Raw genomic sequence first — 288358 nt, 5'->3', positions numbered from 1 at the left:
ATCAACAATTTAAAATTTTAAAGATTTAAAAACCCCACAAACTAACAGACACACACACAAGCAATTTATGCATGCTATGTTTGTTTGTAGGGATGATTGGTTTTACAATAAGGGTTTTTTAGTTGTTTTAGTATTGGATTTATATGATGTTTTTTATTACTGTTGTTAGCCGCCCTGAGTCTACGGAGAGGGGCAGCATACAAATCCAATAAATAAATAAATAAATAAATAAATAAATAAATAAATAAATAAATAAATAAATAAATAAATAAATAAATGAGATAGATATCTAAAGAAGAAGAAAAAACTTTTATCCTTATGCAAAAACAAAATATGGTAGAATAAAAGTATCAGTTCCAATAAAAGAACATTTGTTAGCTCAGGGTTGAAATGAGGAACCCTTGGTGCTGTCTTCAGTTTGGTGGTTGATGATGGTACCTAATTTGGTTAGTAAAATGTCTGCAAGAAAACAAGCAAGCTCAGGGAGAACCAAGATTCTTTCAAATTACTCCATTATTGCCCGTATTACTCCACCTTTACGTGAGCTGCATTGGTTGCCAGTTGGTCTCCGAACCCAATTCAAGGTGTTGGTTATCACCTTTAAAGCCCTAAATGGCTCAGGGACAGACTATTTATGGCACCACCTCTGACCTCATACCTCATTGCGGCCAGTAAGGGCCCACAGGGTCGGCCTTCTCCAGGTCCCATCCGCCAAATAATGTCAGTTGGCAGAACCTTCGGGAAGAGCCTTCTCTGTGATGGCTCCGACCCTATGGAATCAACTGCTCCCTACCGGTCTTCCGGAAAGCCATTAAGACCTGGCTTTTCCAGCCAGCCTGGAATTAGATTGACTGCTTTGTATGTATGGTTCTTTTAGGACATTATTTTATTGTTTTATTATACAGTGATCCCTCAATGTTCGCAATCTCGATCTTCGCGAAACGCTATATCGCGATTTTTCCCACGATGATGTCACTCTCTTTCTCTTGCTCTCGAGCGGCGGGTGAACCGGCGAGCGGCAAACAGCGGGCGGGCGGGTGAACGGGCGAGCGGCAAACGGCGGGCGGGCATCAGCGAGAAGCCGAGGCGGCGGGGAAGACCCAGGGAAGGTTCCTTCGGCCGCCCAGCAGCTGATCTGCTCGGTAGTGCAGTAGCAGCGAGGAGCCGAAGATCGGGGTTTCCCCTTTGCGTGGGCGGCTGGGAAACCCCGATCTTCGGCTCCTCGCTGCTGCTGCGCTACCGAGCAGATCAGCTGCTGGGCGGCCGAAGGAACCTTCCCTGGGTCTTCCCCGCCGCCCACACGCAAACCCCACCATCTGCGCATGCGCGGCCATGAAAAAAAAGGGTGTGCATGCGCAGATGGTGTTTTTACTTCCGGAACCCTACATCGCGAAAAATCGATTATCGCGAGGGGTCCTGGAATGGAACCCTCGCGATAATGGAGGGATCACTGTATTACTGATTTTATTGTGTATTTTGATTGTATTTTATTACTGTTGTATTTATCCCACTTGTTAGCCACTCTGAGTCCATTTCAGAATGAGCGGCATATAAATACAATCAATATCAGTTCTGTTGAAAGGCAAGTGCTTCTGTTGCAGTTTTCGAGATATACTTTTATATAGCAACTTGGTGTAGCAGCTCAGGGATCAGGTTAGAAATTTAAAGAGCAAGAGTTCTACTTCCACCAGGCAAAACCAGCTGACTAACTTTGTGGCCAGTCTCTCTCCGCCATAGAATGATGGCAGTGATAAATCACTTCTAAAAATGTTGCCATGAAAAAAGCAAGGCACTTATCCAGGCAGTTATAAAGAGTCAAGGTTAACTTAAAGGCAAATAGATGATTATGAAGTCCTTAAAATTTAGGGGTGACTGCATCTTTATCACTGTTATCTATCACTATAGCCTATACCAGGGGTCCCCAAACTTTTTACACAGGGGGCCAGTTCACTGTCCCTCAGACTGTTGGAGGGCCGGACTATAAAAAAACCCTGCGGTTTTCTTACCGCCACCTTGGGGAAGGAGGAGGAGGTGAAGTGGAGGAAGTCCCCAACTCCTTGCCAAGTTTTCTCTTTCTCTGTCTCTCTCTCTTCCTTCCTCTCCTTTTCTCTCTCTCTCTCTCTTTCTCTCTCTTTCTCTCTCTATTGCTTTCTCTCTCACTCACTCTCTATCTCTCCCTCCTTTCTCTCTCCTCTCCCTCTTTCTCTCTTGCTTTTTCGCTCTCTCCCCCTTTTTTTCTCTTTCTCTATCCCTCTCTCTTGCTTGCTTTCTCTCACTCACTCTTTCTATATCTCTCTTCCTTTCTCTCCATCTCTCCCTCTTTCTTTCTCTCTTTTTCTTTCTTTCTCTCTATCCCTCTTTCTCTTGCTTTTCTCTCTCTCACTCACTCTCTCTCTTCCTTTCTCTCCCTCTATCTCTCCCTTTCTTTCTCTTTCTTTCTCTCTGTCCCTCTCTTTCTTTCTTTTTCTCTTTCTTTCTCTTGTTCTCTCTTGCTATCTTTCTCTTTCTTTCTGTCCCTCTCTCTCTTGCTTGCTTTCTCTCTTTCTCTCTTGTTTTCTCTCTCTTTCTTGCTTTCTTTCTCTCTTGTTCTCTCTTGCTATCTCTCCCCCCTTCTTGCTCTCTCTTTTTCTCTTTCTCTTTCCCTCCCTTTTTCTTTTTATCTCGCTCTCTGTCTGTTGCTCTCTCTCTCTCTCTCTCTTTCTCTCTTTCTCTCTCTTCCTTTCTTCTCTGCGAAGGCCAGCAAAGGTTTTACTTATTTTGAATGCTCCCCATCCTCTTGCCAGCCTGCCTGGGGGGGCGGGGAGGGGAGGCACCGGCATATCCACGGCAGGCGGGGGCGGGGGGGCCTCCCTTTTATTCTCCCACCGCCTATGTTTACCGCTGCCGTCTCCCGCCAAGCCGTCGCTGCGGGTTCCTCGGGCAGGAACTGCCACTTCCCTCCAGGCAGCCCAGCCAGGCGGCCATAGAAAGCACAATATTCTCTGCACTCCCTACAGCCGCCTGGCTGGGCTGCCCAGAGGGTAGTGGCAGCTCCCAGTCGAGGAACCCGCATTGACGGCCGCCCACGGTAGACATAGGCGGTGGGAAAAGGGAGCTGCTCCTGCCCACCACAGATGGGCGGGTGCTGAGCCTCTTAGTTGTGGCCTCCCCGTCCCCCGGCAGGCTGGCTGGGGGATGGGGACTGCGCGCACAAACGTGCGCGCCATAGAAAATAAGAAAAACCTTTGCCGGCTTCTGCACTTTTGTCGCTCCCCGCCCCCAACTCCAACGCCTGGCTCCGTTGTGTTGCCTTGGAAAAGGCTGCGCGGGGGGTTGGTCTTTCTTGTTCCTTGCTGCCGCAGGCCGGATAAATGTCCTCATTGGGCCGCATGTGTCCTGCAGGCCGTAGTTTGGGGACCGCTGGCCTATACATTGTTGTTAAAACAGTATTTTGGAATACTTTTTACATAAATGTTCCTGCAAATGTATGTCTGGAATTCTGCATCCAATTTTAATGTAAGGGTCTATTAATCTGAGCTTGGTTTCCAATTTCAAAGTGTTTGTGAAAATTTACTATGAAAAATAGGATTTGAGGGAATGGAAGTATAAAACATAGAATAGAATAGAATTTAGTGGCCAAGTGTGATTACACACACAAGGAATTTGTTTTGGTGCATATGATCTCAGCGTACATAAAATGTACATGTTGAGGACATTAGGTTAAGGAAAAGAAGTAATATGTCTCAGATAGAAACATAGAAAACTGAGGGCAGAAAAAAGACTCCATTGAGTCTGCCTCCAACGTTCCCTCTAACCTGCGCTGTGTGCTATAGCGCAGGTTTCAGACCTCAGCGCAGGAGTTTCCAAGTCCGACCTCTGCGCTGGAATTGGCAATTAGAAGAACTGTTGCTGCTGTGCAACCATAGGGCAGCAACAGTTCCTTTCCAGTAAAGGTGGGAAAGAAAGGGGCCAATTGCAGGCCTACTTTCCTCCCCGCCCCTTTAACCCCTATACAAATCCAATAAATTACTATTATTATTATTATTAATAGTAAATGCTAAGTGCCTAAAAAATAATTGAGCTTGGAAATATTGAATTTATAGAAAAGTAAATATGGAAATATATTGATGCATTGGTGTTCAGATAGATTTTCATAGTATTTTTAGAGTACTATAATACTATGATAAATATTTAAGAAATGAAGATTTTAAAGCATGGATTTACTAATAGTTGTGTTTTTGGTTTTGCCGGTTGTTTTAGTTTTAATAGTAATAGATTTTGTTTTTGTTTTATTATTTCTTTTAATTAAAAAAAAAGGAATCCCCCCCCCCCCTATTAAATAGGAAAAGGTTTTATAAGGGTTTTTTGTTTCTTTTAAGTAGAATGTATAAGAAGGAGGAGTAGGCATGACGGCCTATCTGGATTTATAAGAGGATAATGATATTAATTGAAATATAAAATAACAGAATAACATAGTGGGAAGGGACCATATTCTGTCCCAGCACTGAGCCCCAAATATTTATGCAATAAGTTGTCTTGGGTGACATATGTGGAAAAAAATCAGGCGCTCAGGCATGAAAATGTATTCATTTATTTGGTGGTTGTTTGTTTGTTTATTTATTTATTTATTTTGACTTCTATGTTGCCCAGTCCCGAAGGGACTGCCGCTCAGACACTATACTTTTCTGCTCACACTGAAAAAAAAATAGAGGGAACATTGTCTCCCTCTGCATGTTTTTGTTTTATTTTTTAATTAAATGTTGTTTTTTGGATGAGACATGTTTATCTCAAAGCATGTTCAAATTCAGTTATTAATAATTGACCCACTACCTCTGCTAGAAATTGCTCCCAAACTTCCACTACTATTTTTGCGTAATAATACTTTCTAACATGACTTTTGAACTTCTGTCACTTGAGGTTATGTTCTGTGTTCTTCATCAAATCTTTTGTATATACTCACTACAAATTACAGATATAAAGCCATCAGAGGAGTATTTTTTAAAAAAGGAATGCATTCATCTGAACTAGACTGTTACTTCTCTGTGTCATACATGTGGTTATATGTATATTTGTATACTGTACTTTTTATTTATTTGTCATGTTTATGTATATTGGAAGTGGTGACCCTTTGAGAGCTGTATGAAATGAAACTTGATTTTAATATGCTGATTAGTGATAAAATTATTCTGAGTCTAAGACTAATGTAATCCTGTACAGTAACTTTCTTTCTTATGTATTGGATGGATGTACTCAATTCATGTAGAACAGTGTTTTTCAACCAGTGTGCCGCGAGACATGGGCAGGTGTGCCGCGAAGCTCAGCAAGAGAGAGAGAGAGAGAAAGAAAGCAAGAGAGAGAGGGAAAGAGAGAGAGGGAAAGAAAGAGAGAAAGAAAGCAAGAGAGAAAGAGAGAGAAAGAAAGAGAGGGAAAGAAAGAGAGGGAAAGAAAGAAAGAGAGAAAGAAAGCAAGAGAGAAAGAGAAAGAGAGAGAAAGAAAGCAAGAGAGAGAGAGAAAGATAGGTAGGGAAGGAGGGAGAGATAGAAAGAGCAAAAATGAGAGGAAGGAAGGAAGAGAAATAAGAAAGAGGGATGGAGATAGAGAGGAAGGAAGGGAGAGAGAAAGTGGGAGAGAAATAGAGTGAAAGGGAGGAAGAGAGAGAGAGAATTTTTTTGTCCAAACTTTTTTTAGCCCCCCCACTCCCCCCCCCCCCGCTCAATGTGCCCCATGATTTTGTATATGTAAAAAATGTGCTGCAGCTCAAAAAAGGTTGAAAATCACTGATGTAGAAGACATACTAACAGTCAATCAGTCAATCACCTTTTCAAATATAGATACTGAAAGATCCAGAAGTGGATGAGAAACATATCCATATGCTCAGTTTTCCCCTTCTCCGTGACAGGCTACACAGGGAGCACATAAATGTGGGATTAGATTTATGCCTGGCTAACTATACCCAGAAACCTCCACTGTAGCATCTGAAATTAAGAAAAGGACCAACCTCTGGCTTAGACAGATGCTATGAACGAAAGCTGTGCTAATGTATTCTAGAATAGAGTAGCTGCTTGAGGAATCTCCCCATCCCCTGGAAAAGAGAGAAATAATAGACAACAGATTTCTTCTTTTAAAGCAGGAAACTTTTATTACAATAATTTAATAGAAAAAAACCCAACGGTTTAAATAAATTATACAAGTACAAAATTACAATAATTAATTCAAGGTAACTTCCTTCAGGGACAGGAGGATATACTGAAAGAATTTGGGGAGGGACAGGAAAACCTCAGATAACATGTTCATTACAACCTCAACTCTTTCCTATTGCCATTATTAGGCACATCCCAATAGAGTGATCAAATTACTGGACTAAAGGGCTACTGGAATGCCCTGTAGCCCTTTGTTACATCTAATGTGAAACTGTACCATTTCAACAGAAAACAGAAGGGGAGTTCAAATGTGGGGTAGATTGGACAGGGGTGTTACAGGATAAAATATTCCGTTGTTCCAAATAAATGGAGGATTTTCTAACCAACCTTACGTTTGATTGTGACCAGAAGTATAGGAACATTATATATACAGTATATGCCAACTAGACTAAAAGTGGAAAGCGTTTTAAGATACTTTATATTGTGAGTGGGTGGAGAGGCTTTAGATGAAATTTGAATTCAGTAATATTAGAAGGCAAAGACAGCGTGGAAAGAGCCCACTAAAATCTAATCTGGAGGATTAAGAATTATTATCATCTAGATCATAAGTGTCATATTGCCATCACATGATATTTCACGACATTTTTCCACTTCGTGGAGCCTGTGTGGGCATGGCCTAGGTGTGATGCATCTGGGCTGTGGGCCACCAGTTTAACATCCATGGTATTCTTATCTAGATCAGTGTTTCCCAACCTTGGCAACTTGGAGATATCTGGACTTCAACTCCCAGAATTCCCCAGCCAGCGTTTGCTGGCTGGGGAATTCTGGGAGTTGAAGTCCAAATATCTTCAAGTTGCCAAGGTTGGGAAACACTGATCTAGATCAGGGGTCTCCAAGCATAGCAACTTTAAGACTTGTGGACTTCAACTCCCAGAATTCTGGGAGTTGAAGTCCACACATCTTAAAGTTGCCAAGTTTAAAGACTTCTGATCTAGATAAGTAATATTAATTTGTCTAGACAGCACCTTGTCTTAAACAGCTGAGAAAGAAATGGAAAAATAAATTGACTAGGTACCAAAACGGCAGTCATTAAAAGCATAAATCCAAAGTTAAACTGAAATAGGTATTTTGACATACATATATATTTGACCTTATATAACTTTGGTATTACAATGTTCTAGTTTAAAGTTTAAAACAGCCTTAAGGGAACCATAAAGCCATCTGACTAGGGATGGTTAGAATAGAGCTAACTGGGAGTCTTATATCTGAGAGGAAAGCAGTCAGATTAAAGAAGTTGTGAAGAGAGGACCACAATCTTAATCAGTGTGTACTATGACGATTACAAAACAGACCAATTGGGCTGGCTGTGGAGAAAAGGCCAGATTATTAAGATTAAAATCAGTAATTCGAGCATTCCAATAAATTATATGACGACCAGGGCCTTTTATTGTCAAAACAAAAATTGATGAGAAGGGGAAGATGTGCTCAAATTAGTTGTAAAGAAACAGGGTTGTTTGTTTTTAAAAAGATTCCAAACAGAAAATACTTAGAAAGAGCACAAACACCATAGAGTTTCCTCCTTGTTTCACCTCTTGGGTGAAACATCAAAAGAGAAAGGTCCTCCTTTGGCACGGAACAGTTGGAGCAACGAGGACCCTGCAAACAAGGCTGTATCAGTCTTTGAAAACAGCCTGGTGGCCATGAGGTCGTTCATCATGCATAATGTGCCTACGGACGTGAATGCGCCGGACTCGGTGCTCCCGCCCATCTTCGTCATCACCGGCACGGAGGGGGCCTCCGCCTCCACCCGCAACTCCCCCGGTGGCCTCCAGGAGGGCCTTGTCTGGTACACGTGGTGTCTCATAAATCAGGATGTTCAGCGTTTCTTCAAAGATCCGGGCTTCAGGAAATTCGACCTGTACACCCAAGGGAAAGCGGGATAGGGCAAGTCTTACGCTTCATGGTGGGAATCCCCCATTCAAACTGGAAGCAATGCAATTAACCCCTAGTAACATGCTCAAGGCCAGTTGCTCAGGAACACAAATTAGAGGTAGTTGCTGCCTCGTGTCCTTGCTGTGAGTTTAAGCATCTCGTTAGCAAGGATGGAATTTTGAAGTAAGCAGACCCCTAGTTTTGTCTTCTTACATGTCTAATTGGACTTAGGAAAGGCTGTTTTCTTTTGAGAGTTTACATCCCTATTTGAAGACACTAAAACATACAGGTAGTCCTCAATTTACAACTGTAATTGACGACCTGTATACTGCACAAGTCAAAAAGAGGGCGGGGAAAATATTTACTGACCCCTCGCATCCTGGACACAAATTGTTTCAACTCCTACCCTCAAACGTCGCTACAGAGCACTGCACACCAAGACAACTAGACACAAGAACAGTTTTTCTCCGAACACCATCACTCTACTAAACAAATAATTCCCTCAACACTGTCAGACTTTCTACTAAATCTGCACTTCTACTAGTTTTTCTCATCATTCCTATCACCCATTTCCTCCCATGTTGACTGCATGACTAACTTATTGCTTATATCCTAAGATTTTTATTAATATTGCTTCTTCATTCTTGACAAATGTATATTTTATTTTATGTACGCTGAGAGCATCTGCACCAAAGACAAATTCCTTGTGTGTCCAATCACACTTGGCCAATAAAATTCTATTCTATTCTAATTGAGTCTAGAATTACAGTTGTAAGCCATGCTGATTCGGTGGGTCCTATGACTGACTCAGTTTTATGAGAGTCCCACACTCCCCCCTATATAGGTTGTTCAATGAATCAACACCACTGTTAAGCAAACCCATTGTCCAGTGGATACTGGGTGCAAACACTGGTGCTTGGCAAAAGACACTTTAAATTGTTGTCATGTGACCACAGAGTGCTTGCAAACGGCCATAAATGGGGAGCTGCTGAATGCCCAAAATGTAATCATATGACTGGGGAGGGGTTGGGAGCAGTAGCTGTCAAAACTGTCAAAACTTTAAATATGGGTCCTATGTACCTATTCAGGGAGAACTGTTACCAAATGACCGCAAGTCAAGGATCTCCCTCGACCTAACAACAATTTACTTAGTTCAAAGTTACGACGGCACTGAAAAAAGTGACCTATGACCACTTTTCACACTTATGACCACTGCAGCATCCCCACGGTCATGTGATCGAAATTCAGACACTTGGTAATTGACTCACATTTATGACAGTTGTAGTGCCCTGATGTCTTGACCGCCTTTTGCCCAGGTTCGCCTGGTGCACTAATTGCGACCCTATTTGGACCGGGAGTCACTGCTCACAGTCACTTATGCCCTCATCACCTCGAGGCTCGACTACTGTAATGGGGCTACCTTTGAAAAATGTTCGGAAACTTCAGGTTGTGCAGAATGCAGCTGCGAGAGCAGTCATGGGCTTCCCCAAATATGCCCATGTTACACCAACACTCCGCAGTCTGCATTGGTTGCCGATCAGTTTCCGGTCACAATTCAAAGTGTTGGTTATGACCTATAAAGCCCTTCATGGCACCGGACCAGATTATCTCAGGGACCGCCTTCTGCCCCACGAATCCCAGCGACCAGTTAGGTTCCCACAGAGTGGGTCTTCTCCGGGTCCTGTCAACTAAACAATGTTGCTTGGCGGGACCCAGGAGAAAAGCCTTCTCTGTGGCGGCCCCGGCCCTCTGGAACCAACTCCCCCCAGAGATTAGAATTGCCCCCACCCTCCTTGCCTTTCGTAAGCTTCTTAAAACCCACCTCTGCTGCCAGGCATGGGGGAATTGAGATACTCTTTCCCCCTAGGCCTTTACAATTTTATGCATGGTATGTCTGTATGCATGTTTGGTTTTATAATAAGGGTTTTTAACTGTTTTAATATTGGATTGTTTATATGCTGTTTTTATTACTGTTGTTAGCCGCCCCGAGTCTACGGAGAGGGGTGGCATACAAATCCAATAAATAAATAAATAAACAAACAAACCTTCTGACAGGCAAAGCCAATGGAGAAGCCAGATTCCCTTTACAACCGTGCTACTAATTTGACAACGGCAGTGATTCACTTTAACGTGGGAAAATAGGGCAAAACTCGCTTAACAGATTTCTCACTTAGCAACAGAAAAGTTGGGCTTCCCTGTGGTCGTATGCTGAGAACTACCTGTATTAGAAAACCAAAGCTTCGCATTTCGAGGCCTGAGGACTGGCCACACTTTACCTTGGTCTGCTTCTTCTCAGTGGCATAGACAATGGAAGTGCAGCACACCTCCGCAATCTTGCGGCCTTGCCCATAGAATGACCAGCAACAGATCTCATCCCCAAGAACGTCTTTGATGAAAAGCACTCGTCCATTGAACCTCAGAGCTAGTTTGTCAAACAGTTCGATATTCTTCAGTAAGTTGTCATCAGAATTACTTTGGGAGGGGGGGGAGGGAGAAAGAAGAAAACTGTGGTGTAGATACTACTAAAGAAATAGGACCGGTGGATGACCTGGGAGATAGCCACAGCTCCAGGGTCATCCTTTTGTGGCCACAGGACCATAGCTTACCTGGTATAGGAATACTTGTTATTACTTCGGTTATGCAGTAACTTCACCACAGGCTGAAAGGAAGGCGAGAGATATGAATGAATTGAAGACCACCACCCCTCTTGCTTAGCAAACTATTTATTTATTTATTGATTGATTGATTGATTGATTGACTGACTGACTGACTGACTGACTGACTTACTTACTTATTAGATTTGTATGCCGCCCCTCTCCGTAGACTCGGGGCGGCTAACAACAATAGTGAAACAACATATAACAAATCTAATACAGTATTTAAAATAATCTAGAAAACCCTAATTTAAAAAACCACAAATACACACAAACATACCATGCATATATAGGCCTAGGGGGAAGGGCATATTTATTTGTTTGTTTGATTTTTATGCCGCCCTTCTCCTTAGACTCAGGGCGGCTTACAACATGTTAGCAATAGCACTTTTTTTAACCGAGCTAGGCTATTGCCCCCACAATCCGGGTCCTCATTTTACCCACCTCTAAAGACTCATCTATGCTGCCAAGCCTGAGGTAATTAGATTCTACCCCCTGGCCAATGAATGTATAGTAGGTTTGTTTGTGTGGGTATGAGTGCCTGTTAATAGGCCTTTTAATTTTTCTTAAATGTAATTCTAAATTTTAACTTTAATTATTATATCTTGATGTATACTGCTTTTATATGTTGTAGGTCACCCTGAGTCTTCGAAGAAGGGTGGCATATACATTTAATAAATGATGATGATGATGATGATGATAATAATAATAATAATAATAATAATAATAATAATAATAATAATACAGCCAAGGCACTTAAGCTTGCCTGACCTCTATGATTTCCTGAGGTAAAACCTGTGTGACTTCTCAGCCTCCTTACCTTGGAACACCTTGAGATGATCTGCTGCTCTTCCTTGGGAGATGTCACCATAGGAATATGGCAAAGAGGGTCATAGGCTTCGCTTTTTTGCTAGGGAGGTGAAAAACAAATATTTTTTCCAGACTTTCTATTCATTATTTACAAATATACTAACGAGATCCATACATCATGCTAAAACATGATTTGTGAATAAGCCACAATTGGCTTGATCCACAAAAGCTGTTAAACCATAAGCAATGGCTTAGAAAACAAAACCACCAGTGTTTTCACAAGTGGGCTCATTGAAGAAATTGTACCACACAGTGCAGTGTGTAAACCTGTGTTTTTCAAACCTGGCAACCTTAAGATGAGTGGGCTTCAACTTCCCAAATTCCCCAGATAGCATTTTCAAGCTGGGGATTTCTGGGAGTTCAGATCCATACATCATACAATTGCCAAGCTTGGAGAAAAACTGACGTAAATGAAATCTCTGTATGCTCAAGAAAGATTTAGAACTAAAATTAAAGGCCTAGAAGAGACACGCCCAAGCTTTTGGCTTGCCTAAGCTGCATTAAGTGAAGAGGAATTGTCTTCGGTCACATATAAAATATACATAACATATTTAATGTGTGTGAGAGGCCATAATTTTAAAAGTTTATGGTCTTCTTGGACGGTATTTACTAGCTTTCATAGTTCATGGGTTGGACACACCTGGCAAAGAGCCTTAACAGAAATTTTAATAGGGAACTGCAAGTAACACTTGAAAATTATATGCTTTTCTAATATGAAATCAGTTTTCTCTCATAGATACTCAATATTAGCATATACAAAAGAAAGAATATATGTAATATAAATGTAGGGTATCCATGCTTTCTGTGCAATATCTGGTGAGTTCTTTCTCTCTCTTTCACCAATGCAATTTAAATGACTGAACAGAATGGAAAATTGAAAGGAAAAAAATGATTAAATAATCGATTTTTATACGTTTACATAACTCTTAAAATGTCTCCCTTTACCCTTTTTAAAAAAATGTTAACTATAATTCTATTAGGAGGGTAAGGCATAGTATTAACTCATAGTCAGCAACCAGGGTTCTTCCATGACTGATGGAGAAAGCTCTCAGCACCTTCCTCATTATAGCAGCCCAGTTCTTGGGTTGAGGGAAGACACGCTCAAATTCACCCAGTGAGTTTCTAGGATTTAGAATGGATTAGAACAGTGTTTCCCAACCTTGGGAACTTGAAGATATTTGGACTTCAACTCCCATAATTCCCCAGCCAGCATACATGTGGGAATTGAAGTCCAAATATCTTCAAGTTCCCAAGGTTGGGAAACACTGGATTAGAAGTTGGGTCTACCAATCCCAATAGAGAACCATTACATCACCTACTTTATTGCTGCAAGTGAGACAACAATAGCTGGATGATGATAGAAGGCATCGTGAGACACTACTGGGGATAGGCCCCAAGTGAAATCATCACCAGGGGAGGAAATTCTGGTAAAACAGAGGAGCCCTCAGTCATTGGTCCTTTGATATTCAAGACTTTGGACCTTCTAATTTCTCAGCCCAGCCACCCTCACCTGTAGTGCAAGCTGGCAGTCCTCGACCAAACCTTGGATCAGATAATACCGGGCTTCACACAACACTTCCTCTAGCTCTCGTTGTGACTCTGGAAGAGATACTGAACCATCTCGCAAATAATTCAAAATAGTTCCAAAATGGCGGCCGCTTCGGTCAATCAAGATCCAACCTGGAAAAGCAGTTAATTTTATTCCCTAAAATTATTAGTGGGTTAAAAGTGCTGTAAACCAGAGTTTCCCAATCTTGGCAACTTTTAAGATATAGGGACTTCAACTCCCAGAATTCAAAAGCCAACCATGCAGGCTGGGGAATTCTAGGAGTTGAAGTCTCCAGGTCTTCCGCCAAAGAGAAAGCCCTCTCCCGTGGCCCCGCCAACCTGCATTGCTTAATCGACGGGACCCGGAAGAGGCCAACTCTGTGGACTCCTATTGGTCTCTGGGAGGTAAGCGGCAAGAGACAGTCCCGTAAATAGCCTGGCCCTGCGCCATACAGGGCTTTATAGGTAATAATCAACAACTTGAATTGTGCCCGGAGACTAATAGAAAGCCAGCAGAGCTTGCGGAGCAAAGGTGTTATAGGGATGCACCTAGGTACACCCATGATAGGTCTCGCGACTGCATTCTGGACTATCTGCAGTCTCCAAACACTTTTCAAGGATAGCACCATGCAGAGTGCATTGTAATAATCAAGATGGGAGGTGATGAGGGCCTGAGTGACTGTATGGGATTGCCCCTTTGCGGCCTCTCCAAGGTACCGGACCTTGAGCCCCCAATGCGGCTGTGTTCCATGCCGCCACCAGAGACTCGGCCAAACTACGGACAAATGAGTCGGGAAATTCCCCAAGCTCCTTCTGAAACCTACTGGGTCCATTAGGCACCTGGGGCAGAACCTCCTAATCGGTTCCGCCTCCCTGCGGTGGGGGATTGGTCAATCAAAGTCCAGCCTCAACAGGGAGTGATCTAACCATGACAAGGGTGTGGTGACTATGCCCCTTAAAACCAGATCATTTCCCCACTGCTGTGAGAGAAATACCTGAGGTTAGAAAAGCCTGCTCTGTAATAAGTCACCCTGAAATTTTCCAAGGGCTCCCTGGGATCCCCCTTGGACGAACCCCCTACGCAATCCCCTATCGCCCAGAAAATCCTGTTTCCAGCTGTGGGGAAAGATGGGGCAATCTAAGACTCCTACCTTCACTATCTGTGAGGACTTCCATTCGGCCACTGAACATGGCCTTGAGCATGGTGTCTTGCTTGGTCAGGGTCTGCACGGTGGTGTAATGCAGAGACCCTCCCACATTCAGCTTGACGTACTTGCTGCTGGGGTTCAGGGGCTTGAGATCCAGAGTCACCTCGGTTACCCCACTCCTGCCATCCCGTCGGTGCTGGGTTGGGACCAGCGGGGCACAGTTCTCCAGGGATGGGGATGAATCTGTTGTGGCCTCAGCTGACATAGCCACCTACAGAAAAGGGAAACTGAGCGATGAGACCTTCCAATAGCAGACTTCCTGCATGAAGATGAGCTGAAGCACCTGGGAATTCTCTTTTTTTTTTTTACTTTCTCTAAAAGGAAGCCTATTTTTGTTTGTTTTTAAAGAAAAAAACCCGAGATGCAAGCTTGGAAATTCTGCCAGCAAATTTATTTCCAGTATTATTTGGATAAATGTCCTCCTGCACCTCTGCCATTCATTAACACCTGCCCCCTCTGTATGCACCTTCTAAAAAAACCAACAACCCACCTGGATTCATTCCATAAATCAGGAGCAGCAATGGATACCATTCAAGCTTATGGGATCTGTTTTATAGGTTACTTTCTTTCTTTCTTTCTTTCTTTCTTTCTTTCTTTCTTTCTTTCTTTATTTATTTAGTCCAATACACAATGAACAATCTACATATATATATATATATACATACACACTGTATGTATGTATGTATGTATGTATATATGTATATATATATGCATACACACACACACACACACACACATAGTAAAATACATGATGAAGGTTATAGAGGAGATACTCATAGTAAAATATATCTAAGAAAGAACTCAGTGACTCTTCTCCTCTTCTTCCTCCCACCCAAATTCTGAGATTTATTTGCTTTTACATTGATTGCTATGGGAAAAATTGCTTATACTTAAGAACTTTTCTACTTAAGAACCTGGTCACCAAACGAATTAAGTTCTTAAGTAGAGGCACCCCTGTATACGATAGCAGTATTTATGTTTATTTATTTATTTTGTCCAATACACAATGAGGGTTTTAGTGTGTGTGTGTGTGTGTGTGTATGTATATATATGACAGTTGCAAACATTCCATATTTACAGCAGCACGAAGCTTAAAACTTCAGCCTGATGATGGTGAATGTGATTTCACCGAAACGTCGCATAGACACTCAAAATATTACACGGGGCAAAACCCGAACTCAGAACAATCTACATATATATATATATATATATATATATATATATATATATACATACATACTGTATATATATATATATACTGTATATATATATATACACATAGTAAAATACATGAGGAAGGTTATAAAGGAGATACTCATAGTAAAATATATCTAAGAAATAATAGAAAAGAAGATATAGTAATAGAACATATCAATGAAAGAATAGAAGAAGAGATGTAGGAATAAAAGAAAGGTATAGGAGATATAGGAGAGCAAACCTGAGCCAAATTGGAAGTAATCTCTTTTTCTAAGAGTTCACAAACAGAATGATTGGGGTGACACCTCACGCTACTAAGCCACATAGAGACTTGCTTGTTTTACGTTGGGTAAAACCAACCAAGTGATTTTTAGTCACCATATCTTAAACAATTCAAGGCAAAGCACAAATGTACTAACCAGGCATACACTCAAACCAGGAAACAGTGATCAGTACCAGAATCGACCCCACTGATCTTTTCACACACAAACCCAATTCTTGCTTCCCCACAGCCTCTCTCCCCCAACTCAAGGGAAGGGAACTTCCTTTAGGTTTCAAAAGTGATGGAACCACTCTCCCACTCAAGCGTTTGCCTTAAAAGAGATGCTGGCACTGAATGGCCGCAATCCACCCAGCTACACTGATTGTCAGACATTACAGGAGTTGGTCCAATATGTTCGCAGAGGACAAATCGGGGAGGGGGTGGATATTAGAAGGTGGGGTCCACCCAGAGATCTACCAGAACATCGCAACCTACCTTCTGCTTCCGTGTGACACTCCACACACCTGGCACTGCTAATGGGAAACAATGGGTTCGCATTCAACTTTATACTAACTGGTCTTTGCCTCAACAAACATCCCTGCCCAGCGGGGTCATTTCCTGGTACTGCCTGGCTCCACCTTGGTGCCCTTGTGCCGCCCAGATGTTACTGTGTTCATTTTCCTGGCTGCCCACCACCAGGCTATCTTTATTCACTCTTGCATTATTTATTACTACTACTATTGATTTTCTTGACTGGGATCTTGGGCTGTGCCTGCATATGAGAAAAGCAGAATATTAATACATATTGGAAGTGACAGCTTCAGCTACGGACAAGACAACGTTCCAAGCCTAATTCATATTTAAGTTCTCCGAGTGCTAGGATCTTCCTTTCGCCAACCTTTTCCCTTTGCATTGGCTCCACAATGGGGCCAATTGCCTCTCCTATAGGAGCTTCCTTTCCCCTCAGGGTGAGAAATCTTGGGTGCAAGTCCCGGGCCATCCCTGGATGGCAGCAAGTGATTGAGGTTCTTTTATGCTCCTTTGCTGCCATCTTGTGGTAGCTCTGGTTTCCGCAGCCCAGATACGGCATCCATATCTTGCCGCACTCCGACCTCGCCCACCCCACCACCTGATCCACTCACCTCCCCCACGGGAGCAGGGTGGGCTCAAGCCAGGCCCCTCCCCTTCAGCCCCGCCTGGACTCCGGGGCAGCAACTCCGCAGGATGCCTCGACCCAAGAGAAAGGACGGAGGATGAGAGTGCGCATGCTCCTAAACGCCCCTGTGGCGGACAACCCCCAACGGAACAGTTACTCTGTACATCCGGGTATCCGCCTGCTTAAAACGAGAGAGAGGCGGGTTGACTTTCTTTACTTCAACCGCCCGCAACGGCAGTAAGACTGCGCCTGCGCAGAAAGTGAAATCGTGTCCGCAATGAAGGGTCGAAGAAAGGGAGTGATGGAAGACTAAGTCAATCGAGGTTGCTGGGAGACGCATGCGCAGGCGGTAGTGCTAACCCGCACGTTGTTCTAGCGCGGTCAGCGGGGTGGATGGGAACCTCTCGGGCCCCTCCTCTGCGCATCTGGGCAGTGCCGCCCCTGTCTCTTTCATTAACATGGAGGGGGGGGGGAGTCGTCTAACTCTGACCCTGGACTGATTTTTATAGGTTGTGTGAAGAACATTTGAGTAAATGTTCTTGCCCACATAATTTTTGCTTTCTCCTGATAAATTATGGCTGGGGCCACGCAGAATTTAAACCAATGACCTTTCCAACAGATTTAATCCGTGGACTCATTGCATTTTGGATGCATCCACATAATTGATACTATAGAAGCTTTTGTATGATCTAGATTAGGGGTCTCCAACCTTTGTAACTTGTGGACTTCTGGCTGAGGAGTTGGTCCACAAATCTTAAAATTGCCAAGGTTGGACACCCCCGATCTAGAACATAAAAGCTTTGAAGTACAGTATGTTGCATGAATTCAATAGTTAATATAGATTTAACATGTTATATATGAAGCCACTTCTTTTGGCTGAGGGCAAAATATTTCTGTAAAATTGAAATCAAGAGAATGTTTTTGGAAACCGTTCCCAGATCTCCTTTATTATTTTGTGCGCCATAAAAAATATTGTGGCGTTTTAAAGATGAATGTTACTTTTGTTGATTTACCAACCAGTACAAAAGTCCCACAGAGTTGGCCTTCTCCGGGTCCCGTCAATAAACAATGTCGTTTGGCGCGACCCAGGGGAAGAGCCTTCTCTGTGGCGGCCCCAACCCTCTGGAATCAACTCCCCCCCGGATATCAGGGTTGCCCCCACCCTCCTTGCCTTTCGTAAGCGCCTTAAAACCCACCTCTGTCGTCAGGCATGGGGGAATTGAAATATTCCCTTCCCCCCAGGCTTATAAAATTTATGCATGGTATGTCTGTTTGTATGATTGGTCTCTTAAATTGGAGTTTTTTAAAATTACTTTTTATATTAGATTTGTTATTTTTGTCTTTTTTACTGCTGTTAGTTGCCCCGAGTCTGCACAGGGGCAGCATACAAATCTAATAAATAAATAAATAAACTACAGTGTTCCCTCGATTTTCACAGGGGATGCGTTCCGAGACCGCTCGCAAAAGTCGAATTTCCGTGAAGTAGAGATGCGGAAGTAAATACACCATTTTTGGCTATGAACAGTATCACAAGCCTTCCCTTAACACTTTAAACCCCTAAATTACCATTTCCCATTCCCTTAACAACCATTTACTCACCATTATTACTGGTACTCACCATTGAATAAGACACTTAGTGATCCTGATATTTATAAACATAATTATTTATTAACAATTTTTTTTTTGGTTACTCATTTGCAAAAATTATTAATTTGGCAATGACGTATGATGTCACTGGGCGGGAAAAACTGTGATATAGAAAAAAACCCCACAAATTATTTTTTAATTAATATTTTTTGAAAAAACCGTGATATAGGCTATTCGTGAAGTTTGAACCCACGGAAATCGAGGGAACACTGTATTGACATTTGTGTGCTCCTTTTAAGATGCCACAAGTCTCATGATTGTACAACATGGCAGTTAGCCCTGAACATGACTACACTTGAGAAGTTTCCATTAGTAATCCCAAAGGTACTTTTTGAGGAGGCATTTGAACTTGGTTTTTTGTTTGATGACTTATTTAGATGAGTTTAGCTTCCCATCCAAGAATCTCCTGCAACTGACAGAATAGTGGGGAATGGAAGGATTTATATTCCTTGCAGCTAGACATTTGCAGGGCTGTTGAAGCACTTGGAAGTTTATGTGTCTCAAGGTCACCCGAGTAGAGCAGTCATGACCTGGGTGAGTGAAAATCTCAACAGATATTTGGCTTCATGAGCAGTTAGCCACTTTTGATAAAGTAGAACAAATTAGAAAAAAATGTAGATGGATAAACAGTTGGCTAATCAACCACATCCAACGAGTTGCCCTCAACGGCTCCAAATCCACATGGAAGGAGGTAGGCAGTGAGGTACCACAGGGTTCAGTCCTGGGCCCTGTGCTCTTCAACACTTTCATTAATGATCTAGATGAGGGAATAGAGGGGGAACTAATCAAATTTGCAGATGACACCAAGCTGGCGGGGTAGCCAACCCCCTAGAGCAGTGTTTTTCAACCAGTGTGCCGCGGCACACTAGTGTGCCGTGAGACATGGTCAGGTGTGCCGTGAAGCTCAGAGAGAGAAAGAAAGCAAGAGAGAGAGAAAGAAAACGAGAGAGAAAGAAAGAAAGAAAGAGAAAGACAGAGAAAGAAAGCAAGAAAGAGAAAAAGAAAGAATGAGAGAGAGAGAGAGCAAGAGAGAGAGAGCAAGAGAGAGAAAGAGAGGGAGGGAAGGTGGGAGAGATAAAGACAGGGAGGTAGGGAGGGAGAGAGAGAAAGAGCAAAAAAGAGGAAGGAAGGAAGGGAGAAAGAAAGGGACAGAGAGACAGAAAAGAAAGGGAGAGAAAGAGGGAGGGAGAGAGAAATAGAGCAAAAGGGAGGAAGAGAAAGAGATTTTTTTTGTCCAAACTTCCCCCTCCGCTCAATGTGCCCCATGGTTTTGTAAATGTAAAAAGTGTGCCATGGCTCAAAAAAGGTTGAAAATCACTGCCCTGGAGCAGTGATGGCGAACCTATGGCGCGGGTCCCACAGGTAACACATGGAGCCATATCTGCTGGCATGCGAGCTGTTGCCCTAGATCAACTCCAACCTGCATGTATGTGCCAGCCAGCTGATTTTGGCTTGCACAGAGGCTCTGGGAGGGTGCTTTTTCTTCCAGAGCCTCCAGGGGGATGGGGAAGGTGTTTTTACCTCCCTCTTGTCCAGAGAAGCCTGGGGAGGGTGAAACACGAGCCTACTGGGCACACCATAAGTTGGGAAACAGGCTGTTTCCGGTCTCCAGGGGAAATTGTTTTCGCCCTCCCCAGGCAATGAATTATGGTTGTGGGCATTTGCACATGCCCGATAGTGCATGCCCATGCACTTTCAGCACCCAAGGAAAAAAAGGTTCGTCATCACTGCCCTAGAAGATAGGCTCATACAGACGATAGGCTCATAAAATACAGAAGGATCTAGATAGATTAACACTGTGGGCCCAAAGTAACAAAATGATATTCAACGTCGAAAAAAGTAAAGTCCTTCACCTAGGTCAAAAAAACCCTACACATGCATACAGACTGGGAGGAACCTCATTTAGCAGTAGTGATTGTGAAAGAGATTTCGGAATCTTGGTGAATAACCAATTAAATATGCCTCCCACACCCAATCCCTGCAGTCGTCGTAGGATACCATGGTCGATGGTATCGAAGGCCGCTGAGAGGTCAAGAAGCACCAGGACAGAGGACAAGCCCCTGTCCCGGGACCGCCAGAGATCAATTAGCGCGACCAAAGCAGTTTCCCTGCTGTAGCCGGGCCTGAATCCTAACTGTTGAGGGCCTAGATAATCGGCTTCTTCCAAGGACCGCTGGAGTTGGAATGCCACCAACCACCTTCTCAACAACCTTCGGTTGGAGACTGGATGGTAGTTATTAAGCACGGCTGGGTCCAGGAAGGGCTTCTTGAGGAGGGGGCGCACAAGTGCCTCCTTGTAAGGAGCCGGGAAGGACCCCCCTCCCCAAAGAAGCGTTGACAATCTCCTGGACCCAGCTCCGTGCTACCTCTCGGCTGGCTGAAACCAACCAAGAGGGACACGGATCCAATAAGCAGGTGGCGGAACTCACAGCTCAAATGGCCTTGTCCACTTCATCAGGTGTCACAAAGTCAAACTCCTCCCAGACAGGTGGACAAGAATGGGCCCCAACCTGGCCACCTCAAGCAGCACAGGTAGGGCTGTTGACACGCAGCTGGGAGGCAGGTATATGAGCGACAAGCCTACCTGAACCCCTAAATCCAACTTCACAAGGAGGGACTCACAACCCGCAATCTCGGGTACGAGTCTATGCAAGCAAAGGTTCTCCTTTGCTATAATAACCACTCCTCCCCCACTTCCCTGGGGTCGAGGCTGATGCCATACCTGGAACCCGGCTGGACAAATTTCAGAGAGGAACTCCCTCTGTGCCCAGCCAGGTTTCAGTTACACATGCCAGGTTGGCCTCCTCATCGAGGATCAAATTCCAGATGAGGAGAGTTTTATTTACCACCGACCTGGCATTGAGTAGCAGCAGCTTGAGCCCAGGGCCTGGATTACACTCATCACCAGTACCCTGGCTTGAGCTCATGGAACCGGAACAAGGGATCGCTTTTAAGCAGCAATTTCTTCTTCCTCCAGAATGACTAGTCCTGTGGCTCCCACCATATCTACCTCTCCCCAGCAAGGCCAGAATATTCTGGCCCTCTGCCACCCGAGAGATGGGTGCGCCCTTCCCTCCTGCCTCTCCATCGCCAGGTAGGCCAAATTTATCATTTGTAATATTCCCATTCATCTCATATATACCATCCCACCCACCCCAATAATTCATACAGTATTCCCATTCATCTCATACATCCCTTATATAGGAACAGGAAATTGAGCTGGGGCCCAACAGAGGGTATGAAAAAAGCCAGCAACCTTCTTTCTTTTCTCCATCATCTTCCAGACGTGCGATCCCCCTTTTCCCCAGGGACCTCAAAACATGTGATCCTTTTGTCTACCATTAAGCCATCTTCGCAAGCAGTCTCCATGTTTCCAGCGACTTTTCCCCCACTTGAAACTGAACCCAGGAAGTCCTTTCATACAACACTCCCCACCTCCCAGTTTCCCACATCACTAAACGAGGCAGGCTTGCAGATCCAATGCCCAAATAGTTGCCGCTGAGGTCGGGGTGGGGCTGGTGCCTCCTCTCCCTGGCTCAAGCAAAGGCACCAGCTAACCGCTCCGAGGGGAAAATAGCGATGGGAAGCCGGTGAGGTCGGGTTTGTGTGCGCGCGATGGATTCCTGCTTGTCTTCTCGCCACTCCATCCCACCTCACCGGCTTTCCCCCCCTCTCGCACGCTGTCGGAGCTGTGGGAGGGGTGGGGCTGATGCCTCCTCTCCCTGGCTCAAGCCAAGGCGCCAGCCAAACGCTCCTGGGAAGCTGGTGGGGTGTGTGGTGGATTCCTGCTTGTCTTCTCCCTCCCCCCTCCCTCACTGGGTTTCCCCCCCTTTCTGTTGTGATTCAGCCTGAGGCTCCTCAGGGACCGGCTGGATTGCTGCCGGATCCATGCCCAGAGGAGGACAGTGAACAGGAGGGGGAGGACCAGGCAGACGGGGGAGAGGAACGTCAGGAAGAGGAGGAGGGAGAGCAGTCTGAGACCCCCGGGGGGCGGCTCTCCCCAGCTAGTAGCCTGGATTCATTGGATGAAGACGCACAGGCTATAATAGACATGAGGCAGAGACGTGCAGCCCAAAGACGGGGCCAATTAGAAAGGTATTTCCATCCCTGAATTGGCAACAGCTGGGTTTGGGTGTGGTTCTCCTTAGCAGGGTTGAAAAGGCAGGCCCGCCCTTACAGTCTTGTGGAGAGTTATCAACTAGGAGTCCTGTGACATTGCTTCGATTCTCGGCGTCTCTGATCTTGGCTTGTGGCCTAGAAGTCTGGAAGACTTGGGGGAGGCGTGGGTTTTATTATCCCAAGCGTTGTTTTTTGCCAGCAAGAATCCTGTTTTATTGCCTGGCCTTCGTGAAACCTCTGTGAAGCTTCATAGTGTTCCTGTCTGTAAGAACAGTTTTTGTTGCCTGTGTTTGCTTTGAATTATATAAGCTGCCTTTGCTTTTTACCAGTGTGTCTGGCTACTCTTTTTGGTTGGTGTTGGCGTCTGGGGGGACCCAGACAGAACACTTTCGCACACCATCGGAGCCGTGGGAGGGGTGAGGCTGGTGCTTCCTCTCCCTGGCTCAAGCAAAAGCACCAGCCAGCAGGTAGGAAAGCTATTTATTTTTTTAAAACCCCTTGAATTTGCCTTAAAGGCGCCTCCTCGGCGCTGGCATCGTTCCTCCGCGTCACCCTTCTTTCCTAATTGAAAGCTGGAGCCGCGGAAGGTAGATATAATATTCCAAATAACTAATTTTTGACAAAGACCAAGGAAACTGAAGAAAAAGAAAACGGTCTGAGAAAGTATTGTCTAAAATTTTAAAATTCATCTTTCTCCTTTCAAATATTACCATCTTCTTTATATAGCACATTGATGCTTTGAAAGTTGTGAATGCTGGATTGTTCACAATGAAAGGCCAAGGATGAGCAATGTAATCATTAAAAATACTGATCGAGATTTAAACATTTTACAGTATATAAACATTTTATATAAATTTTATTTTTTATTTAAACATTTTTAATACTTGGTTAAATGGTTAAATAAAAATGAACACAGGAACAATATTAAAAATGAAAAAAAGGCTGGGGTGGGGGGATGCTGTTTCACAGTGCCCGTTCAGTCTCTGAAGATTTCTGAAATTTGAAGATATTTGCCTGGATAATTAGAAAAGCGCAATGTTAAGCCTTTATTGATCAAAAATAAAGAATTTAGTTACTTTCTAAACTGTTCCATCAGTAGGCATTGCCTGGCTATGTCTATGACCGAAACTTCCTTTAGCAATCCAAAAGGATTTGGGCTTGAAATAAAAGAAATAAATAAAATTTTACTTTGGGTTTTGCTGATTAGACAAATTTGTTGTTATAGAAATGGCTATTAATTATGCAAAAGTAAACATTGAGACTGTAATATTCTATTGAGTCAGAAACTAAAACTTTTTTCTCCTTTATCCTACATTTCTTTCCCCCACACTTCTCCATTGTTTTCATTTGTATTTGTATATTTTGATATGTGCATAAAGTAAGGGCAGATTTAAAAAAAAACAATTCTCCCTTAACCTATTAGAAACAAGCTAATTTTGTTTCCGATGGAAGCTTTCCAATTGTAGTTTGGATCCAGACGCTTCTAATTTGAGAATAAATCCACCAATTAATGTGGATCAAATTAGTGACAGATTTAATTAATTTCTGCTCTAAGCATGACCAATTCTAGGCACACCGCTGTCTCTTTTTGTGCCCTGTTCCCTTTTATTTTGTTTTTATCTTTTATTCCTTTTCATGTGAGTTGCTACATGAAAATTCTAAGGTTAGATTTCTAGTTTGCTAATGTGAGCAATCAAGAGGAATGAAATATATTCTGTAACTCAGCGCATAATGGTTTTATAATCCATCAAATGCTAAACTGGGAATTGTGCCTTATTAGAACTTGCAAATTCAACCATTAATACAGAAACGATGTCTTAATAAAGAATATGTTTAATTATTAAGCCAGTCACCGTATGTGGCAAGGAATTCTATCTAGGAAGGTTGAGTAAGAGTAAATCACCTTTCATCTGCTGCTGGTAAGCGAAGCAAACTCTGATTTATAGCAGAAAGGAAACAATGCAATCTTTCCAGAACAATTAGCCTTCAATCACCTCTCATTAAAAAAGTAAAATTATTATTTTTATAAATTATGAAGCTAGCAACTTTTCTGACTTAGAGTACGAAGCTATATACTTCTCTGTAGTTATTTGTCACCACTGAATATCCTTATTTATCTTTGTGCTAACAGAGATTTGTTTAATTCATAAATGCAGATGCTGGATTAAGTACTGGGATTCTATAATCAAACAGAATATTCATGTTATATCCTATTTTTAGAGGTGAGGGGTTAAATAAAGATGAATTTCCAGATGTTGAATTACAACTTCCATCACTCCCTGCCATCAGCCACAATTGGAATTTTGATCCAATTTATATTACATAATTTAGATAAACTTTATCTGTACCAAGTAGAAACTTGACTAAATGCATACCTTAATAAAAGTGTTCATTTGTTTAGCTGTAATACCATGTATTTTCTCAAGATCCTGTACCTATAAAAAGAAGAAAAAACTGATACCGTAAGGTATAGCCCATCATTTAGGGCAAAATATTAAATATAATGCTCAGAACTCTCTCTAATACAGACAGAACTGTCCTTAATACAGACAACCCAACATTTCCAGCACCAAGGGAGGCTATCCTTATTTTACAACACTTTTTGCCAGAGTTGTTAAGCAAATCACTACAGTTTTGTTGAGAGAATCATGAAGTTGTTAAGTGAGTCCAGTTTCCCCCATTGACTTGGTTTCTTGGAAGTCTGCTGGGAAGTTTATAAATGGTGATAACAAAGACACTGCAATTATCAATAAATGTCAGTTGCCAAGCATGTGAATTTTGATCAGATGACCATAAGGATCCTGCAACTGTTGCAAATGTGAAAACCTGTGATAAGTCATTTTTAAAAGGCCATTACAACTTCAAACAGTCACTAAAAGAATGTTGTAAGCTGAGGACCACCTGTATAGTGCCTCCAAAATAAAATCAAGTTGTGGTAGAATATTGTATCTGCTTGTTGCAGTGCAAGATAAATAAAAGGGTATAAATTACCATATTTTTCACTCCATAATATGCACTTTTTTGTCTCCCAAAAGTAGGTGGAAATTTATTTTATTTTATTATTTAGATTTGTATGCCGCCCCTCTCCGAAGACTCGGAAATGTCTGTATGGCACATGGGACAAATATGGCCAAAGCCCCACCCATCTGCAGGCCTCAACCTTTTGGCTGTTTTTGACATGTCCCATTTTCAGCCTCTGTGTATCGTGTTTTTGACCTCCAAAAGCAGGACATGCAGATGCTGAAAATAGGAGTTTGTCTTATGGTCAGGTGCATTTTATAGTGCAAGAATATGGTACAACTAGAGGTTAACATACCTATCTTCCCTGCAACAATTTCATGTCCTTCATGGTCTTCAAAGGCGAGGAGGGAGGAGGAATTGGGAAGGATTACAAAATACCCAGATTTGCAAAGAAAGATTGCAAATATTTAAAAGAGGCCAACAGCAGCATTGTTATTATTGGGGCATGTGACTGGGGCCACAATACCATGAGGATTTTGAATCTGGATTGTCTAAATTTTGAACAGCAGCCTAACTACAAATAATAGCCCTTTTGGGCACCCCCATACTTAAGCAGATGTCATCTTTGAGTTCCATGCCCCAAATAAACCTGGTACACAATGGCTTAAACACACGATTAATGGAATTGGATTGTTATTATTAAAAAAAGCATGGAGCTCAGATGATAAGTTGTTTGTCTCGGGTTAGAAATTAGTGGGTCAGCCATACGTCCCAAATAAATTCTGCCCTCTGACACTACCAACCTTCTGAAAAGATCCATAATTTTCTCTCCAGTTCACAATGAGCTCTGCTTTCTTCTTGCCAATGAGGTGTAAGCCCATAAGATCTTTCACAGAACCTGAGTTCAGGAGGGACAGCATTTCAGCCTTGCTATGAGCTAGTTGATCAGGTTGGATCTCCACTTCCCAGTCAGAGGGAGCCTTGTTTTCGGAGTCGAGGTCTTGATTCTGAAGAACAAACATGGAAAGAGAGTAAGCAATGCAGCTGCCTTTTAAAACCAACCCACAAGACAAGAAATATTGGCAAATAAATGATTGTCCAAGCTATGAAATCTGCTCAGAGCTTCCCTACAAAGGACCGATTATCTGCTGGTCCCATCAATTTGCCTACATAAGAATACATCCTGGAATCAAACGCAAGGACCTCAAAACCAAGAATTAAGGCTTACAAAGAAATTGTTGCTTCAGTCTGCAGTAGAGTAATTCCCTCCAGAAAATAATGGGAGGGCTTGGAAAACAGCTGACAAAGTGACACCCACAGACAAAAGGATGCATTTATACATTTCAGGAAAGGAGAAAAGATAGTCAAGGTGAATAGGTAAATTATGCATACCTATTACCAATGCAGGGATAATAGATGACATAAGCCTAAATATTCATAATTAGCAGACCTCAGTTTACCTCCCCATCTGTCCACTGTTAGCTATCCTCAAGAGTTATTGTCCTAATTTAAAAAAAACATATCAGTTTCGTTCATGTAGCAGTTGCGATAAAGCATATTGTGAAAAAGATTTCAAGTTTGCCCCAGCTAGGATACATTCAAAGTTTCTATCTTGCTAACACACTCCCACTCCCCTCAAACTGACTTTTCCTCATAACTGTTAGGTATCTATTAACCATCAATGGTTGGCGAGTTACTGACCAACCCTTAATTCTTATGTCTGTCGATTCCCTGTATATTGAGGCTATGACAAGAACCAGAAACACTACTAGGTTTGATAAGTCTCTCTAGACAAGGCTTGCCCATTGCCCTAATCAACTTTGTTGCTCTTCTCTGCAATCTTTTCTAGAGTCTCAACCTCTTTTACATTATGGCATCCAAAACTAGGTGTTAAGTCCTTGACTTACAATTGCACTGGCTGCTACCTGATTGGTTGAACTTAAACAGCCGGCGCATGGGAGACTTGGAGACGGGAGTACTTTCCCTGGCAGCCTCTCTATAAATAGGGAAGCAGTTTGAGCTGAATTGGTTTAAGCTGTCCCCTGCCTCTTTATTCAAGCCAGCCAACTTCCAGCTCCAACAATGCGCTTCCAATTGACAGGTTGAAAAGACTTCTTCCCAAGAGATACCTCTGTTCTGGTATGTTTATAAGTTATCTTAAAAACTGTGATAGCAAATTGGCTAGAGAAAAAAATCTGCTACTCTTCCTGTCCTTCACCAAAACTAAGCCAAAACTTATTTGCCCACCTTCTTCTTTCGACCTCTGGTTTTCTGTTTCTTAATAACACTCTCCCCTTCTTCCTGACTGTTGACAGGTGCCTGCACTGGAGAGGAAAAGAAAGCAAATTGCAGCACACAGGGCGTCCAGGGGGAAAGCATTTTGAAATTCCCTGACATTTCCCTGTAACTTGCCATCTAGTTATGGTGAGGTCGTAGATGACGTCATACCAAACAGCTAAGCCATGGAAAAATATCGGTAGCTGAGGAAGCAAGTTGTTGCCACAGTTATGCTCATTTTTGCTTGACTCTGCCAGGCAGTGCGATCTGTTTTTTTTTTTAATGATTCCCCCCCTCCCCAACTTTTAAACATTTTAGTACAGTTGGTTTTTCTTCTCTGATTTATTCCATTTCCCCCCCACAAATTCTCTGATAATTCCTTGATAGCTCCTGAACTGCCGATTTCCCTGATAATTCCCTGATTTCCCAGGTTTGCTGGACACCGACTTACACAGGAGAAAAAGGAAGGCCTGACTTCAAAAACCTTCCCAACATTCTCACCTTGTTGGAGAGGCAGCACTGTGGCCTGTTTTCGGGGTTTTGATGTTCGGGGGAAAAGGGTACATTTCTTCAGAGTCTGGGATTCTAATGCTATTTGCTTTTCTTGAACTCTCTGCAAGAAGCACAGGCAAAATAAGTGCAAATTTAAGCATAGGTGCGGAAAAGAAAAAACTATTATTGGATTAATAGGTCAAGCATGATCTTATGGCAGTCAATCATCTTATCTATTGTTATGAACCTCTCTCCATTCAAAACATGTGGCATAGAATTTATTTAACAGCACCTGCCTATCTCCTCAGGGTTACCTAATCCAGGGGTCCCCAACCGCCGGGCCGCGGACCAGGTTGCACCGGTCCGCGGAGTCAGCAGCTGCCGCCCCTCCTGCCGCTGCCCCCTCCCTCCAGTGCTTCACCTCCCGCCGGGCAAGAGGCCTCAGGAGGCAGGGTGATGGACGGGACAGAGGGGCAAAAAGGACCGGGAGGCTCAAGCCTCTTTTAGCTTCTGCCGTGGCATGCCTTTGCGTTTTTGGCTGGGGGGGAGGCAGGAGGGCCGGCCTGACCCCCTCCCTCCAGCGCTTCGCCTCCCGCCGGGCAAGAGGGCTTGGGAGGCAGGTTCTGCTGGCCACAAGGCAATGGCGGGAAAGAGGGGCGGGGAGGACCACCATGCTTAATCCCGCCCCCAACCACACCCCTTTCCACCCCCACCGGGCCATAGAAAAATTGTCTTGCTGAAACTGGTCCCTGGTGGAAAAAACGTTGGGGACCAGTGACCTAATCTATTTTAATACTTCTCTTTTTTTATTTTCTCTTTCCCATTCCATTAAAATGGAACTGGGCCCCATGCATCTCTGGTTCATTGGCCTCCGCTTCACTCTTCCTCCAAGTTTCCACTCTTATCAACCTTTTGCTTCTAAGTGCTTCTCTCATTTATTGCTTATTTGGAATATGAATAGTGCCATATCGTTATTTCTTCTGAACGTGTGAACTGGACAGGATTCAACACAGCAGAAACCAGAATATTATTCAGTGTTAATTTTTTTACCACTTTGAAGTCCAACATCTGCCATTCCAACCTTTTTGTCATTGTGTGCTGAAAGTGTGCCTGCTCCATATAATGCAATGTGCGCGTGACACCATCCGCATGTACACACAAACCCCTGTGCTCCCTCCCATCCTTCCGCACATGTGGGTGCAATGGCCCCTGCTCCCCCACACCTGTGTGCGTGACCTCCCTGCATGCATATGCATCTTCCGTGTATGCGTGGCAGAGACCTGAGAATCAGCTAGCAGGTATGCCCCCATGCGTGGGGGTGCTTAGCTGGGGCGACAGATCACGTGCCTGCAGAGAGAGAGTGCCCTGCGCGCCACCTGTGTCGTAGGTTCGCCATCATGGCGTTAGGCTTTTGGGACCGAAACATTTACATTCTGTCTTTCTCAAAGGAAAATCTTTGTAGCCAACTTCCTTTGTGGCTGGCAAAAAGAAGTGAGGATGACAAAAGGGAGAAAAGAGAAACCATCAGACAGGATGCTTTAGGGTTTCATATACAGTGGTACCTCATGATACAAACTTAATTGGTTCCAGGATGAGGTTCGTAAGGTGAAAAGTTCGTAAGACGAAACAATGTTTCCCATAGGAATCAATGTAAAAGCAAATAATGTGTGCAAATCCTTCAGGAAAATCCCAAACTTTAGAAGGGAGGCGAACAGAGGGCAGGGAGGAGCAGCTAAAGGGGGCGGGTGGAAGAAGCAAGGCTAGGCTAAAGGGTGAGTGGGAAGGAAGAAAGGCAAAGGGGGCGCCCCTCCCTTTTCTTTCTTCAAAAGACACCCTTTCAGTGCCTGTGCAAGCACGCTGTTCTCCTACTTTTTAAAATGCAAACTCTTTCCCCCTCCAAGTCACCCCTCCCTTTTCTTTATTCAAAAAAAGAAAAAAAAACCCTTCATCACAGCAGAGGCAAAAAAATCGTAAACACCGGGTTCGTATCTCGAAAAGTTCATTAGAAGAGGCGTTCGTAAGATGAGGTACCACTGTATTTCCATCAAATGAATCCATTTAGGATTCGCATACAGGCTTTGAAGTCAATATACAGTAATCCCTTGCTACTTCACGGTTCATCTTTTGCGGATTTGCTACGTCATGGGTTTTCAAAGGAGGCTTAAATCCATTAAAAATTCATAAAATTCTTGTACAGTACTCTATTAAAGAAACTGGTAGGATATCACATGTAGTTCCAGCTGAGAAACATTATAGAATGACTGTTTAATGCAAAGGATGGGTTTTAAAAGTCCAAATACAGTAATACCTCGTCTTACGAACCTAATTGGTTCCCGGGGGAGGTTCGTAAGACGAAAAGTTCGTAAGATGAAACATTGTTTCCCATAGTAAACAATGTAAAGTCAATTAATCCGTGCAGGAAAAAAGAAAACCCGCAAAAAAACGCCGCCGCCCGGCTGTCACCTTTTGAAACAGCCTGGGGGCTCCCCAGCAGCCTCCCGAACGCCGAACGCCAAACCCGAACTTCCGGGTTCGGCGTTCGGGAGGCCACCGAGAAGCCCCCCAGCTGTTTTAAAAGGTGACAGCCGGGCTGCGGGGCTTCCCAGCGGCCTCCCGAACGCCAAACCTGGAAGTTCGGCAAAAGTTTGGGAGGCCGCTGGGAAGCCCCGCAGCCCGGCTGTCACCTTCTAAAACAGCCGGGGGCTTCTTGGCGGCCTCCCGAACCCCGAACCCGGAAGTTCGGGTTTGGCGTTCGGGTTCAGGAGGCTGCTGGGAAGCCCCCCAGCTGTTTCAAAAACGGACAGCCGGGCGGCATGGCTTCTCGGCAGCGGCGGTGGGTTTATAAGAAGAGGCAAAAATTTTCTAAACCCCGGGTTCGTATCTCGGGTTGTCCGTAAGACGAGTGGTTCGTATCATGAGGTACCACTGTACTCAATAAATACATAAAAATATCTTTCCTCTACTTCACGGAAATTCGTTTTTCACGGGTGGTCTTGGAACGCATCCCCCGCAAAAAATGAGGGATTACTGTACATTACTTTTAAACTCAGCACAAATATTCCAATCTGTATAAAACAGGAAATAAGTGCAGGAAATAAATCAGTTTAAAGGTGGTGTTAAACTCTGCTCAATTTTCAGCATGGCAGAAATTTACTTTAAAAAATAGATAAAACCCACCAGTTTGATTAAAGACAGTTTTTTAATCGACCCAAATTAATTTAACCAATTAATCAGAGCATCTTCGGAGAGGGGCGGCATACAAATCTAAATAATAAAAATAAATATAATAAAAATAATAATAAATATTGCATTCCTATTATTAGCTTGGTACTCATCATTAACTTGTTTTTGGGTACCAAAAACAATGAGTGCCAGTTTTTCCTCCTTAAAGAATAATGTAGAGTCACAAACCAACTGATACTGACAAGTTCTAGCTTGTGCACTGAATACCAAATCCGATGACTTTCGAAGCAGTTGAGTACCAAGGTACCCTTTTACTCATGCACATCAAAACAGAGCAACGGAATCACAAAAGACAGACCTTGAGCTCACAGCGTGTCTCATCCAGGAGTTTCAGAATATTCAGCCGTTCCCTGCGTGGCGTGTTAAGGAGAGGTGCTGCACAGTTCCCAGCCATTTCTTTCTCTAGGGCCTCTAAACGTAGCAGTCGTTCAGCCACAACGGGGTCAAGATTCTCAAGAGGCAACAATGAGCTGGCACCAAAAAGAATAAAATAAAAATAATCTCAAACAAAAAAACCGCAATTCTGTGGCAAGTGCTATTTCACTCTTTCAACACCTTAGCCAGAGCAAACAATCCCTCCTCGATTCAGCATTTCAAGGAGGGGGGTTGGTTCTTTGGCATGAAAGAACAGGACGGACCGCTCCAAAATCTACCCAATAACTGGCGACTCACATGATTGACTTCCCTTGAGATGTGCCGGTCTGTTCTTCTGGTAGGCAAGGTCTCTTGGCCTCAGAGGCTGCATCATCGAAGCCCAAACAAGGCCTCTTGCCACCTGTGGAAGAAGAAAATTAGCTGTCTTTGTCCAACAGTCATGGTTTGTCAATGGTTTTCAACATACAACCATTCGTTTAATGGGTGTTGAAAATTACAATGGCACCTCTCAATTCCGACTGAGAAATGGTACTCTAGAGCAGCGTTTCCCAACCGGTGTGCCGCGGCGAGAGGCGGCGGAGGAGAGTGGGCGGATCGGGCGGGCAATGGGGCAGGGCGGAGAAGCCAGGGGCGCGTTTGGCCGGAGGCACCTACTGCCGCACCTCCCTGCCCCTGCCTCCCCACGGTGCCTCCGGCCAAACGCGCCCCTGGCTTCTCCGCCCTGCCCCATTGCCCGCCCGATCCGCCCACTCTCCTCCGCCGCCGCCTCCTGCCTTGGGACTCCCGGATCGCTCGCTTCTCCGGTCAGCAAAGCCATCTGCCCAGCCCCAGGAAAGCGCCGCGCTGGCTGGAGAAGCGAGCGATATGGAAGTCCGGGACTGTGTGGCTTTCGGCCGGGCTAACGGGAGGCGGCGCGAGGCCGGGCGCTGGGGACGTCTGGGAGGGCGAGGAGGCTGATGGCTGCTGCGCACTCCACTCTCTCTCCGGCTCTCTCTCGCTTTCTTTTTCTCTCTGTTGCTGGCGTGGTGAACGAGAGAGAAAAAGAGAGAGAGAAAAAGGAGGGGAGAGAGAATGAGAGAAAGAAAGCAAGAGAGAGAGAGAAAGAAAGGGGGGAAGGAGGGAGAGGGAAAGACATAGAGGGAGGGAAGGAGGGAGAGAGAAAGAGAGCAAAAAAGAGAGAAAGAAAGAAAGAAAGAGGGATGGAGAGAAAGAAGGGAAGGAAGGGAGAGAAAGAGGGAGGGAGAAATAGAGTGAAATGGAGGAAGAGATATTTTTTTTGTCCAAACTTTTCTTTAGCCCCCCCGCCCCCCGCCCCCCGCCCCCCCTTCAGTGTTCCCCAGAATTTTGAAAACATAAATAATGTGCCGCGGCTCAAAAAAGGTTGGGAAACACTGCTCTAGAGCATTAATGCCAAAACTGAGGAAAGATCTCACCCAAAATGAAGTCAGCCCTCCCCCCTTTTCCTATTCACCTGGAAGAGATTTTCCTGCTTTTGTCCCGTTGCTCATCTGAGTTTCCGTTTCCCCAGACTTTGCTGGTTTCCCACCTATATGAAGTTTAAATTTGATTAACTTTTTTTTAGTCCCTGAACATTTTGAAACATGTTCTTCTTCTTCTTTACTACATCTGTTAAAAGCTTGTGTAAACCCAACTTTTTCTCAACTTGGAAATATATGGATTGTAGCTGGAGAATTCTGGGAGTTGAAATCCACAAGTCTTAAAGTTGCCACATTTGGGGAACCCCTGGTCCAGACCTTGGGAAAATGTTCTAAAATGTAGATACCACGTTGAAGAGGTACACTACATTATCACCACTTGCCTATCCTTTGGGTAGAGCAGTTAACCCCAATATTTTCTCATTTAATTTAATCAAAGATTCAAGTGCTAAAGGTTACAAGGCAGCCTTTTGTTGCTTGGTGCCTCCCAAATAATCAAACTTTCAGAGTTCCCAATGCTTTCCCCCCAAAAAGCCCAGATTTCATAATTCCTGACTTACCAGTGTGTGGTAGGGCTTGCTGGGTAAAGGGTTTATTCACAATTTGCTTGGACTTTGCAGCAAAGTTGAGGCTTGTGAGAGTATCAAAATAATACTTCTTTTCTGGAGCGATGTTGGCAATAATCAAGCTGTGGGCACTGCCTCCCAGAGAGTCCTAGAGGGAACAGAGATTCCAGGGAATAGATGCCAACTCTTTCCCATCCCAGGAAAAAAGAAAAAGAAGAAAAAGAAGAAGAAGAAGAAGAAGAAGAAGACGCCAATTACCTGCAGCAGACGGGTCAGCTTGCTGTCTCTATAGGGAACTCGAGGTAAACCCTGATTTAGGGCATCGACCACCTTGCTAAGCACAAAGAGGGAGCTGTTGATGGCTCCACTCTCTTTCAGGCGTAGGCCTTTGTTGCCCGTTCGCCGATTGTCCTCGGAGCCTGCTAAGTCAATGAGGCACAACTTTGCAGTCTGGTGAGAATAGGTGGGCCAATCACGGATCCGGTTCACCAGAATCAGCAACACGGTATGGCTGCGGCTAGAGCGCTGGTTCAGCTGAGTCGATGCCACCGTTCGATTTCTGCTCGCGGGGAGAAAGTGGCTTTCGAACTCTGCAAAATTAGCAATCTCTTTCTGAGTCAAGCCTGGCACCAAAATGTTGTGGTCACGATCCTCTCGGATGGGCAGGTCGTGGAGGGAGGGCTGAAGGAGGTCCAAAACCTGAAGGATGGAGGAAAAAAGGATGGTGGATGTGGAATTACACACACACACACACACAGTTTATCTTTCCCCCAGATAAGCTGATGCATCCCAGCAAGTACATTTTTCCAAGGTGAGTAATCTGGGCACTGATTTTAAAGTTGCTTTTTAAAAAACTTTTTCAAATCTTTGTTTCTCAAATGTCAGGGTCCTGAATCGTTTCTACATTGCTTCGTGGGTGGGTTCTACTTATCTTCCCCATTGGTTCGCATCGTGACGATGGTGCACATTTTGCACGCACACGCCACTTCCCGGAAATGAGCCTCTGCGCATGCAGAGCATTAAAAAAAGAGCTGAGCATGTGCAGATGTCAAAAACAAGATGGCGCTGCCAAGAGAACTGGCTCAGGGGCATGGCAGGTCTGGGTCACTGCCGATTCTAGCAACCCAGGCCGCGAAGTTATTAAAGGTTCTATAGAACTGGTCTGAACTGGGAAGAATCCGTTTTTGCATTGGTTTCTCATTTTTTTCTTAAAACACTCATTTCAGTCCTCGGTTAAAATGAGCTTTTTCCCTGCCTATTCTGCTTCACATATAAGAGGGGGTCTGATCCTTAATGCTGTTAGATTTCTGTTGTTGCCATGAGAACGGTCATCCTTCAGCACTAGCCATTAGAGCTGGGCTGATAATAACTGGAACATAGTAAAATCTGGAGAACTACAAATTCTTCACATAATAATAAGATTTGTATGTCACCCTTCTCTGCAGACTCGGGGCGGCTCACAACAATAATAAAACAATGTACAATGTGACAAATCTAATATTTAAAAGAAAACATATAAAAAACCTCACATTTAAAAACCATACAACACTAGCATACCATACATAAAACTATATAAGCCTGGGAGGGATGTCTCAATTTCCCCATGCCTGGCGATATGTGGGTTTTAAGCAATTTACGAAAGACAAGGAGGGTGGGGGCAGTTCTGATCTCTGAGGGGAATTGATTCCAGAGGGCCAGGGCCGCCACAGAGAAGGCTCTTCCCCTGGGGCCCGCTAGATGACATTGTTTAGTCAACGGGACCTGGAGAAGGCCAACTCTGTGGGACCTTATTGGCCGCTGGGATTCGTGCAGCAGAAGACGGTCTTGGAAGTATTCTGGTCCGATGCCCTGTAGGGCTTTATAGGTCATTACCAACACATCTTATTCTCTCCAGTCTTTTCTTCACATGTGTCAGATGTAGGAAATCAGGAGCCATGAGATAATTCAAAAGTATTATGAGTTTATTTCCTGCTGCCTATTCACAGGAATCTGATCTAGTAATGGTCAAGGCAAATTGGCACCAGATGAAGAATTAACAGATTTCAAGAGAGAGCTGGTCTTAGATCTCTTATGGACCATAAGAGCATAAACTGACGCCGCCCTCCGGCTCAACCAACCAGGTCAATCCCCTACATGTGTTATCTTTCTTATCATTTCACCTCTTTCACTGTCTGTAGCCATTAGCTTTCTTTTGCCTTCCTCTAGTTCAGGGGTTTAAAGATTGCGTTGTCACAGAAGTATCATTTGATATTATCGGGACTTTCCCCACTTTTACTAAACTGAGCATGGCAAGGTCAGCACATGACGCATCCAGCCTGTGGGCTGGGAGTTTGACAGTCCTATTCTAGTCCTTAAGCTTTTTTCCTTTCTCCTCTGCAAGTGCTCCCTCGCCATCTGCTCCTTCCAAATAGCCATGCCTCAGTTCTTCATCAATCTTTGAAAGTGAAATAATTCCAGCCAGAGACAATATCAGGGGGGCATCAGATGTCTCTGAGGAAGCCATGGAATAGCGGGAGGTGGTAAGGGATAAATGTTGCACTACCAATCAGCTAAGCCAAGGTAGGCCCCGTAGTCTTTATGGTCTACTTTCAATGTTGGTGGTCAACTGTGTGGACTTCAACTCCTAGAATTCCTCAATCAACTGAGGAATTCTGGGAATGGAAGTCCACACACAGCTTAAAGTTGCTTCGATTGAGCAACATGGTCTAACTTTAATTAAGATCTTGGCTTAACTTCAAAATCTTCCTTCAAAAGATCAAACTGGGATTTCCGATGAGAAGTATCTGTAGCCTTACGGTTCTCTGAGCTTGACTGTTTTCCTGCAGACATTTTTTATAGGCATATAACCATTTATCCTCAATATATTGAGGAAGATGGGCAGTTTCTAAACATGATAAATATCATTCAACTCCAAGACACACATATACTCTTTCATGAAGATATCCATCCCTAGGGATGCCATGGCTCAGTAGCTTAAAGATGCTGGATTTGCCAATCAGAAATATTCAGCTTCTTGTGCCCCAGCAATTTTAAGACCTAGCACCACAAGATGGAATGAATTCCTGTCACTTGCCCCAGTATTTGCCAACCTAGCAGTTTGAAACGATGCAAAATGCAAGTAGATAAATAATAACTCTGGTTGGAAGCTAATGGCATTTAGTGCGGTGGAAATAAATCAACTGGCACTGGTTTTGCCCAAATGCAAGGCAAAATCAGTGGAGGAAAAAGGCCCGAATGACACCAACATTAGCCATTGTATGTGTGAACTAGTTTGCTCCATGTGATTCACTCTGGATAGTGTGTGAGTGTGAATTAAACAATCTAGTAATCTTAGGCAGCCAAAGTACTTTACATTGACATTGTGGACTCCCTGGCTAATGTACAAGCACCAATATGCTAAATAAATAAATATTTTTTTGGTGTTTAAGACACACTGGTGTATAAGACGCACCTAGATTTTAGAGGGGGGAAACAAGGAAAGAAGTATTCTGAACCCAAATGGTGTAGTATTATATTGTTTAATAAAATACCAGTGTAGCAGAATACTTTTTAAAACCATGTACAGTGGTACCTCGTGATACGAACCCGGGGTTCGGAAATTTTTTGCCCCTTCTTACGAACTTTTTTTGGCTTACGAACCCACAGAAGATCGCAAAATGGCGCTCCGCTGGGCACTGCCGCCCGACTGTCACCTTTTAAAACAGCTGGGGGACTTCTCGGCGTTCCCCCAAACCCGAACTTTTCGGGTTTGGGTGACCGCCGAGAAGCGCTGCCGCCTGGCTTTCACCTTCTAAAACAGAGGCTGGAAAAGAGGTGGGGAATCCCAATAGGGAATTCCATAGGCGAAGCTTTGACGTCACGAAGACGTCCTAAGTTTACTTCTTGGGGGAGAGAGATAGGCAAAGGTATCAAAAAATAATGGAAATGCAAGGAATATCAGAAATTGTATCTGAATGCTTAACTCTACGGAGAGGGGCGGCATACAAATCTAATAAATAATAATAATAATAATAATAATAATAATAATAATAATAATAATTGCTTCAGTTCCCTCTACTTGTTCAAATAACCTTGAATCAAAATTGAAAAAAAATTGTCCAGTATGTCCTATACCATCTAGTAAACTAGTAGGGTATTCATATTCAACACATTTTTCCTTTAAAAGGAGTGATGAATCCTAAGTTAGCATGAAAAGAAATGAAAGCCTACATTGCATCCATCATTTGCCATGATCAATTGGCCATGCTCTCTTCAACAGATCTGGCTTTTTATTCCCATAATGTTTTAAATACCCCTCTTCCCAGAAAAATTCTATCATTCGGTACCATTATACTTACCAGTCTCAATTTCCCTTTTGTAACAGTTGTGCAATACTACACATTTTTACCTTTTCTTGATAGATTTCCAGATAGGACATAGACATGGTGTATTTGCATTTATCTTCTGAAGCATCCCTTGTCATCTGCAAGACATCTCGAAGGGCTCGAGGGATTACTCCTGGGTGATCTGGATTTCCCAGCATGGTGTGTGTCTTGCCTGATTTGGCAGGAGACAAGATGAGAACGGCATAGCATCACTTTTTCCTTTTAGCCTAGTTATTTTCCCTGAGATGACCCCAACTGCTATGGGTTCACTTGGTTTCTTTGTAGCACAGCCTTATATTCACCTGCTCCAGTTGGTCCATAAGCCAATATGCTAGCATTCTGCCCCTTCAGCAGATGGTGTAAGATAGGCTGAACTGATCCCATATAGACATCATGTTGGGTGGCTGTCTCACCATAAAATGCATCAAACCTGGTGAAGAACGTGTGAATGTGAAAGGAAATTAGGGCAGAGGTTTACTCGCTTCTCTGCATTTTTTTCTGTAGCAATCTTGAAAAATGGAACAGCAAATCCAGATAAAGTTTGTTTTAATACAAAAGTATATAACCTTTTTACAATTCCCATATGCTTCTGCAATTAGATTTCCTTGCTGAAGTTTAGTGAAAGGCAACTGCCTGCCTGCATGTACCCACTGATATATTTAAAAAAATATCTCTCCCATGTATCTATTTTTATGTGGCTCTTGGACTCTTTTCCCTCTGTACCACAACAGATTGTTGACATTTTATTTTTTATACCTTGCCGTTATTACTATCATTTTTAATAACTCAAGGCAGTAAGCATACTCCTTGAACTTGGACACTTTCCTTCTATTTTCCCCACAACAATCATGAGAGACTGGGTTGACTGAGAGGGAATGGTCCAAAGTCACCCAACCAGATTTCATTTCTAAGGCAGAACTGGAACTCTGTGTCTCCTGGAATCTTAATCAACACATCAAACTAACTTTTGTCCATACAATGCATCTCAGCAGTTCATTCCCCCATAATAGTGTGATGGTGAACTGGTGGCATATGTGCCACAGGCGACATGCAGAGCTATATTGGAAGGCATGCAAGATGTTGCCCTATGTCAGCTGCAGTGTGCATGCACGAAACCAGGTACAGCGGTACCTTGTGATACAAACCCGGGGTTCGGAATTTTTTTGCCCCTTCTTACGAACTTTTTTTGGCTTACGAACCCACCGCAGATCGCAAAATGGCACTCCGCTGGGCACTGCCGCCCGGCTGTCACCTTTTAACCCTGCTGTTCTGTTCGAAAAAACTCCCTAATGTTATGTTCCCGGGTCTATTTGACCCGGACTGCAAATTGATCATTTTAGGTACTTATATTTGGTCTTTTTGAAAGCTTTTTTCACCTGGAAACAAATTTGAACATTTCTGCACACAATGGAATGAAAATTGAACTGAAAAAGTTAATCCTTATTGCTTTATTTTGCACATAAATGTGCCTCCCCCCCCCGTTTTTGTGAAAGTTTTTTCAATTTATGGATAGTTTTGCTTGCAAAATGCATTCTATTTTACTAAAGTTGGTGTGGGATTGGTAGCTTGAACCTTTCTGAACATAATGATATGAAAATTGAACTGAAAAAAATGATCCTTATTGGTTTATTTTGCTCATAAATGGCCCCCCAGGCTTATACTCAAATAGGCTTATACTCGAGTAGGCTTATACTCGAGTATAAAATGATATGGTCTTATATTCAAAAATAAACCAATAAGAGTCATTTTTTTCAGTTCATTTATATTTTTCTTATGTTCAGGATTGTTCAATTTAGTATATCAAACCTTTTGGGGGGAAATTCCTTAAGGATTTGTAGCCTTAAAAAATATAAATTGACATGAAATTCAAAAAGGATGGGGGGAGGGGCTTTTTGATCAAAATAAAAATATAAGTCTCAATTTTTCCAGTTCAATTTTCATATCATTATGTTCATAAATGTTCAAACTAGTTTTCCAGTGGAAAAAGTTTTCAAAAAGACCAAATTCAAGTACCTAAAAAAAATCATTTTGATCCGGGTCTATATGACCCGAACAGAGTAAACGTGACTTTTTTTTTGCCAAGAAAAATTTTTTTCCCCCACCCCCACAAATATTTTTTTTATGATCAGCATTGTTAAATTGAGTAAATGAATGCCTAAGATTTTAAAGAATATTTCGGATTTGGAGCATAAAAAAATAAAAAGTGAAAATGGTTGCAAGCAGCCAAGGGGGGGGGGGGAGGCCTTATTTCTGATGTTAAAAAAACAGTAAGAATCATTTTTCTCAGTTCCTTTATATTTTTCTTATATTCAGAAATGTTCAAGCTACCAATCCCACACCAACTCCAGTAAAATAGAATGCATTTTGCAAGCAAAACTATCCATAAATTGAAAAAACTTTCACAAAAACGGGGGGGGAGGCACCTTTATGTGCTAAATAAACCAATAAGGATTAATTTTTTCAGTTCAATTTTCATTCCATTGTGTGCAGAAATGTTCAAACTTGTTTCCAGATGAGAAAAGCTTTCAAAAAGACCAAATATAAGTATCTAAAATGATCAATTTGCAGTCCGGGTCAAATAGACCCGGGAACATAACATTAGGGAGTTTTTTTGCCCAGCAAAAACTAAGCCCCCCACCCCCACAAAAAAATTCTCATAGAGAGAACCCCTGAAATGATGAAAAGTCATGAAATTTCAAGTTTCAGATATGCAGGGAAAATGTTTTACAGGGGACTCAAACTTGGTTTCGGGTCACATACGACCCGAACAGAACAGCAGGGTTAAAACATCCGGGGGACTTCTCGGCATTCTCCCGAACCCAAATTTTTCGAGTTTGGGTGACCGCCGAGAAGCGCCGCCGCCCGGCTTTCACCTTCTGAAACAGCCGGGGGGCTTCTCAGCGTTCTCCCAAACGCCGAACACGGAAGTTTGGGTTTGGGTTCTGGAGGCCGCCGAGAAGCACCCGGCGGTTTCAGAAGAGCTATATTGGAAGGCATGCAAGATGTTGCCCTATGTCAGCTGCAGTGTGCATGCACGAATTGGCCAGCTGATTTTCAGCCTGGGGGAAGGTCATTTCGCCCTCCAGCTGCTTTAGGAAAGCTTCACTAAAGCTTCGGATTGCAAAAAACAACCCAATGGGCAAACCAGAAGTTCGGAAAAACAGACTTCCGGTTTGTCCATTGTGCTGTTTTTTGGCACTCCAGATGGTTCAGGGAAGCTTCTCGAAGCTCTAGAGTGCAAAAAAAAAAAAAAAAAGCCCAAGGGACAAACCGCAAGTTCAGAAAACACACTTTCAGTTTGCCTATGGTGTTGTTTTTCGCACTGATGCTTCAGGAAGCTTCCCTGAACCTACCAGATTGCAAAAAACAGCACCTTGGGCAAACCATTTTTCCAAACTTCTAGTTTTATTAATTTATTTATTAATGTCATTTGCAGGCCACCCAACAGACTCCAATTTGCCTGTTTTTCTCACCCTCCCAGGCTTCAGTGAGGCTTGGGTGCATGCCCGGGGACAGGGGGGATTATGCACATGTGCAGGTGTGCATGCGTGTGGGGGAGGGAAGGCTGTGGGCATACACATGCATGCTAGCATACCCACCCTTTGGGCACACAAATCAAAAAGGTTTCACCATCACTGCCATAAAGAGACTAATCGCACTTAAAGAGACTAATCTTAAAAAGCAGCATGTCCCACAAGAAAAAGCATCTCACTGCTCATGTAGCAGAGTTCAACCCTGTGGAAAATTACACACTAATTCAAATTTATTGTATCCCCCATCCAACTTACTTGTATTTCATTGTCTCCATCTCATTTCTCCAGTTGAGAATTTCCAAGGAGTGAGAGTCCACACCTCGCACACATGGAGCTTCCTTACCTTGTCCAGTCCCCACACCTGGACGTAGTCGTACACAAACCTGTACTTGCTCAGAGACATTATCAGAGCGGTGGACGTCAACCTTGCTTAATCGCTGATGAGTTGTCATGAATACCTCTGCGTGGGGGTGGGGTGGGGAGAGATACAGGATTGAACAAATGTATTACCCAATGTATAAACTACAATAGTCACTCAGAGGATCAACAAAAGGCAATGGCATCGTTATTATTTTTTAAGTGTCGCACATTTCTTCCTAGGTTTGGCTTATGGTCACTCACTCACTCATTTTCCAGCCCTGGAAAACTGCCACACTCAAATCACCTTCAACCCAAGACTTGGCACAACTGGTTCTCTAGAACAATGCCACTTCTTTTGGGCACCAAGTATCATATTTCCATGGAGAGATTTTTGCGTGGACCAGAGTGGCATGGTTTCACATTCTGCCTGGCTCCCACAGATGGGGCTTTGCTTGTTTGTGTAGCCCAGCGTCAATTCAGATTAGGGATTGGGGAACCTCTGCTTCAGAATAAATGGAAACCCAGTAACAGCAAACTTTACTGGTTGCAATGTATGTCTCTTTACTCTTTCATACATGCACAAACACTCACTCATCCACCATTACTCACATCCCCAACTAGGCTTGGCAGGCATTAGCCAAAGAGACAGCAGCTCCAACTCTGGGTCCAAAGACAACTCAAAGAGTGGGCAGACTTCAGGGCACCTTTTATCCCCCAGTCCTTGCTTTGCTCTGGGTAGCTGTCGTTGGAATTTGGGGAAAGGTTTCCCGTGTGCTCAGGCTGAACTACTTTTGTTGGAGTGAGGTGACATTTTTTCCCTTTGTTTCCATAACTTGGTTCATTCAACTACTTTCTCAGAGAGCTTTTCCTCATCTCCCCCTCCACCTTTACCATCATCATCAGGGATGGCAGCTTCAGCCTACCTTACAAAAAACCTAAACAGATTTTAAAGTTTAACGCCCAAGCTTAACTTTAGAAAGCAACTGAAGCTATTATTATTTATCCTGACATTTATTGGATAATTAAAATATTAAAACCAGACTGCCTTTTCACTTCCCTGTTGTCTGGCGAAGGGAAATAGCCCTCCCCCCACCAAACGTATTTTCTTGGGATTATTTTAAGGCACCCAACCCTTCCCCACGACCATCTTTAAAGCACAGAAATAAAACTCCATTGTTGCTAGGTGTTAATCCTTTCAGAATTAAACATCAATACTGTAGCGTTTTATTAGTTTGATATAAAAATACCCCTCGCCTTTTGGAAATAATTGGAATCGTTCCTGAACTTAGCAATCATAAATTTCCATAAAAGAATACTATGGGTATTATAAGCAATCAAGGAAAAGGAAACATGCATTTAGGAAAATAAATCGACGGGTGATCTTGCATCAAGTTGCTTAAATGAAATTTAAGGACTTGACTTCATTTTGGAAGCAAAACCCCCTCTGCTGGCGGATCAAAGCCCTATTTTGCAAGGCGGCTTTTGATGGGATTTGGATTTCTTTCTTAGCATCTAAAATGAGATTTACTGCCTAATGCCAGTTTCAAAAAAAATAGATGTCCAATTCATATACTGAACTCACCTTTACCAAGTCCAAACGGTGCACAACAACTCGAATTCCAACCTCCGTTTGTATTTGGCGCTAAACTCGCCCCGTAAAGGAAAGCAGGCCAATGGGAGAAAACAAACTACAATCCGCCTTCTGTATGTGCAGGAAAGAAATTTGCGCATGCGTATTGGAACAAAAAGACGTTTGGAGAAGATACGCATGCGCAATAAAACACCATAATTCGAAACGGAAATGATACGTAGTGCGTGGAGGCACGTCACGAAAACTCATTCTTAATAAACATCTTCTAATTGACGTTCAACAATTTTTTCACAGATTCGGGGATTCTTTGGTTATTGCGATTAGAAATCTTAAAGAACCAATTTCTCTTCTGTTGGAACATGATTTTTGCCAGACCAATGTTCAAGAGCAGGAGCCGCCCATTGTTGCACTTATAAATGCATTTTTAAATATCCAGGGCCTTTTTTGTTTTTGGTCACGCGTAATAGATTTCAACCTCTAATTTTGTATGAAAAACAAACAGAAAAATAACGCTTCAATTTTTTTTAAAAAAATTGTTACTAGGGTAACCAGACAATACCCGATTTTTAAAAAACGAATGGCGCATGCGCAATGCACCAATCAAGCCAGTCGCTTTTTTTTCATGCCTTTTTTTCTAACGCTCGAGGGGCGGGGATTGCATTTCAATCGCCCGAAGCTGCGATCGATTGTGCTGGGCTCCACTTTTACAGTCTAGTTAGAGGGGAAAGTGGGACGGGGGGCGCGGAAGAGCGTTTGCGATTTTCGATGCGTGGATGGGACTCCGTTTGCGGCTTAGCGCCGCCCCTTGGAACTAGGGTCGCAGTGCCTCTGAGCATACACAGAACGCCGTTTCTCAAAAAGACAGCCGGCTCGCCGATCTTTTATTGGCCTAAGATTTAAATCCGAGGCGTCTGCTTTTTTGCAAAGCAGTTAAATTGCTTTGGTCCCGTGAGTATCTCATGTGCAACTCAGAACCTGAACGCAGGACTGGAGCTTTTAAGGCTGCGCGTAACTCCTGTAGCGAAATCCTTAACTTCGTTTGATACGTTCTCACGGTTAAACATTTGGAGACTTGGGCTAGGTCTCCAGAATATTTTTCTTTTTTTTTTCTTTTCTTCTTGTAAAGATGGGGTTGTGATTTAGTACGACGCGGATGCAAAAGCCAGTTGATTTGGCTGTTGATTAATTGTTCACTCCTATTAAGTTGATGATGTTCGCCCATCCTATTTGAAGATGATCTTTGTAACCATTAACAGGGTGTCCAGCAAACCTGGAAAACAGGAAAATCAGGGAATTATCATGGAAATCCGTGGTTAGGGAAATATCAGGGAATTCGTGAAAAAAATGGAATAAATTGGGGGGGGGGGGAACCAAACCGTATTAACATGTTTAATAGTCAGGGGAAAATCATGTTAAAAATAAAAAGGATCGTGCTGCCTTGCAGAGTCAAGCAAAAATGAGCATAACTGGCAACAACTTGCTTCCTCAGCTACCGATATTTCTCCATGGCTTAGCTGTTTGGTATGACCTCATCTACAACTGCGCCTTAACTAGATCGCAAGTTACAGGGAAATATCAGGGAATTTTGAAATGCTTTCCCCCTGGACATCCTGGTTAAGTTACAACCTTTGTAACCTTCCTAACCATTAAGTTATAACTGAGAAAATAGAGGTAGTCCTCAACTTACGACCACAAGAGCCCAAAATTTACATGGCCAAGTGAGATAGTTATTAAATGAATGTATAAGTCCATTGGGGAAGGGTGGCCTAAAATTTAAATAATAAATATTGCCCCATTTTATGACTTTTCTTGTCACAGTTGTTAAGTGATTCCCAGCAGTTATTAAATTAGGGATAAAGTTGTTGGATGAATCTGGCTTCCTCATTGACTTTGCTTGTCAGAAAGTCACAAAAGGGGACCACATGATCCTGGGATACTGCAACTGTCATAAATAGTCAATTGCCAAGTATCTGAATTTTGATCACATGACTGGATGCTGCAATGGTCAAAAGTGAAAACCAGTTATGTCACCTTTTTCAGTGCCTTTGTAACTTTGATCAGTCACTATATTGACTTGTAAGTTGAGGACTACCAGTGTTTGTACAGAGCTTTCAAGCAGGCAACATATTTTGTGTATGTATTCTAGCTATTGATTATTAGATTTTAATCCTTTTTTATTTTATAAGTAAGTCAAGGTGGGGAACATATCTAATATTCCTCCTCCTCCTATTTTCTCTACAACAACACATCTTTGTGAGATAAATTAGGCTGAGTGTGTGTGACCAGCTCAAGTACTCTGAGACAGTTTTCATGCCTAAGGCAGAACTGGAACTCAAGTTCTCCTGTTTCTAGTCTTGTGCCTGAATCAGTACACCAAATTGACTGAATTGGTGCAACTCCAATGAGTTGTTATAATGTATTAGTATTGCCTATGATTAAAAGCAAGAGACCTAGACGTGAAGATATCCTGGTTTGAGATGCAGTGAATTCATGGTTCATGCATCTGTTTTATATGTGGTACCTCTACTTAAGAACGCCTCTACTTAAGAATTTTTCTAGATAAGAACCGGGTGTTTAAGATTATTTTGCCTCTTCTTAAGAACCATTTTCTACTTAAGAAATTTCCCAGGAAATTTTGAGAGCGGCATAAAGGCCTGGCCAGTTTCCTGCCATTTCCCCTTTAATCCCAGCCATCTCGGGCTTTTCTGGACTGCCAGAGAAGCCTTTCGGTGGCGCTTAAGGAGGCTTTGGCAGTCCAGAGCGAACAAAGCATTTTCCTTTCTCTGGGCACTTGGAGAGGGAATAAACCTCTGCCAGCACCCAGAGAAAAGAAACGCTCCCTTCGTTCTGGGCAGCCCAGAGGTAACGGAGCGTTTACCTTTCTCTGGGTGCTTGGAGAGGGAATAAACCACTTCGCTGTGGTGACTCCCTCGTGCTGCCTCCCACACACCTGGCGCGAGGTTGCCTCCTTGAACGTCTGGGCACGGAAAGGCATAAGGGGCCGCTTTGGTCCGGCTGAATCAACTCCGTTTCAGCCAAACCAAGGAGTCACCACAGTGAAGGAAAGGTGCCGGCTACAAAGCAAGTGAGCGAGAGAAGAGGGGAGCCCTTCTGCATGGGAAGGAAGAGGAAGCAGGTAGTAGCAGCAGCAGACGCTTTTCGGTCAAAGGAGCGGGAGGTTCCCCCCTCGCCCGCCTGGGTTTCTCTCTCTGGCGCAGTGTATGGGAGGTGTGTGCTCCTTGCTGCCTCAGAATCCCACTTTTTTTTAAAGACTTAAAGCTTTGAATTTTTTTGATTCCCCTCACCTTCTTCCTTCGACAGTGACTGTCCTCTTCTTCTCCTTCTCATCCCACCCAAATTCCGAGCTTTTATTTCTTTCTTAATGGGTTTGCACGCATAATTTGCTTTTACGTTGATTCCTATGGGAAAAATTGCTTCTACTTAAGAACTTTTCTACTTAAGAACCTGGTCACAGAATGAATTAAGTTCTTAATTAGAGGTATCACTGTACTGCCCTCTTCAAGCCTGGGGTAGGTGATTAATTTTGAATAATCAGACTACTACTATATATATTAATTTTGGCAGAAATCTATCTGCAGATAAAGATATTTAGATCTGTTTAGATTTCTTTAGGATTGTGATGTTTGTCTCCTGCCAGCATAGTGACTCTTGCAACTGAATGGCCATGATTGTAATTTCATCTGCATTTGTAATGTTTTTAAATATTTTTTGTGATAGTATATATTTTTTTCTAAATTACTATAGGCTTTTGTCATGACCTCCATCTCGGGAATAATTACTGGAATCAAAACCATCTTTATATATTGCTTTTAATTTCCTTGGTGGAAAGGCCTTTTTAAAAACCTTCTTGCTCATTCCTGCAATATCTTGGACGCATAATAATATTATTAAAACCTAGTCAAGTAAGTATGTTTGATGAGAAGTTCCTTTTTTATGTAGTTAATTCCAAAAGCTTATAGCAAATGACAATATTTCAAATTAACTGGGCCATTTCTAAATCCATTTCTGACTTTTTATATAAAAATCATATTTAACTTTTTGCTGTTTATTTTTTAAAAATTGTTCTTAACTTTGTAATTAACTTGTTACAAGTTAGTTGAAGAGCTAAACATAAACCCACCAATGAAGACTTTTCAAATTCTGTCACTCCATAGGTCTCTCTAATATCTTCTGAATAAGCATGGACTTTCTGAAAGTCATTAAAAATGAGATTTGCAAACTTAGTGTCCTTTACAAGGCTTCACCATGGTTGTGAACAAAATGGCTAACTCCTTTGTTTCTCAGTATTCAAACCCATGGAAAACTGATGTTCTGCTGTCTCTTCATGAAGAGCAATTGTCTGGAGAACAATGTGGGTGATCTCTTGTCCTTTCCTTATCCAGAGAAGTTCCAAGGAACCGTCTACTCACTGGTGCCTTGGGCTTTGCCATTGTCATTAGTGCCTTCTTTCATAGAGCTGTCTTCAGTTCACCGTACTTCTCCTGGAAGTAATTTTCTTTTTTTGATAGATGTTCCGTTGTTACATAAATCTATTTGGGATTTGTAGATGATAAAAATCTGCTTATTGTGAACCAGAACTTAAAATGCTGGGCATGTTGGCTGGAAAGCTGGAAGCTCGGGGTTCAAGATCCGAGCACCACGTGACAGGGTGAGTTCCCATCCTCGCCCTAGCTCCTGCCAACCTAGCAGTTTAAAAGCATGCAAATGCGAGTAGATTAATAGGTACCACTTTGGTGGGAAGGTAACAGTGCTCCATGACTTCATGCTGGTCACATCACTGTGGAAATATGTTTGACAGTGATGGCTCAATAGCCTTGAAATGGAGATGAGCACCACCCCCTATAGTCAGCAATGCCTAATGGAGTAAGATCTGTAGGGACTTTTTTACCTTATTTTTTCAATAACCCAACATTATTTTGTGCTTTTCTTCATTTTGGGATAAGCACTAGAATAGGCATAGCAATATATAGAATAGAATAGAACCATCACTCTACTAAACAAATAATTCCCTCAACACTGTCAGACCTTTTACTAAATCTGCACTTCTACTAGATTTTCTCATCATTCCTTTCACCCATTTCCTCCCATGTTGACTGTATGACTGTAATTTGTTGCTTATATCCTAAGATTGTTATTAATATTGCTTCTTCATTGCTTATTTGACCCCTATGACAATCATTAAGTGTCGTACCACATGATTCTTGACAAATGGATCTTTTTCTTTTATGTACACTGAGAGCATATGCACCAAGACAAATTCCTTGTGTGTCCAATCACACTTGGCCAATAAAAATTCTATTCTATAGCAATATATTTGGTTAATATTTATCCAGTTAGTATCTCAGATTCTTGACACCTCAGAGGTTGCCATATTTGCGCTTATCCTCTGGCGTCATCTTCTCTCTATTACAGCCATGGAAGAACCCAGCACTGTGGAGGAAGGGGAAGTGACCTCAGGGATGCAGTCCTTGGCAGTGGAAGATGGGCCTGCCCTGGAGGTAGCTTCTGCCACTGAGGAACAAGATGACGCTGCCAGAGAAACTGGGGGGGAATTATCAGGGAAAGGAGAGGAATCTGCGGAAGAGGATTGGTGCGTCGCCTGCAGTGATGAGGAGCTGGAATCTCCAGATAAGTGGATGCCTGAACCCAAGGAGATCCGCCGATTATATGAGCTCATAGCTGAGCAGGGAACTCTGGAGATTGAGGCTGAAATCCTCCCTCGGCGCAATCCAACCCCAGAGTACGACAGCGAAGATGAGGATAAATCTGATGGACAATCTGAACACCAAGAAGAAGAGGAGGAGGAGAAGTGAGAAATGGGTTTTGGTATCTGGCTAAAAGGAGGTTGGGAGGGTGGAGGAAGGAATCTTAATACAGTAATACCTCATGATACGAACTTAATTGGTGCAAGAGGAGGTTCGTAAGACGAAACATTGTTTCCCATAGGAAACAATGTAAAGTCAATTAATCCGTGCAACCAAAAACCCCCCGCAAAAAAACGGCTTTCGGCGACTGCTGGGAAGCCACACGGCTGTTTTAAAAGGTGACAGCTGGCCTGGGGGGCTTCCCAGCACCCCCCCAAACCCGGGTTCGGGGTTCGGGAGGTGCTGGGAAGCCCCCCAGGCTGGCTGCGACCTTTTAAAAGAGCCGCGCCGCTTCCCATCTGTCTCCTGACGCCGAACGGCAAAGCCGAACTTCCGCGTTCGGCTTCAGGAGACAGCTGCGAAGCGGCGCGGGTGTTTTAAAAGGTCGCAGCCGGCCTGGGGGGCTTTCCAGCAACCTCCCGAACCGAACCCGGGGTTCAGCAAAATTTTGCCTCTTCTTACGAACTTTGTTCGAGTTACGAACTTTGTTCGAGTTACGAACCGGCGTTCGGGAGGCTTCTGGGAAGCCCTGCCGCCCGGCTGTGACCTTTTAAAACAGCTGCGCGGCTTCCCAGCAGTCTCCGAACACCGGTTCGTAACTCGAAAAAAGTTCGTAAGAAGAGGCAAAATTTTGCTGAACCCCGGGTTCATATCACGAGTTGTTCGTAAGACGAGGGGTTCGTATCTTGAGGTACCACTGTATTTGAAGTTGTGTTAAGGGGGGGAAAGACAGGCATGAGAATATTGCCAAGTTGATCTCCTTCCTTCTCTGTTTACTCCAGGCCTCATGTACCTACTGAGTTTGACTTTGATGATGAGCCTGCCACCCCGAAACGCTCCTTGATTGATCGGCGGAGAATTCCTGGTACGTAAGGATTTGAGTTTCCATCTGCGAGACCGCCTTCTGCCGCACGAATCCCAGCGGCCGGTTAGGTTAATCACAGAGTTGGCCTTCTCTGGGTCCCATCCACTAAACAATGTCGGCTGGCGGGACCCAGGGGAAGAGCTTTCTCTGTGGCGGCCCCGACCCTCTGGAACCAGCTCCCTACGGAGATCAGGACTGCCCCCACCCTCCTTGCCTTTAATAAACTTCTTAAAACCCACCTCTGCCGTCAGGTATGGGGGAACTGAGACATCTCCCCTTGCCTATGTAGTTTTATGTATGGAATGTTTGTGCGTATGTTTTTATATAAGATTTTTTTTTAGGTTTTTAATGTAAAATTGTTATTTTAGACTTAATATTAGATTTGTCATTGTATACTGTTTTATCAATGCTGTGAGCTGCCCCGAGTCTGCGGAGAGGGGCGGCATACAAATCTAATTAATAATAATAATAATAATAATAATAATAATAATAATAATAATAATAATAATTAGGAGTAGTAGTCGTAGTAGTAGTCGTCAGAAGAATATTCCCAGGCCAATGAATTATGGAGTACAGCAGTCAGCCCCCAATCTGGCTCAACTGTTGCTTATGCACACAAGCTGGTTAGGGGTGCAATAGAACCTTCCTTCTTGTGTTCCCAATTGCAAATAGGAATAGCACTTAGACCTGCATACCACTTTACAATGCTTTATAGTCCTCTCTAACTGGTTTACAGAGTCAGCATATTGCCCCTGACTATCTGGGTCCACATTTTACCGACCTCAGAAAGATAGAAGGCTGAGTCAGCCTTGAACTGGTCAGGGTCAAACAGCCACTGTCGGCAGAGTCAGCCTGCAATACTGCATTCTAACCACTGCACCGTCATATTCAGATCATTGTATTACTGTATATCCACATAACAATCAACCGTTTGTTTAGCAAATCTGAAGAGGAGTTATTGATGACCAATTTCACTTGCCATATACAGATAGTCCTTGACTTACAACCATACTTTTAGCAACCATTTGTCCTTACAACAGCGCTGAAAAACTGATGAATGACTGATCGTATTCAGCTGTCATGACTAGCAGCATAATCATTCTTCATGATTTGGTATCTAATCCTTTTGTGAAACAAAGCTGATAATATCCCTCCTCTGATGGTGAGTTGATTGAAGAAAGGCGGCCTCTGCTGTCCTGAGTCTCCCACCATTTGTTAGATGACTCCAACTTCTACCTTACCCATTTAATCATTTTTATTTAAGTTGGAAACTCCAGAGAAGGCCATGTTTGGTGAGTGGTTAAGGCACCAGGATAGAAAGAGGAAAACCAGGAGTTCTAGTTCCACCTGAGGCATATAGCCAGCTGGATAACCTTGGGCCAGTCCCTATCGCTCAACCCTAGGAAAGAAGCAATGGCAACCGATTTCTGAAAAACCTTGCCAAGAAAACTGCAATTCCCAGAGATCAATACTGACTCTGTGTGTTTGTGTGTGTAAAAATGGTTATTTTTTCAGAGTGTGTCATGTCTTTCATCCATATTTCCCACTAGGGTTTGTTAAAAACCATAGGTTTTTTTAGAAAGAGGATCCCAGACAGGAAAAAAAGTTTAGATCACCTCTTGCGTTGTAACATCCACTTTTTGAAATACAGTGTTCCCTCAACTTTCGTGGGAGAAGGGTTCCGAGACCACCCGCGAAAGTTGAATTTCCGCGAAGAAGAGATGCGGAAGTAAATATACTATTTTTGGCTATGGACAGTATCACAAGCCTTCTCTTAACACTTTAAACCCCTAAATTACAATTTCCCATTCCCTTAGCAACCATTTAGATTATTACTCACCATGTTTATTTATTAAAGTTTATTTAAAAAAATATTTATTAAAGGCGGACAAAAATTTAGCGATGACATATGACGTCATTGGGCGGGAAAAACCGTGGTACAGTACAGGGGAAAAAACAGCGAAGTATTTTTTTAATTAATATTTTTGAAAAACCTTGGTATAGACTTTTTGCGAAGTTCGAACCCACGAAAATCGACTGAACACTACCCCCATTGCTGAGAAGCAGTACAGGCGCTGTTCGACTTGCATCCTTAATTGGGACAAGAATTTCCATCGCTAAACTGTATCATTGTTTAGTGAGTCACACCTGATTTTATGACTTTTTTTGGGGGGTAGGGGCAAAGTTGTTAAGCAATTCACTGCAGTTGTTCAACAAATCATATGGTCATGAAGGAAACCCAGCTTCCCCCATTGACTTTGCTCGTTAGAGGCTGATAGGGAAGGCCGCAAAGGGTGATCACATGACCCAGGGATGCTTCACCTGCTTGCCTGGTATCTAAACTTTGATCATGTGACCCCCAGGCATGCTGCTATGGTCCTAAGTATGAGGACTAGTCATAGGACTGCAGTGGTCCTAAGTGTAACGATAGACAAGTCACTTTTTTTCAATGCTGTAACTTTGAATGCTCACTGAGTCAATAGTTGTAAGTCTAGGTACAATCTGTATAAAAATGTATTAAGATTATTTATTGGTAGGTAGAAAAGATGTCAATTTCTTAACCCAACAATAAATGCTGTTGCTAGGGAGTTTTCTCCCACCTGCTTCCTCATGATTTTTAATTATTTTGCAATTCTCTGCAAGAATAGCAAAGATTGCACTATATTTTTTACCTTGCAGGCCTATTAAGCTAGTATGATGTATGAACTTCATTTTCCAATCCTGATTTCTGATTAATTTCCAGGGGCGTTAGCTAAAAGTCAGAAAAGAGAAGCCCGTCTGGAGAAGGTGCTGTCGGACATGAAGCGGCATAAAGTGTTGGAGGAGCAAATTAGGAAGACCGGCTGTGACCTCTTCGACCTTGATTCAGATGATGTGCCCACTCCAAAACGAGCCTCTGGTCTCTTCCTTCGTCAGCGCAAGTATTAAAGATAACAAAGAAGATAAGCAGAGAGAGGAGGATGGACTGAAATTATGGGTGCAGTTACAAGGGGAAGGAACTCTTGCCTAAACACATTGCATCTGTTAGTACCCTGGACTTTGACTCTGATAATATATGCATTGCTGGAGGTACTTGTTTTAAAGTTTCTGAGTGTAATAAACTGTGAGTTTGCTTTTAATTTAATTTCTGTGAACTACCGTATTTTTGGAATATAACACGTACAGGAGTATAATATGCCCATGTTACTCCAACACTCCGCAGTCTGCATTGGTTGCTGATCAGTTTCCGGTGACAATTCAAAGTGTTGGTTATGACCTATAAAGCCCTTCATGGCACCGGGCCAGAATATCTCCGGGACCGCCTTCTGCCGCACGAATCCCAGCGACCGGTTAGGTCCCACAGAGTTGGCCTTCTCTGGGTCCCGTCGACTAAACAATGTCGTCTGGCGGGACCCAGGGGAAGAGCCTTCTCTGTGGTGGCTCCGACCCTCTGGAACCAACTCCCCCCAGAGATTAGGATTGCCCCCACCCTCCTTGCCTTTCGTAAACTCCTCAAAACCCACCTCTGCCGTCAGGCATGGGGGAATTGAAACATCTCCCCCTTGCCCATGTAGTTTCTGTGTATGATTCGACCGTGTGCTTGTTTTTTATATATTGGGGTTCTTTTGGATTTTTTAACTTAAAACTGTAATTTAGATTGCTAAATATTAGATTTGTTATTTATTGTTTACCATTGTTGTGAGCCGCCCTGAGTCTACGGAAAGGGGCAGCATATAAATCCAATAAATCTAATCTAATCTAATAAGACGCGTCTTAGTTGGGGAAGAACACAAGGAAAAAACAAATCTGCCTCTGCCTCCCAACAATTTGCCTATCAGCAACCAGCACACATGATATGCTATAGAAAGCGCCCAAGTGGTAATAGTTTTAGAATGGAAGGATGCAACAAAATGGACAATACAAAGCTGGTATCGGTACATGGTGGAACACATTCAATTTTAAATTATGGAAATTAAAATGATTATGATCGATGAAAATAAAGTAGAAAAAGTGATGGGAAGATGGGACAGGGTCTGAAGTTTTATGGCTAGTAGAATTTGAGACCGAGCCACAAATAACAAATTGGAATCTCTCTACATTTTGTCTTTTGCAAGCTCCTTAAAACCCACCTCTGTCGTCAGGCATGGGGGAATTGAAATTTCCCTTCCCCCTAGGCTTATAGAATTTATACATGGTATGCTTGTATGTATGAGTCGTTCTTTAAATTGGGGTTTTAAAGATTATTTTTAATATTAGATTTGTTTAAATTGTCTTTTTACTGTTGTTAGCCGCCCCAAGTATTCGGAGAGGGGAAGCATACAAATCTAATAAATAAATAAATAAATAAATAAAATATCTTGATGTTCCTGGTTTTAAAATATTATTAATTAGTACACCCTCATTTGGTGGAGGGACTGAATGATTGTTTGTGGTGGCGGGAGCACACATCACTGTGCATTGTTTTATGTTGTGTGTATTTGTTTATATTATAAAAATCAATAAAATTTATTTTTTAAAAAGCATTTATTTTAAAAATCTTCATTTTGTTGTCTAGAACAATAGTAAAGCAGTCTTTTAATAATTAAGTCTAATAATTTGAACATTCTATAGGCATTTATAGTTATTGACTTACCTCCTTGCAGCAAACATCAAACAGCCAGTTTCAGCACAGTCTGATTAGCACAAGAAAATAAAATTCTGCCTGGCCTCTCCCTGCCAGCAGTTTGTCTCCATACAGCTTTAGTTTCACTTTCATTTTAGCACATGGTCTTGCCTGCAGCTTCTTTATTTATTTATTTATTTATTTATTTTTATTGATTTTTAATTTCAAGACAAAACAAAAACACAGACAAAACACAGAATATAAAAAAGGAGCCAAGACTGTTCCATTCCTCTCAGAAGTCTCGGAGAATCTTACAAGTCAAATTAAGAAAGAGAAAAAGGTAAATAGAGAAAAAATATGAACTATGAGTATTACTACTGTTTACAGAATTTATATAATTTTATACATTCTGATATAAAATATACTGTTACCTAAGTATTCTTTTGTTCAACAAATCATAAAATTTTATTATATTCCGATTCTTGTCCCTTTAACCGCCTTGTCATCATATCCATTTCGGCGCAATCAATAATCCTATTAATTATTTCTTTTGGAATTTCAGCATCCTTCCATCATATCATCTTTGTGCATAGGCTAGCCTGGCTGCCGTTAAGATATGTATTAATAAGTATTCAGTTCCTTTTTGATATTTTTGAGAGGGTATACCTAGTAGAAAGAATTCTGGAGTCTTTCCCACCTCATCTTGTATTATTTCTTTTAGCCATTTCTCAATTAGGTTCCAATAGTACAGTGTTCCCTTGATTTTCGCGGGGGATGAGTTCCAAGACCGCCCGTAAAAGTCGAATTTCCACGAAGTAGAGATGCGGAAGTAAATACACTATTTTTGGCTATGAACAGTATCACAAACCTTCCCTTAATACTTTAAACCCCTAAATTACAATTTCCCATTCCCTTAGCAACCATTTAGATTATTACTCACCATGTTTATTTATTAAAGTTTATTTTAAAAAATGTTTTTTAAAGGCAGATGAAAGTTTGGCAATGACATATGACATCATTGTGTGGGGAAAACCGTGGTACAGGGAAAAACCCGCAAAGTATTTTTTAATTAATATTTTTGAAAAACCGTGGTATAGACGTTTCACGAAGTTCGAACCGCAAAAATCGAGGGAACACTGTATTTAGCTTTAGAGCAGGTTCACCACTGTTGATAATAAGTGCCTATCTCTTTTTCACATTTCCAACAATTCGGTTGGGAATTCGGGTACATTTTATAAAGTCTGTTAGGTGGCAGATGCCATCTGTGGAACATCTTCATCTGATTTTCTTGAAATACAACAGACTTTGTTATTTGCCAATTGTATCTCCAAAGATTTTCCCATTTGTCCATGTCTATTGAATGCTCAGCGTTCCTGCACCAGCTGATCATACTGCCTTTTAACATAATACTTTCCGTTTTGGATCTTAATATATATTTATAGATTTTTGGTTGCACTTCCTGACATTGGAGTTTAATGCACTTTTAAAAATACATTGGTACCTCTACTTACGAACTTAATTTGTTCCGTGACCAGATTCTTAAGTAGAAATGTTTGTAAGAGGAAGCAATTTTTCCCATAGGAATCTGTTGTGATTCAGTCTGAGGCTCCTCAGGGAACGGCTGACCCTCTGCCGGCTCCATGCTCAGAGGGGGAGGATGAGGAACAGGAGGAGGAGGCCCAGGCAGACGGGGAGGAGGAATATCAGGCCGAGGGAGAGGGAGAACAGCCTGAGTCCCCCGGGGTGGAACTCTCCCCAGCAAGCAGCCTGGAGTCCTTAGATGAAAATGCACAAGCCATCATCGATCTCAGGCAGAGAAGAGTAGCACAAAGAAGGGGACAATTAGCCAGGTATTTCCAGCCCTAAATAGGCAACAGCTGGGTTTGGGTGTGGTTCTCCCCAGAAAGGCTGAAAAGGCAGACCCACCCTTCCTGTATTGTGGAGTATTATCTTTGGGAGTCCTGGGACCTGGCTGTGATCTTTGGCGTCTCTGATTCTGGCTTGTGGCCTTGAAGGCTGAAACCTTGGGGGGGAAGGCGTGGGTCTTATTCTCTATTGTGGTGTGTGTGCCAGCAAGAAGTCTGCTGTATTGTCTGGCCGTCCTGACTCTGCTGTGAAGCCTCATAGCCTGCCTGTGTGGAAGAACAGGTTTTTCTCTGTGTTTGTTTTTCAAACTATAAAGTGCCTTTGCTTTTACCAGCGTGTCTGGCTGCTTTTTTCAGTTGGTGTTGAAGTCTGGGGGGCACCCAGACAGAACAGGAATCAATGTAAAAGCAAATAATACATGCGATTGGGGAAACCACAGGGAGGGCAGAGGCCCTGTTTCCTCCCAGAAGATTCCTAGAGGCCCCACAGAGGCTTCTCCCCACCTTTTCCAGCCCTGTTTCCTCCCAGGAGATTCCTAGAGGCCCCACAGAGGCTTCTCCCTGTCTTTCCTGGTTACAGTTTTGGAGGCTCAGGTTTTAAGTGGAAAATGGTTCTTGAGAAGAGGCAAAAAAGTCTTGAACACCCGGTTCCTATCTAGAAATCTCATAAAGCAGATCAAATGAGTAAGTTCAGAATGGTTTCTCCTGCAAGAAAAAAAAATGTCTGGACAAAAAACATGAGTCTCTAAGGATTTTATTGGAATACAACTGGCTAGAATTTTTCAAAATTAAATCCCTTGACACAAATGTTGAGCTACAGATATTGTGAAAGAACAATAATTTATCATAAACAGGTGGAAATAGACAATTTTACTTTGGTGAACGTCTTACCCTCCTTTTCTTCCCAAAATAACCCTGAAGAAATCTATACTATTAATACAGGATGTGTACTTCATATACTTCGTTAAATTTGAAGGTAACTAATACTACAGTGTAGTCAGCAACATTCCCACCTGCTCAGGCTGAACAGAACAGTGCCGTGCAGTACAAGAAAAGAAACCAAAACATCCCAGATCACAAAAATCTCTAGGCTGAGTCTTATGAGAGAGCACAGAATTACCTTGAAGAAAAAGATATTTTCATGGCTTGGCAAATCTCTTTGTGGTTTTTGCGTTACACATTGGGCCTAATTCAGTTTGCAAAACAATGAATCTAGATCAAGACTATTAGATGTCTTGATTTTTTTGTGAGGAGTAGCAAATATTTGTGAGATTGTGTCCATGCCCCCAGTACTTGCTCGGTCAAGCATCTATCGACCAGGGGCAAAGATATAATCCAATGCCTGTCGTTCAGGTCCTGCTACGTTGGGATGCCAGAGGTCAGCAATAAAAATCACCTGAGGTCCATCGCTGGGGGAACCTATAATAAAGAGGGTTGTAGTTATTATCTCGATTTAATTCCAAATCCTTTTCAAAAATCAGAGCAGATCTGACCAAAACAAGGTGTTACTCCGCAAGAGTTTGGCGGGCCCCAGGGGAAGAGCCTTCTCTGTGGCGGCCCCGGCACTCTGGAATCAGCTCCCCCAAGAGATTAGAACGGCCCCCACCCTCCTTGTCTTTCGCAAACTTCTTAAGACCCACCTTTGTCGCCAGGCATGGGAGAGTTAAGTTATTCTCTCCCCCTAGGCCACTACAAGTTATGCAAGGTATGTTTGTGTGTATGTTTGGTTTTTTATAATAAGGGTTTTTAGTTGTTTTATTAAATTGGATTGTTACATGTTGTTTTACCATTGTTGTTAGCCGCCCCGAGTCTGCGGAGAGGGAGAGGGGCGGCATACAAATAAAATAAATAAAATAAAATTAAATTAAAAAATTATATTAAAAAGACATAATTTGGTGTAACATATGATATACAAATGGGATGGGCTAATTTGTGGTTTATTTTGATACTTGCCATCCATATCTGAGACCAGCATGTTGGGCAAATTCAGAAAACTTGCACCATATCTAATGATTTAGATTACAGTTAATCTGCTTTGTGTACCCAGATAATCAGCAAAACCTGGTTCAATTAACCCTGGCCCAACGTCAAAGCAATCACCTAGATAAAAAAATACTGTACATGGAAAATGGGTAGGAGGATTTTGATGCTATATACAGTATTTTATCTTATCTGCCTTTCACTTGTTTAGCTTTGGCCATCATTCCACAATTCATCCCTGAAAAGATTATTCCTCAAGAAAGACCTTTTACCAGAAATAAATACAGTAATACACCCCATAATAAATAATAATATACCCCAACTCTCTTTTAGGTACTCAAAATTGTGCAAAATACATTATCTTGAGGAAACTTCCCAAAATTCTAGAGAGAGAGAATGGTAGGAAAGAATATTGCCTAGTGGTGGTCATATGGTCATGAATTTAGGATAATATTGCATCCATCATACTCTGAGAGTACTTTAAAGAGGCCATTGGATAAGTGGGATAAGATAGGGCACAAGGGTCACCGAACCGGCACAGGGGACTGGCACCAGGCCCATAACCGGACCACATAAATAGGTGAAGGCCCACTATTCCCCTGCTGGTCCGCGGAAAAAACTCCACAGAAATGGTCCTTGGTGCACAAAAGTTTGGGTGCTATTGGTACATCAAGTCAACCTTGGTGTACCATTCCTAAAGTTGAGATGGACTGATGAGTTTTCATTCAGAACAAATTTATACAGTGGGGAACTTTCAAGGAAGTCCTAGTCCCCAACTGCTTTTTGGGAAGAGAGATTTTTGAAGTCAAATTCAAACTTAATATTAACCGTTCCAAACTTGACTGCAAAAAATACGACTTTAGTAATCGAGTTGTCGAAGCATGGAACTCTCTACCAGACTCTGTAGTGTCTTTCCCTAACCCCCCAAATTTTACCCTTAGACCATGGACGACTGACCTCTCCACATTCTTAAGAGGTCAGTAAGGGGCGTGCATAAGTGTACCAGCATGCCTTTGTGCCCGGGGTCCCCAAACTTTTTACACAAGGGGCCAGTTCACTGTCCCTCGGACTGTTGGAGGGCTGGACTATTAAAAAAACCCCTATGAACAAATCCTTATGCACACTGCACATACCTTATTTTAAAGTAAAAAACAAAATGGGAATGTACTATTTAGAGGGGGGGGAAGAAGTCTGAAATTCATATATGTTTATGTTTTTTTAAAATTTTCTTTTGTTAACATCTGATTGGCTATACAGTACAAGGTTTTCTTGGCTTATAGAAAAATGTGTAAAGAAAGAAGGAAGCACTTTGGCACAATGGTTAATACGTTAGAAATATAATTGGTGTTGCACTTTTTTGAGGAGGGGATTTAATTAAAAGAAAATTAATGTAACTGGATGACAAAATTGGAAAAAAAACTTTTGCAACTTTTTTGATGATTGATATTAGTTACTAACAAAATACCGCATTTTATTCATGGGAAATTAGATGTGCTCCTGTCACTCACCCGCGGGCCGGATAACTGGCCTCAGCGGGCCGCATTTGGCCCGCGGGCCGTAGTTTGGGGACCGCTGCTTTGTGCCTTCCATCCCCTGTCCTAATGTCTCTCTTATATTTCTACTAGCTCCATGTACTGTATATGAACTCTATTATTCCCAATGATTTTTTCTTCCATATTATTCCTAATGTCTTTACTCCTATTCTTCTATTGATGTATTTTACTATGATTATATCCTCTGAAACTTACATTATATATTAGACAAAATAAATAAATAAATACATAAAATAAAATACAAACTCACTTCAATCCTCATGCCTGCTTTCTCTGCTCTCTTACCATTATGTGCTGTGGTGTGCAAAAAGGAATCATCCACCAGAAGGCAGTATCCTTCAGACCAGCACTGTGGATCACCACCCACCACCAACTCACAACCAGGTGGCACTTTTAACCCTAGAAGAAGAATAAGCTATGAGACAGAGGTTTTCTGAGACAGTTGGTAGATACAAAACGTCCCCCATATAAGAGAGAGAGAAGAGAAATATGTTGATTTAAAAGTACTAATTATGGAAACAACTTTCTACGCTGGGAGAGAGAGAAGCTGTCATTTGCAAAACCAAGAATGCACACCCTATTTTGCATATAGAAACATAGAAACATAGAAGTCTGACGGCAGAAAAAGACCTCATGGTCCATCTAGTCTGCCCTTATACTATTTTCTGTATTTTATCTTAGGATGGATATATGTTTATCCCAGGCATGTTTAAATTCAGTTACTGTGGATTTATCTACCACGTCTGCTGGAAGTTTGTTCCAAGCATCTACTACTCTTTCAGTAAAATAATATTTTCTCATGTTGCTTTTGATCTTTCTCCCAACTAACTTCAGATTGTGTCCCCTTGTTCTTGTGTTCACTTTCCTATTAAAAACACTTCCCTCCTAGACCTTATTTAACCCTTTAATACATTTAAATGTTTCGATCATGTCTCCCCTTTTCCTTCTGTCCTCCAGACTATACAGATTGAGTTCATGAAGTCTTTCCTGATACGTTTTATGCTTAAGACCTTCCACCATTCTTGTAGCCTGTCTTTGGACCCGTTCAATTTTGTCAATATCTTTTTGTAGGTGAGGTCTCCAGAACTGAACACAGTATAAAATTTTTATCACCCTATTGTGTGATAAAACCCATTGTGGCCACAACCTGGGGACCTTCTTGGTTCAGCCGAAAGTAAACTCTGCCTGTCTTGCAAAAAAACAGTCATATCAGAAACATAGAAATTGCAGAAGATAATTGTCTATGGAGATTCTCAACCATCCAGGTCATAGTTGTCTCAAAGCTGCTTTCTCTAGAAGGCAACTGGACTTACTTGGGTTTTTTTTCCCCTTGGAAAACATTTAGCTTCTCATTCATGAAATGTCTTCAGTCCTACGCTGGAACTGAAGAAGCTTCTTGGAGGAGAAGTGAAAACTACAGTTACCTTCTGGAAAAAAAAACATCTTTGGGTTCGCAGAAGATAATAGGAGACCAGGAAAAGGAAATCTACATAACACACACACAAAAATGTTATCTGGAAAACCCTGTTCATATCCTTCTGCCTTCACTCGAGGTCAAATGCCTGAGATTTTACTGAAAATTTTTAGACTCTTTGAAAACTTCTGATGAGGAGTCACTCAGATTTGATTATAAGATCAGGGGTGTGAGCTACATAAATGTTGTAAATAAAAAGGTAAAAAAAGTTTATTTGAATCTCCTTGTGCTACCTACATACCCACCTACCCATCATACTTGCACTGTGAGTCACTGTGATGCATGTTGCTCATAGCACCTTCCCTGAAGAGGTACCCTACAAAGAATGCCTCTTCTGAAATGCCACTTGTCACCTGCGGATTTTCTAAAAAATAAGATTTGTTCATAATTTGTGGAGCAAATTCATCAGAAGCAGTGCTGCAGTTCACGACAATTATTCCAACCTGCTTGTTGGGCTACTTCTAAATATAAATAGCATAGTTAATAAAAATAGAATAATAACGATAAACCAAGCTCCTATTTATGGAACAAAAGAGTTAAGGAACTAGACAGCATGTATTAAACTGAAAGGAGATACTGACAATACAGGTTTTCAGAGACTAGAGGCCCTTCCCCACCACATAGATGTTGTGATCTGACCCATTCATGGCTCCTCCAGTGTTTCTCACCTAGGTGGCACCGTATCCTGGTGTTCGTTGGTCCGTAGGTGCCAGGTAGCACAGTTCCAGGCTGCAAGACGTTAAAGCAGGCATTTCCAAAGCAATTGGCATTGATAAAGGTACGTAATGTGCTGAGTGCCCGATACGTCCATGGGCAGCTGCGACAATTCTGTGCTACGCACTCCCCTTGTCGGTAGAGGTAATAACTCTGCCAGCCAGGGTTGGCGTTGACCGTCCATCCCCGTGGCACTGGGGCTCCGGGTTCAAAGTCCCTCGCAATGGCTTCAAATTCCCGCAGGATGGCTGGGAAACTGAGTTCAAGAACCTCCACATCGTGACGCTGGGACTCGCGGGGGAAATAGGGGGCCGAAGGCAAGTCGGGGAGGTAGAAGGCGCTGGGCTTCTGGATCGCCATCCGTTCGCCCAGCTGATAGTGGGCCTGGTCCCGGATACCTTTGTGCAGTCGGTTCATCCCTGACCACGAGTAGCGCTTGGCGTAATCTCGCAGGCTGCGATACAGGCGCTGGTTGATAGCGTCGCCCCTGAGGGTACGGCGTGGGCATCCTTCTTCGGTCGGCACACCTTGTGGATGAGACACGGGGGCTACCTGCCCTGTCCCCACGCGATAGCAGTACCAGATGAACAAGAGGGCTAGAGCACCTAGCAGAGCTATGGCCGGCTCTGGCCGAGAGTGCCATGTCGACGGGTCAGGGAGGAGCGGGGAGAGAAGGCCACGGAGACCCCAATCAGCCATGATGCTGGTCATCTTCGGGCAAAGTTAGAGCACCTTATGCAAACCTGCTGGCCTGCCCAGCCATTCTGAACCGGCCAGGTTAATTCATAGGGTGCCCTTTCAACCCTCGTTCCCCTATTTCTTCCTCCTCATTTAATATTTCACCCCGGCTGCTGCATGAATCTGTTCTTCAAACCGTTGCCTAATTTCCGAGCCTCTCCTGTCAATCATTTTCACCACGTCTGCCCCGCACACCATCCCATTCCTCTCTCCCTCTGCCGCTATATCCTCTCCTCCTAAACCGGTCTGTCATTCTGCCTTATCAATTCTGCTCATCTCCTCTTCTCATCTGCCTCCATTGCTGTGACTTCCCCTCCGTCGTCCCTTCTCAACTCCCTCGTCACTTAGTCACCACCTCTGCTGGTGTCCTCCATTTATTGCAAGACAAATGACACCTTTCCCCAGACAGATGTGCTTCCCCTCCCCCCCTTCCCCCTCCCCTTTAAAAAAAATCTCTACCTGTTCATTTGTCCATCTCCCAGCCACTCCATCTTCTAATATTCTTGCCTCCTCTGCCTCTCTCCCCCAAAATGTTTTTTATCACCCTGTGGAGTTCTCTTTCTACCTCCTCCGTTGCCAATTGTCTACAGTAATTTCTGTCCATGCACATAAGACTACCAGAAGCATCCGGAAAAGATTAGAGCGTCCCCCTCCCTGCCCCATTCACTCCCCCCCCCTTTGCTCTAATCTGCCACCCCTCCCTTTGACGTCTTTCTCTCCTTCCTCGTATCAGCACCAGCTGAGGCTTCGCTGCATAAACAGCCACCTCAACCCACAGCCCGGATCCCCCTATAATCAACAATCCTCAAATGAGCATATGGTCACCCTGAGTGATTGATCTCATCAGTAAGAAATCATTTCTAAGGGGTTGGGAGGTGGGCATAGGATGGAAGGATGAACGGTTGAGGACCGCAAAAGGTAAGCTGTCAACTAGGCCTGTTTTAGACTAGGGCCCCTCCTCCTCTAACTGCAGCATCGGCTCAGCCACGTTGGAGGCAACCCCTCCCCTCCCTCCCCCGCCTGCAGCGCAGACATTTTCCCCCTCCCCTCCCCCCCCTTCTCCCCACACATCCATTTTGGGCTGCAGCTGACTGCTGCATCAGTTGCATTCCTGAAATAAGGCTTTTAAGTCGCACACCAATGGGGACTGTTGATCGGAACGTTCCCGTGGATGTGTCCTTAGCATCTTAACTGAGCAGCTCTTGGTACCTCTATCCTAGCAACTGCCTGGCAACCACAATGTCTCCTTAGCAACCACCCTCCCATAGCAACTTTCATAGTAACCATTGTGAAAGAAGATGAAGTTGGATCCGCCAAAGAGGGGAGGTGCCTTTTTCTGCCACCGCCCCACCACCAACCCTGAAGAGCGATCACCTCCCTACGTCTAAAGCCTCCCTAATTATATTTTTTTTTAAAAATGCATTTTTCATTTTGATTGTGTGCCTGGGCTTCTCCAGCAAAAAGGCCCAGGATGGGAGGGAGTGGCGATGGTTATGATGGTGGCAGTAGAGTTTTTATAGGAGAGTTATAATTTGGGAGGCAAAAAAACCTTGGAGTTGTGAGGGACGAAGGGGCTGAGATGGAAACTAGGAAGTTGTTGGATGGAAAAAGTCACAAATAATGTTGGTGCAGAGAGAGGAAGAAAGAGGAGCAATTCTAAGATGGATGAGGAAGGGAAGGGAAAAGTAGAAGAATGAGGCATAATATTTATTTCTTATTTATCAATTTATTTTGTCCAAAAACACAATAATACACAATGAAGGTTATAGAGGATACACTCAAAATATATCAAGGAAAGAAGAGAAAATATACGAATAGGATAAATCAATGAGGGAATAGAAGAAAAGTTAGGGGGATAGAAGAGAAAATATAAGAGATATAGGAGAGACAGTAGGACAGGGGACAGAAGGCATGCTAGCGCGCTTATGCCAAAGTATTTAATAATAAATACAACATTTCTTTGAGATGCTAAATAAATATTGTCATAAAAATGCTGGGCCTTGTGGCTTGTAAATACATCTGCAGTTAAACGAGGAAGGTATGAAAGTTCTCTCTCTTTCTCTCTCTCACACACACACTCACTACCACCAAACACAAATCCACAGAGAAATGCGTAAACTCTTACCTTGAATTCCCCAAAAATGGCAACGTAAATATTTTATAGTTTCTTGCTGTACCTCTTTTGGAAGAAAAAAACGATGGGCAATCTGAGGAGCCTCTATGTTTTACTCTTCTCATCTGCTTCCTTACAAGGGATGACCAAAATATTATTTTTGTAACAAAATGCATAGCTTATTTTCAGAATTCTTATGGGAGGTGAGGTTACAAATCATTAAATAAGATGTGCAACATCGCTTATAAAATTTGCATCTGTTTTCCTCCACAAAGAGTTTATTTTCTGTAAGAGAATAGGTCTTGAACTATTTCTCTTTATTATCTAGAAAATAAGATTTATTTATACAGTATACCGGTATTGGCTTGGCAAATCAGGAAGCAGTATTTTTTTAAAATAGGAATGGACTTATATTATGTTCCTCATTTAAAAAAAAAATAAAATCAAATAACATCATTAATTTTCCATATTGCACCTTCAACCTATACCTATGGGCATCTGCTAGGATTGGAGGTGTGGATTTATAGCCCCCTGCCCATCTCTATAATATTCAGAGTAACACATAGATTCCATCCAAATTGTAACTGCAAATACACATTGGGTTTCATTGTCAAGGACAGAAGGGGAGGGGGAAGAGAGAGAGAGATTTGCTTTGCCAAAACACATTTTCGATAAAGAACCATTCATGATATCCTTCTATTCTTATTCAAGTCTTTGCTGCTTTGGTCATAGAATCTATTGCAAGAAAGGAGCCGGGAAGAAAAACACATGGCAGTGGCAATATATCTATAGGTGACTCTCCAGACGGCTATGTAGGTGGCAGAGAAAGAAGAGTCCGGTGCCTTTTCTTGCGCAAGGAAATTCATATTGACCTCCCCTGTGAGCCTCCATTCGACGTGAGAAATGAGAGAAAAGAGGGGCTTGGGGTGAAAGAGGCCTGACATCATGTCTGCTCTCAAAAATAATAATTTCAGCCAAAGGAAGCAGTCCGCTGCATTTCTCGTTCTATAAGCGAAGAAGGGGGAGAGGGGAGGGGGGGTTTGTCCAGATAACACAGTTAATCAGTTATGCAGCAAGCGGGAGCAGACTGCAGAAGAGGCACATTTCCAAAAACACAAATAGAAAAAGCCTAGGTTGCTTTGGAAAGGCAAAAGAGAGGAATCCCACAGAACTAGCCCTTGCAAAGAAGCTACTGCATTTTCATTTGCTAAGCAGATTCCTAGCTCCACGGCTCCCTTGCCTGGTAGGAGAAGGAAATAGCCAGGCTAGGTATTCTGCAGGTCTGAAGAAATCCAAAATGCGCTGTTTGGAAAAAGCAGGACTCGACATGCTGCTTCTACTGCCGCTGCTTTGCTCCCTGTCTCTTCTACAAGGTAAGCGGGAAGCTTTTTGGCACAAGGGTTGGGGAGGGGGCGGCCGGGCGACCCAAACGGAAGGGGCTTATTTCAATTTAACCATCTTTTATATTAACGGGGAAAAAAGGGGGTTGTTGTTGAAAAATCCATCTCCATCACTACCAGCTTCCCGCCTCCCCCCCCCCCCAACCGCCCTTCCCCAGTGCAAATGGCAGGTGGGCATATGTTGTAAAGATGGTGTTGGAGCCTATTTGAAAATGCATCTTGACATGGACCAAAAAAAAGAAAGAAAGATTTGTTTTCATTGCTTGGGGATGCACGCATTTTACAATGGCTGTAGGGAAACGATGGTTGCAAGAGGATAAAAGAAGGGAGTTGGTATTTGATGGTCGGTGATATCTCCTAGGTGGAAATTGGGGATGGGGAGAAGAGAGGGGTTATTCTCTGGTGTAGTAAGCAGAATGTAGAAGCCTGGTGAGGATCATAGTTAATAGCAAGGAGGATGTAATTTGAGGTGCTCTTTGGAAGAAAAAACAAACAAACCAGAGAGGAATTCTATTTAGAAAGCTATAAAATCTGCTAGGGAGAGATTTGGAATCATTTTCACTTTACCTTATCCTATATCTTTGGGGCATTATAAAGGTTGGCAGTGATTTTAAGGGAAGCGATTATCTATAAAAGCAGGGTCGTCAGGTTGTTGCAGAAGGTTGCAAGTGAAGCAGAAATTTGAGGCTGACCCTTGACAGGAAGTTGCAGGAATCACCGAAAGATTTGATAGTTAGGTTTGAAAGCTGACCTGAATTTTTGAACATCAGGGTCCAAGAAATGGAGAGGAATGAGATGTGAATAAATTGAACTAGGCAAAGGACAACCCACCCCCCACCTCAGGGGGTGAAAAATCCCAGGGGTTTTTGCATGAAATGCTGCCAAGAAAAACAAATTCAATATTCATTCATTGCTAAACTGGAAAAGCAGAGTCCGGGTCAAAACGAGGGTGCCCCAATAAAGGTTCATTCAGAAGCATTAGCGAGCACGATGGCAAAGTCTTAAAAGAGCCTGCGGGGGGGGGGGGGGGGGCGCATTATGAAATCATGCGAAGGAACAAGCTGTTAGGCGACACATTTCCTAAAAAGGAGGTTGGCACTCTTGCAGCTCTGCAAATTCAGCGAAGGGTAAGAAGTTCGAATTTGCTGGATAGGTTAGGGTGAACCCTGATGCAACAGGGAGTCACCCTGGAAAAGGCCACGCAGAAGGATGGTGGTAGGGAAGAAGGCCTCGGAGTTTTGCGGGGCCCAAGGGTGTAAGGAAGAAACAGCTAGGCCTAGAAAACCAAGAAGGAAGGATGGGGTGTCACGCATAGATTTTCCACTTAGATGTGAAGACACAAGGGTTCCCCCTCCCCATGAACCATCACCATCACCCTTGTTGACTTGGGATGGGGGAGGTTGAGACACAGCACCCAGAAGTTGCTGGACATGGGAAATAAAACTTCAGCAAGATGTCATCTCACATAATCACATACCTCCCAGAGACCTATAAGGGCACACAGAGTTGGCCTCCTCTGGGTCCTGTCGACGAAGCAATGCAGGTTGGCGGGACTGCAGGGGAGGGCCTTCTCTGTGACTGCCCCTACTCTATGGAACCAGTTGCCCCCCCCTGATGTCCGTACTGCTCCCACCCTGCTGGCCTTCCGTAAGGCCACAAAAATGTGGCCTTGCCAGCAGGCCAGGTGAACCATGAACTAACAACTGACAGGGCCACATTGTATGAATGGTATGTATGTATGGGATTATGACTGCTTTGTAATTAATGGGTTTCTTTTAATACGGGGTTTTATAGTTTTAGATTATATTCGACTTCTTTTATTGTTTTTTAATAGAAATTTTATTTTTCTCCAACATAGAATAAAAAACAATACATAAATACAAACACTAAAACTATGCTTAAAGTAAAACATATATAAAATTTTTCTTTTTCTATTAATCATTCTATGGAGGCTTATTTTCTTCCCTTATAAAAAATCATTCTATAGAACCTATGTAATATTATCAAAATTAAGAAAACCTCAATCTTTTTCCCACCTTACATTGAAAAATTACATTACATCAGTATAAATAATATCAAACTCTATATTATGCGCATCTTAACTCAAACTTTCATTTCTACATTAGATTAATTAATTCAATATCAACTTATCCGACTTATTTCATTGTTCTGTATCTATTTGTATTTCTATCTAAATTATTATTGTAAACCACCCTGAGCCCTTTGGGAGTCGAATCAATCAATCAATCAATAGTTTCAAGTTTCAAGTTTTATTGGATTTATATGCCGCCCCTCTCCGAAAACTCGGGGCGGCTAACAGAAATCATAGACAATATAAAATAATAATCCAATACTAAAAGCAAATTAAAACCCCTTAATATAGAAAACCAAACACACATACAAACATACCATGCATACCATTGTAACGGCCTAGGGGGAGAAGAAATCTTAATTCCCCCATGCCTGGCGGCAGAGGTGGGTTTTAAGTGGTTTACGAAAGGCAAGGAGGGTGGGGGCAATTCTAATCTCTGGGGGGAGTTGGTTCCAGAGGGCCGGGGCCGCCACAGAGAAGGCTCTTCCCCTGGGTCCCGCCAAGCAACATTGTTTAGTTGACGGGACCTGGAGAAGGCCAACTCTGTGGGACCTAACTGGTCGCTGGGATTCATGCGGCAGAAGGCGGTCCCTGAGGTAATCTGGTCCTGTGCCATGAAGGGCTTTATAGGTCATAACCAACACTTTGAATTGTGACGGGAAACTGATCGGCAACCAATGCAGACTGTGGAGTGTTGGTGTAACTTTCCATGGGAAGCTTTGCCTTCTCCAGAGGCATCACCAATGGATTTTGACCAGTGGAGCAAACCAAGGTAGGGAAAACCTGTTTACCAAAGACCAGCAAGCCAGGCCTTTCCATTTGACTGAGGAAATAGGAAAAATGCACAGGGCGCCCAAGCCTCTGAGGCAGCTGGCCTTCCTAATAGAAAGAGCTCAGAGCAATTAACGGTTTTTTCAGAAGCTGCCCAGACCCACATGCTGTCAGTTGCCTGAAGCGGGCTACAGCTGTCAGTCCTGAACTTGTCATATCCAGGCAACCCGAGTGATGTGCGGCACTCGTCATTTGAGGCCTTTTAGGTCCCTGATTGGATCTGCAGACTTCTCTGCTCCTCCAAGCAGGAATGGGCTTTTCACAATCCAGCTATTCCCTTCCATCAGTAGCCTGCCTCCTAGCCAGAGGCTTTGGTTACCCGCCGTGTATTTATTTATTCAGCATGAAGCAAAGTTTAATGTATCAATACTCATATTTATATTTAGCTTCGTATTTATACATATTTAATGTAAAAATATGAAAGCTAAGTGACGCAGCTTTCTGCAGCAAAAGAGAAGGGAGTCAGCATTCACAAGATCACTTTTACACACGTAGGTCTCCAGTGGTTATCTGAGCTATCCGATGTCCCCTCGAGACATAGCTACAATTTGTCTCTTTTCATAAAGTAGCTATCCAAGTTTGCTGAAAGAAGACCACATCGTTTAAACAAATCATTCCATTTAACTCATTTTAATCCCAGTTCTGTTAGATTGCCTGTGCCTTAATGAACCATTTCTATTTTGTACTCTTTCATCATCTATTCTAATGGCTTATTTGGCTGCCATGGAGAATGAGGATTTTTCCCCCACCTCTCTTCCCCTCTCTAAATAATAAGTTAGCAAATGGATTTGTCTTTTTTATGATTGTGGATCTTCTTAAATGACTTTTTGAGGACAACATACAGATCACATTTGATCCACAAAGTATATATGTGTGAAATTATCTTTTACATTTTTATATTATCTCCAACTATGATTGTCAATAAAAATGTGATTAAGCTGCAATTCGAAGTATTATACTCTGGGAAGATGACACTTTTGAATGTCATTTAAGTTTGTAAACATCACTGTTTATTTCAATTAACTTGGCCAAAGAAAAATTATTATTATTATTATTATTATTATTATTTATTAGATTTGTATGCCTCCCTTCTCCGGAAACTCGGGGTGGCATACAAATCTAATAAATAAGTTGAAGTGATGATGATGAAGGTATACCCCAAATTTTTTAGGGACTACCCCATGTTCAGAATTTTGACTTAAAGAATTGAAGAATTGAAGAATTCGATTTTTATTTCTATGTCAACTATATGCTTGGGAAAACAGATTATATCTATTTGGGGGGGGAAATCTATGTGACCCAATTCCCATCTTGTAATACATGGAGTGCTCTCAATTTAATTTATAAACTCTATCTTTAAAGAACCCTGCCGTCTAAAACCTTTTCCAATGTTAGCCATTTTAAGACGTGTGGACTTCAGTTCCCAGAATGCCTCAGCCAACTCAACCGAACCGGTCCTACGAACTTTTATCACAAGCAGTTAGGTTGTTAAGTGAGTCATGCTCAGTTTTATGACCTTTCTTGTTGTGGTTGTTAAGCAAATCATCCAATTGTTAAATGAACACCTAGTCATTAAATCAGGGGTCTCCAACCTTGGCCACTTTAAGCCTGTCGGACTTAAGTTGGAAGTTGAAGTCCGCCAGACTTAAAGTGAACAAGGTTGGGGACCCCTGCATTAAATGGACTTTGCTTTCCCCTGTTAACTTTGCTTGTCAGATGTCAGTTGGGAAGGTCACAGATGGAGATCATATGACAGGATATATATATATATATATATATATATATATATATATATATATATATATCCAACTACTCAGGATATCACGCCTAATCTACAACCATTAACTAATCAGCATACCTGAGCTACATCAACGACCCCAGGTGTTACCCCACTGACTCACCAGGAAGTTTCTATACAGCAGGCAATTGCTGACCCATCAAACCACACTCAGCCACCAGTATTTATAGAAGGAAGGTAGCTCAGGTCTCGCTATGTTCGCCCTAGAACAAGGACAGAAACACCAGCCTGAAGATGACGAGTGGGACCTCGTCGAAACGTCGCCAGAAATTTCCAAATCCTACACGGGAAGAAACCCGAATATACCAAGACCATCATATATATTTATAAAGGTTATATGTATATGTATATGTATGTATGTGTGTGTATATATATGTATATATATGTGTATATATATGTATATATATGTGTATGTATGTATGTACAGTGATCCCTCGAGTTTCGCGATCTCGCCTATTGCGAAACGCTATATCGCGAGTTTTCAACCCGGAAGTTAACTCCACCATCTGCGCATGCGTGCCCTTCCACGCATGCGTAGATGGTGGAGTTTCCCCGCCGGGCAGAGGCTTCCCTGGGTCTTCCCCCTCTTGCCCCGGTAAGGCGCGAGCAACGGCGTGGGCGGGCGGGCGGCACGCGCGCGGGGAAACCCCAGGGCCGCTTCCCAGCTGGGAAGCAGCCCCAGCAACGGCGTGGGTGGGTGGGCGGCACGCGCGCGCGCGCGCGGGGAAACCCCAGGGCCGCTTCCCAGCTGGGAAGCGGCCCCAGCAATGGCATGGGTGGGCGGGCGGCACGCGCGCGCGCAGGGAAACCCCAGGGCCGCTTCCCAGCTGGGAAGCGGCCTCAGCAACGGCGTGGGCGGGCGGGCGGCACGCGCGCGGGCGGGGAAACCCCAGGGCCGCTTCCCAGCTGGGAAGCGGCCCGAGCAATGGCGTGGGCGGGTGGGCGGCACGCGCGTGCGCGGGGAAACCCCAGGGCCGCTTCCCAGCTGGGAAGCGGCCTCAGCAACAGCGTGGGCGGGCGGGCGGCACGCGCGCGGGCGTGGAAACCCCAGGGCCGCTTCCCAGCTGGGAAGCGGCCCCAGCAACGGCGTGGGCGGGCGAAGGGTGGGCGGCGCGCGTGCGGACAAGCGGCAGCAGCGAGGCGGCGGGGAAACCCAATCTTCAGCTCCTCGCTGCTGCGGTGGAAGTAAAAACACCATCTGCGCATGCGCAGATGGTGTTTTTACTTCCGCACCGCTACTTCGCGAAAAATCGATCATCGCGAGGGGTCCTGGAACGGAACCCTCGCGATGATCGAGGGATCACTGTATGTATGTATGTATGTATGTATGTATGTATGTATGTATGTATATATATATATATATATATATATATATATATATGTAGATTGTTCTGAGTTCGGGTTTTGCCCTGTGTAATATTTTGCATGTCTATGCGATGTTTCGGTGAAATCACATCCACCATCATCAGGCTGAAGTTTCCAAGCCTTGTGCTGTTGTAAAACAAATATATATATATATATATATATATATATATATATATATATATAACCTTTATAAATACATATTGGTTGCCCAGTGCCCAAAATTACAGTCCTATGACGTCAGCGATGTTGTAAGTGTGAGAACCAGTCGTCACTTTTTTCAGTTCTGTCACAATATTGAATGATAAGTCTGTCACTAAATGAATGATACGTTCTATCTATAGAAATGAGTAGTCTAAACCAGGGGTCTCCAACCTTGTCAACTTTAAGAATTGTGGACTTCAACTCCCAGAATTCCTTAGCCAGCGGGCTGGGGAAATCTGGAAATTGAAGTTCCCAAGTCTTACATTTCACAAGGTTGGAGACCCCTGATCTAAACTATAGGATGGTGGCAACTCTTATTTAGGGCTCCCCTTTTTCTATGAATGCGATCTCCCAAAAAAGTGGAACCAAGGGGGCAGGGGTGGGCTATTAGCCCTAACACTAAATTGTGCTTGCCGCGGCGGCTCGTAAGTGCTCGCGGGGCCAGCGCGATTTTGCATCTGCACCTGTGGAGGTAGCAAAATCACGCACAGAGCCACAGGTGCACCCGTGTTTCAGCAAGGTTTTTTGCTTCTGTGCATGCTGAAACACGGGCGTACCTGTGGCTCCGTGCACGATTTTGCTACCTCCACAGGTGCAGAAGCAAAATTGCGATGGTCCTGCCAGCACTTATGAGCTGCGGTGGCGAGCACAATTTAGCGTTCATGCTAGTAGCCCACCACTGCAAAGGAACCTGTGGACAGAGAAGAACATGTACAGGTAGTCCTCTGCTTACAATCATTCATTCAGTGACTTTTCAAAGTTAAACAGGGCTGAAAAAAGTGAGTTATGACCATTTTTCACATTTGCGACTGTTTTGCAGCATCCCCGTGGTCACATGATCAAAATTTGGACCCTTGGCAACTGCATGTATTTATGACGGGACTGCAATGCGCCAGGGTCATGTGATCCCAACTTGCAACCTTCTGACAAGCAAAGCCAATGGGGAAACCAAGTTCACTTAGCAACCATGTTATTAAATTAACAACCGCAGTGACACAATTAACAACTGTGTCAAGAAAAGTCACAAATGGGGCAAAATTCACTTTAACCACTACCTTACTTAGCAATGGATGTTTTGGGCTCAGTTGTGGCTGTAAGTCAAGGACTAACTTGTGCAGGATTGGACCATTGTGTAAGGACGGCAGGCCAAAATTACAGGCCTAAATGGACATTAGGCAGTAAAGCATAAGTAAACAACCAAGAATGTAGGCCTGTCTGTTGCTATAGAAACTGCTTAAGTGATTTGTGCCTGCCTGCCTCTCTCTCTCTCTCTGTTTCTGCCCCTCTCTCTCTCTCTCTCTCTGTGTGTGCAACCTATCTCACAAAGCTTGATGGTTGTGCAGAAAAATTAGATTAACTAGTCACAAAAACCTACAACATGGGTATCCAATCCTGTTGGTTTGCTATAGATCTATTTTGAGCTTATTTGCTCTTGTCAGTCACCCATACCCTTACTGGGATTTGAACCTGCAGCCTCTGCCTTGTAAGGCAGTGGCTTTAGCCTCCAGGACAGTGATTTTCAACCTTTTTTGAGCCGCGGCACATTTGTTACATTTACAAAATCCTGGGGCACACCACCAACCAAAATGACACTCTAAGACACTCTCCTCTCTTTTTCCATTCCTGTCCTCCCCCCCTTGTGTGTGTGTGTGTATACACACTCCTGAACCATTTCCAAAAACAGGTGAGGGCTGGGGTTTTTTTCTCTCTTATTCTTTGGGTGCTTTTTATCATATGCTTTAAATCAAGAGTCACTTCTCTCTATCTTTGGTTTCTCTCTCTTTCTTCTCATTCTCTGCCGCAATAATTTTCCAATTTCTCTTTTTTTCTCCCCTTTTCTCTCTCATTTCTCTCTTTCTCTCTCCCTTCCTCCCCCCCTCTCTCTTGCTTTCTTTCTCTCTTTCTCTCTCTCTCTTTCTTTCTCTCTCTCTCTTTCTCTCTCTCTCTTTCTCTCTTTCTCTCTCTCGCTTTCTCTCTCGTACACCACACCGGCAACAGCAGCATCAGGCAGGAGCCGCAGGGCGGCGGCAGGGTGGTCGGCTGCGAGTGGGAGCTCCAGAGCGGAGGCACTGTCATCGTTGGCTGGATGTGTTGCTGGATGCCATACATGCTGGTGGTGCACTGGGCATCAGCACGGGGCTGGCATCTCCATCCCGGCCCAGCCAGCGGGCCAGTGTCAGCCCCGCAGCGCCAGCATGTACGGTGTCCAGCAACATGTCCAGCCACCGCTCTCGGTGCCTCTGCCCTGGAGTTCCCGCTTTCAGCCGACTGCCCTGATGCCGCCCCGTGGCTACTGCCCAATGCTGCTGTTGCTGGCACAGTGTACGCTGTTGCCGACCGCTCGCAGTCGCCGCCCCGCGTCTACTGCCCGGTGCTGCTGCTGCCAGCGCCCTCCCACTCCCATTGCTGGCGCCCTCCCGCTGGGCCCCAAGGTTCATCTGCCGCCGCCGCTGCCAGGGAAGCTCCAGCCAGGCGGGGCACTGCAGCTGCCGGAAAACTTGGAAGGCGCGAAGAAGGAAGCTCAGCTTTCGGTCTCGCAACTTTTTGCTCTTCGCGCCCTCAGCAAAAAGTTGTGAGACTGGAACCTGAGCTTCCTTCTCCACGGCACACCTGACCATGCGTGCCACGGCACACTGGTTGAAAAACACTGCTCTAGGATCCAGACTCTCCTCCTTATCAGCTGCCCTGAGTCTTCAAAGAGGGGCGGCATGCAAATCTAATAAATTATTATTAAATTATTATTATTATTGTTGTTGTTGTTGTTGTTGTTGTTGTTGTACCAGGGAAGGGTTATATGTGATTTTTTGTCGAGTCACCCTGGTATATCCACCAGGGGCCATATTCCAAGGCAGATAAACTTTTTATAGCTGACAACTATATAAATGTAACATATTTTTGTAGATAGATAGGTAGGTAGGTAGACAGACAGACAGACAGACAGACAGACAGACAGACAGACAGACAGACAGACAGAAAGAAAAGTTAATGAACATAAATCAAATAAAAACATTAAAAGTTTATGCTTTTTTGGGCTGCACTAATAGCTATCAAGGACTACAAACAATCTACAGACTATGAGTGGGAGGAGCCTGATCTAGAACGTCCAAAACCTTCTTAGATTTCTATAGCTCTTTGCTGCCATCTGTGGGAGTCTGGAACATTGCAGTCCAGAAAGGCCAGTCCCAGGAAAAAAAATAGGGTGGGAACCAGTGCTATGCCTGCTGGTCCAGGAGGGAACGTGCAGCCTTATTAAATTTAACAAATTTACAATTTGCAATTTAATTTAATTTATTGAACTTCTATGCTGCCCAATTCTGCAGGACTCAGGGCAGCTTGCAACAATTAAAAAACAGGACAATTGCACAATAACAAAAAGAAGTTGAAAATATTTACAATCTACTTCTCTGTGACATTTGGGGCTAATGTGAGGAGAATGGGAAGGACTGGCCACTGTTAACCCTTTGTCTCCTGCAGGCCTGCCTCTCTGGGAAAATGAAGAGGCCACCCCTTCCCTGTTGTTGGAAGCCCTCTCCTCGGAGGCCATGGAGGGACCCAAAGAGGAGGAAATGGAGGTCTCGGCGGAGGTGCGGGGATCCTCACCCCCAAGTCCCGAAGGCCTCTCCGAGTTGCTTGAAGGGGCACTGCTGAGAAAGGAGTTTCCCGGAGAGGAAGTGGCGGAAGAGCCAATTTCCGGTGAGAACCCCCCCCCCCCCCCCAAAAAAAAAAAATTTGGTGATTCTTGGAGCCGGACTGTGGGCCTATTTATAAGGGGAGACACCATTGTGAATAATAAAATTTGGCATTGCACTTTAAAAAATGGGGAATGGGACAGGACGCAGTGGGGGTAGTAAGTTTATGCACTATTTATTGAATACTTAATAGATTTTTTTATTGTCCTTCCTTCTCTAGTCCCTTAGTATGATCCTTAATTACTTTTAAAATAGGAAATAATTAAATAGCATATTTTTTACCCATAAACGCTTTAAACATTTTCATCATTATCTAGAACTGAACTTTTATAACAATGAAAGAAAATTGAGCTACTTGCCTAATCTGTTATCATACTGAACCTTGTAGGTTCGGTACAAACCCTTAAAAATGTTACTGTGCTCCTCAGCAAATTATGCCGTCTATCATTTGTCCTTTTTGTGGTTATTCAAACAATGTGACTTAATCCACTGAAAAAGAGTCCAAGCACCTATTTGATAATTTTTCCCACCCAGTCACAGGACCTTTAAGCCACCACCCGGTCATATGACTCCTACCTGGTCACGTGACCATCAAGCCACTCCCGCAAAACAAGCTATGACCACAGTGTGGCAGTAAAAATTTTGGCAGCCTGTCACTATCCATAATTGCACATTGGTTTTTCTGCCAGGAAAAAAGCGAACAGGTGGCAGAGAGGAGATTTTTGAGCAGTGGGAGGTAGGGGCATGTTGCCATTACTGCCACTACTGCGTGTGCAGCTTCATTTGTCTTTCATGCGCACCCATGCTAGGCACACGGATCCCTAGCATGTTTCTCCTTCTGTGTATGCACAGGAAACAAAAATGCACTGAAATCTCATGACGGGATGCACACGCAAGGGTTTTTTTTGCTTCTGCACATGTGCGGAATGGAAAAATTGCCCAAAATCTCATACATTTATTTATTTATTTATTTATTTATTTACTTACTTACTTACTTACTTACTTACTTACTTACTTACTTACTTACTTACTTACTTACTTATTTACTTTATTTATTTATTCATTTATTTATTTACTTACTTATTTACATACTTATTTATATTTATTTATTAATTTTGTCCAATACACAATACATATTGAAGAGAATAGACATGTAGCATTATATATAAAGAAAAGGATAGAAGAAAAGGTATAAAAATAGAGGAGAAGATATATGAAAGGAAGAAGAGATATATGATATACGAGATAAAGAAGAGACAATTGGACAGGGGACAGAAGGCACACTAGTGCACTTATGTACACCCCTTGCTGACCTCTTAGGAACCTGGAGAGGTCAATCGTGGATAGTCTAAGGGAGAAATGTTGGGGGTTAGAGGATGACACTACTGAGTCCGGAAATGAGTTCCACGCTTCGACAACTCGATTGCTAAAGTTATATTTTTTACAGTCAGGTTTGGAGCGATTAATATTAAGTTTGAATCTGTTGTGTGCTCTTGTGTTGTTGCGGTTGAAGCTGAAGTAGTCATTGGCAGGCAGGACGTTGCAGCATATGATCTTGTAGGCCAGTGTTTTTCAACCAGTGTGCCGTGGCACACTAGTGTGCCGCGAGACATGGTCAGGTGTGCCGCGAAGCTCAGCAAGAGAGAGAAAGAAAGAAAGAGAGAGAGAAAGAAAGCAAGAGAGAGAGAGAGAGAAACAAAGGCAGGGAAGGAGGGAGAGATAGAAAGAGCAAAAAAGAGGAAGGAAGGGAGAAAGAAAGGGATGGAGAGAGAGGAAGGAAGGGAAAGAGAGGAAGAGGGAGAGAAATAGAGCGAAAGGGAGGAAGAGAGAGAGATTTTTTTTGTCCAAATTTTTTAGCCCCCCCACCACTCCCCCCCCCTGCTTAATGTGCCCCATGATTTTGTATATGTAAAAAATGTGCCGCAGCTCAAAAAAGGTTGAAAATCACTGTTGTAGGCAATACTTAAATCGTGTTTTAGGCGTCGTAGTTCTAAGCTTTCTCAATTTTTATGCCGCCCTTCTCCTTAGACTCAAGGCGGCTTACAACATGTTAGCAGTAGCACTTTTTAGCAGAGCTAGGCTATTGCCCCCACAATCCAGGTCCTCATTTTACCCACCTAGGCTGAGTCAACCTTGAGCCGGTGATGAGATTTGAACTGCTGACCTACAGAACTAGAGTCAGCTTCAGTGGCCTGCAGTACAGCACTCTACCTGCTGCACCACCCGGCTCTTATGTGCATCCCCTTGCGAGATTTTGAAGGAAAAAGATGGCGGCGCCCATAAGACTGACAGTGGAGCAGTCGCGCGCAAATTGTGCAAACTGGGGGCTGCTACCAGTGTGCAGCCCCCTACTGCAAAGTTAGCAACCCAATACCAGTGGGCGGGTATGAGAGATTTGCAGTATTTTTGTTCTGATGTCCACATACTCCTTCTTTCTAACTAGGAGGACAGTCTTCTACTCTGTCCCCATTCCATCCACCCATCCAACATCTAGATGGTGGGAGGGTCATTGAGACCTCTGAAGCTACAGCCACTGGCCCCTCCCCGCTGACCACCGCTGCCCCTCCCACTGGCTTCCTACTCACCACACCTCCAGCTTCAACGGCGGCTGCTCCTCCATGGTTGCCCCCTCCACCGGACGAGGTCGGGTCGGCCAACCACCCTATTTCGGCCACCACTACCACCTTCATCCCGGATGGTGACGAAGAGACAACGACCACTCTGATTACGACGACGACTATCACAACTGTTCACACGCCTGGTAAGTGATATGAGTGAGATGCAAAGGTTTTGGACATGGGCGTAAGCCTTCTCCAAACCCAATGCTCTCCTGTTACTTGCCTACCTAGTACAGTAGTACCTCGTGATACGAACCCCTCGCCATACGAACTTTCCGAGATATGAACCAGGGGTTCGGAAATTTTTTGCCTCTTCTTACGAACTTTTTCCGCCTTATGAACCTGCCGCCCGAACGCCGAACCTGGAAGTTCGGCAAAAATTTGGGTTTGGCGTTCGGGAGGATGCCGAGAAGCCCCCTGGCTGTTTCAAAAGGCGACATCCGGGCGGTGGGGCTTCTCAGTGGCCACCTGAACCCGAACTTTTGCTGAACTTCTGGGTTCGGCATTCGGGAGAACCCGGGCAGAGGTGTTTTTGCGTTTGTTTGTTTTTTTTCTTGCACACATTAATTGATTTTACATTGTTTCCTATGGGAAACATTGTTTCATCTTACGAACTTTTCACCTTACGAACCTCCTCCGGAAACCAATTAAGTTCATAAGACGAGGTATTACTGTAGTCTGAAAGCATGCAAATGCGAGTAGATAAAAAGGTACCACTTCAGTTGGAAGGTAACAGCATTCCATGCGCCTTGGCCTATAGTCATTAATGACCATATGAACACCAAAGAGTCTTCAGGCTAAGAAACATAGCTTAGCACTGACCTTTGTACTTAGACATGGCTGGGCATCAGGAAATGTTTACTTTTATCATCCCTCAGCCCAAAAAAATCTGGATGACCCATATGGAGTCACCAAATAATGGTAGGCTGAACTTAGTTGAAAAAATACGGGCCATCCTGGACTAAACTAAACTTCTTTGTCTCTTTTCTTGCCTTCCTCGCCAAGTACTTTGCAACAACAACATTACCGACATAGAAGGCTACGTTGAATCTCCCGATTACGCTGGCACTACCTTTTATGGAGGCCTAGATTGTACTTACACGATTTCAGTGTATATGGGCTACGGAATAGAAGTGCAGGTAAGATGATATGAATTGGTCAGCCCTGAAGAAGTTAAAACTATGGTAGGCCTGACATTGGGAAACGTGTGCAATGAAATTTCATTTTAATGTATATGCTGGCTAGTGTCCATTCAAAGTGACAATATTCTAAGTGCAAAAACTCATGTGGATGAGTTTAAACTTTTAACTAACCTCAGATTGTGCCCCCTTGTTCTTGTGTTCACTTTAATAGGAAAGTGAACACTAGAACAAGGGGGCACAATCTGAGGTTAGTTGGGGGAAAGATCAGAAGCAACGTGAGAAAAGATTATTTGACTGAAAGAGTAGTGGATGCTTGGAACAAACTTCCAGCAGACGTGGTTGGTAAATCCACAGTAACTGAATTTAAACATGCCTGGGATAAACATATATCCATCCTGAGATAAAATACAGGAAATAGTATAAGGGCAGGCTAGATGGACCATGAGGTCTCTTTCTGCCGTCAATCTTCTGTTTCTATGTGGATTGATCTTTTTTTCCCAAAAGTGTTTGGAAGGTGAAAAAGAATCAGCAAGACCTGACCACATTACAGACAGTCATTGACTTACAACCATTTGTCAAAGTTACAACGGCAGTGGAAAAAAGTGACTTGAACTTATGACCATTGCACAATGGTGGGTTGCTGTCAGTTCGGACCGGTTCGTCCAAACTGGTGGTGGAAACGTGCCCCCGCTCGCCAAACTGGCAGTGATGGCTGGCTGGCCACAACCCTGAACCGGTTCTATGCTCGCCATTCCTGGAAAGAAACTGGCAAAAACCCTCTGTATGCATAAAATGTTTAGGTCCCACAGAGTGGGCCTTCTCTGGGTCCCATCGACTAAGCAATGCCATCTGGTGGGGCCCAGGGGAAGAGCCTTCTCTGTGGTGACCCCAGCCCTCTGGAACCAACTCCCCCTGGAGATCAGAACTACCTCCACCCTCCTCGCCTTTCGCAAGTTGTTGAAAACTCACCTTGCTGCCAAGCATGAGGAAATTGACATCTCCCCTAACTACTTTGCTTTGTGTATGGTCTGATTGGGTTGTGTGATTATTTTATTATAAGGATTTTTAAATTGTGTTTTTAAATATTGGATTTGTACATTGCTTATTATCGTTGTGAGCTGCCTTGAGTTTTCAGAGAGGAGCGGCATACAAATCTAATAAATTTTTAAATTATTATTATTATTATTATTATTATTATTATTATTATTATTATTATTATGTCAGTACAACACAGCAAACGAGATCACTATGCTGGATTTCGTATTTCATCACCAGTCGGGCGCTTCCTAAGTACCTAGGACTGCGTGATGTAGCGGCGAATTATGTTTGCCGATCCCAGTAAAGCGGCCTTTTGCAATTGACAGATGGAGATTTTGTTAATTCCGATGGTTGTCAAATGTCCGCTGAGATCCTTTGGTACTGCGCCCAGTGTGCCAAGGACCACTGGGACCACTTTCACTGGCTTATGCCAGAGTTGTTGCAGCTCGATTTTTAGATCTTCGTATTTCATTAATTTCTCTAGCTGCTTCTCCTCAATTCTGCTGCCTCCTGGGATTGCGATGTCGATGATCCATACTTTCTTTTTCTCCACGATCACAATGTCAAGGCATACCCATCAGTGGGGTTGTTGTTATTGTTGTTATTATTATTATTATTATAATATTATATTATTATATTATTATATATTATTATTATTATTGTTGTTGTTGTTGTTGTTGTTACTTTCAACGCAATGCAAACCGGTAGGGAAGGTAAGTGGAACCCATCTCTGCAGCATCCCATGGTCACATGACCATAATTTGGGTGCTTAGCAACCTGCAAGTATTTCCAATTCTTGCAATGTCCTGAGATCTTAGTGACCGCTGACAAGCAGACTCAGCTGCCCTTTGGAAAAGCTGGTTTCAGGCTTCTTCGCCTGGATAAAGATGCTGTTGCTTTAAGAGTTGCATCCATTTTAGTGAATGAGTTAATTAACCAACAGCATCCACCCCCACCCCTCCAGGCTTGCAATGAACCTTAAAGGCTTAAAGCTGCTTTAACAAACACCAAAGTGATTGTTCAAGAATCAAAGGGCTTCGGAAATATTTCTGAAGCATAACCCACCCTGGTCCATTAGATCAGTGTTTCCCAACCTTGGCCACATGAAGATATTTGGACTTCAACTCCCAGAATTCCCCAGCCAGCGAATGCTGGCTGGGGAATTCTTGGAGTTGAAGTCCAAATATCTTCATGTGGCCAAGGTTGGGTAACACTGCATTAGATGAATATGTGTTTCAAGTCCTGTTTTTGCAGAGGTGCTTCCTATCCCAATAATTTTCCTGATCATATTTTCTCTTAACTTTAGATTGTTGAACAGCATTTAAAAAATACACTGCTCGAAAAAAATAAATAAAGGGAAAATTTAAACAACACAATATAACTCCAAGTAAATCAAACTTCTGTGAAATCAAAGTGTCCACTTAGGAAGCAACACTGATCGACATGCTGTTGTGTACATTCAACTTTGTACAGAGCAAAGTATTCAATGAGAATATTTCATTCATTTAGATCTAGGATGTGTTCTTTGAGTGTTCTCTTTATTTTTTTGAGCAGTGAAGCTTTATAAAGGTGCAGCCCTGTTCTTAATCTTCTTCTTCCTACCTTTGTTCACTTCACAGGTGCAGACTCTGAACTTGTCCAAGGAGGATTCACTGACGGTGGAAGGTCTTGGAGGGGAGAAGCCTGTTGTCTTGGCCAATGAATCATTGATGGTTGAGGGGCAAGTGATCCGTAGCCCAACCAATCAGCTCCTGATACATTTCCAGAGCTACCACACCACCACCCCTGGTGTCTTCAGATTCCACTACCAGGGTAGGGCTTGAATACCTCCTCATTACACCTTCTTTTAAATTACCTGCAACAACATAGCCAAGAAGGCTTCAAGAGTTGTAAACTTAATCCTACGTAGCTTCTGCTCTGGCAATCTCACACTGCTTACCAGAGCTTACAAAACTTTTGCCAGACCCGTCCTCGAATGCAGCTCATCTGTTTGGAACTCATATCACATCTCAGACATTAACACCCTTGAAAATGTCCAAAGATACTTCACCAGAAGAGCCCTTCACTCCTCCACTCGAAATAGAATACCCTACGAGACTAGACTTTCAATCCTGGGCCTAGAAAGCTTAGAACTAAGACGCCTTAAGCAAGATCTAAGTATTGCCTGTTGGCGACTACTTCAGTTTCAACCACAACAACACAAGAGCACACAACAGATTTAAACTTAATATTAACCGCTCCAAACTTGACTGTAAAAATTATGATTTCAGTAACCGAGTTGTCGAAGCGTGGAACTCATTACCTGACTCCATAGTGTCATCCCCAAACCCCCAACACTTTACCCTTAGATTATCTACAGTTGACCTATCCAGATTCCTAAGAGGTCAGTAAGAGGCGAGTACAAGTCCACTAGAGTGCCTTCCGTCCCCTGTCCTATTGCTCTCCTATATCTCCTATACCTTTCTTCTATTCCTATATCTCTTCTTCTATTCTTTCATTGATATGTTCTATTACTATACCTTCTTTTCTATTCTTTCATAGATATATTTTACTAGGAATATCTCATCTATAACCTTCACCATGTATTTTACTATGTGTGTATGTATACATACATACATACATACATACATACATACATACATACCCATTATTGGACAAAATAAATAAATAAAAATAAAATACCTTTCCCTGCTTAGTCCTCCACATATGGTTGAGATTCCTACTCAAAATCTTCCAGGGTGTTTAGACTGCATGTTATGAGAAGCATATCCAAAAGATGCTTTTTTTCAAGAGGCAACTGGACTTTCTTCGTTTCTTCTTGAAGATGTTTCACTTCTGTCCAAGAAGCTTTTTCAGTTCTGTCCTCAAACGTCTGAACTGAAGAAGCTTCTCTCAGGAGAAGTGAAATGCCTTCGAAGAAAAAACCAGTCCAGTTCTTACCCCTTTGAGCAGTGGGAGACTGAGGACTGAGAGCACAAGAAGAGTGCAGAAGATTATAAATATTTTTTTCAGTGTTGTGCTGAAGTTTTGAGCTATTCTGAGGAGAAGGGCAGCATAGAAATTAAACAAACAAATAAATAAATGCACAAAAAAACAAAAACAATAAATATTCTAGCACGAAAATCACACCTGACAAAAGCTGATTCTCAACAGGCTTCCTCAGAACAAAAGTGAATATCTACACATTACATATTTCACGTATTATTAGAATAGATTGGTTCGTTCTCAGCGTGCATCTAATTGCATGCACATTTCTCTAAATTCAGGCTGTGTGTAGTACGTATGATATAGAGTGGGAGGCGCCTCAAAGCAAATGAGATGCATAATATGATTTACCAGAAGCTCTTTTCCTTGGATGTAATCTAATCCCAGAAGCACTGGGGAAAAAAATCTCTTAAGGGTGATGGCGCTGGGTTTAACAAAGGTTTATCTGCTTTGCAGCTTGACTAATTTACATAAGAGTGAAGGAGAACCCCTCTTGTAAATCCAATTCAAAAGGAACCATACCTCTCTAAAAAAATTAATAATAATAATAATAATAATAATAATAATAATAATAATAATAATAATGAAAATGCCAATAAACCAGTTACAAATCAAGAATACAGTGTTCCCTCGATTTTCGCGGGTTCGAACTTCGTGAAAAGTCTATACCACGGTTTTTCAAAAACATTAATTAAAAAATTCTTTGCGTTTTTCCCCCTATACCACGTTTTTTCCCGCCCGATGATGTCATATGTCATCACCAAACTTTCGTCCACCTTTAATAAATATTTTTTTTAATAAACTTTAATAAAGAAACATGGTGAGTAATAATCTAAATGGTTGCTAAGGGAATGGGAAATTGCAATTTAAAGTGTTAAGAGAAGGTTTGTGATACTGTTCATAGCCAAAAATAGTGTATTTACTTCCGCATCTCTACTTCGCGGAAGTTCAACTTTCGCGGGCGGTCTCAGAACGCATCCCCTGCGAAAATCGAGGGAACACTGTATATTTATTTACATTTATAGGGTGCATATATTATATTATATTTGCTGCATATATTATATCCACTCTAATGATATTCAGAGTAGAGGAGAACTTCTTTGGGTCCATCATATCCTATGGTACAAATCCAGTGCTCACAGGGTGGGCTCCAGCCGGAACGCTAAATTGGGCTCACCGCCGCGGCTCATGAGTGCTTGCTGGGCCAGTGCGATTTTGCTTCTGCACCTGTGGAGATAGCAAAATCGTGCACGGAGCCGTAGGTGCACCCATGATTTGGCATGCGCAGAAGCGAAAAAATATCGCCAAAACACGGGCGCACCTGCAGCTCCACCCGCGATTTTGCTATCTTGCGCTGGCCCACATGTACTTGCGAGCTGCGGGGGCGAGCCCAATTTAGCGTTCCGGCTAGCAACCCACCCTGAGTGTGTATTTTGTTTTGTTTTAGATATATTTTATTGGTTTTTGCACATACATAACACAATACAAACACCATACAACAGTGCTCTGTGCATGTGTTCCCATCACCCGACTAAACATACATTCCCCACCACCAATTGGGGGGGTTCAAATATTTACAAGTATATATTCTGTTATTTCCTCAGCTCTGATTTGCATTTACAGTATTTACAATTCAAAGAATGATTGGAGTTTATTTTTCACCTTTTCGTCGCAAATTTTACTTCACATATAATCTTTTGCCTTGTCCCATCGTTCCATCAGTTTCTCCAGTTTGTTTTCATTAAAGTTGTTTAATCTTATTTCCATAATTTCAAAGTGTCTACGGAGAGGGGCGGCATACAAATCTAATAAATAAATAAAATAAATAAATAAAGTGAATGTGATCAGTGTTCCCTCTAATTTTTTTTTGGGGGGGGGCGGGCGGAAAAGTATAGTGTCTGAGCGGCAGTCCCTTCGGGACTGGGCGGCACAGAAATAATAAATAAATAAATAAACAAACAAATAAATAACCCGCCCTGTTTTGCCTCAGAGAATTTCAAAATAAAATACTGTACTGTGTGTCTATAACAGTGAGCTCATAATAGGGCAACTCTACCAATATCAAAATGCCACTTAAATAGTTGAGCTAGTTTCAAACTAGATTTTGATTTTCTTTCTCTCTTCCTTACTCCCATTCTTTTTCTTTCTCTTTTCCTTCCTCTCTTTTTTCTATCTGTTTCTCTCTCTTCCTCTCTTCCTCTCTCTCTCCTTCCCTCTCACTCTTTCCCTCTCGGCTTCTGGGCAGGTTTGGAAAACTCTGAGTTGATGATCATTTTTAAGTGAGCGATTGCTCACTGCTCAGCTTAGAGGGAACTATGAATGTGATCCACCATGTACCAGTACCAATTGTGCATTTTGTGTGTTAAAAAAGACACAACTGAGGCAGCGGACATACCAAAAACTGAACAAAAGCCTATTAACGGTCGCCTAGGTGTACAAATATTTATCAAGTATTGGCAGCATTGAGCATGTTCCTTTACGAATGCATATCATTTGTTGAAGGCATCTTGTGAGCATAATTACCGGCGATGTTTCTCTGTCTGCAACCTTCCTATCTCCCAACCCCAGCTTTCCTGCTCAGCTGTGGCTTCCCCAGTAGGCCAGAAAATGGAGATGTCATGGTAACTGATCTCCATCCGGGCGGCTCTGCCACTTTCAAATGTGAGTCAGGCTTCCAGTTGAGGGGTGAAGAGATACTCATTTGCCTCAACGTCAGCCGCCCTCGGTGGAGTGGCACCAGCCCTGCATGTGTGGGTGAGTGAAGGCATAAAACGAACCAGAAAATGCATCCTTGTCAAAAGATTGGAGTGGTAATGGACAAACTGGAGAGCATTAAAAGGTTTTTGAGTCCCAGGGGCAGAACATTTTTCCGAGAACACTTTCTTCCTTCATTGTATGACAATGTATTTTGGGGTTTGTTTGTTTTTAAAAATGCACTGATACCAATGGCCCAGTTAATGAGGCTAATACCAGAATACCGTATTTTTCGATGTATAAGACGCACCGGTGTATAAGATGCACCTTAATTTTGGGGGAGGAAAATGGGGAAAAGCATCTGCTTACCAGATATTCATCTAGCGAGTGTCCTTAATGTGGTCAGCTTCAGCAGATTATTTTATCCCCTGATTAGGGCTTTAAAAAAAACCTTATTGGAGAGAGTAACAATGAAAGAGTTTGCAAGCCAGTAAGAGCTGGGAACATCGTTAGCACCTGGTTAGGGCTGGAAAGAAACATTTGGAGCAAGTTAGAGCAATGAAAAAAAAACCCTGCAAAGATGTAGGACTTGGAAAACATTCTTCACAGAGAGTAACAATGAACGAGCTTGCAAGCCAGTAAGAGCTGGAAACATCATTAGCACCTGGTTAGGGCTGGAAAGAAACATTCGGAGCAAGTTAGAGCAATGAAAAAAAACCCTGCAAAGACTTGGAGCTTGGAAAACATTCTTTGCAGGGCGTAACAATGAAAGAACCTGCAAGTTAACAGCTGAAGAAGATCATTAGCAACTAGTTAGGGCTGGGGGAAAAAGCTGTGAAAAATGATACATTCAGAGTATAAGATGCATGCAGATTTTCATCCTATTTTAGGAAAGGAAAGGTGCATCTCATGCTCTGAAAAATACAGTAATTGTCTGAATTATTCAAAAATATCCATCTGGTTGCCCAAAGGTGCTTTTTCAAGAGGCAACTGGACTTTCTAGTTTTTCTTTGAAGACATTTTGCTTCTCATGCAAGAAGCTTCTTCAGTTCTGATGTCTGAGGACCAGAACTGAAGAAACTTCTTGGACAGAAGTGAAACATTAAATGTTAAAGGAAAAACAAAGAAAGTCCAGTTGTCTTTTGAAAAAGTACATTTGGGACAACCAGAGAATCTCCATAGACGTTTATCCATCTGGCTGTTGGTCTCAAATACTGAGTGATCATTTTTTTGGCCCAATGGGGGGCTGATTTAAGAGTTTGCTATTGAAGAAAAGAGAATCATTTTGTTTTCTTTTGCCATTTATAATACTGTCAGGTGAATTTTGTTTCTTGACCATTCTTAGTTAAATTGTAAAGATTTATATGGTTATGAATGTTGCAAGAACAAGGCGAATAACACCTTTTCCTCTAAATGTTAAAACCAGGTAGTTACACAATGAACAGATTGCCGATATGTTCAGAATAAAAATGTTTCTTTGCAGAATGCATAATTTATTGTCACAAGGTGCAGGGATGATAGTAACTAAATAGCTTTAGAAAGCCATAAAATTAACAGTGGAGAAAGCCTCAATAGCAATTTTGTCATTAGAATGGAAGCTTTATATTTAGAGGTACATATTATCCTTCTGATTGCCAGACATTCTGGGCAAACACCCAATGCTTTACACAGGTAATATTCTTCAAGTGATTTTCTAAGAGTATCTAACTGGCCTCAGGTTTTTTTTACAAAAGTTTTTCAATAATGCTTAATTTTTCTTATAAGTTTGGATTCCTTGAACAATTGCAAATGTTCCCCCCCCAAAAAAGTCCAAACTCTAGATTCAGGATTTTTTGTATTTAAATTTAAAATTTCCATAATAGCTCCGATATCCTAGTCAATCCAAGACATCCATCATCAGGGAAGAGTGTGACTTTTATATTCTTCGCTAATCACATGAAAACGTATCTTGATAAAGGTAATAACTCATAATTCCCCCAGGCTTTTTTATATTTATGTTTGGGTATGTATGTGTTGTTTGCTTTTTTAAAATATGATAGGTTTTTATGTGCTTTTTTAATATTAGATTTGTTTTCGCTAGAATATTGTTTTTATTGTTGTTGTGAGCCACCCTGAGTCTTCGGAGAGGGGCGGCATACAAATCTAATAAATAAAAAAATAAAATAAAAAATAATGTATTTGCAGAGAATGAGAACCTTAACGATATTTGGTGATTTATATTTTTTTTGGTAAAGTGAACTCCAAAAGGCAATGTTGAATTAGGGAACCTGGGAAGTGTCAGGGGTTAGATTAACCAAGGATTCAGTATATTACCGCTCAGAATTCATTTTGGAGTGAGCTGCATATAAATACAATAAATAAATAAATTACCTTGAGTAGAACTTAGTTTCTCCTGTCAAAATGAAATCTGAAGGAACTTTCTAAGGATGCATGAAATGTTAAACAGGATTCCGTATTCTGAAGAATTCTAGGGGAAAACAGGACTTGCAAAGAACATCTGGCCTTCCTCCCTTTAGCTTCTTGTGGAGGAACAGTTCACAACGCCACCCGTGGACGCATTGTGGCTCCGGACGCCCCAGGAGGACCACGTGGTCGGAACCTGACCTGCCGTTGGTTGGTGGAAGCACCTGAAGGCCAAAGACTCCATCTACACTTCGAAAGAGTGGCACTGGATGAGGATAACGACAAGTGAGAATGTGGGAAAATGGGGGTGAGGGGGTGAGAAGATGGAAAATTGATGGGAAATCAAGCATGCCGCGGAGGTGGGAGTGGAGAAGGGAGAAGATGGGGAGGCATCAGCTGATGACAAGCAGGAACGGTTGAAATACACACTGCTCAAAAATAAATAAATAAAGGGAACACTTAAACAACACAATATAACTTCTGTGAAATCAAACTGTCCTCTTAGGAAGCAACACTGATTGACAATCAATTACATACACGTACAGAAGAAAGTATTCAGTGGGAATATTTCATTCATTCAGGTCTAGGATGTGTTATTTGAGTGTTCCCTTTATTTTCTTGAGCAGTATGTTTCAGAAAATGTCAATAACCTAGCCTGGTGCAGGGATGAATCCTACTATCAGTCTGTAGACATAGAAGCAACAGGAGGAAGATATGTTTGTACTGCCCACAAAAATATGATGGACTCTCATGAAACGTCCAAAGGAATTTAGAACTGTCTTTGGAGAAGGGATGAGAGGACTGTTAAGGAGGAACTTGGACAAGAGATTACAATAGCTTTGCCTTCCTTTGGCTGAAGTGAGAAACTTGGACGAGTTTTCAAGTTTGTTGCCAGCCTTTCATAACTATGACACTGTCAGAATTCCAGGAATGCCATTTTATTGTTAAAGAATATAATACCAGAATATTGCATTGTGAAGTCCAGTGCTTCTCAATTATTTTCTGTTACGCCAGGAAAGAATTAAACAATTTGCATGTCCCCAGCTCTCCTCTACGACTATAAATAGTATCATGCCCCACCCCACCCAATCTACCACCTCCAAATTGCGCCCCACCTTGAGACGTACATCCTACCTAACATGGATACCTCCGTTATCTTCCTGATACCTCCGTCATGTTCCTCACCGTTGTGTCCAGGGCAGGCCGTTCTAAAAGAAAACATCTTGTGAGCTCGAGAACTTTGATTGAACTTTCGAGACATTTTCTCTTAGAATGGACTGCCTTGGACATAATGCCGAGGACCGCGACGGAGGTAGAGGTACAAATGTCAGGTAGGATGCGCGTCCTACTCCCTATGGCAAAAAAAATAAATTACGTTCTCCAGGATCATGCGCCCCACTGGGCATCACTGCACGCACATCCTAAGGCAGTGATGGCGAACCTTTTTTTCCTCTGGTTCCAAAAGAGCGTGCGTTTGTGCTATCGTGCCCACAACCATAACTCAATGCCTGGGGAGGGCGAAAACAGATTCCCCCACATCTTGGAGGCCAGAAATGGCCTGTTTCCAAACTTCTGGTGGGCCCAGTAAGCTCGTGTTTCGCCCTCCCCAGGCTCCAAAGGCTTCCCTGGAGATGGAAGAAGGTAAAAATGCCCTCCCCCATCCCCCCAGAGGCTCTCTGGAAGTCAAAAAACACCCTCCCAGAGACTCTATGCAAGCCAAAAATCAGCTGGCCAGCACACACATGCATGTTGGAGCTGATCTAGGGCAACAGCTCACGTGTTAGCAAGTATGGCTCCGTGTGCTACCAGTGGCATCCGCGCCATAGGTTCGCCATCACTGCTCTAGGGGGTTGGCTGCCCCGCCAGCTTGGTGTCATCTGCAGATTTGATTAGTTCCCCCTCTATTCCCTCATCTATATCATTAATGAAAATGTTGAAGAGCACAGGGCCCAGGACTGAACCCTGTGGTACCCCACTGCCTACCTCCTTCCATGTGCATTTGGAGCCGTTGAGGGCAACTCGTTGGGTGCGGTTGATCAGCCAACTGTTTATATCCATCTACATGTGTTATAATCTACCCCATTTTTTCTAATTTGTGGATTATGAGATGGTGTTCTACTTTATCAAAAGTGACTAACTGCTCATGAGGCCAAATGTCTGTGGAGATTTTCACTCACCCAGGTCTTGATTGCTATTTTTTTTCAAAGGCAACTGACCTGGAGCCAATTGTATATGCCAGTAAATTTTTGATTCAAATGATGCTTCCTCTTTAAAATCTTTGCAGAACATATAGTCATAAAAGGGTGATGGGCTCCTATGGGAACGGTCAAGAACGCAGTTGCGGTAGCAAAATTTGGAGCTCCACCCCAGAACACCCAATTTTTTATTTTATTTATTTATTTATTTTGTCCAATACACAATGAGGGTTTTAGTGGGTATACATGCATAGTAAAATACATGATGAAGGTTATAGAGGAGATACTCATAGTAAAATATATCTAAGAAAGAATAGAAAAGAAGGTATAGTAATAGAACATATCAATGAAAGAATAGAAGAAGAGATATAGGAATAGAAGAAAGGAATAGGAGATATAGGAGATATAATTTGCACTGAAAGATGTTGAAACAAAATTCATAAGCCATGCCCACAATGTGGTAGTAAAACCTTTGGTAGCCCATCACTAGACGCATCCCACTATTTGAGAAGCATTGCTGTAATCTTTTGTCTGAATCCGTGACTGTCCGCTCATGTCTTTCCCAAGGTTGACTCAAATTTTTTTAATGCACAGTACATCATGTACCCTGAGTTAGGGAAGTCTGCTTACCGAAATCCTTTCCCTTTCCCAGGCTGATGATCCGCAGTGGGAGTAGCACTTTCTCCCCTATCATTTACGATTCTGACATGGACGATGTCCCAGAACGGGGACTGCTAAGTGATGCTCAGTCTCTCATTGTTGAATTGATCAGTGCTACGCCCCTCATCCTTAGCCTGCGCTACGAAGGTGAGGACATAACTTTTCCCTTCTTCCTCACAGTTATATCTGCTCAGAAATAGTAAAGGCAAGAAAACATGAAGTTTGTCTTCTCTGACCGCAGTAGATTCTGACAGTTGCTATAGGTATAACTTTGGAAAGTCATCAAATCAAAGCATAATGATATGCAATTAACAGTGGCGTGTAAAGTGGTGGAAGCTTATTTTATTTTTATTTATTTTATTTATTTATTTTGTCCAATACAAATTGAAAGTTAAGGAGAATAAAAACGTGTAGTAGTAAATATCAGGGAAGGGAAAGAAGAAGATATATGAGAATAGAATACATCAATGAAGAGGAGAGGAAGGATATATGGATGGGAGAAAAGATATATAAAATATAGGAGAGACAATTGGACAAGGGACGGAAGGCACACTAGTGCACTTATGCTCGCCCCTTTAGTAAAACAAAATTCCATTTTGTCATTTAGGGTTGGCTAATTGTGTGTGTGGATAATGTGTGTGGATAAGTGTGCAGAGGTGAAGCCTCAATGCCATTGATGGGCCGCTAAACTGTTGTGGTGCTACAGAATGCACAGCAGTTCTGGAAACTCATTGGTTTCATTCCAGATTCTTTCAAGAAAAGAGAGGTTTTCAGTTAGGACAAAAGGGAACGGAGACAAGAAAGAGGTCATCAGAGAGAAAGGCTGGTGGTAGCTGGATGGAGAAATGAGTTTAAGTTACATTGATGCAGGGCTTGAACACATGTCCCACGGAGGTGGGTTCCTCCTGGTTTGGACCTGTTCTAAAGAACGGGTAGTAACTTGGTGGCCTGGGTCGCTAAAACTGGCAGTGGCCCAGGCCTGCCATGCTCTCAATCCTGTTTCCCCAAGAGTGCAGTAAGCACTGCCACCTTGTTTTTAGCTTCTGCACATGTGCACTTTTTAAAAGTACTGCACATGTGCACATACGAGTGCAAAGCACATGCTTTGGGCGCCCATGAGCAAATTGGCAGCGGGAGAGACCAGAACCCACCCCGGTGTCCCAGAAGGGTAGACTGAAGGAATTAGGAAGATATTTGCAGAAAAGAAGACGGGAAGATTAGATTACCCAAAACTATTTTCCATGGTCAAGCACCAGAAATAATAAATTATAGCTGGATAGATTCCGTTTAGACGAAAGGAAGAACTTCCTTACAGTTCGTAAAAGCTAAGCTGGCTGGGGAATTCTGGAAGTTGAAATCCACACATATTCAAGTTGCTTAGATTGAGAAACAGAAGGAGCAGCAGGCCAATATCTCTTCAGATCACGTAAATATTAAAGGAAGAAACATGGGGATATTGGCAGGAAAGAAGGGATTAGACATGGAAGGTTGGTGAACAGCTACAAAACTTTAGGCAAGGAAATAGGTGCAATTTGATTTGTCTTAACCTTCTTCTTGCGATTTGACCGAGATATGGTAACGTTGTAGTTGAACCTACGGTATATACCAAGTCAACAAAAGAGCTAAGGTTGATATCATCTTACTGTGTAATACTTCACTGCAAAAGGAGAGATCAGAAGCTATTAACAGTGATGGCAAATCTTTTTTGGTTCGCGTGCCAAAAAGGGGGGCGCAGAGGGGTGCATGTGGGTGTGCCCACACCCATAATTTCATGTGGGGGTCCCCCACAAATGTGGGCCTGACACCCACCTCCCGCTCGGCATGTAATGGCACACCCATTTTTTGCTCTCCCCAGGCTTCAGAGTTTTTGTAGGAGCCTGGGAAGGACGAAAACAGCCTTCCCTGCTCCCTGGAGGCCCCCTGGAGGCCTGAAATGGCCCATTTGCCAACTTCTATGGAAAACGCCTTTTCTGACCTCCGGAGCGCCTCTGGAAGGTGGGAAGGCCATTTTTGTCCTCCTCAGGCTCCTAGAAAGGTTCTGGAGCTTGGGGAGAACAAAAAATGGGCCTTCCCCATTTCTTCGGGAGGCTGAAAACAGGCTGTTTCCTGACTCCTAGTGTAAAGTGACCAGATTTTAAGATTGGGAAAGAGGAGGAGGAGGCTGGCTGCATCGGCATCACATGGACCCCACTCCCATCTTCTCTCCCTCCCCTTGCCTCCATCTCCCCCTCCATCTCCCCCTCCCTTTCCTTGTAGCCTGAGTGGTAGTGCCGGAGATGGCGGCAGCAGCAGTATTGACAGCAGGAGCAGCACACAAAGGGGAGCGCGGGGAGGCGAAGGAAGAAACGGAGCTTCCCGAGCTGCCGAGGCTTATCAAACGCCGCTCTGTGCCGCTTTGGTTTTCTCCTAAAACTTCTGGGCGGAGTTCTGTTAACATGGACCTCTGTTAAAATCGGGACATTTTGGAAACCCGGCGGGACGCGGGACAAATGTTTGAAAAGCGTGACTGTCCCGCTGAATGTGAGACGTCTGGTCACTTTATCCTAGTGGGCTCAGAAGGCCCGAAAATCAGCTGACTGGCGTGTGCCTGCGTGCCAGATCTGAGCTCACGTGCCCACCGATATGGCTCTGCGTTCCACTTGCGGCACGCGTGCCATGGGTTCGCCATCATGGAGGTATAACCTTTATAGGGTCAGTTTTCTGACTTTTTTGCTCCCCCTGGTGGCAGCTTTTGATGAAGATCGGTGTTACGAACCGTTCCTGGCCCATGGAAATTTCAGCACATCGGACCCTCTGTACCGAACAGGGACCATTGTTGAGTTTGCTTGCAGTGCAGGATACATGCTTGAGCAGGGTCCCTCGGCCATTGAATGCATTGATTCAAGAGACCCCCGCTGGAACGAAAGCGAGCCCACCTGCAAAGGTAATCATTCTTCATCTCAAACTCTCCGCTCAATTTTCCGATGCCAGATGCGTAATGTCTTTTCTCCTTGATTGCTCTTTTGTGTTCCTGACCTGCTGCCTGAAAGAGTAATGGGGCATGCTGGTGGGGCACAACAGGCCTGAGCAAATTACTCTTATGCAACTGGCTTTTACGAACTCAGGCACATGTTTGCGCAGCTGAGCAAATTGGTGCAGAGGCAGAAAGAAGCCAACGTGGTTGGAAGGAGAGGGGAGTTGTGGCAGAGTGTGGATATGCCGTGATCTGCACAAAGTCTGGGAATTAAAACGGGACAGGTCCAATTCTAATATATACCATTGTACAAGCAAGAACGATGCACGATCTGGAAGGCTTATTTGCATGGGGCCAAACGGTTCTGGAAGCACACAGTCACACTAACTGGGTTGTAGAGTTATTGGAACCCCACTTAGTTCCTTCAAAAGGTGGCTGACATCTTACATCAGAAAACTACTGAGAAGGCTAAATGATCTCTCATCATTGATGAGAAGTAAGCCTTAATTACAATAGTGTTTGTAATACAGTGGTACCTCTACTTACGAACTTAATTCGTTCTGTGACCAGGTTCTTAAGTAGAAAAGTTTGTAAGAAGAAGCAATTTTCCCTTAGGAATCAACTTTCAGACTTTCAGTAAAACCAAGTAATGTGTGTGATTTGGGGAGCCACAGGGAGGGTGGAGGCCCTGTTTCCTCCCAGGAGATTCCTAGAGAGGCCCCACGGAGGCTTCCCCCCGCCTTTCCCAGCCCTGTTTCCTCCCAGGAGATTCCCAGAGAGGCCCCACAGAGGCTTCTCCCTGCCTTTTCTGGTCCTGTTTCCTCCCAGGAGATTCCTAGAGAGGCCCCACGGAGGCTTCTCCCTGCCTTTTCCGGTTACAGTTTCAGAGGCTCGGGTTTGTAAGTGGAAAATGGTTCTTGAGAAGAGGCAAAAAATTCTTGAACACCCAGTTCCTATCTAGAAAAGTTCGTAAGTAGAGGCGTTCTTAGGTAGAGGTACCACTGTATTGTAATTAGTATATTAAGAGACCATGGCTAAATATGGGAAGGTGGTTACTCCCTCCCTCCCTCCTTCCCTCTTGAGGACTAGAGATGCAAACCAGGTTAGATGATTAAACTGGAATATTCTCACAATACAACTGTCTGGATGGAGTTAGTTTAATGCTGAGTGCCTGGCTTAATTGAACCCCTTAGCCTAGAACATAGCTATCTGAGATATTCTGGGAACTGAAATCCAGAAGTCTTAAAGTTGCCAGGTTTGGAGACTCCAGACCTAAGAGACAGGTGGTTAGTTCAGCTGGATTCTTTTTGTGGTTCTAAGAATAACATTCACACACATACTTTGTGGGGCCACTATTACTTTGATCCAGAAATATAAAATGTATTTAAGGTAATATTGCCAGAGCCTTCAGTTTCCATTCTATGGACTCAGCCCTAACCTTTCGAAAGGAAATAGAATGACTTACAAACAGACAAGTAGGTTTGGTGAGGAAAGGAATGTAATGCTCACCTCCAAGGCAGGAGGAAGTGGGACATCTGTGATGCTTCAGATATTGCTGAACCGCAGCAGTGAGGGGAAGAAAGGCTAAACGTGCTATGGAGACTTTTTGAAAACTGGGTTCCATCTTCTACTTGCTCCAGTAGGCAGGACTAAAATGTTCCTAAAAATTCCTAGAACAAGAAAGAACGCCACTTGTTTTTCTAAGATACCTTTCGGCTAATTCCAGTTCAGATATTTTCTTTAATGGCTGGGGAGCACATGGACACCAGGAGGAAGTGTGATTCTCCAGGTAGAGAGATCTTCTTTCCTCCATTATAAAACTTATCAGTTCCAGCTATGAGCCAGATGCCTTTGGAAGGTCCACCTTTTCTCCTTTATAAAGCTGAGGAGCTAGATAATTCTACTAGTAGAACCTGGCACGAGTAGGTAGTTGGTTCTCCCATCACCCATCATGAGGGCACTTCAGTCCAGGAATTCTGGATTTGGACACAGCAAGCAACTATTGCTGCGTACCGATGTCCATCATCAAAGGCTCATCCATTATGATGCCATTATGTTTTAGCCCAGCACCTCAATTCTTGCTATAATGAGGGTGAGAAAAATGGAGCATCCACTTCCATTTGCAAAGTTGGACATGGGCCTTCCTCAATTTAATGAAAGTGGGATCTTCTCAATGTCTAGTCACTCCATCAGATTTGATTGGATGAGATAATGATACAACCTTCTGAATCTCATGTTCAGAAAACATCAACTCCCATCTGTTGTCTTCATTCTCAAGACATTTAAATACTGTTTTCCTTGTGGGTGGAGCTTGCAAGAGTTACCCTAAGTTGCCAGGGATTGATCTGTGGAAATGCATTTATAAATTTGCAGATCCTTTTCTTCATGAGCATATTTGACATCCATCCCAGCCTTAACTGAGTTAGAAGTACAAACCTAGAAGAATCCCAGTGATTTATCTGGGATTTGCCAACAAATACAAATAAATATAGTGTTTTATCTCTTAAATTGGCTTAGATGACTTTCATTTGACTTTCATCATGGGGTAGAGTAGCTTCTTCTGTCAAGATGATACATATTTCTGTTCTGTGGACCAAGTGACTGGATTTCATTTCCAGGCCTTTGTATTGTGACCTCTTTTGTGTTATCTCCGCAGACCTGCTACGTGAATTTTTTCTTCCCACTTTGTCAAAATAATGCTGCAAGTCCTGGCAGAGTCGTATCCCCAACCCTCCCAGGGATATCTTTTTACGTATGTCCCAGTTTTCAGGTTATTCTCTTCACATGAAAGAAAAGGAAACATTGAGAATCCCTTCTGCACTGTAGATTGAAGATATCCTTTACTCCCTTTACTCTTTCTTATTCTATCCATTTTGTCTTTTGCATTTTCTCTGGGGATCGTATTCGCACCTTTTAAGTGGAAGAACCGGGTAGCTTTATTGCCAATAATCTTTTAGTCCTGCTTTGGAACAAGTCGAAGGAACTATCCAGTTTTCAAGATACCTTCTGTCTGCAGAAAAAAGGAATGTCGTGACAACTCCAATATTCTCTTCCTTACTCGTTCTCGGAGAGGGGCGGCATACAAATCTAATTATTATTGTTATTATTAATTATTATTACCCCTGCAGTAACATTTTTCACAGCTAGTTGGTATCAAGACCTAGAATCCAATTTTTCATATTGGATTATTGTGCCATTTTGATAAGGGTCACAGAAAGAGGGAAAGAGAAGAAGCAGAAAGCATTGCAAATGCAGAGATGAAGAGAGATGGCTGTTGCTATCTTTGCTGGGAGGCACATTTTTGCCTCTCTTGAATTCTAGGGCAGAGCAGGGTGTGTGTCTGGGGGAGGGTAAAGGGGTTGTTCAATTTATCTTTCCCTGTTGCTTTTTTTCATAATCCAAAATAAATCAGGGGTCCTCGGTGCTGTCCGAGCTCAGTTGTTTTCTTGCAGACCCAAACAAGATAACATCGTCAGAGCTCGGATGATGTTAGAGTGGCACCTTGGTACTTATCATTAATTGGTTCCAGGAGGCACAATGACTACCAAAAATGAGTACCAAACAATTTTTCCCGTAAGAAATAATGTAGTTAGTCACCAGGCAACCAACGCTGACAAAGTTCTAGCTTGTACACTGTACCAAATGAACAATCAGTACCAGGACAAAATTTTCACATCCTAATGAGAGTGAGTACCAAATTGGATGAGCTTCAAAGCAGTTGAGCATCAAGGTACCGCTGGTACCTAATTTGGGCAATGAAACATCTGCAAGAAAACAAACAAGCTCAGAGAGCACCAAGCAGTCCTCATTTCAACCCCACACTACAGTTACCGTGGTACCTCTACTTACGAACTTAATTCATTCCGTGACCAGGTTCTTAAGTAGAAAAGTTTGTAAGAAGAAACAATTTTCCCCATAGGAATCAGTGTAAAAGCAAATAATGCGTGTGATTGGGGAAACCACAGGGAGGGTGGAGGCCCTATTTCCTCCCAGGAGATTCCTAGAGAGGCCCCACAGAGGCTTCTCCCTGCCTTTTGCAGCCCTGTTTCCTCCCAGGAGATTCCTAAAGAGGCCCCATGGAGGCTTCTCATTGCCTTTCCAGGCCCTGTTTCCTCCCAGGAGATTCCTAAAGAGGCCCCACAGAGGCTTCTCCCTGCCTTTTCCAGTTACAGTTTTGGGGGCTCAGGTTTGTAAGTGGAAAATGGTTTGAGAAGAGGCAAAAAAATCTTGAACACCTGATTCTTATCTAGAAAAGTTCGTAAGTAAAGGCATTCTTAGGTAGAGGTACCACTGTATTCTCCTTCATTGGTAAGAAAAGAAATTGGTTTAAAACTGGCCTAAACTGTTTGAGTAGCTGCACTGCTTCATTCACGCTATAGTCTTCTCTTGATTGTGCATCTTTTCTCTCCAGCGTTGTGTGGTGGGGAGCTCTCTGAGCCGACAGGTGTTGTGCTTTCTCCCGACTGGCCCCAGTCTTATGGAAAAGGTCAAGACTGCGTGTGGGGCATCCGGGTGCAGGAAGAGAAGAGGGTGCTGCTAGACATTGAGATGTAGGTACTTCTGCTAATGCCACCATCAATACCATCCCATTTTCTTGAGGGAGGCTTCCCAACTCAACCACCGCAGTGTGTCCTCATGGTCCCTGAAACCATCATTAGATTTACTGTTGAATTCATTCATACCATCAATTCATGGAAAGGTGTCTATGTACTTTGAAGATAATCTGCTGTGACAAACAGGATTTCTACTTAGGGGTCATCATCAATCAGAATGGTACAGGAAGCTCCTTATATTTATAGACTGGAAGCATCTGGATGGTGAAACATTTTAAATCTCCAATGCAAGAAAGAGAGGGCTGTGTTTAATCTAGTATGTATGCTGCTAGTTCTAATTGTTTTCTGTTCCATAGTGCTTTCAAAGTTAGGCTAAAATGACAATGGAGGACACGGCACAAAAGGAGGGGATTATTTAAGTGCCCTCTTAGAACCATTTTCCTCTTAGCAATTCTAAAAATTTAGAGGCACAAAGAACCTTGTCCAAAGCAGCAAACTGAATTCATATGTGTGTATACAGTCATAATAACAGAATCATCCTGGAGAGACATAAAGTCAAGAGAAATGTAGTCAAAGAATTGGAAAATCCTTCACAAATCACAGTAACATCTGTATAGTGATTTAAAAAAAAAACATTCCTGAAGAATTTCACACATTTATATCAGGGGAGAAATTGAGCAGGTTTGGACAGGTTTCATAGAACAGGTGATGGTGATTATGTCCAGTTTGGAGAACTGGCAATTCACGCTACTGCGGGGACCCACCCCACCCTGCTCCTCACTCCTTCTCTCCTCCTTCTCCGGCTCATACCCACAGAGCAAACATGAAAATTCAATTCAATTCAATTTATTAGATTTGTATGCCGCCCTTCTCCGAAGACTCGGGGCGGCTCACAACAACAATAAAAGCAATATTCTAGCGAAAACAAATTTAATATTAAAAAGCACATAAAAACCCTATCATATTTAAAAAGCAAACAACACATACATATCCAAACATATTACTATTATTATTATTATTATTATTATTATTATTATTATTATTAATATTAATTGGATTTGTATGATGCCCCTCTCCGCAGACTCGGGGCGGCTAACAACAGTGGTAAAACAACATGAACAATCCAATTAATAAAAACAACTAAAAAACCCTTATTATAAAAAACCAAACATACACACAAACATACCATGCATTCATAAGTATAAAAAAGCCTGGGGGAAAGGTGTCTCAACTCCCCCTTGCCTGGCGGTATAGATGGTCTTGAGTAATTTACGAAGGAGGTGGGAAGCGGTCAGATTGAACACTAGAAGACTTGGCCGAATTTTTTTTGTCGGTTAGGGTTGGTGGGCATAGCTGGGTGGGGTGGTGCTGCCCCATCTTACCGTGAGTAACGGCAAGTTGGCCACTCCCATTCGGTCACATGACCCACCCCACCAAGCTGTGCCCACCAAGCCACACCCACAGAACCGTTAGAGGGGGATTTGAATGTCACCCCTGATTTACATGTAGTTAGGCACTAGATATAATGTATTTGTTTGTTATCCCTCAACAGTTTTCCGAATCTAGATGGTATACCAGGCAACTGGGGTAAATTAGTACAAAAGAATAGAAAAAGAAGTAGGTGGCCATTTGTAATCATTGTTTCAGGCCAAAGTCCTGCTGAAAAGGAATGCCTTTTAAAATCTCATGCGTGTGGGTGGAAGGTAGCCACAAGGCAGGGTCAGCTACATAAAAGTCTTTTGATTCATACCTTTTTCACTAACATCAGGAGTGGGCTGTTGCCGGAATGCCTAATTGCGGGCAGAACCGCGGCTCTGAGAACGCAAGTGTGGGATGAAGCGCAATTACGCTTCCTACACCTGTGCAGATAGCAAAATTGGAGCCAGGGTGGCACAGCAGGTAGAGGGCTGTACTGCCGGCCACTGAAGCTGACTCTAAGGAGAAGGGCAGCATAAAAATATAATAAAATCAATCGAAAGAAAGAAAGAAAGAAAGAAAGAAAGAAAGAAAGAAAGAAAGAAAGAAAAAGTGTGGGTGCATTTCGGTGCCTACGGGGAAGCAAACAACCTCACCAAAACGTTTCTACATGTGCGCGATTTTGCTACCTGCAGAGGTGCAGGAAATGCAATTGCGCTCGATCCCACACTTGCGTTCTTAGAGCTGCGGGGCTGCGTGCAATTAGGCGTTCCGGCAGTAACCCACCTCTGACTGACACGCAAACTGGCTCTTGACAACTGGACTGGCAGTGTCATGTTTTAGTGAGGAGTCTCTTAATGGGAACCCGTCATATAGGGCTTTATAGGTACGGATATAGGTCCTTGAGTTATGACCACAATTGGGACCAGAATTTCCATCAATAAGCAAAGCAGTTGTTAAGTGAACTGCACCCTGTTTTGCAAACTTTTTGTCATGGTTATTAAATAAACCGATCTATTAAGTGAATCACATGGTCGTTAAACAAGTCTGCCTCCCTCCATTCACTTTTCTTGCCAGGACCTGACAAGGAAGGTTGTGAATCAAACCCACATGGCCTAGGAATGCTGCAGCCATCGAAAACACACAGCAGTTTGCCAGCACCTGAATTTTTATTCTTGTAACTGTAGGGCTGCTACCATGGTTCTAAGTGTGAGGAAGCTGGTTGTAAGTCTACTTTGTTCAGTGACACTGTAACTTGGCACGGTCACTAAACAAACGATCGTAAGTCAAGGACTGCCTGCAATTACACATATTTGAGTTGTTCAGTAACCATTGCAACGGTGTGATTGCGTTCGGCCTTCCGCATGCTTTTCCCATATCAGAAATCTGATTGCTGCCACTTAGAGCTTCTGAGTTGTCTTCAAAAGCAGCCCTCCATTACAGGAATCTGGTCAGGTGACAGCAGGTGGCTTTTGCTAAAGTTTCCTTGTCCAGATAGGGCCAGATTGTCATGGAAAGGACTCAATGAGAGAATCAGCCCGCGTGAGCTGAATTGAGCAAACCACGGAGGTCGATGGAGCTGAGCTACGGGGAGACCTTCACAACAAAGTTAACTTTATTAGAAAAGTAAAAAATGGTTACAATGCCTGGAGCGGCAAAAAGCATGTCCTTACATCTTAAAGACTAAGGAAGAAAAATGTCTGCTAGCTTCTCTTCCTGTGTAAGAAAGGAAGTGATGAAAGCAGGGTTACATCATAGAAAGGGAGGAGCTACATTAACAAACAAGAGTTAACTATTTAACTACTGGATGTTTCTGAATGTCTTTGGAGGCTGTCAACCCACAGCGTGACACAGATCTGGTATACCAGCTGAAGATGTTTAAACAGAGCTTTGAATCCAAAAGGATCCCCAGGGATCTCTTCCATAGGAGGGAGAGAGTCCTATCTACAATATAGCAGACTTGATGTTTCCAAGAAGCCACTCTTACACACGAAGAGCACCTCTTAGTCTGACCTTGTTTCTCTCGTGCAGTCCAATATGGCTGCTTACACGGATTCCGATATTACTGGCGCAGCCTGTGGTGATTACAGGCCTAGCGGTGCTTCCCTCGTAATTGCGTAATAAAACTCTCTATTCAAGTCGGAGGAGAACCACAGCAAAGCAGCACACTAACCCTTCCAGATGGTTGAGAAGATACCATGGATGATGGCACTTAAATGTCAATCAAGAAATGTTTTAGGAGGGTTACACCATCATCGAGATCAGGGGTGTCAAATTTGCGGCCTCCAGGCCGATGCAGCGTATGTTGGCCACCGTCACCCCTGTTTTAACAAAGGCAAAAAAATGTTGTGATACGTCACGTGTTGACAATGTGAGTTTGACACCCCTAATTCAGATGGAGATTGTCTACCAGTGTGACCAGTGCTGTTTCTGTCCAAAATTGGACAGAAAAGATCCAATCGATCCATTTTTTTATTTTTTATTTTATTTATGCAATTTTTATGCCGCCCTTCTCCTTAGACTCAGGGCAGCTTACAACATGTTAGCAATAGCCCTTTTTAACAGAGCCAGCATATTGCCCCCACAATCCGGGTCCTCATTTTACCCACCTTGGTAGGATGGAAGGCTGAGTCAACCTTGAGCTGGTGATGAGATTTGAACCGCTGACCTACAGATCTAACTAAACAATGTTGTCTGGTGGGCCCCAGGGGAAGAGCCTTCTCCGTGGCAGCCCCATCCCTCTGGAATCAGCTCCCCCCAAAGATTAGAACCGCCCCCACCCTCCTTGCCTTTCGTAAGTTATTAAAGACCCACTTATGTCGCCAGGCATGGGAGAACTGAGATATCCCCCAGGCTTATAGAGTTTACGCATGGTATGATTGTCTTGTATGGTTCCAGTGTTGGGTTTTAGAATGTTTTTAATATTAGATTTATTACACTGTCACTATTTTGTTGTGAGCCGCCCCGAGTCTACGGAGGGGGCGGCATACAAATTTAATAAATTATTATTATTATGATGATGATGATGATGATGATGATGATGTCAGTACAACACAGCAAACAAGATCACTATGCTGGATCTCGTTTGCTTTGTTGTACTGACATATTACTATTATTATTATTATTATTATTATTATTATTATTATTATTATTATTATTATTATTATTATACTGTGCAAACTGTTAGAGAGGCTCCATCTCAAGCACTAATTCAGAATCATCTTGGATTCAGCTTGAGCTGTGCATTAATCACTTAGAGGTTCCAATTTTACTTATTGGTTGAAGAAAAATCCATGCTTGTCTTCCCATCCGTGTGTGTGTGTGTGTGTGTGTGTGTGTGTCTACACTCACTTGCCCTTCAATTTGGACACATGAAATAACAGAAACAGGCTGTGGACTCCTTCACTTTCCTTTCCCCCTTTCAACAGTCATTTCTCCTTTGTCTTTTCTCCCCCTCCTCCAATTCCCTTGCTAGCCTCAACATCCGCAAATCTGATGTGTTGACCGTTTTCGACGGAGGAGACTTAACTGCCCGGATCCTTGGCCAGTACCTGGGCCCCCATCCTCGGTTCAGCATTTATTCTTCAGGCCCAGCGGTCACCCTGCAGTTCCAGTCAGATCCTGGGGACCCCCTTTTCGGTCTCAGCCAGGGGTTCCTGGTGCGCTATAAGGGTACGAGAAAAGGCTTTGTGTAAACTGGGGGAGAGTGAGATAGAGAGAGGGGGGGATATGGGAGAGAGGAGGGAGGGGGGAGAGAAGAAAGGAGGGAGAAGGGGGAGGGGAGGAGAGGAGAGAGGGGAAAGAAGAGGGAGGGAGAGGGGGAAGATTGGAATAGAAAAAGGGAGATATAGAGGGAGGGAGAAGGAGGGAGAGAAAGAGAGAGAGGGAGGGCGGGAGAGATTGGTATAAATTGATGCCTGCTGACTCATCCTGTGAAGATGGTTTAAGAAGTTAAGCCGTCTTCAAAATGGCTTCCAGAAGCTTCTTGGGCTGAGAATGGACGGGAATGTTGTACAATGCATTTTTTTTTTGAGATCAGAAACAGAAGAAGGAAAAGGAAAGAGCTCAAATGCAGCTGAATAAAACCAAGGTGATATTTTTGTCCAGTTGTAATTTCAGCAGTAGTAGGTTGAAGAAGAAAAGAGAAGAATTTTGCTTAAACGCCAGTCTGAAGGACAGTCTAAAGTTTAAAACGGAGAGCATGGGTCATAGCAGCATTCTTGTAAATTGTGCAACTGGGGTTGGTTGGGGATCCTTTAATTTGGAATTCTGAGCAGGGCTGTTGGTCTTTTCTAACAATATGATTGTAGGAGTTGCTTGTAGAGATGAGCTCCTGTCACGAGGTAGAAAAGTGGGGAAAACAGAAGTGAAATTTGGTGAGGTGAGGTAGGGCAGTCCACTGACAATGTTACTTAGTTTGGTAATGAAATGCTTGCAAGAAATAACCAAGTTCAGAGAGTAACAAAAGGCCCCACTGTTCAACCCCAAACTACAAATATTATCTTCTATCAGACAGGAGAATGCCTGGCGGAAGGTAGTTTATTTTATTTATTTATTTATTCATTCATTTGTCCAATACACAACACATATGGAAGAGAATAGATATGAAGTAATATATATAAAGATAATATATAAAAATAGAGAAGATATATGAAAGGAAGAAAATATATATGATATATAAGATAAAGGAAAGACAATTGGACAGGGGACAAAAGGCACACTAGTGCACTTATGTATGCCCCTTAAGTTCCTATATCCTCTCCTCCCCTCCCTGTCCCTCTCCCCTCCTCTCCTCCCCTCCTTTCTCTCTTCTACTCTCTTCTCTTCACAGAGGTTCCACAAAATGACACCTGCCCAGAGCTGCCAGAAGTGGAGTTTGGTTGGCGCACGGCTTCCCATACCGCTGTTATCCGGGGCACAGTCGTAACCTACCAATGTGAGCCTGGCTATGACATTGTGGGCTCGGACATTCTCACCTGCCAGTGGGATCTGTCATGGAGCAACAGCCCACCTACTTGTCAGAAGAGTAAGTGTAATCTGATGCTAAATAAGTGGTGAGGATACTCCGCATTAGGACCTATCTAAGCATGAAGGAGAAGGAGGTGTGGAAGACAATGGGAGGCAGGTGCAAAAAGAGGGAGGATTAGGAGTTTAGTGGGCATGAGAAGAGACACACAACCCTTAGGTGGTAGCTGTGGGAAGACAACCTTAGAATGATGATACCCTGCTGTCATTTTGACTGGAAGCTTACTTTTACATTTTTCCAGATTACGTTATCTTCATTAGCATTACACCAGCTACCATTAAAAATGCCTTTCTTGAATCTGTGTGGCTTTTTGTGTTTTCCAACTATGTCAAATGTATTGTGTGTGTATGTGTGGTGGGGAGGAAATAGAAAAATTATGTTGAAGGAAGAATACCTCCGGAACCGCCTTCTACTGCACGAATCCCAGCAGCCGATAAGGTCCCACAGAGTTGGCCTTCTCCGGGTCCCGTCGACCAAACAATGTTGTTTGGCGAGCCCCAGGGGAAGATCCTTCTCTGTGGCGGCCCCGGCCCTCTGGAATCAACTCCCCCCGGAGATTAGAATAGCCCCCACCCTCCTTATCTTTCGCAAGTTACTCAAGACCAACCTATATCGCCAGGCATGGGGGAACTAAGACAACTCCCTCAGGCTTTCTTAGATTTTATGTTTGGTATGTATGTTTTTAACAGTTGGGGTTTTTTATATAATTTTTATTATTAGATTTGTTCCATTGTTATACTGTTTTTATTACTGTACTGTTGTGAGCCACCTCAAGTCTTCGGAGAGGGGCGGCATACAAATCTAATAAATTATTATTATTATTATTATTATTATTATTATTATTATTTTGGACATAAAAAGCATAACGTGTTCTGGGTTGCTGCCCTGAGAAGTGGGCTGGAAGTTTTTCTTTTAATGGGTTTATTATAATTTTTAATTTTTAAAATTTTGCAAGATGCCCAGAATCACCTATATGCAATTAGAGAGGGTATATAACCTAAATAAATAAATAAATGTCACCACAAGGACCCCTGAAAACTTTGATGCACTATTTTAGACTTTCTAATAGGAAATCTTTTCATCTAATCATTTGCAGTTCTAGAATCTTTGTGACACTTTAAGAACAGTGGTTCTCAACCTTCCTAATGCCACGACCCTTTAATACAGTTCCTCATGTTGTGGAGACCCCCAACCATAAAATACTGTAATAAAATTAGGAAATTCCAGGGTGGGTTCTAATTTCCCTTGCTGCTGGTTCGCTTCCTCCTGTGCTGTATGTGGGCATGCTTTGTGCATGCACACATGCACACTGCTTTTTAAAAAATATGCCAAAAAAAGCTGTAAACAAGATGGCGATGCATGCGCAGTGCCAGACATTCGGCTTCTGCACATGCTCAGAAGTTCCCACTGTACATTTTTTGCTGTAGTTTATTTGCATGTGGATGGACCCACCTAGAGACAGATAGAAGAGCAGGGTCTCAGTTCCTAAAACCATCAAAAATATGTGTTTTCCGATGCTCTTAGGTGACCCCTGTGAAACGGTTGTTCAACCCTCAAAGAGGTCATGACCGGCAGTGGGCTATGAGCCGGAACGCTAAATTGCACTCGCAAACCGCGGCTTGTAAGTTCTTCCGGAACCAGCGTCATTTTGCTGCTGCACCTGTGGAGGAATCAAAATCACACACGGAAACGCAGATGCGCCCGTGTTTCAGCATGCGCGGAAGCAGCAAAACCTCGCCGAAACACGGGCGCACCTGCGGTTCTGTGCGTTATTTTTCTTCCTCCACAGTTGCAGCAGCAAAATCGCGCTGGTTCCAGAAGAACCTACAAGCCGCGGTGGCAAGCCCAATTTAGCGTTCCGGCTCGTAGCTCACCGCTGGTCATGACCCACAAGTTCAGAATAGCTGCTTTGGAAGAAAAGTTGGAAAATTCCTGGAGTAGAATGACACTCCAGAATACCCCCATGGTCAGATATGATTCCTGAATTGGGAACCACGGAGGGAAACACAGAGGCCTCTATTTATATTTTACTACACCTTCTTTTTCCCCCAAGTTGTAAATTGTGCCGATCCTGGAGAGATTAGCAACGGGAAACGGAGCGTCTCGGACCGGCACTTCTCCATCGGCTCCCACGTCCAGTACTTCTGCCACGAAGGTTACGTAGTGGAAGGGAGCAACACACTCACCTGCTACAACCGGGATACGGGCACCCCTAAATGGAGCGACCGAGTACCCAAGTGTGTCTGTAAGTAAAGGCGGGGAAAGGTAAAAACATTTTTTGCTGGTTTTCAAAAAGCATTTTTGGATGAGGTTTCGGCACTGCCCATGCACTGCCACCTCGGTTTGGGCTATTTTTTTTTTTGGCTTGTTTTTGCTTCTGCGCATGTGCAGAAGCCACATTTTCGGTACTGTACAATGTGTGCACAGCCACAAAGCGTGGGAGGAAGGGAACCAGCGGCGAGGTAAGTTAGAACCTACCCCTGGGTTATAGGGAGTCCTCGACTTATGACTAGTCACTTAACAACTCCTTGTTGCCCCATTTCCTTTTGCCAGTGAAATATGAGCCTTGCCTGAACCCCGGTGTTCCAGAGAATGGGTACCAAACTCTTTACAAGCATCACTACCAAGCAGGAGAGTCCTTGCGCTTCTTCTGCTATGAGGGGTTTGAGCTTATAGGGGAAGTGACAATCACCTGCATACCAGGACATCCATCCCAATGGACCAGCCAGCCACCGCTCTGCAAAGGTAGGGGGGGCCTTTTCCCCATTGTGTGGGGTTTTCACTCACTATTTTGTGACCCTCTGCTTTGTTTGCTGGGCATTTTTTTTTAAAAAGTCCCTTGTTCTCTCTCATAGTGGCCTATGAGGAGTTATTGGATGACCGGAAACTGGAAGGTGAGTGGAAAGAAACTTGGGAAGGGATTCTGGGAGGGTGACAAATATGATTGATTGATGATTTGATTTGTATGCCGCCCCTCCGTAGACTCGGAGCGGCTAACAACAGTAATAAAAAAACAGCATGTAAATCCAATACTAAAACAACTAAAAAACCCTTATTGTAAAACCAAACATACATCCAAACAAACATACCATGCATGAATTGTAAAAGCCTAGGGAGAAAGAATATCTCAGTTCTCCCATGCCTAATGGCAGAGATGGGTTTTAAGGAGCTTACGAAAGGCGAGGAGGGTGGGGGCAATTCCTTCCTTCCTTCCTTCCTTCCCTCCTTCCTCCCTCCCTCCCTTCCTCCCTCCCTCCCTCCCTCCCTTCCTCCCTTCCTCCCTCTTCCCTCCCTCCATTCTCCCCCCCCACCCTATTCTCATCCACCCCTCCCTCCTCCCTCCTTTCTTTCCTCCCTCCCCATTCTCCTCCCTCCCTCTCTCTCTCCTTTCTTTCCCTCCTCCCTCTTCTGCTCAAACAGCAGGTGGAAGGGGTTGATAAGGGTACTAGGTGTGCCAGGCCCTATCCCAGACCTCAACAACTCATGCCTTATGTCCATTTAATAGGAGTGCTGCAGTAGGCTCTAAATGGTGCTGTCTTTGGAGACAATCCAGAATTTTGCAGCTGGTACAAAACGCAGCAGCAAGATTTTTGCCAACACAATATAGAATAACACTTACAGTACAGGGGCTGCATTGGTTGCCAATAGACTTCCAGGCCCAATTTAAAGTGGTCTTCGTTACATTTGAAGCTCTGTGGTGCAGGATACTTCAAGCAATAATTTGTCAGAGTGTAATCTGCCCATCTCATCCCTTCATTCAGAGAAGGCCTGCAGACCTTTCCTTCTCAAGGACCATGGGTGACCCATCTAGTTCTCTTTACAGTAGACCCCATCCTATGGAATATTCTTTCCCAAGAAATACATGCAGCTTCCAACTTGCTCGCAATTCCAGAAACAGATTAAGGATGTTTTCTTTTGATGATGACTGTCTGTGGACAACTATCTTGGATTTTATTTTACAGTTATCTTTGCTTTTTGTGACTATTTCAGGTCTAGGACTATGTTCTTATTGTTTTACATTTGGACTATAAATTCTGATAAGTAAACTAAAATAAAAAGTTCAGGGTGGGGTGTTTGATGCATACCTGTCACATTTTCCACTTTTTTCTTTCCTCTTGTAGTCACCCAGACCACAGATCCTTCCCACCAGATGGAAGGGGGCAACATAGCCCTGGCAATTTTCCTCCCCATCATTCTCGTCATCCTGCTGATTGGAGGCATCTACATCTACTACACTAAGTGAGTGATATCAAACTAATTTATGTATGATTTGCTTAGTGGGCAGTGCCATTAAACTTTGTGGTTTAATTCCAGCTAAGTTGCATTTTATTTTATTTTATATCATAATATAATATTATGCCACCAGGCTTGGGGCTATTAGACTCTAGCTCCCTGGCTGACGAGTGTAGGTATGTCTGTTGTTCGAATGGGAATGAGTGATTTCTAAATGTTAATTAGGGTTTTTAGAGCAATTAGTGTAAATTAATTGGATTTTTAGATATTTAGATTGTATACTGTCTTTTGATATGTTGTAAGCTGCCACAGGGGTTGCATATAAATCCAAATAATAATAATAATAATAATAATAATAATAATAATAATAATAATAATAATAATAAATATAGTATAACTATATTACATTATTATGTTATAGGTTTTTTTTATTATCCTCTTATTTAGCCCATCTCCCCTACAGTGTAAAGAAAGACAGAGATGTTATTTAATAGCAAGTGGAGGCGAATTGAAATTAAATTCAAAGATTTTAACCTGAAAACCCTACACAGTTCCAATTCCCAGTTACAAGGAGATAATTATAATAATTTGTCTACTTAATGATGTTGAAAATGCCCTTTGCATAGAAAGGCATACAGATACACACACACACATACACATACACACAAGGTTTCCAAGATTAAACTGTAGCATAAAAATGCCTTCCAATCATAAACTTGGGTTACCTTGTTTTATATGAATACCTCACTGCCTTTAATTAAAACAACTTGGGTTCATATAATGCCTTCCCAACCTACATTTAAAAGAGAGGAAAATTCCTTAATACTGCAATTGTATAACCAATTCAAAACCAAGATCATTGGTATATTAAGTGATAATAAAAGCTCCCCGTATAGAAGGAGCTTTAATTCCTGCCAAATCAACAAGTTTAAAGTTTTACACCTTTAAAAACAGGGTTCCCAATCCATGGCCCGCTACTGGGTCTTGAGCTGTTCGAAACCAGCCCCCCCCCAAACACACATTGCCCACAAAGCTGAAAAGATTGGGGGGGGGGGGGGGTTGGCTCTATTCTAGAAAGTATTAATCATATCCATACCTGCCACTAAACATAGCTAGAGTAACTGACTGAATGTTTATCAGTTTTGTTTCTTTGAATGGTCTTAGCTTCATGTATAAAATACATGGAGTGTTTTATATTCCAGTATATGTGTTCTGCCAGCGTGTTTCAACCACCCGTAATTACAGGGTAGTTAATCCAGGAAGACACACACCACACGATAAAAGGAAAACCCAAAAGTTTTTATAAACAGAAAAACAGAAACAGCTCCCTTTTTAAATGTCAAGGGGATTTTCTGGCACACACAAGGCACAGGTTAAATGCAGTCCAATTGCTCACCCAATAACTGGGAAATTGAGTCCAATTCTAAAGTCCAGAGAGTCCACACACAATCTTGAACAGCACAAAAACCACGATCTTGACGAAACAATGAATCAGATAAACTGCCATGAGGCTAAAACACCAGGCTGCACTTTTATCTGTGGCCTCATTTTCTCTTGTAATAATCCTTCAGTTGTTGTCTCCTATGCATCACTCTACGCATGCGTGGATGTGTCATTAATTCTTGTTCAGAATCCAGGGATGATACAGATGATTGATCTCCTCCTGGGCTGTCTGCTAATCTCCCCTCTTCCCTGTCACTCACGCTTCCTTTGTCAGAGGAGGCTTCGTCGGCAGATTCCATCGGGAGCAAAACAGGCTTGCAGCATGTGGATGTTTTCCCCACATCCACCTGCACATTCCTTGGGGCAGGAGCTGGGCCAGAGCTAACCACAACAATATGGAATATGTATATGGACAAAAAATGTATATGGACAAAGTACTTCAGTATATGGACAAAAATGTGATCACTGATCAGATTGATTTTGTTGTGATAGATATGGCTGGTACTAACTTAATACATAAACAAAAATATGGACACTGCAACTGAACTTTGTATTTTACTGCAGTTGGAAGTTGGGAGTCTTTTCCCCCTCCCCCTTTAACTCACACTCCCTTCTTTTCTTTACCTTGCTCCCTTCTTTCTTTGTTATCTTTGTTTCTCTTTGCATTTTATAGTATGATAAACTTGAATAATTTTAAAAAAAAATGAAAATGTGATTGAAATGTTGGCTGTGCGCAGACCATAGGAAGCTGCTTGGTAGCCAATCAGAAAATTGGTTGGTGACCAATTCTGAACCAGCCAAATGCAAAGTATGTAATCTCCTCCGCTGGGTTACTTCTGTAAGATACAATCAATGGAGCTATGCCATTAAAATGAATCTGTTTTTCCAAACTGGTAGAGGCTGGTTGCTTCAATATGCTCTCTTCTTCTTTTACTTTCCTGCAGATTCCAAGGAAAAACTCTTTTTGGCTTCTCCTTTTCCAGCTCTCACAGCTACAGCCCCATCACTGTAGAATCTGATTTCAACAACCCTCTCTACGAGGCTGGGGTGAGCTGCAGATGCTCAGCCAAGCAGTTGTTCTATAGTACTTTAAAAAACAAACAAACTCTGATTAAAGAGGGTTGACTTAGTCTGGCTCCTCATTTCCTCCTCTCTTACTGCTGTTTTCAACCTCTTGCAATCCTGCTGCAGTTCTGTACAGATTTACCCCAGATTTGGGCTGTAAAATTAGGGTCAGCTATTAGATCTCTTGCAGGAGATGTTAGCCTTTCCCACCCAACACTGCCATCAAGGGATCATCTAGCATTTTATGACCTGGATGAGTTCATTACAGATTTTCTGTCGTTTTTCCCAACAAGGGTACCTCTTGGCCACATTTCTACTGGTTTGGGGAAATTTTGCTCATTTCAACAGTACAGGTAGTCCTTGACTTACAACAGTTCATTTAATGACCGTTTAGAGTTATCACAGCAATGAAAAAAAAATTGAATTTATGACTATCCTTCACAGCAGTATCCCCATCATCATGTGATCAAAATTCAGAGGTTTGACAATTGACTCACATTTATGACCGTTGCTGTATCCCAAAGTCACGTCATCCCCTTTTGTGACATTCTGACGAGCAAAATCAACAGAGAAGCTATATGCACTTTACAACTGGATTGCTAATTTATCAACTGCATTGATTCACTTAACGGCTGTGGCAAGAAAAGTTGTAAAACAGGGCAAAATTCACTTAACAAATGCCTCACTTAACAGAAATTTTGGGCTTGTTTGTCGTCATAAGTCAAGGACTCCCTGTACTCCCTCCAATACTTCCATATGCTGCCAGTAGGGTCACCAAAGCCCCCCTTTAGAGTTTTATTTATTTGTTTGTTTATTTTATTTTATTTGTCATACAAATATAGTATTGTATTGTAGTATGTTTAACATAGTATAAGTATAAAGTAGAGATAGAAAAGATAAAAAGACATTAGGACAGGAACGGTAAGCACAAAGGTGCACTTATGCACGCCCCTTACAGACCTCTTAGAAAAGGGGAGAGGTCTATTGTAGATAATGTAAGGTTGAAGGTTTTGGGATTGGGGTAAGAAACAACAGAGTCCGGTAGTGAATTCCAGGCGTTGACCACTCTATTGCTGAAATCGTCTTTTCTGCAGTCTAGCTTGGAGCGATTTACATTTAGTTTGTATCTATCGCGTGCTCTTGTGTTGTTGTTGTTCTTACTGAGTTTATTCTCTTTGGTGGGTTGGCACATGAGACCCACCAACTGTGCCACAACAGAAGTGGGTTCTGGATCCTTTTGCTGCCGGTTCGCTCAGGGCCGCACCGTGTGTGCACATGTGCTTCGCTCCCACAATACTTGCTTCTGCACATATGCAGAACCAAAATCCAAGATGGCGGTGCCCACAGAGACACTGACAGAACCAGCTCTGGATTACTAACGGTTCTAAAGAGCTGGCTGGAACCGGTAGGAACCCACCTCTGTGCCACAGTGGATGAAGACGATCTTCTGACATTTGGGTAGTTTAAAGTCAATTAGATGAAGTTAAAGGGAAGGAGCTGGCGAGACTCTGTCCCCGAAATAAGTTGTTTTTCTCCCCTCTTTCTGCTTTAACAGGATACCAGGGAATACGAAGTTTCAATTTAGATGACGTTAAGAGGATCTGCCATTCTTCTCCCAAACCCAGCAATGTCTGAAGATCAGCGACTGAGTGATTCCTGATTTGGAGGGAATAGCGGAAGGTGGTTTTTGGGAGGGGGCTAAGGGAAAATGGAGGGGAGGGAAGGAGTCTATCCTTTCTACCCCACAAATTCAGCTTTATCTCTTCTTCTCCATGTTGCTGCCTGACTGTCCACTCTCAGCTTTGGACCACTCCCTTCTCCCATGTAAATACTCTCTTCAATGTGCCAAATGTGTTTCTCACACACACACACACACACACACTCACAGAGTTATTATTATTCTGCTTTACCTATTTGTTTGACTTCTCTATTTATTTATTACGTTACACTTTTCTTTTTTCTTCATTTTAACGATCATCATTCCCTTAGTGGTTGAAAAACGAGGAGAGGGTTGACCTTATCCCTTCTTTCCTATTTTGTCCCCCACTCCGTTTTTAAGGAAGTGGGCCTGAGTTCTAAATGGTGCTGCCATTGAAATTAAAATAAAATAAAAAGCATCTCTGCAAACAAGGCTGTACAGTAAGATTACTAAAACCTAATATATGTGGCTTTCGACTAGGAGATATACCGGTATTTAATCCTAAAACCAGTGGCTAACAGATGTGGGTAACAGAAAAAACCAAATGCTGGGAGGCATTAGAAAATATATTGATCCCTAATTCTTAACATGGAAGCAAATCTCATGCTGTTCGGGAGAATTTACCTCCATAAAATTGGGAGTACATTAGATAATCATGGAAATGCAAGCAGTGCCATAAAACCATTGATTTTAGTTGTTTAGATTATATTCTGTCGGAGTTTTGCAAAGTATGTGTGCTGCAACATGCCCAATCAAAGAGTAATCAGGCTTCAATTGAAACAGATTTGTGGAGTTTATTATTTTTCTCTATATTACAGAACACCGATGCTTCCAGAAATAAGATTGTTAGGTTTGGGGCTGTTGAAACAGCAAAACAGTATACAGTAATCATTTTACCAGATTTAGCTGTATTTTCCTTTCTCATACCATTAATTTCCTTGCCTTACTGCTTCGTACTTCTGTTCTGTGCTTTGCCTAATATTACTTATCCTAAAATGGAACAGAATGATAGGCATGTATGAATCTATGTAGGTTTGTACAACCCAGGACTAGGGTTGATACCCAGATAAGCACACACAGATCTGCCTATAAAGGGCTTTCTACTTATATTTTAGCTATTCTTCCTCCTAATCTAATATTTCTCCCACCTCTCTGAAAACAAGAAGAATAAAATAAATGAAATGAAATAAGGCAACATAATGCAGTTCTTGAAAAGAGAGGTTTGGTAGAACCTTAGTAAGAAACTTGGTATTTTTGTTATATTGGAAGATGTAACCACCCACAGTCAATCAATTAATTACTTGCAGTTTATCCTTTCCTTTCCTCTTGGAGCAGCTTCCACAGCACTTCGTCCTCTGACTTGTCCCTAGAAAAATGCTGTGGTTGGATTAGGATAAAAAAGAGGGAAGGGGATTGGCCCAAAGTCATCCAGTCAACTTCCACGACTGCAGGTGGACTTGAATCTGGTCTCCACGATCAGATTAAACCCTTTTACTATTAGACCACAATGGCTGTTTGTTAACCATATTGGTTGTGGGGAATCACTTTAATTTTACATTTGACGTACATACAATAATACATCTGTTCAATCATTTTGACTGCTAAAAATTAATTTTCATAGTCCCCAAATCTTTGGGGGGAATAATTGGTAAACCTTTCAATCTAAGTTCTTCTGGAGCTATTTCTCATGAAATTCCTAGGGCTGTTTAGATATAGAATAAAACCTTTTAATAATAAAACACTTCTCCCTAATGATTAGGATCCCTATAACTTTTAAAATGTAAAAGTGTGCCTGATAATTTTAGGTTGCTTTCAAAGTTAACAAATCACTGACCATTACTAATTTTACATATGCTTATATTTATCATTTTTGAATTGTACTCCACAGCTATTTTTAAAAAGACAGTGTACATTTTCCTCATTTGTCTAATGTACTGACCCAAATAATAAAATAGCTGGAGGTTTTGCAGCCTCTGATTCATTACAGCATCCTCCGAATGATTAAAAAAAAATAGTAATGTAATTATGTCTGGAAAAGTTCGATTTTCCTACTTCACAATATCTTAACAAGAAAATAACATGCCCACCTGGTATTAGACAATTGCTTTAAGGATTAAATATCATTTCAGGATGTAAACGGTTTATTGACAGCCTCTGTTGACCTAATACGACAGAAAGCCACTGATTGCCTTGTAGATGTTGACGTTTTTCTGTGGCTCTTTCTGATATTCTTAAGTATGACAACAGGAAAGATCCTTAGTGCCAAAACATTCACTTTTAAAGCTGTTCAAGAGACACTCTTTTAGGACATTGAGACCATCTGAATGGAATCGTGGTACTCGTCTCTCATACTAAAAGGAGATGAGAAAATTGTACCTAAAGCCCCTCACTTACTACCTGTATAGAGCAGGACATTAAAAAACAGTACCTCCCAGCCCTTCTCCTGTCCCAAATAGTGAAACTGACTTATTATATCAACCCTTCCCTTGGTGGCCAGTCTTGTATTTTGGAAGAAGGTGAAAAGTATGATTTACTCCAATTTTTGTAGATAAACTTATCCTTCCTCTTTGTAGATCTTTTATCATACCAGGAGGGCAGTCCTGACATATCCCCACAAATGACAGTGCGGTTTTCTGGGGAATGCCCTCCTTTTCGTCCTTACCATTTACAATTATTCTTTTATTTTTTTTTTGGCGTTTGGTTACCTCCCTCGCTCCCGCTCCGTCTCATTGGCTTTTATTTTGGAGCAATAAATAAAGCGCACCATTTGTAAAAGCTGTGGCGTCTGTATTTCTGTTACAGTCCAACAGGAAATGAGTGTATTCTGCAGTAGTGGGGATGCTTCCGGTTCGGTAGCACCGGCAGGAGGAGGCTCCGCCCTCACACCCGGGATGTTAATGCGCATGTGCAAACGGGTAGCAAAGGGTTTTAGAAACCACAACTGGTATTCTTTGCCTGGCAATGGGCAAGTTTGGCCATCCAACTTATATTAAAGAAGTGTTACTTTCACACCTGTTGGGAGGGGGTGAGTGCTTTGTGTTTTGAAACAGATTTAAGGGAAGTGGCTGGTGGCTAATTGGGTGTTGAAAAAAGTCCAAAAGCAAAAGAATATTGACACAGAAACCCAGTGGTTTTTCTTTTTTTAATTTAACTTAACGTTCTGTGGTTCTTTTCACTTTTTCATTGTCCCAAATGTGCTATTTTTAAGAGGCAACTGGACTTTCTGTTTTTTCTTTGAAGATGTTTCGCTTCTCATCCAAGAAGCTCCCCGTAACAAAACAAAACAAAAAACAAATCCAAAACAAACCCCCCAGAAAGTCCAGTTATCTCTTGAAAAAAGCACCTTTGGGACAACCATGACTAGAAATTGCATCAAGCAGCCCATAGGCAAAAATAAATACATTTAAAAAGCAATTTGTCTCTTTAACAGAATTGAGCCATTTATGGAAAGGAACCTAATCATCTACTAATGGTTGTGAATAAAAATGTGAACAGGTGGCTTGTTTGAAATATTAGCATCACATACCGGAGGTAGGTGGTTCTATAACCACAATGTCACATCTATTTCTGGCTCCTACACCTATCTTCTGGGCCTTCATTTAATTTTTATTTGTGCATGATCTATGGCAGAGGTCCCCAACCGCCGGTCCGCGGACCGGGACCGGGCCGTTGGGGTTTTTCAGCCGGTCCGCGGCACCAGAGCCCCCTCGGCCTTTCCGCACCACCAGCGGCGCTCCCCCCGCCAGCCAGCCAAGCCCCGCGCCCGCCGGAACCGGCTCCTCGCTCTCCCGCCGCGTTTGCAGGAGGTGGAAAGGGTCGGGCGGCCCGCCAAGGCCAGGAGGGACGCTGCTGCCCCCCCCTTCCCTCTCTCCGCCCGCCGCTGCGCCTCCTTGTAAAAGCTCCCCCCCCAAGTCTTATCCTTCCCCCTCCGCCCCACGGCCGGGCAAGACCAGCCCTACGCGTTGACGTCAGCCTGGCTGGCTCCACGCGAGGAGGCCAGCCTGTCCGCAAGCAGCCCGAGGAACTCAGAGGTCTGGAGGCGCCGGCGGAGCGGAGAGAAGCCCCCGCTAGGCTGCGCGCTCCGGTCTTTCCTCGGCCCTTCGGAAGGATCGCGCGCCTCTTCTTCCTCCTCGTTTCTTGGTCCCCATCCTCCTTTCTACTTTCTCCCCCTTCTCTTCCTAGCCCACTCAGAATATTCAAAATAAGAAAAGCCTTTGCCGGCGAAGGTTTTTCTTATTTTGAATATTCCGAGTGGGCTAGCAGGGGGATAGGGAGCGCGCGTGAGAAGAGAGAGAAAGAGGGGGAGAGAGAGAGAAAGAGAGAGGGGGGAGAGAGAGAAAGAGAGGGAGAGGGAGAAAGAGAGGGAAAGGGGGGAGAGATAGCAAGAGAGGGAGAGAGAGAAAGAGAGAGGGAAAGGGGGAGAGAGGGGAGAGAAAGAGAGAGGGAGAGAGAGAGGAGATAAAGGAAGAGGAGAGAGAGAAAGGAAGAGAAAGAAAGAAAGAGGGATAGAAAGAGAGAGTGAGAGATGCTCAGTGAGCCTTTCTTTGAAGTTGCCTTTCTTTCTTTCTCTTTCTTCCTTTCTTTCTTGCTCTTTTTCTTTCTCTCTTTTACCTTCCCTTCCTCTATTTCTTCTTTTCTTTCTCCTTCCTACCTTCTTCCCTCCCTCCCTCCCTCCCTTCAGTCCTTCCTCTCTTACTCTCCCCTTTCATAAGTTTCCTTGCTTCCTTCCTCTGTTCCTGTCCCTTCCCCCTTTCTTTCTTTCCTTCCTTCCTTTCCTCCCTCCATTTCTTGCTTTCCTTTTCCTTCCTCCCTTCTTTCCTCCTTCATTCCCTTCTTTCACTCCTTCCTCTCTTACTCTCCCCTTTCACACCTTTCCTTGCTTCCTTTGCACCCTTCTTCTGTTCCTGTCCCTTCCCTCTTTCCTTCCTTCCTTCCCACCCTCCGTCCATTCATTCACCCATTCCTCTCTTGATCGCCCCTTTTACGGCGCCGCTGACAGCTAGCTCCCCCCCCCCCCCCCACCGGGCCATGGAAAACTGGTCCAGCTTAAAGCCGGTCCCTGGTGCAAAAAAGGTTGGGGACCTCTGATCTATGGAATGCTAGATACTCTCTGAGCTACATTGTTCGTTGCAGATGCTTCATTGCCCAACTAGGAAACATCGGTACCAGTTAGTGTGGGGTTGTTCCCTGTTTATATCCTTACGCCTACTACTGATGATGATTTCTATTAAGACCATGATGGCGAACCCCTGGCGTGCACGGTGTCTCCTGTTCCTTTCCGGGTTTCTGGCGCGTGTGCACATGTGACGATCAGCTGGACTTTGTATGTGTGGCAGTGCCGGAAATCGGAAGAACTGGTCTTCCATTGTTTGCTTGCAGATGAAAAGTCCAGAAAGTCCAATTGTCTCTTGGTGGACTTTGTATGTATAGCAGTGCCAGAAACTGAAAGAGCTGATCTTCCATTTTCTGGTGTGAGCATGCATGTTGACCAGCTGATTGGTACATACATGTGCGCTATGTTAACTGGAAGACTTGCTGGCCAGAAGTTCATTTTCCAGCCCGTACATGCCCTCTGGGCAGCTCCCCTTTCAGATTGAGTGTGTGACCCGCACACAAAGCGCACGCACAAAATACTTGTTAGGACTCTGTCCATAACGGTTGGGTTGGAAATATATATATAAACCAACAATATGTGTTATAACTGAGCTATGTGTATTTAGCTGAGGTGTTGCAGACTGCCACAAGAGGGAGTGAGAGTTCATAGCTTATTTTTTTGAGTCATCCTCTCTGTTTCTCTTTGGTTACTCACTGTTAATGGCTACTCATTGTTAGGTTTGCTCTGCATTTTCTCTGCAATCTCTCTATTGTAGTTATATATTATGGGTAAAATGTGTTTAGGCTTGATTTCTTTGTTTGCTGATTATGACAAAGACAACTGGCAAGAAAGACTATGAACTTGGTAATCTTTGGATTGTTATTCTGACTTATGTGCATGACTTAGACTGTTTATCTGAATATGTTATTTCACAAAGTAAACTTTAATTCAAGTTAGTATATCCGTGTGTGGCTGAATAATTATTCACAACTAATCTCAATCTAAATGTTTTTGTGTTTGCACAACCTTGGTAAACAAGGATTACTCTGCTCATACACTAACATTGGTTATGGGCCCAGAGAGATATTGAGAGTTAGTGTGAATATTCAGTTTCATATTCAGGCAGCTAACTTGTGGTTTACTGTTAAACTAACAATGGCACAAGAACAGTCGACTAGCTCATCTCTGATAACCTGGTTAGATGGAACAAATTATGCTTCCTGGTCTATCAAGTGCAGCTTATTTCTGCGTTAAGAAGGATTATGGACTATGGTTAACAAGTCACCGGATGTTACAGCCTGGGATCCAACAAATGATGAAGATAAGAAGAAAATAGATGGCTTTAACAAGGATAATGAAAAGGCTCTTAGCATTATTGGACTGACCCTCAGTGATCGACAACTTATCCATATATCTGGTGAAGACTCTGCTGCCAAGTGTTGGAATACCTTAAAGAGACTTTATGTTCGTGATAGTGTTGGTGCCCACATACACCTTACGCATAAACTGTTCAGAGCACGTTTGTTAAAGGGTGGTGACATGTTAGCTCATTTGGAGTTTATGAAGAGAACATTACTAGAGCTACATGAAAAAGATCTGATTTTCTCAGAATTGCATCAAGTTTATATTATTCTTTTTTCTTTGAATGACTCTTACGATGATTATGTGTCTTCACTGGAAGTTTTGACCAGAGTTGAACTGACATTAATTGGCATAATTGGGAGACTGTTAGAAGAGTCTAGAAGAAGGCAAGATAGAAAACAATTGAAAGAGAAACAACCACAGGAAGAAAAACTCTTCAATTGTTAGGAAATGTTATTCTTGTGGGGCTAAGGGTCATATAGCCAGATTTTATAAAAAGAGAAAAAAAGCAGAATGCTAGTAACATGCAGAGAGCTTATAACGATGTAAGTGCAGCTATATCAAGTACGAATAAAAATGTAAACTATGATATCTGGATAATAGACAGTGGGGCATCTCAATGTATAACTAAAAGTAAAGAGAGATTTGTGAATATGACTAAAAGTAACCCGCATGTATCATTAACAAATGGCTGGAAATTGAGAGCATCTGGAGAAGGTAATGCATATTGTTCATGTATTAATAAAAGTTTACCAATGTTATATGTACCTAACCTTATATATAACTTGCTATCTGTAAGAGAATTGGCAAAAGCAGGGTTTGTAGTAACTTTTCAGGGAGATAAAATCTTAATTAAAAAAAACAAAGTAAAAGAGTTACTGCAAGATTGCATGATGGCTTTATACATTATTTTTTATTATTTATTTTATTAATTGGATTTGTATGCCGCCCCTCACTGAGGACTCGGGGTGGCTCACAACGCGTCAAAGAAAATAGTATATAATATAAACTACTAAAATCCAATTAATATAATTCACTATACTAAAACCCATTATAAAAACCCTGGAGCATTAAAAATAATTCATTCCCATTTGAAGCACAAACATACCTCATATTCATCGGCCAGAGGCTAGGGTCTAGTGACCCCAAGCCTGGCGGCATAGATAGGTTTTCAGGTTCTTGTGGAAGGCGAGGAGGGTGGGGGCAGTGCGAATCTCTGGGGGGAACTGATTCCAGAGGGCTGGGCCCCCCACATAGAAGGCTCTTCCTCTAGATTCCACCAAGCGACATTGTCTAGTTGATGGAACCTGGAGAAGGCCGACTCTGTGGGACCTAACCGGTTGCTGAGACTCATACAGCAGTAGGCGGTCCTACAAGTAATCTGGGTCCAATGCCACGTAGAGGTTTATAGGTTATAACCAACACTTTGAATTGCATCCAGAAACCAATCAGCAGCCAATGCAGTCCATGGAGTGCTGGCGAAACATGGGCATGTCCTGGGAGGCCCACGACTTCTTGCGCAACTGCATTCTGCATGATTTGCAGTTTCCAAACACTCTTCAAAGAGCTACATGTAGAGAGCATTGCAGTAGTCAAACCTCGAGGTGATAAGGGCATGAGTGACTGTGAGTAGAGACTCCCTGTCTAAATAGGGTTGCAACAGGTGAAGCTGGGCAAATACCCCCCTCACCACAGCTGACAGTCAAGTTCCAAAGTCTGGTGTGAATTGAGGAGGACATCTAAGTTGTGGATCCTCTCTGACGGAGTCAAAAGTTCCCTCCCCCCTAGGGTGATGGACGGACAGGTGGAGATATCCTTGGGAGGCAGAACCCATAGCCATTCCATTTTGTTGGGGTTGAGTCTGAGCCTGTTAACACCCAACCAGACTCGAACAGCTTCCAGACACCAGCATATTACTTCCATTGCTTCACGCAGTGGGCGTGGGGTGGAAATGTATGGACCCAACCCCCTGTCACCTCCCTCCTGGCCAAAACCAGCCAGTAGGGGTAGGGGTCCAACAAACAGGTGATAGAGCTCACAGCTCCCATGGCCTTGTCCACTTCATCAGGTGTTATCAGGTGAAACTCCTCCCACACAACAGGACTAAGATGGGCTGCTGTCATCTCAACTGACTCATTGTCAGCCGACACTGTACTCCAGTCAAAGTCAAGATCTGTCCGGATCTGAGCAATTTTATCTGCGAAAAACTTGTTTAAATCCTCAGCACTACCCTGCGAGGGTTTGTCAACTCCCCCCTGATTAATGAGGGAGCAAGTCACCCTAAACTGTATAGCTGGGCGGGATTCTGCAGATGCAATCCGGTTGACATGATACACACACCTTGTCACTCTGAGTGCCACATTGTAAGTCTCCATATAAGCTCATATAAGCTTTTACAAGTGTTCGGTGAGATTCAGATTTACTTTTCCTCCAACGCATCTCTAGACATCTCTTCTGGCGCTTCATCTTCCAGAGTTCCTCGGTAAACCAAGGAAATTTCCAGGGTCTACTACCAGAGAGAGGTTGTAACAGTGCAATTCGGTCTAGAGCCTTCACCGCCGCCATGTTCTAGGCCACAGCAAGGGACTCTGCTGAACTATGTACAAGCAAATCCAGCAAAACCCCAAGTGCTATTGGAGAGCGGCCTGCCCCATGTCTCCTGCCATATCTGCTTCTCTCCACCAAGACTGGAATATTCCTGCCCTTTGTCACCCCAGATATGAGTTCCCCCACCCCTCCCACCTCCTAAGCGTCAGATGAACTGACCCTTCCACTCAACTCATTCATCTCAGTCATACATTTCATCCAATCCATACTTTCCCAATTGCCCTCCACAGACTTCAGAGGACAATCAGAACTGCAGAAAAAGCAATTGCTGCCAACCTGCCTTCCATTGAGGACCTGTATACTGCACGAATCAAAAAGAGTGCGGGGAAAATATTTACTGACCCCTCACATCCTGGACACAAACTGTTTCAACTCCTACCCTCAAAACGTCGCTACAGAGCACTGCACACCAAGACAACTAGACACAAGAACAGTTTTTTTCCGAACGCCATCACTCTACTAAACAAATAATTCACTCAACACTGTCAGACTTTCTACTAAATCTGCACTTCTATTCTACTAGTTTTTCTCATCATTCCTATCACCCATTTCCTCCCATGTTGACTGTATGACTGTAACTTGTTGCTTATATCCTAAGATTTTTATTAATATTGCTTCTTCATTGCTTATTTGACCCCTATGACAATCATTAAGTGTTGTACCACATGATTCTTGACAAATGTATATTTTATTTTATGTACGATGAGAGCATATGCACCAAGACAAATTCCTTGTGTGTCCAATCACACTTGGCCAATAAAATTCTATTCTATTCTATTCTACTCTACTCTACTCTACTCTATTCTATATAAACTAAAAACAGTACTAAAAGCAATATTAAAACAGTATAAGACCACCAGTATAAAAGTTATAAAAATCGCAATCACAAGAAGATTGTAAAATCATAATCACAATAAATACAATACAAATAATAAAACAGCTACAATCGCCCTCGGGATGATGCAAGCAAACATAGGAGGACCCATAATGAGTAAAATGATATTGGTACTTGTTTCCCAGTCTTCATATGACCAGATGTTTAAAAATGGCCTGAATTTTTCTTCTCCTCTCAATAGGCGCTATTGGGGAGGTGCTATTATAACAGCGAGATGTTTTAGAAAATCATTACTAAGCCTACTGCCAAATTGCCACAGCATCATTAATTGACAATGTATTTTTAACTCCCTTCACAAGCACTTAAAAAACAAATGCTTTTGTAGGGAAGTCATCATCTATTAAGTTAAAATAAAGCTGCCTTGCTGAGATCAAATCCTGGTTATGACACAGTCATGTCTATATATGGGTAGTTCCTTTTACAATTCAGAAGTGACTGCTCTTGCCTTTTTGAGGAATAGTTCTGTTTTGGCAGTTTCCCACTTTAATTTTCAGCTGTTCTGTTTTCCTTTGAGGGTCCCAACCAAACCTTGAGGGTTGGTAATGGGTGGCTCTTCTATAACATGGCTGGCTCAGGAATTCTGGGAGTTGAAGTCCACAAGTTATAAAAGGGCCATGGTTCTCCACCTGTGTCACAGAAGATCTATTGAAACCAGAAGCTTATATCAAATAAAACTTTTAAACATTTGCTAGTACAATAAGACTACAAGTAGTCCCAGTGAAAGGCTACCAAAATGTTTACTACCACACTGTGGGCATGGCTTATTTTGTGGGTGTGGCTTATTTTGTGCCATGTGACCAGGCGGGAGTAGCTTGACGATCATGTGACTTGACCAAGGATTTTCCAAGAACCTCAAAACAATACCCATATCAATGGACTCAAAACAAGCAGGTCAACGAATTTACCCACATCCTAGAAGTGAGGAGCTATAGGACAGTGAAATTACAGAAACATCTCACTTAGAATTTTGAAAGTACATTTTGAGCATTGTCATAAAGGTGCCTTCATGATTAAAATTGCCGGCTTTGGGGTTTTTAAACGCTTTCGGGAAGAACGCAGAGGCTGCCCAAAGAGGACGCCCTGCATTTTCTTTCAACATCTGTCAGTGCAAATTGGATGCTCTGGGATGGAGCTCCATTTTCACTATCCCACTGTGTTCCACACCTGAATAGTCCTCAACATACTACAATTTATTTAATGACCATTCAAAGTTACAACAGCAGCGATTTACAACCCATACCCCACTTGCAATTATTGCATGGTCTTGTAATCAAATTCAGCCCCTTGGCAATTGGTGTGTCTTTACAAGGGTTGCAATGTCCCGGGATCATGTGATCACCATTTATTATTATTATTATTATTATTATTATTATTATTATTATTATTATTATTATTTATTAGATTTGTATGTTGCCCCTCTCTGAAGACTCGGGGCGGCTAACAACAATAAAGAAAACAATGTACAAATCCAATATTAAAAAGCAATCTTAAAAACCCCAATTTAAGAGACCAATCATACAAACAAGCATACCATGTATAAATTCTATAAGCCTGGGGGAAGGGAAAAAATTTCAATTCCCCCATGCCTGACGACAGAGGTGGGTTTTAAGGAGCTTGCGAAAGGCAAGGAGGGTGGGGGCAACTCTGATATCTGGGGGGAGCTGGTTCCAGAGGGTCGGGGCCGCCACAGAGAAGGCTCTTCTCCTGGTCCCGCCAAATGACATTGTTTAGTCGATGGGACCCGGAGAAGGCCAACTCTGTGGGACCTAACCGGCTGCTGGGATTCGTGCGGCAGAAGGCGGTTCCGGAGATACTCTGTTTTGCAACCTTCTGAGCAAAGACAATGGGGGAAAGCTGGATTTACTTAATGTCTGTGTGCTTCATTTAACAGCTGCAATTATTCATTTAACTATGACAAAAAAGATTATTTACTTAACATCCATCTTACTTAGCAATGGAAATTCTGGTTCAAGTTGTGGTCACTCCTCCACTCGAAACAGAATACCCTATGAAAATAGACTAACAATCCTGGGCCTTGAAAGCATGGAACTACGACGCCTAAAACACGATCTAAGTATTGCCCACAAAATCATATGCTGCAACGTCCTACCGGTCAATGACTACTTCAGCTTCAACCACAACAACACAAGAGCACGCAACAGATTCAAACTTAATATTAACCGCTCCAAACTTGACTGTAAAAAATATGACTTTAATAATCGAGTTGTCGAAGCGTGGAACTCATTACCGGACTCAATAATGTCAACCCCTAACCCCCAACATTTCTCTCTTAGACTATCCACGATTCACCTCTTCAGGTTCCTTCTCTGTTATACAGTACTGGTACTCTAGAGTCTAGACCACTAATTGCATTAAATAATTAGGATAATTATTTGTCCCTACTGGAAATCAATTTACTCAGTTTTATTCGAGCAACATTTTGAAGCTTTCTCATGGCATTTACATATTACTTGCAAAGAGGTAGTTTATCCAAATATATACAGTAGCAATTTCTAATATTTTTAAGGGAGAGGACCTATGATCTGTAAAATACAGTAAATTCTTCTCCTTGTAAGAAAGTGGGAGAAAAGAGGTACTGTGCTGAGTCATGCTTACCATAATAAGCAAAAGAAAAACTCATCTTAATTACTAAAATGATATATGACTTTGTACTCATGAAAACTCACCATGCAAATTTTAAGATATTTGAAAGGAACACCCCCCCAAAAATGCAGGCAAGCTATGACTGCAGTTCTATCATATAATATTTCTATTTATTGATAAAATTGCAATCAGAATAGCTCAACTGCAGCTGCTTTTGGAGAGGAAGGGTATTTACACAATAATTACAAAGTTTGCTCAGAGAAGGTGGAGCTTAAAGATAGGAACCTGGAAGAATGTAAACAAGAAATTTACATAAGAACTAGTTGACAAACTAGCTGAATTCTAGCTTCCTGTTTCCTGTAAAGACAGCACGAAACTTGCCTCCGCTGAGCCAGCCAGCAAGGTACAAATGGAACAGTAAGCTATTTGGTTAACTACTTCTAATCAGAGTTCCATTAAACTGTCATGTTTTTCTTGCAAAAAAAAAAAAAAAAGATTTATGGCTTGAAAGCTGCTTAAAACCCACCTCGGCCGCCAGGCATGGGGGAACTGAGATACACTTCCCCCTAGGCCTTTACAATCTTATGCATGGTATGTCTGTATGTATGATTGGTTTTTATATAATGGGTTTTTAACTGTTTTTAGTATTGGATTTTGTTATATACAGTGTTCCCTCGATTTTCGTGGATTCGATCTTTGCGAAAAGCCTATATCACGGTTTTTCAAAAATATTAATTAAAAAATACTTTGCAGCTTTCCCCCCCCTATACCACAGTTTTTCCTGCCTGATGACATCATATGTCATCGCCAAACTTTCATCCACCTTTAATAAAAAAAAAATTAAATAAACTTTAATAAATAAACATGGTGAGTAATAATCTAAATGGTTGCTAAGGGAATGGGAAATTGTAATTTAGGGGTTTAAAGTGTTAAGGGAAGGCTTGTGACACTGTTCATAGCCAAAAATAGTATATTTACTTCTGCATCGCTACTTCGCGGAAATTCGACTTTCGCGGGCGGTCTCGGAACGTATCCCCCGTGAAAATCGAGGGAACACTGTACTTTTTTATTGTTGTTGTTAGCTGCCCCGAGTCTGCGGAGAGGGGTGGCATACAAATCCAATAAATAAATAAAGATAAACTTTAGGATTTAGAAAGGGCGTTGACTTACCTGAACGCCCCTTCTCGTAAGTTGGAGTCAGCCTTCAGATAGGGTTTTCCTCATCCAACCACATTGAGAACTGAGCCTGTCAATCAAAATTTGTGATATATATACTTCTGGCCATCATGTAATATCTCCAGTTTGAGACTCAGTCCTCCATGAGGTAGGACGTGGAATTTCTATCTGACTGCTGATAATAAGTGGAAATAAGAAAACTGAATTTAATGCTATAATACTACTTATTATACTATAAGTATATATATATATATATATATACAGTATATACTTATAATAGTGTAAGTATTATATATAGCTGCCGATGTAGAAGTGCTACGGGTGGAATGAGCCGTGCGGTTGAGAGGGAGAATTTGCTTCCAAGGCTGTACACATGGTTGATGGTAGCTCCGATGCATTTGCTAATATTAGAGGCCGAAGCCTTTGGCCCTCTAGAGTGTTGGCCATAATTCACAAATAAGGACTCTGTCTTACGTAAAGGAGCTGTCCTGTCAAAGTACACTTTAAGGGCCCTTCGGACATCCAAAGAATGCCAATTCTTCTCTAACTGGTTTGTGGGATTAGCACAAAAGGAAGGCAACACCAGCTTCTGAGAGCGGTGAAATATTGATTTAACCTTGGGAGTAAATGAAGGGTCCACTACTTTATCTGAGTGGAAAACACATAACCCTTGTCTGACAGAGAGGGAGGCTAACTCAGATACACACCTAGCAGAAGTAATAGCCACCAAAAATATCACCTTATGGGTCAAGAATTGGAAGGTCATTTCACGTAAGGGCTCAAAGGGCAGTCCTGGAGAGAATCCAACACAAAAGTTAAATCCCACTTGGGAAAATGGTGGACAATGGGGTTTGATATTAGAAGCCCCCTTAAGGAATTGGGAACCATGGGGTAACGTGCTAAAGATATGAAGTGTTCGCATGACAACACTGAGGATAATGCCGCTACTTGTCGCTGAAGGGTCTGTGGCGATAATCCCTTGTCTAACCCCAGCTTAAGAAAACGGAGTAGTTTTGGCATTGGTATGCGAAAAGGCAAGAGACCCTCATGCAGACACCAATTTGAAAAGCCTTCCATGTGGTCTGGTATATCCTGATAGTGGAAGGACGTCTGGACTCTTGGATAATGTTCACTATGTCTGTGTCACACTGTGTCAAAGTGTTGGTAATGACCTTTAAAGCCCTTCATGGCATTGGACCAGAATACCTACGGAACCGCCTTCTACCGCACGAATCCCAGCGGCCGATAAGGTCCCACAGAGTTGGCCTTCTCCGGGTCCCGTCGACCAAACAATATCGTTTGGCGGGCCCCAGGGGAAGAGCCTTCTCTGTGGCGTCCCCGGCCCTCTGGAATCAACTCCCCCCAGAGATTAGAACGGCCCCCACCCTCCTTGTCTTTCGTAAGTTACTGAAGACCCACCTATATCATCAGACATGGGGGAATTAAGACATCGCCCCCAGGCTTTCTTATATTTTATGTTTGGTATGTATGTGTTGTATGGTTTTTAAATTGTTGGGGTTTTTAAATATAATTTTATTATTAGATTTGTTCCATTGTTATACTGTTTTTATTATTGTTGTGAGCTGCCCCGAGTCTTTGGAGTGGGGCGGCATACAAATCTAATACATTGAATTGAATTGTTGGTATAGGAGGACCTCCCGCTCAACCGCCAAGCGGCTAGCTGCAACCAGTGAACCTCCAGATAAAGGATTTCCCCGTCTGAGGAGATCTGGCTGGGTTGGTAGTCTGAGTGGCAGCGTTTGTGACAGAGACATTAGGTCCGTGAACCAAGCTCTGCGCGGCCAATGCGGAGCGGTCAAAATCAGTTCGGAGGCACGCAGAATCACCTTGCCAACTACCTTGGACAACAAGGGGAAAGGAGGGAAGGTGTAAAATAGAACTGGCGACCATGATGTTCAAAGGGCGTTGGTGGCTTCCGCTCCCCTTGAAGGGAAGCGAGAGTAGAAACGTGGCAACTGAGCGTTCTGAGGAGTAGCAAATAAGTAGATTAGTGGTTGACCCAATTTACGTGTTACCCACCTGAAGACTTCTGGATGCAAAAGCCACTCTGTTTGATCTAGATCCTGGTGGCTCAGCCAGTCTGCCTTTAAGAAAAAAAAAATTATTGGTTTTGCACATAAAGTTACATAAAACAAACGTAAAACGGTGCACAGTACATGTGCCCATCACCCGACTGACAATCCCACCACCACCACCAATTGCGGGGGGTTCAAATATTTACTAATTTATATATATTTTTTTATTTCCTTAGCTCTACTTTGCATTTGTTATTATTAAAAGAGTGATTGGAGTTTATTTTTTACATTTTCGTCACAGATTCTACTCAGCATATAACCTTTCACCTTATTCCATCGTGCCATCAGCTTCTCCAATTTATTTTCATCAAAGTTGTTTAATCTTATTTCCATGATTTCAAAATGAATGTGATCCACCATGTACCAGTACCAGTTCTGTACTGTCCATTTTATAGACTCTTTCCAACCCAATACCACTACCGCTTGAGCGCTTTCCAGTGCTGCAGTTGTTATTTCTTTAAAACCTCTTAGTTCTCTTTGTTTAATTAACATCGCTATTTCTTTTGTAATTATCCAGTTAATATTTAGCATTTTATTTATTTCGTTCTGCACTTCCTTCCAAAATTTCTGAACTTCAACACACTCCCATAACATATGCATAAAAATTCCTTTCTTTTGGCAACCATGCCAACAGTTACCTTTCCCTTTCCCCTGGAAGTGTGCAAGTTGTGCTGGTGTATAATATCATTTATGTAAAATTTTTCTTCTCATCTCTTTAACTCTCGTATTCTTAATCTTATATATATTTTCTACTATTTCATTTCACTTTCGTCTATTTGTAAATAATTTTGCCAGCTCAGTCTGCCTGAGTGTTATCTTCCCCTGAAATGTGGTCAGCTATGATAGATAGAAGATGTTTTTCTGCCCAAAAACCAAGCCGAAGCGCTTCACGCCTCAAGCCTTTTGATCGAGTTCCCCCCTGCTTGTTAACGTGTGCCTTACCTATGACATTATCAGTGAGAACCAGAACACGATGACCCCTAATCTTTTTATTTTTTATTTATTTTTTGTCCCATACACAATGAGGGTTTTAGTGGGTATATATCTATATACACATAGTAAAATACATGATGGAGGTTATAGAGGAGATACTCATAGTAAAATATATCTGAGAAATAATAGAAAAGAAGTTATAGTAATAGAACATATCAATGAAAGAATAGAAGAAGAGATATAGGAATAGAAGAAAGGTATAGGAGATATAGGAAAGCAATAGGACAGGGGACGGAAGGCACTCTAGTGGACTTGTACTCGCCCCTTACTGACCTCTTAGGAATCTGGATAGGTTAACCATAGATAATCTAAGGGTAAAGTGTTGGGGGTTTGGGAATGATACTATGGAGTCTGGTAATGAGTTCCATGCTTCGACAACTCGGTTACTGAAGTCATATTTTTTACAGTCAAGTTTGGGGCGGTTAATATTAAGTTTAAATCTGTTGTGTGCTTTTGTGTTGTTGTGGTTGAAGCTGAAGTAGTCACCAACAGGCAGGACGTTGCAGCATATGATCTTGTGGGCAATACTTAGATCTTGTTTAAGGCGTCTTAGTTGTAAACTTTCTAGGCCCAGGATTGAAAGTCTAGTCTCATAGGGTATTCTATTTCGAGTGGAGGAGTGAAGGGCTCTTCTGGTGAAGTATCTTTGGACATTTTCAAGGGTGTTAATATCGGAGATGCGATATGGGTTCTGTCTGGCGAAACGTTTAAGAGCCAGAAATATAGCTCTTAGTTCCAAGAGGTTGATGGGACAGCGATCAACTTCGGGAGCCCAGCAACCTTGGGCAATATTCCCATCCATGTGAGCACCCCATCCAGACAGACTGGTGTCTGTAGTGACTGTGACTCTATCTGGAGGTAGGAAAATGGAACCTACCGAGATGGCTGGAGAAGCCCACCAATGTAATGAACGCTTGACGTTTGATGGAAGTGTTACCTTTAGCTTGGAAGATCCCCGCCCAGCCTTTTGATGTGGGAGCAAGAACCATTGTAGTTGTCTGGAGTGTAACCGTGCCCATGGAACAATATCTAGGCAAGATATCATTTTACCTAAGAGAGATGAAAGAATGTCCAGGGAAACTGAAGGATTATGGAGAATCCATGACACTCGTTCTCTAATGCTGGACTATCTCTCCTGGGAAAGGGACATGATACACTCCAGAGAATCAATGACTGTAGCTAAGTGGTGAATGGATTGAGATGGAAGCAAACAACTCTTTTCCATATTAATAGAAAAGCAATGCTCCTGGAAGATAGCTGCCATAAGCTGTAGATGACGACGTGTTGATGGATAAGAAGAACCTTGAACTAAAATGTCATCAGCACTGGAGATGTATAGCCCTAGACCTAAGATGCACCTCCAGTGCAGCTAGAACCTTGGTAAAAGTGCTAGGCGCTGATGACAACCCAAATGGCAGTGCCTTATACTGGAAGTGGTGGCCTGCAAAACAAAACCAAAGATATTGGCGATGTGGAGGAAACACCAAAATATGAAGATATGCTTCTGACAGGTCTATGTGGTTTCCTTACTTTGGGGGAATTCGCACAACGTGCTGGCCAAAAACGTGGTCGGCGCTGCAAAGCTGAGGATCAATTCAGTGCCGTCCATCCTGCCAGCGGTTGTTTGCGCAGGAGGGCTGCAGCAGGATTGCAGTCTAGGGAAAGCCCAGGCTAGACTACCCTACTATGTCGCACAAAACAGAAAATCAATTGCAAACGGCAGTTTCCCCACCCCATTCCGTTCCACTAATCTTTTCAGATATGTCCAGATTAAAACCCAGGGTTCGTTTCCCCCCCTCCCTCGTAGGTTTGAACTATTTTCTTTTTTCCCACGTTCATTTTTCCCCCTTTTGCAGCAATTATGCCTGCAGCTCACGCTCCCCCCTTTTTTTGCGGCCGGGAGGAGTCGGAGAATCTGGGCCGGAAGCCGAAGAGGGAGGGGGAAATCCGTGGGCATTTTCTCAGTCCCGCCTGCGCGGTCACCTCCGCCTGCTCCTCCGCCGCCGCGAGCTTTGGCTTGTGTCACGGGCGCTGACGACAGCAGCCTCCTCCGCATCCCGTCGCCATGGCAACCTTTTGTTGCCTCCAACGCTCGAGTGGTCCAGCCGAGGAGAGGGGCAGCCGGGGCGGTATATAGGCAAGGCTTGGGTGGGTGGGGGAACCAGGGAAGGAAACTCCAGTTCCCCACCCAGGAAAGAGGAAGGAAGACTGGAGAAATCCTGCGGGAAGGAGACGAGCCCGACCGGCAGGACAGAAGGAAAGAGGTTTATTATATTGATTGGTGTGAATTGTGCAGACGCTGCTTCTATAGAGTGGGCTATTTGGAAGAAGGGCGAGGAGGAAGGAAAGGCAGACCCATCTGGAAACCCTCAGCCTTCTTCCCCAAGGAAGAAAGCTGATTTCTTGGCCCAGAAGAGTTGTTGTGGGAACTGTCCCGAAAGTCTCCAGTGGAAAAACAGCGCTGACTGGTAATGTTTTTTTCATTTTTCTCCTGCAAAACTGGGCATTGAGGATTCACTGGAGCTGCTGTTTTTTGTAAATCCAGAAATAATTATTTCTAAAGTGGAGCCTTGGGGAGGAGAAGGGGATGTGAGGAGGGATAAGGAATTGGATATTTGGGAGTGGGGTGGACTTTGATATCCAGTGAAGGGATTAGGGGGTGTGCGAGAGTGAGGTGCCCCCTCCAATGACGAGGGGCTGAAAGTAATGCATGCCAATCATATATATATGTTTTCGTAGATTTTCACGGGTACAGGTATGATGGTCTTGGTATATTCGGGTTTCTTCCCGTATAGGATTTGGAAATTTCTGGCCAGAAATCCTACACGGGAAGAAACCCGAATATACAAAGACCGTCATATATATATAATTTTTATATTTAATATATATATTAATATATATATATTATATATAATCCCTTAATTTTCAAATTCAGCAAAAAACAAACAAACCATGTGACACACACACACACACACACATATATACTGTATATATATATACATATATGTATAATGTACATTTAAATATACATATACAACTAAATATATTTAATAAATATGTTGTGATTAGCTGAAGTGGGGAGTCTATCAACTTGCTTTAAAACTGTGACCCAACTATAGTAGCTGCCACGCCTTTAGAAGACTTGTGTTCAATATGAGTAGACTCAGTTGCTGTTAGAGACCATGACAGCAGCACAATTCAGCTAAATCTTGAGTAGACGAGTGCTGAAGGAAGGAGAATTAGAGATGAGGCATTATTTAAGGGCTATTAAAGACCTGAAACCAGATACAAAGATTGGTGCCCTTTGAGAGGAATGGAAGGGAACATGTGACCAGGCAAAAGTCAAAATGGAGTTGCAATGACTGCTGAAAAAGTTGTGGTAAACAAAGAAGATGGATTTTGGCAACCCTCCGTTGAGGTAAGGTGGGTGTTCTCAAATTGGCATCAAGGGCACAATGCTGAATGAGATGGGCGGTTCTCACTTGGCAAGCTTACATTTATTTTGTTTTATTTCTTATAATATTTATTGTTTGCACAACCTTGCTGGGATGGCTTGTATGTGGGGGAAATCATGTATTAATTCAGGGGCTAAAATAAAGTACATATACATAAATAAGTACGGTCTGCATCTTTTAAAGTTTGAAAACTAGATGATTCAGCATCGTAGGTGTATCTGTGGGGAAGAAAGTTTGGAACCAGGAGGTTTTCAGAGAAATGGAAGGTGAAAGAATAAAGTAACTGGCAGCTGAATTCCCAAAGACTCTGCAGATATAACTAGGAGGCAAAACTAGACAGGAAAAACAATGTACGTAAAATTGGAAGTGAACATTTTAGAAGAGCATGTTTATTATTAGATATGCAAGCATATCTGAATTGAAACGGGGAGACTATCCTCCCCCCCCCCCCCCGAATTTAGGCTGTGGGGTTATGGTACAAGATACAAGTTTCAATATAAATGGGAGCACAAATTGGCTGGTTGCACTATATCCTGTTCTTATGTAAAGAACTCTAAATAGCATCGTATTTTTAGACCTACAATCTTATCCTGAAAGACCTTGGCACATTCAGAAACATCATCTGTACCCTGTTTCTCCCAAAATAAGACACCCCCTGATAATAAGCCCAGGCAGGCTTTTGAGTGCATGGGCAATAAGGACAAGCACTTATTTCAGGGTTCAGAAAAATCTAAGACAGGGTTTTATTTTCAGGGAAACACAGTATATTCCACCAGGGCACAAGATAGCAGTAGGAATCCCGATCTTCTTTATGGAAAAGGGATTTAAAAAAAAAAAAAAAATTTAGATCCTTGGTCAGCAACTGGGGCAGGGAAGCAAAACCAAAGGGGAACAGTGAATGCAAACTGGACTTTTCGTCTCCTGGTAAAAACGAGGAGAACCGCTGGTGCCAAAGCTGCCTTTCTCCCTTTGCACTAATCTTGGGGGACTATGAGTCACAATTTAGCATGAGAATTTCCCCCACCTGAGTTTTTGAGCCCATAGCTAAGGTGACAGAGGGAGGGGTGAGAGAGGCGACGGAGAAATGCGCATTAACAGTCCAGGCTGGGGCGAATCCTAGGGATAGTAGAGGCTCTACTGCCCCTTTAAGAGGCTGTCTGCTCCCTCCCCCATTCCTCCATTTTCCCATCATCTCCATTATCCCCCCCCCTCCTGCGCATTATTCCTGCAGCATCATAGTTTCTAGTTCCTTCCTCCCCCTCCCTTACCGTCCCTGTCTAGCCTAAGAAGCAGGGGTCCCCTCTGGATGCCGGCAGCTTCTGGAGAGCTCCAGAGAAATGACATAGGGTACGGGGGATTATTTAGCTTTGCAGAAAAGTAGAACGTGCTGATGTTTGGGTTGACCACCCTTATTTCAGGCCTTTGTGTACTTATTCCTGCTTGTTCCCCCTTCTCCCTTCTCTTCCACCACCAGTTTTGTCCTGCTTCAACGTATTATTTGCTGACTGCAGCTGATTCAACCTTTGCTTTTGTTGGCTCCAAAATCTGCTCCTAACTCTTGCCCTTACCTCGTCCCCTGTTGCCGCTGGTCCCATGCTCCTCTCTTATGAAAAGTAACGGCCAAACAATTTGTTAGAATAAAAAAAGAGAGTTAAAGCTTTGTATTTGTGGGGCAGGTCAAATTTAAGACACGAGAAATCATTAACCTTTGGATTGTTAAAGTGTACCAACTCTTAAGACTTTGCTTCTTTTCTCTCTCTCTCTCCCCCTCTCCCCTTAGCTGTTATGTATGCTGAACCATCCACCATGAATTTCCGGAACCATGGGTTCTTTCGCCGTTCTCCACCCACTTCGGTGGCGAAGCCATCTCCTGCAGCCGGAAACACATTGTCGGTCTTAGGAGGCATTGCTCAAATCTCTCCTTGTCTCTATCTCTGCTCTGGCAATGCTGCGTCGAATAGACACATGGTGTACTCCCGGGCAGTGACCTGTGTAGTCAACGCTACCATGGAAATCCCCAACGCCAACTGGCCAGACATTGACTATGTGAAGGTGCCTGTTCCAGACCTCCCCCATGCTCCCCTGTCTTTGTACTTTGACTCCGTGGCCGATAGGATACACCTGACAGGGAAGAAGAACGGAAGAACTCTAGTCCACTGCGTGGCAGGGGTCAGTCGGTCTGCCTCCCTCTGTATTGCTTACCTAATGAAATACCATCGGTTGAGCCTCTTGGATGCTCACGAGTGGGTGAAGAGCAGGCGGCCGGTGGTAAGGCCCAACGTAGGTTTCTGGAGGCAGCTCATTGAATACGAACGCAAGCTGTTTGGCAAGAACACCGTCAAGATGGTGCCTTCACCCATTGGGTTGGTCCCAGATGTCTATGAAAAGGAGACCCGTGGGCTGGTCCCCTTGTGGAATTTGAGATAAAGATTATCATTGATATGGGCTGTGGGCCACCTTGACTTAGAATGAAAAAGTTCCACCCTGTTAGGATGTTTTAACAGGATTGTTCAGTGTGGTGGATCTTAGTAAGAAATTCTGTTAATGGTAGTCTTTCTCTAAGACCTTGCAATATGAGTACAGTAGATCATGGAAAAGACACGAGTTGCTCGAACTTTTCAGTGTGATAAGACAATGCTGTTCGTTATCATCCTGTCCAACATTGCTAAGAACCTGTATCTTTCTTACAGTCTGAGATGAGAAATGGTTAAAGGCAAACGTTACAGGCAGTAAAGATTACTATCTAATGCAGAGACTCCAAGGTCTTTATAAATTAATCTTTGCATAGTAAGGAGAAATATCTTTCCCTTTCTTTCCCCTCCCTGCTTCAAGAGTTTCAGAAATCCTCCCTTGAATTTGCTTTACTTTGAATAAGCACAGTACCTTTTCTGAAGAGTTAAGCCCTAAAAGGGGATGTGAATTAAAACACAATGATCCACCCAGAGTCAGGATTTTGAGGAATGCACATAAACTCTAAGCAGCAGCAACCAAGAAGCTGAGGATGGCACAACCATCAACAATAGGTCCAAGAGGCCAACTCGACAAAGGAATGTTGTTTCATACCGACATTCATTAAGCAGGTAGCAACTTGGCCACAGTATTCCACTCTTGTGGGGAAGATAAGGATTTTTGAATATTGGCTCAGGTTACACTCAAGCAGGGTAGAGATTAGAAAAGGGGTTAAAGAAAAAAATACGTCAATCAAGCCTTCATACCCCTTATAAAGATTCAACAGTATGTGTACCAGGGAAGCACCTTAAAAAAGGAAAAAGAACATCTTGAAAGTTAACACTTTCACAGTCAAGTGAGAAGTGCGACTTCAAAAATGTTTTAAACTTGCACAGCGAACAAGCAGCGGAGTCACAATTTGGTGCGAGCAAGCAGTCCTGTAGTTCTGATTATGTGATTGTAGTATTTTATAACCAGGATTGCTAAGCAAAGCCTTTCTAATACAAAGGTATAAAATTGGAATGGTATATCCAGAGCTGAGCGATTATCAAGTGAGATCAGCCTGGGCCAGAGGTAGGCAAAGTTGGCTCTTCTATGACATGTGGACCTCAACTCCCAGAATTTCTAAGCTAGCATAATTGGCTCCCAGGAATACTGGAAGTTGAAGTCCACAAGTCACAGAAGAGCCAACTTTGCCTACCCCTGGCCTGGACAGCCTTAAGATATGTTGACTTCAATTTCCCAGAATTCTGGGAGTTGTAGTGTACACACCTTAAGCCTGCCAGTTGAGAAACACTAGTGTAGTAGAAGATACCAAATAGGAGGAGGGGTGACCAAACCGGTCAGCATAGTGAAATGGTTTAAATCAATTATTAAAGCATGTGTTTGGACAATACATCCATAATAATTATAGGAAGATGTGATAAAAATGGAGAATGAATCGGATTCCCTTTAGATATGTTGAAATGGTAACTCCCATCTTTTATAGTCAGTATGGCCTTGATCAGTTGTCATTCCAGCATACCGAGAGGGAGAACCATTTTTGAAGAAAGCTGTCTTAAAAGAACTTTATTAGGGGCAAATTCTGGAGTAAAATGTCAGCCTAAATGGAAGAGGCCCAGATGTGTTTTTGCATAAATGTCACATACAAATCCAATAAATAAATAAATAAATAAATAAGCATAGTCAAATCTATAACCAACAAGTGGATCTATTCCTATGAAAAGGAATGGCTTAGCAAAGTTTCATAACTATTTCTCTGTCCAAAAGAAAAAAATGTATTTCATTTCCATCCTAATTGCATTGACTTTTCAATACAATCACTAACTTGTGGGCTTTTCAAAAAACAGTATCTTAAGTTTCATATGGGAATGGAAGACCACATTTTCACTGAGATTGAGAAATCTTGGTATAGGCTTGTGATGGTGAATTTATGGCATGTGTGCCGGAAGTGGCACACAGAGCCAGCTCTCCAGGCGTATGAGCCATCACCTGTGGCTCCTCTAGGCTCTGGTGCACGGCCTAGCTGGTTCTCACGCACGCAGGACCATTGGAAACCAAAAGAGCAGCCACTCACTGTGCATGCACACGTTGGTAAGATGATCAGGTCTTCACATGTGCATATGTGCCAGAAACCGGAAGACTAGGTGACCACTATGCATGTGTGTGCCAGAAACCGGAAGATCATCTTTCCAATGCATATGCACCGGGTGGCTGATCATCTGGTTTTCAATGCGCGCATGCACACCGGAAACCGGAAGACCAGACACCCGGTGTACATGCACCCCTGGCCCCTGATCTGGTTTCCGGCGCGTGGGCGCACACACTCCCATTTTAGCACTTGGTGCTGAAAAGGTTCGCCAACACTGGTGGAGGCAGTCTAAGCAAGCAATTTCATTTATGCAGCTACAAAACAGTCCCTTCTCACATTTACGCTAAAGAAACTGAAAGAATAGTCATCTTTTTTGGAAGCAGAGTTGTATGTTTTAATAGATCTTACTTTTTTAATGGATATGATAATACAGGGGTGACTTTTTTGTGAGGAAGAAAACTCAGGTGGGTTATTTAAAATTCTCAATCTCCCTCCCTCTCCCTCATAGTATTTGCTTCATTTTATCAGAGTTCAGAGACTAAATAGGAGCAGATCTTTGCAATATTTGGATAGAAACCATTAGCGGTGTCTTAAAACATGCCCAGGAAGTCACTGGAAGACCAAACTCAACTAGAAGGAGAGGTTACCTTTATACCTCCCAAAATGCTCATATATGAATGGGTGATTAATTATAAAACTATTTTAAGGCTGAATGTGTCATTAGCAAATCTAAGAATGGTACAGGTGTTCAGAGTAACTTTTAGGTTGGATCCGCAGGTAGAACTTCCAAGAGACTCCAAGGAAAAATTTACTCCAGGGTTTTCCACACAAGCTGGTCTTCCTTTAAAATGGTAAAATGTGTGTATATAATAAGTTATCTAAGGCTCTGCTCCCTAGCTTTGGTCATCTGGATTTCAATTACTGTACTTGAATTTTGGGATTTGAAGTCCATGCACCTTTAAAGTCACCATGGCTGGGAAACGTTTATCTAAGGTCTCTGTATACATTGTACATAGAAAAGAGCTATTGATATAGAGGTTCTGATGTCTTTTGACGTCAGTGACAAAAAGGTCTATATATAAATAAATAAAAAGTGAACCAGTAGCTTCTTGGATCATTATTGCCAGTTCTATGGTTGGTGTATCTATATATATATATAGATATTTGATTTAAAACATTTGTATAGACAAGATTATTTTTATTATTATTTATTACATTTGTATGCTGCCCCTCTCCGCAGATGTGGGGCAGCTCACAACAGTGATAAAACAATATACAATCACAAATTTAATATAAAAAGTCTAAAAACCCTATTATTTAAAAATCATGCACACAAACATACCATACATAAAACTACATAGGCAAGGGGAGATACCTCAGTTCCCCCATGCCTGATGGCAGAGGTGGGTTTTAAGGAGTTTACGAAAGACAAGGAGGGTGGGGGCAATCCTAATCTCTGGGAGGAGCTAGTTCCAGAGGGTTGGGGCCACCACAGAGAAGACTCTTCCCCTGGGGCCCGCTGGCCGACATTGTTTAGTTGAAGGGACCCGGAGAAGGCCAAATCTGTGGGACCTAACCGGCCGCTGGGATTCGTACGGCAGAAGGCGATCTCGCAGATATTCTGGTCTGGTGCCATGAAGGGCTTTATAGGTCATAACCAACACTTTGAATTGTGACCGGAAACTGATCGGCATCCAATGCAGACTGCTGAGTGTTGGTGTAACATGGGCATACCTAGGGAAGCCCATGATTGTTCTCGCAGCTGCATTCTGCACGATCTGGAGTTTCCGAACACTCTTCAAAGGTAGCCCCATGTAGAGAGCATTACAGTAGTCGAACCTCGAGGGGATGAGGGCATGAGTGACTGTGAGCAGTGACTCCCGGTCCAAGTAGGGCCGCAACTGGTGCACCAGGCGAACCTGGGCAAACGCCCCCCTCGCCACAGCTGAAAGATGGTTCTCTAATGTCGGCTGTGGATTGAGGAGGATGCCCAAGTTGTGGACCCTCTTCGAGCGGGTCAATAATTCCCCCCTCAGGGTGATGGACGGACAGATGGAATTGTCCTTGGGAGGCAAAACCCACAGCCACTCCATCTTATCAGGGTTGAGTTTGAGTCTGTTGACACCCATCCAGACCCCAACAACCTCCAGGCACAGGCACATCACTTCCACTGCTTCGTTGACTGGACATGGGGTGGAGATGTACAGCTGGGTATCATCGGCATACTGATGATACCTCACCCCATGCCCTTGGATTATCTCACCCAGCGGTTTCATGTAGATATTAAATAGCAGGGGGGAAGACCCGACCCCTGAGGCACCCCGCAAGGGAGAGACCTAGAGGTTGACCTCTGACCCCCCACTAACACCGACTGCGACTGACCAGAGAGGTAGGAGGAGAACCACTGAAGGACAGTGCCTCCCACTCCCAACCCCTCCAGCCGGTGCAGAAGGATACCATGGTCGATGGTATCGAAAGCCGCTGAGAGGTCAAGAAGTACCAGGACAGAGGATAAACCCCTGTCCCGGGCTCACCAGAGATCATCCATCAACGCGACCAAAGCAGTTTCTGTGCTGCAACCGGGCCTGAAACCCGACTGCTGAGGGCCTAGATAATCGGCTTCTTCCAAGGACCGCTGGAGCTGGAGCGCCACCACCTTCTCAACAACCTTCCCCATAAAGGGAAAGTTGGAGACTGGACGATAGTTATTGAGTATGGCTGGGTCCAGGGAAGGCTTCTTGAGGAGGGGGTGCACAAGTGCCTTCTTGCATGGAGCCAGAAAGGACCCCCTCCCCAAAGAAGTGTTGACAATCTCCTGGACCCAGCTCCGTGTCACCTCCCTGCTAGCCAAGACCAGCCAGGAGGGACACAGATCCAGTAAACAGGTGGCAGAATTCACCGCTCCAATGGCCTTGTCCATCAGGTGACACCAGATCAAACTCTTCCCAGACAGGTGGACGGGCCCCAGTCAAGACGCAATATTTATTTTATTTATTATTATTTATTTATTATTTAGATTTGTATGCCGCCCCTCTCCGCAGACTTGAATAGAAAATGGTCTGACCATGACAGAGGCAACGCTTCTAAGCCCCTTAGTCTCAGACCATTACTCAATTGCTCAGAGAGGAATACCATGTCGGGTGCGTGCCCTCGTGAGTCGGACCCTGTACTACTTGGGTCAGGTCCATGGCTGCCATGGTGGACATGAACTCCTGTGCTAACCCAGAGGTTTCACCAAGCGACGGTAGGTTAAAGTCCCCCAAGACAATAAGTCTGGGGAACCCTACCACCAACCCGGCTACCTCCTCGAGTAGCACAGACAGGGTTGTTGACATGCAGCTGGGAGGCAGGTACGTGAGCAACAAGCCCACCTGAACCCCTAAGTCCAACTTCACCAGGAGGGACTCGCAACCCACAATCTCTGGAGCAACGAGTCTACCCAGGCAAAGGCTCTCCCTGGCTATAATAGCCACTCCTCCCCCTCTTCCCTGGGGTCGGGGCTGATACCATACCTGAAACCCGGCTGGGCAGATTTCAGAGAGAGGAACTCCTCCCTCTGGGCCCAGCCAGGTTTCGGTCACACATGCCAGGTCGGCCTCCTCACCCAGGATCAAATCCTGGATGAGGAGAGCTTTATTTACCATGGACCTGGCATTGAGTAGCAGCAGCCTGAGCCCAGGGCCAGAGTTACACTCGTCACCAGTGCTTTGAGTTGAGCTCACAGAGCCGGAAGAAGGAATCGCTATTACGCAGTGATCCTTCCTTCCCCTGGAACGGCTAGCTCCGTGGCTCCCACCATATCTGCCTCTCCCCAGCAAGACCGGGATCTTCTGACCCTCTGTCACCCCAGATAGGTGCCCCCTCCCTTCCTGCCGCTCCAGCGTCAGGTGTGCCAATAATTTCATTCATACCATATCCATTCACCTCATACATACCATAGTCCCACCCATCCACCCACCCATCCACCCGCATTCAGTCCACCCCATTCATTCTAATAGTCATAAACATCCATCACTAGTAAAACCCCCAATAATTAAAAATATAAATTAGCTAAAAACAATAAACATAAAAACATAAACAAGAATTGCATAGGAATCATTAATTAGCTGATAGTTCTTAAAAAGAAAAAACAGCAACAAGAGGGCGCCAAACTTGGCAGGACCCAAGGGAACAGCCTTCTCTGTGGTGGCCCGGGCCCTCTGGAACCAACTCCCCCCAGAAATTAGAATTGCCCCCACCCTCCTTGCCTTTCATAAGCTACTTAAAACCCACCTCTGCCGCCAGGCATGGGGGAATTGAGATACTCTTTCCGCCTAGGCCTTTACAATTTTATGCATGGTATGTCTCTATGTATGTTTGGTTTTTATATTAATGGGTTTTTAATCGTTTTTAGTATTGGATTATTATGGTACGCTGTCTTATTATTGCTGTTAGCCGCCCCGAGTCTTCGGAGAGGGGCGGCATAAAAATCCAATAAATAAATTAATTAATTAAATAAATAAACAAACAAGCAAACTCCAGGCTGGTTAAGTTCTAAAAAGGTCCAATGCCAATGACTTGAGTCTCAGAGCACAATAATAAGATGGTCTTCTCAATGCTGGCCACATCCACTGACCAGCACCCCAAAAGTTCTGTCTCTTCGCCTTGGCCTGAACTGTCCCAAGCTCTTTTCTCTCTGTGGGAACTCCAATTTCCCACCGGACGCCCCATTTGCCCTCCAGCAGCCATCAATCCCGATGGGCAACATCTCCTGGTTGATATTATCCCGGGTTCTTCTCTTCCTGAAATTGCCTCGGTTCACGTCGGTCGCCCCGATCGCCCTCCAGCTGTTGTCAATTTTTGTGGGCGATATCTCCAGCTCCCCTTGCCCTCCGCAGTTCCAGATAGCCCCCGAACTGTCTCTGGACAGTCCCCCCTCGGTTCTGGCATGGTTTGTCACAATCTCTTCCTCCCCACAGCAATGGATGGTCTGCTTCTCCCGCATCGATCGACAGTCCCTCCGACGCCAGGCGTCCCCACCATTCGGCGTCCCAGTTCCGTCTACTCCAGCGGTCCGGGGCTAGCACAATTGTCTCAGCTGTCTCAGTCTTTCCTCGGTCTTTCCTCGTTTCCTGGTCCAGGCAGTAAGCGGGAGGCAAGCGGAAGGCGACAGGCGACTCCGGCGGTTCAAATTACAGTTACGGCCGCCATTTTCCGAGCCCCAGCTGATCGTCTGGTCGGCACACGGCGCCTCCGGCATTTTTCAATAAAAAAGATGTAAAAATACCATAAAATGGCAAGCCAGCAGGATCGTCAGATACAGCAGCTTCGTAGGTCCCTGGAGCTGCAAAAAAGAACAACTGCTATATTCAGCTAAGTTCCCTATGTTAAGGTATTTCCACCGTAGTCCGGTGGAGCAGCGATCTTCTCCTTCCTCCCTGCTGCTCACTGGAACCGGAAAGATAAGAAGACAGTTAAGGGCAAATAAGTTGTTTTTGCAGAAAGTTCCATATTTAATCCTTGATAGCTTCAGTTATCTCTTCCTGTGGTTGTGGGCTGTCAGAATGCATTCTCCATAATGGATCACCAGTACTCTTCAAATGAGGAATAGAAAGCCATCTTCAGAAAAGTGATGGTAGAATCATCAGGATTAAATTGTCTTAGAAACTCCAATTTCCCACCCTTTGATGGATACAGATAGCCCTTGGCTTACAATCATTTGTTTAGTGACCGAGGTTCAGCAGCACTGAAAAAAGTGACTTACAATCCAGTCCTCACACCTACGACTTGCAGCATTCCTATAGTCAGAGATCAAAATTTGGGCAGTTGGCAACTGGCATGGATTTACAATGGATGGAGTATCCCAAGGTTATTTGATAGCCACAGATAGATGGTAGATAATAGGTTCTTAACATGGGGAAGCCAAATTGCTTAACAATTGCAGTGATTCTTTTAATAATCAATTGGTGTGAGTCTCTTAACAACCATAGGGGAAAAAAAGGTTGTAAAATTAGATACAACTCACTTAGTAATCACCTTGCCTAGCCATGGAAATTCTGGTTCCAATTGTGGGCATAAGTCGAGGACTATCTGTACACACTATTTTTCAGGCCTAATTGAAACTGGTTAAGAATGACCATACTTCCTCTCTAAATATTGTTAAATAGAATCTGAATCAGCAAAGTCAAATTCCAGCCAGACCCCTATAGAGATACAACATGCGGGAGCCATCTCCCTATATGCTAACTTTTTCAAAGTTGGGAACATTAAGATGTGTGGACTTTAGTTCCCAGAGTTCCCCAGCCATTGTGCTTATCCCATACTATCCAATAGCAATAGCACTTAGATTTATATACCGCTTGACAGTGCATTACAGCCCTCTATAAACAGTTTAGAGTCAGCCTATTGCCACCAACTATCTGGGTCCTCATTTTACCCCCCTTGGAATGTTGGAAGGCTAGGTCAACCTTGAACCTGGTGAATTTGATTTGTCAAACTGCGGGCAGCCAATGATCAGCAGAAGTAGCCTGCAGTACTGTACTCTAACCACTGCGCCACCCCGGCTCTTGGGAGATCCCAGCCCAGTTCCTTCTGATCATGTTTATTGATGTTATGTTGCAACCATGCAATAGGGAAATGGACCACTGTGGAATTGTGCACTAAGACAATGGCTGCTACTGAGGCGACCATGAAAGTTCCATTTCCCAGGTTGGACAGACTGTTGCATTAAAGTTAGCAACTGAATCTATTTAATATCTTAAATAGATTCAGTTGCTAAGTTTATTATTATTATTATTATTATTATTATTATTATTATTATTATTATTATTATTTAGATTTGTATGCCGCCCCTCTCCGTAGACTCAGGGCGGCTCACAGCAATAGTAAAAAACAATATACAATAGCAAATCTAATAATTAAAATATCTAAAAAACCCTTATTTAAAACAATACATCCACACAAACATACTATGCATAAACTATATAGGCCAGGAGAGATTACTCATTTCCCCCATGCCTGATGGCACAGGTGGGTTTTAAGAAGTTTACGAAAGGCAAGGAGGGTAGGGGCAATCCTAATCTCCGGAGGGAGCTGGTTCCAGAGTGTCGGGGCCGCCACAGAGAAGGCTCTTGTTTGGTCGACGGGACCCGGAGAAGGCTCACTCTGTGGGACCTAACTGGTCACTGGGATTCGTGCAGCAGAAGGCGGTCCCGGGAGATATTCTGGTCCAATGCCATTAAGATATAACCCTTAAACCCTTAATGCAACAGTCTATCTAATCTGGGAAATGGAACTTTCATGGTCGTCTCAGTAGCAGCCCTTTTCTTAGTGCACAATTCCACACTATAGCAAGGCAGCCATTCCAGAGAGATAATTTGTTATACAAGAAATAATGCTGAATTAATCAGCAAACAGAATAAGAGTTGGAGGGATCTTAAAGGTCTTCTAGTCCAACCCACTGCTCGAGCAGGAGATCCCGTACCAGTGATGGTGAGCCTTTATTTCCTTGGGTGCTGAAAGAGTGGGTGCACACTATTGCGCATGCACTCACACCCATAATTCAATGCCTGGGGTGGGCGAAAACAGCTTCCCCCACCCCTCAGAGACCCCATGGAGGCTGGAAATGGCCTGTTTCCCAACTTCTGGTGGGTCCAGTAGACTCATGTTTCACCCTCTCCAGGTTTCAAAGGCTTCCCTGGAGCCAGGGGAGGGTAAAAACGCCCTCCCCCATCCCCCCGGAAGTTCTCTGGAAGCCAAAACACCCTCTCAGAGCCTCAGTGCAAGTCAAAAATTAGCTGCCTGGCACACACATGCATATTGGAGTTGAGCTAGGGCAGAGGTGGGCAAAGTTGGCTCTTCTATGACATGTAGACTAGGTGGACTTCAACTCCCAGAATTCCTGAGCTAGCATGATTGACTCAGTAATTCTTGTTTTATGTATGGTTTGTATGAGATGTATGATTTTTTTTTTATATATTAAGGGTTTTAAATTGTTTTTAACTATTGGATTTGTACTGTTTTGTTGTTGTAAGCCGCTCCGAGTCTCCGGAGAGGGGCCGCATACAAATCTAATAAATAATAATAATAATAATAATAATAATAATAATAATTCTGGGAGTTGAAGTCCACAAGTCACAGAAGAGCCAACTTTGCCTACCCCTGAGCTAGGGCAATAGCTCTGCGTGCCATCAGATATGGCTCTGCGTGCCACCTATGCCATAGGTTCGCCATCACTGTCCTATGCCATTCCAGACAATGGTTATATCTAATTCCTTCTTGAAAACCTCCAACGGTGGAGCACCCATAACTTCTGTAGGTAAGCCATTCCACAGATTGTTTTCGCTGACACGAAATGCCTCCTTAGTTCCAGATTGGATCCTCTTTGATAAGTTTCCACCTGTTACTTTTTGTCCTGGCCTCAGATCCTTCGGAGTCCGGCCCCTCCTCCTGTGACAGCCCCTCAAGAATTGAAAGACAGTCATCACATCAGCCCTAGTCCTTCTTTTCCTTAAACTAGAAATATCTATTTCCCTTAATTGTTCATCAGATAACTGTTCATTGTATATTATACTCTCCGTTTGCCTAATCATTTTTGTTACTTGTTGGTTATGACCTATAAAGCCCTTCATGGCATCGGACCAGAATATCTCCAAGACCGCCTTCTGCTGCACGAATCCCAGTGACCGATTGGGTCCCACAGAGTTGGCCTTCTCCGGGTCCCGTCAACTAAACAATATTGGTTGGTGGGCCCCAGGGGAAGAGCCTTCTCTGTGGTGGCCCCGACTCTCTGGAACCAGCTCCCCCCAGAGATTGGAACTGCCCCTACCCTCCTTGCCTTTCGTAAACTCTTCAAAACCCACCTTTGTCGTCAGGCATGGGGGAATTGAGATATCTCCCCCAGGCCTATATAATTTATGTATGGTATGCTTGTAGGTATGTCTGTTTAAAAATGGGTTTTTTTAAACTATTTTAAATTGTATATTATTAGATTTGTTATGAATTGTTTTATTGTGTTGTGAGCCGCCCTGAGTCCACGGAAAGGGGTGGCATACAAATCTAATAAATAAATAAATAAACAAATACTTTGGGGGAAAAAACCCTTGAAGTTAGTACACGCAGAAGGTAAAAACATCTGAGTAAATTCCAAAACATATTTTATTTTACAAATATAAACTGCTGTTTTCATCAAATCTCTAAAAAAAACAACCCTCACATGTAGAGGTAGTGACTCAGATTACAAAATAATAGGCACATGATATCTAGCCCAGGACAAGATTTAATCTTCAGAAAACAGAAGAAACGCCTCATAAATGTATTAAGGAAGCGATACTGTACATTTCATATGGAATGAAAATTAAACAAGCCTCAATTCAAACCACAGCTTATTTACCTACTGAGAAATGTCTATGCTTCAGGAAAAGGGTCTCAATGTAGATAGTTTTTTTAAAAAAAATGATGTAATGGCAATGTTGACAAAGAAGGGGGAAAAAAAACTGATTTTTTGGTGTCCTTCTTCAGAAAATTTGTTTTCAGTTGAGGTACTTGTGTTCTTTCTTTGCCCAGGGAAAATGCAATACAAATAATATTAATACTAAATTAAGGAGAACATATCAGGAACTTACTTTGTTTGCCTTCTGAGCAGGAGGAGGAAAAACAAAGATTAAACGGAAAAGAATTTCCCTTATGGCTGTTTGATTAATTAAACCCCTTTCTTCCCCCAACGAAATCAATGAGTGCCGGGCTCTCCGCCACCGCAGAATCAACTGCTTTCCTCATCCGAACTGATCACTCCTCGAAGCCGGGACCAATCTGTGGTTTTGCGGCGAACAATCGACTCATCTGGCGAACTGGGTGATTTATTGTAAAGACTCCAGACCTTCTGACGCCTTGGGCGACCTGCGTGGAGAGAAGGGAAAGTTTTCTAGATGTGCTAGGACGGTGCCTCTATTGCATGGAAACTTAGTGGGCACCGCCATATTGGAATCGATTATTTATTTATTTACTTATTCGATTTTTATGCCGCCCTTCTCCTTAGACTCAGGGCGGTTTACAACATGTTAGCAATAGCACTTTTTTAACAGGGCCAGCCTATTGCCCCCACAATCCGGGTCATTTTACCCACCTCGGAAGGATGGAAGGCTGAGTCAACCTTGAGCCAGTGATGAGATTTGAACCGCTGACCTTCAGATCTACAAGTCAGCTTCCGTGACCTGCAGTACAGCACTCTACCTGCTGCGCCACCCCGGCTCCAGCACTTAACTCTCCGTCAGGCAGATGTTCTTCTAAGCCAGACCTGGGCAAGGGGCAGCCCGCCTGCTACCTCTGACCGGCCCGCGGAGGTCGGGGTCTGCACCAGTGCGAGGATGAAAGAACTCACCGCGTCTGCCAGGACTCCTCCAGTTCCTGCTCTCCTGATGAACTATGAGGAAAGCAGGAACTGGAGGAGTCCTGGCAGACGCGGTGAGTTCTTTCATCCTCGCACTGGTGCAGACCCTGGCCTCCTACCGAGAGCGGCCGAGCACAGAAACCACGCAAACACTCAGTAGGGCTCTGTAGAGTGGGTCTGGGTGTTTAGGTCACGCCAGGGTCTCGGTCTTTACAGTATTGGGTAGAACTGAGTTAATTATATTAGTCCGGCCCTCTAAAACCATCCCAATTTCTCATGCGGCCCCATGGCAAAATTAATTGCCCACCCCTGTTCTAAGCAGTTTCTCTTATTGATTCTCACGCCAGAGAGGAGTCCTTTGGGATTGGGCGGCAGAGAAGTCGAATAAATAAATAAATAAACCTTGCCAAACTAAAGCAGGCTACTTGCACCACAAAGTATTTACAGCTAGTTGTCAATTTACAACAATTTATTTAATGACCGTTCCAAGCTACAATGACCGAGAAAAAAGTGACTTATACCAACAGTGTTCCCTCTAATTTTTTGGGGGGGATGGGCGGAAAAGTATAGTGTCTGAGCGGCAGTCCCTTCAGGACTGGGCGGCACAGAAATAATAAATAAATAAATAAATAAATAAACAAACAAATAAAAAACCCACCCTGTTTTGCCTCAGAGAATTTCAAAATAAAATACCGTACTGTGTGTCTATAACAGTGAGCTCATAATAGGGCAACTCTATCAATATCAAAACGCCAGTTAAATAGTTGAGCTAGTTTCAAACTAGATTTTGATTTTCTTTCTCTCTTCCTTACTCCCATTCTTTTTCTTTCTCTTTTCCTTCCTCTCTTTTTTCTATCTGTTTCTCTCTCTTCCTCTCTCTCTCCTTCCCTCTCGGCTTCTGGGCAGGTTTGGAAAACTCTGAGTTGATGATGATTTTTAAGTGAGCGATTGCTCACTGCTCAGCTTAGAGGGAACTATGATGACCACCCTTACAACTGCTGCAGCATATCCGTGGGTCATGACAAAAATTCGGGCCTTTGGCAACTGGCATGTATTTATGGCAGTTGCACTGCACCACAGCCATGTGACCTTGGTAACCTTCCAACAGGCTTCGGACAATCAAAGCCAGATTTGCTTTATGACTCCATGATTCACTTAGCTACAAGAATTCACTTTACCTCCAGGGTAAAAAGGTTGTAAACTCAGGTCCAACTCAATAATGTCTTGCTTAATAACGTACATTTTGAAGCTCAATTGTGGCTATAAGCCAAGGAGTGGCCATGTACTGGCGGCTCTTAGGGAGCAGTTGCCTTCACTCTCTTTCTCCTACACACACTGTATAAACTCTTCTGTCTTTTGTTCACCTTTTGTGCTCCCTCCTTTCTCCTGGGCATCTGGACAAAATTCTATCACACTCTCCAAGTGTGAAAGGCCTCAATGCAAAGTTTGCTCGCACTCTGCACCCAGGCAGAACCAGCCCTGCTCTCATGTAGCCGAGAAAGAGGCTGTTGTCTGAAACTGCAGGCCATCATCCCCCTTTAAGCTGATCTGCTGCTTTTTGAGGCACTCAACCCGGACAAGACGGAGTGGCTGTGGGTCTTGCCTCCCAAGGACAATTCCATCTGTCCGTCCATTACCCTGGGGGGGGGGGGAGTCATTGACCCCCTCAGAGAGGGTTCACAACTTGGGCATCCTCCTCGATCCACAGCTCACATTAGAGAACCATCTTTCATCTGTGGCGAGGGGGGCGTTTGCCCAGGTTTGCCTGGTGCACCAGTTGCGGCCCTATTTGGACCGGGAGTCACTGCTCACAGTCACTCATGCCCTCATCACCTCGAGGCTCGACTACTGTAATGCTCTCTACATGGGGCTACCTTTGAAAAGTGTTCGGAGACTTCAGATCGTGCAGAATGCAGCTGCGAGAGCAATCATGGGCTTTCACAAATATGCCCATGTTACACCAACACTCCGCAGTCTGCATTGGTTGCCGATCAGTTTCCGGTCACAATTCAAAGTGTTGGTTATGACCTATAAAGCCCTTCATGGCACTGGACCAGATTATCTCTGAGACCGCCTTCTGCTGCACAAATCCCAGTGAGCAGTCAGGTCCCACAGAGTGGGTCTTCTCCGGGTCCCGTCTCTCACATTCCCTCCCCCTGTCACTCCCCGCCGCTCTTCCCCCCCCTCTCTGTCTCCATCTCTGTCTGAGCCAACAGGGAGGGAAGAGGGGGTGATATTTCTCCCAAATTCCTGGCTTACCAAAAAAGCGGTGCAGTTTATAAAATATAGTTAACTGGGAACAAAAAAAAAAATAAGAGGGGGAAAAGGGGGCAGGGAGAGAAAGAAATGTATTTTCTCTTCCTTTTTTTCCTTCAGTCTTTTAATCCCAGCTTTTAAAAGAGAACAAGATTAAACACCCCTAAAAACAATGATTCTTGACTGTTAAAAACAAAAAACAGGACAGGAAGGAAGGAGGCGAGAATTTAGATCCCCATTTCCAAAAACGATCCGCTTGCCTCCAGGAAATAAATATACAGCATCGAAAGAAGCAAGCAGCATCAGAGAAGCTCCCTTGCCATGGGGTGGAGGAGAGGGTGATCCGATCCAGTTTGGGTGGTTTTTTGTTTTTAATTAAAAACAAGGAGAAACCGGGAATGTGGTGGTGGGGGGATCAAAAGACCCAACGGAGGTCTGAGACAAGCAGGCTGGGAGTTTCCCTAAAAGGGTTTGGCCAAGAGGAAGAAGGATTGTCAAATTTCCCCAATTACCTTCTCTTTCCCCTCCCCCACTCCCCAGGAAAAGAAGCCAAGAGGGAGGGAGGGAGAGAGGGAGGGAAAACACCGCTGCAGGAATCAGTGAAAGAGGCGAGGAGAAGTCTTTGCCTCTCAATGTCTCTGACTCGGCTTCATCCCAGGAGGACCGCGAGGATGGTGGGTGGGGACTCCCTGAGCCTCTCCCTTCCTGGGCCATGTGGGGGCTGCGACTCTGGAGGCTGGGGTGGCGTGGCGCCCCAACCTCCGAGAAAGAGTGGCCTTCGGGAGGGAAGATGTGGCACCCAGCTCCTGTGCAGGGTTGAAAAACGCTGCGCAGCAGGCTATTGTTGAGTGCGCCAGCGCGCACCTGCGCACCTTAGGGGGAACAGTGGTGATGACGTGGCTTTGTGCAACAGCAATGGTCTAAGTATGAATCAGTTGCCAAGCATCTGAATTTTGGTCCCATGATCATGGGGATACCATAAAGCAGTGGTTTTCAACCTTTCTAATACCACGACGTCTTGATAAAGTTCCTCATGTTGTAGTGAGCCCCAACCATAAGTCTAACGCCAATTCTCGCAACAGAGCTTTAAGCTGATTGGCAGAAAGGTCAGAGGGACACCCCCATTGTAAATGCCTGATTGGTCAGATTGTAAAAATATGTTCCAAGGCGCCAGAATAGAAGCGTTAGTTCCTAACACCATGGGAAATTTGTCTTTTCCCATGGTCTTAGGCGACTCCTGTGAAACTGTCATTCGACCCCCAGGTCCTGACCCCCAGGTTGAGAACCACTATCATAAAGGCTGTATGAAAAATGGTCATAAGACACATTTTCAATACTGTTCTAACTTTGAGCAATCAACTAAATGGTTATGACCTATAAAGCCCTTCATGGCACCGGACCAGATTATCTCAGGGACCGCCTTCTGCTGCTCGAATCCCAGCGACCAGTTAGGTCCCACAGAGTGGGCCTTCTCCGGGTCCCGTCAACTATACAATGTCATTTGGCGGGACCCAGGGGAAGAGCCTTCTCTGTGGTGGCCGCGGCTCTTTGGAACCAACTCCCCCAAGATTAAAATTGCCCCCACCCTCCTTGCCTTTCGTAAACTTCTTAAAACCCACCTCTGCCGTCAGGCACGGGGGAGCTGAGATATTCTTTCCCCCTAGGCCTTTACAATTTACGCATGGTATGTCTGTATGTATGTTTGGTTTTTATAATAAGGTTTTTTTTAGTTATTTTAGTATTGGGTTGGATTGTTACATGTTGTTTTTATCATTATTGTTAGCCGGCCCGAGTCTACGGAGAGGGGCGGCATACAAATCCAATAAATAAATAAAATAAAATAAAACTGCTGTAAGTTGAGGACTACTTGTAGATCCCGCTTAGCTTCTCGTGCTCTTTTGATTTCCTCTAGGAGAGGCTTAATAAAAGGGGACCTTTTATTAAAAAGTTAGTAATAAGGATAATTAATAAAAGGGAACCTTTTATTAAACAAAGCAGGATCTCTACAACATTATCGTAATTATGCAAAAATGGAACGTTTAGAGCTCAGAAATTGGAAAAAAACCCACCCCAAAATAAACACCCTGACCTCTGCATAAAAACGAAATCCAATCAATGTATTTGGATGGTGACTGGAATGGTATTATTTGCCATTGCTCCGGGCTGCCATCTGGTGGGAGTGGGGTCTTCCCAAAGCTACTTCCCCAGAAAGATTCCAGTTTCCTTATGAAGCACCGGGACTTTTACATTAGCCAGCTCCTCCCCTCCACAACCACTTTACCTTCTGTAACAATAATATTGTTGACATCAAGGGAATCCAATTCGGCTTGTTCTTCCCGCTTCTGCTTTAGTGCTTTGCACTTGGCTAGAGTTGGAGTTCCTGAGGAAAGATCGTCGGGAGGTGCTTTAACATATAATTTGAAAATTTTACATTTCGATTCAAACCCAATTTCTTTGATAACTGCTCAGCCTATTTTGTTAGGCGCCCAGTAAGGTTTTCATTTATGCATTTATCACTTAGTGTGCCATGGCAACTCGGTGAGAAGCCAAACTAAAAGAAACAATGGCTTAGTCGTCTACAATTCTAGTACCTTTTCTGATGCAGATCCGAACAAAGAGATTCACATAGCTCAACCTAATAGTGACCGTTGAATTGTGTCATTTTATCCCTCCTTTACTATTTTTATAAATAATTCAAGGCAACAAACCAACCTCATACTCCTTTATCTTCCTATACTATTTCTCTCCACAGCACTTGAGAGCCAGTGACTGGTCCAGTCACCCAGTTGGCTTTTATCTTTAAGGCAGGAGTAGAACCTACTGTGTCTTGGTGACTGGTCCAAAGTCACCCAGTTGGCTTTTATCTTTAAGGCAGGAGTAGAACCTACTGTGTCTTGGTGACTGGCCCAAAGCCACCCAGTTGGCTTTTATCCCTAAGGCAGGAGTAGAACCTACTGTGTCTTGGTGACTGGTCCAAAGCCACCACGTTGGCTTTTATCCCTATGGCAGGAGTAGAACCTACTGTGTCTTGGTGACTGGTCCAAAGTCACCCAGTTGGCTTTTATCCCTAAGGCAGGAGTAGAACCTACTGTGTCTTGGTGACTGGCCCAAAGCCACCCAGTTGGCTTTTATCCCTAAGGCAGGAGTAGAACCTACTGTGTCTTGGTGACTGGCCCAAAGTCACCCAGTTGGCTTTTATCCCTAAGGCAGGAGTAGAACCTACTGTGTCTTGGTGACTGGTCCAAAGCCACCCAGTTGGCTTTTATCCCTAAGGCAGGAGTAGAACCTACTGTGTCTTGGTGACTGGTCCAAAGCCACCAGGTTGGCTTTTATCCCTATGGCAGGAGTAGAACCTACTGTGTCTTGGTGACTGGTCCAAAGTCATCCAGCTGGCTTTCATGTCTAGGGTGAGCCTAGAACTCGCCTCCCAGTTTCTAACCTGGCACGTGGCTATGCTTCACATCAACTGCCATTAACTAACCTTTTATGCCAATATTAGACAGCTGCCTTTTGAGAATTTCTATCTGAGCTTCGTCGGAGTGGCAACCTGCCAGGAGCTTTTTGTAATTCTGACGCACACCACATTCCCAGATAAGGCGTTTCAGGAATAGGATGGAGGAGTGCTCCTCTTTCTTTCCAGAATGGTGCTTCTTATCCTACAGCAGATGAGGAAACAAGTTAACAACCCAGCTCACAATAAACTTTCCATGAACTATCTTGAACAGATCAAAGAAAAGCAATCTTTATTTTTTAAAGCGATTCTGCAGTATTTTGCAACCTTGGCAGCGTTAAAAATTTCAACTCTCAGAATTTCAGCCAGCCAGTCCTGCTAGCTGGGAATTTTAGGTTTACCCATCTCAAAATTGCCACGGTTGCAAAACATTGCTGTACAGATGGTTTTTGACTTACAATGATTCGTACTGTGGCTTAAGTTACAAAGGTACTGAGAAGTGACTTATGACAATTTTTCACACTTATGACCATTGCACATCCCCGTGATCATGTGATCAAAGTTTGGGTGCTTGGCAACTGGCATGTATTTATGACAGTTGTAGTATGTCCCAGGAGTCATGTGAAATGGCCCTGGGATGGGCCTAGAGACAAAAAGGAGCTGTGACGTTCCTTCAAAATACCAGGTTGAGCCAACAGAAAAAACATATAGCCCTTCCCTGGTACAAAGCTGAAGGGATCAGATCCTGTGGCCTAGAGGTTAATTCTCAGGCAGAAGCTCCAGGATTGAATCCCAGTAAGGGTATGGCTAGCTGATGAAGCCAGAACAAGGCTGAAATAGCGCTATCCTAGTCTCCCTTAATTTTAAAAATTCAGCAAAAACATGTGATACATACAGAATATAGTTTGTTGCCTATGAATAAATTAAGTGCCTTGAAATGGCCCTGGGATGGGCCTAGAGGCAAAAAGAAGCTGTAAGGTTCCTTCAAAATACCAGGGTGATCCAACAGAAACAACATATAGCCCTTCCCTGGTACAAAGCTGAAGGGATCAGATCCTGTGGCCTAGAGGTTAATTCTCAGGCAGAAGCCCCAGGATCAAATCCAAGTAGGGATATGGCTAGCTGATGAGACCAGAACAAGGCCGAAATAGTGGTATCCTAGTCTCCCTTAATTTTAAAAATTCAGCAAAAACACACATATATATATATATATATATATATATATATATATATATATATATATATATATGTTTTCGTAGATTTTCACGGGTACAGGTATGACGGTCTTGGTATATTCGGGTTTCTTCCCGTGTAGGATTTTGAAATTTCTGGCGACGTTTCAACGAGGTCTCACGTCGCCAGAAATTTCAAAATCTTACACGGGAAGAAACCCGAATATACCAAGACCGTCATATATATATATATATATATATATATATATATATATATATATATATATATATACAGTGGTACCTCAAGATACGAACCCCTCATCTTATGAACAACTCGTGATACGAACCAGGGGTTCAGAAAAATTTTGCCTCTTCTTACGAACTTTTTTCGAGTTACGAACCGGCGTTCGGAGACTGCTGGGAAGCTGCGCAGCTGTTTTAAAAGGTCGCAGCCAGGCAGTGGGGCTTCCCAGCCGGCTGCGACCTTTTAAAACAGCCGCGCCGCTTCCCAGCTGTCTCCTGAAGCCGAACGCCAAAGCCGAACTTCCGCGTTCGGCGTTCAGAGACAGCTGGGAAGCGGCGCGGCTGTTTCAAAAGGTCGCAGCCGGCCTGGGGGGCTTCCCAGCACCCCCCGAACCCGGAACCCGGGTTCAGGGGGGTGCTGGGAAGCCCCCCAGGCCGGCTGTCACCTTTTAAAACAGCCGCGCCGCTTCCCAGCAGTCGCCGGAAGCCGGTTTTTTGCGGGGTTTTTTTTGGTTGCACGGATTAATTGACTTTACATTGTTTCCTATGGGAAACAATGTTTCGTCTTACGAACCTTTCGTCTTACGAACCTCCTCCTTGCACCAATTAAGTTCGTATCATGAGGTATTACTGTATGTGTGTACAGTGGTCCCTCGACTTGCGCGTTCTCGATTAGCGCAAAACGCTGCAACGCGGTTTTTCAAAAAATATTATTTAAAAAAATAAAATATTAAAAAATAAATTTTTTTTTTCCCTGTTCCCTGAATGGAGACCGCCGGCCGCTCAATCGGGCCGGCAGGGAACAGAATGGAGCCTTCCGCGGCGGGGCTGGTAAGGGGGGGAGCCGAGGGGGGAGCCGAGGGGGGAGCCGAGCCAGGCGTGGCGGCGGCAGCGCTGCTTCTCCGGTCGCCCGGTCCTCTCCTGTCTCCTGCGCCGATGTTCCCCGCTGCGACGGAAGGCAGTCGCTTGGCTAGGGAGGCTCGGCCGAAAGCAGCTGGAGCGGCAGAGCCGAGCACGCCTTCCACCCAGGGAGTCCTGCCCTTTCATCCCCGCCGACCACAGGGGCGAGGGGTGGGGATGAAGGGGCAGGACTTCCCGGGCGGAAGGCGTGCTCGGCTCCGCCCGGGAAGTCCTGCCCCTTCATCCCCACCCCTCGCCCCTGTGGCCGGCTCATCCAGGGGGGCGTGTGTGGACTGGCAAGCGGCAAGCGAGAAGACCAAGGGAAGGTTCCTTCAGCCGCCCAACACCTGATCCGCTCCGCAGCGCGGCAGCAGCGAGGAGCCGAAGATGGGGTTTCCCCTTTGCCTTTACCCCATCTTCGGCTCCTCGCTGCTTCCGCGCTGCGGAGCAGATCAGCTGTTGGGCGGCTGAAGGAATCTTCCCTTGGTCTTCCCCACCGCCCACACGCAAACTCCACCATCTGCGCATGTGCGGCCATGAAAAAAAAATGGCGCACATGCGCAGATGGTGGTTTTACTTCCGCATCCAATATAACGCGGAAATCGGTTAGCGCGGGAGGTCTTGGAACGTAACCCCCGCGCTAACCGAGGGATCACTGTATATATATATATATGTAGATTGTTCTGAGTTCGGGTTTTGCCCTGTGTAATATTTTGCATGTCTATGCGACGTTTCGGTGAAATCACATCCACCATCATCAGGCTGAAGTTTCCAAGCTTCGTGCTGTTGTAAAATGGAATATTAAATATTGTAAACATATATATATGTTTTTGCTGAATTTTTAAAATATTATATATATATAATTTTTAAATTAGCTATATGAAACAATATTAAAACTTAGATAAAAGAGGTTTTATTACTCTTTGCATTGATGTAATGTAACTTTTATAGTAAGACGGAGAGGAAGAATTTTTATTTAGATTTTTAAGAATTGATAATGAAAATTTGGACAAGGAGAGATAAGAGCCTCCACTGAGGGTGTAATAAGAAAAAGAAAAGTTTATATATGATTTTAAGTACTGTTGTTGTGTTTATAACTATATATTGTTTTACTTTATGGTGGAGAAAATTAAAAAAATCTTATACCGTCAAGTTAGTAACATGTTTGTTAAGTAGATTTGTCTTCCCCACTGACTTTGCCAGGTTACAAAATGTGATTACATGATCTTGGGACACTGCAACCATCATAAATGTGAGAGTTGCCAAACCTCTGAATTTTTATCATGTGACTACGGGGTTGCTGCCACTATCATAAGTGCAAAAAATGATTATTAACGTCAGAAGGTCATTAAATGAACTCTTGTAAGTAGAGGATCACCTGTACAGACAATTCCTGACTTAAAACCACAACGGGGGACCAGAATTTCCATTGCTAAGCATGGTGGTTGTTAAACGAGTTGTGCCCGAGTTTATGACCTTTTCTGCCACTGCATTGCGAATTACTTTGGTTGTTATGTGAATTACTCCAGTTGTTAGGTGAATCTGGCTTCCCCCATCGACTTTGCTTGTCAAAAATCCCCCAGAAAGTTGTAAACGGCAATCAGATGAGCAAACATTGTAAACACATGCCAGTGGCTACGTGCCCCAATTTTGTTCACGATTGTGGGGATGCAGCAACGGTTGTAATTGCAAGGACCGGTTACGGCGGTTACAGTGCCTCTGTAATTTCGAATGGTCACTAAATGAATGGCTGTAAGTCAAGGACTACCTGTAAGAAAACCCATATTTTTTAAAAAGTCCCCGTGCAATTGTCCCTTACCTTTCGAAGACGGTGCTGCTGAGAAGTGGTGGGCTTGTCTTCTTCTGAGCTGGAGCTCTCCTCTTGGCTGGACTCCTTCCCCTCTTTCTCCTTGCTAGGCCTCCTCTTTTGTGGCTTTTTCCTTCTTCTCTGCTGCTGGCTTTGGGTTTTTCCCTTTCTTGCAGACCTACTTCTCGAACCCTCAGAACCAAACGGGGAGGTTTCCTTATCAATGCTCTTTCTCTCTGACTTCTGAGCTCCTCTCTTCTTCAACTTCTCCTCCCCTTGACTTGAGTCACATCCAGAGCTCTGCTCGCTCTCCTTTTCCGGTGTCCTCGGATCTCCATCTTCACTTTCATCTGACTCACTTTCTGATGGGTGACCTATTAGAGCCTTCTTCCCAGGTGGGCCTTGATTCGTCTCGCTTTGCGATTCCCCCTCGTTGCTAGCTGGATCCTGCACCCTCTCCTCTGCTTCCACGCCCTTCTGGCCTCCTGAGTCACTTTTAGATTCGTCACTTTTAGATTCGTCACTTTTAGATTCGTCACTTTTAGATTCGTCACTTTTAGATTCGTCACTTTTAGATTCGTCACTGAAAGACTCCTGGATCCTTTGCGTCACCTTCACTTTCTCCAATTTCTTCCTGTGCAAGTCTTCCCTCTGCAGCTTCTTCTTCCTGCTCTCTTGACGCTTCCTCTCGAGTTTGGAGCCATTCCCCAACTGCTGCCCCCCTCTTCCTCCCCTGGCCCTCTTTGCTCCCTCTTTCCTTATTGGACTTTGACTTGCAGAATCCTCAGAACTGCTCTCCGAATCCTCCATAACTCTTCTCTTCCTTCCGCATTGGCTACCCGCCATCTTCTTCTGCAAATTACGTCTTCTACCACTTCCTGAGGGAACCTCAGATTCGTTCCTTTTCAAATGCATCTGGGTTCCCCGACTCACCCTTCGCTGTGCTTTATTAGTACGGAATGTCTTATTCTCTTCACTCTCACTCGGTTCTCTTTTCTCCTCAGAGATTTCTTCTATCTCTGACAGATCAGTTCCTCCCTCTGATAGGCTACTTTCCTCTCTTTGCTTAGTCATCATCCTGTTTTTTCCTCTGCCTCTGGGATCAGTAGTTTTGGACCCTTCGCCCACCTTTTTCTTGAAGCCTCTTTGCCTCAAGTTGTTCTCTTTTGTGATCTTCCTGTGTTTGTTGACCTCTTCTTTAAGGCCACTCTGTTCCGTGTCAGTGGTGGTATCCTCAGATTCACTAACCTCCCTTTTCTGTGAGCCCCTGATCTCTTGGCCATTGGGTGACCTCCTGCCTAACCGTCTTGCATCCTGAGGAGATGGTTTTCTTTTGCTATTTGGAGGTTCCTCATTGCTTTCAGACTCAGAACTGTGGTTTTCGGCTCCGGAGTCTCCTTGGTCAGAAGAATCCAAGGATATAATTTTTGGACTCCCATGGCATGGCCTCTTCTTGGAATCAATCCCAGAATCTTTTTCATCAGAAGTTATTTCTGAGAGACAAAAGGAAAAAGTGACAAATATAATCGTGTTGAGGAAGGGCAACTGTTACTCGAAAGTTGGAGAGCCAAACCAGAAACTCTGAATCTCAAAGCCTTGGATGCATCATCTGGAGAGCTCCCAAAGTTGTCATTTTAATGCGACAGAAAGGTATATTGAGAATATGAGAATAACCTTCTTTTTTCTCTCTCAGTTGTCTCAATGTTGAGTGCTAGTTTGGTCTAGTGCAGAGGTGGGGAACTATGGCCCCTTTGTGACTTGTGGACTTCAACTCCAAGAATTCAGGAATCCACAAGTCATAAAATGGCCACAGATCCCTTCCCCGGGTCTTGTGGTTAAGGTATTGGGCTAGAAAGTAAAGCCCATGAGTTCACATCCTGCCTCAAGCTTGGAAGTCGGTTGGGTGACTTTGGGCCAATCACAAGATCTCAAGAGTTCTAGACCTGCCTTAACCACGAAAGCCAACTGGATTATTCTGGGTCAGCTACTTTCTCTCAGCACAACTCATTTCATAGGGTTGCTATTGTGGAGGGAAAAGGAGGAGAAAGGGGTTATATTTATTTATTCAATTTTTTATGCCACCCTTCTCCTTAGGCTCAGGGCGGCTTACAACATGTTAGCAATAGCACTTTTTAACAGAGCCAGCATATTGCCTTAACAATCTGGGTCCTCATTTTGCTCACCTCGAAAGGATGGAAGACTGAGTCAACCTTGAGCTGGTGATGAGATTTGAACTGCTGACCTGCAGATCTACAGTCAGCTTCAGTGGCCTGCAGTACTGCACTCTACCTGCTGCGCCACCTCGGCTGCCTGTTTACTGTCCTAAGTTATTTGTAAAAATAATAAAGGCAGGATACCAATAAATAACAAAAATAAATTCTCTCCCCTCTTTTTATCCTAGATTTGCCCACTGCTGGCATTCAGTCCTTGGAATTCCAGCTAATATTTAAAAAGTTGCACATCCTTATGGATCTGTCGGGTTACTTGTGGCTAACAAGTTGTTGGTTGAAAGGAATATATCTTCAATTTTGGAAGTTCAGCTCCAAGTTAAATATATGGCCTGCACAACACTCTTTCTTATCATTATGACTGGTCACTTATAATCATTGGTGCCTAATTTTCATTAGGGTCTCTATTTTTCCCTTTATTTTTCCCCCAAATCATTTCTGTTTCACTCTTAAAATTGAAAACAAACCTCTAAGAAGAAAGAGAGACTGGAAAAGCAGGAGGTTAAAAAACAGTTCAATGGAATCAATGTAAGAACAACAACATGGATAACAGAAAAGCAGAAACAATAATTTATGGGAAAGGTAGAAGAAAGCAACGGCTTTGATCTGTTTCCAGCAACCACTCCATCATCCAATCACCAGCCCTTCCCAATCAGTTGCTTTGGGGTATATTTTTAGTGAACTCCCAGAATGCAATGCTCAACCAGATGCAATCCCCTCCAGATTGTCTTTAAATTCCAGAAAGCATAATTAAAGTTCAAGGCTTATAGGATTGTGAGTTCAACACACTTGGAGGACAACAGGTGGCCTATCTCTGGTTTGAATGCAGCCTGATATTTGATGAATTGGAGCCTGGCTAGAGGCTCACGGAGCAGATGGAGGCGGATGATAAAACAGCAAGTGGATGGTACTATATTGATTCCAAATGCAAATGAGGATGGTTTTGTATCACAGTCTTAAAGCATTAAGAAGATCAGCATTGCAGAATGAAATAGTCTTTCTTAATAAATAATAAAGAAGAAAAGCCAGACCCCTTTGCCCTCACGTCTGAGTTTCCATGGGCAGATGTGAAAGGTCTGCACCTATCTTATTTTTCGGAGAATAGGACGCACCTTTTGTGCCTAAAAGAGGGTAGAAATATTGGTGCGTCTTATACACTGAAGACTGCCATTTTTGGCCTCACAAAGCCCGCCCCCCTGAACCCCATTTTTGCAAAAAATGGGCCCTTTCTTACACAAAGGGACACACACAGGGTTTGAGAGGTATGGAGAGCGATCTTGGGGGCTGAAGGAAGGCAAAACCACCCCAATTTTCATGAAAAACAGGCCATTTTTGCCTTCCCCCAGCCTTCAGGAGCACTCTGTAGCCCTCCCAAGCCCTCTGCGTGCCATTTTTTGAAAAAAAAAACCCAAAACAAGTGTGAAAAATGGACCAATTTTTGCAAATTTTATTTTGCAAAAAGAGGGTTATGCATAGGGTTTGGGAGGCCTGTAGAGTGGTCCTGGGGGCCAGGGGGGACAAAACCTTTTTATTCTTACTTTCCTCTTCTAAATATTGGTGTGTGTATGTATTTATGTATGTAAGTATAACATATTTTTGTTTATAATGAAAAGGGAGATTAGTATAGATCTATTTCAAATTATTTTGCTTTCATCAGCTAGACATATCCTTACCAGGATTTAAACCTGGGGGGTCTGCCTGCTTTAACCTCTAGACCACAGGTTCTCCTCCTGTCAGCTTATGGTAAAATTCTGGTGAAATATATATTTTACCAGCTTCACAAAAGCATCCATACATATACATAAATCATATCAAAACACATATATACATTTCTATCCAATATACTGTAATCCGCCGAGTCCTTTGGGATTGGGCAGCATAAAAGTAAAATTAATAATAAATAAATAAATCAAACCTCCTAATTTTACACTTTTTGTACTTTTATCACCAGTCTACTTTCCCTCTGTCACCCCTGCTTTAAATCCATCCTGTTTATATTTTAAATTTTAGGCCATACTTATCCCTAACCTCAATTGATATCTTTACTCATCTTATTTTATTCATTTCCAAATGCCCTAAATTTCTAATCTCTTTTCAGAACTCCCTTTCTATCCATTGTTTGGAAACATTATCAATTTCCCAATATACCAAAAGCCTCCTAGCTATCAAAAATCTCTCCAACATAAAGTCAAATTTATAAATGATATAGTCTTAATATAAAAACCTTTGAAAGTAATATACAGATCTTATAACATTCCAACAATTTCAGTAATTATTGAAATTCTTTTCAGCATTAAATCAAATTTTTAAATAGAATAGAATAAAATAGAATATAATTTTATTGGCCAAGTGTGATTGGACACACAAAGAATTTGTCTAGGTGCATATGTTCTCAATGTACTTAAAAGATCATCAAGAATCATAGGGTACAACACTTAATGATAGTCTGGGTACAAATAAGCAATCAAATCATATTAGGAGCCAGTCAATATAAACTGTAAGGATTCAAGCAACAAAGTTACAGTCATACAATCATTTGGGGGAGGATATGGGTGATGGGAACGATGAGAAGATTAATAGTAGTGCAGACTTAATAAATAGTTTGACAATTCTGAGGGAATTATTCGTTTAGCAGAGTGATGGTGGTTCAGGAAAAAACTATTTTGTGTCTAGTTGTCTTGGTTTGGAGTGCTCTATAGTATTATTTTGAGTGCAGGATTTGAAGTACTTTATGACCAGGATGTGAAGTGTCTGTAAATATTTTCCCAGATCCTCAATGGAAGGCAGGTTGGTAGCAATTGTTTTTTCTGAAGTTCTGATTATCCTCTGAAGTCTGTGTCTGTCTTGTTGGGTTGCAGAACCAAACCAGACAGTTATAGAGGTGCAAATGACAGACTCAATAATTCCTTTGTAGAACTGTATCAGCAGCTCCTTGGGCAATTGGAGCTTCCTGAGTTGGCACACAAAGAACATTCTTTGTTGTGCTTTTTTGGTGACGTTTTTCGTGCTAGATTTTGAGATAGGGCCGAACCTATAAATTTGAAGGTACTTTATTCTTGATATCGTGTTGCCCAGTAATGTAAGAGGTGGAAGTATGGGCAGGTTTCTACTAAAGTCTATCACCATTTCTACGGTTTTGAGTGTATGCAGTTCCAGATTGTTCCAGTTGCACCACAAGATTAGTTGTTCAACCTCCCGTCTGTATGCGGATTCATCGTTGTCTTGAATGAGTCCGATCACTGTTGTATCATCTGTGAACTTCAGTAGTTTAACAGAAGGCTTGTTAAAGACGCAGTCATTGGTAGTGAAAGAATAGTGGAGAGAGCACACAGCCTGGGGGCCCCCTGTGCTAATTGTATAGGTATCTGATGTGATTCTGCTTAGCTTTCATCTGCTGCTTCCTGTTATATATATATATATATACTTCCATATATATTATATATATGATCTATTTGCAAGTGTGCAGGTACTGTTAGCTGGTCCAGCTTAGTTAGAAGAGTGTCTGGAATGATGGTATTGAATGCTGAACTAAAGTCTACAAAGAGGACCCTTGCGTAGGTCCTTGGAGATTCAAGATGTTGTAGGATGTAGTGCAGAGCCATATTAACAGCATCATCTGTTGAGCAGTTTGCTTGGTCTGCAAATTGCCGGGGTCTAACACTGGATCCGTGATAGGTTTCAAGTGGGACAGCACTAGCTTTTCAAAGGTTTTCCTATCTACAGATGTTACAGCAACTGGTCTGTAGTCGTTTGTTCCTTGATGGTGGGCCTCTTTGACACTGGGATGATAGTGGAGCATTTAAAGCAAGAAAGAACATAACTATTTATATCTAGCGATTTATTGAAGATTCGGGTGAAGATTGGGGCCAATTGGTCAGCAAAGACTTTTAAGCAAGGAGCTTTTCCTGGCTTTTCTCTTGAAATAGGTCTTACACTTCCTTTTCGGTCATCACTAGGGGTTGTGGAGATAGATGGCTGTAGTTCCTTTCCAAACCTGCAGTAAATTTACATTTTACGTCATCACCATGAAATCCTTATACCATAATTAATCATACATAATTCCATTGATACAAATAAATATCTTATCACCCCTCTTCAGAGCCGAGGTGGTGCAGTGGTTGGAGTGCAGCACTGCAGGCTACTTCAGCTAACTGCTAGTTGTAGTTCAGCAGTACAAATCTCACCACCAGCTCAAGGTTAACTCAGACTTCCATCCTTCTGAGGTGGGTAAAATGAGGACCTGGATTGTTGGGGCAAGATGCTGAATCTGTAAAACCCTTAGAGGGCTGTAAAAGAACTATGAAGCAGTATATAAGTCTAAATGTTATTGCTATTCCATTCCATTAATCTCCCATCTTCATCCATTCTCCTTTGGTCTCTCAGAAATTCCACTTCTTGTGAATTTTCCCCTTTCCTCCCTCTCTCTTAAGTTTTTCTTTCTTTTCTTTTCTGAATTAGTTTTCTTCCTTTTAAGTATATTATTTGTTGAATACTCCTCATAATTCTGCTTGTATTACCTTCTTTGTCTTTTGATTCCCTATCTACCCGTCTTGTCACTATAAAACCATCATTTTCTTAATATCAGTCCCTTTTTCTTCAAGGTGCTTTCCTTGTTCTTCATTCTTATTTTCCAACACTGTGAGTTCTGAAAGTTCTATATATTCCAACTTCATTTCTGCTTTCTTATTACCTCTAATTTCCAAGATATAAATTTTTATGTCTTCATATATTTTAATAACCGAATTAATTCTTTGTATACACTCTTTCGTAATTAAATCTCTCTTGATTAAAGCTTAGATTCTTTGCTTCAATAATTTGATATTCACTTTTAATATATTCCATTCCAGTTCAGTCTATCATCTTCTATCACCATGATAAATTAGAATCAAACACCATAGCTCAGCATGTTCTCAAATTCTCAGTTCCAATGTTACCTTTCTTTGTTTCTCGCAGCTTTCAAGCAATTTCCCTTTTTCTCTTTCCACAAATGTCCTGCAATATTTCATTCAACCAGCAGATGGTGGTATCGGATTTCCAATACAATACAATTATTTCACAAAAATTTCCAAAATGCTTTACACCAGGGGTCTCAAACTCAATTTACCCAGGGGCCACTGGAGGTAGAGGCTGGGTGAGGCTGGGCTGCATCAGGTTTTCCACAAGAAAAGCTCTTACAAAAACATTCCAATGTTATCAAATGTCTTTATTTTTTCATCTTGTTTTGTGTTAAAAATAATTCATAAGAAAAATTCATTTTAAAAAAAATCAATCAGTAATAAATTAAAAAAAATGAAAACAATAATTATACAGCAGATGTGGAAGACTGAAGAAACCACATATAGTTGCTGACTAGAGAAAATGTAATTATTATTCAGATTCTGTAATAATGTCTTTATTAACAGTTCTTTAACATTTAACGGACATAGATTACGAGCTGGGCAGTGTCGGTGATGTCTGTGATCTCAAGAGCGACCGAGTATACAATGAAAGATTTTGCTTTCTCACACAGTTGATCATAAATGTCACTTGACAGGTCAGAAATGCGCTCTGCTACGGTGTTGGCAGAAAGGCTGATGTTGCTAAACTGACCTTTCTTTTCTGGGCAGACAATATTTGCAGCCTGTAATATGCACTTTTTTTTTTTTTTACAAATTCACCTTCTTTGAATGGCTTTCCTCCTTTAGCAATCATCTCACTAACCACGTAGCTAGCTTCGACTGCTGCATCATTCTCTTTGGTTGCTTTCTTAAAGAAATCTTGTTGCCATAGTAGATATGTTTTAAGATTAGCAACCCGGTTTGCTCTCTCATCTCCCTGGTATTTTGCATACTCCTCAAGCATGTCTAGTTGTGTAATGACATTTCAAATTGTATTCTTTGTGCACCACAACTTTCTCTGTGCAAATAAGATACGTCGGGATGCCCCTGTGCTCAACAAAGAAATATTACACTTCCCACTTTTCCTGAAATTGTCTGTGCTCATCACCAACCTTTCTCTTTACTTCAGGCTTTGAAAAAGACATGTTTGGGGCTGTAATATATAATTCCACTTGGTGTCACTGTTTCAGTGTTTAGCGTCCTGCTGAGTAGCAATTTCCACCTCCACTCCTGAGCCCGGGGTAATGGCGCAAGTTCGCAATATGCCCAGCTGATGTTCCGCCTCCGAGAGCAATATACCCCACCGTGATTGGTAGGTTCATTCAGCTCTGCACACAACACTGAAAAGTGCCATTCGTATCAAACTCGGGCGACACTAACATTAAACTTTGATATTGAGGTGGGGGCCGCAAACTATTATCCTGAGGGCTGCAGTTGGCCCGTGGGCTGCGACTTTGAGACCTCTGCTTTACACCTGCATATAGGATATTTTCTTCAAATTCTTGTTCTTTTTCAGTCTTTTTAACTTCCACCAAGCCCAATTATAAAAATTTCCTCAAATTTCTTGGACCTTTAAACTCTGTTCCTTTAATTCTCTCTATGGTGTTTCCAATTGCTAGATAACTGCTCACTCCATTTTGGAATCTCTTTTGTCTCCTTTTAAGTTTCTTCTTTTTATCACTAAATTGGCCAAAACCTCACCCAGCTTCAACATTTCTTCACATCTCTCCAGCACAAATGCTTAGATCTCGTCACTAGGCAATCCACAATCTCTCTGCTCCTATCCTTCTGATCATGGCTGTTCCAGCTAATGGCAACAGAGTAATCTTCCACAGCTGCTGGTCGAGCCTGCTGCCAGCTCCCTAGCGGGTTTGCAAGTCCCCCTGGACAACTGACCAGTGCCTCTCTTCTTCACACTCCTCCAGGTCAAGTTCTGATCTGCTTCCAGTCCTGTTCTGGGTCCCCAAGCAGAGACTCGGTGGGAGCTACCGCAGGAGACAATTGTAGTGCTGCAAGGTTGGCCAGGCCCCTCCACCTGTGCATTTTATAATCCAAAAAATACAGTATACTTAACTCACTCAGTGATTCACCTTGCTGTCGTAAACTGTCATCAAAGAACTATCATGGAAAGATCCTCAAAGAAGGTTAATTCTCATAGAGGGCATGCAATTTTCAGGGAAATTATGAAAAATCAGGTTCTGTTTTAATACAAGATCCTCTCTCAGTCTGACCTAACATACAAGAGTTTTATTATGGAAATAAAATTAGAGAAGCTCTCCATTTATGGCCCCTGGGCTGTTAAGAGCCCAAACAGGATATTTATATGCAATGAATAAATTATAATAATCCAGTCTAGGGATACACATTACCCAATGAGTCTTTAGAAAAGCATGAATAGCTGGAATGGGATGGCCCTGGTCTATCGCTACTTACCAGCAGTCAGAGGTTTGCATGCTGGTAGTAATGCAGGAAATCATAAAGTCCCCAAAACTAATAGTCTGGTTCTCTATCAGTGGTGGGTTCCTATCGGTGCGGTCAGGTGCTGTGCACCAGTAGGGGCCCGGTGATGATGTAATTTTCAGCTATTTATTTTCCAGGTTTAGATGGCTTTTCCGCATCAACAAAAGCCCCCCCTCCCCCCCGTCAGCCCTCACACTAATGCTGACCTTTATTCTTTGTCTGAAGCATAGCTGAGAAGCTCCTCAGCTGTGTTTCGGCTTCTAATGTTACCCTGAGAATGTGCGGTGAAATCACGCAGTGGGACGCGTGTGCGCATGCGCACCGGTAGCAAAATGTACCTGGAACCCGCTCATGTTCTCCATGAATCTATTTCTCCATTAAAATAATCTTTTATTGGGGGTCATCACCATCTCTGATAGTAGCAAATTAATTATTCAAGTTTTTATTTGGCCTAGATTCCTCTTGATTGAATTTTAGTGGATAACCTGAGCTCTAAATGAAAGAGGGATAAAAAAAATATCTATATGTCCCACACCATGCTGTCGTGGCTCGACCGCGTCCTGCGTAGCTGATCATGGATTCCGAGGATCAAAAGATGGGTGTGGATTGGCATCCTAGGCTGGTGTACTTGGCACCAGAATCTGATAGCGAGGAAGTCAGAGAGGATGTGGGGTCAGAGGCTGAAAGTCAACCAAGGCCTGTGACTCAGGAGAAGAGGAGCCTCTTCTTGACGCCAGAGTACGGAGGGATGTCAGAAGGCACGAGAGCTTGAGCAGGAGGAGGTGTCTGCGTGAACAGACCTCTAGAACACTTGGCCATGCCTTTTGGGAATTTAAGGGTTAGTCTTGTGACAAGCGAGTGCAGAAGTCAACTTTCTAATGTGAGCGATGATTGTTTGTATTTGGCTCTTGGATTATTTATGCGAATTACAAACTAAGAAGATAAAATCTTGACGTCCGGGCTTTCTGCCAACTCAGAGTAAGTCATGTTAATTAGAGATTGGATCAAAAAGAACTATTTGGGAGTTCTTGGCTTTAAGTTAAATAGCTGATACAAAAGGACTTATTTCTTGCTTTGCTGATACATTTTTACATAGTTAAACCTGTCTTATACTAAATTATTAGAACTATATGCTTAAATTTTTGTCAAAGCCTTGTGTGGATCTATTTCTTGCTGGGCTCATCACTGGGACAGAACTGCATGATACCATATATTTCACTTTGCTATAAAAAGTCAAAACCTCAACTGCTGTGGTCCTTCCCCATGGAGAAGTCCCTATTACTGGTTACCCTTTCTATATCTTTTCATAGATTTCTTTAGTGCTGCAGAAAAAGTTAGGAAAGCCATTTTTCATGAAAATTTACCTAAATTTGAAAATAACTGTAAAACCCAGTTTATATTTAGCTTCTACCAATTCAAGAAATTCAAGTGATACATTGGATAGTACGTGCTAAGCAACATCGCATAGAAATATAATTACCTATGTCATTTTCAATCTTTTGTCTTTTTTGTTCCTGTTCATTTTTTATCTCATCCTCTGAACTAGAGGAGACCTGAAGGGGTCTTTTGCGGTTTTCAGTTTTGAAGGAATCCTGGATTTCAGTCCTTGATTCTTCATTGCTTGGCAATGGATCAACCTGTGATGTATAACATTAAAAAAAGTTATAAACACATGGATCAATTTCATTCTTTACCAAGACATAACATGTATGTTTTCTCCTCTCCTAAAACCAGTACCTTCATCTGGAGTAGCTCTTCCTCTACAACGTCTCTGAGCTGCTGCTTCTCCTCATTGGACATATTTTCCATGCCAACATAGTCAAGATACTGCTTCCGGATGATGGCATGAGTGAGGATGCTGCAACAGACCACAAGTTATAACGTCAGCATCTGCTAAATATACCTTTATGTATAAATCATTTAATTTTAATTTAACTTATTTGATTTCTAAGGCGCCCAATCCCATAGGACTCAGGGCGGCTTACAAGGATAAAAACAATACAGTAATACAGTGATACCTTATCTTACAAACTTAATTGATTCCGGGATGAGGTTCTTAAGGTGAAAAGTTTGTAAGACGAAACAATGATTCCCATAGGAATCAATGGAAAAGCGATTAATGCGTGCAAGCCCAAAATTCACCCCTTTTGCCAACCGAAGCGCCCGTTTTTGCGCTGCTGGGATTACCCTGAGGCTCCCCTCCGTGGGAAACCCCACCTCCGGACTTCTGTGTTTTTGTGATGCTGCAGGGGAATCCCAGCATCGCAAAAATGGGCGCTTTGCTGGCAACGGAAGTCCAGAGGTGGGGTTTCCCAGCGAGGGGAGCCTCAGTGAAATCACAGCATCGCAAAAACACCAAAGTCTTCGAAACCCCACCTCCGGACTTCTGTGTTTTTGCGATGCTGTGATTTCACTGAGGCTCCCTTCGCTGGGAAACCCCACCTCCGGATTTCCGTTGCCAGCAAAGTGCCCATTTTTGCGATGCTGGGATTCCCCTGCTGGGATTCCCCTGCAGCGTCACAAAAACAGGGAAGTCCGAAGGTGGGGTTTCCCATGGAGAGGAGCCTCAGGGGAATCCCAGCAGCGCAAAAATGGGTGCCTTGCTGGCAACAGAAGTCTGGAGGCGGGCATCCCAACGGCAGCGGTGGGTTTGTAAGGTGAAAATAGTTTGTAAGATGAGGCAAAAAAAATCTTATACCCCGGGTTTGTATCTCGAAAAGTTTGTATGACGAGGCATTTGTAAGACGAATTGTATCACCGTACAATGATAAAAAGGAAGTCAAGTGTTAACAGTTATGAAACTCCATTATAAGCCCTAATTAAAATAGCCCCCTATAAAAAACCCTAAATCCAGTCCAACAGGAACATACAAACCAGTCAAACTTAATTTGGGAGTGTCAGATGTTAAGATTCATGGCCCCCAGGCCTGTCGGCAAAGCCAGGTCTTAATAGCTTTTCAAAAAAAAAGAGCAAGGATGGAAAATCTATCATCCTCCAAAAATTGCTTTTTCTAGTTGCCCAGAATATCTATAGGCCACAAGCTTGGGCTCACCCAAATTTCTATCTATAGCATATCCATAGGCTGTAATATGGGTCCCACTCCTATTTGTCATCTAAGTCCATGATTTTTAAAATCATAGTCTCCTACATCTGCTCTCCTACTCAAGCTTCTTCTTCAGAGATACAATTCTTTGATTCTCCTCTTCTAAATTATCCAGGAAACACATGCTGATGTTGTTATCCAGGAATCCCAGTTTTTTTACCCCAGAGGTTACATCCAGTCAACACCTTCCAATTTAAGTCTTTAAGTCTGGTTTTTAATTGTTATCTGTCTGTCTGTCTGTCTGTCTGTCTGTCTGTCTGTCTATCTATCTATCTATCTAATTGAATTTATATTCCGCCCCTCTCCGAGGATTGGGGCGGCTTACAACATGTACAGAAAAACAGGAAACAATAATAACAATCCAATTATACCTTAAAAAACAATTAAAATTCTAATTAAAAACTATCAATATCATGCCAAGGTGATACTCATCTTCATCATTAGTTGCCTAAAGGATATTTCATTTACCGTATTTTTCGGAGTATAAGACACACCTTAGTTTTTGGGGAGGAAAATAGGAGAAAGAATCTGTTTAGCAGATATTCATCTGGCTAGCATCTTTAGTCTGGTCAGTTTCAGCACATTATTTTATCCCCTGGTTAGGGCTTAAAAAAAAACTTAATTGGAGATAGTAACAATGAAAGAGCTTGCAAGCCAGTAAGAGCTGGGAACATCACTAGCACCTGGTTAGGGCTAGAAAGAAACATTTGGAGTAAGTTAGAGCAATGAAAAAAACCAAACAAAACCCAACCGCAAAGACAGGGCTTGGAAAACATTCTTAGCAGAGAGTAACAATGAAAGAGCCTTCAAACTGTAAGAGCTGGGAACATCGTTAACACCTGGTTGGGGCTGGAAAGAAACTTACTTGGAGCAAGTTAGAATAATGAAAAAAACTCTGCAAAGACTTAAGAGCGTGGAAAATATTCTTCACAGACATTAACAATGAAAGAATCTGCAAGATTGTTAGCATCTAGTTAGGGCTAGGTGCTAACAGGGAAAAAAAAGCTTTGAAAAAAGCTGCATTCAGAATATAAGATGCACCTGAATTTTCAGCCTCTTTTAGGAGGAAAAAGGGGCGTTTTATACTTTTAAAAAGGAATTTATTTTGTATCCCTTTATTAGTATTGAGCCTTGGTGACGCAATGGTTAGAATCCAGTACAGTGGAACCCCGACATACGAGCAGCTCTACTTACGAGCTACTCGAGATACGAGCTGCGAGAGTAGAGAAATTTTTGCTCGACTCACGAGCTCACATTCGAGATACGAGCCGAGAAGAGCCGGGCTGGCTTACTTTGCTTCCGAGTGGAAAAGCCGCGCGTGTGTTTTAAAACATCGGAGCCGGCATGGGGAGGCTTTTAATCAGCCCCCGAGCCCCCAACCCGGACTCGGGGGTTGATTAAAAGCCTCCCCATGCCAGCTCCGATGTTTTAAAACACACGCGCGGCTTTTCCGCTGACTACTAAAGCGGGGAAGTTCGCCTGGAGTCAGCAAAGAAGCCGCGCGTGTGTTTTAAAACATCGGAGCCGGCATGGGGAGGCTTTTAATCAGCCCCCGAGCCCCCAACCCGGACTCGGGGGTTGATTAAAAGCCTCCCCACGCCAGCTCCGATGTTTTAAAACACACACGCGGCTTTTCCGCTGACTACTAAAGCGGGGAAGTTCGCCAGGAGTCAGCAAAGAAGCCGCGCGTGTGTTTTAAAACATCGGAGCCGGCATGGGGAGGCTTTTAATCAGCCCCCGAGCCCCCAACCCGGACTCGGGGGTTGATTAAAAGCCTCCCCATGCCAGCTCCGATGTTTTAAAACACACACGCGGCTTTTCCGCTGACTACTAAAGCGGGGAAGTTCGCCTGGAGTCAGCAAAGAAGCCGCGCGTGTGTTTTAAAACATCGGAGCCGGCATGGGGAGGCTTTTAATCAGCCCCCGAGCCCCCAACCCGGACTCGGGGGTTGATTAAAAGCCTCCCCATGCCAGCTCCGATGTTTTAAAACACACACGCGGCTTTTCCGCTGACTACTAAAGCGGGGAAGTTCGCCAGGAGTCAGCAAAGAAGCCGCGCGTGTGTTTTAAAACATCGGAGCCGGCATGGGGAGGCTTTTAATCACCCCCGAGTCCGGGTTGGGGGCTCGGGGGCTGATTAAAAGCCTCCCCATTTATTTATTTATTTATTTATTCAACTTTTATGCCGCCCTTCTCCTTAGACTCAGGGCGGCTTACAACATGTAAGCAATAGCACTTTTTAACAGAGCTAGGCTATTGCCCCCACAATCCGGGTCCTCATTTTACCCACCTCGGAAGGATGGAAGGCTGAGTCAACCTTGAGCCGGTGATGAGATTTGAACTGCTGACCTTCAGATCTATAGTCAGCTTCAGTGGCCTGCAGTACAGCACTCTACCTGCTGCGCCACCCCGGCTCTTCCCCATGCCGGCTCCGATGTTTTAAAACACACACGCGGCTTTTCCGCTGACTACTAAAGCGGGGAAGTTCGCCAGGAGTCAGCAGAAAAGCCGCGCGGAAGTTAGCGGTCCGGATTCAGCAGAGAGCTGCGAAGTGGGGCGGGTGTTTTAAAATGTGGCAGCCGGCCTGGGGGGCTCGGGGGCTTCCCCCCGAGCCCCCCAGGCCGGCTGCCACGTTTTATAACACCCGCCCCACTTCGCAGCTCTCTGCTGAATCCGAACGCGGAAGTTGGCGGTCCGGATTCAGCAGACAGCTGCGAAGTGGGGCGGGTGTTTTAAAACGTGGCAGCCGGCCTGGGGGGCTCGGGGGCTTCCCCCCGAGCCCCCCAGGCCGGCTGCCACGTTTTAAAACACCCGCCCCACTTCGCAGCTGTCTCTGAATGCTAACTTCCGCGTTCGGGGGCAGCGGTTTTTTTTTGTTGTTGCACGGATTAATTGACTTTACATTGTTTCCTATGGGAAACAATGTTTCGTCATACGAGCGTCCCGACTTACGAGCCTCCTTCCGGAACCAATTAAACTCGTAAGTCGGGGTTCCACTGTACTGCAAACTGCTTCTGCTGACTGCTGGTTGTGGTGCACCAGTTCATATCTCACCAGACTCCAGGTTGACTCAGCCTTCCATCCTTCCCAGGTGGTAAAATGAGGACTCAAACTGTTGGGGGCAATATGCTATGTAAACCGCTTAAAGAGGGCTGAAAAGCACTGTGAAGCGGTATACAGTGATCCCTCCATTATCGCGAGGGTTCCGTTCCAGGACCCCTCGCGATAATCGATTTTTCGCGATGTAGGGTTCCGGAAGTAAAAGCACCATCTGCGCATGCGCGCCCTTTTTTTCATGGCCGCACGTGCGCAGATGGTGGGGTTTGCGTGTGGGCGGCGGGGAAGACCCTGGGAAGGTTCCTTTGGCCGCCTAGCAGCTGATCTGCTCGGTAGCGCAGCAGCAGCGAGGAGCCGAAGATCGGGTTTCCCAGCCGCCCACGTAAAGGGGAAACCCCATATTCGGCTCCTCGCTGCTGCTGCGCTACCGAGCAGATCAGCTGCTGGGGCGGCCGAAGGAACCTTCCCTGGGTCTTCCCCGCCGCCTCGGATCCTCGCTGATGCCTGCCCGCTGCTCGATCGCCCGCTCGCCCCCGTTCGCCCACCGCTCGCCCCGTTCGCCCGCCGCTCGCCTCGTTCGCCCACCGCTCGCCCTCGTTCGCCGCTCGCCCCGCCCACCTGCTGTTTGCCGCTCGCCCGTTCACCCGCCCGCCCGCTGTTTGCCGCTCAAGAGCAAGAGGAAGGAAGAGAGTGACGTCATCGTGGGAAAAATCGCGATATAGCGTTTCGCGATGATTGAGATCGCGAAACTCGAGGGATCACTGTATAAATCTAAGTCGTCCCCACCTGCTGCAGATGGGCTGGTGCCAAGCCTCTCGGTTGTGGGCTCCCCGTCCCCGGCAGGCTGGCAGGGGGATGGGGAGCACGCACGCACGCGACATTCAAAATAAGAAAAAACGCCACTGGCCTCTGCACTTTCGTCGCTCCCTGTCCCCAACGCCCGGCTCTGTTGCGCAGCCTTGGAAAAAGCTGCGCAGGGGGTTGGTTTTTTGCAGTGAGTGGACAGGAGATTCGGGAGCTTCTTATGCCTCTTAAACCAAAAATACAGTAATTGTGAGAGGGACCTTGGAACCCTAGTGCAGAGGTCCCCAACCGCCGGTCCGCGGACCGGGACCGGGGCCGTTGGGGTTTTCCAGCCGGTCCGCGGCGCCGCTGCCCTCCCGACAGAGGACATTATGCAGGACAGGGTGGGGCGTCAGGCAGGGCGGGGAGAATCAGGAGGCTCCTTTGGCGGCTGGGGGCTGCCTGGCTTTGTGATTTTGGCGGGGGGGGAGTTAGGAAGGTCCTACTTCTCCCCCCCCCAGTCAAAAACTTAAAGCCTATCTGCTGGATACGGGCGATGAGCGGGACGAGCGGTGCCGAAGCCGGTGGCTGTGGCAGCTGCTGCAAGAGGCTTCCGCGCCGCTCTGTCCCACTCATCGCCCGTATCCAGCAGATAGGCTTTGAATTTTTGGCTGGGGGGGGGAGAAGTAGGACCTTCCTAACTCCCCCCCCAGCCAAAATCACAAAGCCAGGCAGCCCCCAGCCGCCAAAGGAGCCTCCTGATTCTCCCCACCCTGTGGAGAAGTGTGGAGGGCTGCGTCACTAAGCTCCACCCCTCCATAACCCCACCCCCATTTGACCAAAGCCGCCCCCCCCCCCCCCACCGGGCCATGGAAAACTGGTCTAGCTTAAAGCCGGTCCCTGGTGCAAAAAAGGTTGGGAACCTGTGCCCTAGTGGACAACCATTTAAATGAGTCAGCAGTGTGCAGCAGCTGCCAAAAAAGCCAACATAGTTCTAGGCTGCATTAACAGTGGCATAGAATCAAGATCCTGTGAAGTGCTAATACCACTTTATAAGGCCTTGGTAAAGCCACACTTGGAATACTGGATTCAGTTTTGGTCACCGCAATGCAAAAATGATGTTGAGACTCTAGAAAAAATGCAGAGAAGAGCAACAAAGATGATTAGGAGATTGGAGACTAACACACATGAAGAACGGTTTCAGGAAGTAGACATAGCTAGTTTAAGGAAAAGAAGGACCAGGGGAGACATGATAGCAGAGTTCCAATATCTCAGGAGTTGCCAAAAAAAGAGAGAGTCAAGCTATTCTCCAAAGCACCTTTGGGTAGAACAAGAAGCAATGGGTGGAAACTAAACAAGGAGAGAAGGAACTTAGGACTAAGGAGAAATTTCCCGACAGTTAGAACAATTAATTAGTGGAACAGTTTGCCTCCAGAAATTATGAATGCTCCAACACTGGAAGCTTTTAAGCAGATGTTAGATAACCATCTGTCTGAAGTGGTGTAAGGTTTTCTGCCTACACAGGGGGTTGGACTAGAAGACCTCCAAGGCCCCTTCCAACTCTGTTGTTGTTATTGTTATTTGAATTACATTGCTGGACCCTCATTGGCTTTAGGCTGGCAGGGTCGACTCGAGACCTGGAAAAGTCGCCCCCGAGCTCCAAATATTACCGTAGTTCTGCTTCCTCCAGCTATAAGGGACGCTACATCACCCATATTCCACAGCCGGTGAGGGTTAGGGATTGCGGGAAAGCCTACAGGGGCAAAGGGTTCTGGAGGTCTGGCGTAATGCACAGTAACCATCCATTTCCGTTAAGGAGGCTTCGGTTCCCTCCCTCCCTTCGTCCCGAAGGACAATCCGGAGTCTGAGCCGCACCTGAGGTCGGGGTTTCCCTGGAAAATCCTGGAGACAAAATCACGCATCCCTGCAGAGCCTCTTGCCATCTTTCCCCGCCAAATAGCATCGCCCGCCCAACGCAGCCCTTCCCTCGGCAACGTCTCATAGCAGTAACAGTTCCAACTGTGGAGGCGTAACCGACAAAGTAACAAACACGCATGAGCCAGCTCATTATTCCGCGGGAAGATTATCTGTCAGCCAATGAGGGCAGAGGGCCTGCTCTGCAGGTTTCTTGGGAAATGTAGTTTCCCCCCCCCCACCTCGGGGCAAGGCCGCAGGGGGTCTCCTCCTCGCCTTAAAATACGGGTATATGGCTCCTTGCTGGGTCTTCCTGAGACTCGCTCACCCCTTTTGCCCAAATAAAAAATGAAGTTAATGAAATAAGTTATTGGCTGAACTTTAATTTACTTGTGTGTTTTTGATAAACCTCAGCAGAAACTGTCATCCAAGTAGAACAAGCTGGATCCCCCCCCCCCCCCCCCCCCCCCCCCCCCCCCCCCAAAAACGTGACTAGCGATCAAATTGCATTAATCTTCTTGCTTGGAAAATGGATCCTCAAAGAAAATGAAAAATGCCTGTGTTTCTGGACCTCTCGGCAACCTATGATACGGTCTGGAGAGAAGGGCTGCCTTGGAATAGAATAAGAATAAGAATAGGATTTTATTGGCCAACTGTGATTGAAACACACAAGGAATTTGTCTTGGTGCATATGCTCCCAGTATACATAACAGCAAAGGTAAGTTTGTCAAAATAATAAGGTACAACACTTAATGATAGTCCAGGTACAAATAAGCCATCAAATCATATTAGGAACCAGTCAATATAAATTGCAAGGATACATTGAACAGAAATTGAAAAGACAGGTGTGGCATTGGAAGAAATGCCTCTGCTCTGTATCAGTGGGATTGTGTTGCTGCTATGTAAACTATTGTGTAGCTGCTATGTAAACTATTAAATATAATGCAAGATTGCTCATCATGTGAATTGTCTAGATCTACATGAGCAATTCCAGAGGCTATCACCCGGAAAGCTGATATCCAGCTATGGGGCCACTTCCATACTCCTGTAGAAGTTTTATTTATCTGATTATTTATATGTTTACCTCTTATGTTCTCATCATACACTAAATATTAATTACTTGATAGTTGATACTTGATTTAAAATAAGGGGATTTATTATTGCGTTATTGTGTTTGTATTTTACTGTGCCTGCCTGGTTTGATTTGGCTGAGCTACAATAATATAAAACTTGTAGATCTGAAGGTCAGCGGTTCAAATCTCATCACCGGCTCAAGGTTGACTCAGCCTTCCATCTTTCCGAGGTGGGTAAAATGAGGACCCGGATTGTGGGGGCAATAGCCTAGCTCTGTTAAAAAAGTGCTATTGCTAACATGTTGTAAGCCGCCCTGAGTCTAAGGAGAAGGGCGGCATAAAAATCGAATAAATAAATAAATAAATAAATAAATAAATAAATAAATAAATAAATAAATAAATAAATGGTCACATAGCAAATAAAGTGGACATCATTTCCCTTTAAGCTGAGACCAATGGCACATTCTATTATATTGATTATATCTCCAAATTTCCATTATATGAATTGAATGCATATTTGGTAGATAACATTCCTCAGCAAGCCCAAAGATTAAAATACACTCATTGAAACCAGCAAAGAGATGGGGCAAAATAACCAAACCAAGATAAGAAAGAGATTTTAGCAGGCTAAACTCAGTTCTATTACTATTTCCTAGTAAACGCTGGTAGGACAGAAAATAAATCAGGAAGCTCAAACTGCCCAAGGAGCTGCTGATTCAGTTCTATAGAGGAATCATTGAGTCTGTCATCTGCACCTCTATAACTGTCTGGTTTGGTGCTGCAACCCAACAGGACCGACACAGACTTCAGAGGATAATCAGAATTGCAGAAAAAACAATTGCTGCCAATCTACCTTCCATTGAGGACCTGTATACTGCACGAGTCAAAAAGAGGGCGGGTAAAATATTTACTGACCCCTCACATCCTGGACACAAATTGTTTCAACTCCTACCCTCAAAACGTCGCTACAGAGCACTGCACACCAAGACAACTAGACACAAGAACAGTTTTTTCCCGAACGCCATCACTCTATTAAACAAATAATTCCCTCAACACTGTCAGACTTTCTACTAAATCTGCACTTCTATTCTACTAGTTTTCCTCATCATTCCTATCACCCATTTCCTCCCATGTTGACTGTATGACTGTAACTTGTTGCGTATATCCTAAGATTTTTATTAATATTGCTTCTTCATTGCTTATTTGACCCCTATGACAATCATTAAGTGTTGTACCACATGATTCTTGACAAATGTATATTTTATTTTATGTACGTTGAGAGCATATGCACCAAGACAAATTCCTTGTGTGTCCAATCACACTTGGCCAATAAAATTCTATTCTATTCTATTCTAAACATTAAGAAAAATGTAACCACGATTCGTTCGCTTTTCCCCCTCACAATGCATTCTGGGCGATGTAGTTCTGAGCTCCCCACGTGCCCGCTTTCCAAAGCATGCTGGGAAATATAGTTTTTCCACTCCAGCTTTGAATCACGTTTCCTGTTCCACGTTACTTCCCCAGCTGAACATGAACGGAGCAGGAGAACCGGATCCAGGCGGTGGGGGCTACAAAAGGCGTTATAGAGCATTAAAGAGGAGGCTCAAATTCCTGATTTATGTAAGCAGCCGGGAATTTCGGGAGTGGAAAGGAATTGGTGCCGGCAGAAAGAAGGGATTGATTAAAGGAGCAAATATTTTAGGAAGACATGGGAGTGGGTGGGTAAACACAATAAGGGAGTTTTACAAGAAAGAATAAATGGTAAAAATCATATTGATCGCATGCCTCCCAAACATTTAAAGAGATTCTGACATTTGGGGAGGAAAGGCAACACCTATGGACATTGAGTAAATTTAGGGGTGATAGTAGGTGTGATGAGGGTGATCAGAGAGACGACCTTTCATTTTTATTTTATTTATTTATTTTGTCCAATGCACAATATTACACAATGAAGGTTATACAGGTTATACTCGAGTAAAATATATTAGAGAAATAATAGGAGTGAGAATTTAGGAATAGAATATATCAATTAGAGAATAGAAGGATATTATGAGAGTAGTATAAGAAGAATAGTAGATATGATATAGGACAGTGTTTTTCAACCAGTGTGCCGCGAGACAGGGTCAGGTATGCTGCGAAGAAAGAAGCTCAGGTTCCGGTCACACAACTTTTTGCTGAGGGCACAAAGAGCAAAAAGTTGTGAGACTGGAAGCTGATCTAAGTTTTCCGGCAGCGGCTGGAGCTTCCCTGGCGGGGGCAGCAGATAAATTTTGGGCCTGGCGGGAGAGCGCCAGCAGCAGTGGCACCAGGCAGTAGACGCAGGGCAGGAGCTGCGAGTGGTCGCAACAGCGTACACCACACTGGCAACAGCGGTATCAGGCAGTAGCTGCGGGATGGCAGTAGGGCAGTCGGCTGTGAGCGGGAGCTCCAGGGTGGAGGCACTGGCGGTTGGACGTGTTGCTGGACAGCATACATGCTGGTGCTGCAGGGCTGGCATTGGCCTGCTGGCTGGGCCGGAACGTAGGTGCCAGCCCCGCGCCAGCATGTACGGCGTCCAGCAACATGTCCAGCTGCCACCGTCGGTGCCTCCGCCCTGGAGCTACCACTCGCAGCTGACCGCGCTGCCATCGCGCCGTGGCTACTGCCCAATGCCGCTGTTGCCGGTGTGGTGTACGAGAGAGAAAGAGAGAGATAGCAAGAAAGAGAGAGAGAGAGAGAAAGAGAGAGCAAGACAGAGAGAGAACAAGAGAGGGGGGGGGAGAGAGAAAGAAAGCAAGAGAGAGAGAAAGAAAGCGAGAGAGAGAGAAAGAAAGCAAGAGAGAAAAAGAGAGTGAGAGAGAAAGAGTGAGAGAGAGGAAGCAATAGAAAAAAAGCAATAGAGAGAGAGAAAAAAGGACAAGAAGGGAGAGAGAGAGGGATGACAGCAAAAAGGGGAGAAAAAAAGAGAAATTAGAAAATGATTGAGGCAGAGAATGAGAGGAAAGAGAGAGAGACAAGAGAGAGGAGTGACACATGATTTAAAGCATATACTGTAATAAAAAGCAACCAATAAATAAGAGAGAAAACTCCCCCAGCCCTCACCTGTTTTTGGAAATGGTTCAAGAGTGTATATATACACACACACACACACATACACGCACAAGTGGGGGAGGAGACAGGGATGGAAAAAGAGAGGATGTCTTAGAGCAGTGTTTTTCAACCAGTGTGCCACGAGACATGGTCAGGTGTGCCGCGAACAAGGAAGCTCAGGTTCCGGTCTCACAACTTTTTGCTGAGGGCGCGAAGAGCAAAAAGTTACGAGACCGGAAGCTGAGCTTCCTTCTTCACGCCTTCCAAGTTTTCTGGCAGCTGCAGCGCCCTGCCCAGATGGAACTTCCCTGGCGGCGGTGGCAGGTGAGCTTTGGGGCCCAGCGGGAGGGCGCCGGCAGCGGGAATGGGAGGGCGCTGGCATCAGTGGCACCGGGTAGTAGCCGTGGGGCGGCTGCTGTGAGTGGTCGTCAACTGCATACACCACGCCGGCAACAGCGGCATCGGGCAGTAGCCGTGATGCGGCGGCAAGGAAGTCGGGAGGTTGATGGTGTGCCCCAGGATTTTGTAAATGTAAAAAATGTGCCGCGGCTCACAAAAGGTTGAAAATCACTGACATAGGAGATATAGGAGAGCAATAGGACAGGGGACGGGAAGCATGCTAGTGCACTTATGCACACCCCTTACTGACCTCTTAGGAATCTGGAGAGGTCAAGTGTGGATAGTCTAAGGGTAAAATGTTGGGGGTTAGGGGAAGATACTACAGAGTCCGGTAATGAGTTTCACGCTTCGACAACTCGATTACTAAAGTCGTATTTTTTACAGTCCAATTTGGAGCTTGTATCTGTTGTGTGCTCTTGTGTTGTGGTGGTTGGAGCTGAAGTAGTCGTTGACAGGCAGGATGTTGCAGCATATGATCTTGTAGGCAATACTTATATCATGTTTAAGGCGTCGTAGTTGTAAGCTTTCTAGACCCAGGATAGTGAGTCTAGTTTCGCAGGGTATTCTATTCCTTCCACGTGAATGTTATAAAAGGATCATTACAGAGAGGGCTGTAAAGCGGCATATAAGTCTAAACCCTGTTGCTCGTGTTTTGCCCATGTGGTCCATGAGAAAGCAAATACTACTGTTCATGTTTAACTAAATATATAATATACTGCTCAAAAAAAAATAAAAGGAACACTCAAATAACACATCCTAGATCTGAATGAATGAAATATTCTCACTGAATACTTTGTTCTGTACAAAGTTGAATGTGCACAACAGCATGTGAAATTGATTGTCAATCAGTGATGCTTCCTAAGTGGACAGTTTGATTTCACAGAAGTTTGATTTACTTGGAGTTATTGTGTTGTTTAAGTAGAGTATTCCCTAATTTTTTGAGCAGTGTATTTTGGTGTTTCTCAACCTCAAGCATCTCCTACAAGCTATTATCCACTTTGTGATCCACTGAGTTGCTAACTCTTGGAGTTAAGGCAACCAGGTTGAAAGGAGTACAGGTAGTCCTCGATTCACCACCACAATTGAACTCAACATTTTTGTTGCTAAGCGACAAAGTTGTTAAAAATGTTTTTCTTCCTTGTTCCTTTTCCTTCCTTGGCACAGTTGTTAAGTGAATCTATGCAGTTTTTATGTTACCCTGTTTCCCCGAAAATAAGTCACCCCCGAAAGTAAGACATGGGAGAGGTTTCGTAGAATTGCCTCATATAAGGCATCCCCTGAAAGTAAGACGTAGGAGATGTTTCATTTCGCAGTATTCCTGAACAGAACATATATAACACTACTGTCCATAAATTGCATCGCAAAACACTGCATCAATCAGATTTAAAACACATCCAATACACATCCAACATGCAGCTGTGTGTTTGGATGCGTTTTTGCTGCAGCAGGATGCAGGATACAATTCATTGAAAAAAAATAAGACATCCCCTGAAAATAAGACGTAGTACATCTTTGGGAGCAAAAATTAATATAAGACGCTGTCTTATATTAGGTTCAGGAGGGAAGTGTTTTTAATAGGAAAGTGAACACAAGAACAAGGGGACACAATCTGAAGTAAGTTGGGGGAAAGATCAAAAGCAACGTGAGAAAACATTATTTCACTGAAAGAGTAGTAGATGCTTGGAACAAACATCCAGCAGATGTGGTTGGTAAATCCACAGTAACTCAATTTAAACATGCCTGGGATAAACATATATCCATCCTAAGATAAAACACAGGAAATAGTATAAGGGCAGACTAGATGGACCATGAGGTCTTTTTCTGCCGTCAGTCTTCTATGTTTCTATGTTTCTTATTTTCGAGAAAACACGGTAGTAACACAGCTGTTAAGTGAATCTGGCTTCCCCATCGATTATGCTTGTCAGAACACCACAAAAGATGATCACATGACCCAGGGACACTATAACTTATAAATGTGAGCCGGTTGTCTGAATTTTGATCATGTGATCATGGAGATACTGCAACAGTTGTAAATGTGAAGCACAGTCATTGGTCACTTTTTTCAGTGCTGTTTTAACTTTGAATGGCCACTAAACAAATGGTTGAAAGTTAAGGACTATCTGTAGCAGATTCTTCCTGACATGAATAATTATGTCACACTTCTATTTCCTAGAAGTCTTGGAGATGTGTTAAAAGTCCCTACTCTATTTCCTTAACCATTTTATAGTGTTACGCTACAAAAATTCAGATATTTTAATGTTATTGTTTAGATATTTAAATTTTAATGCCTGTAATGTGTACAGATTTTAATAATGTCTCATTTTAAAACACCTGCGAATTATTATTATTATTCTTAGAGTACTTTAAGTGACCTGGAGATTTATTTAATATACTATTTTCTTACTTACACGAAGCCTTTTTAAATAAATTCTCAGGAGCAAGAATGTTTCCAAGAAGAACTGAGAAAAGCACAAAGAAAACTCTTGAAAGTTTCACAAGATAAAAGGTAAGCTGATCTGATGAAGAAGGATAGAGGGCATGAGAAAGGAGGCAAACTAAATCACCAAGAGTTCAGTTAGAATTAGAATGGGGAGGCAGAAAGACAGAATTAGCACTTTCCTGCTTGAGTCTGGAGTCTTCGATCACCATGTGTCAGGCAGAAGTCTAGTCATTTTATTTTATCCAAATGCTTTTTGAATTTGCCCTTAAAGTGGCAGTTTAATTAATTAATTAATTTATTTATTATTTATTATTTAGATTTGTATGCCGCCCCTCTCCGAAGACTCGGGGCGGCTCACAACAAGATATAACAAATCATAAATAATTCAAATAACTTTAAAATATTTAAAGATTTAAAAGGAACCCCATATACTAACAGACACACACACAAGCATACCATGTATATACAGTAATTGAACAAGCCCGGGGGAGGTGTTTCAATTCCCCCATGCCTGACGGCAAAGGTGGGTTTTAAGGAGTTTACAGAAGGCAGGAAGAGTAGGGGCAGTTCTAATCTCTGGGGGGAGTTGGTTCCAGAGAGCCGGTGACGCCACAGAGAAGGCATTCGCTGGCTGGGGAATTCTGGGAGTTGAAGTCCAAATATCTTCAAGTTGCCAAGGTTGGGAAACACTGGAATAAACGGTGGTTCCACTTCAACCACCATACCATTCCTTTCACAGGTGTAGTGATTTGCTTAACAACTGTGGTAAAACAATGTAAAATTGGGTGTGAATCATATAACAATGATTGTTGTTTGCTATGGAAAATCTGGACCCAGTTTTGGCTGTAAATCAAGAATTACCTGCATCCCCTGTCAACAGCCTCTTTATCAAGAGCTGAAGCTGTGAATCTCAGCCTATGAGCCACTCAAGGTAGTCCTCGACTTACAACTACAATTGGGTCAACATATCTGTTATTAAGCGAAGCACTGATCCATCCCCTTGAGGTTCGATTACTGTAACGCTCTCTACATGGGGCTACCTTTGAAAAGTGTTCGGAAACTCCAGATCATGCAGAAAATGGCCGCGAGAGCCATCGTGGGGCTTCCCAGATTCGCCCACGTATCTTCAACACTCCGTGGCCTGCACTGGCTGCCGATCAGTTTCCGGTCACAATTCAAAGTGTTGGTCATGACCTTTAAAGCCCTACATGGCAGTGGACCAGAGTACCTCCAGAACCACCTGCTACCGCACGAATCCCAGCGGCCGATAAGGTCCCACAGAGTTGGCCTTCTTCGGGTCCCTTCGACTAAACAATGTCATTTGGTGGGCCCCAGGGAAAGAGCCTTCTTTGTGGCGGCCCCGGCCCTCTGGAACCAACTCCCCCCGGAGATTAGAATTGCCCCCACCCTCCTTGCCTTTCATAAACTACTATACTGCCAGGCATGGGGGATTTGAAACATCTTCCCCCAGGCTCATTATAATTTATGTGCTCTTTGGTTTTTTAATTATGATAGGGTTTTTACTTATTTTTAATATTAGATTTGTGCCATTATAACATTGTTTTTATCGTTGTTGTGAGCCGCCCCGAGTCTTCGGAGAGGGGTGGCATACAAATCTAATAAATTGAAATTGAATTGAATTGAAGTGAATTTTGCCCTATTTTCCAATCTTTTTCGCCCTGGTTGTTAAGTGAATTGCTGCAGTTGATAAGTTAGTGACCTGGATGTTAAGTGAATTCTGGCTTCCACATTGACTTTGCTTGGCAGAAGGTCACCTGATCCCAGGATTCTGGAATGGTTATAGATATAAAGCAGTTTTCGGTCATCTGAATTTTGATCATGTGACCATGGAGATGCTGCAATTGTCGTAAATATGAAAAATGGTCATAAGTTTCTCATTTTTCAGTGCAGTTGTGACTTTGAATGGTCACTAAACAAATTGTTGTAAGTTGAGGACTATCTATATGTGCAAAAATCTTTCTCTTGCCAAGGGACAATTGTAGTTCGATTCTGGATGCCTGCCCTGGATTAGACATTGGTTGCTGATCAGTTTCCGGTCACAATTCAAAGTGTTGGTCATCACCTATAAAGCCCTTCATGGCACCGGACCTGGGTATCTACGAGACCGCCTTCTGCCGCACGAATCCCAGCGACCGGTTAGGTCCCACAGAGTTGGCTTTCTCCGGGTCCCGTCAACTAAACAATGTCGTTTGACGGGACCCAGAGGAAGAGCCTTCTCTGTGGTGGCCCCGACTCTGGAACCAGCTCCCTCCGGAGATTAGAACTGCCCCCACCCTCCTTGCCTTTCGTAAACTCCTTAAAACCCACCTCTGTCGCCAAGCATGGGGGAACTGAAACATCTCCCCCTGCCTATGTAGTTTTCTGTGTATGATATGACTGTATGTATGTTTTTTATATATTGGGGTTTCTTGTTTTTTAGACTTTTTAAAATTGTTATTTTAGAGTTTAACTCTTAGATTTGTCATTATATATTGTTTTTATCATTGCTGTGAGCCGCCCCGAATCTACGGAGAGGGGCGGCATACAAATCTAATAAATAATAATAATAATAGAGGATGGCCCATTAAAATGGCAAACCTTTGGAGCCAGCTTAAGACCTCAGTCTCTTCCTAAATGATTAAAGATCAGGTCTGAGTCGCTGCTTTTTCCTACCTGTTTCCTTTTTCTAGCTTCCTGCTTGATCGCCTGCTCCAGTATGAGAATGTGGATGAAGACTCCTCAGGTAAAGTGAGCCTGACAACCTCCATTGGATGGCACTGCAAGAAAGAGGAGGATTTCTCTCCCTTTCTTTATAAAGCGGCTTAATAATATTAATTTGGCTGCTGTGAATATAACATAGAAACATAGAAGTCTGACGGCAGAAAAAGACCTCATGGTCCATCTAGTCTACCCTTATACTATTTTCTGTATTTTATCTTAGGATGCATATATGTTTATCCCAGGCATGTTTAAATTCAGTTACTGTGGATTTATCTACCACGTCTGCTGGAAGTTTGTTCCAAGGATCTACTACTCTTTCAGTAAAATAATATTTTCTCATGTTGCTTTTGATCTTTCCCCCAACTCACTTCAGATTGTGTCCCCTTGTTCTTGTGTTCACTTTCCTATTAAAAACTCTTCCCTCCTGAACCTTATTTAACCCTTTAACATATTTAAATGTTTCGATCATGTCTCCCCTTTTCCTTCTGTCCTCCAGACTATACAGATTGAGTTCATTAAGTCTTTCCTGATACATTTTATGCTTAACACCATCCACCATTCTTGAAAGTCTTTGGACCCGTTCAATTTTGTCAATATCTTTTTGTAGGTGAGGTCTCCACAACTAAACACAGTATTCCAAATGTGGTCTCACCAGCGCTCTATATAACAGGATCACAATCTCCCTCTTCCTTCTTGTTATGCCTCTAGCTATGCAGCCAAGCATCCTACTTGCTTTTCCTACTGCCTGACCACACTGCTCACCCATTTTGAGACTGTCAGAAATCACTACCCCTAAATCCTTCTCTTCTGAAGTTTTTACTAACACAGAACTGCCGATACAATACTCAGGTTGACGATTCCTTTCCCCCAAGTGCATTATTTTACATTTGGAAACATTAAACTGCAGTTTCCATTCCTTTGACCATTTATCTAGTAAGGCTAAATCATTTACCATATTACAGACGCCTCCAGGAATATCAACCCTATTGCACACTTAGAGTCATCGGCAAATAGGCAAACCTCCCTACCAAACCTTCCCCTATGTCATGCAATGTCAATGCAACATGCAATGTCAATGCAACATGCAACGGTTGTAAATACGAGGACCAGTTATAACTACTAGTTGTGCTGTTGTATATTTCAAATGGTTGTTGGACAAGACATCATTAAAAGGTGACCACCTGTATAAGCAAGCATACAAATTGGTATCCGTGGTTGAGATTTAATCCCGATCCTTTCCCTAAAATATGGACTACAACAGTCTTTCTCACCCGTAGCAACTTTAAGAGGAGTGGGCTTCAGTCAGTGAAGGGCTACCAAATTTTTTACTATCACACTGTGGGTGTGGCTTATGAGGATATCCTGCATTTTCTTTCAATATCTTTCAGTGCAAATTGGGTGCTCTGGGGTGGACTCCGTTTTTGCTACCCCACTCATAGTTCCCTCTAAGCTGAGCAGTGAGCAATCGCTCACTTAAAAATCATCATCAACTCAGAGTTTTCCAAACCTGCCCAGAAGCCGAGAGGGAAAGAGTGAACAAAAGACAGAAGAGTTTATACAGTGTGTGTAGGAGAAAGAGAGTGAAAGCAACTGCTCCCTAAGAGCCGCCAGTACATGGCCACTCCTTGGCTTACAGCCACAATTGAGCTTCAAAATGTACGTTATTAAGCAAGACATTATTGAGTTGGACCTGAGTTTACAACCTTTTTACCCTGGAGGTAAAGTGAATTCTTGTAGCTAAGTGAATCATGGAGTCATAAAGCAAATCTGGCTTTGATTGTCCGAAGCCTGTTGGAAGGTTACCAAGGTCACATGGCTGTGGTGCAGTGCAACTGCCATAAATACATGCCAGTTGCCAAAGGCCCGAATTTTTGTCATGACCCACGGATATGCTGCAGCAGTTGTAAGGGTGGTCATCATAGTTCCCTCTAAGCTGAGCAGTGAGCAATCGCTCACTTAAAAATCATCATCAACTCAGAGTTTTCCAAACCTGCCCAGAAGCCGAGAGGGAACGAGTGAGAGGGAAGGAGAGAGAGAGGAAGAGAGAGAAACAGATAGAAAAAAGAGAGGAAGGAAAAGAGAAAGACAAAGAATGGGAGTAAGGAAGAGAGAAAGAAAATCAAAATCTAGTTTGAAACTAGCTCAACTATTTAAATGGCGTTTTGATATTGATAGAGTTGCCCTATTATGAGCTCACTGTTATAGACACACAGTACAGTATTTTATTTTGAAATTCTCTGAGGCAAAACAGGGTGGGTTTTTTGTTTGTTTGTTTGTTTGTTTGTTTATTTATTTATTTATTATTTCTGTGCCGCCCAGTCCTGAAGGGACTGCCGCTCAGACACTATACTTTTCCGCCTCCCCCCCAAAAAAAAAATTAGAGGGAACACTGACCCCACTGCGTCCCCCCCCCCCCCCGTCGGGCAATAGCCCACCCCTAGCTTCAGTTCTGGGACTTGAAGTTCACTCCCCTTAAAGTTGCTAAGATTGACAAACCCTGGACCACAACTTCCAAAATTACCAGCCCAACTTACTGGGACAAACTAAATTCTAGCCTAGGAGAGTATGTTGAAGCTGCTACCTCTCTTCACACAGAAAGAAATTTATTTATGTACATACATGAACCATCTTGTTGTTAATTTTTCTGGCTCCTTTCCCCCTCCTTTGAGTTGGCCTAAGTGGTCCCTCTTTTACAGTTCTTCTGCACATAGCATCTTTTTATATTGGTGCTTGTAAAAATTAAGATTTAATTGCGGTATTCCTTGAGGACTCGGCTGCTGATTACTTGTTAATATTTGATTCCTCCAGGACATGTTATTCTTAAGCACTTTTATTTCTCTATTATATCTTATATTTGGCTGACATTAGCTTTTTATTTTAATAACCAATACCCGGGGGAGTTTTTAGCTGCCCAGTAAATCCTCCCTATTATACTAATTTATCTACTTTTTTCCTTGCTGCTCAGTCCCATTGGTGACTTTGAATAGATTGGATAAATGGCCCATGGCATTCTTTATTTGAAAGCTGTCTCTGTAAAGATGAATGGCTAGAAATTGAATGTTGACGTTGTTCTGGAGACATCTTCATTTTGTTGCAAATGGATATGTTGCGGTGTCTCCGATCACTTAGGAGAGCAAGCTTGCTGGCAAAAAGTGAGATGTAAATAAATTAGATGATGACTTGTTCCAAGACATACTCTGACTGTTCAGAATGATGCACATTAGAAGTGTAACTAAATGCAGATTTCGGTATCTGAGAATTCAGGTAGCGTCACGGTATATGTACGATGGTATATAGTTCACCAAGCATGGTTTATAGAAGTGTTTGCTTCTCAGGATAGTTTTCATAGCCAAGCTGAGAAAAAGTGGGTTTCTATGCATTGCATTGGTATCCTTCAGTCTCGAAAGACCATGGTATCATGTTCTGGATACCATGATTTGTATGCAAAGGGAGCTATTTGTAGTGTCTGAAAAGGGAATCAGTGCTGTTGGGGCTTGGATGGGTGTCAACAAACTCAAACGCAACCCAGACAAGATGGAGTGGCTGTGGGTCTTGCCTCCCAAGGACAATTCCATCTGTCCGTCCATTACCTTGGGGGGAGAATCATTGACCCCCGCAGAGAGGGTTCGCAACTTGGGCATCCTCCTCGATCCCCAGCTCACATTAGAGAAACACCTTTCAGCTGTGGTGAGGGGGGCGTTCGCCCAGGTTCGCCTGGTGCACCAGTTGCAACCCTATTTGGACCGGGGGGTCACTGCTCACAGTCACTCATGCCCTCATCACCTCGAGGCTCGACTACTGTAACGCTCTCTACATGGGGCTACCTTTGAAAAGTGTTCGGAAACTTCAGATCGTGCAGAATGCAGCTGCGAGAGCAATCATGGGCTTTCCCAAATATGTCCATGTTACACCAACACTCCGCAGTCTGCATTGGTTGCCGATCAGTTTCCGGTCACAATTCAAAGTGTTGGTTATGACCTATAAAGCCCTTCATGGCACCGGACCAGATTATCTCAGGGACTGCCTTCTGCTGCACGAATCCCAGCGACCAGCCAGGTCCCACAGAGTGGTTCTTCTCCGGGTCCCGACAACCAAACAATGTCGCTTGGCGGGACCCAGAGGAAGACCCTTCTCTGTGGCGGCCCCGGCCTTCTGGAACCAACTCCCCCCAGAGATTAGAATTGCCCCCACCCTCCTTGCCTTTCAAAAGTTGCTTAAAACCCACCTCTGCCGCCAGGCATGGGGGAACTGAGATATACTTTCCCCCTAGGCCTTTACAATTTTATGCATGGTATGTCTGTATGTATGATTGGTTTTTATATAATGGGTTTTTAACTGTTTTTAGTATTGGTTTTTGTTATATACTGTTTTATTGCTGTTGTTAGCTGCCCTGAGTCTGCAGAGAGGGGCGGCATACAAATCCAATAAATAGATAGATAGATAGATAGATAGATAGATAGATAGATAGATAGATAGTATCTGAAAAAGGAATCAATACAATATAGTTGGTCCTTAGTGGCTGTTCAAAGTTATAACAGCATTTACTACTTCTAGTCCTCGCTGTTAAAACTGGCACAGTATTCCCTATGGTCACCTGATCAAAATTTGATTGCTCGGCATCTGACATGTATGCACAATAGTTGCAATGTTTGAATCAAATAAATCGAATGAATGAATGAATGTCCCAGGTTTGTAAGTGTTGGCTTGTCTTGATTAGCTAAGCTATGAAACCTTCGACCGAGCAGAGAATTTTAACAGAGTGTGGATGTGTGATAAAGCCAAGACACAGACTTAGTTAAATAAGTATTATTTACATATAAACAAAATATAAACAATACAGAATACAGAATAATACGCACTGAGCAATTACAAGATTAGCACAAAGCAAAACACAATATAGATAACAAGCACGAAGCTAAAATACAATATAGATAAAGCACGAAGCTAATACAAGCACAAAGCTAATACAAGCACAACTCCCCGTCTCAGGCAAAAGTAAAGTAAAGGAAATGAGCTAAATAATGAGCTTTTATAGTTTCAATGAGGAAGTGACGAAACAGCCTGGAAGATTAACTCTTCAATTACAAGTTAACCCTTTAAGTGCACATTAACTCTTTAAGTACAAGTTTGGTACAGTTTACAATATGCAGTTTACAATGGCAAACCCTAACACACATGTACTCCTGTACTAACAGTATGCTTCCCAGATGGCCAGGTTTGTTTAAAGACTACACGATTCATTTAACAGCAGCAGAGATTCTCTTAACAACTGTGACAAAAGTTATAAAATCGGGTGCAGCTCATTTGCTTAAGAATGCAAAATCCTGGCTTCAGTTGTGGTTGTAAATCAATTGCATTTTGACCTTGAATCCAGAAAATCTGAGAGCTGGATGAGATCACCTAACCAACAACACCAAGAAATGACGCAAATGCACACGGCAGCATTAGGTGAGGCCAGTAATTCTCTGAAAGGAGGAGGTGGAATGACTTTGTCTGGTTTTATTTTTCCGGGATCAGATTCAGAAGCAACAGCCTCTTCAGACAACAGTGATGGAGAGATGCCGAAAGGGACGGAGACTCAGTCCCTCAAGAGGTGAGTATGTGGTGGGATTCGGGAGATGCAAAAACACAAGGCAGTAGACGACTAATTGTGGCTAATGAGGTTGTTCTCTTTAGCAGAGAAAAGAGGTAGGATTCTTGGACATTTTCAACGCACATCTGCAGTGAATTTCATGAAACAATGTTCTAATGGTGGGTGAAGGAAATGGTGGGTCTTGGAAGTTGAAATCTGCTGATTTTCAAGTTGCCAAAGTTGAGAAAAACTGGGCTAGACAAGATAACCTCTATTGTCTCACATATATAAATATGCATACATACATACATACATACATACATACATACATACATACATACATACTGTACATACTGTATATGTACACTGCTCAAAAAATAAAGGGAAAACTTAAACAACACAATATAAATTCAAGTAAATCAAAACTTCTGTGAAATCAAACTGTCCACTTAGGAAGCAACACTGATTGACAGTCGATTTCACATGCTGTTGTGCACATTCAACTTTGTGCAGAGTAAAGTATTCAATGAGAATACAGTGATACCTCGTCATACAAACCCTGCTGCAGCTACGCTGTCTGCCTGAAGAAACACAAAATTTACACATGTGTTCATGACAATTCAAATAATGTCTATCTAAAATTTCGCATTTGTACCCTTACTGTAGGCTGAGAAAAAAAAAGTGGTGCATTATCTTCTGGGCGGTCCTCGTACATACACACATACATACGTACATACATAGTTATATAGTTATATATACACACATATATATATGATGGTCTTGGCATATTCCGGTTTCTTCCCGTGTAGGATTTGGAAATTTCTGGCGACGTTTCGACGAGGTTCCACTCGTCATCTTCAGGCTGGTGTTTCTATCCTTGTTCTAGGGCGAACACAGCGAGACCTGAGCTGCCTTCCTTCTATAAATACTGGTGGCTGGGTGTGGTTGACGAGTGGGGCCTCGTCGAAATGTCGCCAGAAATTTCCAAATCCTACACGGGAAGAAACCCGAATATACCAAGACCATCATACCTGTACCTGTGAAAATCTACGAAAACATATATATATAGTTAAATATACATATATATGTATGTGTGTGCGTGTGTGTGCGCATATATAAACATACATGGGCCGAGAGGCAAAAAGGAAGCTGTGATGCTCCTTCAATATACCAGGGCGATTCGACAGAAAAAACAGATAACCCTTCCCTGGTACAGAGCTGAAGGGATTAGATACTGTAGCCTAGAGGTTAATTCTCTGACTTACAAGGCAAAGGTTGCAAGTTCAAATTCCATTGAGGGTATGGCTAGCACACCATTTTGAATACATTAGTGGAAAAAAGACTCTTGAGAGTTCACAAACTTAATACCATATGGAACAAAGCTGTGACTGAATCTACATGTTTGTCCTGCTTCATGGGTCATTCCCATGTATACAAGTCAGTCTGTTTCTACGGAGCACAATTTTTGGCAGCTCTCCATCCGTGGCCTGCACTGGCTGCCAATCGGTTTCCGGTCACAATTCAAAGTGTTGGTAATGACCTTTAAAGCCCTACATGGCATTGGGCCAGAATACATCTGGAACCGCCTTCTACCGCATGAATCCCAGCAGCAGATAAGGTCCCACAGAGTTGGCCTTCTCCATGTCCAGTCGACCAAACAATGTCGTTTGGCGGGCCCCAGGGGAAGAGCCTTCCCTGTGGCGGCCCCGGCCCTCTGGAATCAACTCCCCCCAGAGATTAGAACGGCCCCCACCCTCCTTGTCTTTTGCAAATTACTCAAGACTCACCTTTGTCGCCAGGCATGGGGGAGTTAGGATATTCCTTCCCCTAGGCCATTTCAAGTTATGTATGGTATGTTTGTGTGTATGTTTGGTTTTTATAATAAGGGTTTTTAGTTATTTTATTAAATTGGATTGTTACATGTTGTTTTTTATCATTGTTGTTAGCCGCCCTCAGTCTGTGGATAGGGGCGGCATACAAATCCAATTAATAATAATAATAATAATAATAATAATAATAATAATAATAATAATAATAATGACATCTCTTTCTGCTCACAGAAAACACAGCCCCCAGCTTGGCAGTGCCTCATCACCGTCCTCCTCAGGTCTTTCTCTGCAGCCAACATCTGGCTTTGGGCTTCCTGCTTCAGGGACATCATCGCCCTACTTAGCCTCAGTGAGTAATCCTGCCTCCATCCGGGTAATAAAGCTGAGTAATTAGTTATCCAAAATGGTTCCCATTGACTTTGCTTGTCAGGAGGTCACAAAAGGTGATCACGTGACCCCGGGACACCACAGCCATCATAAGTACATGCCAGTTTCCCAGCTTCTGAATTTTGATCACATGACCATGGGGATGTTGCAACGGCCATAAGGGTGAAAGTTTAGCCTCAGTGAGTAATTCTGCCTCCATCTGGGTAATAAAGCCGAGTAGATAGTTGTCCAAAATGGACCCCAAAGCTGGGAAAAGATTTAACAGAAATTGATGGTTCCCCAGTTTGATTTCCTTCAGGTGTGTTGGGATCAGATCTCTTCTTGGTTTGGCTCTGTTGGTTTGAAACGTTGAAAGTTGTAATCTATTACAGGTAGTCCTCAATTTACAACCCAAATTGAGCCGCAAATTTCCATTGCTAAGCGACACCAAATTTCTGCTGCTTTCTTTTTTACAGCTGTTAAATGAATCATTGGAGTTGTTAAGACAGTAAGAGTTATTAAGTGAATCCGGTTTCCCCATTAACTTTGTTTGTCAGAAAGTTGCAAAATGTGATCACATGACCCTGGGACACCACAACCGTCATAAATACATGTCAGTTTCCCAGCTTCTAAATTTTGATCACATGACCATGGGGACGCTGCGACAGTGTGAAAACATACAAATGTAATTAATAAATAAAATAAATAATAGTGTGAAAATAGCAGTCACTTTTTTCAATGCTGTTGTAACTTTGAATAGTAATTCAAGGACTACCTGTACAAGAAAATAAGTCAGAAAACCTTGGTTTTCAGTGATTATGTAGACCAGTGTTTCCTAACCTTGGCAACTTGAAGATATTTGGACTTCAACTCCCAGAATTCCCCAGCCAGCAAATGCTGGCTGGGGAATTCTGGGAGTTGAAGTCCAGATATCTTCAAGTTGCCAAGGTTGGGAAACACTGATGTAGACAACTTTCAACCAAATTACCTCAGGAATAAGAGAGAATAGCCTGGAATCAGGTAGCAAGGAGAATTCTAAGCCATTATTTACCTCAGTTTTTCTCAACTGAGATACAAATTTGAAATAAAGGGGTTTTTTTGTGAGTGTGTGTGTGCAATGCTCTCAGCATTGTTGTGTTGGAGTGGAACTACTGACTGCTGCTAAAAAACCCCAGACCTAAACACTGCACACCCAATAGTCATTGACCTCACCAGATTCCTAAGAGGTCAATAAGGGGCGTGCATAAGTGCACTAGTATGCCTTCCGTCCCCTGTCTTGTTGTCTCTCCTTTATCTCCTATATCTTTTCTTCGATTCCTATATCCTTTTTCTATTCTTTCATTGATAAATTTTATTCCTATATCGCTTCTATTCTTTCTCTGACATATTTTACTACAAGCATATCCTCTCTAACCTTCATTATGTATGAGACAAAATAAATAAATAAATAAAAATGTCCCCAAAGGGCATCTTAACATAAAAATTGACTGAATGCTTGAGTTTGCCCAATCAGCTTCTTTCCCCTAGTTATTTCATTAATTCCTGTTTTGATTTGCACAAATAATTGAAATGGGGAAAATTCCAAAATGGGTTGAGTGCACAAATAGTTCTGTAAGCCAGAAGCCCATCTCCCACAACCACAATTAGCATATTTTACGACTACGAGTGCTGGTACTCTTATTAGTTCTACTTGTCCTGTTAACCCAACTAATATTTATATCACAAGGCTTTGGCTTCATCTCATTTTTTCCTCTCTAACTTGGTTTCCATGTCACTTCCATTTCACCTTATTATTTCCAAGCGCTTAGCGCTGAACATGGGCATTATAATTAGGCCTCCATTTAACTTAGTCAATAATTGGATGGCTGGAAGAACATGGCACATGATTCTAATATGTTTGGATGTAAATTGCTTTTTAAAAAATGCCTAAATGAAGAGCTGTAAGTCATTTCTGCATCCCTGGTTCACTTCCCAAGCATTGGAAAGATTTAAATGTTGCACTTTTTTGGACTGAGGGCATTTCATGTTTGTGCTGTATCAGATCATCTGGAAGCTGCATGGAGACATCTAAGCTTAAATGGGAAGAATGACACAATGATGATTTTTTTCTTACACAAAAGAACCTGAGATATGTTGCGGTGTTTCAATCCTACTCTTACCTGGTTTTTCAAATTTGGCAACCTTGTCATGCTGGCAGGGGAATTTTGGGAGTTTGAAGTCCACACAATTTTTGCAGCGTCAGGAATTCTGGGAATTGAAATCCCTGCAATTTAAGTTGAAAAACACTGTTTTGCAATAAGGGATGTGATTTAACTGTGCTACACAAGGAAAAAGGGCCTCTGGTTCCCAGCAATTTGCCAAACAGCAAACAGCATAGATGATACACACTTCTTGCTGCGTATTTCTGTGCATGTGTGCCTGAGCCATAGAAATTGCAAAGAATTGAAGCAATGTACATTATGGCAGTATACTAATGCCAGAAAGTTTTCTTAAATGTAGTCACACTAACTCCTCTCAATTATTTAAATAGATCTGCTCCAAACATGATTTAACTCAGGTGCTTTATTTTAATACTAAGCATGACATTGTTACATTTCACACTGTGTACGGAGCTGCTAAAATTGATGCGGCTTTCTGGAAGTATACATTACATTATTCTCTATTATTTAAAAGAAGATACAATAGCATTGGGCCTTTTCAGGTTGAGCATTTATTTTAAAGAGCCTCGTCATTTTGTTAAATTGTCTAGGACAACAATAAAGCAGTCCTTAAAACATAAGTCTAATAATTTGAACAGTCAACAGACATTTATAGTTATTTACTTACCTCCTTGCATCCAGTTCAGCAGAAAATAAAAATCTGCCCATCTCTCAGCAATAGTTTCAATTTTAGTTAAGCACGTGGCAAATCAGCTGAGGGTTGGGAAGCTGATAATGAGTTGCTTGGCTTAACAGGCTCTTCCCTGTTTGCTGCAAGGAGGTAAGTTGCTGGGAGGCAGAGGCCAAAAGGTGCAGGTGGCTGGCTGGCTGGCTGGGGCTACATTCAGTGTATAAGGCGCACCCAGGTTTTCACCCTCTTTTGGGTGTGTGTAAAAAGGTGTGTCTTATATTTCAAAAAATATGGTATATTTCTTAGAAGATAACATAAGAACATAAGAAGAGCCATGCTGAATCAGGCCAAAGCCCATCGAGTCCAGCATTCTTTTTAAAAAAATCTTTATTAATTATTAACATTAAAAAGAAGACAAAACAAGTACAGAACAAAAACTAAAGTCAAAAACAAAACATACAAACATAAATTAGCCAACCTACTTGTTGGCATTGCAACTACAGTGTTCCCTCGATTTTCGTGGGTTCAAACTTCGCGAAAAGTCTATACCACGGTTTTTCAAAAATATTAATGAAAAAATACTTTGCGGGTTTTTTCCCTATACAGTGATCCCTCGATCATCGCGAGGGTTCCGTTCCAGGACCCCTCGCGATGATCGATTTTTCGCGAAGTAGCGGTGCGGAAGTAAAAACACCATCTGCGCATGCGCAGATGGTGTTTTTACTTCCACCGCCGCCCGCCCTTCGCCCGCCATTGCCAGCTCCGCTTCCCAGCTGAGAAGCGGAGCGGGGGGTGTCCCGAAGCGCGCGCACGCTTGCGGACACCCTAGCTCCGCTTCTCAGCTGGGAAGCAGAGCTGGGGTATCCCCGCGCTCGCGCTCGCCGTCCGCCATTGCCAGCTCCGCTTCCCAGCTGAGAAGCGGAGCTGGGGGTGTCCCGAAGCGCGCGCGCGCTTGCGGACACCCTAGCTCCGCTTCTCAGCTGGGAAGCAGAGCTGGGGTATCCCCGCGCTCGCGCGCGCCGTCCGCCATTGCCAGCTCCGCTTCCCAGCTGAGAAGCGGAGCTGGGGGTGTCCCGAAGCACGCGCACGCTTGCGGACACCCTAGCTCCGCTTCTCAGCTGAGAAGCAGAGCTGGGGTATCCCCGCGCTCGCGCGCGCCGCCCACCATTGCCAGCTCCGCTTCCCAGCTGAGAAGCGGAGCTGGGGGTGTCCCGAAGCGCGCGCGCGCCGCCCGCCCGCCCACATCGTTGCTGGGGCCGCTTCCCAGCTGGGAAGCGGAGCAGGGGTTTCCCGCGCGCGTGCCGCCCGCCCGCCCCGTTGCTCGCACCGCCGCTGTCTTACCGGGGCAAGTGGGGGAAGACCCAGGGAAGCCTCTGCCCGGCGGGGAAACTCCACCATCTACGCATGCGTGGAAGGGCACGCATGCGCAGATGGTGGAGTTTACTTCCGGGTTGAAAACTCGCGATATAGCGTTTCGCAATACTCGAGATCGCGAAACTCGAGGGATCACTGTACCACGGTTTTTCTGCCCGATGACATCGTGTCATTGCCAAACTTTTGTCTGCCTTTAATAATTTTTTTAAAAATAAACTTTAATAAATAAATATGGTGAGTAATAATCTAAATGGTTTCTAAGGAATGAGAAATTGCAATTTAGGGGTTGAAAGTGTTAAGGGAAGGCTTGTGATACAGTTCATAGACAAAAATAGTGTATTTACTTCTGCATCTCTACTTCGCGGAAATTCGACTTTCGCGGGCGGTCTCGGAACGCATTCCCCGCGAAAATCGAGGGAACACTGTACAGCTTTCTAACTATTATTTTCTATATTCATTTATAAGAATCTTGGCCGTGTTAATTTCATACTTATGTCCAATATTTAAAAAAAGGAATAATAAAGAGTAACAATATTGCTAAAGAATAATATATTTGACTCTAATATGAATATTTAAAATTTTAAGTATTTTTTTTGGTTAACCCAATTGTGCCATCTATTCCAAGTCTGGTAGAATTCTGTGTTGTGTATGCTTGGAATTATTAGGCAAAAAATATCAAAAGAGGATAAATACCTAATAATACATATAATTACTGCGGCCAGAATTACCTTTGCGCAAACTTGGAAATCAAGTAATATCCCATCAACTTTAAACATAATAAATAAAATTTATGAAATCACTGAGATGAACAAAATGACAATGGAAATTCAACAAAAAGACAACATAGAATTCTGCAAGTCCAGCATTCTGTGTCACACAGTGGCCCACCAATTGGACATGGGGATCTTGAGCAGAAAGAGAAGGCAAAACTTTCCCTTTCCCTTGACCCCCAACAAATGGTACTCAAGGGAATCCTGCCTGCCTCAACCAACATAGAGGCGGCACTTGGACATCCGCTTTCCAAACTCCTTGCTGTGTCTCAAATGCAATTCTTCCACTGTAGGCCAGCCTGAGTTAGATCAAGGCCAATATTTGTTTGTATTTTCACAAACTGGGCCAAAATATGATTTGCCCATTTATAGACCTTAGTAATAATTTTGTTTCATCCTGGCCCAAAGGAATAGATTCTTTTTAAAAATGGAGCTGTTTGGACTTTCTTTAATTCTCTGCACTTGATCAAATCTGTGCAACAAAGGCTTTGATGGATTTATGATGTTAATAATTCAGCCTGGATCTCTTCCAAGGATCTATTTCGGATTAGCCCCTTCACCTTCCTTAACCAGATTAGAATCCTTAAATGTAGAAGGGCATTTAATCTCCCTTGCACAATTGAAAGTCCACCCTGAATGGTCCTAGGTGAATACAAGGGCATCTCTTTTAAATTAAAAATTTGCCCATGCACGAAGGGGATCTTTGAAGCCATGAAATATGTCCTCTTATATCCCCTATTCTGATAACCTCACATCTCAGCAATTTTCCTGGTCATTCTGACTGGTTGTATTTACATTTTTAAAACTTTCAAATCCACGCAATTGTGCTAGGTTAAGTGTGGCTAATACATCCAGTTAATTTAACGATCTGCGTTGACCCCTATTCATGTAGCCTATTTTACATTGCTGAGGTTTTTGGACATTTTGGATATTGGACATTGACTTGAGATTGAGTCACTTCATCATCTTGCCTAGGGATCTGGAAGCCCTTTGTGGACCACACAGTATAAATTGGATGCAAACATGTAGAGAACGAGCATCTGACCAAGATGATGGTATTAATCAGTCTTGCGGGATATATTTATGGATGTATAACTCCTCAGTTAAAAAAAGATGACTCTGGAGAATTATTTCCACAAGTGATTAAAAAAGAGGGTATCAAAGAATCTAAGCATTTGCAAGCGTTTCCATACTGTTGAAGGGAAAAAAATAACTAACGAACCAGATTTGAGGTTTGTTTAGTGTTTGTTCTGTTTGTTTGAGTGATTCATTCATTTTATTCATTCCATTCATTCATACGTTCCATTCATTCATTCATTCATTCATTCATTCATTCATTCATTCATTCCCAAGTCTGGAACATCTTACTTTAAAAAGAGATAATATGATACTTAAAATTAGTGTTGAAATCTAAACAAAGAAAACTTTGAATAAGTGTATAAGGAATACAAAAACTAAAACACAGAAGGAATTTATAACACTTATGTGATATTATATAGCATCTGTGGCCCAGAAAATATTGGGTATAAATAACTTTTATAATTGGCTGGTAATAAATCGTCCATTGTACATGATCCATCAAAATCGTGACATATCAGTAAAATATTCATGAGTGTGAAGGAGGAAAAAAGATGGGTTGCCTCAGACTTGACACTATCCAAATGTCATCGTGCTCATCACCTACACCAACATCCATGTTGGCTGGTTGTGGGAAGAATGTTAACCCTCTGAAGGGGCCTAGTTGAACCGCCAGGAGATCAGTGAAGACAATGACTTGGCCTTCCCTAGTGTGATGTCCCCCAGATGTGTTCAGATCAGTTTTAATTCAATCCTCCCCAATTGGGGAGAATCACCTGCTCATCATTCATATTTTGATTTTTTTTTTATTCCACCTCTTCCCTCTCGCCATCCCTTTCCCACCCAGCTGAATTCACCCACTTATGCTCCCTTCCCCTCTGACTACTTGACACTGGGGCCAGAACCTGTTCCCCCCCAGCCTGACAGCAACGCCACTCGCTCTGCCCGGCGGCCAGCAAGGCCCCACACTCTCAAGGTACCTCAAGAAAGGCGGTGGGGGTGGATGGAGATGAGGGCTTTGTATATACAGTGGTACCTCTACCTAAGAATGCCTCTACTTACGAACTTTTCTAGATAAGAACTGGGTGTTTAAGATTATTTGGCTTCTTCTCAAGAACAGTTTTCCACTTACAAACCTGAGCCTCCGAAACTGTAACCGGAAAAGGCAGGGAGAAGCCTCTGTGGGGCCTCTCTAGGAATCTCCTGGGAGGAAACAGGGCTGGAAAAGGCGGGGAGAAGCCTCCGTGGGGCTTCTCTAGAAATCTCCTGTGAGGAAACACGGCTAGACAAGGCGGGGAGAAGCTTCTGTGGGGCCTCTCTTGGAATCTCCTGGGAGGAAACAGGACCGGAAAAGGTGGGGAGAAGCCTCCGAGGGGCCTCTCTAGGAATCTCCTGGGAGGAAACAGGGCTGGAAAAGGCGGGGAGAAGCCTTTGTGGGGCCTCTCTAGGAATCTTCTGGGAGAAAACACGGCTAGAAAAGGCAGGGAGAAGCTTCTGTGCGGCCTCTCTTGGAATCTCCTGGGAGGAAACAGGACCGGAAAAGGTGGGGAGAAGCCCCCGAGAGGCCTCTCTAGGAATCTCCTGTGAGGAAACACGGCTAGAAAAGGCGGGGAGAAGCTTCTGTGGGGCCTCTCTTGGAATCTCCTGGGAGGAAACAGGACCGGAAAAGGTGGGGAGAAGCCTCCGTGGGGCCCCTCTAGGAATCTCCTGGGAGGAAACGGCTGGAAAAGGCGGGGAGAAGCCTCCATGAGGCCTCTTTAGGAATCTCCTGGGAGGAAACAGCGCCTCCACCCTCCCTGTGGTTTCCCCAATCGCACACATTATTTGCTTTTACATTGATTCCTAGGGGAAAAATTTCACTTCTTACAAACTTTTCTACTTAAGAACCTGGTCACGGAACGAATTAAGTTCGTAAGCAGAGCTACCACTGTATACGCAGTCTTGCTTTAAGGGCATGCTGGATGTGGAATCTATAGCACTGGATTAAATTCACAACTGCATTCATACTTTGGATGGGCGGGGGTGAAATGACTGGGCAAGGTCGGATGTGTTCCAGCTTACTTGAAAACTTTATTTCTCGGAGAAGTTGCCCTTAGAGAGTGGGGTGAGCAAAAGCTATGAAAAGAGAGACGAGATGCTTCAAACCTCAAATTAACTTTGAACCCTGGTGCTGTTCGTGGCTCGAGGCTTCTATGAAACATTCTGTGAATAATATACTGCACGCCCACAGCAGATATTCACTCATCCAAACTTGTTTGATTCCCGTGCTTTGGGCTACACTCATAAAAAGTTTCAAGATGAAAGAGGAGCTGTTGCTGGGTTTCAGGGGTTTGTAAGACGTTCAAGCATTATGTTGTGGGAAAAGAATCTTACTGATTTATGGATTTTTTTTTTAACCGTGCCTTCCAGCTTCGTGACTGAGCTGACAAATACCAAGATACGTTTGTATAATAGGGTATATTAACACCTGCATTAAGTGGCCCATAGAGTAAGGCAGAGAATTCCGGGCGAAGCCAGGAGCTGCAGAGGTGCTGCTACTAGTAGTAACATGGTCACTCAGATTGTGGGGCGCACCCCTGTTCTGCCTGTTGGGGAGGATTTCTGGGGCATATCGCCCTAAGGTTATCCCTTAGCTGTTGAAAAACGGTGGGAGAATTATTTATTGGGTTTTCCTATGCCGCCCCTCTCCAAGGACTCACAACATATAACACACAGTGTACAATTACCTTGAATCCAATTAATTAAAATCTAAAAACCCCCAAAAGCATAAAAAACACTCATTCCATTCACTCAACATTGTTGGCATTGCGCAATCTTGGAGTGCCCTTGAGGGATAGGGTGAATCTCATGTGCTTTGTGGATTACTCAACCCTGTGTTTAAGCCAGAGGTCCCCCAAACTTTGCCAGCATAGCTGGCTGGGGAATTCTGGGAGTAGAAGTCCACAAGTCTTAAAGGTGCCACGTTTTGAGACTCCTGGCTTAAGCCATAAACCACGCTTAACCAATGCCAGTGGTTGGATTTGGACAAAGAACCAAAGTATCATTATGGGTCAGGATGATGTGAAAAGCCAGATTCTCCATTGGACTGTGAAAGAAAATGAGGAAGAGGAGGAAAGAAGGGAAGCCACAAAGCTCCAACACCCGTCTCAGTTTTTCTCTCTCTCTTCTCATCTGCAGCTCCCACTGCCCCCAGCTTCCCACTCGGACTGTTCCTCTGTCGTGGTGGGGTTACCTTTTCCTTCCCCTAGAGGGACCCCCAAGCTGCCACCCCCTACCATCCTCAGCACGGTGCCCCACCAGATGTTCAGTGACGCAGGGGAGGGAAGTGGCGAAGACCCCCTGGACGGTGATGATGAGCTGGTCATCGACATCCCCGAGTGACAGTGGCAAAGCCGGCGCGTCATTTGAAAGGACACAGACCTCTCCGTTGCGTGTGAGGGGGGACGGTGCCCCTCCCCTTTTATTGTATTATTTCTTTGTTTACAGACTCCGAGGGGGGGGGGAGAGGGCGGACATGCAAAACAGTCAATAAAGGGGATTCTGTTTTTGTATTAAAAGCATCCAGTTGCGATTTCTACACTCTTGTGTTCCTTCCCTTCCCTTCCCTGAAATCTTTCGCCTGTCAACAGTCCCTGACCCTGTTGTGTGATTTGACACACTGGTAAAGAAAAAATTTACTTGAAATAATTAGCATCTGTTGACGAGGTAGAGCTAAAAAGTCTCTCTTTTGCTGCAAAACAAAGTTTGGAAAAATTCAAGGAATTGGTTTTTAAAAAAATGCTTCAGATCTACAGGCGGTCCTCGACTTAACAACCATTCATATAGTGACCATTCAAAAGTGACAACGGCAGTGACTTTTTTTTAAACTTACAACTGGCCCTTCCACTTAAAGGCATCAGTCACATGACCAAAATTTGGGCACTTGGCAACTGGCAGGTATTTATGACAGTTTGTATCCCAGTCACGTGACCACTGTTTGCAACTTTCTTGGTTGGCTTCCGATGAGCAATTAATGACCACAGTGACTTGCTTTATGCCTGCAGCAAAAAAAGGTAAACTTGCTTAACAACTACTTCACTTAGTGACAGATGCTCTGGGTTGAATTGTGGTTGTAAATTGGGGACCACCCGTAGTCCAGGCAGGAAGAGAGAGCAGTAACGAGGAGTTTTCATACTGCACGTGTAAACACTGGACATCCATCACTTCTCTTCGCCCAACTGAAATGCAGTTTTAACCCTCAAAAAATGCTTGCGACAGCTGAGTTGAAAACATCCCATGTTTTGTAATTGCATTTTTTGTAATTGCATTTTTAGTTTATTTTACCAGATGGTTTCTCCACAAGTTGCTACTTGTTGCAGTGCTTCATTAGTTTTGCTACAGATATGTATATATATTTAATGCTGGTGGGAATATACAGTAAGAAAGAGTCCTGTATTAAAAATTGCAAGGGGAAAAAAATCTTTTTATCAGTTGAAAGAAGAAAATATTTCTCAGGCCCCATGGGTGAATCAACTTTTAAGAGAAATGAAAGCGCTCACTTTACTTGGCTGTGAAATAATTGTATATAAACACAGATGGAAGATACTACCTCTGTTTCAGCGTTGATTCACATCTTACAAAGCAAACAGATTTGTCACTCGAGGACTGTGTGTCTCTTGGTGAACAGCTAGGCTGTTCGGAGTGGAAGTGAGTAATTTTAATTGCGGGGGTCCAAGATATTTTGGAAACTCAAATGGTAACTCTCCCCCACCCTCCCGCTCACATAGTGATTAAAATAAAAATAAGCTAAATTGTAATTTCTGCATTTAACATTATTTTCTGCCTTTAATCACTAGCTTGGTTCCTTCTGATAGACCAGTTCAGCCTATTCGGGCAAAAAAGAAGGCAGAATCTGCTCTGTACATGCCTCAGGCCTCTCGACTCTTGCTAACTTTCGCAAACCCTTTCCCCGAACCAGGCTAGGACTGTCCCGAGCCTGTTCTGTAAACATATGGCCAACCTAGCCGTGTTACATTCTAAACGAGAAACATCTAAAAAGGCACAATTGCAAGCAATTCCAGAGAGAAAAGTAGCAGGTATTAGGGAGTCCTTAGGGAGTTGGGTGCCATACAAAATTGAATGGAATAAGATAGATAGTGAGAAAAGCAGGTGGCTGCGTGGAAAATAACATTGAAGAAATTATTGAACTTTTCAGGAAGTAACAATTATGGAAAGGCTCTAAGAACAATGGCAGATAGTCCAAAAATGTAAGTGTATCATGGAGGTTAGGGCAGGGGTTGGTAACCTTAAACACCCAAAGAGCCATAAATGTCCTAATCAGAACCTCCCCATTCAATTCTGGAACTGACCAGAAGTCTGGTTCCCCCACCAGAGAGTCTCTTCCTAATGCACTGTTCTTTTTCCTCTACCTCTCCTAACTGAAAGCCCTATGAATTGTGGAGCTTACTGGAAAACCCACCCCTTGCTATAGACTCTCCTCCGAACGCGCCCTGCTTTTCCCAACCCTAACTGGAAGCTCCTCTCAAAATTGTGGCACTGACCAGCGACAGGGAGCTGCAGCAGAGGGATGAAAGAGCCACATGCGGCTCCAAAGCCGTGGGTTGATGACCCTTGGACTAGGGAAAGAGAAATAAATATTGGGCGTGCTCCTTGGATCGGTTAGAATACCTGCCCAATCAGTTGGTCTGAAGCAAAGTTACAGAAAACATTTAAGTCGTACGAGTCCCATTCAAGATTGATAGAGAGGATGAGAACGTTTCTAGCTTGGTTCTGTGGGCTGGATGAATTGCCTGTTAAAGTAAAGGGGTTCTCTGAACTGTTTTGAGAAAACACGGAGGGTGATTGTGGTGTCTGGAGAGGAAAAAAAAAATGGGGTGGGGGTGGGGGGGGAACCGATTTGCTGGAACAATATCAGGAATTAACTAAAACATAATGAGCATCTCCAGGCCTCCTGAGGAGTGGCACATTGAAAGCAGCACGTCAAATTTGAGACTGATTCACACTAATCTTAATTATATTTCCCAGCTTACTACCTTAACGGCACTTGGGAATTCTGTGATTGGTCCCCTATTGTGTTTAGATTGGCAAACGTGTTCAGTGTGTGTGAGCTCCTGCTGTTTGGTGCATTCAAGGCTGGGGAACTTCAGAAATCTCCTGTAAAGCACAGACATGAGATATGATGCTGCCAATCCTCACCATGTTTATTCATGGCAATGATAAAGTGATAAAATGCTTAATAAACTTACAAGTCTTATAGAACTGCAGGGTTTTTTTTAGCTAAGTCTTCTGAATGATTACGAATAAAACTCAATGGAAAACTGCTCTGAAACTACGAATGTAAAATTCAAAGAGACTAATGATAGGAAACAAAAATGAAAAATAAAAATAAAGTGAGAATTATAAGTCATCGATCACTGATTAAGCTTGAGGTAGCACCTTAATGGGGGTGCAAGGCAAGGTCGTGTGAACTTCAAATGTGTGGGTAGACTTATACTTCAAACAAAACTGATTCTGTGTTTTTCCATGTGCTATTCCAAAGCTCTATCTCTATCCTCCTTTTAGACTTGACATTCTTGGCTTCTACCTTCCCAACTCTCAATGTGCCCAGAATCTTTTCAGATTCGAATAGCTCGCCAACGTGAAGGAAAAACAAGAGTGCTGAACTTAAAGCAAATAAAGAGGGCAGTGTTGTTTTCTCTGACCCTCTTTTAGAAACTATAGGATGGACAGAGTGAAAAACGATTGCTTGACACAGAAATAATAATAATAAAAAAATGAATGCATAGCTTGAGCCAGCATGCATCCGAAGAAGACAGCAACTTAATTAGAAGAACAGAGCCATATGGAAAATCAGTGCAGACGCTTATTCCTTTTTTTTTTTTATGGTGCAGAAATACTACAGTTAATTGCTTCTGACATTTCTAAGTTAAGAGGAACAAGAGCCCAAGTGGAAAAAAGAGAGAGCAATATAGGGGACTTTAAAATAAAATCACTTCGTCCTTTTGACCGGTTTGTTCTTTTTTGGAAAGGTTAAAAAAATATGTTTTGCAGCCAGCAATAATTTGTACAAAAGTAGAAGCATTTCACAACCACTCTTAGGTTACAAAGTGAGAGGAAAGAGCAGTAGGGGGAGAGAAAGACCAGAAGGACGGAGGGATTCTTTTATCGATTTCGCTCATCTGATGCTCGCTTAGGACACCTAACAATTCCAATAGCTGCCCATCGGATGCCTCCTCCTCCTCCTCGGCTCCCCAGCCCTTCTGCATCTGCCCCCAATCCCCCCTCCCCACGTGTGGCCTCCCATCTACAGTAAGTGCCTCCCTAGAGCATAGCATAAATGGTCCCCCACGACAAGTAGTTTTGAAACGTGCAGACATCCTCGTGCAAAAGAGGGGCCTCTGGGTGCTGGGCCCCTCCAGTTGTTTTTTTTTTGGCAGGCAGGCAAGATAGAAGGGTGCAGTTTTATGGGGATCGCAGGGACCTCAAGGGCCAAAGGTGGAGGATTCTGGGAGCTCGTTGGTGAGGGTGTGCCAATGTTCCAGGCGGCAGTCGGAGGTCTGGAGGCACGAAAGCCAGTGTTGCCGGCACTCCCCACTGGCCCCTAATCCCAGGGTCACCCCACCTGCAACGAGACAAAGAGGTTCTTGCAATTTCCAAGCTGCTGGTTATGGAGTTGACATTCCCTTAGTCCTGTCATTGGGCAGGATCCCAGGGAAACTGCAGTCCACCACCCCGGAGCAACCAATTTAAAATGTTTATATAGAATGGAGGAGGAGGAGGAGGCTGTGAAGTTTGGAAATCTCAGTCTCAAATTCTCTTGAGGGATTCTGGGTCCGCTTTGAAAATAAATTTGCCAGTCTGCAAATGGTTGGTTCTCCTATTGGCTGGAAAAGCATCCAGTAAAGAAGAATATATTTTAAGCTCAAGCTGGAGCTGTGGTATTCTTGGTCACCTGTTGAGCTTGGTTGTCTGCTTGCAGTCGTGTCATCACACAACTAGGCAACATCATCGGGTGAGGTTTTACCAGCTAGGTAACGTCATCGGAAGATGTTACCTAGTTTGGTAATGAAACATCTGCAAACAAACAGCCAAGCCCAGAGAGTGACAAGGTCTCCACTGCATGGCTATCCTTTCTGTGGCGTTCTCCTGCCTTTATTATCAGTGTAACTTGTCTTCAGCCTCTTGAGGAGAATGCTGAGAACTTTCTGAATGAGCAAGAGACTCCTTGCTATACCTGTAGACCAATAAAGGAGAATATCTGTAGCTCAGACTTGAAATGAAGAGTCCTTGGTTACTCTCTGAGCTTATCATATTTTTCGTAGTACAGCGGTACCTCTAGATACGAGCTGCTCCACATGCGAGTATTCCAAGTTATGAGCCGCGACGCGAGCGAAATTTCTGTTCGACACCCGAGCTCAAATTCAGGATATGAGCCGAGCTTCCACTAGGTGGCGCAAGAATCTCCTTGCTTGTTATCTCGGCGCGAAAAACAAAGTCTAAAGGCATTCGTTCAAGATGCGAGTTGATCGACTTACGAGCTCGGGTCTGGAACGAATTAAACTCGTATGTCGAGGTACCACTGTATAAGACGTACCTTTTTTCACCCTAAAAGGGGGTGGAAATGTTGGTGCATCTTATACACCGAATACAGCCAATTTTGGCCTTCCAAAGCCCCGCGCCCATATACTATTTTTGCTTAAAATGGGCCCCTTTGTTTACAAAAGTAGGGTGGGCAGAGGGTCTGAGAAGCCTGCAGAGAGCTCCTAGGAACTGGGGGAAAGCAAAAATGCCCCAGTTTTTGTGAAAAAACGGGCAAAAGGTTGTTTTTTGCAAAAATTGGACCATTTTTGCAATTCCCCAGCACCCGAAACTTTCTGCAGGCTTCCCAAACCCTTTGCACACCCAATTTTTGTGAAAAAAACAGGCAAAAATGGGGCTGTTTTTGCCTTCTAATTACCCCATTAGCATGACTAGAGGTGGTATTCTGGGAGTTGAAATCCACAAGTCTTAAAGCTATCAAGTTTTAAATTTGTAAAAGTATACATGGTTGTATAAAGTATTCTGCTACATTGGTATTTTATTAAACAATATATTTATATAGCATTTGGTTCAGAATTCTTTTTTCCTTGTTTTCCTCTTCTGCAATCTAGGTGTGTTTTATACACCGGTGCCTCTTATACTCCAAAAAATTCAGTAGTTGTTTTCTTGCAGATGTTTCATTACCCAAACTAGGTAACATCATCCATACTACCAGGGGTGGGCTACTGCACGGACGGGAGGGGGAATGCAGTGGGATAGCAAAAATGGAGCTGCACCCCAGAGCACCCAATTTGCACTGAAAGATGCTGAAAGAAAATGCAGGGTGTCCTGCATAAGCCATGCCCACAATGTGGTAGTAAAACTTCTGGTAGGCCTTCACTACGTGCTGCCCATCATCAGCATCATTAGACAACATCAGTGATATTTCTGTAATGAAATATCTACAAGAAAACAACCAGGCTCAAGGGAGCAACAAGGACCCTTCATGTCCTTGTAGAATTGACACTCAGACTTTTCAGTCCAGATTAACACCCCCACAGTGTCTGCTAAACTAAACGACTCTCCCTTAAAACTAGACGATTTCCTTCCAACTTCTCACCAATGAAGTCATTTGATTTCCCAATATCGTAATCCCAAACGGTGATTTCCAAGGATTTATGACCAAGATCTGACCGTTCAATCTCATAGAAAAAGTCCTGTAACGGGGCAGATAAAGCATTAAAAGTTAGGGGTGTACAGGATCAGACTCCACTGCCTTCAATTCCCCTCCCCCCCAATCGTACATTCCCTTCTTTTTCTCTCCTTTATCTACCTCATTGTACTCTGGGTTTAGAGTTTTCTTTTTCACAGTCGTTTTATGCTTCGATTTTTTCTCTTCATCCGGCTTCAGGTAGCTGCCAGGAGAACAAGACGGGACAGGGAGAGTGAGAGATTAAGCCTGCACATAAAGACAGTTGTCCCCCTTCTCAGGAAAACAACCAGCCTGTGCAAGCACTAAAGCGCCACCATAAAAACTCAACAAGAAGTCGTAAATCCAAAGCACCGAGAGAGAAAATTTGAAATGACTACAGCAAATGGGACATCTTCCGAACATTAATTCCAGGGTTATTAAACCAAGTCTCTAAAAGCTTTCCTAAATGGGAACATTACACATGGTCTCTTGATCGACTGGAGGCTAAAGGAAAGAGCCTCTCTTGAGACTAAGGCTTTCATGTCCGCAGCAGACACAGGAGAGACTAAATTACATCTCTTCCTTCCCTCTTCAAACCTCTAGACTTCTCCCCACTCCCCCGTCCATCCTTAAGCATGGTTGATCTTAACCAAGGATTAGAACAGTGATGGCGAACCTTTTTCCCCCCAGGTGCCAAAAGTGTGCGCGCATGCACTATCGCGCATATACTAATGCCCACTCCTATAATTCAATGCCTGTGTAGGGCAAAAACAGCTTCCCTCACTCCCCAGAGGCCCTCTGGAGGACTGGAAACAGACTGTCTCCCAACTTCTGGTGGGCCCAGTAGGCTCGTGTTTCACCCTCCCCAGGCTCCAAAAGCTTCCTGGGAGCTGGAGGAGAGGGTTAAAAACGCCCACCCCCATCACCCTGGAGGCTCTCTGGAAGCCAAAAACGCCCTCCCAGAGCCTCTGTGTGAGCTAAAAATCAGCTGGCACATCGGACATGCACATCGGAGCTGAGCTAGGGAAACTGCTCGCGTGCCAGCCGATATGGCTCCACATGCCACCTGTGGCACCCATGCCATAGGTTCACCATCACTGGATTAGAAGAACCCCTCTCTTCCCTTTGTTTGTGCACATTTCTCACGTTTTTACATAAGGGTCCGAGTAGCCGCATACATCCATAGCAGCTAAGTGGGCGCAGCGGAGGATAGACACCAGTAATCCACGACGCTCGGAGATGTATGTGAGGGCGAGCAGGATGCGACCCCTTTCTTCCAGGGCCCAGCCAGCTGGGGGTTCCAACTATGCAGTGGGGGGAAAGGAAAGGCTATTGAATGCTTTTGTGTCAAATGCCCACCCTCCGGCCTTCCCAAACAAACTTTTGCAACTGGGTTCACACATCATTGTTTTTTTCTTAATTTTTTTTTTAAAAACCTCATGCCTCACTGAATAAGCCACAGTGGCCTAGCTTTGCATAAAGTGCTAGGTCACGACCCATAATTTATGAAGCACCACAACTGAGTTCACAAACCAAGTATTGTGTGGGTTACTACAGGGGTCCCACAGACACCATGGCCTCCAAGGTTGAGCAGAATGGCAAAAACATATAAACTCTTATCAATAACTACGTTTAATTTGGTATCTTCATTATAAACAGGATAATTTTGGTGGTGTCTATCGCTTGAAACATTTGCTGACCCCCTGGCTTAGCTGGCTGTGTTAACTAGGCCTCAGTTAGGCCTTGGACATTTTGAGACCCAGGTGAAACGTTTAGAAGGCCTTGCATTCAGCCTTGGGCTTTTGAATTCCTTGAGCCCAGGGCAGCCTTCCCCATCTTAGCAGTCTCCCAGTTGCCCTCAACTACATGCCAGAGTGAGGTATGAAAGAGGTCGGCTGCTAAGGTGGAACGGCGACGAGTGCTCGCCCCCGTGGCTCTGAGTACAAGCGGAGTCCAGCGCAATTCTTCTACTGCACTTGGGCAGGTAGTGAAATTGCGTGCGGACACCGTGTGATTTTGGACACCACGGACACCGTGTGTGATTTCTCTACCTGTCCAGGTGCAGTAGCAGAAGTGCGCTGGACTCCGCTGTCACTCAAAACCACTGGGGTGAGCACACGTCACCGTTCCCCCTTAGCAGGCCACCTATGGCTATGGTTCTGGACTAAGAGCAGGGAGACCCAGATTCTACCTCAGCTATAGAGGTTCAGTGGGTGATCCCAAGGTACCCCAAAGGTTTATTTAGAGAGGAAGGGGTGAGCTGGGCAAGGGCATTCTGCATACACCCCTTGGACCCCTGAATGAAAATACATCTAAGGAGTATTCCAGCCAGCAGAATTGACAGTGATGCTAGCTGGGAATGAACTGTAGTTCACCCCACGGCTGGAAGGCATCAGGTTTGGAAAACTGGACCTGGGATTTCATCTCAACCGTGGGCTTCCCTTTGCCAATTCGTGCTACAAAGATAGCTTCTTCTTAACTTCTTGCTAGCCTATGGCTCTTGTCAGGGACAGCCACCTCTAGCCCTGATCCTAACTTCATGCTAGGGCGGGCCTGCTAGGAAAGAACGTTGGGGAGGGGAAATTGGGGGAGGGCCATCACATCGAGTACTTGGGTGATTGGAGAACCTGGGGGGAACTCTTGACCAATTGACAAGCTCAGATCATTTCCATGCACGAGCTGTTTCTTTGCCAATTGGCAAGGTAAGTAGAAGGGGAAGAAATGGGGGTGGGGAGGGGTCGTGGCTCTATTTGGGGTCTGGTCCAGCCCTGCTATTCAGCAGGTAGGTCCCCCCAATGGGGCAACAGCCCTTGGCAGGGAGTAGGTGGTCCATCCCCAGCCCTATCCTTCTGTTGAGGAATTTAAGGTGCCCTCTTTGGGGCGGGAGTAAGATGGGAGAAAAACTCTCACCTCTCTCAGATAGCAGGAGATTCCACGCAGGGCTGCAGTCATAGAAGAAGGGGATGCCAGCTGTTGTGATAGGAGAGAATTTAGCCAACTTTTAAACAAGGGCCCCAGCAAAGTCAAGGGGTGTAAAGGTCCCTCGCAGAAGGGTGGAGAATGGGACAGACTGATGAAAAAAGCTAATGACAGGCCCATTAGAACTTATGTGTATTTTGTATATGTGGCTCTCGATGATGGTGGGGAAAAAAAACTAACCTGCATTTATTTGCCCCTAAGAAAGCTGAACTCTATAAATGGCCCCGAGTCCACAATGCAGATTTCCCTACTCTGTTATGGAATGATGGTTTGCAGGACAACACATCTGGCCATGATAGGAAGCTGTACATGGTTTGGGTTGCTTGTCTATTTTTATTTTTTTTGGGGCCATTGGCAAGGGGTTGAGGAGATTTGTCTCCCAAAAGAGTAAAATCCTGATTAAATGTCTCTCTCACCCACCAGTCCTTAACTTTAAACCAGGCACAGCTATTCGTTTATGAAATAAATTGGCTCACAGATTGCTGTGTGTAAGTCTCTTCTTGTCTTTGCATTGTTCCACTAGGAATAGGCGATCATTCCAACTGGTGAAAAGGTAGAAATAGTTGTGAAATGCAGGTAAAAAGTAGGAGAATTGGGTCTGGGGGTAGGTGGGCAGGGGGACATCTCACACAAGGCAGGATCTTAAGAGGGGGTGGGGGTGGCAGACAGCCAAACTGACCAGCAAAGAAAAGTAACTAAAAGTATCTCTGAACTTCCAAGCCTTACTAATGAATCAAATGCAGATAATCACCGAGACATTGCAGGCTATACAACCTTTTTTGGGCTGAGTTCTCACCGGTTGTTGTCGTTCTAAGCACAGGTTGAAGTGTCTCTTTTGGCCGGGGCGCAGGCGTCTCAGCGGCACCCGCGTCTCTCCGATGAACTCGTTGTGGGTCAGTTTATCCTCATCACAGACGGTGATTCTGGGAGGCAGAAAAAGAGAGGAAGAATGGAGAATCACGTCGAGGGAAGGGAGCACGGGAGGGGAAAAGGGGCCAAGGCGTGAGATTTGAAGCAAGGAAGGTGGAGTTTTATCTCACCGCAGGGTTTTGCGAGCCATGTCCTCTGCGGTTATCCCGTTGTAGATGAGGACCTCATTCCATACAGGATTCAGAGTGTTGTGCTGGGTGCGTGTCTTCAGTTTGTTGGCCTGAGCAGAAAAAAGGGAATTGAAAGGGAAGAACGGAACAGTTGAGAAACCTAGAAGACTGACGGCAGAAAAAGACCTCATGGTCCATCTAGTCTGCCCTTATACTATTTCCTGTATTTTAATCTTAGGATGGATATATGTTTATCCCAGGTAAGTTTAATTAAATTCAGTGACTGTGGATTTACTCTGCTGGAAGTTTGTTCCAAGGATCTACTTACTACTCCTTCAGTAAAATAATATTTTCTCACGTTGCTTCTGATCTTTCCCCCAACTAACTTCAGACTGTGCCCCCTGTTCTTGTGTTCACTTTCCTATTAAAAACACTCCCGTCCTGGACCTTATTTAACCTTTAACATATTTTAAATGTTTCGATCATGTCCCCCCTTTCCCTTCTGTCCTCCAGACTATACAGATTGAATTCAGTAAATCTTTCCTGATAAGTTTTATGCTTAAGACCTTCCAACATTTTTGTAGCCATCTTTGGACCTGTTCAATTTTATCAATATAGGTGAAGTCTCCAGAACTGAACACAGTGTTCCAAATGGGGTCTCACCAGCGCTCTATATAGCGGGATCACAATCTCCCTCTTCCTGCTTGTTATACCTCTAGCTATGCAGCCAAGCATTCTAAGAACTGCTACAGGTTGTCCTCAACTTACGAGGATGCCATAACTAAGCCCAAATTTTCTGTTGTTAAGCAAGACAGTTGTTAAGTGAATTTTGTCCCAGTTTATGACCTTTCTTGCCAGAATTGTTAAGTGAATCACTACCTCTGTTAAGTTAGTAACCTGGTCTTTAAGAAAAACTAATTTCCCTATTGACTTCCCTTGTCAGAAGATCGCAAACGGTGATCACGTGACCCCAGGACTCTGCATATTGTCCTGCATATGAACCAGCTGTTAAGCACCTGAATTTTAACTCTGTGACCATGGGAATACTGTAACAGTGGTAAATGTGAAAAACTTTTTTCAGTTTCCTTGTAATGGTTAAAGACTAATTGTACAGCAAAGCTTTGAATCTATTCCTTCTCCTGAGTACTAGGAAACCAGGATATAAATGGATTTGCAATACTTCCCCATCTTTATCTTGCTAAATTGTTAAGGCTCAGGTAGTTTGTTTGTTTGTTTGTTTATTTATTTATTCATTTATTTATTTAGTTAGTTAGTCCAATACACAATGAGAGTTTTAGTGGGTATATGTGTGTATATATATATGTATGTCACATGTTTAAGCTGAATTTGAAAATTAAGGGAGACTAGGATAGATCTATTTCGGCCTTATTTTGGCCTCATCAGCTAGCCATACCCACTGGGACTTGAACCTGCAACCTTTGCCTTATAAGGCAGAGAATTATCCCCTAGGCTACAGTATCCAATCCCTTCAGCTCTGTACCAGGGAAGGGTTACATTTTTGTGTCGAATCACCCTGGTATATTGTATATATATATATATATATATGTGTGTGTGTATATATATATATATACATATATATATACATATATATATATATATATATATATATATATATATATATATATATATATATATATTCCCTGGTGCAGAGCTGAAGGGATTGGATACTGTAGCCTAGAGGATAATTCTCTGCCTTACAAGGCAAAGGCTGCAGGTTCAAGTTGCAGTGGGTATGGCTAGCTGATGAGTCCAAAATAAGGCTGAAATAGATCTATCCTAGACTCCCTTAATTTTCAAATTCAGCAAAAAAACATGTGACAAACACATAGTAAAATACATGATGAAGGTTATAGAGGAGATTCTCGTAGTAAAATATATCTATGAAAGAATAGAAAAGAAGATATAGTAATAGAACATATCAATGAAAGAATAGAAGAGGAGATATAGGAATAGTTCTGGACTTGCTAATCATAATGGAGCTAGCCCATCACAATCGTAAGTCATGACAATAAAAAAATACGACTGATAACATGTGTTGGTCAGTAAGTGAATGTGGCAGTTATAAAGGGTCTGTGGTAGTTAAATTCCAGCTTTTAAGCAAACCAATGGCTTACAATGGACACAGCTGCTTCTTCTTCTTTTTAAAACAGAAGTTCTTTTTAACAGGTGTTTGCAGCATCATTCAATCATGGGATCACATTTTGTGATGGTTTTGCTGAAAACCATCACAAAATGTGGTCCCATGATTGAGTGATGCTGCAAACGGCTGTTAAGTGCAGTTGTGTTGCTGAGCTGCCTCATGTTATCCTTTCAGAAATATTTCCTTACCAGATTCCTTCTCAGATTGTTGACTGGCAGAGTTCCCAATGTACTAGAAAAGTTACTTAAAAATTCAGGGAGAAATTCAAAAATATATCTGCCTTTGAAATGTTAAGAACAGCACTTTTTATCACCTGGGGTAAACATTTGTGAAAGTTAAAAAAATAAAGAGGTACAACAAGTTTAATTTAATTTTTTTTTAAAGTTGACTTACTGTAGGCTACAACTATATGGCGCCCAGAGTCCATTAGGAATTGGGTGGCTTAGAAGTTAAATAAATTAAATTGAATTACTCTGGAAACCTTTTTTTTAAGGACTATAGCTAGTCCTCAATTTACAACCACAATTGAGCACAAAATGTATGTTGTTAAGTGAGATTTTGCTAAGTGAGTTTTGCCCCATATTACCACATGCCTTACCACAGTTGTTAAGTGAATCACTGCAGTTGATAGGTTAGTAACACAATTGTTAAGTAAATCTGGCTTCTCCAATGACTTTGCTTGTCAGAAGGTCGCAAATGTTGATCACATGACCCTGAGACACTGCAACCGTCATAAATATGAACAAGTGGCCGAGCATTGAATTTCGATCACATGATCATGGGAATGCTGCAAAAGTTGTAACTTTGAAAAACAGTCTTGTCATAGGAGGAGGGCATTCCGCCCAGGTTTGCCTGGTGCACCAGTTGTGGCCCTATTTGGACCGGGACTCACTGCTCACAGTCACTCATGCCCTCATCACCTCGAGGCTCGACAACTGTAACACTCTCTACATGGGGCTACCTTTGAAGAGTGTTCGGAAACTTCAGATCGTGTAGAATGCAGTTTCGAGAGCAATCATGGGCTTCCCTAAGTATGCCCATGTTACACCAACACTCCGCAGTCTGCATGGGTTGCCGATTGGTTTCCGGTCACAATTCAAAGTGTTGGTTATGACCTATAAAGCCCTTCATGACATTGGACCAGAATAACTTTGGGACCGCCTTCTGCCGCACGAATCCCAGCAACTGATTAGGTCCCACAAAGTTGGCCTTCTCCGGGTCCAGTCAACAAAACAATGCCGTTTGCTGGGACCCAGGGGAACAGCCTTCTCTGTGATGGCCCCGACCCTCTGGAATAAACTCCCCCCCAGAGATTAGGACTGCCCTCACCCTCCTTGCCTTACACAAACTCCTAAAAAACCACCTTTGTCGCCAGGCATGGGGAAACTGATTCCCCTCGGCTGTTTCGTTTTATGTATGGTTTGTTTGGGTTGTATGATTGTTTTTAATTAAGGGTTTTAAAACTGTTTTTTTTTAAACATTGGATTTGTATTTTATATTACTGTTGTGAGCCGCTCCGAGTCTTCAGAGAAGGGCGGCATACAAATCTAATAAATAATAATAATAATAATAATAATAATAATAAATTATTGTTATTATTTTTTATTTTATTTACTTTTTATTATGTGCCATTGTAACTTTGAACAGTCATTAAAGGAACTGTTGTAAGTTGAAGACTACGAGTCTTCGGAGAGGGGCGGCATACAAATCCAAATAATAAATAAATAAATAAAATAAATAAATACCTGTATTAAATACAGAAATGGGGGTGGGGTGGGACTTTGTTGCTATACACGTTGACAGCTGCAATAATTTTATTATGCCCAGAAATGGAAAGAAGTGCTAACTCCCTCAATTGGGGAACGGATTGCAAAGATGACGGAACAGGTGGAGATGGCAAAGTTGACTGTGCTAATTAGGGATAAGAATGTAAATAGTTTTGTGGTTACTTGGAAACCGTTTTTGGACTTTCGGTGTGAAAGTGGAAAATAAAATAAAATGTTGGCTTTGGGTTTTTGACAATCAAGTGGGTTATTGCTATAGAAATGGCTATATTTGGTATATCTAAAAAGGTTGATATTATAATTTACCATGCATTTTATTGTATTGGGGAAAAAAAGTCATAAGTCACTGCTTTTTGTTTCTTTTTTCATTTCTTTTACTCCTCTCTCATTCTATCTCTTCTGTCCCTTTCCTTTCCTCCCCATTGTCTTTAGTTCTAGAAAGTAAATACATGTATACTCAAAAAAATAAAGGGAACGCTCAAATAACACATCCTAGATCTGAATGAATGAAATATTCTCACTGAATACTTTATTCTGTTCAAAGTTGAATGTGCACAACAGCAGGTGAAATTGATTGTCAATCAGTGTTGCTTCCTAAGTGGACAGAAAAGTCCACAAGAGTTTGATTTACTTGGAGTTATTTTGTGTTGTTTAAGTGTTCCCTTTATTTTTTTGAGCAGTGTATTTTCCTGTCCCTTCATGTCTGGCTCTTTGACACAGTTGTCATCGGTTTTTCAGCCAAAAGATCCAGCGTTGTCTGAAAACACTTTCCATGGTCATGTGGCCAATGTGACTATATGCTAAAGGTGCACAGAATGCTGTTTAACCTCTTACTTATTAATCTACTCACATTTACATGCTTTTGAACTGCTAGGGAAACAGGAGCTGGGCAAGGAATTAATGCCCACCTTGTTTTATTTTATATATTAAGATATATATTTTAAAAATAAAAATATTTTTTTTAAAAAAGAAAGCTCATGCGGAACTGTACAGCACAGTCCAACATCAGCACAGGAAAGATTTTATGACATTTTGTATTATGTAATAAAATGCTTTATGATCACTTTTATGCCATAAAGTGTTTTATAAGGTTTGCCAAATTTCAATTCCATGGGTTCTGGATTTTTGGACGCATTTTGTAAGTTAGCCCATTTGAAAGACCTCGGTTCAACAATTTTTGCTCCAAGATGCTTAATCATTGTTGTTGTTGTAAGCCACCCTAAGTCTTTCAGGATTGGATGGAATAGAAGTTGAATTAAATAAGTAAGTAAGTAAGTAAGTAAGTAAGTAAGTAAGTAAGTAAGTAAGTAAGTAAGTAAGTAAGTAAGAAACAAACAAACAAATAAATAATGCACTGTTTCACCTAGTTAAAGGTTACAAGAATTAGAGTTTTTGTAGCATATACATAAATAGAAGGTTTCTGGCTTATTTATTTATTTATTTATTTATTGGAGTCCCTCTCCAGAGACTCGGGGTGGCTAACAGCAACAATAAAACAGTGTACAATAGTAATTCAATACTAAAAACGATTAAAAACCCATTAATATAAAAACCAAACATACATACATACATACCATGCATAGAATTGTAAAGGCCTAGGGGGAAAGAGGATCTCAATTCCCCCATGCCTGACGGCAGAAGTGGGTTTTAAGTAGCTTACGAAAGACAAGGAGGGTGGGGGCAATTCTAATCTTTGGGGGGAAGGGGTTCCAGAGGGCCGGGGCCACCACAGAGAAGGCTCTTCCCCTGGGTCCCGCCAAACAACATTGTTTAGTTGACGGGACCCGGAGAAGATCCACTCTTTGGGACCTAACTGGTCGCTGGGATTCGTGCAGCAGAAGGCGGTCCCTAAGGTAATCTGGTCCGGTGCCATGAAGGGCTTTATAGGTCATAACCAACACTTTGAATTGTGACCGGAAACTGATCGGCAACCAATGCAGACTGCGGAGTGTTGGTGTAACATGGGCATATTTGGGAAAGCCCATGATTGCTCTCGCAGCTTCATTCTGCACGATCTGAAGTTTCCGAATACTTTTCAAAGGTAGCCCCATGTAGAGAGCGTTACAGTAGTCGAGCCTCGAGGTGATGAGGGCATGAGTGAGTATGTTAGTATGTTAGATAAACCTAGTCTATTGTTCCTTGTACAACCACAGCTCTATTTACCTCTGGTTTAGAGGTGGGGAATGACAGCCCCTTTATAACTTGTGCACTTCAATTCCCAAAATTGGCTGGCTTAGGAATTCCTGAAGTCCACAAGTCATGAAAGGGCCATGGTTCCCCGACTCTGGTCTAAATGATTTGAATCCTGTTACTAGAGAATCAGAATGCCTGCTTGTTTTTATTCAAATGACCAAAGTAACTTTGCACAGTTGTAACGCAAACTCAGCACCTACATGCATGCCACATCAGGACTGCTGTTTAGACGAGATGATTATGAAGTGTTGCTAAAATGCTGCATTGTTATTTTGTTTTCTTGCTCCTCCTGTGCACATGACATTGTCAGGTGCAAAGAATCGGGAGGATGAGTTAAGTTTCAGTTAAGCTGATTTATTGCTAAAGCTTATTCACAAGAATCTAGTCAATTAAGGGACAGCATTACATTGATGCTAAAATTGCAGCATTTGTGGATATATAAAGATTCTGGGCTGAGTGCTCTCTTGATTCCGCCCGTAGGCTCTGCCTCTTGCTCTCATACAGCTAGTAGGGATTCATAACTTCTGATTCTCTTTCCCTTTCCCAATCAATTACATGTTTGATTGTTTGTTTGTTTGTTTGTTTGTTTATTTATTTATTATTTATTTATTAATTAGATTTGTATGCCGCCCCTCTCCGAAGACTCGGGGCAGCTAACAACAATATAAAAAGACAATGTAAACAAATATAATATTAAAAGACAATCTTAAAAAAACCCAATTTAAAGAACCACTCATACATACAAGCATACCATGTATAAATTCTATAAGCCTAGGGGGAAGGGAAATTTCAATTCCCCCATGCCTGACGACAGAGGTGGGTTTTAAGGAGCTTGTGAAAGGCAAAGAGGGTGGGGGCAACTCTGATATCTGGGGGGAGCTGGTTCCAGAGGGTCGAGGCCGCCACAGAGAAGGCTCTTCTCCTGGGTCCCGCCAAACGACATTGCTTAGTTGACGGGATCCGGAGAAGGCCAACTCTGTGGGACCTAACTGGTTGCTGGGATTCGTGCAGCAGAAGGCAGTCCTAGAGATATTCGGGTCCGATGCCATGAAGGGCTTTATAGGTCATAACCAACACTTTGAATTGTGACCGGAAATTGATCGGCAACCAATGCAGACTTCGGAGTGTTGGTGTAACATGGGCATACCTTGGGAGGCCCCTTCTGTCCCTGGCATGAGTAAAACAGCTGCACCCAGGTGTAGCAACTCCTGAGAGGAGGCTCTAGTTTTGATCAGGACTGTGACAGGGATTGCAACTATGATTTTGATTTTATGGAAAAGTGTGAATTTCATTTGGCCAACTAGAGACAGAAAAGTACATATAAGATATCTACCCAAAGCTGGTGGTACCCTCACAGAGGAAAAAAGCTCAGAAATACCTAGACCAGCTCTCTGTTTTCTCTAGCTTGGCTATTAATTGCTTCAAGATAAGTGGGTGGATTTAGACTGGGAAAACAACACAGGCAAAAACTTATAGCACCTGCTCCTCCCAGCTGCTTCCTACCATCAAGCCTACGCTGCTAGTTTTGGAGCGTACATAAATAATCATAAATATTAATTTGTAAGATCCAGTCACCTATTCCCTTGGCACATCTTTTTTTGGCCCTGAGATAATGTAATTTTGGCAATCAGAGATTTCTTATTCCAAACATCAAATTACAGCTGGTTTAAAAGCCTCTTATTATCTAATAAGTTATGCAAAATTTGTTTGCAGTAAACTTCAGCATCAGAGGGAATTCCCAGTAGGATGCTGTGGAGAACATGCGGGGGATGAGCTTTTAATCCACAAGGAGAGGGTCCTCAGTGTTCTCCTCACTCACAGTCCAAGGATAGTCCTTTCTTCAAAGACATTTTTCATAATCTATGAGTTTATTTCTTTAGTTGGACTTGTATGCCCCCCCCCCCCCCCTCTGTGGACTCTGGGCAGCTCACAACATATACCAAAATACATAATAATAGTTTGTCCAATTAATATTCTAAAACAATTTTTAGATTTCTAATTTAAAACATTCTTTCACATTCATACAGTAATCATGTTAACAATATTTCGGCGGACAGGGCAAGGTCTAATGTCCCCAGGCCTGATGGCAAAGATGTGTTTTTAGACTGTTTCGGAAGGCCAGGAGGGTGGAGGCAGTGCGAATCTCCAGAGGGAGCTGATTCCAGAGGACCGAGGCCCCCATAGAGAAGGCTCTTCCCCTCTGTCCCACCAGCTGACATTGTTTGGTCAATGGGACCCTAAGGAGACCAACTCTGTGGGACCTCACCGGTCGCTGGGATTCGTGCGGCAGAAGGTGGTCCCGGAGATAGTCTGTTCCTATGCCATGTAGGGCTTTATAGGTCATATCCAACACTTTGAATTGTGCCTGGAAAGTTTCTGAACACTCTTCAAAGGTAGCCCCATGTAGAGAGCATTGCAGTAGTCAAACCTCGAGGTGATAAGGGCATGAGTGACTGTGAGCAAAGACTCTCTGTCCAAATAGGGTCGCAACTGATACACCAGGCGAACCTGGGCAAACGCCCTGCTCGCCACAGCCGAAAGATGGTGGTCTAGAGTCAGCTGTGGATCAAGGAAGATGCCCAAGTTGCGTACTCTCTCTGAGGGGGGTCAATAATTCCCTCCCGGGTAAAGGACGGACAGATGGACATGTCCTTAGGAGGCAGTACCCACAACCACTCTGTCTTGTCTGGATTGAGCTTGAGCCTGATGGCACCCATCCAGACCCTGACAACCTCCAGACAACGACACATCACTTCCACTGCTTTACTGTGTGGACACGGGGTGGAGATGTACAGCTGAGTGTCATCAGCATACTGGTGGTAACTCACCCTGTGCCCTTGGATGATCTCTCCCAGCGGTTTCATGTAGATATTAAAGAGCAGGGGGAGAGGACCGACCCCTGAGGAACCCCACAAGTTAGGGACCTAGGAGTCGACCTCTAACCCCCCGCTAACACCAACTGCGACTGACCAGAGACGTAGGAGGAGAACCACCGTAGAACGGTGCCCCCCACTCCCAGCCCCTCCGGTTGGTGCAGAAGAATACTATGATCGATAGTATTGAAAGCCGCTGAGAGGTCAAGAAGCACCAGGACAGAGGAGAAACCCCTGTCACACGCCCACCAGAGATCATCCATCAGTGCGACCAAAGCAGTTTCCGTGCTGTAGCTGGGCCAAGGGCAGTTGTCATTGTTATTCTTAGCAGCAATTAGCAATAGCATTTATATATTTATCCATACTGCTTTTACAGCCCTCTCTAAGTGATTTACAGAGGCATTATATTGCCCCCAACAATTTGGGTCCTCATCTCACTGACTTCAGAACGATTGAAGGCTGAGTCAATCTTGAGCCTGCTGAGATTTTGAACTGCCAAATTGCAATCAGCTGGCAGTCAGCAGAAGTAGCCTGCAGTACTGTATTCTAACCACTGTGCCAACATAGCTCTTAAATTAATTGTTGCTGTTAGTTGCAAATTTGTGCCGGACCTATCACGACCCCATGTATAACATTCCTCCAGGCCTTCCTGTTCTCTACCATCCCCAGGAGTCCATTTAAGTTCATGCCAACTGCTTCAGTGACTTTTTTAAAAAATTAATTGGTTTTTTAAAAATGTTACACACACAGACTGCACATCATACAAGATAAAACAGTGCCCTGTGAAAGTGCACCCACCACCTAACAACATACATACCCCACCACCAATTGGAGGGTCTGTACAAACATCTCTAACATTCTTCTAAGCCTGGATCTGCATTTTATTTACATCTCAAAGAGTGATTCTAATTTATTCTTTATGGCTAAATCACAAATACTACTTGTCATATAACCTCTCACCATGTCCCATCGATCCATCAGTTCCTTCAATTTATTTTCATTGTACCTATTCATCCCAGAGATTAGAACTGCCCTACCCTCCTCGCCTTTCACAGACTCCTTAAAACCCACCTTTGTCATCAGGCATGGGGGAACTGAGATATCTCCCCCGGGCCTATACAATTTATGTATGGTATGCTTGTGTGTATGTCTGTTTAATAATGGTTTTTTAAAAATATTTTAAATTGTAAACTATTAGATTTGTTATAAACTGTTTTTATTGTGTTGTGAGCCGCCCCGAGTCTACAGAAAGGGGCAGCATGCAAATCTAATAAATAATAATAATAATAATAATAATAATAATAATAATAATCCTTACCTCCATAATTTCAAAGTGAATGTGGTCCACCATGTACTGATACCAATTCTGTATCGTCCATTTTGCTGCTTCTTTCCAACCCAATACAATTACTGCTTGAGTGCTTTCCAATGCTGCTACTTTTATTTCTCTAAATTCTCTTAAATCTCCCTTTTTTACTAGTACTGCCATTTCTTTTGTGATTGTCCAGTTAACATTTAACATTCTGTTCATTTCATCTTGCACTTCTTTCCAAAATGTCTGTGCTACTGAACACTCCAAGAACATGTGCATAAAAACTCCTCTCTCCTGGCATCCATGTCAACAGGTGCCCTTCCCCTTCTTCTGAAAATATGCAAGTTGTGTTGGTGTATAGTACTTCAGTGACTTCATCTGACCACCTCATTCTCTGTCATCCCATTCACCCTTTCCTTCAATCTTTTCCTTCAATCTTTTCCAGCATTAGGCTCTTCTCCAGTGAGTCCTTCCTTCTTATTATTGGAATTTCATCTTCAGGATCTGGCCTTCTAAAGAGCAGTCAGGATTGATCTCCTCTAGGATTCACCAGTTTGATCGCCTTGCAGTCCAAGGGACTCACAGGAGTCTTCTCCAGCACCATAGTTCAAAGACTTCAATTCTTTGGCGCTCAGCCTTTCTTATGGTCCAACTTTCAAAGCCATATATTGCCATCTGGGAAAACCGTAGCTTTGACTGCAAGCATTTTTGTTGGCAGGCTGGATGTCTCTGCTTTTTAGTATGCTGTCTAAATTTCTCAAGCAAGAAATAAGATGGTTTGGTACTCCAATCTCTTTAAATTGTGATCCAACAATTTAGCATAGTCAACGAAACAGAAGTAGACGTTTTTCTGGAACTCCCTAGCTTTCTCCTGGATCCAGTGTATGTTGGCAATGTGATCTCTAGTTCCTCTTCAAAATGCTCCTTGTACATCTGGTAGTTCTTGGTCCATGTGCTGCTGGAGCCTAGCTTGTAAGGGTTTGGGTCATAACTTTGCTAGCATGTGAAATGAGTGTATTGGTGTGGTAGTTTTACTGCATTATCTTTTAAGATTTTGAATAGCTCAGCTAGGATACTTTCACTTCCACTAGCTTTGTTGTGGCTCAGATTTCCTAAGGCCCATTTGACTTCACATTCTAGGACAGTGATGGCGAACCTATGGCATGGGTGCCACAGGTGGCACACGAAGCTTTCTTTCTTTCTTTCTTTCTTTCTTTCTACCTACCTACCTACCTACCTACCTACCTACCTATCTATCTATCTATCTATCTATCTATCTATCTAATTCGATTTTTTAATGCTGCCCTTCTCCTTAGACTCAGGGTGGCTTACAACATGTTAGCAATAGCGCTTTTTAGCAAAGACAGCATATTGCCCCCACAATCCGGGCCCCATTTTACCCACCTCAGGCCACTGAAGCTTACTGTAGATCTGTAGGTCAGCGGCTCAAATCTCATCACCGGCTCAAGGTTGACTCAGCCTTCCATCCTTCCTAGGTGGGTAAAATGAGGACCCGGATTGTAGGGGCAATAGGCTGGCTCTGCTTAAAAGTGCTATTGCTAACATGTTGTAAGCCGCCCTGAGTCTAAGGAGAAGGGCGGCATAAAAATCGAATAAATAAATAATAAATAATGAAATATTTGCAAAGCTTCCTCAGACAGCCAGTTTGCTTTCTTGCATTTCTTTTTCCTTGGGATGTTTTCAGTTGCTACCTCTTGTGTGTAATGTTGTGAACCTATGTCCATAGTTCTTCAGGTGCTCTGCCTATCAGATCTAATTCCTTAACTCTATTTGTCACCTCTGCTATGTATTCATCGGGGATATGATTTACTTCATACCTGAGTGGCCTAGTGCTTTCCCCTGCTTTCTTTAATTTAAGCCTAAATTTTGCAATGAGAGGCTCATAATTTGAGCCACAGCCAGCTCCTAGCCTTGTTTTTATTGACTGCATCGTGGTTCTCCCAAGGATTAATTCCTGCATAAATTATTTCAAAGACTACAATATGACGAGAGCATTAATATGAAATACTGTATACCAGTGATGGCGAACCGTTTTTTCTTCGGGTGCTGAAAGCGCGTGCACACACAGTATCATACCTATGTGAGTGCGCACACACATAATTCAGTGCTTGGGGAGGGCATAAACGCCCCCCTGCCCCCCCTGATGCCCTCTGTAGGCCAGAAACAGCCGGCTTCCCAACTTCCTGTAGGCCCATTTTTCACCTGCCCCAGGCTCCAGAGGCTCCTCCTCCACCATCACCCCAAGGCCCTCCGGAAGCCAAAAATGCCCTCCCAGAGCCTCTGTGTGAGCTGAAAATCAGCTAGCCAGCTGAACTACAGCAACTGCTCATGTGCCAGCAGATATGGCTCCACGTGCCACCTGTGGCACCCATTACATAGGTTTGCCATCAATGCTGTATACAATAGTCCTCGACATACAACAATTTGTTTAGCTAGAACAGCATTGGAAAAAAGGACTTATGACCATTTTTCACAGTTACGACCATTGCAGCATGTTCAAAATTTAATCTCTTGGCAACTGATTCATATTTATGACTGTTTCTGGTGTCATGTGATCACCTCTTGCACCCTTCTGACAAGTAAAGTCAAACGAAGAAGCCAAATTCACTTAACAGCCGTGTTACTAACTTGACAACCGCCGTGATTCACTTAACTGGGACCAGAAAAGTCGAGAAATGGGCAAAGCTCACTTAACAACTGTCTTGGTTAGCAACTGAAATTTTGGGCTCAATTGTGGTCATAGGTTGAGGACTACCTGTGCCTCAGAAAGCAGGTGACCGCTTAAAGGGAGAAGGCCTGCAGCTTTCTTCCTCCGGAGCCTTGTTACCATCCCCTAGGCAACAACCCCACTCAGCTACTAACTTAACAATTGCAGTAATTCACTTAACAACAACGAGTCTGCGGAGAGGGGCGGCATACAAATCTAATAAATTATTATTATTATTATTATTATTAATAATAATAATAATGGCAAGAAAATGGGGCAAAGGTCACTTAACAAATGTCTCGCTTAGCAACAAAAATTTTAGGCTCAATTGTGGTTCTAAGTCAAAGACGATCTGTACACTAGGAATAAGCTGACAATTTTAGGTGCCAAAAATGCACCCCCAAAAAATTTAATTTGACATTTGTGAATGGAGAGTATCTGTGAGACTACTTTACCTTTTTACATATACTTTTTAAAAGTATCTATAGCTTCTGTCTATATCTATATCTATCTATCTCTATCTCTGTCTGTCTGTCTGTCTGTCTGTCTGTGTCTGTCTGTCTTTCTATCTATCTATCTATCTATCTATCTATCTATCTATCTATCTATCTATCCATCCATCCATCCATCCATCCATCCATCCATCCATCCATCCATCCATCCATCCATCCATCCATCTACTTCTCCATTCCATTTATTGTACAGGACAAAAGCATGCATATATCCTGCATATAAAGGTCATTTTTGTTGAGATGCTAAGCCATATAAATTTGATTAATGAATTATAATTATATTATAATTAAATTTGATAAATGAATTATAACTATATTATAATTAATTATATTTTCTAAATGTCGATATTTCATATTTTAAAAAACTTGTTTTTATTGACATTTTTAAAAAAAATTGTACACTCCCCAGGGTCACATTTTGTGCGATGGGCAGGTATATAATTTTGATAAATAAATAAATAAATATACTCATGGATAAGCCCATCCACAGATGACCCTTGAAATTTTAATCAAAACACCCTGAGAAATGGATAATCTGTGGATTACCCATAGATAAGCCAATTGTGAAACTTAATACATATAAACATTTTGAGCATCAGTTTATCCACAGGTGGCACATTTTTCCTGGTGTTTTGGTTAAAAATTGAAAGATCATCTTATCTGCAAGTAGGCTTATCAACAGGTATGCATGGCAAATTATATTTCTTGTTCAGAATGTTTAACATGCAAGATAGTATTTCCTAACCAGCTTCTATGCCAATGTCACTCACACAAAATACACACACAATAGGCTGCACCTATTACACTTTAGCTGGTTTTGAAAACTTAAGCAGGATTAGTTCAGCTCGGATGGAAGATTGGGATGGGAGAAGATCTCCAAGATTCACGGGGATCTGCAGGGAGGAGGTCAAACATTCAAGATTGCAGCCACTGCCTTGCAATTGAGGTTCTACCTTTTTAAAATGTCTGTGACATATCTAAAAGAAAGAATGGGGCTTCAACTGCATGGTTATCGCTGCCGTTTTGGCTTTTCTGGTCCTGCAGCTGAGCTCTAAACTGTCTAAGTCAAAATCCTAGCAACGGAGCAGGCTTTTGTGAAGTCTTCTTTAATTGGATTTACTGAAAGAAGAGGGAATTAGATTTCAGCAGTTTTTCATAGCTTTAACAACTTGAAAAGGTATGGATTCCAACCTACAGAATTCTCCAGTCAGCAAAGCTGGCTGGGGAATTCAGGAAGTGGAAGTCCACATCTCTTCAACTTCTGAAGATTGAGAAATACTGGATTATAAAAATCTTAATCACTGGAGACTTTCTCTCCTGTTCCCATTTAATTTCTAAGTGCACTAAATTAAGACCTTCTCAATTCTTTTTCTAGAGCTGTGTGACAGACGTGGGAGATAGGTAATGTTTGTTTGTTTTTTGACAGAAGGAAAAATGGGCAAATGTGTGCAGGATTAGTAATTTTAATTATATCCTGCCTTGGTGACAAATAGATTTAAGGAATTAGATCTGAGTGCCCGAAGAACTATGGACGAAGGTTCACAACACCATAAGGTTCACAACACCACGGATAAGATGGAGTGGCTGTGGGTTTTGCCTCCCAAGGACAATTCCATCTGTCCGTCCATTACCCTGGGGGGGGGAATTATTGACCCCCTCGGAGAGGGTCCGCAACTTGGCCGTCCTCCTCGATCCACAGCTCACATTAGGGAACCATCTTTCAGCTGTGGCGAGGGGGGCATTTGCCCAGGTTCGCCTGGTACACCAGTTGCGGCCCTATCTGGACCGGGACTCATTGCTCACAGTCACTCATGCCCTCATCATCTCGAGGTTCGACTACTGTAATGCTCTCTACATGGGGCTACCTTTGAAAAGTGTTCGGAAACTTCAGATCGTGCAGAATGCAGCCGCGAGAGCAGTCATGGGCTTACCCAGGTATGCCCATGTTTCACCATCACTCCGCAGTCTGCATTGGCTGCCGATCAATTTCCGGTCACAATTCAAAGTGTTGGTTTGAAGCCCTTCATGGCACTGGACCAGAATATCTCCGCGACCGCCTCCTGCCGCACGAATCCCAGCGACCGATTAGGTCCCACAGAGTGGGCCTTCTCCGGGTCCCGTCAACTAAACAATGTCGGTTGGCGGGCCCCAGGGGAAGAGCCTTCTCTGTGGCGGCCCCGACTCTCTGGAACCAACTCCCCCCAGAGATTAGAACTGCCCCTACTCTCCTTGCCTTCCGTAAACTCCTCAAAACCCACCTCTGCCGTCAGGCATGGGGGAATTGAAACACCTCCCCCGGGCATGTTTAATTTAATTTATGCATGGTATGTTTGTGTGTGCGTCTGTTAGTATATGGGGTTCTTTTAAATCTTGTATAAATTTTAAAGTTTTCTGATTATTTATGATTTGTTCTATCTTGTGTGAGCCGCCCCGAGTCTTCGGAGAGGGGCGGCATACAAATCTAAATAATAACAATAACAATAACAATAACCATACAAGAGGTAGCAACTGAAACCATCCCAAAGAAAAAGAAATGCGAGGAAGCAAACTGGCTGTCCGAGGAAACTTTGTAAATAGCTAAGGAAAGAAGGGAAGCAAAAGGCAAGGGAGGAAGAGAAAGATTCACCCAACTGAATGCAGAATTCCAGAAAATACTCTCCAAAAAGACCTTGACGCTGTTTCTGAGTGGTCTAACACATGGCAACTCCAAATCTCAACTAGCAAATGCTCTGTCCTACACATTGGGAAGAAGAATCTGAACTCCAAATACGAACTGAATAATCAAATTATCACAGATAACCCCCACTCGGTTAAAGACCTCGGTATACTAATAACAAAAGAGTTAAGTGCCAAAGTCCACTGCAACAACATAGCCAAGAAGGCTTCAAGAGTTGTAAACCTAATCCTATGTAGCTTCTGCTCTGGCAATCTCACACTGCTTACCAGAGCTTACAAAACTTTTGCCAGACCCATCGTCGAATAGAGCTCATCTGTTTGGAACCCATATCGCATCTCAGACATTAACACCCTTGAAAATGTCCAAAGATATTTCACCAGAAGACCCCTTCATTCCTCCGCTCAAAATAGAATACCCTACGAGACTAGACTTTCAATCCTGGGCCTAGAAAGCCTAGAACTAAGATGCCTTAAACAAGATCTAAGTATTGCCCACAAGATCATATGATGCAACGTCCTGCCTGTTGGCGACTACTTAAGCTTCAACCACAACAACACAAGAGCACACAACAGATTTAATATTAACTGCTCCAAACTTGACTAAAAAATATGACTTCAGTAACCGAGTTGTCAAACCGTGGAACTCATTACCAGACTCCATAGTGTCATCCCCAAACCCCCAACACTTTACCCTTAGATTATCTACGGTTGACCTATCCAGATTCCTAAGAGGTCAGTAAGGGGCGAGTACAAGTGCACTAGAGTGCCTTCCGTCCCTTGTCCTATTGCTCTCCTATATCTCCTATACCTTTCTTCTATTCCTATATCTCTTCTTCTATTCTTTCATTGATATGTTCTATTACTATATCGTCTTTTCTATTATTTCTTAGATATATTTTACTATGAGTATCTCCTCTATAACCTTCATCATGTATTTTACTACGTGTATATATATACAGTGGTACCTCAAGATACGAACCCCTCGTCTTACGAACAACTCGTGATACGAACCCGGGGTTCAGAAAAATTTTGCCTCTTCTTACGAACTTTTTTTGAGTTACGAACCGGCGTTCGGAGACTGCTGGGAAGCCGCGCGGCTGTTTTAAAAGGTGACAGCCGGGCGGCGGGGCTTCCCACAAGCCTCCCAAACGCCGGTTCGTAACTCGAACAAAGTTCATAAGAAGAGGCAACATTTTTCTGAACCCCGGGTTCAGTTCAGGAGGTTGCTGGGAAGCCCCCAGCCCGGCTGTCACCTTTTAAAACAGCCGCGCGGCTTCCCAGCTGTCTCCCGAAGCCGAACGCGGAAGTTCGGCTTTGGCGTTCGGCTTCAGGAGACAGCTGGGAAGCGGCGCGGCTGTTTTAAAAGGTCGCAGCCGGCCTTGGGGGCTTCCCAGCACCCCCCGAACTCCGAACCCGGGTTCGGGGGGGGGGGGGTGCTGGGAAGCCCCCCAGGCCGGCTGTCACCTTTTAAAACAGCCGCGCCGCTTCCCAGCAGTCGCCGAAAGCCGTTTTTTTGCAGGGTTTTTTTGGTTGCACGGATTAATTGACTTTACATTGTTTCCTATGGGAAACAATGTTTCATCTTACGAACCTTTCGTCTTACGAACCTCCTCCTTGCACCAATTAAGTTCGTATCATGAGGTATTACTGTATATATGTACTCACTAAAACCCTCATTGTGTATTGGACAAAATAAATAAATAAAAATAAAAAAATAGCTAGAAGTGATAAGAATGCCTTCTTAAATGAACATTGCAAAGAAATAGAAAAAAACCAATAGACTGTAGAGTGACCAGAGATCTCTTCAAGGAAATTGGAGATATGAAGGGAACATTTCATGCAAAGATGGGCATGATAAAGGACCAAGATGGCAGAGACCTAACAGAGACAGTAGAGATTAAGAAGAGATGGCAAAATTACACAAAGAACTATACAAGAACGAGCTCAACGCTCCTGATAACCACGATGTTGTGGTCACTGACCTTAAACCAGACATCCTGGAATGTGAAGTCAAATGGACCTTAGTAAATCTGAGCAACAGCAAAGCTAGTGGGGGTGAAAGTATCCAAGCTGAGCTATTTAAAATCTTAAAAGACGATGCAGTAAAAGTGCTACATTCAATTTGCCAGCAAATTTGGAAAACTCAGCAGTGGCCACAGGATCGGAAAAGGTCAGTTTTACATACCAATTCCAAAGTAAGGCAATACCAAAGAATGTTCAAACTATCGCACCATTGCACCCATTTCACATGCTAGTAAAAGTATGCTTAAAATCCTACAATGTGGACTCCGGCAGTATGTCGATCGAGAACTACCAGAGGCACAGGCAGGATTTCAAAGAGGCAGAGGAACTAGAGATCAAATTGTCAACATACCCTGGATCATGGAGAAAGCTAGGGAGTTCCAGAAAAAACATCTACTTCTGCTTCATTGACTATGCTAGTCTTTGACTGTTTGGATCACAACAAATCGTGGCAAGTTCTTACACAGATGGGAGTACCAGACCATTTTATTTGTTTCTTAAGAAACCTATATGTGGGTTAAGAACTGTATACGGAACCACTGATTGGTTCAAAATTAGGAAAGGAGTCCAGGAAGGCTGTATATTGTCGCCCTGCCTATTTAATTTATATGCAGAGCATATCATTCATTCATTCATTCATTCATTCATTCATTCATTCATTCATTCATTCATTCTATTCAATTTTTATGCCGCCCTTCTCCTTACATTCAGGGCGGCTTACAACATATTGGCATTAGCACTTTTTAACAGAGCCAGCCTATTGCCCCCACAGTCTGAGTCCTCATTTTACCCACCTCGGAAGGATGGAAGGCTGAGTCAACCTTGACCCGGTGATGAGATTTGAACCGCTGACCTACAGATCTAAAGTCAGCTTCAGTGGCCTGCAGTACAGCACTCTACCTGCTGCGCCACCCCGGCTCTTATAATTAATGAGAAAGGCAGGGCTAGCTGAATCTGACTAAACAATGTCGTTTGGCGGAACCCAGGGGAAGAGCCTTCTCTGTGGCGGCCCCGACCCTCTGGAACCAACTCCCTCCAGAAATCAGAATTGCCCCCACCCTCCTCGCCTTTCGTAAGCTCCTTAAAACCCACCTCTGTCATCAGGCATGGGGGAATTGAGATACTCCCTTCCCCCTAGGCCTATACAATTTATGCATGATATGCTTGTGTGTATCTTTGGTTTTTTAAATAAGGGTTTTTAAAATTATTTTAAATATTAGATTTGTTACATGTTGTTTCATTATTGTTGTTAGCCGCCCCGAGTCTACGGAGAGAGGCAGCGTACAAATCTAATAAATGAATGAATGAATGAATGAATGAATGAATGAATAAATAAATAAATAAATAAAATGAATGCATACATGCATGCATGCATGAATGAATGAATGAATGAATGAATGAATGAATGAATGAATGAATGTATGGCTGTGAAAGTTGGACCATAAAGAAGGCTGAGCACCAAAGGATTGAAGTCTTTGAACTTTGGAGCTGGAGAAGATTCCTGCATATCTTTTGAACTGCAATCAAACCGGTCAGCCCTAAAAGCCACCTAATGAGAAGGAAGGACTCACTGGAGAAGAGCCCAATGCTGAGAAAGACTGAAGGTAAAAGAAGAACGGGACGACAGAGAACGAGATGGCTGGATGGAGTCACTGAATCAGTTGGCCTGAGCTTAAATGGATTCCAGGAGATTGTAGAGGGCAGACAGGCCTGGAGGAACTTTATCCATGGAGTCGTGATGGGTCAGACATGACTAACAACAACAATATCAACCCTGCCTTTATTGTTAATAACTTTATTAGGTACTTTTATTAGCTATTAGGTACCTTTATTAGGTATGCTCGATTCAAGGGGGCGGGCATACCTAATACTCTTTCCTGTTCCTATATTTAATAATAATAATAATAATAATAATAATAATAATAATAATAATAATAATAATAATAATTTATTGGATTTGTATGCCGCCCCTCTCCCCTCTTTTCCCCTGGACAACAATCCTATGAGATTAGCTGTGCTGGGACAGAGTAATCGATCCAAAGTCAACCCCTCCCCAAGCTGGCTTTCATCCTTAAGGCAGGACTAAAAACTAAACCTGGTGATTGGCCAGGCAGCTTTCATGCCTAAAGCAGGACTAGGACTCACAGTCTACTAGTAATTGGCCCAAAGTCAACCGGACGGCTTTTGTGCCTAAGATGAGAATAGAACTCACAGAACCTTTGTGATTGACCCAAAGTGACCCAGCCAGCTTTCATATCTAAGGCAGAACTAGAATTCCCTGTCCCCTGGTTTCTAGCCTGGTGCCTTCTCCAACTAGTCCAAACATATTTTCAGTCCCTAGGAAGCCTGCCGTATTTGGGAAATTGGACAAGCCATACAAGAGAAGAACAAAGCCCCTTCCATATTGTTTCCCCCCAAAACTAACACGTAATGCACATACATGTAAGGTATCAAGCTCGTATTGATAATACATACTCACACAAGGTTATGTGGCTGTGTGGGACTAGAATTGAGACAGAATAACAGGGATGTAAATTTGAGACTGTGCTTACCAAAGATATCCACACAAGAGTTTTTAAAGAAATCAGATTGGTGACCCTTTGACATCATGCTGGATATGAATGAGGGTCAGGGCTCTGATCACATGCGTGTAGCCACTTGACCTGTTATGACCCCTTTCTGGCAGACTGCCCCCCCCCCACGAGGGCTTACCTTACAAGCACCTGGAAGGAGATGTAGTTTGACATAAGGGTCAGCCAAGCCATTAAAATCCATTGGCTTCAGTCCCTGGGAAAAAAAAAACCACAGACATTAATTCCACTCTATTTACACTTCATAAAAATCTGTAGATATTCTCAGACATCCAAGTCATGGTTGTCCCAAAGGTGCTTTTTTCCTGGAGCCAACTGGGCTTTATTGTTTTTTTCTTTGAAGAGGTTTTGCTTCTCATCCAAGAAGCTTCTTCAGCTCGAACAGGATACTGGAGAATAGAAGGATTTATTTTTCTTGCAGACAATCTGAGTATTTTATTGGCAGTTCTGTGTTAGCAAAAACTTCAGAAGAGAAAGATTAAGGGGTAGTGATTTCTGACAGTCTCAAAATGGGTGAGCAGTGTGGTCGGGCAGTAGGAAAAGCAAGTAGGATGCTTGGCTGTATAGCTAGAGGTATAACAAGCAGGAAGAGGGAGATTGTGATCCCGCTATATAGAGCGCTGGTGAGACCACATTTGGAATACGGTGTTCAGTTCTGGAGACCTCACCTACAAAAAGATATTGACAAAATTGAACGGGTCCAAAGACGGGCTACAAGAATAGTGGAAGGTCTTAAGTATAAAATGTATCAGGAAAGAATGAACTCAATCTGTATAGTCTGGAGGACAGAAGGAAAAGGGGGGACATGATAGAAACATTTAAATATGTCAAAAGGTTAAATAAGGTTCAGGAGGGAAGTGCTTTTAATAGGAAAGTGAACACAAGAACAAGGGGACACAATCTGAAGTTAGTTGGGGGAAAAATCAAAAGCAACATGAGAAAATATTATTTTACTGAAAGACTAGTAGATGCTTGGAACAAACTTCCAGCAGAGGTGGTTGGTAAATCCACAGTCACTGAATTTAAACATGCCTGGGATAAACATATATCCATCCTAAGATAAAAATACAGGAAATAGTATAAGGGCAGACTTGATGGATCATGAGGTCTTTTTCTGCCGTCAGTCTTCTATGTTTCTATAACAGTTGGTCATTTGCAACCTTTTGCTTCAACAACCTTCTAAAACAGTGGTTCTCAACCTTTCTAATGCCGTGACCCCCAATAAAGTTCCTTGTAGTGTGGTGACCCCCAACCATAAGCCTAGCGCCAATTCTCCCAACAGAGATTTTAGCTGATTGGCAGGAAGGTCAGAGGGACACCCACACTGTGAATGCCTGATTGGTCGGATTATAAAAATATGTTTCAAGGCGCCAGAATAGAAGCTTTAGTTCCTAACACCAAGGGAGATTTGTCTTTTTCCCACAATCCCTGTGAAACAGTCATTCGACTCCAAAGGGGTCTTGACCCCCAGATTGAGAACCACTGCTCTAAAAGGATGCAAATTACCAGCTGTCTGCAAGGAATATAAATCCTTCCATTCCCCTCTATCCTGTCGGAGCTGAAGAGGCTTCTAGGATGAGAAGCGACATGTCTTTTTTAAAAAAAACAACCACCAAGAAGTCCAGCTGCCTCCAGAAAAATCACCTTTGGATTATCCGTTGTTCTTTCGGCCCCTCCACATATTCAGAAAGTTCCCCACCCTCTTCAAAATTACAAAATTCCCTCTCAAAAATAGATATTTGTGTTCCCACTCCACTTTATGGAGGTGATACTCTGGGCTAATTTCATTTCAGCTATAACGGCTCTAAGCAGTAAAGTCAGCTCCATCCTTTCCTCAAAATTACTTGCTGATTAAAGGGGAGGGTGGCAGGATATATTTATTAAAATCCTTCTGGCAAGGGATTGGTTCAGGTTTCCAGTGAAGAGTATCTTTGTCTTTTTCTCCACAGGCAGCCTTTTTTTTTGGGAGAAAGGAGTAGCTCTTGGTGTTCGTTTTTTCACTAAGACAATCTGCAATTTAGAGAAGAAAAGAATAACAGGAAATAAAAGATTGAGAAAGATAAAGTGTGTGTGTGAGAGAGAGAGAAAGAGAGAGAGAGAGATAAAGAGAGAGAGATAAAGTTGATGTCTGCATGTAATGGAGCTTCTTACTACAGGTAGTAGTAATCCCCACTACATGTACAGATAGTCCTACTACAGGTAGTCCTTGACTTACAACCAGCACCTGAGTCCTTCAGGATTGGGCAGCATAGAAGTCGAATAAACAAACAAACAAACAAACTGTTCAAAGTTACAAAAGCATTGAGAAAAAAATGAAAACCATCCCTCACACTTGTGACCACTGCAGCATCCCTACAGTCAATGTGGTCAAAATTCAGGTGTTGGCAACTGGCATGTATTTATGACAATTGCTGCTGCCCAGGGGATCACAAGATCACCCTTTGTGAGCTTTCAATGAGCAAAGCCAACAGGGGGGGGGGGGGAGAGCTTTATTCACTTAATGTGTAGCAAAAAAAAAAAAGGTTGCAAAATGAGGTCCAATTCATTTCACAATTGCCTTGCTTAGCAATGGAAATTTTGATCTCAATTGTTGTCATACACTGAGGACTTCCCTGTATTTCCTTCAGCTCTGCCCTGGAAGAGGAGGGCTCTTCATAGGCAAAAGCAAAAATAGCAGTCTGAATGATTAAGACCCGCACCCTGGGATAGGTCTGCAGGGCTTACGGCTTAGAATCGTAGGGCTGGAAGCAATTCAAAGGCCTTTTAATGTAATTCCCTGCTCTAGGCAGCAGTGACGGCGAACCTATGGCATGGGTGCCATAGGTGGCACATAGAACCATACCTGCCGGCATGCGAGCCATAGCCCTAGCTCAGTTCCAGTATGCATGTGTGTGCCGGCCAGCTGATTTTCGGCTCACACGGAGGCTCTAGGAGGGCATTTTTGGCTTCCAGAGGGCCTCTAAAGAGTGGAGGAGGGCGTTTTTGCACTCCCCAGGTTCCAGGAAAGCCTCTGGAGCCTCAGGAGGGTGAAAAAGAGGCCTACTGGGCTCACCAGAAGTTAGGAAATGGGCTATTTCTGGCCAATAGAGGGCCTCCAGGAGGGCCAGGGGAGGCAATTTTCGCCCTCCCCAGGCATTGAATTATGGGTGTGGGCATTCACGCAAGAGCAATAGCGTGTGTGCATGAGCTTTCAGCACCAGGAGGGGAAAAGGCTCGCCATCACTGCCTTACACCATATCCAGGTCAAAGGATTGTCTTGAAAGCCTCCAGTGATGGATCTTCTTCAACTTCTGGAAGTAAGCTGTCCTACTGGGTAATTGTTCTCACTGTGAGGATTCCTCCTTACTTCTATGTTGGATCTCTCTTTAATAAGCTTCCAAACATTGCTTCTTGTCTTGCCTTCTGGAATTTTGGAGAATAAAGTCGATCACCTCTTCTCTGTGACAACTCCTTGAGTACTGGAAGACAACTATCATATCCCCACTAATCCTTCTCTTCGTTAGACTAGACCAGTGATGGCAAACCTATGGCACGGGCGCCACAGGAGGCATGCGGAGCCATATCTGTTGGTACGCAAGCCTTTGCCCTAGCTGAGCTCCAACGTACAGGTATGTGCCGGCCAGCTGATTTTTGGCTCACACAGAGGTTCTGGGAGGGCGTTTTTGGCTTCCAGAGAGCCTCCAGGGAGGATGGGGGAGGGCGTTTTTACCCTCCTCCAGCTCCAGGAAAACCTTTGAAGTCCGAGGAGGATGAAACAAGAGCCTACTGGGTCCACCAGAAGTTGGGAAACGGGCTGTTTCTGGATTTGAGGGATGGAAGAAACTGTTTTCGCCCTCCCCAGGCATTGAATTATGGGTGTGGGCACTTGCACATGCACGATAGCGCACACGTATACTCTTTGGCACCTGAGAAAAAAAGGTTCGCCATCACTGGACTAGACATACCTAGTTCCCTTAACTGTTCTTTGTACACTTACAGGAGAGTAGAATAGAGTAGAGTAGAATGGAATAGAGTAAAATGGAATAGAGTAGAGTAGAATGGAATAGAGTAGAGTAGAATAGAGTAGAGTAGAATAGAGTAGAGTAGAATGGAATAGAGTAGAATAGAGTAGAGCAGAGAAGAACAGAAGAGAAGAGTAGACTCACAGAGTTGAAAAGGATCTTGGAGGTCTTCTAGTCCAACCCCCTGCTTAGGCATCCTATACTATCTAAGCCTTTCTTCTTCTTCTTTATTAGATTTGTATGCCGCCCCTCTCTGCAGACTCGGGGCGGCTCACAACAAGAATAGTAACAATATAACAATGTAACAAATCTAATATTAAAAAAAAATCTAAACCCATCATTAAAAGTCCAACCCCCTGCCTAAGCAGGAACCCTATAGCATCCTAGCCAAATGGCAGTCCAATTTCCTCTTTAAAATGTCCAGAGTATTGGAGTTCACAGCGTCCGCTGGTAGGTTGTTCCACTGGTTGATCGTTCTGACCGTCAGGAAGTTCTTCCTTATTTCCAGGTTGAATCTCTCCTTGGTCAGCTTCCAGCCGTTGTTCCTTGTCCGGCCCTCCGGTGCCCTGGAGAATAAAGTGATCCCCTCCTCTCTGTGGCAACCCTCTCGTATACCTGTAGGTTGCTATCATGTCCGCTCTGGCCCTCCTTTTCTCTAGGCTATCCATGCCCAGTTCCCGCAGTCTCTCTTCGTAAGTCTTGGTTTCAAGACCCCTGATCATTTTGGTTGCTCTTTTCTGTACCTTCTCCAGAGTTTCAATGTCTTTTTTGAAGTGTGGTGACCAGAACTGAACACAGTACTCCAGGTGTGGTCTGACCAGGGCATAGTAGAGTGGTATTAAGACTTCCCTGGTCTTGGAGTGTATTCCCCTGTTGATGCAACTTAGGATTGTATTGGCTTTTTTGGCTGCTGCTGCACATTGTTGGCTCATGTTTAGTTGATTATCCACCAAGACTTCGAGATCTCTTTCGCCGTCGCTACTGCTGAGAGGGGTTTCTCCCAGGCTGTATGTGTCCAGGTTTTTTTTTTACCTAGGTGAAGGACTTTGCTCTTGTCGATGTTGAACATCATTTTGTTGGTGTGGGCCCACTGTGTTAGTCTGTCCAGGTCTTTCTGTAATTTGAGCCTGTCTTCAAGGGTGTTGGCTACCCCTGCCAGCTTGGTCTCGTCTGCGAATTTGATTAGTTGCCCTTCTATTCCCTCGTCCAGGTCATTGATGAAAATGTTTGCACGTGTACTTGTGCGTGACACTTCTGCGCAGAATTGTCCCAGGCGGATGGGGCGGAACCTCCCGCTGCCGCTGTTACCGTTTCAGAACTGAGAGCAACCCACCGCGAGTTCGGAGCCATTGCAGAAATTTCAGCTAAACTGCCTTGGCTGGAGAATTGCCACAGGGAAAACGATAGACCAGCCAGAAAAATATTTTTAAAACCTCGCTCATATAAACATACTCTCTAAATAGTTTGCCACACAATCTCTAGAGATGCAAAGGGTGACGTTAAGGAAACAGAAACCTGCCAGCTGGGAATAAGGGTCATCTACTCTTTTCGAAGAGAGGTGGACTCTGGGTGAGTTTTGCTGTGGTTCTGAACTGCCGCAGTATTTCCCATGCTTCCCCCCCCTTGCCCTCTTCTGTTGCCACAGCAACGCCAGATGCCTGCGGATACCCAGTTGCCGCGCCGCCCGAGATGCTTGAAGATGCTGCAAGCCCACCAGCTGGGGAGGGGGGGGAAACGAGGGGGGGGGGTGTTGTTTATTGCTGGTGTGTGAGGTGAGGGTCAGGGTTGCTGAAAAGCAGCTGTGGGCGAAGACCCCGGAGATTTGGTTTCTGACACTTGAAGAGCACTTGCCCGACTTCTAAAGGCTTTGTTAGATGGGGTAGAGAGAAGGGGGCTGAGTGTGGCAGGGGAAAAGAGAGGCTAAAATGAGCATTGCTAGCTCCATAATGAGATTTTCCGCCCCGGCGTGGCCTCTTTTATTAAATCAAGGCCGTTTATTGTGAAAACGCAACATGTGATGTGGAAAGGCTGGATACGAAGGCATGGAGGGTTATAGGAACGCAAACAGTGTCTTTTCAGCAAGGCTTCCGCAGCCTCCTGTTCTCCAAGTAAGTTGAGTTGAAGCCCTTATAATCCCCCATCGCCAACACGGGCTGCGTGTCTCTATTAACACACACACACACAAAATTCAGGAGTTGTCCAAACTCCACCAATTTGGAGAAGCTGCTTTGGAAGAGGTTTCTGAGGACCAGTAAAGGGACCAATGTGAGAATGATTACCTTGGCTCGTAGGATGGTGCAGTCAAGGGTGCAGCTTTCTGGATCATAGAGAATATCAAATTCAAGAGTCCCAAGGGATGCTAGAAAAAAAGGCCAGGCAGAAAGGAAAATACATGTTAAAAAGCGATCCGTTTTATCAGTGCTTTCTTTCAAGCTGTCTTTCCAATCCCACTCACAATCTGCAAATTAAGCTCCATCCATCTGTCCAGACCAGTGTTTCCTCAACCTTGGCAACTTTAAGACATGTGGACTTCAACTCCCAGAATTCCCCAGCCAGTCGTGATCCAGACAAATCGACCCCACCCAACCTTGCTTCAGATGAACTGGCTAAAAGTCCCATGAGGCTTGGCCAGCTGTTCTGTCTGGGTCACTCCAGAAGCCAATACCAACCCAAAAAGAGAAGCCAGACACACTGGTAAAAGGCAAAGGTAGTTTTATAAAATTCAAGAAAAACACAGGTAACAGAAAATGTCCTTACAAACAGGAAAATGCTGTATCTTCAGATATATCCACGAAGGCAAAAGTCCATGCAGCAATACAGAATTCTTGCTGCCAAGCCGAGGCTGTAGATAGCAGACCTACACCTCCCACGGGTCTTCCAAAGCTGCTGGGCCACAAGCCAGGAACAGAGACACCGAGAAACAAGACAGGATAACGCAACTCCAAACTGATAACACTCCACATGGCTTCAAGGGCTTGCCTGCCTTTTAAACCCTGCTAAGGAGGACCACACCCAAACCCAGCTGTTCCTAATTCAGTGCTGATAATACTTCTTTAATTGCTCCTTTCTTTGATCTGACCGTCTCTGTCGCATGTCAATGACAGCTTGAGCTTCATTACCTAATGACTCCAAACTACTGGCTGGGGAGAGCCCCCCCCCCGGGGCTCTCATGCTGTTCTCCTTCATCCCATTCCTGATTTTCCTCTCCCCCGTCCGACTGCTCAGCCCCCTCCTCTTCGCTGTCATCCTCCTCTGGGCATGGAGCCAGCAGAGACACAGCCGGTCCCTGAGCAGCCTCAGACTGAATCACAACAGCCAGCATAGCCATCTCTGAACTGGTTTATATCTTTGCATTTGCACGTTTGCATATACAACTGCACAAAGATGGGTTGTGAATTCAAATAATACCAGGGGTGCTCTTATGCTGATGGCTGGCCAACACTGTTCGTAAAAATTCTGTACATCTCTATGTAAATGTTCTCTATCCGTGAGCTATGGATAGGAGTGTACACTTTCATCTTGAATATCTCAAGTGCCCCGCTTCCCCTTCCCTTCTGATAATCTAATTTAGACACTAGTAAAACTGAATGTGATGTCCTGAATTAATTGCGCAAATACAGTAAGACATGTTAGGAGATGCATAATAATTGAGCTCCTGTTTCCCATAGGACAAAGCAAAGAAAGTTGACTTATGTTTCTGAATCAGCCATCAGTAGACACATAGAAATAAAACATATTTACACACCATTCAAAAGAGGGGAAGGCAACTAAAAGACCAGCAGTCAACACCAGATAAGCAAGACAAGAAAAATGAGTCTTTGGAGAGGGGCGGCATACAAATCTAATAAATAATAATAATAAACAAGCAAAAAACAAAACCCTAATTAAGGAGCTACTAAGGAGAAAACCAGGGGATCCCCTTACATCCCCTTATACTGACGAAGTTACCAATTTGGGTGACGAGATATCTGAAAACAAACAACCAAATTCAGAGCGCACCAAGGACTCCACAAATATAAGTGTAGGAATTATTCTACCTTCCTTATCACAGCCTCTTTTCCCCCTGCAAATTAAACTTCCTAGAATACTGTATGTCTTCTCTCTGGGACAGTTGCCCAGTTGTGAATTATTCAGGACCCATAAGGATGTCTGCAAAGATTGTTAAAAAAGCAATCAAGAAGGCGGCTGTGACAGTGCAATTCAAGATCTGTTTGTTTTTTAAGTGCATTGCATATGTGACACTACTAAAAACCAGGCAGAGCTATGATTACATCATTGTTTCTGCCATCTTGACTTTTTGATCATACCTTGGGGACTCACTATTTATTTCTGCTTTTGTTTTTCTCTAGGCCTAGAAAACTCGTTTGGCCTTGGTGACTTAGAGCTTTTCCCTCCCTCCTGTCTTCATGAAAGTATTTACACATTTGGGTGACATTTCTGAGCAAATAAATCCATCCACCCCACCTAGACGTCCCATCTTTTAAAGCTAGAAGGCTTAATCTGAGCTATGTAGGAACAATTTGCAGTACCTCGGTGGCATAAAACAAAACATTCTCTCCTTTATGGGTTCCAAGACATTGTGATTGATCTATAAATTGCATGGATCAATAGTCTGCCACAGTAAAAAGGTTTCTTGGCCTGGGTCATGGACTGCGTTTTGTCAATTTTGGAAGGAAATTTACTTCTACTTGCTTAGTCTCTGGCCTATTGTCGTTGCCCCATTTCACAAATAGGGCGTGTTCACCAAATGTGTGAAGTCACAATTCTTTCTGGCTTGGCTGCGTTGTGTAAGATAGCCATCGTGACCTGTTTATGGCACTAAAGGGCTCAGCAGGTAGTATGCACCCTACCGATTCTTCAATAAACCATGGTTTAGTTATTGTTAGGAAGGAGTTAGCTAGTCCCGAGTCCATAAAATTCAACCAGAAGAGAAGAAAGAGGATGGGCTTCCTCTCCTCACTCGTCAACACCAGGCATTTCTCGCTAGCCAAGCGATAGCCGCCAACGGTTGGGCTCCCTTTCTCTACCTGAGAAAAGCCAGATCCCAGAGCGCATGGCGAACATGCACAAACTGCTGATGAATGATGCATAAGAGATCAAGAGCAAAAAACGTGATGCATTCTCCCTTTCTCCCCACACTTACCCTCTGGTCTTCAGCCAGGCTACACAATTTTAAAGCCACGTGAAAAGGACTTACACATCCCCTACACATATGTTATCAGACTGTACCTCTTTGTATCAGGATACATTTATTCGTATGGCTTTCTGGATGGCTTTCTGTTTTGGTGCATGCCTCTGTCTGATAACATAGATCTCTCTGTCTCTGTCTCCCTCTCCCCTCTCCCCCTTCTCTATCTCTCCCCCTCCCTCTTACACTCTCTCCCCCTCCTTTCTCTCTCCCTCTCCCCCCTCTCTCCCCTCTCCCTCTTCTCTATCTCTCTCCCTCTCCCTCTCTCTCCCTCCCCCCTCTCTCTCCCCTTTCCCCCTTCTCTATCTCTCTCTCACACTCTCTCTCCCCTCCCTCCCCCTCTCTCCCCCTCTCCCCCTCCTTTCTCTCCCTCCCCCTCTCTCTCCCCTCTACCCCTTCTCTATCTCTCTCTCCCCCTCTCTCCCCCTCTCCCGCTCCTTTCTCTCCCTCCCTCCCCTCTCTCTCCCCTCTCCCCCTTCTTTATAGATCTCTCTCTCCCTCCTTTCTCTCTCTCCCTCCCCCTTCTCTTTCTCTCTCTCTCTCCCCCTCCTTTCTCCCTCCCCCTCTCTCCCCTCTCCCCCTTCTCTCTCTCCCTCTCTCCCCCTCCTTTCTCTCCCTCCCTCCCCCTCTCTCTCCCCTCTCCCCCTTCTCTATCTCTATCTCTCTCTCCCTCTCCCCCCCCTCTATCTACATTATCCACTCCTATTGTTGACCCAGAATCTGCGTGTGTGTACAGATGGCATCATTATCTCTAGACACCTGCAGATTTGTGGAAAGTCCCCAAGGAGACACCCAATGTCCTGAGATGTCAGGGACCACCCAGTGTCCCTAAAGAACCTCCCTGTGTACTAAGTACATCTTGATATCGCATTTACTGTGTGCCAGACTTTCTGGGCGATTCCTGTATCTCTTATGTGCTAGCCTTGCTGGAGGGTAAGAAATAGGTATGAAAACAAGAATCTTTGTGTGTTTAGAGCTTCTTCTCCATCTTTGTTAGCTGAATACCTGAAGTTTGTCTCTATTTTACCAAGCCACACCTTAAATTCAGCACAACATTATGTCAGCTTCCTTCCTCCACTCTTCCCTTGTTCTATACCTATCATTCATAAACCTTCCTTCCTTCCTTCCCTTCCACTCCTGCCTCTATTCTTCCCTTTCTCCCTTCCTTCCTACCTTCTTCTTTCTTCCCTCCCTTCCTTCTTTCCTCCCTCTCTCCTTTCTTTCCTTCCTTTCTTCCTTCTCTCCCTCTCCTCCCTCCTTTCCTTCCCTCCCTCCTGTCTTACGAGAGTCGGTGTCTATATGTGTGTGTGCGTACATACACCTGTAGGAGAGCATATAAATGCAATGTCTCTTTTATGCTGGGCTGTGTTAACAGCAGAGGGTGTGGGTTTGTGAGATTGTTTTTGCTAGAGAAGATGCCTGGGTGAACATCTGCATGCATGGGTTGTCCCAGAAACATGGGTGTGGGGCTTCAATAACTCTTCAGAGGCAGGTCCAAGGGAAAAACTGACATCCTGATTTTTTACTACCATGGCATTTTTTGCTGATACCCACAGTTCCTGCAACTCTCTGCACATAGTAGGTATGTGCTTGGACTGAGACAAATAAATGTGCACAGGCTTGACCAAATTTACCAAATATTTTCAGGCTTTGAATATGCATATTTATTTGCCTTACCATAAGCAGAAGCACAAGAAGCTGAGAACGGGGCATGTTTCCAAAAGATTTGGCTATCTAGTATTTCTCCTAGTCCTAAAGATAAATATGTGCAGGAACCAATTCTTTCCTTCATCTGTTCCTCTCCCACTACAACTCCAGTTGCAGCAGGTCACTTCATCCTATTGTGAATCCTGAGAGAAGAATGGTACGTGCATGAAAGCAACAGTTTACCAGATCCAGCCTGCAGGCATTCAGAGGACCACTTAGAGGTCAGCACAGAGTTTTCTGTCTCTTTTTACTGCCACCTAGTGGCTAGGCAGATTTTTGCAACCCCGGATTTGCTAGGTTGCATCCTTTTTCAGAATCTGTTTGCAAGCCGCAGGTCTCGGGGAAATTCACAGGCAGCCTTTTCCCCACATTTGGCCCACAAGCAGCAAATGATAATCCTATGAAGACTTGGAGGTTCCCTCAGCCATTGTGACTACTCAAGCCAACCCCAAATCCCAAGAGGAACATCTTTCAAAGCCCCAATTATGCTGGTTTGTGCTTGAATGACTGTGTATCATGTCTAGTCCCTGTATTGAGAAAGCTGTGACGCAGGGGCCATTAATGCAAAAGTAGCATTTTCTCTGGAAGGAGATGGGAAAGCACTGGTGGTCTCTAAGGTTTGGCACACTAAGCCAGTATCTACTCCGTTTTAGCCTAAAGTTAGCTCTGCTCTGATGGGTTGCAGAGTCAGAGAAGAGGCTCACGGTATCTTGTGATGTCATCTAGGGAGGAGGTGGCTCCCCAGGAGGGAGGGGGTTCATGCCAGAGGAGTAAGAGGCAAACTCAGCTCAGAGGCCAAATGTGAGAGAAAGAGGGTGAAGACAGAACCTCCCTAATGCTTCTCAGAATATACTGTAGGTGCCTACAGAAGTGAAACAATAAAGAACTCAGCTTGAAAGGATTGCCATGTATCATTCTCAATTTTGGGTTTGACAATCTAGAGCAATGATGGCGAACCTGTGGCAGGTGACATATGGAGCCATTTCTGCCAGCACATGAGCCGTTGCCCTAGCTCACCTCCAGCACACATGTGAATGCTGGCCAGCTGATTTTTGGCTCACATAGAGGCTCCAGGAGGGCATTTTCAGCTTCCGGAGGGCCTCTGGGGGGATGGGGGAGTGTTTTTGCCCTCCCTAGGCTCTGAGGCCTGTGGAGGGTGAAAAACAGGCCTACTGGGCCCATCAGAAGTTGAGAAATGAGCCGTTTCTGACCTCCAGAGGGCCTCTGAGAATGGCAGGGGAGGGGATTTTTCACCCTCCCCAGGCATTGAATTATGGATATGGGCACTCGCACACACGCTTTCAGCACCCGAGTGGAAAAAGGTTCGCCATCACCGATCTGGAAATTGTTTAATCACAGTAGATTATGAGTAGTGAAACAATATTGGAGAGCTTGGCCATGCAAGATTTGCATATGAGAAAGATAAGCATGGATTTGTGCATGTGCCGGTTTCAAATTCCGGGTCCAAAAAGATCCCAGATGGTTGAAACAAATTGCTTTTATGTGTCCCTCTAGATGTGAATCCAGCTACCTGAGTCTCTTAAATCTTGCCGGGTACGGAATAGCTTGATTTGGTGAAGGGAGAAGAGATAATATATATTATACCAGTGGTGGGTTGCTACAGGCTCGCACTGGTTTGGGCGAACCAGTACCGGAGGTGGCCAGAGGCTCCGCCCACCCACCTGGATGTCATCAAAAACACTCTGCGCATGTGTATGCACCCATGCATTCCTGTTCCTGAACCGGTAGGAAGGTAAGTGAAACCCACTACTGTATTATACATATTATAAAAATATATCATGTTTTTATTAAGATTTTTTAAATACGTTTGCTCAAAATTGCAACTTTCTCCATTCTGGGTGTGCTGTAGTGTAGAGGACAGAAATTGCCATATCATGTTCTGCAGACCTTTTAAGTTTATCTTTTACTATGGGCCAATGTGCATGTATTATTTTACTGTGCACTGAGTGTGGCTATTTACAATTAAGTATGACTGCCTCGGGGCAAAGACAGGATTCTGTTTTCTAGTTCTCTCTGGCGTTCACTCAGCCTAAAACCTCAAGAGATTCACTAGACTTTATTTCCAGATCAATGTGCAAACTATAGGAAGGTGGAGAAGCACATTTTATAGCATATATGACAAAGAATGAACAAGGTTCAGAACACAATGGTTACATTTAAATATCATAATGGCAGACTTGTTCAGGAAAGTCTCCCCAGAACGTTGGCTATAAATGTGACAAGGGCTCATACAAACATCACTTTTAAGTGAACAGTGTAGGTGGATGAATGTATTGAAGGAAGAGGACTGTATCTCTCTAGAACTGTGAGGGCGAACCTTTCTTTTCCTCAGGTGCTGAAAGAGCATGCGCTTGCGCTATCGCACATGAGCGAGTGCCCACACTCATAGTTCAATGTCTGGGAAGGATAAAAACAGCTTCCCCCACCCCTTGAAGGCCCTCTGGAGGCCGAAAACAGACTGTTTCCCAACTTCTGGTTGGCCCAGTAGGCTCATGTTTTACCCACCCCAGAGTCCAAAGGCTTCCCTGGAGCCGGGGGAGGGTAAAAATACCCCACTTCCCCCAGAGCCAAAAATGCCCTCCTAGAGCCTCTGTGAGAGCCAAAAACTAGCTGGCTGGCATACACATGCACGTTGAAGTTGAGCTAGGGCAATGTTGTAAACATGATCTAAGTATTGCCCACAAGATCATATGCTGCAACGTCCTGCCTCTCGGCGACTACTTCAGCTTCAACCACAACAACATGAAAGCACACAACAGATTTAAACTTAATATTAACCGCTCCAAACTTGACTGTAAAAAATATGACTTCAGTAACTGAGTTGTCGAAGCGTGGAACTCATTACCAGAGTGTCATCCCCAAACCCTCAACACTTTACCCTTGGATTATCTACGGTTGACCTCTCCAGATTCCTGAGAGGTCAGTAAGGGGCGAGTACAAGTGCACTAGAGTGCCTTCCGTCCCCTGTCCTATTGCTCTCCTATATCTCCTCTACCTTTCTTCTATTCCTATATCTCTTCTCCTATTCTTTCATTGATATGTTCTATTCCTATAACTTCTCTTCTATTCTTTCTTAGATATATTTTATTATGAGTATATCATCTATAACCTTCATTATGTATTTTACTATGTGTATACCCACTAAAAGACTCATTGTGTATTGGACAAAATCAATCAATCAATCAATCAATCAATCAATCAATCAATCAATCAATGACTTGCATGCCAGCAGATATGGCTTTGTGTGCAAGCATGGGACTGGGAAATTTAGGAGTTGAAGTCCACAAGTCTTAAAATTGCCTAGTTTGGAGACCCCACTCTATACCATTCCAGACCAATGACTGTCCAATCTCCTCTTTAAAACCTCCAGTGAATAATCCTCGAAGAATTCCGAGTTTCTGTTAGAGAGAAGTTGAGAAGATGAACATTGTTTTCCCTGTGACAAGAGCTAATGCTGAGTCAGTGGCAGCTAATCAATCAGTGAAGATTCCATTGTCCATGTTTTTGAGAACTGTTTTGTAAGACAGACTTGTTTATGACAAACATATTGTTTGCATAAGGTAGCATTTGAGAGAATATGGATGCCAGTGTGGTAGCAAGTTTACATTAAAGTGAAGGATGAACCTCTGGATGGTCATTCACAAAATTTTAATATGCCTTCCTAGGTATGTGGGGGGGAAAAAAAGTCTAAATATGAGTGAGTTGATGGGCATAATATGAGGCAGACTTGCTGGTTCTACTCAAACATCAATCTTAGCCTTGTTTGAATTATTGAACAAACTATGGTGACTTAGATCATAGGTCTTGCTAAGTCATAAACCACGACTGACAAACCACAATGGTTCACATTGGTTGAACAAATTATTAATGAGTCAGTTTGCACATTCCGCTGTCAGAATCAAACTAACTTATTATATGCCCCCACAGAACAATGTGCAAATTGAACTGCCAGCTGTCAAGCATTTCTATGTGGGATTTGTATTGAAGTTGTGTCTATCTTAAAATATAGGAAGAAGAAGAGAGAAGTTGATACGTGAAGTGACAGTCGATGAAAGAGAAATCTTCATGGAATGTGCAATGTAGCCAGCTGTTTTCCTCTTGGAATAAAGGATAGTTTGATCAAAGCTCATGTCTTCTCAACAGACAGGGGAATTATACTTACTGTTCTCATCAGAATCATATCCTTCAGTAGATTCACCTTCCCCTGTTCCTGGGGGTACAGTTGTTCCTTCCCCTCTCATCCTATCTTGGGTCGTCAGCACTCCTTCCAGCCCAGGATGCGGAAAATAAGCTGAGATTTGGGCAATGGGCCTTATCGGTCCAGGGGACACATCAATGGCCATGTGCTCTCGGATAGGAACTGATGCGCGGTCTCCACGGCGGACAGTCATTGGAGGAACAGTCGGCTGTGCTGAAAAAAGGGGAGAGAAATTCACTTATTAGTTTTCATCCTCAGTTGTATACTGGTATGCTAAGATGCCTTAGGCAAACTTGCTTGAATAAAACCCATTGGGCTTGATTTTCAAGGAAATACCTGTCTGGGTTTGTTCTTAATAAAGTGGCATTCAGCTTCTCCAGAAATGGGGGAGTGATGTTTCGGATACTGTATGTAAACTTTTCAAGATTCTACCATGTGGCGACAATGAAGTTGAAATCACCTCTGTCCCTGTTTCTGTCTCTCCCCCCACTCCCTCACTTCCTGTCTCTGTCTGTCTGTCTGTCTGTCTGTCTGTCTGTCTGTCTGTCTGTCTGATCTCTCTATCCATTATGTACCACATTTTAAATCTCCCTCACAGAGCCCTTATTACATTATACATTTTATAGAGACATCAGGTCAATCTACCCTGTGTACTCCTAATTCGTAAATTCTCTCCAAGGCCAGATAAATTTTGCACAAACCTTCTCCTTCAAGACTTAAAACCATTCATTACACGGGCAATAGCTAAATTTTATGTTCCTGCAATGAAAGCAAGATATAATTACCGGTAGTAAAATCATAATGATCTTTGTTTAAAATAATACTTCGGGTTTGATACATCTTAACTGATACCTCTTTATTTACATCCTGACGTTATTATTATTTTTAAAATTATTCAATGTGGCAAACATATCCAACACACTGTCCTCCTCCTATTTTCCCCACAATAACCACCCTGTGAAGTGGATTGCGCTGAGAGAGAGAGTGACTGGCCCAATCACCCAGCTGGCTTTCATGGCTAAGGCGGGACTAGAACTCCCTGTCTCCTGCCTGGTGATTGGTCCAAAGTCACCCAGCAGGCTTTCAGGGCTAAGACAAGACTTGAACTCATGGTTTCCTACTTTCTAGCTTGGTGCCTTTACCACTAGACCAGTGATGGCGAATCTTTTTTTCCTCAGGTGCTGAAAGAGTGTGCGCCCATCCCAGAGCCTCTGTGCAAGCGAAAAACCAGCTGGCTGGCACATACATGCACATTGGAGCTGAGCTAAGGCAATGGTTAGCGTGTAAGCAATATAGGGCCATCACTGCACTAGACCAAACTGGCAGGAATTCAAGGTGGTGAACATGTTCAATACACCCTCTTCCTCTTTCCCCCCCCCCGCAATAACAACCCTGTGGTGTGGATTGGGCTGAGAGAGGCCCGCCCAAAATTGCGCAGCTGGCTTTTATGGCTGAATCAAAAATTAGAGCTTTAACTACTAAACCAAATTGGCTGATAGTTTGATGAATTGTTAGGGGGATATATAGTTTTTGTTTTTATTTTGTATGTATTGATGTTTTAGATTTATCATCTAGGTAACAACTGTATTAACATAGCAATCGAGGAGTGAATGTTATACTACGTGATTTATTTCGCTACTTATTAGAAAATTATTGTATTCATTTGCTTCACACTGTTTTTGTACTTTTAAATTTCGCTTGTCATTGATGAAATAAATATTATTGATTGGTTCTCCCTCTAAACTAGGATGATTGGCAGGTCAAATTTGCTACTTTGCAGGGAGGCAAAGATTTCTTTGTTGCCAGAAGAATTGAGAAATTCAACCAGACAGTACCTTTAAAGGGAACAAACAAACAAAAAACCCTTTGTGTGAGCAAGTATTTATGATGGTGAACTACAATTTGTGTTAGTAAAGAAATACATGTATCTTATACCGGTAGTGTCAAGGAGAAATAACCAATGTTTAAGCTTTGAACTAAACAATTCATTATTTTCTTTGTAAGGTATTTCAGGTAGGTTTCGGGGAGGGGGGGAATTGACAGAAAAAACTGATACTTTCTAGGCAAGAAATGCACCTCTCTTAATCATGGCCACATTGATGTTAGATAGGTTTCTCAACCTTACTGATATTTACACTTCAACTGGCTGGGGAATCCTGGGAGTTGAATTCCACAAATCTGAAAGTAGCCAAGATTGAGAAACATGGGCTAAACCACAGGAAATTGGCTATGTCAAGCAGGCTAACAGCCTAAGGCTATTTACTCTATGTTGACTATGTTTGAATACAACCCCTTGTATTCAGAAACAGAAGTGCAGAAAATGGCTGGTTAGGTATGGTAAGGTAAGGTTTGCTGATGACTGAGAATTCTACTAATTCATTTAGTAGAATTAAACACTTATTGCAATGTTTTTAAGCATCCTTGTGTTTGTTCATTTGCTTGATTTGTATTTCGACATTTTAGGATTCTTCCCAGCCTACTAACAGATTGCATTTATAATCTTTAGTAACTTACTTTAGTTGGAGTCTTCTCAGTAACTCCTCACTTAAATTTGCTACTAAAGAAATCTATGGTTCCCTCGGGTTGACTCAGCCTTCCATCTTTCTAGGGTCGGTAAAATGAAGACCTAGATTGTTGGGGGCAATATACTTACTCTTTGTAAACTGCTTAGAGAGGGCTGTAAAGTACTGCGAAGTGGTATATAAATCTAAATGCTATTCCCCCCAAAAGTGAGTTATCTCCACAACATTGCCATATTCCCATGTATACCACAAATCACCACTACATTCTGTATCATTCAATTCCATCAATTAAGTAGATGTTATAAATCACATTAAAAAGGTACCTTCATTTTTCTATTCTACATGATGACTTTGGGAAAAGAAGACGTTTTCATTTTTTCGATTGCAAATGTAAATCTAATATCTACAGACCTTTATCTATAGGAAAAAAGCTAATACATCAATGCATGTAGGAAATGTTACATAAACATTGAATAAACGAGGAGACTAAACTAGTGATTCTATCGCCACTTATCTTTTTATGTTTTACATAACATTACTACACCCATTTGCGGTTTCTTATAGGGAAGGGACCCAATCCCTTTTCTTTCTTTCTTTTTGTTTATGTTTTTCTGAACTAAACTCCAGGTTTTTCCAGATTTATTTCTCTTCATCCCAGTTTCTCATGGTCCACTATGTGAGTCACTTCCTCACTTCCCAAAATTTGGGCTGGGGACCTTTTTCTGGCTGTTCCCAAATTTTCCCAAACTTTTTCTGTTTGGGTGAATGAAATGAATGATTATTTTATAAAGAGATTTCTTTTTGATCTCTTTCTCCTAACAGGTAAACATTTCAACAGATACTGTTACTGAAATACCATCAATACTGTCCAACTCATCTTTTTCCATTTCCTTTGTTAGCAAGCAGGTGAAAAGTTAGGATGTTGGTGCAGTGAACAAAACTGACGACAGATTTTAAAAAAAATTATAAACATCCGAACTGTACTGTTTGAAATAGCCTGATGCGCTACAAGACTGCAGTGGTCTAGCCACTTTATAGAAATCAAGTTCCACTGAATTCACTGAACTGAGGTCTATTTCTGATAGACAGAGATGCATTTAAATAAAAATAAGAAGGAAAAGGGCAAAACAGGAATGAAATCAAAGGTTACTAGATCACTATGCAACATGAGACATGGAATGTCAGTCAACAAAATTTCAAACTCTAATTAGAACAAATTTTGCAGCAGTGGTCTCTCTCCCCCCCCCCCCTGCCTCCCTCCCCATCCAAATTTTAATGATGGTGAGATAATTATAAGTGAATTAGGAATTTCTCTCTCCTGGACACTTAGTGACATTTTAATAGAGCAGTATATTTTGAAATTAGTATTAGCTCCAGGCTTATTTTACATGAATCACGTGAATTTGTTTTCTTAGACAATAGTCACAGGATGAATTTGCTGAATTGAATTGTGGTAGTTTTGTTTTTTGAAAAGAGAGGGAGGGGGGAAGAGGTCTGCACAAGGGTATTTTCTTGAACAAACCTTGCCTCAATCCACCAGTTCTCAATCATTTTCATAGCTTCCCTGCATCTATTCCCATCGCAGGAATCAATTTTGCCATCTCTGTTTCTTGACACCTTTGATTTCACCCCAACTTTTACCCTGAATATCGCACCCGGTGTCCCCGTTTTCCAGATTATACCTGAGATGCCTCTTATTCTTTGAAGAAGCACGTTTGAATCGTTTTCTACCCTGATATCCCCCCCAATCTTCACTCTCCTCACCCCTACATTCCAGCCATTGCCCCCTTCCCCCCAAATTACCTTTTCGGCCCCATAGCAGCTTCCCCAAACTTGTCCCAGCCTTTGCCTCCTCTCCCGAATATCACCTGCTGCCGAACAACTCTGCCAAGTCTCTTCCTTCTTGGAAACTCTGCCAGATTGTGACCCCACAAGTTGCACCCTGCAACTATTTTCACGCAACCCCACACCCCGGGCTTCCAAAGGCTGCACACTCACCCCCTTTTCCCACTCGGTCCCACGGGACTCCCCCCTCCCCCTGCCCCCTCCTACCTGGGTGCAGATCCCGTCAACAGGTTCCAGTGAGGAGAAGGCGATGCAAGGAATGAGCGGAAGGGATCGATTGGGGATCCCACGGACTTCGAGCGAGCGAGCAAGCGAGCGAGAGAAAGCGCACCAGGGAAGTGGGGGTTGCAGTCGAGAGGTGGAGACTATTGTTTCTATTGAGAATGGGAGGGGGACGGTGCAGAGATCTGATACGGAATACATAGATTAGATTAGAGGATAATAGGCGGAACTATTAGACTTCGTGTGTGTACTCAGCCGTAGCAAAAGAAGAAAAAAGAAAGGGAAAAGAGACAGAAGTGATCAGAGGCTCGCGGGGGTAAATCAACTACCAAGATTGAGGCGAGATAAACTAGGTGTGTGCGTGTGTGTGTGTGTTGTGCCCCGAGGGAATATTGATTTAAAAATTTCTCTTCTACAGTTTTAACTGGACAGAGAGACGTATATATTTTTAGCGTTGCTCATTCTTTCCCCTAAAGAGAACAGGGGAAAGATGAGAGTATAAAGAACGATGAATTATTAAATACTTCTGCATTTCCCCCTGGGCTTAAGGTGAGTGCATTTCCTTAATGTAAGAAATAAATAAATAAACAAACAAATAAAATAAATAAATAAATAAATAAACTGCACTTAAAACATGGTTGAAGGCATATCCATAAATGCAAGGGATAATGCAGAACAGAATAAGGGAATAGAATAGAGTAGAATAGAGTAGAATAGAATGGAATAGAATAATGCATTTCTATGACTAAAGTTACATAATATAACAGTGGTATTACATAGATTATATAATGTGATATTGTTAATAAGGAGGCTTTGAAAAAAAAGGAAAAAAAGACTGGAATACATTATAAGTGAGGAGGGGTGAAAGGGGGAGTGATTATTCCTAAAGAGATGTACTGTATTGGGGAAAATAAGTGTGTGTAAATGTGCAGATACTAGAATGTGTGTGTGTGTGTGTGTGTGTGTGCATGTGTGTATGTGTGTGTATGTGTACACTATACAGTATATAGTATATACACACACAAACTATGGGAGGGTATATGTGTGTGTCTGGGTGTGTATAGTATACGCACCCACCCACCATAGATATAGTATGTATGTATGCATGCATGCATGATGTATGCATGTATTTATGTATTTATGTATTTATGTATTTATGTAGAAACATAGAAACATAGAAACATAGAAGTCTGACGGCAGAAAAAGACCTCATGGTCCATCTAGTCTGCCCTTATACTATTTTCTGTATTGTATCTTAGGATGGATATATGTTTATCCCAGGCATGTTTAAATTCAGTTACTGTGGATTTATCTACCACGTCTGCTGGAAGTTTGTTCCAAGGATCTACTACTCTTTCAGTAAAATAATATTTTCTCATGTTGCTTTTGATCTTTCCCCCAACTAACTTCAGATTGTGTCCCCTTGTTCTTGTGTTCACTTTCCTATTAAAAACACTTCCCTCCTGGACCTTATTTAACCCTTTAATATATTTGATATATATATCCTAGTCTCCCTTAATTTTAAAAATTCCAGCTAAAAAAACATTTAACACACACACACATATATATATATATATATATATATATATATATATATATATATATGTGTGTGTGTGTGTGTGTGTGTGTGTGTGTGTGTGTGTGTGTGTATAATATAATATATATATATGTATTTATGTATTTATGTATTTATGTATTTATGTATTTATGTATTTATTTATTCTTATTTATTTTATTAGATTTGTATGCCGCCCCTCTCCGAAGACTCGCGGCGGCTCACAACAGCAATAAAAACAATATAACAGTGGAACAAATCTAATATTAAAAATGTATGTATGCATGTATATATTTATGTACCCTGCTTCCCCCAAAACAAGACGTCCCCTGATAATAATAAGTGAACGCCAATAAGGCCAAGCACTTATTTCAGGATTCAAAAAAATATAAGACAGAGTCTTATTTTGGGGGGAATACAATATGTATGTATGTATGTATGTATGTATGTATGTATGTGTATACACACATGCACACATACACACATACACACAGAAAGAGCGAGAGAATGAGAGAGAGAGAGAGAGAGAGAATTTAAAGAAAAGGACTTGGGCAAAAACTGATCAAAACTAAATCACTTGGTTTCTTACAAAAGGAAATAGTTACTTATACTTCTGCTGGAGTGCGGGTTTATCTAGAAATGCTACTTTGTGGGTACAACTTTTTCCTGTTTCTAATGTGTTTTGCTGTCTGTACTTAGTATGGATTTTTTAAAAGAGATATCAGGATTGAAGATAGCCAGAAGAGTGTTATGATGAGTCCAAGACAGCACAAGGAATCCTTTTTTTCTATTCCAATAAGTAGCTTTTCAGGAGTTAGCATGCACTCCATGCATTTGGCAGGACTGATAGATTAGGGTCAACAACTCACCGTAAACCTTTCCAGAAGGTTCCAACTAGGGTTCCCCAGTCATAAAAGGTCATAATTGCTCCCTGGTGGCCCTCATTTTTTCCACTCACTCTGAAGGAGCATTTCCAGAATCAAAACAAAAACATTTGAAGCTTCACAGTAGCATCACTTCCCTTGAGTGTGGGGCATTGAAGTTTTTCTGCTCTGCCCCCCCCCCTCCGGTTACTATGGCAACACTGTCCTGGACCTACTCCAAACCAGGAAATGTTTGTGATGCTGCATATGTTATTGAATGACATTTCAAGTGTTAGTCAAACATATAAACTTGCCTTGGGCCTGGCAGAATGGACTGGAATCCACCCCCTCAAGTTGGTAAGGCTTAATTAGAGCCCAAGGTTTGAAGTTGCTCTTAGGCCTGGATTCTGAAAAAAGTGCGCTACAGGCCCCAAACCTCCCAAAGTTTATGATAGTTGAGCAAAGGAAAATAGATTCGCCCGTCCTCAGTAAGGCTCAGGTCTAGAAATTAGGAGAGTTCTGGTTTAGATATGAAACCTGACTTTGGGTCAGACATCATCAGGTGACAATGAGTTCTAGTCCCACCAAAGCCAGCTTGATGACATGGGCCCAGTCCCTCTCTTTTAGCTCAACTTACCTCATAGGGTTGTTGTGAGGAAAATAGGAGAAAGCAGTATTAATATGCATGTTTACCACCTTGAGTTACTTATAAAGTAATAAAGAAGGGATAAAAATCTAATATTTATTATTACAAAAATTAAAAATGTTTACATAGGATAGGCAGATATATTTCATACATCAATGAACATTGGGGGCCTTCAGGATATTTTGTTTTGACTAAAGGTGCATTCTTTAGACCAGTGTTTCCCAACCTTGGCAACTTAGAGATATTTGGACTTCAACTCCCAGAATTCCCCAGCCAGCGAATGCTGGCTGGGGAATTCTGGGAGTTGAAGTCCAGATATCTTCATGTTGGCCAGGTTGGGAAACACTGCTTTAGACAACTAACAGAGCATTAGTGAACTGGAGCTTTTAATCACTTTTTTAAAAAAGCAACAATATAAATTAATCCATACATATCAGTCAACTCCTTGGACACCATATGGTTAGACTGTGACAACCATAATAATCCCAGTAAGACATTCATGGGACCTGCTACTTAGGCACTGTCTCTCATAGTTGGCTAGGGAATTCTGGGAGTTGAAGTCCACACATCTTCAAGTTATTAAGGTTGAGAGACACTGACTTAGAGTAATTGCACATGGAAATCACCTCAGAGTACAAAGAGCTGAATAAGCAAACCTTGGAAATTCTGATCTTTTTGTGGCTAGATGCCAGCAACTGTTTTATATATACATGTGTGTGTGAAAGAATTTAATGATACAACTCTTCACACACACCCCAAATAAATTTTATTTGGTTTTGGTCTTTCAACATCTCATGTCAAGAGCTATCTGAGTTTCGTACATTCATACAATATTCTTAACAGTATTTGTTGCTTTTAAAATAATTACAATCCATTATCATTTCATTTTCAATACATCTCCCATATTTCTTTTCCTCTTAATATCTGTCTTTAGTCTTTTTCCTATCTTATCCCCCCCCCATTTTAGTGGGGAAAAACAAACAAAGATGTGGTCATTTCACAATTTATATGTTTCTAATAATAGTATATTTTATTTCACTTATTCCCTAAACATTAATCAAAAATCAACTTATAATTTCTTTATCCTCTTTTCCATATCATTATTTTTCCCTTACAAGATGTATTTCCTTACATATTTCAATCTTTATATTTTCTTCTATTTTTCAATCTTCATCTTTTCTATTTATATTCATTTCTACGTGTAATTCATATACAGTATATTTTATCCTTATTACAAGGAGTAATTTATTTATAGTTATGTAATATTAGTAAATTCATTAAACATCTTTTATCATCATATTCAAAAATATTACTTTTCTTTTTTATATACTATTTAAAAGTTACATATTTTCAATCCTCATATTTTCTATTACCAGGCTTCTATTTAAAAATATTACTGTTTTCAAATGGAAAGGTTAATGGAGTTGCAATTATGTGAAAACAAATGGGTGAAATTAGAAAAACAGATAAACGGGATGAAGAATAGAGAATTAATCTTTACAAAGTGGAACAGGAGCGACTTAGGTAAATTAATAGGCCCCATGAAAGGGACTATGGAAATTTGGAAAAAATGGCAGGGGAAAATAGGATTATATAAATCTAAACTGTCATCGCTTTATGTAATAAATAGAGATAATGAAACAAATTTAAATAGGGTTATAGGAGAGTTGAAGGGAAGAGGGATAACTAAGATATAACAGTTATATGAGAAGGATGGCAGGCCAAGTAGAAACCGTATAGAATGGTGGTTAGGTAAGGGAAGGTGGCTACAAATAAATGCAATATGTAAATATCTTAACAAAAGGGAGAATAAAGAAGTACTATTGAGGGAGGAGACAGGGTTAGAGAAAATAATAAGAGAAAAAAGTGAGGGTATAAAGGCGCAAGCAACCAATGTATATAAATTGCTAGTGCAGTCAGACAGGGACACGATTTAAGGATTGACTAAATGGTGGCAAAATGAGATACAAGTAGAGGTACAAGAGATGGAAAATATAGTAGAAAATATAAGGAAAATTAAAAATACAAGAATCAGGGAAATGAGAAGGAAAATATTACATAAGTGGTATTTTACTCCCGTTCAACTCGCACACTTTCAGCAGAATGTCAGGGGGAATTGTTGGCATGGGTGTCAAGATAAAGGCATGTTTATGCATATGTTTTGGGAATGCCCGATAGTGCAGGAATTTTGGCAAAAAGTGAAAGAGGATATCAATAGAATGCTAAAAATACAATGGACAATCACTAAGGAAATGGCAGTACTAGTTAAAAGCAATGCGATGGGAGACTAGAGAAATAAAAAAGCAGCAATAGAAAGTGCTCAGGCAGTAATAGTTTTGGGTTGGAAGGATGCAACAAAATAGACAATGCAAAATGGTGCTCTTGCTTCAAATAAAAAATTCCTCTTCATTGTTCTGTGCTCAGTTCATTATTTTACTTTTATTAATCCAATATATATGATAATTAATTTATTTAAGTCCAAAACAGCTTGCAGTTCAAACATTGTGGTTTTTTTCTTTAAAAAAACATCTTCTTTTAAATCTTCCAATAAAAACTTTTTTCCTCCTAGTTCCCAAATGTTATTTTTCAGTTTTAATATGCTTGACCCGCTGCTAATCTTTAGCTTCCTTATTTCTCCCCCTCATTTTTTTTTTGGGGGGGGGGTTGTTTTGAAAAGCAAATAGTCTTTTTTTATCACAAATCACAAATCTCTCACATTTTCCTCCTGCTCAGTCTTGTTAATTCTGGTCCTCCTTCAATTTCATGGCAGCCATATTTGGTTCTGCACTATTGGCTAGAAACTTGCCAGTTCACGGAGGAGAGTTAGGGATCCCTTCTACCCTCCTGGTGGTCCTCCTTCACTTTGCCCTCTCTATGGAATACCCTTAGGTCTGAATTTGGACTCTTGGGCATGGAGTGTTTGGAGCCAGCCCCACAGCTCCCGGTCCCTGCTCCTGATCTTGCCGAAGGAGGAACCGGAAGTCAATGATACAACTCTTTGTATCATTACATCCCCCAGAAAATTCTTCAGCTCGGAACTAATCTGTGCATGTATATTTGTTTCTGTAGCCAAATCAGCTGTTCCTCCAACAGACTGAATCAACAGAAGTTAAAGTATTACTTGGCTGAAAGTCCTTATCTCTGAGGAAGCATCATGCTATTTTTGTGTAGCTGGACATTTTTTTTTAAAAAAAAGTAAGAACTGCAAAAGTGATAAAAGAATGACTTCACACTGCATACTCACACTCAAATGATGACACTTCATTCCACAAGGCTGAATTTTGGCTGCCCACTTAGACAAATAGATTTCGATCCATTTATGGAGCATAACTATTTACTATATTTATTTACAGAGAGCCAGTTTGGCCCAATGCTTAATATCTAGAAACCAGGGGACAGTGAATTCTAGTCCTGTTTTAGGCATGAAAGCTGACTGGGTGACTTTGGATCAGTCCAAATTCACCCCACCGGAGGCATACAAATCTAATAAATAATAAATAAAATTGTGGGGGGAGGAAGGAGTATTATAAATGTTGACTGCCTTGTGATGCTTATAAAGTGATAAAGATAGGAAAAACTACTAAAAATAATAAATTACTATGGCTCATAGTTGGGATAGCTATTTATTGTGTGTGTGTGTGCGTGTGCATTGCACATGTGGTTAATTACATATCCTGCTTAGCTTGGGAGCTTCCCAAAGACAGCTGGGTGACCCAATTTCCCTGAAATAAAATGCTTTTAGTCTATCCAATAAAGCTCATACTTTTTCTATGATACATTAAAAAAATTATAGCTGTGGATGAAAACAAAAAACAAAATGAAAAACATTTGGTTTTGATTTCTATGCTGCCCCGAGTCTTCATAGAGGGGCGGCATAGAAATCCAATTAATAATAATAATAATAATAATAATAATAATAATAATAATAATAATAACAATGGGAAGAGCTTTCTCTGTGGCGGCCGCTACCCTCTGGAACCAACTTCCCCCAGAGATCAGAATTGCCCCCACCCTCCTCGCCTTTCGCAAGCTCCTTAAAGCCCACCTCTGTTGTCAGGCATGGGGGAACTGAGATATGCCCTCCCCCCTAGGCCTATACAATTTATGCATGGTATGTTTGTGTGTATGTTTGGTTTTTTTTTTTTAAAATAGGGTTTTTAAAATTATTTTAAATATTAGATTTGTTATATGTTGTTTCACTATTGTTGTTAGCCGCCCCGAGTCTGCGGAGAGGAGCGGCATATAAATATGTGAGCTGCCCCGAGTCTTCGGAGAGGGGCGGCATACAAATCTAAGTAATAAATAAATAATAAATAAATCTAATAACTAACTAACTAACTAAATAACTAACTAACTAAATAACTAACTAACTAAATAACTAAATAACTAAATAACTAAATAATAACTAAATAAATATAATAATAATAATAATAATAATAATAATAATAATAATAATAATAGTTTGATTCGTCTGTACATTGCACCCCCTTTTGTTCAGACAGAAGCTTGCATTAACTGCATTTACACCTGCACATGGACATGTGTGAAAAAGCAGTGACAAAGTAAAGATTTTGGGGGGTCTTTCCCTCTAGGGGGCACTGGATCATTTCATTCCCAGCTGCCTTGTCTGGCTGTGGCTGCAGTGGTCTCTTAACATCACAGACAGAGACTCTGGAATCCATGGGTGGATTGTCACCCAGCCGCAGTGAGGAGAAGGATCAATTTAATTCCCTCTCCAGCCATTAATTTTCTCCGCTATCTGTCAAATTGTGAAGGAAGAGGGAGGGATCATTAGGGACTGGAGCGCCGTGAGTTTAATTAAGCAGACGAGCAGTCCAAGCGGTGGGGAGAGGAGTCTCGTGTCAGTGGTTTCGAACCCCAACTTTTATCCCCTCCTCAAATTGAGACCTCCCCCACAAGTCCTGCTGGCAGGCAGAAGTGGGCACAAAGGACAATCTTGAGATGTCTCTTTCGAATTATTAGTAGCCTGATTAAAATGCAGCTGCTGCTTAAGTGGCAAGTGACATTTTATTTCTGTCCCAGCCGCTCCACGCGACATACCTGGCATTTGGAAGTGTGGCAGGCTGACAGGGAGGGAGCAAATAGGGAATCTCTCAAAAACGATGATTTCATCCCCAACTTGGCCAAACTTGCTCCCTTCTGGCCTCCCGTCTCTTGAGTCCCTGTTCAGCCACGCACCGACTGTCCACATGTGAAATTTTCATGGCACATTTCTGTCTTTGGCTGCTATTCCTGGAAGCACTTTCACACCCGCCTCCAGGGCTGTTTATTGTGGGGAAGCAGGAGCAGGGTAGGTTTTTGGTGGGAAGCATCTTGCGCAGAAAGCTGGTGTGTGTTTTGGGTATGTGCCTATGTGTGAGTGTGATATTTTGGTTCGAGGATCTGGGAGCTGATGCCTGTTTCTGGAGGTGTTGAGGGAACTGTGCAAAGGGAGCATCTGAAGCTCAAATCTGCACCATCTTGTCCTGTAGCCTCCCTTGGGCCCCCCAAGATAAGGTACTTATCCCACTTATGACTGTATGACTGCAACTTGTTGCTTGTATCTTTAAGAATTTTATTAATATTGTTTCCTGATTGCTTATTTGACCCCTATGACCATCATTAAGTGTTGTACCTCATGATTCTTGACAAATCTATCTTTTTGTCCTATGTACACTGAGAGCATATGCACCAAAGACAAATTCCTTGTGTGTCAAATCACACTTGGCCAATAAAGAATTCTATTCTATTCTATTCTATTCTATTCTATGATCGAAACACGATTGAAACATTTAAATACGTTAAAGGGTTAAATAAGGTTCAGGAGGCAAGTGTTTTTAATAGGAAATTGAACACAAGAACAAGGGGGCACAATCTGAAGTTAGTTGGGGGAAAGATCAAAAGCAACATGAGAAAATATTATTTTACTAAAAGAGTAGTAGATCCTTGGAACAAACTTCCAGCAGACGTGTGTGATAAATCCATAGTAACTGAATTTAAACATGCCTGGGATAAACATATATCCATCCTAAGATAAAATACAGGAAAGAGTAAAAGGGCAGACTAGATGGACCATGAGGTCTTCTTCTGTCGTCAGTCTTCTATGTTTCTATTCTATTCTATTCTACTCTACTCTACTCTACTCTACTCTACTCTACTCTGAAGATTTTCTGTGATTCATTTTGGCAGCCATTAATTTTCATAGAAAATTTTAAGGGGTTTGTTTTAATGCTCTCCAGAATATTTTTTCAACTTCTCATCTAGCATATGACCTGAGATTTTTCTGGTTATTTTTCTCTATACATTGTCCAGATCTGATCCTACTTAGATTTTTTTTTTTTAATGTTCAGGTAAATTCAATCTCATGCTGCCATTAGCTAGCTGTTTCCACACATTTCCCCTCCAAAATTTAGAGACATTTGGTATTATTAGAAGAATAATTTGGGGTTTCTCAAGAATAAATAAAAATGAGATCCCGATAGTACAGCAGCAGATTTTTATAGGGGGAGCTTGTCCACGTAGTGAAAGTGTTTACCTGCTGATTCTAGGGTAACACTTGAGGAGTGTGTGTGAGTGTGTGTGAGTGTGTGTGTGTGTTTATTCTTGTGAACACGCAATTCCTCTGGGAGACCTAATTTAATTAATTCTGGTTGTGTTTGCAGACTTTATTCTTTGATATGTGGATTAGGCCTGGGAACCTTATTGCAGGGTTTGAAGAAGTTTGCTAAGTTGATTAACTTGGAGACACTGATTCTCAGACCATTGTGGATTCTGTTAATACTTTAAGGGAAGATGCAAACAGTATAAAGAATAAAATACATTTGGATATAAAATTTCTAACAGTATATAGAAATCAACAGGCTTGGGCATTAAATCTTACTTCGAAGATGGTGTCAGGATAGCAGACCAGACAATACAAGGCAGGCTAAATTGCAAATATAGCACAGATCTTATTTCCACTCAACTCCAACACATTATTTTCCAAGATGACTTACTCATTCTGCCAAATCAGGGGGGTAATTAGAGGATTAGGCTTGCCAATGACATATGGGTTCAAATCAATGGCTGTTTTTCAATTTAAAGTATTTCATTAGGGTATCATGGGAATGAAGGCAGGACCTGAGAAAAAAGGGTATTTTTTGAGGCTGTGTAAATCTCTGAGAATTTCCAGAGAAGACTCCAGGACCAGATTGTTATATCTGCCAAGTCAAATGAGAGCTTGAAGTTGATTGGCTCCCATGCGGCAAGCAGACAAAACCCGCCAAAACTAAACCATTATCTAGGATTTTGCTGTGCTTTCGCAAGAGTATAAATAGGGCAATGGGTGAGCCACTGCTGTTGTTGGGTTTAAGCGTAGTTGGTGTGTGTTTACTGTTCCAGTTCTTGTATGAATAAAATATTTGAGCTTCAACAGTCTCCTAGAGTCACTGATTTAACAGTGGCAACGAGGGTGTGCGAACTCTCGCACAACTCTACTCAGCATGCACTCGTCTATGGCTCAAACGCCCAAATTCTTTAATCCTGAACACGAGACATGGACTTCTTATATGTCCAAATTTCGGATCCTCTTGCAAGCTAGCAACCTCCATGATGGCTCCAATGATCGGAACCAGCTGATTTTCCTGAACTATCTACAGCCTAGCCCACACCATCTACAGCCTAGCCCACACTCTCACCGATCCAGTGTTTGTGGAGACCATCGCATGGTCTACCCTTCAGGCGAAATTCTCCATTCATTTTCAACCAACAACAATCCCTGTTGTACAACACTTTTTGCACACCCTTGGCAGTGGCTCTATTTTTGCAAAAATTGACCTCACTCAGGCATACCAGCAATTGCCTATAGACCCCTTAACCGCTGAAGCTCATACCATAGTTACGCATAGGGGAGCCTTCAAGTGCACCAGATTACAATTTTGTGTATGTGTAGCCCCAGGCATTTTTCAAAACCTTATGGAAAGCTCCTTCATCAAATTCCGGGCATCATCCCTTATTTCGATGATGTATTAATCTCGGCTGAGTCCAAGGCACAGCTGTGGGAATAGGTCAGGGCAGTCCTCAGGAAATTTAGGGACACGGGGCTGCAGGTGAAGCCTGATAAGTGTTCCTGGGGTATTCCCAGCATGGTTCTTAGGGTTTCGGATTGCCAAACAGGAATTCGCCCTACAGAGGAAAAGGTTGCTGCTATAAAAAACGCCCCAACCCTCACAAACAGAAGCGAATTACATGCGTTTTCAGGCTTGCTTAACTTTTATTCTGCCTTTCTTAAACAGAAAGCAATGGTGGCAGAGCCTCTGCATTACCTACTTAAGAAAGGCACAGTCTGGATGTGGGGATCCTCTGAACAGCTCGCCTTTCAGTCTATTAAAGATTTGTTATCTTCCTAAAGCGTTCTAATGCAATATACTACTACTCTGCTTCTGACTTTAACCTGCGATGCCTCCCCATTCAGTATAGGTGCCATCCTCAGCCATTCTTTCCCGGATGGCACAAAGGCGCCTATAGCATATTATTTTAAAACTCTATCACCAGCTGAAAGAAACTGTTCTCAACTAGATAAAGAAACGCTGGCAGCCGTTGCCAGCATCAAGTGTTTTCACTGTTATCTTTTTGGCTGCCCCTTTACATTGATCACTGATCACAAACCTATTTTGGGCATTTTAGCAGGAGACAGGCAAACCCCTGCACTTATTTCTCGATGGGCTATTTTTTAATTGTGATATGACTATACCTTGCAACATTGGGGGGGGGGAGGAGGAGATAGGGCACGTGGATGCGCTGAGCAGGTGCCCACAGCCAGAATTGGTAGAGGACCCAGCACCAACTACTAATGTCCTATTGATAAAATTAAATGAGTCTCCCCTCCTGTCCGCTACAGACATTGCAAGAGAAACCTCCACAGATCCAATCCTGTCCCAAGTAAAAAATTGGGTTTTAAGAGGGTGGCCAATCCTGTCCCAAGTAAAAAATTGGGTTTTAAGAGGGTGGCCATCAGAAAAACAGACCAAACCGTTCCAAATGCATAGAACTAGGCAATTAGAATTGAATGTGTTAAAAGATTGTGTATTATGGGGGGATAGAGTAATAATTCCAAAAATGTTACAAAAAAGTGTTTTACAAATTTTATATAAAGGCCACCCAGGCATGGTCAGAATGAAAAGCCTGGCCAGAAGCCATCTGTGGTGGCCAGATTTGGACAAGAACATTGAGCTCTGGGTGGCCACTTGTAATCCGTGCCAATAGACTAGACCATATCCACCAAGGACTAAGCCCACTTAATGGGAAACACCCAGAGGCCTTTGGTCCAGAATTCATATAGACTTCACTGGTCCAATAGGTGAACAATGTTTTCTTATTGTTGTGGATGCTTATTCCAAATGGCTTGAAGTAGCCTTAATGAGCTCAACGACGACAAGTGCACAATAAAAATACTGAGCCAACGTTTTGCAACGCATGGCATACACAATGTACTTGTATTGCACAATGGCCTACAACTGACGGCACGACAAATGGAGCTGTTCCTAGACGAATTAGGAATCAGACATGCCCTTGTGTCCCCTCATTTTCCACAAGCAAATGGTCAAGCGGAATGGATGGTAAAGGTCACCAAAGAGGCATTTAGCCGTTCCACCCCCAGAGACTGGCAAGAGATGATAGATCAATTCCTCTTAGCACAACATATAACTCCATCAACCACAACTAACAAAAACCCAGTAGATATCCTCATGGGAAGAAGACTCTGATCCCAACTGGACAGATTACACCCAACATATTCAGTTGGGACAGACAAACCTAGCCCCGAACCAGAGCGAAGTTTCGGGTCAGAGACTCAGTTTTTGCAAGAAACTTTGATTCTAACATACACTGGAGAGAAGGGCTAGTTTTGGAAAAAACTGGCTAAATTAAACGATGGCAGAGAATGGCATAGAGACAGACCAACTACAAAAACGCTTGGTGCAAAATGCCCAAAACCCTACTAACATCAATACTCTGCCTTTTCCATACAACGAATTTAACCAATATACAGAAACAGAACAACCAGAGTACTTTCCAGATCCCATCCAAGTTTCCACCGATGGCTACCCTCGACCCCTGGAGGCCGGCGGTGGTACGGCTGCATCAGCGCAACCAGGCCAAATATCACCAGATTGGAGTGGAGCAGCACAAGAGCCGGCTTCTCAGGAGGGTAACGATTGAACTGAGCAGGCCACAATGCAAAAGCAAACCTCCAATCAGACTCCAGGATTATGTGACATGGTTAAATGATTGACAGGATAACAGCCACCCTATCAGGGGAGGGGTGTTATGTCTGTCATGTCAAATGAGAGCTTGAAGCTGATTGGCTCCTGCGCGGCAAGCGGACAAAAACCGCCAAAACTAAACAGCTGTCTGGGATTTTGCCACACTTTCACAAGAGAATAAATAGGGCAACGGGTGGGCCATTGCCATTGTAGGGTTTAAGTGTAGTTGGTGTGTGTTTATTGTTCCAGTTCTTGTATGAATAGAAGATTTGATTCGATTTGATTTGATTCGATTTGATTTGATTCGATTCGAATGCTGCCCCTCTCTGTAGACTCGGGGCGGCTAACAACAGTAATAAAAAACCAGCATGTAAATCCAATACTAAAACAACTAAAAAACCCTTATTGTAAAACCAAACATCCATCCATACAAACATACCATCCATGAATTTAACAGAGATAACCGAAGTTTCACTCACATATAAATGGGTCTGGGAGTTTCTGAAAATCTTGACTTGGTTACAAGCAAAGGGCTTGCAGATCACTAGGTTCGAAACCTACATGCTAAGGAATGAATGGTGATATTCTGGCCAATTACCAGAAACTTCAGCTAGATGGAGCTTTGCAGTATATTCGTAATTAGATAGGATTCTTTATTGGCCAAGTGTGATTGGACATACAAAGAATAAGTGTAGATGTGTGTGAAATCTAGCTAGATATTCACTGATACCATTCCTTATAGACTTCTCCAAAGTCTGGTATGAAAGGATCTTTTGTTTAGGGACTCTGGGACTCCATGGTACAGCCTTTGAGGTGTTAACCTGCCCATCCAGGAAGCTACAAGGAAACCATTCTACTAATGGCTGATTCTCAAATGCTCTTTTGCTGTTTCCTCTTAACACTCCTGTGCTAATGGGCTTGCTGAAGCAAACTGGAGAAAAAGAAGGGTCACGTTGCAAATCCAGCATATGAGCTGTCTGCCACTTGTGATTTAGCTGGGTTTCTGGAGTCCGCTGCTGCTTTAATTTTTCTTTAATCAGACCCCTGTCCAGGTGAAACCTCTGTAATGGCTTTGCAGAACCGCATTTACTGTAATCCCTTATGAGACAGAATTTATAAGTAGCAGGAGAGGAGCAAGTAAAGCGTATTTCTTCATGCATGTGGATGGATATCTGTTTTCGTTTGGCCAGCCTAACCAAAGAATGGGAAAATTGGCAGAAGAGCAAATGCAATTTATAGACCACAGGTAAAGCAGATCCCTGGAAAATAATTTGTGACCCCTGTCATCTCCGAAATGAGCTTCACCAGTTTTCTAACAGACAGGTTCAGATTCTGACATTGATTTATAAGGAGGCAGACCTGCTTGTATGGCAAGGCGGGTTATTACTGGAAGGGTGGACGTGTCAATTCGTACAGTGGTAGGAAAAGCAAAGCCCCTTCTTTTTTTGCTCTGCAGAAAAACGCAGGCTCACTGTTGCTGCAACATGCTTTATCTCGCTAAGACAATTGCAGGAGAAGGGAAGGTAGCCAATTAAAGGTGGTCCTCGATTTATAACCATTCAATTAGTGACTATTGAATTTTTAACAGCGCTGAAAAAGTGGCTTGCAACTGGTCCTCACATTTATAGCGTCCCCATGTCACATCTATCTATCTATCTATCTATCTATCTATCTATCTATCTATCTATCTATCTATCTATCTATCTATCTATCTATCTATCTACAGTATCTGATTTTTATGCCGCTCTTCTCCTTAGACTTACAACATGTTAGCAATAGCACTTTTTTAACAGAGCTAGGCTATTGTCCCTACAATACGGGTCCTCATTTTACCCACCTCGGAAGGATGGAAGGCTGAGTCAATTTTGAGCCGGTGATGAGATTTGAACCACTGACCTTCAGATCTACAAGTCAGCTTCAGTGGCCTGCAGTACAGCACTCTACCTGCTGCGCCACCCCGGCTCGAAAATTAAGGTACTTGGTAATCAGCAAGAATTTATGATGGTTTCAGGGTTCTGGGATCATGTGGTCACCATTTGTGACCTTCCCAGCTGGTGTCAATGGGGAAACCGAATTTGCTTAATCACCATGTGCTTCGCTTAACAACTGCAAAGATTTATTTAACCATGGCAAAAAGAAGGTAAACTCGGGTCTTAGATGGGTTCTTGCCAGTTTGGATTGGTTCTATAGAACCAGTAGCACGAATTTTCTCCCACTCACTGAACCAGCAGCGATGGCTGGTTGCCCATGTCTCTGAACTGGCTCTTTTGGCAGTGCCATAGGTGGCACCATCTTGTTGGCATCATCAGAAGGACCTTGACAAACTTGAACAATGGGTGCTATCTAACAAAATAAAATTCAGTGATGAAAAAAAATAAGGTTCTACATTTAGGCAGGAAAAACAAAATGCCTAGGTACAATATATGTGGTACATTGCTCAACAGTAGTAACTATGAGAGGGATCTTGGAGTCCTAGTGGGCAACCATTTAACTATGAGCCAGCCGTGTGCAGCAGCTGCCAAAAAAGCCAACACAGTTCTAGGCTGCGTCAACAGAGGGACAGAATCAAGGTCATGTGAAGTGTTTATAAGCCCTTGGTAAGGCCACACTTGGAATACTGCATTCAGTTTTGGTCACCACAATGCAAAAAGGATGTGCAGAACGCAGCCGCAAGAGCAATAGTGGGACTTCCTAGATTCACCCATGTCTCGTCAACACTCCGCGGCCTGCACTGGCTGCCGATTAGTTTCCGGTCACAATTCAAGGTGTTGGGAATGACTTATAAAGCCCTACATGGCATCAGACCATTTTCTACCGCACGAATCCTAGTGGCTGATAAGGTCCCACAGAGTTGGCCTTCTCCATGTCCCATCGACTAAACAGGGGAAGAGCCTTCTCTGTAGCAGCCCTGGCCCTCTGGAATCAACTGTCCCCGGAGATTGGAACCGCCCCCACCCTCCTTGCCTTTCATAAGTTACTGAAGACCCACCTATGCCGCCAGGCATGGGGTACTTGAGGTATCCCCAGGCTAATGTGATTTATTTATGTATGGTATGATTGAATTATATGGCTTTCAATTATATGGGTTTTTAGATGTTGTTTTTAAGTATTGGATTTGTCACATTGTTTATTGCTGTTGTGAGCCGCTCCAAGTCTTCGGAGAGGGACAGCATACAAATCTAATAGATAGATAGATAGATAGACAGACAGACAGACAGACAGACAGACAGACAGACAGACAGACAGACAGACAGACAAACAATGTTGAGACTCTAGAAAAAGTGCAGAGAAGAGTGACAAAGATGATTAGGGGATTAGAGGCTAAAACCTATGAAGACAAGTTGCAGGAACTGGGCATGGCAATGAAAAGAAGGACCAAGGGAGACATGATAGCAGTATTCCAATATCTCAGGGATTACCACAAATAAAAAGGAGTCAACTTATTCTCCAAAGCACCTGAGGGTAGAACAAGAAGCAATGGGTGGAAACTAAACAAGGAGAGAAGCAATTTAGAACTAATGAGAAATTTCCTGACAGTCAGAACAATCAATCAGTGGAATAGCTTGCCTCCAGAAGTTGTGAATGATCCAACACTGGAAGTTTTAAAGATGATGTTGTATAACCATCTGTCTGAAGTAGTGTAGGGTTTCCTGCCTAAGCAGGAGGTTGGACTAGAAGACCTCCAATGTCCCTTCCAACTCTGTTGTTGTTATTATTGTTTTTCGCTTTTGTGCACATGCAGCAGCTGTTTTTAGCACATGCAGCGCATGAGGAAGTGAACCAGTAGCGAGATAACTCAGAAACCAACCTTGACTCGAGTGTGTGACTCACTTAAAAAGTCTACTTTATTTAGACAATGGAAATTCTGGTCCCAGTTGTGGTTATAAGGACTACCTGTATTCTACAACAACAGCAACCCTCCTCGAAAAAACCTAGAAATATTAGAAACTAGAAAAAAGTAGAAATAGACTTGAAATAATGCAACTAGACAATTTACAACTATGTCACCTCCAATCTGATCTAACTGTAGTTCATAAAGTCAAATACCAAAATGTCCTTCCTGTTAATGACTACTTCACCTTCAACTGCAGCAATACACAAGCACGTATTAAATTTAAACTAAATGCAAATCGCTCCAAGCTCCACTGCAGAAAATACGACTTCAACAATAGAGGGATCAATGCCTGGAATGCACTACCTGACTGTGGGTTTTTTTCCCGAACCCCAAAACTTCAATCTTAGATTGTCTACAGTTGACCTCCCCCCTTTCTAAGAGGTCTGTAAATACTACTCCTAACTTAGAAACATAGAAACATAGAAGACTGACGGCAGAAAAAGACCTCATGGTCCATCTAGTCTTCCCTTATACTATTTCCTGTATTTTATCTTAGGATGGATCTATGTTTATCCCAGGCACGTTTAAATTTAGTTACTGTGGATTTACCAACCACACCTGCTGGAAGTTTGTTCCAAGGATCTACTACTCTTTCAGTGAAATAATATTTTCTCATGTTGCTTTTGTTCTTTCCCCCAACTAACTTCAGATTGTGCCCCCTTGTTCTTGTGTTCACTTTCCTATTAAAAACACTTCCTCCCTGAACCTTATATAACCCTTTGACATATTTAAATGTGTTTAAACATATTTAAATCATTGTGCCTACCGTCGCTGTCTTACTGTCCTATTGTCCTTTTTTTATAATTACTTTTTATTCATGTTATGTTTATACAAAGTACTATCCTATACATGTTTGACAAACAAATAAATTCAAAAAAATAAATAGAACTAAAATTGGTTAAATGTGCCCAGAGGAAGAATTACATTCAAAATATGTCTGGCTTTTTCTCACCACCCACCCACCTCTTCTTCTGCCGCCTCCCCCTCTCTTTCTTCCTACAGAGATTTCTTACTGCCCATACTTCTCAGGACAAAGGGTTAAATAAGGTCCTAAAGGGTTAAATAAGGTCCAGGAGGGAAGTGTTTTTAATAGGAAAGTGAACACAAGAACAAGGGGACACAATCTGAAGTTAGTTGGGGGAAAGATCAAAAGCAACATGAGAAAATATTATTTTACTGAAAGAGTAGTAGATCCTTGGAATAAACTTCCAGCAGACGTGGTAGATAAATCCACAGTAACTGAATTTAAACATGCCTGGGATAAACATATATCCATCCTAAGATAAAATACAGAAAATAGTATAAGGGCAGACTAGATGGACCATGAGGTCTTTTTCTGCCGTCAGACTTCTATGTTTCTATGTTTCTATCCTGTAAGACAGAGAATATAAAAGACTTAATTTATGAAAGGAAAAGACTGAAGTCAATTGTAGGAACTTGGTGGCAACTCTTTTAGAATGGCGAACACATCTTTTGTTCCTCCTTCAAACAGTCCCCTAAACTTAGGTGCCATCTGCTCCTAAGTGCTCCTCCTTTTCCCTAAAGAGAAATTTGGATTCCTCTGCTCCCATTAAAGCCTCATTGTCTCTCCCCTCACCCCCCCAAACCCAGGATTCTCATCACAAAGCGCAGACACAGAAGCAGTGAGTGACACATCTGGCTGTCTTCGTCCCAGTGGAGACCTAATTAAATAGCGGGTTCCATGGTGAGACAGCAAGTCACACTGTGCTAATGAGACCCTAAAACATCTCCTTGTTAACTCTCCCTCCTCCGTGGAGGTTGATGTGTCTCCTTTGTTCCCCACCTGTCCCCCACCCAAAGCCATCACCAATCTTTTTTGGGTGTGTGCCAGAGACCTTCTGAAAAAAGTAGAAAAGTTCGTTCTAGAAGCTTTTTCTTCTACCCACAAAGACCCACTGCTTAGGGCCTTGTTTGTTTGCCCAGTGTTCCTCTCTCTCTCTCTCTCTCTCTCTCTCTCTCTCTCTCTCTCTCTCTCTCTCTCTCTCTCTATGTATTGGTGAAGCCTCTGGGACTTCAGAATGGCAATTGCCACTTCTGTCTCACCTCACCAGCTGTGCCCCATCTTCTCAATTATATGGGGTGGTGGGGAAGGCATTTGACAGTGGGGGAATTTTATTAGGTGCTCAGGAGATTAAGGAATCTTTAACACCATAGTCTCGGGTTTTTTTTAGCTTTCATGCTGGTCCAATTAGTCTTGCCTCTTCTACCACTCTGTCCTGTTGCTTTTCATTTCCTTCATTGCCTTGATCTGTTCTTCGATCAATGACAGCTTGGACTAAACCTCCAGATTCCTAAAACACTTCCTTGTAATGTTTGCCAGCCTGCTGATAATTTTTTTTTTGCTTTGTTACAATAGGCTCAGGGATCCCATTGTATTAACCTGCCCCCCCGCCCCCCATTCTTCATCTGAAGTACGGATAGATAGGGAATTAGTTCCATTTTGGCTAATAAGGATTGCTGTGAGTCCATTAAGTTCATGCCTCTTTTTGTCTCCGTTAAAAATTATTTGTCCTTGCCCATTGTATAGAGTGGGATAATGGAGTGTCATATGAATAACCAAATATCCAGAAAGTCTTCAGTATATTGTAATTTTTAAATAGAGAGATGATTCAACTCATGTCCACACAGTATGCTTAATGTTAATTAAAGAAAGAAAAAAAATCAGGTTAAATCCTAGAGCTGGAAAAAGTTATTTAGGCCAGTGAATTCAACTCCCTGCTAAACCCTAATCCAGACTGAAGTATTCCAGATAGATAGCTGTCCATCTTTTAGCTGAATATCTCCAGGAGAAGGGAACCAAGGTTATTGGGTTCTCCATCCTACCTTAAATTCCTTTAAAAAGTTTCCCCGCTATTAAATCAGAATCTGTCCTCCTGTAAGACATTTTTTCTGAGTCTCGACAACTTTAAAATGTCTAGATTTCAATTCTCAGAATTCCCTAGTCCAGTGTTTCCCATCATTGGCAACTTGAAGAGATCTGGACTTCAACTCCCAGAATTCCCCAGCCAGTGAATGCTTGGAGTTGAAGTCCAGATCTCTTCAAGTTGCCAAGGTTGGGAAACACTTCCCTAGTCAGCCAGGTTAAGGATAATCCGTTACTTCTCAATTTACGGCCATTTGTTTAGTGGCCATTTGAAGTTACAACAGCACTGAAAAACAATACAAAACTGGTATCGGTACATAGTGGAACAGATTCAATTTGAAATTATGGAAATTAAAATGAATACGAGCGATGAAAACAAAGTGCAAAAACTGATGGGAAGATGGGAGAGGGCCAGAGGTTTTATGGCTAGTAGAATTTTACTTTAATTGGTAATTACTTTAAATGGTAGGGAAGGTTTGCCTATTTGCCGATGACTCTAAAGTGTGCAATAGGGTTGATATTCCTGGAGGCGTCTGTAATATGGTAAATGATTTAGCTTTACTAGATAAATGGTCTAAGCAATGGAAACTGCAGTTTAATGTTTCCAAATGTAAAATAATGCACTTGGGGAAAAGGAATCCTCAATCTGAGTATTGTATTGGCAGTTCAGTGTTGGCAAATACTTCAAAAGAAAAGGATTTAGGGGTAGTGATTTCTGACAGTCTCAAAATGGGTGAACAGTGCAGTCAGGTGGTAGGGAAAGCAAGTAGGATGCTTGGCTGCATAGCTAGAGGTATAACAAGCAGGAAGAGGGAGATTATGATCCCACTATATAGAATGCTGGTGAGACCACATTTGGAATACTGTGTTCAGTTCTGGAGACCTCACCTACAAAAAGATATTGACAAAATTGAACGGGTCCAAAGACGGGCTACAAGAATGGTGGAAGGTCTTAAGCATAAAACGTATCAGGAAAGACTTAATGAACTCAATCTGTATAGTCTGGAGGACAGAAGGAAAAGGGGGGACATGATCGAAACGTTTAAATATATTAAAGGGTTAAATAAGGTCCAGGAGGGAAGTGTTTTTAATAGGAAAGTGAACACAAGAACAAGGGGACACAATCTGAAGTTAGTTGGGGGAAAGATCAAAAGCAACATGAGAAAATATTATTTTACTGAAAGAGTAGTAGATCCTTGGAACAAACTTCCAGCAGACGTGGTAGATAAATCCACAGTAACTGAATTTAAACATGCCTGGGATAAACATATATCCATCCTAAGATAAAATACAGAAAATAGTATAAGGGCAGACTAGATGGACCATGAGGTCTTTTTCTGCCGTCAGACGTCTATGTTTCTATGTTTCTATGAATTCGAGACCGAGCCATAAAGAACAAATTGGAATCACTCTACATTTTGTAAATATGTTGATGTTCCTGGTTTTAAAATACTACTATAAATTAGTACACCTTCATTTGGTGGAGGAATCGAATGATTGTTGTTGGGTGGCGGGAGCATATATCACTGTGCACTGTTTTGTGTTGTGTATATTCATTTATATTATAAAAATCAATAAAATTTATTTTTTAAAAAAAGAGCACTGAAAAGAGGGACTTGTGACTTATCCCCACAAGTCCCTTACACTACAGCATCCTCACGGTGACATGATCAATATCTGAAGCTAGGCAACTGGCATGTATTTATGTCTTTTCCAGTCCTAACAAACAAAATCAATAGAGAAAACCAGATTTGCTTAATAACTGCGTGGCTCACTTAATAACTAAAGCAATTTGTTTAACAACTATAGCAATAAAACGGGGTGCAACTCAGGAACAGTCTTGGCTAGCAACAGAAAACATGGGCTCAGTTGTGGCTGCAAGTCAAGTATTCTATGGAAGGAAACAGAAGAGGTATTGACTCAAATTTAGTTCTCCAACTGACTCTGGGTTGCTCTCTTAAACTCTGAAATTTCATTTTCACCCTTGCCCCTATTTACAATTTTCTAGGAGTGTGACCCAGGTAACCCACTACAGACAAAAATGCAACACTGCTACAAACACACAGATTTTCCTAATCAGGATGCCCCTGTGGGGCAGCGGGTAAATATTTCTAGACAGAAATGACTTTTGCCTGTCACAATCCTCAGCCTATGAGGCTTTTTGGTCAGATTGAGCCGGATTTCAAAACTGAAAAGACCCATCCTTGAATACAGCTCATCTGTCTGGAACCCCTACCACATCTCAGACATCAACACCCTTGAAAATGTCCAAAGATACTTCACCAAAAGAGCCCTTCACTCCTCCACTCGAAACAGAATATCAATCCTAGGTCTAGAAAGCTTAGAACTACGTCGCCTAAAACACGATCTAAGTATTGCCCACAAGATCATATGCTGCAACGTTCTACCTGTCAATGACAATTTCAGCTTCAATCGCAACAACACAAGAGCACGCAACAGATTCAAACTTAATATTAACCGCTCCAAACTTGACTGTAAAAAATATGACTTCAGCAATCGAGTTGCCGAAGCGTGGAACTCATTACCTGACTCAGTAGTGTCAACCCCTAACCCCAAACATTTTCCCCTTAGACTCTCCATGATTGACCTCTCCAGGTTCCTTAGAGGTCAGTAAGGGGCATGCATAAGTGCACCAGTGTGCCTTCCGTCCCTTGTCCAAATGTCTCCCCTTATCTCATTTATCTTTTCTTCCTTTCAAATATGTTCATCTTTATATTCAATTCAATTCAATTCAATTTATTGGATTTATATGCCGCCCCTCTCCGAAAACTCGGGGCGGCTAACAACAGTCATGAACAATATACATGAACAATATACAGTAAAAAATCCAATACTAAAAACTAACTTAAAACCCCTTAATGTATAAAACCAGCATACGTACAAACATACCATACATACAGTTGTATCAGCCTAGGGGGAGAAGAGGTGGCGGCAGAGGTGGGTATATCTTTTCTTCTATTCTTTTCTTTACTTATATTATTACATATCTTTCTCTTCAATGTGTATTATGTATTGGACAAAAAAGAAGAAGAAGTGTAGATACAGCAGAGGATGCTGATTGTGTGTGTGTGTGTGTGTGTTTGTCTGTCTGTGACTGAGTGACTTGGAGCTAGTAATTCATATTTATTGGGGGCTTCAGTGACCCTTCCCTTGCCACACCTGGGGGCAAAAGAAGGTTTTGTGAAAATATCCTGTTGCTAGCCACAAAACTACAGGCATTTCCAATTCTAACCTTTTCTCACCCTTTGTGTGGCCACTGCAGAGATGCCTTTTTATTCTCCCGTTTTAATGATAAGTCATTGTTGTGGATCTTCCCTGCAGTTTTCAGGGAAAGTGGAACTGTGGTGCACTCTTTTAGTTTTTTAGTGTCTGTCTTTTAGTCAGCCAGTCATTCATTCATTCATTCATTCATTCATTCAGTTAGTCAGTCAGTCAGCTGATCATCCATTTTCTTTGTCCGTCTTCCCGACACAAAACTTTATTTATTAGATTTTTATTCTGCCTTTAATGTTCTATAAGTAACTCAAGGTGGTGAGCATTCATAATGCTCTGGGCTCCTCCTCTTTTTCTCCAATCTGTCAGGTGAGTTGGGTGAAAGGAAGTGAATTGTGAGATGAGTGACTTGGCTTCAAATCACCCAATCAGTTTTCATGCCTAAGGCGGGACTAGAACTCACAGTCTTTTGATGATTGGCTGTCGATTGGTCTCTGAACGCAATTCAAAGTGTTCGTTATGACCTATAAAGCCCTGCATGGAATTGGACCAGATTACCTACAGGACCGTCTTCTGCTTTATGTATCCCAGCGGCTATTAGGTCCCACAGTCAGCCTTCTCTAAGTCCGGTCAGCCAGGCAGTATCGTCTGGCAGGGCCTAGGGAAAGAGCCTTCTCTGTGGTGGCTTCGGCTCTCTGCAATCAATACCCTCCCAGTCAGTAACGGGCAGCCAAAAATTTTATTGTGGGTGTGGCTTATTTTGTGGGTGAGGCTTAATGGTCATGTGACTGGGTAGGAGTGGCTTGCCGGCCATGTGACCAGGTGGGAATGGCTTGAACGATCATCATTGTTCAAGTCAACTGTTAAGTCCTCAACCTACAACCTTACCAGTATCGCTCACTGGGGTGACAGTTTGCTTCGTGTTTCCCGCGCTCTCCTTCCTGGGTCGCCCCTCCCGCCTCAGGCTGGGTAGCTACGTGAACGGGTGCTGCCAGAAGCATAAATGCTGCGAGCGCTGCTTCCACCCACGCCTTTTGCTTGCGCTGCGTGAGGCTGGAGGGGAGCCAGGCAGGAGAGAGGGAAGCTCGTCCAAGGCCAGGAAGGAGGAAAGAGGAAAAAAGCAAGGAACACAGATGCAGCAGTAGCAGCAGCATGGAAAAAAAGGAGAGCTGAGCCGAGACCAGTAATCTAGGAAGTGACAGCCGCTGATCAGCTGGTGCTGCACACACATCTTCATTTCCACCAGTGGAACTGTTTTCCACCCCGTTCTGCCTACTGCCCCCCCTTGCTCCCGGTCCTTCAAAAGGCCTTAAAAACACATTTTTGTCAACAGGCCTGGGGTCACTGAGAATTTTAAACACCTACCCCAGTGAAGAATATTAGAAGGAATGTGGATGCTTGTTTTTAAACATGTAGGGGTTCTTAGAATATTATTCAAACTAGATTTCTGTGTGTTTTTAGTAGTGATATTTTTAGTATATTTTAATATTAGATTTCTTCATGTTAATATTTGTTTATTGTGAACCGCCCTGAGTCCCAGGAGAAGGGGAGGCATAGAAATCTGATTAATAAATAATAAAATAAATAAATAAAGTCACCAACTGGTTTCATGCCTAAGGTAGGACTAGAATTTACCATTTCCATGATTGGCACAAAGTCGATCAGCTGACTTCCATGTCTAAAATGGGACTAGAACCAGTGAAGAGCTACCAATTTTTTTTACTACCACACTGTTGGCGTGGCTTATTCAGGACGCCCTGCATTTTCTTTCAACATCTTTCAGTGCAAATTAGGTGCCCCGGGGTGGAGCTCCATTTTTGCTACCCCACTGCATTCTCCCCCATCCAGGTAGTAGCCCACCCCTGACTAGAACTCACCATTTCCTGGTTTCTTGGCCAGCACCTTACCCACTAACATGTGGCTTTCCTATATAAACATATTTGAGGATATACAGTACAGTGTTCCCTCGATTTTCGTGGGTTCAAACTTCGCGAATAGCCTATACCACGGTTTTTCAAAAAATATTAATTAAAAAATACTTCGTGGGTTTTTTCTATACCACGGTTTTTCCCGCCCGATGACATCATACATCATCGCCAAACTAATAATTTTTGCAAATAAATAACAAAAAAAAATTTGTTAATAAATAATTATGTTTATAAATATCAGGATCACTAAGTATCTTATTCAATGGTGAGTACCAGTAATAATGGTGAGTAAATGGTTGTTAAGGGAATGGGAAATGGTAATTTAGGGGTTTAAAGTGTTAAGGGAAGGCTTGTGATACTGTCCATAGCCAAAAATGGTGTATTTACTTCCGCATCTCTACTTCGCGGAAATTCGACTTTCGCGGGCGGTCTCGGAATGCATCCCCCACGAAAATCGAGGGAACACTGTACAACGTACCTGAACTTTGTGTGCTGCTACTTCTGCATGTTCATAATACTATTTGGGGATCTTTTCTATACTGTACCTATTCCCATTGTGTGCCTTTGGATAATTATTTTTGCTTTTGTGACGCATGCGTCTGAAGCCAGTTGTAGTTACAGGGTGCGTGTGTGTGTTAAGACTGTATAGTCTGAAGGACAGAAGGAAAAGGGGGGACATGATCGAAACATTTAAATATATTAAAGGGTTAAATAAGGTCCAGGAGGGAAGTGTTTTTAATAGGAAAGTGAACACAAGAACAAGGGGACACAATCTGAAGTTAGTTGGGGGAAAGATCAAAAGCAACATGAGAAAATATTATTTTACTGAAAGAGTAGTAGATCCTTGGAACAAACTTCCAGCAGACGTGGCAGATAAATCCACAGTAACTGAATCTAAACATGCCTGGGATAAACATATATCCATCCTAAGATAAAATACAGAAAATGGTATAAGGGCAGACTAGATGGACCATGAGGTCTTTTTCTGCCGTCAAACTTCTATGTTTCTATGTTTCTAAGATAGCAAGAAAGAGTGAGAAAAGGATGTGTGTGGTGTGGCTCCATGTTGCATAATTCCTCCCTCCCTTCCTGTGCCTTCCCTCTTGCCTATTGGTGTGCCTACATACTTCCTTTTCATTAGTCTTTTATGCATAGATAGATTGCCAAAAATCTTCAATGATATTTTTAGAAGGATTATGTGAGCTATTAGATGTCAGATACAGATGTTGGTTTTTTTGGTGGTCTGCACATTGTTGATTTGTATACTGGAGAAAGAGGGGAAGACGGTGTAATGATCCGCACATTGTGTGTGCACCACCCCATAATATTCTGCTTTAAGAAGTGTGAATGGTAATAGCCATATCTTTTATATGCGCGTGGATAGCACACAACGCATTTGAGATGTTAATGAACTTCTTTGTACAGTGATGGTTTCATTGCATACCTACAAAGACTGTAATTACTTTTCTATGCCTGGATATAACTTCCCCGCATCAGAAAACCTCATTGCGCAGAGCAATAAAATATGTGTACTTGGATTTAACTAAGGCTCAGTTGAGTTTTATTATTCTTTTGCCAGTTTTATTAGAGCATAGTGCTTTTTAAATGTGCAGTGTGAGGTTGGAAGGGCACTATTTCTCCCATTTTGTACATTAGGAAATTGAGGTTAAAGCCCCAGTGATCTGCCCTACATCAGCCTTCTGAACCTAACCTTCCTTAGATGTTCTGGTCTACTAGTATTTTCATGGATTATAATATCTAGGGATGTTATTACTTCTAACCCGAAGTATCAGGAGATGTAGAGAGGGGAACCAATTTTAAGAAGTCTCCTCCGCCTGCCTACCTGTCAGCCATTCAGACTTATGTTCTAATATATAACTCCAGGGTATCCATTCTTTGACCTCACTGTCATTGCTAAGAATGTATGTTTAATAAAAATTAGAACAATACATCAGGGAATATACAAGTCAGTTTCTACTCATCAATCACGAACCACAAAAAAACTGGGTCATCCCCTTCCCGAAATTACATAAAATAACTGCCATTAATCTGTTCTTTTGATGGAGACTCTCCATTGTTTTGATTGATTTAAGTGCTGTACTGTGGGAGGGTTTTCCCCCTTAAATTTGTGGAACATTAAATGTGCAGGAACTAAGCTCTTTCCCTTAGTTTGCTCATATTGCTCACACTGGGGGAGGTAAGCGATATATGGTGGGTGTGGGAAGATCAGAGTTGGTATCAAATTGCTTCAAGCCGGTTTACAGAATATCTTTCAGCAATAAATTTGCAACTGCATTAGGAATTTGGCGGTACGACAGAATATCCATCTGTCCGTTTGTCCAGAAAGCTTCCCATTCCCTTCCACTCTATTTTCTACAATGGGGTGCACTTAGATCAGAGGTGAGTTCTAACTCGCCTCGCCACTGGCTTGCTATCTCCTGCGCCACTTGGGTGTGTGCTCATTGAGCGCCATACGGCTCTGTCACGCAGACACGTGTGCAAACACAGAGTTGAAAACCAAACTTTTGCACATGTACAGAAACAAAAAAACCCCAGCTTGTGTGCATGCACAGAAGCCAAAAACAAGATTGTGGCGCTCTCATACCAGCATACTGATAGAAGTGTTGCAGTATAGCAAATTATGTTAGAATAGGATTGTATTAAAAATCTGGACCTCTAGCATAAAAAATACTCTACTTGACCCTGATTCTATTAAACCAGGATAGGAGGACACTAATTTGCCTAATCTGCATTCCTGGCAATCACTAGAGGGAAACAAAAGGGGCTCAAATAAACATCTCACAATAAACAAAGTTTTCACCGCTCCGGACAGTTATAGGATCAAAGGGGGGAATTTACATTGCCTAAAGCATACAACAGCAAGACAGGGTGATTAAGGAAGATTAGCAAGATAAGGAAGAAGACTTCAGAGAAATTGGGGGTGAAAAAACATCTGCTCTTAGGAAGTTTCTAGGAAATCTTGATATCTATGGGAAAGGAAGAACTCAAAAGATACGTTTGAAGTTGAGTTGTTGGATGTATTGTTTGACATGTATATGTAATTATACCCCATTTCCTTATGTTCCCAAATAAAAAGGAGTACATGGCTCTACACTATGTCACTTCACCCAGAGAGAGAATGTGTCCAGGTTCTTCTTTCTAGGATTCGCGTTCGTGGGTGACCCCACACGGCTGGGTTGCTCTTAGCCCCTTTTGAAGACATTGCTTTCACTAGGGACTTTGACAGCATCCACATAGAAGTGGCTCTATGAGTCTATGGAGAGGGGCGGCATACAAATCCAATAAATAATAATAATAATAATGTCATCACTGGTTTACTAATGGTTCTAAAGAACCGGTTAGAACTGATAGGAACCCACCTCTGTCCTGTTTTTCAACCTGGGCAACTTGAAGATGTGTGGACTCCAGCTCCCAGAATTCCTCAGCCAGTTGCCCAGGTTGAGAAACACTGACCTAGATAATCTTATATTGATTGGTTCCTAATATGACTTGACTGCTTATTTGTACCCAGATTATCATTAAATGTTATACCTTATGATTCTTGACGAACTTATTTTTTTCTTTTATGTACACTGAGAGCATATGCACCAAGACAAATTCCTTGTGTGTCCAACCACATTTGGCCAATAAAAAATTCTATTCTATTCCGTTTTGTTCTGTTCTGTTCCATTCTGATCTGTTCTGTTCCATTCTGTTCCCATTCCATTCCATTCTACTTTCTGATCTTGACAAGCTAAGCATGGATGGGCCCAGGCAATATTTAGAGACTGGTCCACCAGGAAATTCCAGGTTGCAGACTAAACTGGAAAGTTGAAATGTGTCTATTGAAGGGATGTGGCAAACTACTTCCATTGGTAGCCCACCTCTATCTAAAATGCATCTGTTTGTTTGAAGTCCAGTTCAAAACAGTTTTTACCTCCTGGTGAAATTTCCATTTGTATCCACAGTTGGGTAAACTTATTTTGAAGCAAAAGAAAAATGTTAGAGGTTGCCAAATATAAAGTTAACCACTTAGGAATCCAGTTCATATTTAGCCATGCAAATTCAGTGTATTGCTTGGGGCTGGTCATCTTCTTCCCTTCCAACTTACTTCATAGGATCGCTTCTGTGATAAAACCATGGAGGGGGGGGGGATGCTAGGTGTTATAAATCGGAAAAACAAACAAACAAATTTAGAGGCAGGCAGGGTTTGGTGAGTCAGGGCTGGGGAAAAATGTCTTCTGCATAAGATCTAAGGGACTCCTCTATTTTCCTATTTACTTAACATTTCTCTGATCTGAGGCCTATCACGTGTAAAATGAATTCTGGGATGAATCCCCAGATCAACTGAAGTCATGGAAACAAGACTACAAAGAGGAAGGGAGCAATTAAAATTTAACATCCAGGGCCCCTCGTTTTGAACGCCCTCATTTTAAGGAATATGTTCAATTTTAGACACATTCAAGAGATATAACCTTGTTAGCCTGTTTTACCCAAAGGAGGGAAAGAGAGATCTTTGACATCTGGCAAATTAAATGATTTATGCAGAATGGGACTGAAGTCTAGAAAACGTGATGTCACAAACAATCTCTTGTCAAAGGGTCCAGTTCCTGTCTGACACAACAAACCTACAGTGCTACTAATAAGACCCGATGTGGTTACCATGCTTGCAGGAGTGGGCTGCTATGGGTTCACCCGGGTTTGGGAGAACCCATAGCTAATATTGTGGTCCGTTCAAAGAGCCTCCATATCCTACCATGGGGCCAGTGTCCATGGGGGCCATTTTGGATGCAAGGTAAGTGAAGGGCCCACCCAGAGGCTCGAGGAGGGGGCAAAATGGGCCTCCCAGAAGTTCTGAAAGGCTGGAAATGGGCCCATTTCTGGCCTCTGAAGGTCCTCTGGAGCCCAAGGGAAGCAGTTTTTGTCCTCCCAGAGGTTTGAGGAAACTTGTTGCTGAAATTTGTGAAGCCCATCCCTGCAAGATTCTCTTCTGCACCTGGTCCCACTGATTTCCAGCTCAACTTTGCTCTTCAATCATGAAAATTTAATTTTGTTGGGTTAATTCTGGACCTATAAGGTGGTAGGGGGATATCTCTTTCCTTGTCCCTTCTCTTGGCGATCACTTCTTTCATTTCCTGGTTGAAGTCAAGAGTATAGTGCTGCTGTGGCCTAGAAGTGGAGGTTATGAGTTTGATCCTAGGTAGGTTATGAGTTTGATCCTAGGTAGAAGCAGGCATAGGGTTTCTTACTTGGGCAGGGGGTTGAACTAGATGACCTGCAAGGTCCCTTCCAACTCTGTTAGTATCAAAATGCCCATAATTTCATCAATTTTCTTAAGCTTAACCTTCGTGTTCTGTTCGGGAATGAAATTTGAGACCCAGTAGATTTTTCCCCCCTGTCGATCTGAAATTTGTGATTAAGTGACTTTGCCTCATTTGAGGGGTTCTTACTATGAGTGTTTTTGTTTTTATTTTTTGCTGGGCGCTGATTGTTACATTTAAACAGCTTGGGTCAATATGACCCAAACAGGTCTGAAACTTGTGATTAATTGACTTTTCCTTACTATGAGTGTTTTTGATGTGTTTTTTTTTTGTTTACTTTTTGCTCCACGCTGATTGTTACACCTGTACTGTTCGGATCAATATTGACCTGAACAAATTTACAGGTCACTAATTATTTCTGCCTGCAAATGTATTTGTTTTCCTGTGTAGTTCACCTCAAGAAGACTTCCCTGGACCCAGCCATTCTCAACAATTATCGTCCAGGCCCCAACCTTCCCTCTATTTGTATTTGTATTTATTAGATTTGTATGCTGCCCCTCTCCGAAGACTCTAGGCCCTCAACAGGATTCAGGCCCAGCTACAGCACGGAAACTGCTTTGGTCGGGCTGATGGATGATCTCTGGTGGGCCCGGGTCAGGGGCTTGTCCTCTGTCCTGGTGCTTCTTGACCTCTCAGTGGCTTTCGATGCCATCGACCATGGTATCCTTCTATGCTGGCTGGAGGGCTGGGAGTGGGGGGCAATGTTCTGCAGTGGTTCTCCTCCTACCTCTCTGGTCAGTCACAGTCAGTGTTAGTGGGGGGTCTGAGGTCGACCTCTGGGTTACTCCCTTGTGGGGTGCCTCAGGAGTGGGTCCTCTCCGCCCTGCTATTCAATATCTACATGAAACCACTGGGTGAGATCATCTAAGGGCATGGGGTGAGGTGTCATCAGTATGCTGATGATACCCAGTTATATATCTCCACCCCATGTCCAGTCGGTAAAGCGTTGGAAGTGATGTGCTGGTGCCTGGAGGCTGTTGGGGCCTGAATGGGTGTCAACAGGCTCAAGCTCAACCCTGAAAAGGCGGAGTGGCTGTGGGTTTTGCCTCCCAAGGACAATCCCATCTGTTCGTCCATCACCCGGGGGGGGGGACTATTGACCCCCTCAGAGAGAGTCCACAACTTGGGTGTCCTTCTCGATCCACACCTTACATTAGAGAACCATCTTTCTGTTCTACATTAGAGAACAGAGTTGTCCTTTTCCGGATCCCGTTGACTAAACAATGTCATCTGGTGGGACCCAGGAGAAGAGCCTTCTCTGTGGCAACCCTGACCCTCTGGAACCAGCTCCCCCAGAGATTAGTACTGCCCCCACCCCCCTTTCCTTTCGCAAACTCCTTAAAGCCTCCTCTGCCATCAGGCATGGGGGAA

General features: G+C 43.0%; 9 protein-coding genes across 15 annotated transcripts; 4 read left to right on the top strand and 5 right to left on the bottom strand.

Annotated features, from left to right (window-relative positions):
• Positions 1-6091: 6091 nt before the first annotated feature.
• LOC139155850 (BTB/POZ domain-containing adapter for CUL3-mediated RhoA degradation protein 1-like) lies at positions 6092-17036 on the bottom strand. 2 transcript variants are annotated; one of them, XM_070731182.1, is made up of 7 exons: positions 16933-17036; positions 14275-14542; positions 13086-13255; positions 11526-11615; positions 10658-10710; positions 10328-10523; positions 6092-8035 (listed from the first exon to the last, which is right to left on the bottom strand). In XM_070731182.1, the coding sequence occupies exons 2-7, from the start codon at positions 14534-14536 to the stop codon at positions 7793-7795; spliced, it is 1014 nt and encodes a 337-aa protein (XP_070587283.1). In that variant the 5' UTR covers positions 14537-14542; positions 16933-17036; the 3' UTR covers positions 6092-7792. The 2 variants fall into 2 exon arrangements, with proteins under 2 accessions (XP_070587283.1, XP_070587282.1); XM_070731181.1 differs by lacking the exon at positions 16933-17036 and adding an exon at positions 16286-16389.
• Positions 17037-23537: 6501 nt separating this feature from the next.
• Positions 23538-44035, bottom strand: LOC139155852 (kinesin-like protein KIF22). The gene is made up of 14 exons (XM_070731186.1): positions 43902-44035; positions 42215-42419; positions 38729-38856; positions 38450-38598; positions 34321-34761; positions 34057-34210; positions 33532-33606; positions 32358-32460; positions 31984-32155; positions 28452-28563; positions 27921-27997; positions 26477-26680; positions 25088-25147; positions 23538-23726 (listed from the first exon to the last, which is right to left on the bottom strand). The coding sequence occupies exons 2-14, from the start codon at positions 42409-42411 to the stop codon at positions 23676-23678; spliced, it is 1923 nt and encodes a 640-aa protein (XP_070587287.1). The 5' UTR covers positions 42412-42419; positions 43902-44035; the 3' UTR covers positions 23538-23675.
• Positions 44036-44572: 537 nt separating this feature from the next.
• Positions 44573-55162, top strand: LOC139155856 (PAXIP1-associated glutamate-rich protein 1-like). 2 transcript variants are annotated; one of them, XM_070731190.1, is made up of 5 exons: positions 44573-44858; positions 47676-47833; positions 49344-49740; positions 50578-50660; positions 53404-55162. In XM_070731190.1, exons 3-5 carry the CDS (start codon positions 49346-49348, stop codon positions 53586-53588), a joined length of 663 nt encoding a protein of 220 aa, XP_070587291.1. In that variant the 5' UTR covers positions 44573-44858; positions 47676-47833; positions 49344-49345; the 3' UTR covers positions 53589-55162. The 2 variants fall into 2 exon arrangements, with proteins under 2 accessions (XP_070587291.1, XP_070587293.1); XM_070731192.1 differs by lacking the exons at positions 44573-44858; positions 47676-47833 and adding an exon at positions 48514-48579.
• A 3254-nt stretch (positions 55163-58416) lies between these two features.
• LOC139155846 (aspartate beta-hydroxylase domain-containing protein 2-like) lies at positions 58417-63539 on the bottom strand. Its single transcript, XM_070731177.1, has 3 exons — positions 62783-63539; positions 60926-61039; positions 58417-58526 (listed from the first exon to the last, which is right to left on the bottom strand). Exons 1-3 carry the CDS (start codon positions 63537-63539, stop codon positions 58417-58419), a joined length of 981 nt encoding a protein of 326 aa, XP_070587278.1.
• Positions 63540-66976: 3437 nt separating this feature from the next.
• SEZ6L2 (seizure related 6 homolog like 2) lies at positions 66977-115064 on the top strand. Its single transcript, XM_070731176.1, has 18 exons — positions 66977-67052; positions 76841-77059; positions 79499-79816; positions 80679-80812; positions 83473-83665; positions 87407-87592; positions 90049-90220; positions 92783-92937; positions 95519-95713; positions 100155-100293; positions 105188-105384; positions 106544-106738; positions 108792-108983; positions 109292-109483; positions 109594-109632; positions 110860-110977; positions 113359-113461; positions 115035-115064. Exons 1-18 carry the CDS (start codon positions 66977-66979, stop codon positions 115062-115064), a joined length of 2853 nt encoding a protein of 950 aa, XP_070587277.1.
• A 13005-nt stretch (positions 115065-128069) lies between these two features.
• Positions 128070-141105, top strand: LOC139155826 (dual specificity protein phosphatase 14-like). Of its 4 annotated transcripts, none has more exons than XM_070731136.1 (2): positions 128070-128144; positions 137242-141105. In XM_070731136.1, the coding sequence occupies exon 2, from the start codon at positions 137247-137249 to the stop codon at positions 137886-137888; it is 642 nt and encodes a 213-aa protein (XP_070587237.1). In that variant the 5' UTR covers positions 128070-128144; positions 137242-137246; the 3' UTR covers positions 137889-141105. The 4 variants fall into 4 exon arrangements, with proteins under 4 accessions (XP_070587237.1, XP_070587238.1, XP_070587236.1 ...); XM_070731137.1 differs by having other exon boundaries at positions 128102-128158; XM_070731135.1 differs by lacking the exon at positions 128070-128144 and adding an exon at positions 133982-134474.
• An 8013-nt stretch (positions 141106-149118) lies between these two features.
• On the bottom strand, positions 149119-178721 carry LOC139155834 (HIRA-interacting protein 3-like). The gene is made up of 7 exons (XM_070731148.1): positions 178579-178721; positions 171499-171619; positions 171242-171398; positions 160209-161689; positions 156105-156279; positions 154905-155003; positions 149119-149877 (listed from the first exon to the last, which is right to left on the bottom strand). Exons 1-7 carry the CDS (start codon positions 178644-178646, stop codon positions 149741-149743), a joined length of 2238 nt encoding a protein of 745 aa, XP_070587249.1. The 5' UTR covers positions 178647-178721; the 3' UTR covers positions 149119-149740.
• Positions 178722-181188: 2467 nt separating this feature from the next.
• On the top strand, positions 181189-205708 carry INO80E (INO80 complex subunit E). Of its 2 annotated transcripts, XM_070731143.1 has the most exons (7): positions 181189-181310; positions 185594-185664; positions 188289-188341; positions 193837-193912; positions 195952-196069; positions 202984-203112; positions 205314-205705. In XM_070731143.1, exons 1-7 carry the CDS (start codon positions 181221-181223, stop codon positions 205515-205517), a joined length of 741 nt encoding a protein of 246 aa, XP_070587244.1. In that variant the 5' UTR covers positions 181189-181220; the 3' UTR covers positions 205518-205705. The 2 variants fall into 2 exon arrangements, with proteins under 2 accessions (XP_070587244.1, XP_070587245.1); XM_070731144.1 differs by lacking the exon at positions 202984-203112 and having other exon boundaries at positions 205314-205708.
• A 3730-nt stretch (positions 205709-209438) lies between these two features.
• LOC139155829 (double C2-like domain-containing protein alpha) lies at positions 209439-252024 on the bottom strand. Its single transcript, XM_070731141.1, has 10 exons — positions 251796-252024; positions 242997-243076; positions 236838-236912; positions 215865-215974; positions 215621-215747; positions 214756-214815; positions 212992-213149; positions 211987-212068; positions 211774-211870; positions 209439-209757 (listed from the first exon to the last, which is right to left on the bottom strand). The coding sequence occupies exons 1-10, from the start codon at positions 252022-252024 to the stop codon at positions 209618-209620; spliced, it is 1158 nt and encodes a 385-aa protein (XP_070587242.1). The 3' UTR covers positions 209439-209617.
• Between the last annotated feature and the right edge of the window lie 36334 nt (positions 252025-288358).

Source organism: Erythrolamprus reginae, unplaced genomic scaffold (assembly GCF_031021105.1).
Source record: "Erythrolamprus reginae isolate rEryReg1 unplaced genomic scaffold, rEryReg1.hap1 H_7, whole genome shotgun sequence".
In the NCBI taxonomy this organism is placed as follows: domain Eukaryota; kingdom Metazoa; phylum Chordata; class Lepidosauria; order Squamata; family Dipsadidae; genus Erythrolamprus; species Erythrolamprus reginae.
This window is presented reverse-complemented; position numbering and strand designations above follow the sequence as displayed.

Bases quoted from the DNA above. Each gene is read 5' to 3' on its own strand.
- LOC139155850 (XM_070731181.1), bottom strand. From the start codon at position 16,348: ATGCGAACCCATTGTTTCCCATTAGCAGTGCCAGGTGTGTGGAGTGTC. The intron at 13,256-14,274 runs GTAGGAGTCTTA...CTGCTTTTCCAG, and splicing joins AGTCCTCACAGATAGTGAAG to GTTGGATCTTGATTGACCGA. The intron at 10,524-10,657 runs GTAAGCTATGGT...CCCCTCCCAAAG, and splicing joins AACAAGTATTCCTATACCAG to TAATTCTGATGACAACTTAC.
- LOC139155852 (XM_070731186.1), bottom strand. From the start codon at position 42,411: ATGACAACTCATCAGCGATTAAGCAAGGTTGACGTCCACCGCTCTGAT. The intron at 32,461-33,531 runs GTGAATAGGAAA...CTTCTTCCACAG, and splicing joins AGCAGGAAAATCTCTTCCAG to GTGGCAAGAGGCCTTGTTTG. The intron at 28,564-31,983 runs GTCTGTCTTTTG...TGCTTCTTGCAG, and splicing joins AGACACGCTGTGAGCTCAAG to AGAGTTCAAGAAAAGCAAAT.
- LOC139155856 (XM_070731190.1), top strand. From the start codon at position 49,346: ATGGAAGAACCCAGCACTGTGGAGGAAGGGGAAGTGACCTCAGGGATG. The intron at 49,741-50,577 runs GTGAGAAATGGG...TGTTTACTCCAG, and splicing joins GAAGAAGAGGAGGAGGAGAA to GCCTCATGTACCTACTGAGT. The intron at 50,661-53,403 runs GTACGTAAGGAT...ATTAATTTCCAG, and splicing joins TGATCGGCGGAGAATTCCTG to GGGCGTTAGCTAAAAGTCAG.
- LOC139155846 (XM_070731177.1), bottom strand. From the start codon at position 63,539: ATGACCAGCATCATGGCTGATTGGGGTCTCCGTGGCCTTCTCTCCCCG. The intron at 61,040-62,782 runs GTGAGAAACACT...TTCTTCTTCTAG, and splicing joins CAGGATACGGTGCCACCTAG to GGTTAAAAGTGCCACCTGGT. The intron at 58,527-60,925 runs GTAAGAGAGCAG...TCTTTATTATAG, and splicing joins GCACACCACAGCACATAATG to GTTCCCCCAGCGATGGACCT.
- SEZ6L2 (XM_070731176.1), top strand. From the start codon at position 66,977: ATGCGCTGTTTGGAAAAAGCAGGACTCGACATGCTGCTTCTACTGCCG. The intron at 109,484-109,593 runs GTAGGGGGGGCC...TCTCTCTCATAG, and splicing joins CCAGCCACCGCTCTGCAAAG to TGGCCTATGAGGAGTTATTG. The intron at 110,978-113,358 runs GTGAGTGATATC...ACTTTCCTGCAG, and splicing joins ATCTACATCTACTACACTAA to ATTCCAAGGAAAAACTCTTT.
- LOC139155826 (XM_070731136.1), top strand. From the start codon at position 137,247: ATGTATGCTGAACCATCCACCATGAATTTCCGGAACCATGGGTTCTTT.
- LOC139155834 (XM_070731148.1), bottom strand. From the start codon at position 178,646: ATGGCAAGAGGCTCTGCAGGGATGCGTGATTTTGTCTCCAGGATTTTC. The intron at 171,399-171,498 runs GTACTGGTTTTA...TATACATCACAG, and splicing joins AAGAGCTACTCCAGATGAAG to GTTGATCCATTGCCAAGCAA. The intron at 156,280-160,208 runs GTAAGGGACAAT...CATCTGCTGTAG, and splicing joins AGCAGCACCGTCTTCGAAAG to GATAAGAAGCACCATTCTGG.
- INO80E (XM_070731143.1), top strand. From the start codon at position 181,221: ATGAACGGAGCAGGAGAACCGGATCCAGGCGGTGGGGGCTACAAAAGG. The intron at 181,311-185,593 runs GTAAGCAGCCGG...ATAAATTCTCAG, and splicing joins GGCTCAAATTCCTGATTTAT to GAGCAAGAATGTTTCCAAGA. The intron at 203,113-205,313 runs GTACCTCAAGAA...TCTCATCTGCAG, and splicing joins CAAGGCCCCACACTCTCAAG to CTCCCACTGCCCCCAGCTTC.
- LOC139155829 (XM_070731141.1), bottom strand. From the start codon at position 252,024: ATGACTGTCCGCCGTGGAGACCGCGCATCAGTTCCTATCCGAGAGCAC. The intron at 214,816-215,620 runs GTGAGAACTCAG...CTATCACAACAG, and splicing joins GCTTAGAACGACAACAACCG to CTGGCATCCCCTTCTTCTAT. The intron at 211,871-211,986 runs GTAGATAAAGGA...GCCCCGTTACAG, and splicing joins TAAACCCAGAGTACAATGAG to GACTTTTTCTATGAGATTGA.